Consider the following 288,358-nt stretch of genomic DNA (forward strand, 5'->3'; position numbering starts at 1 on the left):
CGATGTATATTTACCACAAAAGGAAGCACTGGCATTCCATCAGTGTACAGGTCATCGGTAATGCAAAGAGAGTCATCATGCAAGTCTATGCCAATTTTCGTGGCAGCACACATGACAACTACATTTACCATCAGTCACCACTCTACCGGGCTGTGGCATTGGGTAAATGTGGCAACACCTGGTTTATCGATGAATAAGAACTGTAGTACACATGCATGCATGCGACATACTGAACAACAGTCCATGAGAATAAATGCCAATAATAGTCATTGACATATTTTCTAGGGACAGTGCCTACCCGCCTAAAGATTCCTGCTCACGCCATTCTGAAATCTGGCAACACCAGCTGGGGTAAGATTCAATACAGCACATATAGCAGGAGGGGCATTGTGGATCGCACATTCGTGGTGATTAAGTCAAATTTCAGCTCCCCTGACCACTCCTGTGGGGTATTGCTATATGCTCCAGCAGTACTATGTAAAATCACGCTGGCAGCATTTGTCCTGCACAATGTTACCACATGGCATGGCATACCAGTCGATATGCAGGAAGGTCATTGCTCTCAGCCACAGGCACCACACTTGCCCTTGGTTGGCCAAAGAGCACAGGGAGAGGCTGTATCACACAGTCAACTTGTGCAAACACACTTCTCATGAGAATCAGCCCCTGTGTGAACACACACAGTTAAGCCACCTCCCTGGAGTCATTCAATTATGCCTTGGGTCCAATCGTACGTGCCCATACCAAGACCCTGAGAATGTGTGTCTGGGAGAGGCAAACTGTGCATGGCCATAGCCATATATTAACTGCAACAAACACTGACACAGTCATAGCAACTGTAAACAACAGTGACCATGTTGCACACACCAAAGCATACAAACACAAGCAACAAAATCCCCAACAAAAAGAAGAACACCAATAGGAAGTAACAGCACAAGATGACATCCATAAATAACACTTGAGTGGACCCCCCTGCCCACCCTATGTGTGACTCACAACAATATACAGCTTGATTGGCCACCCCATTCCCTCACAACAATTATACCCACAATACACATCTTCATCAGAATAGTCACACAGAATGTGAAAATGACATGGTCACTAGAAGAAAGATTCATATTTCACCTCATACCATTCCCCCTGTAAGCCTGCTGCAACTTCACCCTGGAATTAATCCTTCCTCCCCTCGGTAGGCTCACAAACCAGCCTACTCTGCTGACGTGTCACGTGCAGGCAGCCGACAGCACTGTACTCCACAATACCAGCAAACATCTTCCCACGCAGAATGCCTCAGTATACAAAATAAACACAGGGCCAGAGCAGGTAGCACATCCATGTACCCAATTGCACTGCAACATTTGCCCCCTTGAGTGCCATGCAACAAATGCAAGAAAGAACTCTCCCGCCACCGATTACCATGTGTCCCTGCACCCATGCAGCCAAACCAGCCCACCTCAGGTCAATGTAAGAAAAAGACCACACAAAATGACACCTTCTCCACCCACAACACTTACACTGCCTGTCCCCCTGAGTTCCATGCAGTGCCAGGTACCACATACCCCTAGTTCTTTGCGGTACCGTACCTAGCGCCTTCGCCATTCCCATTATGCCCTTTGGGGCAAAAATGGGAATGGGCTAGGGCCATGGGGAAATACCGCCCTGCCAACCTTGGAATGGGGGTATTTCCCCATTTCACCATGGCGGACACGTTACGATACCGGCACCAACCATGGTGCTAATAGCGCCATGGTTTAGCGCCGGTATCGTAATGAGGGCCATGGACATGACAACAATACCCAGCTGTTGTCTCACCCTCCAACAAACGACACACCCTGGACAAGACGGTTCCAGTAATTGTGTGGGGATCGTAGTGTACACTGGCAACACCTACAGGGACAACAGATGAACAATAGCTGAGGAGTGGACATTGTACCACATGCATGTGCCGATAATGTACACACACACCGTGCAGTCACTCACAGTGCTGGATCTGAACAACAAGTAATGGAAAAAAAGTCATGCAATACATCCAGATGGAGAGAACATACCGAAAACAGCAATGAACAACAGGTGACTTCATTGGGGAACACAGGCAAAGTCCGTCAGGGGTAAACATGCACAAACCAGTACTACCCTAGATGCACCAAGTGTGCCAAACTGGCCTGTTGGGTCATTGGAGAAAAATTGCCAGATCTGTGTTAGCAGATGCAGGGCCAGGAAGCGGAGCAGTCAAGGATGGGTTGACCTGACAATTTTCGTGTGTGTCATGTGAGGAATTGTGGTAGGGCAGGTCTTGTGAGCGAATAAGGGCGTGAAGTGAACTTTGGCACAGGTCAAAGAGTAGTGCGGACAGGGAGTACACCTGCAGGTCCCTGTAGGACACATTCTGGGGGGAGAAAATGGGTGGCAGTAGGAATTCATCATAACGGTCAGTGAGACAAGTGGTGAACAACCAAAAACACAGAGTTCAGATGCACAGAGAATTCAGGACGTAAATGAGTATGTAGATTCAGAATATGACAAAAACTGCCAATGGCTGAAGTGTGATAGGTGCTGCACATTCCCATAATTTGGCTGTCAATTGTGGAAGTGTAACCTGAAAAACAATGCACACACATCGATGTGCAAGGGTACATACACAAACATACATGTGGTTAAACACACATCTGCACTGACATTCATTGTACACCTGCTGAAATCAAATTGTTGAGAATGCATGCACAGATTGTGGTAACCACTCATACAGATATTACACAATAGATAGTGCTCATCCTTGCCTGCTGACAGAGCTGCCCTGATGTGATTCCCTCTTCACCTCCACCACAAACTGTACCTCCACATTTGTGAATGGAGTGCCAGTAACTGGCAGAGGGCATCAGGACTAAGGAGGTTAAAGGGTGCAGGGTGGACCTACCATGTAGTGCAGTCACTGGATGAATCAGGATCACTGCAACAACATTGGACATTGTATGTCACCAACCATAGTAGCAAATCATGCATACGGCACATATGTTCAAAAAGGCCATCAACCCATTGTCACCTGCACATGTAATCCTGTTATCAAGTCAAGCATGGCAGTTCACACCGCTGTGCATGGTTGCATCTCCAGTACTACACTCATTATTACCTTGAGAGGGCAACAGCACATCTCTCTTTGTGGGAAAAATAAACAGTCCATCTCGGACCGGAGAAAATACAACACATGCTACCATCCTGGACAAGGGTATGAAAAAAGCAGAAGAATGTGTCCATACTGATCAAGGGGCAAAAACGCAGACCACATCTGTCCAGTTCTAAACAGAAAAATAATGTCCATACTGGTCTGGAGGTAAAATAAATTCCACCCTGGAGGGTGAGGAGGAGGTGCATATCCATATCCACATGAGTGAACCACAAAAATCAACAACAACAACAACAACAAAAATTAAAAACTCCATGGGCTCATGGTCATCACGACAGAGGTGGTTGTGGAGGCGTGGGTGTGCTGGTACCCCCATCTTGTCGTAAATCCTCAGGTGGTTGTGGTGGTGGCATTCAATCCAGTCCATGCAGTGCCAAGGCCTGGTCTTCATTAGCAATGTTTATACCATGTCATTACATTTTACAGATTACACATGTATGGACAAGCATGCACGACTCAAGTACACAGACAGGCCAGTGTTTTTGTTTGTGGGTGTCCTCCACAATGATGCATGGAAGAAGGGATGTGTCTGTCATGCATGTACTGATGAACACATACAAGCCTTTTATGTCAGACTGGTGAATCTAATATGAACTGGATTTACATATTTGAAGTGCAGACAGGCACAATCATTAAATGCATTCAAGCCTGTAACCTTTTGCATGGGCTGTCTACAGACATATCAATTGGAGAGTACCAGACTGGACACCTCGGCATGATGACCCACCATCACCTGTTTTTCACTATGTTTCGTTGAGTGTTGCCCTTTGCAATATACAAGTTAAGTTGCATCTACAGACCGCCTTCTACACAGGACAGTGGTCTATCAGCACTAATTCCCCAGAAGGCTGGTCACACCGTAGTGTGTCATGGCATGCATAATGGATATGCATTTTTACAAGTCAGACCATAAGAGCAGGTGACAGTACAAACATGCAACTCAGCAGCAAGTTATGTGTGTGTTCAACATAAATCACATGTACATGATGTACAATGCAAAGAGAGAGACATGCCACAGGAATGTTGCAAAGATCAATACATGTGGATGTTGCATTTTTTGGTGTGACACAGAGGTGTGCCCTGTGGGTGATGTGCACCTGTCAGGAGCACACGTCATGGGGTCTTGCAATTTGCACATAAGTTGGACATTGAAACCCTGCATGCAAGTTCTGGCACAGCTGTGAAGGCCATCAGGTAGTGATGTATACTGTCACACTGACATGTACTACACATGTGAACCACACAGCAACCTTGCAGAATGCAGGCCATGTGAAAGAAGTGTACACCGTAGCAAACATGCATTGCCCAAGGGAGGGGGACAACTGCAGCCAGCTCTTCTGTTATACATATATGGGTAGGTCAACCATGATTGTCCACACATACGATGCTCACAAATGCCACACACCAGATGTGTCCTCATAGGTTTCCGCACCTCCAACAGCTTGCACCTGATCAATGGTGATGAATTGAGTTGCGGCCTCTTCAATTGGAGGCAGCTGCTCCTACTCTGCTGGCCCCACTACAGTGGCCTGTGCAGAGGCCAGGTTGACACTAATCTTATGCTTGGTCCTCCCTGTGAGTAATTCATCTGCTTCTGGTTCTGTTCAGCAGTGTGATTCTCCACACCTAAGGTGTTGATGAGTCCTGTGACATACTGCCAATGCAATATTCCTTGTGGGGATGTATGTGTGCTCCCTGCATGCCGGTACATCTCATGATGGTGATCGGTAACATAGTCAACGAGGATCTGGAGCTCCTAATTAGTGAAGCACATCTTCCTCTGCAGACCCTTCTCTTGTGCTGTGTCTTGGGGTGGAGCCTCTTCCTGCTCTGCAAGGCATTCCTTCTTGGAAATAGTGGCCCTAGGTGGTGCTGCTACACCTGTCTGTCACCAGTCACATCCACGTCAAGGTGCCGGGTCACCTGTGGGCTGAGGCAGACCACTTCCTCCTGGGGCTGGGACGGATGTGTCCACACCACATCCCTGTCTACTTCCTTTGCCTTTTGGGGCTTTCCACTTATGGTGCAGATGTAATGGATGAATAGAATGCACATCAATATATTGTTCTGGTCAATATGAGGAAGAGAACAGTCTACGTGATGTCCTTCGTAGGTGGGTGGTTCAGCAGGTGTCCAATGTACCCCAAAAGCAAATATTTGTGGTACACGATACACAGAGGCACCCCAAAAACAAAAATGGTGTATGCAATACCCGGAAAGCTTCCCAAAGGTGAAGAAGGTGGTACACTATCCAAAGAGGCACCTTGACTACAATAATTGTAAGTGCGATACCCGGAAAGCTTCTGAAAGGTGAAAAAAAAAACATACGCAATACGCAGTGGCACCCTGAAACTAAATATTGCATTTGTGACACGCCGTAGGCCTTACAAATGACAAAAGTAAATGCAAATATACGCAGAGGCAACCCCCAAATAGAAAAATGCGATAACCATTACCCAAAGGAAACGGCTTTGTACCTTTGTACGCATGTGTCACCAACCTTAACTATCACCATCATTACTGTGAACTGCGTAGGTGCACTGCTCACAGTGCATGTCACATAACTTACATACTAAGGGCCCTTACTCTGTTTTCAGCTGCCTCTGATGATAGACACGTAAGACACCACTTATCCTGCCTCTTTGCCTATTCTAATGCCTCCTTCTGCCCTTTGCTGCCTCCCTCCTTAACATCTGCTGCTGCCTGCCCTGAATAAATTCCTGCTGCCCACCTGTACTTCGTTGGGAGTGCCTGTAGACCAACTATTTCCTGTGCTCCTGTGTCTGGCCTTGTGACCACCTCAACTGCTGTGTCCGACTCCCAGCTCTCCATTCCACCACCACTGCTTCACAGCCCATTTCCGGAACCAGTAAGCCCACCCACACCTGCTTCGGGGGTTTCAATTTCTGGGCCATCTTCATCTTCACCAAGTGGCACACCAACGGCAGTGAGGCAGAGGGCTGCCAACTTCACCTCCAGAGAGGTTGGCATCCTGGTGGATCTGGTCCTGGAGAACTATAATGCCCTCTTCAACCCAGCAATGCAGCAGGGGACTGAAGGACTCAAGCAGATCAGGGTGAACATCATGACTGCCATCAACGCAGAGGGGCCAGCCGTTCATTGCCCTAAGAGCATGCATAAGCGATGGAAGGACCTAAAGTTCAGGACCCACACCAAGACATTGCGAGCCCTGGTCACCGGTGCCACCATGGAGGTGTACCATGCGGGCAGGTGCACGTTTTCCACCAACAACATGCAGGTCCTGGTGAGGTTCTACCTGGAGCTACATCCCCAGATCTATGAGTGGCAACAGTGTCTGCATGCTGCTGGTGAGTAGCCATGTGATGCACTGCTTTACAGTGCAAGCGTGCTGTGCTTGGGCCTGCATAATTGTAGTTACTCCCTTATGTAAGTAGCATGTGTTTTCCAGTGATCCACAGCAGCATGCATCCCCCAGACAATGCTCGCCATGTGTGATGTCTGACATCTGTTGATTAGACATGCGCTGGTATGTGCAGTGTTGTAAATGTACATTTCAGCCAACCGTGCACATGCAATGTCAATTGATGGTTAGACTTCCTCGGACAGTATGGGTGCCAGAGTACAATGTTGTTTCCAAGAGAGGGGCATGCATGATGGACTTGATGTTGTGTGGACCTTTATAAAGTGTGGCAATACAACCTCAACGTCTGGATGTGACACGTGTGTATGGATGTTGGTGGTGTCATGTTGTAGCATTGAGCTTTTGGGGACATTGATGTGATCTGTCATGCCGCTGCATATGTAATTTGAGTTGACGTGTGATCATGTCATGTGTATGTGTTTGGGGCTACAGAATATTCATGTGTGACTCTGCAATTTCTGCATGTATGTGTTGCATGCTTACAGGTGAGGCTCTCAGGGAGTCATGTTGGTTGATGTAATTGTGTGGACAGGTGCTCAAGCAAGTGTTTGCATGGCCATGCTGTGCGTAGTGCAATCATGAGTGTCAACTGAGATCCACCATTCCACTGGGTGTCTCGCCACCAATGGGTACCCAGCAGTACCACCGGTCCATCTATTCTTTCATGCATTATGTGTTTGGTGTGTGTGTGTGTATGTGTGTGTGTGTGAGTGTGTGTGTGCGGCTGTTGCTGGTTGTCATGATCTCTGCTTCCAAAAGGTCAGGGTTTTCCCAACTCCCTTGGAAGCAGATCCATAACCCAGGTTCCGAGTGCCAACCAGTCCCAATTGGGACCTTTTGGACCCAGTCCTGGCGCCAGTGGCACCAGGCTCATAAATATGCCCAGTCCCAGCGCTGGAAGCGCCGGGCTCATAATGCTTGGGTGGACTTACCTTCAGCAGACCATGCTGCTTACTTGCCTGCCAGTTGAGCCTCTGATCCTCTTCTGTTTGGAACTACTTTTCCTGTTGGGTGGGGCTGGAGCCACTCCCTAGATTCAGAACACTGGAACTCTTCTGGAAGGCAGGAACTCTTTTCTTACCAGGAACTCTTTTCTTACTTAGGCGTGGCTGTGGAAGGAGACACCTAAGCACTACAGGAGACTATTTAAACCACACCCGGTGGATGAATCTTGCTTTGCGTTATTCTGCAACCTCTGCAGCAGAACGCTCATCGTGTCTTCTGCATCCGGTCCTGGGCCTAAGGAAAAAGGCTTACCATCCCGAATCCAGTCTTCAGCAACACCTATAAAGACAAGAAAGAACAGGTTAGCATTCCGGCATCTGAAAGGCAAAGGCTTACCATCCTGAATCCAGTCTTCAGCAACACCTATAAAGACAAGAAAGAACAGGTTAGCATTCCGGCATCTGAAAGGCAAAGGCTTACCTACTCTTCGTGCGCTCCGGAGGTCTTCACACTGCATTCCGGCATCTGAAAGACAAAAGTTTACCAACTCTTCGCACGCTCCGGAGGCAACTGAAAGACAAAACAAGGTGCGTTTAAAGACATTGGGGAACTTTAATACTCACGTGCCATTACTCCTTTCCACATCTAATCCAGTGGGTATTCCGGCACCCTGCAGCCGCTCCGAACTCGTACCTGCAAAATAAAAAGACAGTTAGAGCGCATAGTGAAGCAGGCAACAAGCGCTTACTTACGTGCTTCCAGGCGCTTCTATTCATCACACGGGCTCCATCTTCAACTCACTTCAGCCCGTCATCCGCCATCGCCGGAACCCTGCAAAACAAGAGACATCATTACTAAAGACTTTAAAGACATTTGAATGACTCGAAACTTACCGTTCGTGCAGTAAACGACGGACAGCAGTCCTCTGAAGTCAAGAGGCCTGCGCTACCTATCCAGTGAAGAAACTGGTTACAGCACCCTGCCCCGAGGCAGATGGAGAGCTCGGCATTCACTTACCTAAGGTGAGAGCGTTAACCTTTGGGGGTCTACAGGAGAGGAGAAGAGGAAAGAGATAGGGACACCCCAATAACCCCAGTTCATTAACCCCATATTTTCTATCTGCAGACATCTTACTCTACACGTCAGGCATACAGTGCACAGAGGTCCAGCCCAAAGAGCCAACCGGGTGCTACACATCACCTTTGAAGATACGGTAGTCGCCCAGTCAAGACCGGCGCCTCTGCGAGAATCAGGTGAGCGTTACAGAACGCAAAGCCTACCCCAAAACTCTCGCCCAGGCGCTATGGAAACCTCGGATACTGACCCCCTAGCCCGGTTACTTGGGGAACTAAGGGCAGAAGTGCATGCAGCTCGTCAGGAAACGAATGCTCTAAGAAGAGAACTAATTATTTCCAAGGAGAGAACAGACAATCTTGCTAGACAAGTGCTACAGTCACAAGCCGGACAGACCCCGTTACCCGCATCAGGGGCAAATCTTCCTTCAACATCCTCTATGAATCCAGTGCAGATCAACCTACCTGGGAATGTACCTCTGGCTCCGCCCGAACGATTTTCTGGTGACCCAAAGAGGTTTGCAGTATTTATCAATCAGTGCCGGTTGCACTTCTTATGCCGGCCAGCAGCCTTTCCAACTGATCAAGCAAAAGTAGCTTTTGTACTTTCGTACCTTAGTGGCAATGCGGCAGACTGGTCGATCCCTCTAGTTAATCAAGATGATCCGGTTCTCCATGATTTTCAAGCCTTTCAGCTTAGTATGGAAAAACTGTTCGCAAGACATTCACAGGGGCAGGCCTTGGACAATGAGCTTCTTTCGTTGCGACAGGGTAATCAAGACCTTTTGGCTTATATTGCATCTTTCAATAGACTAATAGTGGAAACTCAATGGCCTGAGGACAAAAGGATTACGCTGTTTTATAGAGGTCTACGTGGAGAGCTCAAAGACGTTTTAGCCCAAGTAGTGAATCCCCCACAAGACTGTTCGGATTATATAGACTTGGTCGTTCAAATAGATCACAGGCTGCAGAACAGGAAGGCCGATCGTTCCAAGTTTGATGCTCGAGTATTTTCCAAACCGCCAACTCCTTCCAAAGGAGTAGACTCCGGGGAACCCATGCAAATAGGGGGTCTGAAAGGTCCTCTAACACAAAGGGAGCGGGAAAGGAGGAAACAGTTGCAATTATGCCTATATTGCGGAAACTCAGGGCACTTTCTTCGAGACTGTCCGGTGAAACCTGCCAAGAAGGCAGTAGGAGCTGCAGTTACCAAAGTTACAAACTCTGAGCAGGGAAACGACCTCGCCCGACAAGAATAGAGGTCCTCTTGCCGAGCGTGAAAACCAGTTCCGTGACCTCGCATTTCGTGATACCTATGGTCCTCATTAGCCCTGATAATCCGGATCGATTACATGCAATTGAAGCTTACGTCGACAGCGGTGCCATCGGCAATTATGTGGATCATGAAATGGTTTTGAGGATGAATCTAACTCTTTGTCCCAAGGCTGTAAAGGACGTCATTACTACGGTGGATGGTACGGAGATAGCCTCCGGGCCAGTAACGCATACCACTCAAGAGGTGACGCTAGTAAGTCAAGATGGACACCATGAGAAGATCGTGTTCGATGTGATCAAGGCCCCTCAGTTTCAGATTATTCTAGGAATACCTTGGTTAGAGAAACACAATCCTCTGATCGATTGGCGAGCAAGAACGGTCCAGTTTCCAGAATGTGTCTCTACTTGTCACCCTGCACCTGGTGTTGCACTGGCCGCAATTTCTTCAGAGACTCCCCAGTTACCTCCCGAATACCTAGAATACCAAGATGTTTTCCGGAAGGATCAGGCTAACTCTCTACCTCCTCATAGGTCTTATGACTGCCAGATAGACCTGATACCTGGATCTACTCCTCCTTGTAGTAGAATTTATGCCCTCACCGAGCCTGAGAACCTTCACCTTCGACAATACCTGGATCAATACCTGGCAAATGGGTTTATTCGTCCTTCCAAGTCCCCTGCTTCTTCAGCTTTGTTCTTCGTTCCAAAAAAGGAAGGAGACCTTAGAACTTGTATCGATTATCGCTCCCTGAACCAGATCACCGTTAAGAATAGATATCCGTTACCTTTGATCCCTGAACTCCTGGACCAAGTCAGAAAAGCATGCATATATACAAAGCTGGATCTTAGAGGAGCTTACCACTTGGTACGAGTAAAAGAGGGCGATGAATGGAAGACGGCCTTCCGCACCAAGTATGGGCTATTTGAATATCAGGTCATGCCCTTCGGACTTTGCAATGCCCCGGCCGCCTTTCAATATTTTATGAACGATGTCCTCAGAGAGCTCATAGATGTATGTGTTGTTGTTTACATTGACGACATCCTCGTTTATTCTTCATCGGAATCTGAACATCGGAAACACGTGAAAATGGTCCTCGAAAGATTGCGTCAACACAAACTTTTCGCTAAGTTGGAAAAATGTGTTTTCAACGTGACTGAAGTTGAATTCTTGGGATTCATATTATCACCTGGCGGAGTGCGTATGGATTCAAAGAAGGTCGATGCAGTTCTCAAATGGCCATCACCATCCTCCGTAAAAGGTGTGCAAAGCATGTTAGGCTTCGCTAACTTTTACCGCAGGTTTATCCCCGAATTCTCTTGAATAGTCCAGCCCATCACTGCCTTGTTAAAGAAAAACAAACGTTTTGAATGGTCTACCGAGGCGGAACAAGCTTTCCAGGATTTGAAGACTAAATTTATCTCTGCACCAATCTTAAAACACCCTCGCCCCGAACTCCCCTACATCGTGGAAACTGATGCTTCAAGCCTTGCCATGGGGGCAGTTCTATCACAAAAGGACCCGGTAACCAATCAGTTGCATCCCGTGGCATTTTGGTCCCGCAAATTCTCGCCTCCTGAAATCAATTACACGATTACTGACAAGGAACTTCTGGCTATCAAGTCTGCCTTTAAGGCTTGGCGGCATTATCTGCTGGGGGCCCGACACACCGTTACTGTGATTACGGATCACCGAAACCTGCAATATTTGAAGACCGCAAAAGCCCAATCCTCTAGACAACTCCGTTGGGCATTATTCTTTGCCGAGTTTGACTTCATAATTACCTATCGACCTGGTACAAAGAACGGTAAAGCCGATGCCCTTTCTCGGATGGGAGTGGAAGAACACTTGGTCAACCCTAAACCTGTACCAATCATTCCTGAACAAAGAATTCTGGGTGTAATCGCCACAGAATCCATAGAGGAAGTTAAGGATAAAGCCAGGCAACTTGTAACTCCAGCAGACATACAGAATTGGCATCTGCAGGGAAAGGACTTTGCAGTAAAGGACAACTTATTGTATTTCCAAGAACGATTATACCTACCCAGCACAGATTTACAGAAAAAAGTAATCTCTTGTTATCACGACTCTTTAATGGAAGGTCATCCCGGTATAGCCAAGACCTCAGAAAAGATCAAGCGCTACTTCTGGTGGCCGTCTTGGAAAAAAGATATCAGAGACTTTATAATGTCCTGTGGAGTATGCGCCCAAAACAAGAGTCAAAAGGAAAGACCAGCAGGCCTCTTACGCCCTATTGACATCCCGCCTCGCCCTTGGCATACGCTTTCTATGGACTTCATCACCGATCTACCTCCATGCTCCGGATACAATACGATTCTAGTAATCGTGGACTTATTCTCCAAGATGGCGCATTTCATTCCGCTCAAAGGCTTGCCAACAGCAGCAACTCTGGCCCGAGAATTTCTCGAAAACATCGTCCGACTGCACGGTTTTCCTTCGGTTCTAATTTCGGATCGAGGTAGTCAATTTATTTCTCATTTTTGGCGAAGTTGCTGTCGGTCGGCTCAAATTGATGTGAGACTATCGACCAGTCACCACCCTCAGACCGACGGACAAACCGAGAGGACCAATCAAACTCTGGAACAGTATTTACGCTGCATGCTGCAACAAACTGAAAAAACTTGGAAAGATATCCTTTGGATAGCCGAGTATGCCTACAATAACTCTGTCCATTCGGGAACTGGGAAAACCCCATTTTTTCTTTTGTACGGCAGTCACCCTCGAACCTCGGAGTTGGATCCCCTCCAAGATCTTGAAACACCAGCAGTAGACTACCTGCATTCTACAATCACCCAAGCCTTTAAGGAAGCTGTTTCTCACCTTCAAAGGGCTAAAGAACAATACAAGAAAGGAGCAGATCAACATCGGAAGGAAGCCCCTCACTATCAAGTAGGGGATCAAGTCTGGTTATCCACCAAATATCTATCTCTAAAAGGGCCACGCACATTCAACCCAAGATACCTTGGTCCCTATTCCATCACTGCCATAGTAAACCCAGTAGCGGTCAAGTTGGACTTGCCCCCGCACATGAAGATACATCCGGTCTTCCACGTCTCTCTATTAAAACCTGTGCAACCTCAAACCTGACTAACCAAATCTCCAAAACCTATCCTAGTGGATGGAGAACTCGAGTTTGAAGTCAAAAGCATTCTGGACTCCAAGATCTCCAAATCTAAACTATTCTACCTAATTGACTGGAAAGGCTACGGCCCCCAAGAGAGATCCTGGGAACCTGCTGAATATGTCCACGCTCCTCGCCTAATCAAAAGATTTCACCGAACATTTCCTGACAAGCCAAAACCCCCGGAGAAGCCCGGTTTGGGAGGGGCCTTGAGGGGGGGTACTGTCATGATCTCTGCTTCCAAAAGGTCAGGGTTTTCCCAACTCCCTTGGAAGCAGATCCATAACCCAGGTTCCGAGTGCCAACCAGTCCCAATTGGGACCTTTTGGACCCAGTCCTGGCGCCAGTGGCACCAGGCTCATAAATATGCCCAGTCCCAGCGCTGGAAGCGCCGGGCTCATAATGCTTGGGTGGACTTACCTTCAGCAGACCATGCTGCTTACTTGCCTGCCAGTTGAGCCTCTGATCCTCTTCTGTTTGGAACTACTTTTCCTGTTGGGTGGGGCTGGAGCCACTCCCTAGATTCAGAACACTGGAACTCTTCTGGAAGGCAGGAACTCTTTTCTTACCAGGAACTCTTTTCTTACTTAGGCGTGGCTGTGGAAGGAGACACCTAAGCACTACAGGAGGCTATTTAAACCACACCCGGTGGATGAATCTTGCTTTGCGTTATTCTGCAACCTCTGCAGCAGAACGCTCATCGTGTCTTCTGCATCCGGTCCTGGGCCTAAGGAAAAAGGCTTACCATCCTGAATCCAGTCTTCAGCAACACCTATAAAGACAAGAAAGAACAGGTTAGCATTCCGGCATCTGAAAGGCAAAGGCTTACCATCCTGAATCCAGTCTTCAGCAACACCTATAAAGACAAGAAAGAACAGGTTAGCATTCCGGCATCTGAAAGGCAAAGGCTTACCTACTCTTCGTGCGCTCCGGAGGTCTTCACACTGCATTCCGGCATCTGAAAGACAAAAGTTTACCAACTCTTCGCACGCTCCGGAGGCATCTGAAAGACAAAACAAGGTGCGTTTAAAGACATTGGGGAACTTTAATACTCACGTGCCATTACTCCTTTCCACATCTAATCCAGTGGGTATTCCGGCACCCTGCAGCCGCTCCGAACTCGTACCTGCAAAATAAAAAGACAGTTACAGCGCATAGTGAAGCAGGCAACAAGCGCTTACTTACGTGCTTCCAGGCGCTTCTATTCATCACACGGGCTCCATCTTCAACTCACTTCAGCCCGTCATCCGCCATCGCCGGAACCCTGCAAAACAAGAGACATCATTACTAAAGACTTTAAAGACATTTGAATGACTCGAAACTTACCGTTCGTGCAGTAAACGACGGACAGCAGTCCTCTGAAATCAAGAGGCCTGCGCTACCTATCCAGTGAAGAAACTGGTTACAGCACCCTGCCCCGAGGCAGATGGAGAGCTCGGCATTCACTTACCTAAGGTGAGAGCGTTAACCTTTGGGGGTCTACAGGAGAGGAGAAGAGGAAAGACATAGGGACACCCCAATAACCCCAGTTCATTAACCCCATATTTTCTATCTGCAGACATCTTACTCTACACGTCAGGCATACAGTGCACAGAGGTCCAGCCCAAAGAGCCAACCGGGTGCTACACATCACCTTTGAAGATACGGTAGTCGCCCAGTCAAGACCGGCGCCTCTGCGAGAATCAGGTGAGCGTTACACCTGTTGACCAAAGGATACTTCATGTTACTGTGAATGTTGTGTATGCCACACATGCTTTGACACTGTAGACTAATGTCAATGTTCTATGTCTCCTATTCTACAGTTGCTGCACCTGGAGAAGAGGGTGGAAGCGTTGCTGTGGAGCATGGACACAGGGACCGAGCCACCAGACTATGGAGCAGACCCTAGCTACTCCCCTGTGACAGCTCATTTTCAAGAAGCGATGTGGCTGAATAAGTGCTTGGACCATTGTGTGTGGCTGCTGCGGGTAAGTTCCAGGAGCTAAAGAAGGCAGGGGACTCCTCAGCAGTGGTGGGACACAGTAATAATTTAATAATAATAATAATAATAATAATGATGCCACACAGAGGCCATCCATGCAGGAAGACACCCTAGAGTCATCCAGCGTGATGGAGGTTGAGGTGGAGGAGGTGGACATTGCAGCCCAGCCCATGGGATCAGGTGGGGGCTTTGAGGAGGGTGTGCATGCTGCAAACCTATCCCAGGGGCATGATGCTGTGCAGGCCACAATGGAGGTGCCTGCACAAATCCTGTCCCTGGGCCATCGGATGCAGCAATGCCCACTTTCCGGGATTCCTCCACCCAGACCAGCATCCCATGCCAGCTGATGTGTCTGTCCAGGATTAGGTGCTGCCCCTGCTGGCTGGTCTCACAATTGGACCCCAGTCCTACTTGATGATGTACAGGCTGCTCATGGTATGCTTTTGCATCAGCACAATGAGCTGTGCTGCCTCATGGCCTTGCTGGCAACAGCAATGTTCTCAGATGGGCTCTGCGAGCTGTTCACTGTCATGACCCCTTCTCCTCTTCCTACTCAGTGCACCAGTAGTCCTCCAGGGTTCATTGTGGGCCACATTTCAGCACAACCTCCGTGCACCAGTCCCACCACCGACACCTCATCTGGTGGAGCTAACGTCCCTGCCCACAGTGGGAGCCCCTTTAAGGTCAGATGAGGTGTTCACCTTGCCTACGAGGCACCGACACAGCCACAGGCAGTGGAGGGTCAGCAGGCACCCCAGAGCAGTGCATGTGCCATACACACCCATCAACATTCATCAGGATGGAGGGCGTACCGACACAGCTTGTACTCTGCATGTTATCAGTAGATGGCAACTATGAGGAGGCAGACTGTGACAGGCCTACCACCCAGAGGAGGCATGTGGCACCTTTGAGGCAGGAGGACAATAGGGGGCGATGAAGACTTCTGTGTTCAAGTGATACCAATGGCATCTGGTAGCAGAGAGGCAGCGGGCACGGGAGGCACAGGTGATGGTGGCCTGAGCTAAGTTGGCACTGCAGCAGGCGCAGAGGTGGGCTGCCATCCTGTAGGCAACTTGCAGGTCAGTAGAGGAGGCGGAACAACAGATGGTGGACACCCTGTAAGCCCTACAAGCAATGACAGAGGCCCAACTAAGTAAGGCGGATGTTGCCTGCCACTAATCCCTGGTGAGCAGGTTGTCAGAGATTGTGGAGGACTAACCTGCTGCCTTGGTAAATAGTTTTTAGGATTGGGTTTCATTTGTGACTTTTTATTTTTTATTTTATTCCCCGTACTATGAAGACATTCCTTCCCTTTTTCATGTATATAGTTCTAATTCAATAGAGGTTTCCCATCAAATCATTTATTTAGGATTAGGTTTCATTTGATATTTTTTATTTTCTTTTTCTTCCCCGGACTTTGAAGAAATTCTTTCATTTTTTCATGTATATAGTTGAATTTCAATACAGGTTTTTCATTGTTTCATTTCAAGCTGTGTGCAGTTTATTTCTCTGTCTATGCATTTGATGTTTTAATGTTCTCCCAGTGCATCTGTTCATTGTAGCTCATGTGTAATGTGTCCTGACTGTGTGTGTCATGTTGACACTGTGATGTTTGCTGGTGGAGGGGTGAACAAGTGCCTGACATGTGGGGGTGACTCCATCAGACAGCATGAGGGTGCACTGGATGATTTTCACTTTCCATTCCATGTGCAGGGGCACTTTGGGTTTTGCGTCAGTGTGTCAGTGTGGTTGGCATGTAGGCTTCAGTTTTGTGCATGATTGTTTACATACAGGTATGGTTGCAGTGATCTGTGGATGGCTTAGGATGGTTTTTGTTGGCTCTCATTGGGGATGTATTGCCAACTGTTCATGTGTACTTCCACATGGTCAACATATTTACGTTGTGTGTAGTATCTGGTGTTGTTGGCACATTTGATACTGGAGGTGTTTCTTTTGTATTGTTTTCCTTTCGAGTCCACTGTGGTTCAGTTGTCCCCTTGGTGCATGCTTTGGATTCTTTATGTGCCCACAATCTATTCACTGCAGTTTTTATTTGGATTTGGGGGTGCTGGGGTGAGAAGTGGGATCACTGTGGATGGGTGGCCTGGTCACTTCACGTGTGCATTTTATGATTCATTGCTGTGTCACTCCCATGTCATGCTTAACCACACACCCACATCTGCAGTCACGCACTGCCTGCTCTCCTGCCATGCACCACCTCTGCCACTGGTATGCAAATAAGTCACATGATCGATGTTTCTGTGTGGCGGAATACATTTCATGTCTCACTGAGTCACACACTCTCTGATTAGCTTGCTATCAACCATTCACAGGCCTCTCATGTTTTTTCATCCCTAACAGGGACTTTGACATCCCTACCATCTGATCTACTTTTGCATGGTCTTTAATGCCCCAGTAGTTTTTTGTGGATATGCCCAATCTATGATTCTGGGTACTTCTGTCCACCCTAGGCATTCACTTGCTGTGCTTTGAGGTGTGGGATGTTTTACACCACTAGTCCAGGCCCTGCAATATTCCTGTGCATTGCTTGCATTAGGAACATCGGAAATGGCCGCTGGAAAGCATGCTGCTCGCTAAAAATCACCCACAAGTGTGCAGTGAAAATCTGAAAAATAGGCCGCCATCCACTTTTGCCTATGTCAGTGGTAACACAGGAGATCACTGCCAAAACCCATCACTTGGCTGCCCAGAGAGCAAAATGACTGCAAAAGAAACGCAGAGCTGTGTGGAAATCCGTTTTTCTTGGTTGTCATATTTGCAAAAATCATGGCTCACTAACCACCCAAAAGATCCAACCTCAATGTGGGGTGTGGAACATCATTCTACTTCAAGAATCCACATAAATATAATGTCAGCAGAAGTATATGTTATCAGAACAAAATTCACTTTTGAAGATGGTTGCTGGAAAGAAATATGTCAAAAATGGGTGCAATACCATTACTCGCCTCTGTCAGACGCTGGCGATCTCTAAATCTGTCAGGTGAAACTTGTGTCTCAAAAGCTAAATATGCCAAAGAAGGGACTTCCATCAAATACAATATAGGGTGCTACACATTGATTTTCATGTTGAAAAAAAGACTGGAATTGAAGATATGTTTGCTTATTTTAAATTTGTAACTGTAATTGTTCACAAGGAACAATGTTACAATTGACCATAAGGTAACCCTATTCAGCTAAACTCCAAGAGATGTCCCACACTGAGCTTCAAACACATTCCATACCTTCTCCCTAAACAAAGGAATATTTTCCCCTGTGCTCTGCTGAGTATCTAACAGGCAAGTGTGAAAGGAAATGGGAGGAGCACTCTGGCATGTTGCTCTGAGTGAAGACAAAGGACTCCCTTGAGCTGAATGAAAATGCTAATTCAGGTGTGACTGACACCAACTGCCCAGGAAGACAAGCCCATGTGACTCTCTGACTCAGCCAAGCCTTGGAGGCAGGCCAGACTGAAAATGTGGATTTGAAATTGAAGAAACTGTATGTTTGAGAAAAAGACTTATAGCGAATTGTACTGAACTGATAAAAATATGGGATTTATAGGTTATTAAAATTAAAAATTCGCCCACAGATTAAAACTAATCTGGAATCTGTGCGACATTCAGAGACTGAACCACAAAAAAGTTCATATTCTAGCTATTGTGATTAGGTTAGGAACATGACAATTTACAGGAATATGCCCAGAGGGTATGTGCATGCATGTGTAAAAATTGGTACATAACTGACACTGAGTAACTGCCCAAAAGCGTGAACAATGGTCATTTGTGAAACAAAATTCGTAGGAAGATAAGATTTTGACAGAAACGTACCTTAGTCAATCTGTTATGTAATGATCTATTATTAATAAGTTGTGCATATTGGAAATGTATTTTTTGGGAAAAATAGATTTTCTGGGTAAGAACAAAGGGGAGGGATTTTTTCTGGACCCTAAACACTGTGTCACTCTGACACATGATGACACATCACGACACACTGTTCCCTTCTGAAATCAGGAGAGGGGGAATTCTCTGACCTATTAGATCCTTAGAGGATTGGGCATTGTATAATCAGCCTCCCCGCCCCTTTGGAAAATGGATAAATAGGCACTGTTGAAGACCCAGAAAGAGACACATTCACTCATCACTGATCTACTGGCGAAGCACTCTGAAGGAAGATCCAGACTCCAGAACCCAGAACCATACTCCAGAACCCTAAAGCAGAGGCCATAGTTGTAAGTATTTAGTGTAGAACTATCCATAACCAACCTCTTAGTATTAAGTAACTCAATCCAACCATTCAAACCTATCCATAACTGCATTATTAAATCTCTTTTGTCTATGCTAAATTCTTTCCTCCTCCACATAATCCTGTGATAATTGTAGCGATAATCATCTTGGCGCTAATATATATTTTCTGGAGAAAGGCAATCGTTCAGGCAGATAGAAACCATCCAGAGGCGCCTCTGGATAGGTGGCTTTGCTGTCCGTGTAGTTTGCAGCTCCATAGACTCCCTAGTGTTAAGACATCTTTGTTCCAAATTTTCAACAGCGCATCTTTCATTTTGAAATCTTGACCTTTTTGAGAAAAATCTACCTTCACTAAAACCTCTGTAACTATAACCCGTACCTGCTAGGAACGAAATTTGAAGCTGGTATCCTCATCTTTCAAACGAACTAAGAACTGTATTCCAACTCCTTATAATTTTGCTGTAATCTAATTTTTCATGCGCTGAAAAGTTTGCCGCGATTTCGTATTTGGCTCAATTTCACCACATGTAAAAACAGCTATTTCTTGCTTTTAACTTCTGAATTTCGTTTTCCATCTGCTAATCATTCTACAATCATTGCTAGTGTGTCCCTGAACCTATCCAAAGCAACTCTCACTAGTTCTGAGTCCTATTTAGTGAATTAAAACCATTTAAAACATTTTTTCCATCACTTCATATTACATTCAAAAGCATTTGACCTGTTTAAAATCAACCCTGTTTCTCTAAGCTTGCAGGGGGGAATCGGGATTGAAACTGCAATTGTTGATTGTTATTACTGAAACCTATGTGCCCTCATTCCATATCTTCATATTGCATATTGGGGGGAGTGGGTAATAACAGGGGGAAAGAGTGATCACATTGTCTTTGATTGAAGTCATATCAAGTTTATTTTGGTGTTGCATTCTTTCCTATCATTGCATTTCCTTGAACCCATATAAAGTTATTCTCTGCTACATTATTCATCCTATTCCTACTCCTAATTGATTAAAGAGATTGTTGATATTGTAATATTACCCATTGCTGGTCATTGCATAAATATTCATAAGTGTGATATTTAGATATTGTTCATATTCATAAAAGTGTGATAAAATTAGTGATATCTGGGTTCGCTTCGCGGACACACTTCCCTGTTCGCTCCGCGGACAGGACGGTGATTGGGCAAGCAGAATGTGTGATGTCCACGGACATCTGACGTGCTCTCTCATTGGATGCGGTGAAAGCGTGCAGTGCATCTGGCTTCAGAGGCGCCCGCCATCTTTGTTCCTCGCCGCCTGCACAGTAAGTCTTGTCTGTCTCCTGTTCCTCCCACCCCCGCTCATGCCCCATGTGTCCTTCTTGTCCCCCCTACCCCCACTCATGCTCCGTGTCTCCCCTGTTCCTCCAGCCCCCCGCTCACGCCATCGGCACACGGTGGCAAGCAGAGGGCTGAGGAGCGGGATCTGCCGCCTGCACACGAACGCCATGTGTCTCTCTCCCTCCCCCCCACCCCCTGCTCATGCCCCATGTGTCTCTCTCCCCTTCCCCCACCCCCCGCTCATGCCCCGTGTGTCTCTCTCCCTTCCTCCCACCCCCGCTTATGCCCCGTGTGTCTCTCTCCCTCCCCACACCCCCGATGCCCCGTGTGTCTCTCTCCCTCCCCCCACCCCCCGCTCATGCCCTGTGTGTCTCTCTCCCTCCCCCCACCCCCGCTCATGCCCCGTGTGTCTCTCTCCCTCCCCCCAACCCCCGCTCATGCCCTGTGTTTCTCTCTCCCTCCCCCCACCCCCGCTCATGCCCCGTGTCTCTTTCCCCCTCCCGCCCACCCCCGCTCATGCCCTGTGTGTCTTTCGCCCACCCCTGCACATGCCCCGTGTGTCTTTCCCCCTCCCACCCACCCCCGCACATGCCCCGTGTGTCTTTCCCCCTCCCGCCCACCCCCGCTCTTGCCCCGTGTGTCTTTCCCCCCCCACCCAACCCCGCTCATGCCCCATGTGTCTCTCCCCCTCCTGCCCACCCCCGCTAATGCCCCGTGTGTCTCTCCCCTTCCCCCCACCTCCGCTCATGCCCCCTGTCTCTCCCCTTCCTCCCACCCCCGCTCATGCCTCGTGTGTCTCTCTCCCTCCCCCCACCCCCGCTCCTGCCCCGTGTGTCTCTCCCCCTCCCGCCCACCCCCCGCTCATGCCCCGTGTGTCTCTCCCCCTCCTGCCCACCCCCCGCTCATGCCCCGTGTGTCTCTCCCCCTCCCGCCCAACCCCCGCTCATGCCTCGTGTCTCTCAGCCTCCCGCCCACCCCCCGCTCATGCCCCGTGTGTCTCTCCCCCTCCCGCCCACCCCCCGCTCATGCCCCGTGTGTCTCTCTCCCTCCCCCCAACCCCCCGCTCATGCCCCGTGTGTCTCTCTCCCCTTCCCCCCACCCCCGCTCATGCCCCGTGTGTCTCTCTCCCTCTCCCCCACCCCCGCTCATGCCCCGTGTGTCTCTCCCCCTCCCGCCCACCCCCGCTTATGCCCCATGTGGCTCTCTTCCTCCCTCCCACACCCCGCTCATGCCCCGTGTGTCTCTCCCCCTCCCGCCCACCCCCCGCTCATGCCCCGTGTGGCTCTCTTGATCCCTCCCACCCCCCGATCATGCCCCGTGTGTCTCTCTCCCTCCCGCCCACCCCCCGCTCATGAACCCCTTGTGTCTCCCCTCCCGCCCACCCCCCACTCATGCCCCGTGTGTCTCTCCCCCTCCTGCCCACCCCCCCGCTCTTGCCCCGTGTCTCTCTTCTGTTCCCCCCGCTCATGCCCCGTGTCTGTCTCCTGTTCTCCCCACCCCCCCTACTGCCCACCCCCCACTCATGCCCCGTGTGTCTCTCCCCCTCCCGTCCACCCCCCCGCTCATGCCCCGTGTCTCTCTTCTGTTCCCCCCCGCTCATGCCCAGTGTCTGTCTCCTGTTCCCCACACTCCCCACTCATGCCCCGTGTCTCTCTCCTGTTGCCCCCCACCCCCCGCTCATGCCCCGTGTCTGTCTCCTGTTGACCCCCACCCCCCTGCTCATGCCCCATGTCTGTCTCCTGTTCTCCCCACCCCCGCTCATGCCCCGTATCTGTCTCCTGTTCCCCCATCCCCGCTCATGCCCCGTGTCTGTCTCCTGTTCTCCCCACCCCCCGCTCATGCCCCGTGTGTCTCTCCCCCTCCCGCCCAGCCCCCGCTCATGAACCCCTTGTGTCTCCCCTCCCGCCCCCCACTCATGCCCCGTGTGTCTCTCCCCCTCTTGCCCACACCCCGCTCATGCCCCTTGTGTCTCCCTCCCTCCCACCCCCCGCTCATGCCCCGTGTGTCTCTCCCCCTCCCGCCCACCCCCCGCTCATGCCACGTGTGTTTCTCCCCCTAACGCCCACCCCCCGCTCATGCCCCGTGTGGCTCTCTCCCTCCCTCCCACCCCCCGCTCATGCCCCGTGTGTTTCTCTCCCTCCCGCCCACCCCCCGCTCATGCCCCGTGTGTCTCTCTCCCTCCCGCCCACCCCCCGCTCATGCCCTGTGTGTCTCTCACCCTCCCGCCCACCCCCCGCTCATGCCCCGTGTGTCTCTCTCCCTCCCACGGACCCCCCGCTCATGCCCCGTGTGTCTCCCTCCCGCCCCCTGCTCATGCCCCATGTGTCTCTCTCCCTCCCCCCACCCCCCGCTCATGCCTCGTGTGTCTCTCTCCCCTTCCCCCCACCCCCTGCTCATGCCGCGTGTCTGTCTTCTGTTCCCCCCACTCATGCCCCGTGTCTGTCTCCTGTTCTCCTCACCCCCGCTCATGCCCTGTATCTATCTCCTGTTCCCCTCATGTGCCGTGTCTGTCTCCTGTTGCCCCCACCCCCCCCGCTCATGCCCTGTGTCTGTCTCCTGTTCTCCCCACCCCCCACTCATGCCCCTTGTCTGTGTCCTGTTCCCTCCACCCGCTCATGCCCCATGTCTCTCTCCTGTTGCCCCCACTCCCCCGCTCATGCCCCGTGTCTGTCTCCTGTTCTCCCCACCCCCCGCTCATGCCCCGTGTCTGTCTCCTGTTCCTCCCACCCCCCGCTCATGCCCCATGTCTGTCTCCTGTTGGCCCCCACCCCCCCGCTCATGCCCCGTCCGTGTCTCTCTTCTGTTGCCCCCCACCCCTCCGCTCATGCCCCGTGTCTCTCTTCTGTTCCCCCCCGCTCATGCCCCGTGTCTGTCTCCTGTTCCCCACACTCCCCGCTCATGCCCCGTGTCTCTCTCCTGTTGCCCCCACCCCCCGCTCATGCCCCGTGTCTGTCTCCTGTTGCCCCCCACCCCCCCACTCATGCCCTGTGTCTGTCTCCTGTTCTCCCCACCCCCGCTCATGCCCCGTATCTGTCTCCTGTTCCCCCATCCCCGCTCATGCCCCGTGTCTGTCTCCTGTTCCCCACACTCCCCGCTCATGCCCTGTGTCTGTCTCCTGTTCTCCCCACCCCCCGCTCATGCCCCGTGTCTCTCTCCTGTTGGCCCCACCTCCGTTCATGCCCCATGTCTGTCCCCACCCCCGCTCATGCCCGTGTTTCCCTCGTGTTAACCCCCACCCCCCGCTCATGCCCCGTGTCTCCCTCGTGTTCCCCCCACCCCCCGCTCATGCCCCTTGTCTCTCTCCTTCCCCCCCACCCCCGCTCATGTCCCGTGTGTGCCCTGTACCCCCCCGCTCATGCCCCGTGTCTCTCTCGTGTTCCTCCCCACTCCCCACTCATACCCCGTGTCTCCCTCATGTTCCTCCACACCCGCTGCTCATGCCCCGTGTCTCTCTCGTGTTCCCCCCACCACCGCTCATGCCCCGTGTTTCCTTCCTTTTCCCCCTCACCCCCTGCTCATGCCCCGTTTGTACCCTGTTTCCTCTCACCCCCCGCTCATGCCCATGTCTCTCCCCTGTTCCCCCCACCCCCCGCTCATGCCCTGTTGTGTTCTTTATACACCCCGCCTTCCCTTTCCATGGTGGCCATCTTGGTAATGTAGGAAGGAAAATCTTTTTGTTTTTTTTACCACCCGGCGTTCCCACTTTGAGGACATAAGATGTTAGTGGTCTTCATCTATTGAAAAGGATGTTATGGTGACGTTGCACTAATAAAAACCTTTAAAATGTAGTTAAAAAAAAATGTTACAGGGACATTATGGTTAAGTTGCACTAATAAAAACCTATGAAATTCAGTGAAAAAACTTTGTTAAAGGGACGTTATGGTTAAGTTGCGCTACTAAAAACCTATGAAATTCAGTGAAAAAACTTTGTCAAAGGGACGTTATGGTTAAACCGAAAAACCCTTGAAATTCACCAGTTGTGGTAAACTAAGCAACCATAACTCGCGCCACCGCTGTGCACTGCTAAGACTAACACCCAGGACATCAAAGATGACATCACAAATGTCATTGATGACATCACTGATGACATCACATGTCTGTCTCACTCTTTTTTCTTTTGCTGACATATCTAGGCCACATGGTTTTCTTCAGTAACAGTCAGAAACTAAAAATGTTATTTTATTTGTAGACATATCCTTCAAGTAGGTTCTCACAGTAATTCCCTTAGAGTCCAGTCTCATCATATGAAACATATACATACGGGAAGACACAAGCTTGAAAGACAGCAATCCTTTTTGTGCATAAAGATAATCAATAGACTTATGAGCACTTTCTGATAGTTCTGTTTTTTTTTTTTTTTATGGCTGTACTTTCCCTGTATATGGTCATATTTGTATACATTGGCCCTCATTATGACCCAGGCGTTGGACCATGGTGCTAATAGCACCATGGTCCATGCCGGTAACTTACCGACTTCGCCATGGCGGAATGGGGAATTACCGCCCCATTCCGAGGTTGGCGGGGCGGTAATTCCCCATGCCGTCATGGCCCTTCCCCATTCCCATTTTTGCCCCATAGGGCTCAATGGGACTGGGGAAGGCGCTAATTACGGCACCGTAAAAATCTATTAAGAAAACAATTATCATTTCATTATTCAACATATTAACATTATGAATATTATAGCTTCATCTTGTACACTGCACACAATGTTATGTTTCTGTATGAGTAGCTTAGGATACTAGATAGAACCCCATAATAGAATGCTATTTATATCAATGCATCGTTCAATGCACTAATTAGGGTATGATATTAATTGCAATGATCCTTGACACTTGTTTCGCAACATTATAATAAGAATCCCTTGTACACATATTTCATGAAAAGTACATACACATGTGATTTCATCTGTGATGTCATCAATGACATTTGTGATGTCATCTTTGATGTCCTGGGTGTTAGTCTTAGCAGTGCACGGTGGTGGCGCGAGTTATGGTTGCTTAGCTTACCATAACTGGCGAATTTCAAGGGTTTTTTGGTTTTACATGGAACCATAACGTCCCTTTGACAAAGTTTTTTCACTGAATTTCATAGGTTTTTAGTAGCGCAACTTAACCATAACGTCCCTTTAACAAAGTTTTTTCACTGAATATATGTATATATATTGTTCAATTCTTCAAATAAATATTTTACTTTGCAAAACAAACCTACTTCTTGGCTCAGTGAGGCCGGGGGGATTCAAAGAGAGGGGCGTTATATAAGGGTACATCATCCAGAAATAAAATAACTTTAGACATAAAAATACATAAATAAGGGTTTCCATTGGGCATCCCATACTAGGCATTGACTTAGGTGGAGTGCTGGGTTGAAACCGCTTACAGAGGCCTTTGCAATGATGGATGGTTAATATGCACTTGCCACTTTGCATTGCATTCACATGTCATGTGTACATCGGGTGGCCATATTGTAGGTGGTGCAGCCATGTGCTGTTCTGTTGAGGTAAAATTCAGGTCTGCCAGGGAGTGTCAGAGATGCTCTGGTCCTGGATTCAATAACACTGCTACCACTTGAACGTGTTGGTGATGGTGTGAGAATCATGAGGGTATTCTCATTTCTAAATGCCTTGGATCCTCTGCAAAGGTGGCCAGGGAAAGGCCATTGATTGCTATTGGATCCTGACCCTGGGGGCGGAGAAGCGAGAGAGGATCACCTGGGTGGCAGATCCTTAGTAACAAGGAGTGGGGTACCCATAGGCAAGACATGGTATCCCCCTTTCTCTAGTGACAACCAACCAAACCCCTCACTAACCTTTATGGGATATTGTAAGCCAGCTACCCTCATTTCCCCACCATTGACACTTGACAGTACTGGGATGAAGAAGAGGCACCTAAGAGCAATGGAAACTATGTTCTTTACCACTCTAGTACTGGAAAGAGGAAGATGCCTGGTAGGAGTAGTGAAGGTAAGGCATGTCTCTTTAATGGGAAACAGGTGTATAAATAGAGCCCAACCCAGTGGCAGAGAGAACTGATGGGAGAAGGACCAGGAGGCCGGTGCATGCAATCGAGGACCGTTAAGCATGGCGTGGGAGTGAAGACTTACTGGAGCAGACCAAGAAAGTTGAAGGGATCTGTGATGAAAGGCTGCCTCTTTCTTTTCTATTTAAAGTGCTTGTTCCCCTGTGGTAGAGAACCACCCCAGGGGTGTCCGAGGGGCAAAAGGTGGAGCCCCGGTACTTAAGGAAGTAGGCAGTGTGATATGTGCTGTAGCACAAACATCCTAAGTGACCAGTGAGTTTCTGGGGCTTGAGAGACCCGGTGCGCGTGTATGACTTAAACATTTCTTTGAAATACATTGCACCAAAGAGATTGTGTGAGGCCAAAAGCATGTTTTCGAAGGTCTCAGAACAGTTAACAGTACAATTAAAGTGAAACAAACATTTATGCTTGTGCAGTATAAAAGAAAGGGGACTACTTTGCATCAGAGTGGTCGCGTGTGGCAAAGCACAAATTCTCGAAAGTCTCAGAACACGGAACAATCAAATTAAAGCAAAACTCACAGTTATTTTTGTCTACCATTAAATAAACGGGAATATCTTGCATCAGCATGATTGCGTGTGATTAGAAACATACTTTCAAATGTCTCAGCGCATTGAACTATACATTTCAAGTGAAATGAACATTTATTGAACTTGATATGAAAGGAAAAACAAACCCCAAGACAGAGGATTAATTATTGAACTCCAAATTGAATTAAGACAGAACCAAAGCTTTAAAACCAAAAGGTGACAATAACAGACAGACAAAGGACACTGCAGGCTGATACACAGAGACAATTTCAACCTATGGGAAAAACTATAAAATCATTTAGACACTTTCAACATGTGGAAAAACGACACAATCATTTGAACTGTGCATTTGACAACCAACATCAACCAACCTGTGGAAGATAACAACATTTTGTGTATCTTTTGGAAATTGTGTTTTGGAACTTGGGGAAGGGAGCCCTGAGCCGTGATTAGAAGCCTCCATTTCAAGGTCATTTTGTGTGATTTGGAACTTGGGGAAGGGAATCCCAATTCCTACCTTGGCAGAAGGAAACCTTGAGACCTGAAGAGACTTCTTAGCATTCTAATTCTAAATCAGGGAATTTTGAGACTTTACTTTGTTGAACTGTTTCATACTTGGGGAAGGGAGCTGCAAGAAGTGGCAAACTGGAAGAAGCTCAGGACATTGGGCCTCATTATGAGTAGCGCGGTAAAAACGGGGTCATTATCGGGGTCATTACAGGCATGGCGAAAAGAGCGGGTCCGTGCTCGTATGACCCCGCTAATAGCGGATGATTACGAGTGCGCAAGCACGCGCGAACCCCCATGCCGGTAATGGCCATACCGGCATGCCGCAAAAGGCCCTCCAACCCCCCGATAGTGCCATCACGGGACCCGCCGAAACCACCACCACCTAAGAGGAACCCCTAAATACCGACCTGGTAATACCAACATGCTAATACTGGGCACGTAATCCCGGACCCGGAAATAACGTCATTACGTCGGAACAGGAAATGGGTCAGCGGCCATCTTGAAAAACACAATCCATTGCAATCCTTCAAAACCAGCTGTTGATTCCTGGCGAGCTCTGTGCCAATCCTTCCATAATGTCCAAAGCAACCAGGAAGACCACCCCCCGGCTGCGGAAACAACGCTTTTCTGACGCAGAACTAAATATGTTAGCTGACACCCTTGCTGAACACACAGGCATCATCATATCCCAGAGCCTGAAGCACGAGGTGCAGCAGAAGAAAAATGACTTCTGGCAGGAGGTAGCCCGCAAGGTGTCGGCCGTAGGAACCACCCCACGTATTGAGAAGGACTACAGGAAGCGGTGGGATGACCTCCTTTTGCGGGTCCGTAACATCATGGCAAGCAACAGGAGGGAGGCCATGGCCACAGGCGGGGGTCCCCACTCTCCCGTAAAAATGACCACCTTGGAGGACATTGCAAGCACCGTCATTAGTCCAGAGAGCATCGAGGGAATCGGGGATATGGAGACGGGTGTGACATCAACACCAGAAGGAGGTGAGTGACCCTGAAGATTCCTGTAGGGGAAACCATGACGTGGCACAAGTGATGTGGAAGAGAGTCTAGGCAAGGCAATGCATGTCCCAACACCTACATGTACACATACAAGTCCAGATGGCGGGCCGAACCCTGCCAGACAGAAATGCATGCTGAGTGCCAATCCCATAACCAACACACAACCAACACACATGAACCGTGCCCATGTAATACATCACACAAGCCCCAATTCAACGGCATGCCACCTGCCATGCAGCGAATGCCAAAATGCCCTCTCAGACTACCCTGTGTGACACACCTGTAAGACATGAATGCATGATTAAATGAATAATGAACAGCACCACAGTATGCTTCTGGCATGTAACACCATCACTGATGCTCTGCATCTCTTCTACCCCCCAGGCACTGATGGCGAAGATGCCAGCGAAGACACCACCGGGCTACCACCACCACCACCTCCGTGGCAGCCAAGCAGGCCACACCCACAGCCAGTGTGCCTGACCGATCCAAGACACAGCCAACAACACCTGCTGCCAGTGTGCCAGACACACTTGAGACCCAGCAGCCCACACCCACACCAGATGAAGGGGAGTGCCTACAAGCACTGGCTACCACTGAGGATGGCTTGGATGAGAATGGGGACCAGGGGGAAGCCATGGTAGTGACATGTCCACCCACCCAAAGTCCTGTGTCCACCCCAGTGCCCCAAATTGAGCACTCACCCACCCACAGCAGTGCTGATCCCTACCTCCATGATTCAGACCTGAGCCCCTTCTCGGAGGACAGCACCAAAGAAGAAGGCCCCGTGAGTGCAGCACCCATCACTTCTGCTCCCACCAACACCTTCGAGTCATGCCTGGCGAGGGTGGAGGCCCGACAGGAGTCCATGTTGGAGATCCTGCGGCAGTACATGGCAGATGGCGAGGACACCAGGTGGGAAATAGCCACTGCCATTGCGGGGACCACTGCTGCTATTAACGCCAATACAGCCGCAGTGAATGTGTCGACAGTGCTAATGAGGGACTGCCTGGGGGCAGTGACATAGGTACTTGCGTCCATACTGCTCCACATGCAGAGGCCACGCCTTGCAGCAGCCATGGACCCTGCCACCGACTCCTCTTCAACGACCACACCTGCTTCCTCAGTCCCCACCAGCCCTGTGCGTCCCACCAGGAGGAGTGTAAGGCACACTGAAATGCTGCCCCCGGACAGCAAAAAGTCCCGCAAGTAGTGTAGGCGGACAATGGGAGTGGGACATATGATTGGGGGTGAATGGGAGTATTTGGTGGAGTTGATTGGGGGGTTGGGAGTTGATTGGGGGGTTTGGGAGTTGATTGGGGGGGTTTGTGACTTAATTGGGGGGGTTGGGAGTTGACTGGGGGTTGGGAGTTAATTGGGGGGGTTGGGAGTTGACTGGGGGGGTTGGGGCTTAATTGGGGGGTTTGGTAGTTAATTGAGGGGTTGGGAGTTGATGGGGGGGTTTGGGAGTTCACTGGGGGGGTTTGGGAGTTCACTGGGGGGGTTTGGGAGTTCACTGGGGGGTTGGGTGGGGGGTTGTCACTTAGTTGCTGTTTAATCCAATACACCCGTTGTAAGAAAAAACATAATGGCTGGAAATTGGTGATTTGGTGTGTATCCATTTATTGAATGATAGTGTTCTGTGTTCAACTCCCAACATTCCCTGTGTGCATGTCCACAAGGACCCAGTGTGTCACTGACACATGTCTATCATAGTCCCTGTGGTTCAGAAGTATTCATGAATCAGTGATTGGCATACTGCATGGCCATCCCGTGCATCACGTACTGGCAGGGGTGCTACTTCACCTCCTTCTCCATCCTCATCATCCTCACCCGATGCATGCATGTCACTGTCAGGTGGCAGTGGTACATTTCTCCAGACGCACATGTTGTGCAGCATGACAGAGGCCATGGTGATCTTTGCACCTTCTCAGGCCTATAAAGGAGTTCCCCACCAGACCTGCTTAGGCAGAGGAAACGCGCCTTCAACAGTCCAAAGGTCTGCTCTATCACAACACGGGTACGGGTGTGCACACGATTGTACTGCTCTTCATGGCTGTTCTGCGGGTTCCACACAGGGGTAAGTAGCACGGCCTCAATGGAAATCCTCCATCACCTGCAAGCAAATACAAATATGTGTGTGTCACTCTGAGCTGCCATCTTCAGCAAGCACAGTCATGGCCACAGCTATTTGGTGTGGACATGCACATGTCCCTGTATGTATGCAAGATTGTTACGTAGATGCATACTATACTGCTATGAGGTGTGTTAGTCTGGATGGCGTTCAATGGATGATGCAGGGTGTGATAATGCATGCTAAGGCGGATGTACTGTGGTTGTACGACAATGTTTAGCCTCCCATTTATGCTGTGTATTCAACACTATGCATGGTCACATTAGCCACATTGTCACAGTTGCAATCCAATTCAGCCATGCATTGCTTGACATACCCATGGTGGCATGGTCGTGCCTCTCACTTGTTGTCATCGATATGCATAATTGGTAAAACATGTGCCAGTGATGTGTCATGATCGGTGTGGGAGGCTCAGGTCGAAAGTGTTTAGCTCTGCATGCATTCTCCAATCACTGACAATTGCCACCCAGGTGGAGTATGCATCCCCCCCTTTCTCACCCAGGTGGAGTATGCATCCCCCCTCTCTTTCCCACCCAGGTGGAGCATGCACCCCACCCCCCCTTTGCCACCCAGGTGGAGTATGCATCCCTACACATCAGTACGCCAAAGCACTGCCATGGGCCAGTTGGGCAACTCACCAAGCAGCCAGGCACGCGGCCCAGCATGTCGCTCCATGTGACAGGGTAGCGTGGAGTTGCGGTGTGTTGAATAGGAATAGGAATAGGAATAGAACCTGAAATTTGTGCTGAAGGGGCGATGCCCAAAAAGTACTCTGCGGAGGAGAAATAAAAAGGCAATCTATGGAGAAATGCCCAAATTGTTGCAAAAAAAGAAAACGTAAGCAATTTAAGTACCTGAAGGCTTCACAATTGCCAATTGCGGTTAAGGCTGCAGAATAAAAGAAAGAACAGGAAAGAAAAGAAACGGACTGTATCAATGGATTGATGCAAATTTAGGTTAATATTTACCAGGCAGTAAGAAGCAACTCACCCCTGCAACACAAATTTCAGGTTCTATTCCTATTAAGGTAATACTGCCTCAGATTAATAGATTAATATATGTCTGGTTTATAAGGTGTAAACTTACACTAGATTATTTATTTTTTGGCATTATTGTTTTTGACTGCGCTGCTGCAGTTATTCCATCCAACAAATTGTAACCTTAGCACAAATCTTTTTTTCTCTCTATTTTGTATATTTCAAAATCCACTTCCCAATGGATTTACACCACTTCTGGTATGGCTTTTAATTTATCACGTTTATAATTTTTTCTTTTGTCAATTATGCTTTCGGTTTTCGTTCTTGTCTTGCATTAACCCTATTGCAAATTGAATGTATTTAATTTTGGCTCATCCATCCCCTGCACTTCCCCTGGATGCTATGCCTTTATTTGTTCTGCCTATGCTACTGTATGGTGTCATTTTTTTACATTATTCAATATTGCACACTCCATTTTTGTTAATGTATCCTATGTTTAATAATAGCCTCAGATGAAGAGCTGTGGAAGGCTCGAAACACGTGTTAGGCTGTTGCTTGTACTAAACCTTTGGACTTTAAAGGCTGTTCTTCCGAAGGGTGACTTTCAAAACCTTATGCATTTCTCATCGAGCATTGCATAAAACCAGACCTCAATATCTTCAAGACAAGCTAAAACCCTATCACCCTCCACGTACTCTAAGATCAAGCTCAGCCGGCCTCTTAGTCATACCTAAAACAAACTCAGTCAGGTTAGGCGGATCATCATTCTCAGCCTTGGCCCCCACGCTATGGAACGCACTCCCACCCCACATCTGCCTAACTGAAGATCTAATGTCTTTCCGAAAAATACTGAAAACTTGGTTCTTCCCCTAAAACCAACCCGTACGCAAACTAACCCAAACTGAATACCACCATCTCAATGACACCAACCCAACAAACTACTAGATCATGAATAACAATAAGACAAATAACAATACAACATCAAGATCCATGCGAGAAATCAACAACTAATAACCGCTAATGTAAACTAAAAAGACAAACAGAATAGAACGAGTAAAGTAGATCAAAGCAATGAAGTGGATAAAAAGAATAAATCGTACGAAAACAGTAATGAGGTTTAAATTAATGAAATAGATGTAATGAAAGCAATGGACAAAATGAACAAAATGGGTGAAATGAATAAAGAGAAGAGGATGGAAAAATGAATACAAGTGACTGAAGAATACACAGACAGATGACACCGAGTGTATGAGTGCATGGCATAAATGGAAAGTACAGAACGGACGATTCATGTGAGACGGGTGTAGTGCATGAAACAGATAGAGAGCATGGAACGGATCCAGTACGTATGACCATTGACATGGTCTGAATCGATAATGCATGATGAATGAAAAAAGTGAAGGGAGCGGATGAAATCGTTAGAATGGATGAAGCGCGTGGAACGGATGAGTGCGCTGAGCGGATGAATGCGTTGAGCAGACGAGTGCGTAGAGCAGATGAGTGCGCAGAGCAGACGAGTGCGCAGAGCAGACAAGTGCGTAGAGCAGATGAGTGCGCAGAGCAGACGAGTGCGCAGAGCAGACGAGTGCGTAGAGCAGATGAGTGCGCAGAGCAGATGAGTGCGCAGAGCAGACAAGTGCGCAGAGCAGACGGGTGCATAGAGCAGACGAGTGTGTAGAATGTAGGAGTACATAGAGCAGATGGACGTGCACAGGGACGAGTGTGTAGAGCTGACGAGTGTGTAGAGCTGACGAGTGCGTAAATACGGAGGAGTGTGTAGAACGCAGGAGAGCATAGAGCAGATGAATGTGCTGTGCGGATGAGTGTATAGAGCGGAGGAGTGCATAGAGCAGATGAATGTGCTGTGCGGATGAGTGTATAGAGCGGAGGAGTGTATAGATCGGAGGAGTGTATAGAGCAGAGGAGTGTATAGAGCGGAGGAGTGTATAGAGCCGAGGAGTGTATAGACCACAGGAGTGCGTTTGATCGAACGACTGTAGAGCAGATGAGGGCATATAGCAGATGAGTGTGTGGAAAGAACAAGCGCATAGAGAGGATGAGTGCAGGGAATGGATGAGCGCGTGGAGCGGATGGGTGCGCAGAGCGTGATGGGTGCGCAGAGCAGAAGAGCGTGCAGAGCAGAAGAGTGCATAAGAACGGAGGAGTGTATAGAGTGGATGAATGCGTAGAACAGACTAGTGGATAGAGCGGACGAGCGCATAGAGCAGACGAGCGCCTAGAGCAGACGAGTGCATAGGGCGGACAAGTGCGTAGGGCGGACGAGTGCGTAGGGCGGACTGAATGGGTGAAGTATGGATAGAACGGATGACGTATGTGGATGGAACGGATGAAGTATGTGTAAGACACTGGTGTGATATGTGAAAGGTACAGGGAAATATGTGGATGGTACGGGTGAAATACGTGGATGGAGTGCATAAAACAACTTAGAAACTCACCGAACGGATCAAAGTACATGGAACAGATTCGAATTTGTGGAACAGGTTCAAGTGCGTGGAACGGACTGGAGTGCATGGAGCAGACTGGAGTGCGTGGTGTGAGCTGGAATGCATGGTGCAAGTTGGAGTGCATGGTGCGAGCTGGAGTGCATTGAGCGGACTGGAGTGCATGGAGCGGACTGGAGTGCATAGAATTACGCGACTTTCATGGAATGGTTTGGAATGCATGGAATGTTTGAAAGAGCATGTAACACATCATATCACATCACCACGCTTACTCTCTTCTTTACACCAACATTCAACTAGAACACAGAGATACTATGACACCATTCGGTATAGCTGTTCTCATTCCAACATCTGCCTCATACTCCCCATCACTCTAACTAAACACTGCTGGTTACACACCCCCTAGCCAGGCGTTCTCCTCAGGCCTAACGCAGCCACAAGCGGTCTAGATGAATCCTGCCAGAACAAACACATACTCTTGATCTCTCAACCACCACACCTACTGCTAAGAAGCATCTATTACACGAATGCCACACCAGTTGCACACATGTCCAGTGCTCACACGCACCTTTGACTCTCTCTACTCACTTGAACTTCGGTTCCCAATGGCGCTCAACCTACCAGCGCCTTCAGACCATACCAATGGTACATAAGGCGCTATATAAATGCAAAGTAACATAACATAACATAATAAATCACTTGGACTTCTTATCTTTAATTTGCTATACTTGGCACAGTGAAACGGGATCTTGTTTGTATTGCAATTGTACCTACCTCAGTGGAATCATACTGGCAGTATATCCACACTACCCAGATACCTGCAGCCTTGTTGCTCTTTGTCTAATCTATACTTACACGCGCTGTGGATCGTGACTTTTTCTGCCAACTTGTCCTTTACTTTCTGTACTGTGAGGGGTCTGCCTAGGATAGCGTTGGAGGTTGTGGGACTGGTGGGTGCTGTTGGGACTTAAGAGGGCTGCATGGGGTTGTGTCGGAGGTGAGGGGGGCTGGATGTTGGTGTCGGGACTTGAGGGGGATGTCTGGGGTAGTGTCTGAGGTGAGCAGGGTTGGTGGGTGGTGTCAGAACTTGAGGGGCTGCTTGGGGACAGTGGCAGAGGACAGGAGTGTGTGGGGCAGGGGCTGTACTGTCAGTGGTCTGGCTGGAGTAGTGTCAGGGTTGAGTGTGGCTGGCGAGTGGTGTTGGCACTTGAGGGGGCTGGGGTAGTGTCAGGGGTAAGGTGGGCTGTTGGGTGGTGTCAGAACTTGAGGGGGCCACCTGGGGGAAGTGGTAGAGATCAGGGGTGTGGTGGGAGGGGGCTGTACTTTGAGGGTCTGCCTGGGGTAGTGTTGGAGGTTGGGGGACTGGTGGGTGCTGTTGGGACTTAAGATGGCTGCCTGGGGTAGTGTTGGAGGTGAGGGGGGCTGGATGGTGGCATCAGGACCTCAGGGAGATGCCTGGGGTGGTGTTGGAAGTGCGTGGGGCTGGTGGGTGGTGTCAGGACTTGGGCGCTTCCTGGGGTAGTGTCAAAGGTGATGGGGGCTGGTAGCTGGTGTCAGGGCTGTTTAGGGTAGTGACAAATGGGAGAGGGGTTGTTGGGTTGTGTCAGGGCTGCCTGGGTTTGTGTCGGCTGTCAGGGGGGCTGGTGGGTGACGTCAGGGCTGCCTGTATTGTCAGATGTGATGGGGCTGGTGAATGGTGTCAGGGCTGCCTGGTGTGTTGGCGGAGGTCGGAGGGCTGGTGGGTGGTGTAAGGATTTGAGCGGGCTACCTGGGGTAGAGTGGGAGGTGAGGAGGGGCTGGTGGGTGGTGTCAGGGCTACCTGGGGTATTTGCAGAGGTGAGTAGGGCTGGTGGGTGGTGTAGCAACTGCCTGGGGTATTGGCAGAAGTGATGAGTCTGGTCGGTGGTCTCAGGGCTGCCTGGGGTATTGGTGGAGGTGAGGGGGGCTGGTGGGTGGTGTCGGAACTTTAGGGGGCTGCCTGGAGTAGTGTTGGAGGAGAGGGGGCTGGTAACTTGTGTCAGTGCTGTCTGGGGTAGTCTTGAAAGTGAGGGGGGCTGGTGGGTGGTGTCAGGGCTGCCTGGGGTATTGGCGAAGGTGATTGGTGATGGTGGGTTGTGTCAGGGCTGCCTGGCCTATTGGCAGAGGTGATAGGGACTGCTGGGTGGTGTCAGGGCTGCCTGCACTATTGGTGAAGGTGAGGGGTGCTGGTGGGTGCTGTCGGGACTAGAGAGGCTGTCTGAGGTAGTGTTGGAGGTGAGAGGGGTTGGTGGGTGGTGTCAGGGCTGACTGCTGTATTGGTGGAGGTGATGGGGGTTGGTGTGTGGTGTCATGGCTGCCTGGGCTATTGGCAGAAGTGAGGAGGGCAAGTGGGTGTTGTCAGGTCTTGGGGGGCTGCTGTGACTTAGGGTTATATGAAACAGTTTGGATGCCCTGGGAGTAGGAGGGCCAGTTCACAGGGGTGCAGTCATTACTTACAGATTACCATTCGTGGTTTGGCAGGGGTGCAGCCATTACTTATGGGTTACCACGCGCAGTTACAAAGGGTTGCAGCTGTGAATTACGGGGGACTGTGCGAAGATACGCAGGGATCCAGCTGTTACTTACGGGTCTAGGGGGTGGTGAAAGGACTTGGAACTTCTGGATACTGTGCCAAACTCCTCGTTGAGTACTGGGTTTGTATGCATTAGCAGCCGGTTGTAGGAACCAAAGGGTCTGTACTCTAGTGCCCCAAGTCTGGATTAGGTAGGATTTTGTTGGGTTTCTGCATAGAAGGTGCTTGCACACCACTTACGGGGTATCGCACATAGTTTCACTGGGTTGCAGCCATGACTTGCAGTGGACTGCATGCGGTTATGCAGGCATGACTTACAGGGGACTGCGTGCAGTTATGCAGGGGTGCAGCCGTTACTTACGGAGTACCATGTGTAGTTTAACAGGCATGCAGATGTTTCAACTGGCATCTGTGTGCAATTTTTCTGCAGTGCAGCCTTGACTTGCAGAGGACAGCATGCAGTTTTGCAGGTTTGCTGTATGGTGGGTAGGAAGTGGATGCAAAGGTTTCCACAAAGGTTGGTCTTTGGCAATTGTTTTGGTTTGCATTGGGGTTGTGTTGTGGGCGTTCCTCGCGCAGCTCTGTTTTCTTTGTGGGTCAGGTAACGAGGCATGGGTATCACTACATAATATCCCCAACAAAAATATCGCCGTAGATATGGCAGTTTGGTTCGCCATAGGTGATATTTTTTGGGGGGATGGGAGCAGGGGTTGCGGGGGTGTCCCCCGCAGGGTCCATGTGTGAATTTTGAAAATATGGCAATATTTTTGCATTGTGATATTTTTGCAGCGGAATTAACACATGGAACCGTGGCATGCACAAAGGGATTTTTGCACGGAGTTACATGACAGGTTATTGCTCAGGCAGAGTACTTTGTGGGGTCTAAGCACTTACTCTATAAATCGGGCCCATTATGTTTCAATTTTTAGGGGCTATATACATACATGGAAACTTCAGCAGGTGAGTGATCATAACCCTCACCCTATTGATTCTCCAAGGCGTGATAATTCAGATGCTGTTTTAGAATGTCTTGGTCAACTGAGGGCATTAAAGTCTATAGTGGACAAGATGGCTTGTTGGGAGGGTGACAACTTGTCCAAAGCATGTGACCCCGCCCACCCTCACAAATGAGGGTGAGTTGAGGGGATTACTGTGAGGTTTACATTTATACTTAAGTGATTGGGAACTAGACCTAATAGCGCCTCTGAATGTTCAGGGCAGTCTGATACAAATAATGGTTTGATTGATTTATAAATGAATACGTTCATAGTAGTTATGATGCAGAGCCTGCACCGTTTTCAGTCTGCCACACCTTCTATAGATTGCTCACTCCTCGGCTTCGCATGATGTGTGGTGAAATCACTTATGCGTTGCCTGTTTCCCATCCACAGCTCCAGCCTCCAGACAGTGAGCAATTATTACCATGTTACTATTGCCCATATCATCCTGTTTTCTCCAATAGCACACTGGGGCAGTATAATGACCACATTCTTGATATATGCGTTTCCCTTCTTTCCTTCCACAGCTAGTCTCTTAGCACTCAACACGCCAAACCTGAATTCAAACCTTCATGCCATCACCTTTTGGATCATTTTGTTTCTCCTTCATAATTAGGCTTGCTGACACAACACTTACCTAAACTAAATTCTCGTAAATGTTTACTTTTTCTATTTCCCTTCTACTTTCTCATCGCAGATTCGTCTCATCAGCTGTAAACTCAAAAATGGTTAACTCGACCTAAACTATAATCCCTGACTGCTGACCTGATACATCTTCTGCATTATAATTTAGGGTGCCTAGCCCCATTATTTAAAATAAACTTGGATCCCCAAGAGTGGCTGGGATCAATCTCTAGTAGGCTTCACCTGTAGCAACATCAGTCAACGTCAAAGCAATGACATAAACATTCAGGGGAAGCATCCTAAGTGCAGAGATGGCATCACAGTGAAAAACTTGAAGCTGAACGAACAGAGAGGGCATCAAAAATCACAGAGATCCTGAGACACCAACCATAAGTCACCTACTGGTTTACCTACGACTGGCATGTGTCCATAAAAACATAACAATTACTTATACTTATGTATTTATTTATTTATTTATTTGTATTTGTACCTAGGACCCAAAATTCTAAAACCCTGTTAGCACCAACATTAGCTAATCCTAGCCTTAAAGGAGCATTGATAATTGCCAGATCATTGGTAGCAGATGCATCTGAGATATTCAACATCATCCACTCAGAAAATCTTGATTTCCTGGCAATTACTGAATCCTGGTTACATGCGGCGGCAGGCCCAGCCCTCTCACTGGCCATACCTAATGGTTCCACCATCTTAAGATCTGACAGAAATGATTCACGAGTAGGAGGCATTGCCCTTATCACCAAAGCGAACCTGCCAATCAGATTAGTAACACCTCTCGATATTCAATCTTGTGAACTTCTCACAGCCAGGCTTACTATTAAACAACACCCAGACTCTCATGATCCATCTGATTTACAGACCTCCAGGCCACATCAGCACCTTCGAGGAAGATATCTCTAACATCCTGTCTAATAACCTAAAAAATACCTCTCACATATTATTACTAGGAGACATGAAACTAGGACTTAATGACCCCAAAGATCTGCAGGCAGCTAGTGTGACTAATACCCTAAATGAACTAGGCTTTACTCAGAGATTGCTTCACCCCACTCACATTAAAGGTAGAACTTTAGACTGGGTGGCAGACCACAATTGCAACACCATAATATCCTCCATATCCCCACAGATCTGGACTGACCACCACATGGTATCCTTCTCCCTAGTTACCGAAAGACCTACGCCCATGCCTATATCACCTGCCCCTCCCATCCCAACTAGGAACAAAAAGAACATTACCTTTGATAACTTACTCCCTCTCATTCTCCCCACACTTAATGGGCTCCCAGTCGATCTGGCTTCGGACGCTTTAGTCAAAGAATATAATCAAATGATGTCCGCTTCCCTAGATCTAATAGCGCCACTGAAAAAAAGACAAAGTAAACCAAAAGCCCACCTTAACTCCTGGTACACACCACACCTGAAAACTTTGCGAGCAAAAAAAGACAACGTGAGGTATCCTGGAGATCACTTCTATCCAAGGAAAACCAACCTTAGTACTATAACGGCTCTCTATAAAAGTGAAATACTCTTAGCAAAGCGTGAAACTCATAACTCTAGAATATCCCTTGACAAATCAAGTACCAAGGAACTCTTTGTTATGTTGAAAGAGCTCAAAGCCCCTATCTCTATACCGGATAATTGTACAAAAGACAGACTTTGGTGCTCAAATATTCAGCAAGCACTAGCCAACAAATTTACGACCCTACAAATGAAAATTGCCAAGAAAAAAGCCTCTTTAACTAGCTCCCTCTTCCCTCTACTTCTGACATAACACCTAACAGCCATGACCACCCCCCTCGTTTTAAGTTTACTAAAGTCACTATAATTGAAACTGAAAAAATCATATTATCGCTCAAACCTTCCAACTGCAAGGGAGATCAATATCCTGCACAATTCATAAAGGATGCTGCTAGAGACAGGGCCCCTTTCATCACGAAACAGATTAACTCCTCATTTTCATCAGGTAAAATTCCAGCCAACCTTGAGGAATTGTGGGTGCTCCCACTACTAAAAAAGCAGACACTAGACTGAATGATCCCTACCAACTACCGAACAATCACTACAGTGCCATTTCTGTTGAAAATCGAAGACAAAATGGGCCTCATTACGAGTCACCCGGTCTGGAAATAACGGTGGCGGTAAATCCGCCGCCACCGTTGTTTCCGGACCGGGTGATCTCGAGTTCTGCAAGTGGGAGGTGTCATTAACGCCAGGTCTGACCTTGCGGCTTTAACACCACCCGCCTGCAGGTGGACGTGGAAACACAAGATGGTGCCGGTGTTTCCACTTCCCTATTCCTATTGAGTCGTATGGGACTCAATGGGAATGGGGATTTACCGAATTCTCCCTCTAGAATTCCGGGTCACCGGGGTCATAATGCCCCGGTAATTCCAGGAATCACGGAGGCGGAATGGTAATATGAGTCCGGCGGTAACCTGCTGGGATTTCAGGTACGGTTACCTCCGGGATTGTAATGAGGCCCAATGGTTTACTCACAAATCCAAAAACACCTGGAATCTAACTCCCTATTGGGTGCAGGTCAATCTGGTTTTCGGCCTCAACATGGAACTGAAACAGCCCTACTAGATCTGAAGGCACAGATTGACAAACTTAGAGACAAGGGGATTTCAGCCCTTCTTCTTCTCCTGGATTTATCTTCTGCATTCAACCTAGTCAACCACGGGGTCCTATGCAGCCATCTGGACTCTGCTGCCCACTTCTCAGTGGAAGCCATTGTCTGGATACAATCCTTTCTTAGTAATCAGACTATTAGAGTCTTTTCTCCTGCCGCAGCTGCAGACCCCATCCCTATCACCTGAGCAGTGCCTCAGGGATCCACCCCATCCCTATCACCTGCGGAGAGCCTCAGGGATCCTGTGTCTCACCTACCCTCTACAATATCTTCACTAAGCCCCTTTTCGAAGATCTGGATCATCTTGGTGTCACCTACACTAACTATGCAGATGTCACCCAGATCCTCCTACCTCTTTCTGGTGATTATCACAAGGATTTGGCCTTGGTGAATAGGATATGTCTCATCATGCAGGCATGGATGGCCACCCATGGACTATGCCTGAATGATGATAAGACTGAGATCATCATCATGGGAGTTCGGAGTAGGATTTTGCATATGGCACATAAACCGTTACTAAGACAAGATTATTGGTGGGCTGGGATGGATCTACAAGTTGAGAGAGTTATTGCTGAATTTCCAGAATGCAAAACTACAGCCAAAGGGTGTGCTACAAGAGTAGAACCAATGACTTTTATGTCAATTCCTTCATTACCTATCTGGACTGCCCTTTTTGGGGTGGGGCCAAGCCGGATTTCCATATGGTCTTCCCCCTTCTGTAATGGCTTGGCAGGCGAAGTATGATGGTCTGGAGGGATGACCAGAGCAATGGCAGAGATTAAGATTCATTATAAACTTTCCAGCCATCACCTCTTGGTTTTTGCTCAATATTATAGGGCCTGTGAGATTGCAAGTTTTACTCTGTTTTTGTGTAGTATTAGTTGATATGCTTTCACACAGGGCAGAAATGTCCTGGGTGCATAATCTTTGCACAAAAGAGATTATTCGATTACTAGATTACATTTTTAAAAGGGAAGGCTAACCCAGTACCAATGTAAACAATAACTTATTTCAGAGGAAATTGAAAAGTTCTTGGAATTAAATGTCATAAAACACAAGATCAGTTCCATTTATCATCCAGAAACTAATGGAATGGTTTAAAGATTCAACAGAGTCATTAACAAAGTATCAGATGTGCCATTTCAGAAGGGAGAGATTGAAGAAATGCGGCGGAGGACACTGTGAGGGCTTATAGATTCACTCCTCATGCCACCACTCATGTGTCTCCTTTTGAGATTTTGAGAGGGAGGAAACCCAATACCACAATCTGTCCACCATGGCTCTGAAGAACATGTTTAAAGTTTACAGACATAGATGCTGTCAAAGTAAATATTATTAAGAAACAAGTTTACAACAAATCTTGGTTGAAGTAAGGAATGCCACAAAGGATTGTACAGTCAGGAGGGGTGTCTGGGTATGGCTAAAGCTTCCCCACAATAGAATGGAAGGGGGAATAGGTCGATTTAAACCTGTGGAAGTTATAAAGATAATTCATGGTTCTGTAAAATGTGCAGATGGAAGGGCAATGGAATGTCAACAGAGTTTGTAAGTGTGTGGCTAGGCAGGTATGTGCCCAGAGCTGTGCTCAGAGCTCTAGCCAGAGCTGTTCTCAAAGGAAGGATGAAAATGTACAGGACTCTGGTACCCACAAAGGGAATGGTCAATTTAGACAGGGTGATGTAAATGGCCATCCGTTACGACTCTGTAGGAAGCCTGCACATCTGAGAGATGATGTAGAATAACGATCACACCTAGAGACACCTCGACTACATACTTACCTGCACCAGGTCCTCACCTCCTACCTTGACCTCCGGAGAACTGTGTAACAGCTATGTCCTAACCTTTCTGCTAAACTATAACCTAATGTAACGTGTAACTACTGTAACCTAATGTAGATGCAACCGATGTAACCAAAGTCTGTAACCTTCCACCTATGTATGCAACACATGTAACCAACCTTCATAGTCTTAAGTGCCCAGATACCTCTGGGTTGCGTGTGCTATACAAATGCCTAAATAAATAAATACATAAATACATAAATAAGGTTTAACATTATTTGGAGCCATATTCGCTCATACAGTTTTGTAGTTTTAATGTGTATTTTATTCTATTGTCATGCTAATTTAGTCTGTTGTGTTCACATTATGTTTGGTTTTCTTTTTCTGATGTTTCCATCATTGATCGAATCATGTTATAAAATGTTTTAATGCATATGAGTGTTATTTAATTATATTGTTTACTTATGTTAACATTTCCAGTTTGGAAGAAAGGGAGATGTGTACCATACTACTACATCTAGAATGTCATCTAGAGTCTAGAATGTAGAATACGTAAAGAAAATGCAGATTTCCTGCCAGTTGAGTAGCAGCCACTGATGTATCCAGTGGGGTGAAGAGATGCACATATTAAAGGGCCTTAATTACATACTTGGGTGTCCATGATCTTTTCAGAATTCCTGGACCAGACATGCCAACATGACCAGCCATCTGAATCAGTATTCCCAAAAACCTCTGAAACAAAACATCTCAAGTTAAAAGGATCAACAGAGAGGACCAGCTGCCTGGTTTTCAGAACATGCTCAACTTGCTTCTAGAAGGCAGTTACAATTTACAATATCTAAGGGAGACCTGACTCTAAGAGGACTACTCAGTGGTAGTTTACATAGCTATTCCTACTAACTGTAAGATCATCCTTGTAACCTGTAAAGGGAAGGGGGCAAGATGTATAAGTCTCATTCACAAGCTACACATCCATAGCAAAGTAACTGCACAAACATTAATTCTAGATTGTAAATCCCTTCTGGTGCACTGACCAGCACCCACTCCTAAGTAGTGCACTATCAATATTATACAACACATTTATAAAATTGATTTGGAGATGCAAACTCTAATTTGGATATAGACTAAAAGTATATCACGATTTCATGAACATTTTCAAAATCTGTTTTGAACCGAGCGTTAACCCTGCAGGTAGGTCCCTATCTTCAAACCTTTAAGTTCTGCATATTCAGTAGGTCACACATATTGAATATTGACTTCCATTATCTCACCTTATCTCTTGAGACTGGACGATGCTAAGAGCATACACATGGACCTTTCAGAATATGTTAATTTGTTCAGAGAAGTATAAAGAGAATAGACAATGTTGCCACCACACTACTGCTGCAATTAAACAGGAAGATACACATCACTCCAATATTACAAACTCTGCACTGACTATCAGTTTTGGGTTCAACGTAATGTACTTTGCATTTTGACTGTGCCACATACGATACAGGACAACAATGAATCTAAAAGAAAATCATACCATATTTAACGGACAGTATGCAAATACCAAGCAATCCTGACTTTCAGATGGTGCCACACTACAGAAAGAAATGGCAAGAAGGCACCTCATTAACAGTTTTGACCATCAAACCATGATTTAAATTCTTAAAGGACATCATTACAACCCTGGCGCTAATGGGTTAACGGCGCCGTAAAAGGCTGCAGCGCCGTTAACCCATTAGCGCCTTACTACGAGGTCCCTTTGTGGGACCCGACCTGAACGGCTGGTCTAGACTCACTCTGTGGTAGAAAGCTTTTACTTCCTGACAATGCTCTCACTACCAACAAGTTGAACACGCAGTTTATTTTTTTTAAATCACAGGTCACTTACATATAAGACACAACCATGTGTACAGTTTTCCATTTCTGGTCCCTATTCCCCCCTTTTTCCTTTTATGAATCTAAAGAGGAGAGAAGGAGCCCTCCTAGACACAGAAAACATCCACATCCACCAATACACTGATGATACAAAGCTATGCCTCAAGTAGGACTCTGTCAAGGACATCCAAAGGCTCAAAACCTGCCTCTTGCTTATCCGGTCTTGGATGTCCAGTGCATACTTGAAGCTCAACCCCTCCAAGACCAAATTCCTACTCCTCACCAACAACATTAACACCCAGACATACCTACCCGGGTATCAACCATGCACTCTGAGGGCTTCACACCCAAGCTCATCTCCTCCACCAAGTTCCTTGGGTTCTACATCGACAAACACCTCTCCTTCAAGACAAACATTGCCAAGAAAGCTCAGAGAGCTTGGCATCAGCTCTCCCTCCTGCAGAAAGTCAAGCTCTTCTTCCAACCGGACAGCTTTCAATCCACTGTTCAAGCACTAGTTCTATCCCAACTGCAGATACAACCATATTAGCCCAGCCATACTAGACCTTAACTGGCTCCATCTGCACGCAAGAATCACCGTCAGGTCTTGATGCATCATCTACAAGGCAGTCACCCTCAAGTCACCCAGATACCGTGCACAGAACTCAGCATCTCTGGCAGACAGCGCACCACCAGAAGCCAGGACATGTGCAGACTTGAAATCTGCCACTGAAAAAAGGAAAGGACCAGAAAACAAACCTTCTCTGCCTATGCCACAAAACTATGGAACCTCCTGCCGGTCAGCATCAGACTTGCCCCCACGCTCCTACAATTGAGAAAATAACTCAAGACCCACCTTTTCAAGGAGTCTCTCCTCTTCAAAATCTAGGCCTTAATGTCACCCCTCGCACCACCTGACTCCCTAAGCGGTTCCCGCCTCTCTCCTCCCTGCCACCCAGTACAACTGTACCTCTCATCTGTGCCCGTCTGTATCCTACTCAACTGTATATCTGTTCTGTTACCTCTGAAAAGTGCTCCGTTATGTAGCTGTATGATGTATACCTCTGTAAAGTGCTCTGTTGCTTCTCGAGGCTTGGTCTGCGCTCAATAAATACAATAATAATATTAATAATAATGATAATAATACAAAAATAACTCTGTCAGAGAAAACCATTTCAGAGTGCAAATTAAAGGTGAATGCCAGGTGACAATTGCTACCCGTGTCCCCCTCTTGGTAACATGTAACAGGGAACCCAGGTCTAATGAATACTCAAAATATGGGTCACGAACAACAATATCCCTGATGTGAAGCAAATTAATGCAGCACTCCAAATCGTGATGGAACAATTTAGCTATATAGTTTTTTTGATATATGGCCTAACTTATATAAAATGTAACACCCTTCTGTTGAACCAAAAGAAATTGACATACGCTGTGCTCTTTATCACTGACCTCCCTGTGCAGATACCATTTCTAATAATATCCTAGCACAGCAAACATTTAAGAAACACTCTTCAAAGCAAATAATGAAAGCCTTTCATTTGCCATTCTAGAGTAAAAATGTTACTGTTCAATTTGGAATTCCTTGCTCTCTATCTATAGAGAGTGTGCTTTTTAATCAGAGATGTTACTTTGTGTCACAATGATTGCACTCTTCTGCACAGCCCCAGAGACCAGAGATTCAGTATACCATAGGAACCCCTTCAGCTTTAATGCAGAGTATGGGGAGTGTTGAACAATTTGGAATTTTGTTTTTGCATAGACCCCTCATCTTTAAAGGATTTCTGGAGTTTCAAAAGGGATGTAGGTGATCCAAAATGAATTTAAAGGACTATGGGCCTCATTACGAGGTGGGTGGAATGGGTTTAACAGCACCGGTAATGGTGCCAGTGCCGTTAAACCCACTCTGCCCTATTAGGAGGTTCCCTCGCGGGACCCGGAAAGGACATCTGGTCAGACCAGATGTCCTTTCCGGGTCCTGCAAACGGACCACTGAGCTAACAACGGGCCTGTTATTAATGGGCCCGTTGTTAGCTCCCTCACCATTCCCTTTGAGCCCAATGGGGGCACAAATGGGAATGGGGATGGGTAAATTGAATGAGCAATTACTGCGTCCTCCAAGGTTGGAATGGCCCAGTAATTCCTCATTCAAGGAACCCGGACCCGAGTTTGGAGGCAGCCATGCCGCAAATAGCGGCATGGCTACCTCCAAACTCATAATGAGGCCCTATATCATTATTCACAGTTGGAGAGATGTTGGAGATTTCAAATTTCCCAAGATCCCCCAGCATTCTTTAGCTATTTGGGAATTAATTAACTTATTAATTTATACAAAAATCTACTTATCGATGCCCAACCTATTAATGTCTATATAGGGGGAAGATATTAATTCCAATAGATCTCACCAATGGTTTGTTCCATTGGGGCAGTGGGTAATGCATGTACTTTGAATCTCTCTGGGTTCTCCACACGGGCAGTCATCATACATCCTGGGTAATTTCATTAGACGCACAGGGATCTGGTTGGACTGCATCTCCTGGCCTCTGCTATGGATGACACTCCAGCATCAACCCTTCTGTTTGCCTCTCATGGTCTCTATCATGGATGACACTCCTGGCTCAACCCTTCACCTGTTTTTTTCTCTCCAGATTTTAGTTCCACCTTTCTCCTCTGATTTTCATTTTACTTGTCTGATCTTGTCTGTCTGATCCTCCTTTTTCCACTGTGCATCCAGTTTGAAACCCTCTTATCTACTCCCCAAAATATCAAAGTGAGGGTTTATCGACTCATTAGCTAATTATTCTGATTGAACATCTGTTGTTTGTCCCCCTTAACCAGGCCTCACCTCTTCCCAATGATTGGTAATTGGGTCTCCAGGCCCTATTTCTGTGAATTTGAACTCCACCCATCTGAAATTACATTTCTGACCACCTGAAATGTGAAGTTAAAAAACTTCAACATGGCACTTTTCTCCCATTTCTAAATTTGTCTGATCATTGTAATGACAATGAATGATGCCTGATGTCGGCAGATGGCTGCTTGGGCGAATGACAGATTTTTGTCATTTCCACAGAAAGGATTAAAGTTAGAATCCTGATATATCACAGACAGGTATTTGATTCCATAAACTACCAGATACCTGTCTCTATTATCTGTAATTTATTCCGGAAAGCAGCAATCATATTTTATGTTAAAACCTTGGTTCCCAGGGTCGAATTATGAGGGGAGTCCTATCAATGGATAGTGCTCTTTATGTGCTTTTCGGAAAAATATGAATCATCTCTGTATCTGTCATAGTCACCAAGCTTAGGAGCAAATTATGATTTCCCATAGAAAACTATGCTATCCTCTTAAATATATGCATGCTATTAGCTCTATAAAATAGCATATTTCTATTCACAATCCTGTGCTGAGATTGCTTTTCTCTTCTGTTGACATAGTCTGCAATACATCCTCTTTACATTCTTCTAGAGCTAATGACCTGAACTTGTGTTTTCTTATCTCTTTGGGCAGAACGACTACAACTAAAAGTGGCAAAGCGGACGACCGGCAACTCACCACAAGCAAGTGTGCTGAGCCCAGTGGAAGAGGCAGGACCCTCTCACATAGGCCTGTGATTGGAAAGAAGGTCTGGGGTGTTTGTCATTGCTTCCTGGCTGGCACAGCAAATCACAGGCTGGATGGGCGGGGGAGGTGCTGGGAGACGATAAAGGAGGGAGAGGGGAGAGTGGGTACATAGGGAAACCATAGAATGCACACATAATGTGGCAGAGTGGGCAAAATAAATACAAGCAGCAAGGTAGGTTAAATAAATAAATAAAAGCAGCGAGGACAGCACATAAATAAATAAAAGTGGCAAGGTGGGAAAATAAATAAAGAAAAACGGCAAGGCGGACAAGCGGCAACTCACCCCAAGCAAGTGTGCTGAACCCAGTGGAAGAGGCAGGACCCTCTAACACGGGTCTGTGGTTGAAATTACAATGTATCTTTGAATTACTCTGGCAACGGAGTTTCATCTTTCAAATGTTCATTTTTGCAGTCAACCTGCTGTTCAGTTCATTCTTTTGGCAAAGATGTACTTCAGTGCATCGGTCATCTCTTTTAAAACGTGTACCTTCAGGCCCTGTCGCTGGGCTTTTGTCTGTCAGCCAACAGGTAGTGTTCCATATTTCTGCAGCTAAATCTTGTGACTAGAAACACCCCACAACACGTTGATGTACTCAATGCACTATTTATACAGGCTTTTTGTCAGCTCCAACACGGCCATTGACCCAATACTAACTCCTAACTTTCAGCATCGTACCCTATTTGACACCCACATTTCCTCTGCACCAGCACCATGCTGGCAGCCACCCTCTAAAGATTCCATCATCATGCTCCTGCTAGTCTCCACTTGAAGTAAATATTCAATCCCAACTATCACCCTGTTCATTTCCTAGACTTTCACTCTAATCAACACACAGATTCCGATGAATACCCTCCCACAAGACTGAGTTATCTTTCTGGATACCACCAGATAACCGATACACATATCACCGCAGGTCTACCAATACTAAGCACAGTTTCCCTCGTCTTTTTCAAAGCAACACTTTAGCCAACTATAACCTTGTTCTCCTCCAGGTGCCCTAGCTCATTTGAGGACCTAATCTGTGAAGCGAGCGAGTAAATGTCAGAAGACATATTATAAGAGACCCAATGACATAACATAACCTGAAGACATTTCCAGGGTCACATTACCTGAGTGTTCTACAGGCAAGAAAAAGGATTCTGTAAAACATTTGTGCCTCAAACAGAAATAAATAGCGAGAGAAACATTTCTTCAACCATAAAGATGCCATGAAAACTGAATTACATAGATATGTCCCTCTGAGTTAAGGTGTTCAAGAGGAGATTATTGCTTGATGTGCTTTGCAGTCCGACACTCTGAAGTAAACTGCACTGGGAATGGGCAGGGGTGACTGGCTTACATACCCCGGAGCAGACATGGAGGGGGGGCGAGAGTTGACGTGCAGCAGCATACTGGGACCTTCTGTGCTCTCTCCACACCTGCCGACTCCCCCTGGCACAGTGCAATGTATCACAGTGGAAGTATCTCAGAAATAGTGCATCCTAGGGTCTTGAAATGTGGTTTCGAAGACTTTGAGTTGTGTGCCTTGCATCAAGTCGCTTTAAATTAGCTTTGTCTAGTCCTTATACGACCACATTGATGTTTTGTCAATTTCAGGCAAAAGTCTCATGTGTGAAGGGACCAAATTCCAGGGAAAGCTGTCGGGTGTCCATATGTCATGTAACCAGTAATGTCTGTAGCGTCCTAACAGGCAACTATGCAAATTATGGTGCAGATTGGTGGAATTGTATAAGGAACAAACAAAACAATGTCCTGTTTTATATATAAATAGATTAGGGTTGCGGATTGTAGGGTATTACTCTTACATGGTTTGATCCAACATAGCTGATAATAACAGTTGTTCTGGTCAAACTATTTGATATTGGGATCCTGGTGTTAAATAAATTCTCACTTAATTTCCTGTGTTCTTGCTACATCATGCAGTGCAGTATATACCAATGGCCAGTTCTGACCAGCAGGTAGGAGATGGCTTCCTGCACTGCCCTTTTACCTGATATGAGCAACACCAGCCAAACCAGGAACCAAACCCATGACCAGTATATTTAGGGGAAAACAATAGAATAGAGTTTTGGCAATGTTTCACTGAACCAATCTGCTGCACCAGTGAGTTTATGTCTGATTTATACACAACCTTTACTGAGGCTATTATCTTCAAAGGCTGAGCTACAGTCTGTTGAACAACATGATGAAGGCAGGAGTGTGGGCACACATATATAGTTTCAGGCTTTATTAAACACGTATAACCAAGTTCAGTCTTGAGATTTTAGTAATATCTGTACAACACAGACTAAATAAATGAGGAGTGGTTTTGAGTCCTCGTTGCAAGGTCAGATTATCTCAGCTCTGCGATATGTTCTACTTTTTTTTTTAGGAAGGGATGTAAGGGGTCAAAACATGCTTACATTTGAAATTTAGGAGACTTGCCATGTCACTTAGGGTAGTTGCTGATATCTAACCTTGCGATAACAGTGTATTTGTGATCAGACAGAGGAGGTTTGTGAGCAGGCATGGCAGTGTAGAGGAGGAGCCAAAAGCCTCTACCAGGCCGACCCCTAAGCTGCCTATATGTTGCGAGCCAGGGATAGCAACAAGGGTGACACCTGTAATGATGTCAATAACACAAGCAGCCTTGGAAGCAAAATACCCATTGAGGAAGCCAATCTTTATATATCCACTGAGAGCTGACAGTCTCTTAGGGAAGATCCCTGAAGAACGAGAGAAAATGAATGAAAGAGCAAATTGGTGATGTGACAAAATGTAACATGACACACTGAGAAGAGGTAGTAGTGGAGAATGTAAAGAGACCATATGGAACCTTATGATGAAGTAAAGGAAGCTATGGTCAAACAGATGACGTCCAGGCAAGCAGATACTCCCTATTATTCTCAGGAGTTGTGAAGCCTACAAGGCCATGTTCAAAGGCTAATTGACTGACAGAGCGTAAGAGTGATGATGGATGTCAGACTAATTGGGTGGGAAGCTGTGGTCAAGACCAGCCCGCCAGCACCTGGTTGCCAGCTTGTGCACTGCTAGTGAGTGGAATATTCCAGAATGGTACAAGTGAACCAACCTATTATAGGGGGCAATGTAGAAAAGAGCCCTATAGTTTGAGTACCAATTGAACGTTGTGTATTTTGTGACAATGTAGATGACTTGCACTAGAGGAGGGCCTAGGTGCCCATCTGACAGTAGAGACCCAATCACAACTTTCACCCCCATAGAAAGTATATGTAGACATTCTGTGTTACCCTATCGCAGCCCCACATACGCTTTACAAGTTACCATGTAGTATGACATCAATGATGACGAATGTTTAGTGTGGAAGTATGTTTTTTTTATGAAATGCATAGCGATCATGCTGTGTGACATCTGCTGATGTTCGGGGTACTCCCTGTTTTAGATAATTGTTAATAAAACAGTGTACACCTACCGATTTCTTGAGTTAACCTTATTATTGGTGTTTGAGTAATTTCTGCATCCCCACTCATCCCATAACAGTGCCACCTCTTCTTAAAGAGCCCCTTTATCCAGGTTCAGCAGAGAACTAAAGTGGCAGTCACAAATAAGAATGTTAAGTCTTATTTTGCATCAATAACATGGGTGACTTTATAAGCCATCACCTTGAGGACACTGAGCCAGTGGACAATTGGATCACGTTTGATCTTTAAGGTTAAACACTGGATTGCAGCCTCTGATTCATCAAAATGTTCTGAATGCTGTTTTGACTAAATGTGTGGTCAACAAAAAATGGGCAGGTGTAGTTTTAGTGCCATTGTTTAAAAAGGATGCCAGGCTGGACCCTGCCTGCATTAGTCATATTCCACTGCTGGATGCTGCTTCAAAGGTCTGCAGAAAGTTACTATTTTCTAGAGAACACAGCAGGGATAGCTACAACACAATCATACACCATTACGAGTGGTTTTCATAGATAACATTGGCACTATTGACCACTGCAAGCTGCTGCAGCTTATCAATACTAAATATTTAGAAGCAATGAGATAAACCTTGGCTCTTGGGCTTAACGAGCTTAGACAGGATTTTACTGTCTCGAGAAGGCCTCTGCTGTGGGGTGCCTTCCTAAAGGGCTGGCTTGCCCCCACAATACTAAGAACAATCTAGAAGTATGCCACGGTTGTCAAGCAGGTCTTAGCTTTGGCATTAAATATGAATAGACCATCTCCTTTATTCTCCAAATGGAGAGGTAAACCTTGATATTGATGTGCATGTGGGAGTCACTTTGAAGGATTGTGTATGATGTCTCTGTAATGAGTGGCAGAGGATTACTCCATCATCCCGTTTGAGGTTCAAGTGGCCCCCTAGCTCATGCCTAGGGGTGGGACGCATGTAGCATAGGTTCCTTTCTGACTTACCTTCATACGTAAAGAAAGGCAACTTGTAATCAACCAATTTAAGTTAAAGATGTTGGCGTTGGGCACTGGTGCCACCAATATAGGCACTTTAGTTGGGTGCTCAGTCAAAGTATCGAAATAAAATTATCAAATGACCTTTTTTTCGAATCCAAAAGGATCGAAAAAAGGGTCGAATGCCTTTTTCTTTCTTTCTTTATTTATATATTTGTTTAGTTTTGTATGTAAAACAAGTTTTTTTAAAAGGGAAAACAGGGGATTGGGGGGAAGCCCGCCCCCTAAAAATGTTTTTTTTAAAAACGCATTCAACCCTTTTTTTCGATCCTTTTGGCGTCGAAAAAAGGCATTCGATCCTTTTGTTTTCGAACATTTGACCTAGAACCCTTTAGTTGCGCTGTTATTAATGCGAGAAGTTCGTTACATTTCATTCTCTGGCAGAGATTCTCCTCCTATGTCTCCTGAGTCTCCCATTGGACTGAAGCTGCTTCACAACTGATCCCAGCTGCCAATCATCTTCTGTGGCTGTCTGCTTGATCAAGTGGATTAATAGTACAAGAGGTCTACATTTGTAAAGCCGAAGATTCAAGGGGATATGTTCGAGTTGGGATTTACTTTAACAAAGAAATCTAGCAATAAAAGCAGAGCTGAGCGCTAAGCCAGTAGGTGACTTGGTACTGCTCAAGTCATTATTGGTGTGAGTGGAGATTTGAACCCACCCTGGGTGGCAGCTTATATTGCAAAGCTAAAGATGATATAAAATCTCTTAGCAAGGCCATGAAGCAACTTGGCTGTCTTATGTTGGTATATCTTCATGTGAGAAGAGTCGTCGGTTCCGCGCGGGAGAAACGATCATGGATGCACTGGAGGTTGACAGCAGTGCTGAAACCATGAAACTAGGAAAACAGTCTGAATCACACCTTTATGCTGCTGCGCTGAGCTCAATCACTGTCTGCCCGTGTTGGAAGACAGCGACTAGGAAATTGATAATACTTCTTTTTGGACATGCGTGATCCCTGATATTTTAAAACAGATGTGGGTTACTCCTTTGCTAAAAAGCCGTATTTGTATCCAGAGAATTTAGGAAAATATAGACCCATCTCCGAAGTCCCATTTCTTTTGAAACTACTAGTTAAGGTTGCTAAAAATGTAACTGTCGGATCACCTGGAAACTAAAGTATTATGGGGGATACGCAGTCGGGATTCAGGACGAATTGATGTACAGAATGCCACTATGGGATATACGCTCTTATAAATTGCTGACATGTTAATACTTTTGGACCTCTCTCAGGCGTTTGATACTCTTGATCACAGGATTTTGTAAAAATGACTTAAGAAAATAGCTGCAGTACCTGAGATGGCAGTAGTTTTATGTTAAACCATTGCACAGTCTTTTGCCTTTTGCGGGTGTCATATTACAGAAATATGCTGTTGGCACCCATATAGTCTTTCTTCTAGAGGGATCATAAATTGACAACGTTGCTTGTATTCAGAATACTTTTCAAACGACTGTGGATTGTATTTCATATAATGAGTTAGATCTTAATCCAAGACTGAAAATATATTCATCCCTTCTTCCCTCGTTCTCTTTAAAGAGCTCCCTAGGTGTGTTGAACTGTCTGAATCCAATTGTGCAATTCAGGTTCTTGATCATGCTAAATCATTGGGAATAAACTCTTCTCTGTCACTTAACTCACACAAGTTGCTTAATTAGTAGCACGTGCTGGTACCCATATAGTCTTTATAGTACTTATATAGTAACTAATTAGTAGCACATGCTAGTACCTAATGATTTTGAGACAGATCAGGCCTCTGATATCAGAAGCAAACTCATTTGTGCGAGCAATGGAAGGGGCTAAACTGGACTATTGCAACAGCCTCTCGCCATTTGATAGCTGAAAACCTTATAAAACGCAGCTGCCTGTGTAATTACAAACACTCATTAACGGGCCCACTTTACTCCTGGTAGTGAGAAGACCAAACTATCTTCCGGTTCAAGCATGGCAACATTTTAAACTTTTGATACTAAAAACGCTCTATGGCAACTCTCCTGATTATATGAGACAGGAATTTGTTTGGATTCATTCAAACAGGCCTTTAACATCATTACTTCTCCTTTTTCTTAATGTCCCATGGTTTCGCAAATCGAGTGGCTATGGATGATCTCTTACCATCATCGGGAAAAGATGGCTCTCTGTGAATTTAGAAAGAGACCAAAACCATTTTTGTTCTGACTTTGTTTGACTGCTGTTCTTTATATGGACACTTTCTTGATCCGTTTTCGGATGAGTGTTGAAAATCTCCTGGGTCGTAGTACTAGTTTACGTAGATTAAATACTATATACTAGGAAAACTGAAACACAAAGGAGCGACAAAATGCATTTACATCTTTCTGATACTAAACTTATATTTTCCTCTAGTTCCGAGCAGAGGAATGTGGTTTATTTGATTTGATATAAGTAAAGCAATTCAGAACTGGTTCAGTGCTCTGAAGAGGTTGCAGTGACCGATTGCCACCTGTCAAGGGTGTGTATGCACTGGATTTTTTGCTATCAAATTAATAAAATTATGTGGGTAATTTCATCTCTGAAAGGCAAAGCTGCTGATCAGATTACTCTTTCACTGTACTCCAGAATGCCTGCCGCTCTAACTAGCCTCAGAACATAGCACGCCAGCCTGTTAGTACTAACCAGCTTTGCAACTAGTGAGGATTGAGAATACTGACCAGTGCCACAACAGGATAGAACTGTGAATATTACCTTGAGTGATATCTAGAGAGGACTGTGATTATTAGTCTATGTCACACTAAAACAGAACTGTAAATATTAGTGTGCGCCACACGAAGATAGAACTGTGAATATTAGCTTGCGTAGCGTCCAGAGAGGATTGTGAACATTACCTTGAGCCACAGCTAGAGAGGACTGTGATTATTAACCTGTCCCACATCAAGAACAAACTGTGAATATTAGCCTATACCATACTAAGACATAACAGTGATTATTAACCTGTGCCACACTATGATAGACTTGTGAATATTAGCCTGTGTTTCATCCAGAGAGGATTGTGAATATTACCTCGAGTCACACCTAGAGGACTGTGATTACTATCCTGTGCCACACTAAGAACAAACTGCGAATATTAGCCTGTTCCACATTAAGATTGAACTATAAATATTAGCCTATACCACACTAAGACATAACAGTGAATATTGACCTGTGCCACACTACGATAGAACCATGAACATTAGCCTGCGTCACATCCAGGGTATTGTGAGCATTACCTTGAGCCACCCCTAGAGAGGCTGTGATTATTAACCTGTGCCACACTAAAATAGAATTGTGAATATTAGCCTGTGTTGCATCCAGAGAGGAGTGTGACTATTACCTTGAGTCACACCTAGAGAGCACTGTGATTATCACCATGTGCCCCACTAAGCTAGAACTGTCAATATTAGCCTGTGCCACATTGAGATATAACTGTGAATATTAGCCTGTGTTGCATCCAGAGAGTATTGTGAATATTATCTTGAGATCTTGAGTCACACCGAGATAGGACCCACAAAATGACTGTGCGTCTCTTCAGACAACAATGCTAATAACCAACCTTACTAAAACCTCACCCCTCTGCAAACACCTCTCAAATTCTAACTAAACACAACCATACCGCTAAAACCACAGCAAACTGCAAGCACTTCACTACTCTGCAACAACAAACAAACCACACATAGCCTTACACAACACAACGGATACACCAAAAAGCTCAGCCAACGGTATTAATCAAACTGAAGCTGCCAACAGCACACCACAGCTCCCTTGCTCTTTGTCCAAACTCTGCCCTACTAACGTACTAACATACCCCAACCACCCCCCTCCAGTGTTCATATTGTGCAGTATTAATATCCTTTAACATTAACATAAGCTCCATGCCAAAAGCTTAGTTTGTACTGTGTCCTGCTGCATCAGTATCCTGATTTGCAGTGCCTGTCTTACCAGTGGCACAGAGCAGGTTCAGAGGTCACAGGTGCGCATTTTACATCTGCAGTGACAGACAAGTTTCTGCAGTGCAGGGGCTGCATTTAAGATGTGCACCCATGTTCCAAAACTCTATGAGTATACCTACTGGTGGCAGGATAATCTTCAAATATATGCCATACCTGAGTTATGGCATTGTGTATGGTATTCTCTAATTATAACAGCGACAATGGTACTAGACCTCAGGATGTTGATGGAAGCCTGCAGTTGTGTGCCAGCCTCCCATGTGTTTGGGAGCCTGAGAACAATCAGCCATCGTATCCCTGACTCCTGGCACCCCTGGAGTGGGGCTCACAATAACCTGGAATTAAGTGTTGCTGGAGAAATAGCTGCTTCTCTGCCAGCCAGAGAGGTACTCATGGCCTCACTCTGTTGAAGTACCCTGCAGTTCTGTGTCCGCCTCCCCCGTGTTTGGGAACATGTGATAAGGACTCATCTTGCCCTTGAGCCCCTGGATTGGGGCTCACAGCACCCTGAGAGCTAACACAGCAGGCACAGTAGTGTTTTCACAGTGTACTGCTTGGCACCATTCAACACATTCAGCCCACCAGAACACTCCAGTGCTGCTTTTTGCACTCCCGATCTTCAAATCCCTCATGCAGTGCGAAGAAGTCTTGTTCGACCCTGCCGTATCACCAAGAACTTCAATAAGGTACTATTGACTATTAACTGCCCATTTGGTCAATTTCAAGGCCCTGCAGAATGGTTAGGTCACTACTTCTCTTTTTGCATGTTAACAATGAACATTGTGGTTTTTACTTGTCTTACACCCCTGATTCATGAGTCAAGAGTGCTTCATTGTGATATCTTGCTTATTCTCTGTTCTTTCCCCGTGGGTGAGTTTTGTGAAGTGTTGTTCTATTGATTTATTGAAGTACATCTATTTTTTTTTTATAGAACCTTGATTTGCCATTCCCTTTATTTTGGACTGTTATGCTTTGCTATTTGGGTCGCTACCAATCACATTCACACCCCTCTTGAGAGCATAGCCTTCCCTTAGGCCCACGTTACCACAAAAGTTGAAGGAAGCATATCTCGTAACAGTGTCTGTTTTACCTTGTTAGCCTCTACTCACCCTTGTACTTCTGCAGGGCAGGATCCAATTCGTCATAGCTGCAGAAACTTCATTTTCAAATAAAAATTCCTGAAGGCTCTTGGAAAATAACAAGATGGAAATCGGAATCAGTGTCGAGAAATTATTCAAAAGCCCAGAGAACAAGTCTGCCCATCAGATGTTAAATAGAACATGCAAATACTTGCAAGTACTTACACTCCTATTTTCTTTGTTGAACTGTAGAACCATGTCCTGTATACAGGAATATCGAGTTCTAATGCACTTGGACAGTGTGTGTCCTTCTTGTGAAGGATCTAGTTTAAAAAACTGTGTACCCATGGTTATTGCCGCTTGCATATATTTGGCTGAGTAAACGTTTAGGGGAAGAAACTCCAATTTACGTGCACCATAGGAGACTATTTCCCCATGAAAATCCACTCCTACAGTCCCAGAAAGAGGGACATTCAATTCAGACTGAAGGCACCGTCAGGAATATTTAGTACTTGTAATCAAATTTAGACATTGAATACTGACTTATCAAATGCTGTCACAACACTATTGCCTTCTCACGTAACTATGAAGCAATGAATCGAGAGTCGCTAATTGTACATATTTGGGTTGGACACCAAAGTTCAAACATAAATGAGAAGTCTATTTTAGCATTATTTTTGTCCATAATTATACTTTCATATACAAACCTAAGTTGTGCTATGTTATAGGATATTTATACCGCACACATATCACCACCGGAGTGATCCCCTGGTGCTCTGGCCGATCTGAAAAGCAAGAGGCTATGGTGGGTCAGTAGGGCTTAGTGGGAAAAGGCTCAGGAGAGCTGTCATGTTCTGTTTGCAGCTTCAGTTCGGTTTACACCGTTCGCTGAGCGTGGGTGCGATTTTTCGGTCGGTTGCTGTTGTGTGCTGTTGTGCGATGCTATGTGTGGTTTGTTTCATTGTTGTGGGTGCTTACATCTTTCTGAAAGTTGTGGAGCAAAGGTACTCACATTTTAGCATGAAACTGTGATTTCCAGGTCATTGAAAGCTCTGCAGAATATTAGTGGGTTGCTGACGCATTTCAATGGGAGTTAAACTCGCAACAACAACAAAAATAATCTCTGTAGAAGGTGCTTATAGACCATCAGCTTTCTGACTGCCATTGGAACCGTTAACATACACAGTGCAAGTCCATCTCTGCAGCAGATGCTCATCTCCCACAGGATCCTTTGGAACCCTGCTCCTAGATGCTCAGGTACACAGTGTATTGTCAAGTTCAAAATGGGTTTTCCTTAGCTGTCCTTGCACAGAAAGAGACCGAATGCATATTACACTACAGCCCTGGACCCAGGACAGCATGACTGCCCCCATGCCTTTGGCAAGTTTCAGCTTTTAATGGATAGTGTTAGGGTCACCATTAACAGTATCTGTTCCAAACTTCATCAGCCCTTCTGTTGAAGACAAAACACAACATCTGTCCTTAGCGCACCATATATGGCATGTTGCTGTTGAATCCCACATTTATTTTATTTTGATTTTGTATTGGTCATTTGTACAAATAAAAAATAAAACTAACACTAACACATAAGCCTAATATGATGCCCAACAACACATGAAATGCATCATCCTCACTTTCCCTTTTTAGTTTTGTCTATTAGGTAACAGAATGAAACCTATAAGCCAAGACGATTGAATTGCAGTACATCTAGGAAGGATGTTGGATGTGAGGATCGACACACAGCTTGGAGGTGGTGTTTGGTTATTTACCCACCTATAAACTGCCGTGGCCATGCTTAACACTAGGACCATTCCTGCTCATTACCTGCCCTTCCTTGCCCAAAACACATCCTCCTGGGATCTCTTTGAGCTAGATTTTTCAAGCAATAACCTCAAACGTTGAGCTGCAAGTGCCTGCTAGTGTTATTTGTAAGCAGCCTTATGCGAGTTAATGGCTTAACTGGTCTAATAACAATGTCTAAACCAGGTTTGTCTTGAGCTATTTGATTTTAAGGCAGTATCTGTGTCCTTGTGCTGAAGTCCTGTTAAATACAGGCATTGGCAAAGCCATCATTTTCTCTGTATAGGTATTAGTTGGGCATTTGCTAGGCACTGCTATCATATGCCCCATCGTGTATACTATCATGTAGATGCTACCGTCTCATGGCCAGCTAGTACTATAGGGTCAGTACCTGGCAGATGCCTATCCTAAGCCTACACAAAAGCCAACGTTGTTGCTTGTTAATAATACTAGGAAGTTAAGAAACAGAAAATAAGGGACAGGCTTTTAGGGATAGGGAAAATCAAGAAAGACAAGCAAAGGGCTAGAAAACAAGGATGTGATATGAAGGGGAACAAAGGAACTATTAAGAGCGACAGAATTTTTAGAGCTTCGTCAGCACAAGATTTCACCGTTTTGAAAATCAGATGAAATATCAACAGCATCAATAAATCAGGACAAAAAGAATGTAAAAAAAAGAAAAATCAGTCAATTTAAATTTGTATTTATCTGAAACTGTACAATGAAAAAATATATATACATCAAAAGCTAGAATTTTAAATACAGCCATGTACCTCCAATATTTACAAAAATAGCAGCAAGCGTGAGTAGTCACAGCTAAATGTCCCGTTTTCTTTGGAGCAACTTTATATACATATTATATAAAATACTTTTCTAGGGTATTGATCGTATAGGCAGTTATTTGGCACATTCTTGCAAATTTGGTTCAGTTCACCTGCAATATGTCAATGGGCCACACAAAAAAGACAGACGTGTGTCAAAGTAGAATGACGTGTTCAAAGGCATTGCCTTATCCCAATCTCAGAGGTGTAGCCACCACTTTGGAACCATTGTTCACCGCGTTCCTCAGAATTTGTCCCGGGGTTGGAATTTTTTGCACCTTCTTGCAAATTTGGTTCAGTTCACCTACAACATGTCAATGGGTCACACAAAAAAAAGACAGACGTGTGTTAGTGGAGTAGAATGCCATGTTCAAAGGCACTGCCTTGTCCCAATCATCCCAATCTCAGAGGTGTAGCCACCACTGCGGAACCAATGTTCACCGCGTTCGCCAGAGTTCGTCCCGGCGGTTGGAACTCTTGGCACCTTCTTGGTAGCGTGGCCGCTGGACCGAGTGGCGTTGGACCCACTGACACCCTTTCATAAGCACTGTGCAGCCTGACGCTCTTTGCGATCTGCACTTGGTAAGAGTCTCTCACGTGATAGGTCGGCTTCTGGAGCTGAGGACGGCTCTGCTGGTAGACCGGAGCGCCAGAGTAGGCAATCATGTGGCCGTCCTCGTACGGCGATGGGAAGCGCTGAAGTTGTGGGGGCTGCTGAGGCAGGTTTCTGAACAAGCTTCCTGCCGAACTGTAAACCCTTCTTTCCGCATTCACGAAAACACCTGAAAAGGCAACAACATAATATATGTGGTGAACTGAGACGAAGGAACAAACAACAGGAAATTGACTAACATAGTACCTGGGTAAGCCACAATCCTGAGAAATGGAGGGGTATCAGGTATTTTTTGTACCTATGTGTGTGATAGAGGGGATGGTGTTTCAACCTATGTTTTCCCCATGTTGTCATAATGTAACTAAGTAAGTTTTGCCTGCAACAGCGCCACGATTTCCAAGGTCTGCTTTGTGCGCTTTATACATGTAAAAAATAAATAAAAAAAAAAAACTAGAAGCACCTTACAAAAGGAAAGATAATTCACTACCCTCATGGGGAATACTTGGAAATGCTAAAAAACATGGTATTTGAGGGGGAAGGCGGGGGCGTTCACACTTCTCCTTCTGCTCTGTGAACAAGTGCAACATGTACGTTTGTTGAGTAACACTGGGATATTTAACAAAAGTAAAAGATGTAAAAATGGCCAGACTAAAGAATTTGATATGCAGTATTATTATGCTCAATTTACTACCCCATCCCTATTACTGCAATGATGTTTCTTCCAATCCTCATCACCCCTACAAGGAGCCAATAGTGACTGCAGAGTCCAAATGCCTAAAGGATGCATCGAGCTGACAGCAATTTATTTGATGAGGGGGTTCTTGTTTCACTGTGATTTACAAGGTAAAGACAGAGCACTTCCCATGTTCAATGGGTCTTCCTATTGCCACCTGCCTCTGTGCCAGTTAAGAGAAGACACACCGGGTTGGGTGCTGCAGTGAAAAGGCTTATGGGCATTCGCACATGTATGAACTGTCCGAATTCTCTTTCAAGATGGTCCTTCTCCACAAGAGTATCCTTGGCAAGAGAGTTGACAGAGAGCAACACTCAGTCATTCCCATAAAATGTCTACAGGTAATGGTTATTTGTTAGGAAATGTGTTGTTAACCTGTAAAGACATCACCCAAAAGTGCTCAATCACTGTGTTGATCCCGGGGGGCAATTAAAATCCAAAGCCATGGAATGGGTATCGTACTCCATACAGGGGAACCATCAGGGCTTTGTGGTGGATATGGACTTGGTAATGAAGTTCCTACAAAAAGACTCAAGAGGAGCTTGGTGCCCGAGGAAAATTAAACTGTTGGGCCTGGTGCAAGAGGGGTACGTACAAAGGGAAGGCGGCAGGTCAAAAGGGGGGAGATTTACGACGAAGATCCTGAAGGGGAAATGGTCTTAAGTAAGGGCGGGTTTCCTAAATATATTCCAGCAAGAGGAAAGGAAGACTGCACTGCAATCTGGATGGGTCAACTGGGGGCGGATCCGTTCTGTATTTTGCAAATGTTAATAAAAAGGTACATGAAAAAAAAAAGGTACATCCAAAGCCACAGGAGAGCCAGCTTGATGATGCTGTGGGCCATTTCACAGCGAAGCAATTAGCAATTCATAAAAAAGGTGCAACAAAAACATGTGGACAACTCAGTTAGCAAGTCGCCTATCTTGCTGTGGCTGTGACTCATGGCAGCTCCAGGTCACGGGCCCTGTTACTCAAGTAATGTCACTGGCAGAATTCGGATCTATGTGATCACTTCGACCCTCACAATTGCGACGGCCGAAAATGGCGACTTTATTTTGGTGCTTTTTGTTTAAACCCTTTACACCACATATACATGCGGGAGGAGACCCCCGCAGCAGCCCCCCCATAATAAAATGATATCATATACCCCACCACATATATATGTTGTGTAAGGCATTTTCGTCCGTCGTAATTGTGAGGGCGACATTTTTTGCCATTACTGCAGAATTCAACATCCTGATATTGCAATGCCACAATTGTGAAGCCTGGACTGTTACCATAGGCCTCGCTGGTGCAGCACATCTGGATGTCCCCAGGCAACCGGCATGGAATGGATGAGAGTCCGTTTCACAGGCATCAAAGGTTTAACCCACGACAACACATGCTGGGCCTCTAACATGGCTACTCTCTGAATTGACACCAGGCACCGGCTGTTGCTGGGGCAGAAAGCCAATATCCTCGGAGTACGTTTTAGCTGCTCTATTCCCGTGTTGCTTCCAACCAATCTTATTTCCAAACAGCCAAACCAGACCCTGCATAGCCTTGCTAAACTCTTAGCACTAAGTTGCCTTTGAGACATGTTCCTTTGGAACCCTGCAGGCACAACAACATTTGACTGTGTGTTGTGTGCCTGGCATGCGTAGCCACATGGATCAGAGTGCACGACCTGTCTAGATACTGTACACAGTGCTAAACCGTATATGTGCATTACGTTTGCGGATTCTAACCATGGTTTCAGGTGTAGCCAAAGTAAATCAATAGCCTTGTTGCGGAGAATCCCTGGAGGCTCACATAGAATGCCCAGATCATTCTGCATTGGAGCTAAATCATAAATATTGTGCATTGCTCTGTGTGTTCCTCATCATGCGCATATTTTGACTTGCATTAAATCTTGTTTAGCAACAATACCCATCTTGCATGCATAATTTGACAGTGGCCGGTTGCCAAGCTCTGAGATATTTTCACATGTGGTATGGGACATGTGAAAGCAGAGCGTGTTGCGCGAGGAGAGACACAAAATGAGAGGGCCCACTGGTAAGGAACCACTCTAGAAAGATGTTGAGAGAGTTCAGTTCCCAGTGAAGTAATAGCAATATTCCTGGAGGAGGCAATTGAGGCCTTCTAGAGATTACATCTAGATAATAGTTCTGGGGAAAGTGGTAAACACCCCATAGAGATTTTCTGACAGAGAAATGTACATTGATTAGCTTAAAATATATAAGAACCATGGCACAACATGAAGCCTACTTGTATGTATGATTTTCTTATTTTAAATGGACCCGTGTGGGGATGGTGGAGGGATGTCACATGCTTGGTGCGTGGCGAGTCATTGAGCACTCCTCATCATGCAGCATCCCTGGAGTTCCTCATGACCTACATCCTAGCTAAAAGTACACAAATGCTATCCAAGGGTCAGGCACCTGCGAGGGTAGTGGTTGGGTTAGAATCAGTCACCCACAGACCAACCAGAAATGGGAAAGATATTAGGAACTCTGTGTGTGTTTACTATGTGTGTTTGCTATGTGCATGGCCTTTCCCCATTTGGGGACAGAAGGAGGCACGCGTAGGTAGCCCTCGGCGCACATCTATAAAGAAATGGTGGACAAAGAGGTTACTGGATAGTGCCCCGTCTTCAACTCCTGTGTGAGGAACTTCTACCACAGACAATGATATCTCTGTGGCAAGGATCTGCAATCTGATATTCTCTGGATGTTGTGGGATTCTAAGTCCCAGGATCCTTTTACATTGACATTGCTGGCTTGGACTGATGGGAGTTGCAGTACAAAAGCCTTGAGAGTGAAAAGTTACAAACCCCTGTGGAAAAGTATATGACTTGTGGCTATCTCACTGCAAAAACGGTACATTTTAGTTCACTGAAAGGCTGGTCATGCGAGCTTGTGGTAACACAATGGTGGACCAATGGCACCAATTCACACAGTCGACCAGTTCTCTAACTAAACTCAGTCCTGGTTCCATGAGAAAATACCCCCAACAATAAAATGCCCCCAACCATACGACAGTCATTTTAAAAAAGTTGCTGGGAAAATGCTGTGGTGAAAGGCCATCTCGTTTTTTATTGTCCTCCGCATTCCATGTAATGGAAGCGAGGGACTCCCCCGCAGCCCCTGAACCCATTATATTCCCATGGGGAGCTGGTGACACCGCCGCAAACTTTCATCCCCTTGAACGTATGGGGAAACGAAACAGCAATTCACCATGGCCTTTTCTCTGCGACTTTTTGTAAGGACTGTCTTTTTGTTGGGGATATTTTCACTGGACATGCATCACCCTTGGGGAAGTTATACCTAGGGGACGGTGCTGTGCCACCTATCGAACCGGGAGAGCGTAGAAAAGGTAACCCTGCACTAGACTCAGCCAAGGATGCTTCTCAAAGTTAAAATGGTTTCAATCTTAAAAAGTTCAACACTGACTCTGTCTCTAAGGGGACCCAATCTGGATTGACCCTTAGAAGCAATCTTAATTGATCCTGGTAGTGACGGTATCCCTGTTGGATAGGTGACCCAGCACCATCCTCTATAGATAATTATTTAGTGGACATTTGTATGACACCTATACACAAGCGTTTCCAGGCACCACAAGACAAGATGCATGGGTCGGGGGTATAGGAATCACAAAAGTGGAACAACAAAAAACAATTATATTATCCTTGTGACAATCCGACCGTGAAAGTGCATGACAGTGTGGTAAGTGCAACAGGGCAGGGAGTAAAGGGAGAAGTGCAGGAGTATAGTGCCCCCAGGGAAGGGGGATGGGCAAGCGCTGGGTGGGCCAAAGTGGCAAGTGCCAGGGGAAAACGGGGAAAAAAAGGATGAGTGCTGTGGGCAGGGAGGACCAGGTTAGGCTAGTCCAGGAAAGGAAGCCTGAGGGCAAGTGCTGGCGAAGGGTGCTGGGGGGACTGGTAGGGTGTGGTATGGCCCTTGTATGACTCTGAAGGAACCAGGTTCCAGTTGCAGCTGCAGAGGGAGAGTTAGCATGGGAGCGGGAAGGAAGAGGAGAAAAGGAAAGTCTTGAGAAGTTTCCGGTACTCAAGAAAATCTGGCTCAAGTCTGAAGGGGGGTGGAGGCCGTTCCAGAGGAAGGAGCCAGACGAGGAAAGGGATATGCCTCCAACTCTCTGCTTAGAGAAATTGTTGACCTGCAGAGAGTTCTAGCCAGAGGACTGAAGGACTCTGGACGGGATTTATTTAGGAAGGGAAAACTGGATGTTAAGAGGTACCAGGCCCCAGAAAGCCTTGTGGGTGATGACATGGGTTTTGAATGTGATTTGTGCGGTCACCCCTGTAAAGATTATAGGGCTGGAGAGATGCGGCCCCTGGGCTTGAGGCCAACGATAAGTCTTGCAGTCCTATTCTGGATTAGTTGAAAGGGGCAAAGGGCGCAAAGAGGCAGACTGAGGAAGAGGCTATGGCAGTAGTCTAACCTAGAGAGAACCAGGGCTCTGGAGATGCTGAGCTTCTGGGGGAAGGTCAGGAAAGCTAGAAAGCCCCTGAGAAGGTGGACTGAAAGATACGTGATGTGTGGAGATAAAGAGGAGTGAAAGATAATCCCAAGATTGTTTGCCTCACAGGTGGGTGAGGGGAGGGGACCCAAGGAGTCTGGCCAGAGAGTGGGGGGGAACTAGGGGCAGGTGCCCCAATGAGAAGGATATCTTTCTTACTGGCATTAAGGCAGAGATCATTTTCAGAGCACCACACCCGAAAAGCAGACAGGCAGGTATGAGGGAGGAGGTAGAGGATGGCAGCTTGAAAAAGAGCTGTGTGTCAGCTGCATAACACTGGAAATGAGGGGAGAAAGTGAAGATCAGGTAGGCCAGAGGGGCCAGGTAGATTTTGAAGAGCCATGGCAGTAGGAGAGAGCCCCGAGGAATGTCACAGATAGAGAGTGTGGTGGAGGAGAGAAAATTACCCATTGGCACTTGGGAGGGTTTGTTTGAAAGGAAGGACGTAAGCCACACCATTGCCATGTCCGGGATGCCTAGGGTACCATGAAGATGGTTTAGGAGGATGAAGTGTTTGGCAGTGTCAAAGGCAGGAGAAAGATCAAGGAACTTCAGAACAGAGGGAGTGTTAGAGTCCAAGTTAGAGAGTAGGTCTTCACGAGTGTTCAGGACAGCAGTTTCCATGTTTCTGGCTGCCCTGAAACCGGACTGGTGGTCATGGAGGCAGCCAGCCTGGGTCAGTTGGGGGAATGACCAGCTTCTCCATGAGTTCACCCAAAATAGAGGTGATAGAGATAGGGTGATAGTTAGCCGGGCAAGAAGGGTCAGCAGGCAGCTTTTCTTTTTAGGAGAAGGTGCACTAGAGAGTGCTTAAGGGTTTGGGGGAAGGCGCCAGTAGAGAATGAATGTTTGCAGAGGTCAGCCAAGGCTGGGGCGAGAGAGGTGTTGTTGTCCTTGATGGGTCTGGAGGAGCAGGCAGGGGAACATCTGTTTAGAGGAGACTTTCATAGAACGGAAAACACTAGAAATCTCATCTGGTGCAACGGGAGAGAAATACGGGAGTATGTGGCTAAGAGGGGGGCCAAGGGAAGCGATAGAGGGTGGGTGGGGGAGGAACAGAAGAAACAATGAGTTTTGGAGGAAAAGTGGACGGCCCATGCAGTAAAGAGGGTCTGGGAGGGAGGATGAGAGGAGGAGACTGTGGTAGGATTGGCAAGTCCCTTGCAGATTTTAAAGAATTCAGCCATGTTATTGGTGGCTCCAGAGATGCAGGCTTGCACATGAGCCCTCTTCTTGGAGCAAATGGAGACGATAGTGCCTTTGGAATAGGCGGCAGACCATGCCTACCACTTCCCCTCTGCAGCTTTGCACTTGCATTTCAAAGTGGCCAAGTCAGAGTCATACCAAGAGTTGCATTTGGAGGCAGTCTTCAAGTGGATCCTCATGACAGGGGCAAGGATGTGCACGGTGTTTGAGATAGAAAGGTGGAGGTTAGCTAGAACATAGTCAGAAAGTGAGTCAAAAGAAGGCGGTGGGTGAGGGACGAAGGAAGAGGAAAATGTAGCGACTGACACATGCTTTATCAGTCAAATGATGGAGAAGGAGGCTTGCAGTGTGGGCGGAGGCACCTTCGGGGGACAGGTGGGAAGAGAGAAGAGAGTGGTCAGGCCAGTAGAGAGGGGTAATAAGAGGGTTTGAGAGGAGGATGTCTGTTTAGATGAGAGCATTCAAGGTGCGTCAGACAGAGTGGGTTGGGCTGGAGGGAAGAATAGTAAGAGAAAGGGTGTTGCAGAGGTTGCAAAAGAGAACAGTGGCCACATCAGGAGAGTCGAGATGGATGTTAAAGCCCCAAGGAAGATATATTTGGGAGAGGAGGCAAAAAGAGAAGCGGACTGGTTGGCCCATTCTGAGAGGAAGAGGGAGGTCAGTACGGGAGCCCTGTAGATGGTAGCGAGAGTAAGAGAAGGTAGGTGAGACAGAAAGCCTACAGACTAGACTCTCAAAGGATGAGTAGGTTTGAGTAGGGATGATGGAGGCAGCAACCCACTCAGGGAAGATTAGAGCCACTCCATCACCAGGGCGGGAGGGTCTGGGAATGGACAAGATCTTGTAGCCCTCAGTGAGTAGTGTCAAAACAATGACAGAGCTGGCCTTGAACCACGTCCCGATCAGAGCAAGGATGTCAAGGTCAAGGACGTCAAGGAGGTGACAGATGTCAGAGCAGTGTTTGATAAGAGTGTGAGAATTCAGGGTAGCTAAGTGAAGCTGGTTGGCCCATTTAAACAATTTGCGAGGGGGCACTGGGGTGGGGTTGCCACCACTGGGAGGAGGCTAGAAGGCGCATGAGGTATGCAGGGGAGGCAGGAGGAAGTTGAAGAGATGTTTTTTTTTCCTTGAGAGACAGATTGAGTTGGTGGGAGTCCCAGATGCATATCGTGCTCCTGGCCATGGCCAGTGAATTTATATATTTCAAATTTGTTTCCAATACCATGGCTATGAACTACAAATATCCTTGCTGATTTTACTCATGGCTATCTTTAGTCCATATCATGCAGTAACTGGGGCTGACTCGGCTGAGCTTCAAAGTGAGGAAGGGGCGGCCCTCTCAGGCCATGTAACTTGTGCTCATTTGTTAGGCAGCATGGCTTGAGGGTCATGGAACCTTCGTTGCTTTGAAACTAAGCAGGCTCGGCCCAGGTTATTGCATGGATGGCTCAGTGTATGGACTACAGATATTTGCAGCTATGTGTAGTTTTATAATAATGGGAAAACAGCTGGAAAAAAATGCTCTTTTGCCCCCATGTCCTCAAAGGTGCCTCCCTCATCTGTGTCAGTTTCCCCTACTCCCCAGATGGTCTCCTCACCTCCCCTCTCCCATTCCCCCACAACACGCAGTGTTTGTGTGATGCAGTTTGCTTTGAGATGTCGGCTATAGCCAAGGTTACAGAAAACCTTTGTGATGCAAACTCATTACCTAGACCCCCTCCAACTCCCAAATTTCACTTGTGTCCTCTTGCCTCCCCCCACATCTAGCCTGATGGCATTTGCATGGTTTTTTTACCTACAAATGTGTTTTTTTTCTGGGTTTCATTTTCTGATATCCTCGGCTATAGTTAAAGCTCTCGTATTAAGGAAAAAAAAAAGATGGCGGCTATTTCAATTATAAACACCCAATTTCTTGGCAATATACCGGAGAAATAGCTATCTATAGCACCCCCTTCTCCATGAAGTATTTTTTTAAAACTACTGGACGGAATAACCACAAACCACAAAAAGGACACAAGTCAACGCTTCGTGGCCAAGTTGTTTCATATCTGTTCCAAATCCATCTAGTGGTTTGGGCGATGCAGTGGAGCAAAAATGTAACGTTTTTGCCCATGGGAAAATGAATGGGAACTAGGTTGCCAATTTGTCTTTTTTTTCTTGAAAAAAAAATGTTATGAATAATTCCCAAAATGTGCAGTCTGGGGACAGACCCGGGCGTACCTTTGACCAAATCCATCACATGAGTCAAAACTTATTAGCAATGCATTTGTTCGGGTTTCCTATGAGAGCTGACTCAACTTAACTAAAGGGCGGCGACCACTGCCCTATTATATGAAAAATATACATCACCGACAAAACAAAAAAATACAACAAAAAATTGACTAGAAAACAGGTGACTTACAAAGGTAACATTAAGCTATTGCCTGTATAGAGTCAATGCTCAGGAGTGTTAAGCTATGTGGCTCTGCACAGGGGCAACACAGCACTAGGATCTTAATTTGAGGCTTCGCACGTGAACATGTTTTGAAGCGCCCAATCATTTCTTCTAAAGGAATCATGAAAGGTGAACGCCCCACACTTACCAGGCTGCTGCTTCGCAGTCTCCTCGGGTGGCTCCCTCAGCCCCTCTGCCTTGACGTCCGAGTCGCTGTCATTGAAGTCACGGTTGCCTCTCCCGCTGTCCTTCACGCTGCACTGATCGGGGTGACCGCTGGGGGAAAAGGAACACAGTCACATGAGCACAGCCATTCTCCAGGCGGAGGGGAATGCAATTTCCTGCACTGCTCTAGGGGAAGCGGCGACAGGCTGTGGCCGCACTAATGCCCACCGATGCCTGGAGCCGGGGAATGATGGTCAGTGCCAGCAGAAGCGACCAGGCTGGCATTGTTACTTGTGATAGGGTGATCATTCAAGATTATCCCATATGAAATTAACTGCTTCCACAAACTCGTGAAACACCCGTTTGCCAGCAGCGAGGGTAGGAATGGCTTGAATACTGAAGAGTGTTAAATATTTATTATCAACAATTCACAGTACAGTGAGCAAAGAAAAAAAATATGAAAATGATTTCAGTTGAAAGTCCTTATATTTACGTTTCCCCATGCACATTCACTGCGCATCTCCAGAATGTTGAATGGCTTAAGAAATTTAGGGCCCCTTTCCTTATCCTGGGGTTATCCTGGCAGCGTACGCGGCTAGCAATCTGACTGAGAGGGATGTGAGCTATCCAGGGCATTAGATTTGGAGTAAGGATTCCCAACCCATCCTGGCTCCCCCTCCTCCTTCCTGCAGGGGCCGCTGTGCCTCTGCTATGTAAGGCAGCAGAGCGTCAGAGGCCGGTACACCCCTTTTCGGCGCTGCCAGTTCGGCGCGGGCCTGTTCGGCGCGGTACACTTTGGCACGGCCTGTTAGGCACTGGCATCTTGTGGCGCCCGCATGTTTCGGCACGGCAGCACCATTTTCAATCAGAAAAATAAATAAATAACACGGATGCAATGTCGAACCCAGGGCTGCGAAACTGAAGAGCTAACCACCGGGCTATGGAAATCTTATCAGTTTTATTTGCACCAGTTACTTATATCAGTGTGGGCCCTTAAGAACGCTCATAGGCTTAATATAAGTGAGTGGTGCAAACAAAACTGGTAAGAGCTCTTTGGCCTTGCTGTTAACTCATCGGTCACGCAGCCCAGCAGGCTAGAGTTCGTGACAGCACTAATTCAATAATCATGTTTATGTTTTAAAAATGGGGCGAAGTAATGTCCTGTTGGGTGTCAGAGGCAGGTTTTGGCACCAGAGGGGTGAAGGATTCCTCGATGAATCCTCACGAGCACCAGCCAATGCCAGCTGACTATTTTTTGGAAAGTAAGTGGGTGCTTTGATCTTGAATGAGCCCTGGGGGCGATTATCCTCTGCCCCAGCCGTTCCCCAACTCTGCCACTGCATAGATCACAGAGACACCCCCCAAACACCACCCCCTCGTGTGCATGGATATGGCAAGCGTCCAATGGACTTCATGTAACTCACCCAAACAATCTCAGGATCAGAAACCGCCCTTTAAGCAAATTCCCAGAGGGCAGTATGCAGATACTGGGACTGCGAAAGGGTTTATGAGCGTGCAATAGCCTGACGGGAACTAACTCACGTTAGTATGGCTTTCAGGAGGATCTGCGTCCAAAACTAGTTCTATGTAAATTATGTATGTTATGTAAGTAGGTGTTAGCAGTAGTGTGCTTGTTTACCCATTGTTATGGCTCTTGGCATTGAGGGCTGCCTGGTGTGGGAGAGAGCATGAGATGGATAAGAGCATCCCTTCCTTGCGTGGAAAGCGGGAGGTGACGGCACGGAAAACATGTTGTTTATTGGGTGATATCGTTGAGGGTTGGAGCAGGTATAGGACAAGAGCTTTAATTGAGCCTGGGCTAGCTGGTGCAGAACCCTGGCATTTTTCAAGAATGGCTCCTGAGCTTGGGCTCCCTGGGGCTCCCCCTGACTAGCCCCAGATATGTCAAGCCCCTGAGGTACCCCGATCGGTTAAAGAGGTGGATGGTTATAGGGCTGCCTGTGGGGTCTATGTTTCTAACTAGAAAAGATGGAGAGGCATCAATCCTGCTGATGCCTCTCCTTTTTTTAATCAGAAGCACTGACCCGCACAGGCAGCCCTTCCACTCCTTGAGCAAAAAGGTTGACTGCTGTGGGTTGGCGCCTTTCACTAATAAACAATGGAAGAGCTGGAATGCACCGTTATAATTTCTTTTGGTGTGCCTAGCCTCTTCTTTTGTTTCTTAATCAGAGGCTCTGACCCCCACAGAAAGCCTTCCAGTGGGATTCAGAGTCTGTGCTTTAAAAATAAAAAGGAGAGGCGAGATCATCAAAGGAATGATAGAAGTGCACCTCAGCTTTCCTGCTTGGCTCCAAATCCATGGGAACCAAGCAATTACCAGACCCCCACCCACCATAGGTAAGGGGCTCTAGTTAGGGAGGCGGCCTACATGGAGGTGGAGGGGGTGGCAGTGAGGTTACTTAGGCCAAATCCCCTAACTAGAGTTCCCCCCTGGATTCTGCCACCCATGTAAAGCTCTGAATAGGACATGTTGCACACTGCACATTATGTGTCCTCCAAGGGTGACTTAGATGTGGAAAGCCAGGGTGGCGCATGGGTGATAATGTTCATGGGCCCAATTGATTTAGTCAGTGATTTAAGTGGGATGAAGGTTTGAGGGTGGGCTGTAACAAGGGGGGGGGGGGCTACATGGTGGAGATGCAGAGGATAGCAAGGGCGGGGGTAGTAGGAGTCAAGCAGGAGTTGTTGTGTGCATTGGTGCACCCTCTCCTTTTGTTTCTTAATCACCAGCTCTGATAAATGCAGGCCGGTTCCTGCAAGAGTCGGAGCTAGTAATTAAGAAACAAAAGGAAAATGAGCGACAAAAGAATTGATAGCAGTGTACCTCCCATTTCCCTTTGTTTCTTTGAGAGAGGTGCCAAAATCCTCAGGCGCCCCTTTAACTCAAAAGAGCCATGTGTTTTAAGGGCTCTCTGTGAGGTTGGGCCTCTCAATTTTTTTGTTTTTTTTTAAACAGATGCTCCAACCTGCAAATAGCCATTTAACCATGCATCTCTGTTCAGCTAAAGGGCTCCCTGGCAGGGTTGGCACCTCATTGGCTAGTCCTGGCGGGAGCCTGGCAGAGCCCCAGCTCGAGGGCATTTTTGAAGACTGCCCTGTCTCCGACCAGGCTAGCCCCAGCCCACTTAAAGCTCTGGATGTAGTCATTGTAGTGCCAGCAGTCGGTCTAAAACTGAGAGGTAGCAGTAGCCAGTCTTTGAAGGCTCTCTCTGAATCACAGATGACTTTGTTACAGAAGATACATGCATTGTACAGAAAAGGATCAAAAGTATATTGATGTAAAATCTGGGTTGCAATCTCTTCTTTTGCATGTACGTGTTTAGTGGGGGGAAGGCTTCTGTTTCGCAGTCCCCTCGGGAACTGCGAAGGTAGCTCAGTGAGTGAGGTACTCGCTTCAGATATAGGGAACACGTGCGCCAGAGACCTAGCAGCATTGAAATTGCACTTCAAACTTCATATAACAGTGCCTAGAAGCGGGAGGGTCAGTCACAGGAGACTGCGGCTAGCCGGATTGTCTCGCCCACAGGTCCCAGGATCTCATTATAAATTCTGTTGGCTAGTGCTGATAGGAGTTGTAAGCCAACACATCCACTGTGCCAAAGGTTAAAGATACAGCAGTGTATAAAACCATGATAAACTTATTGTGGTGTGGGTGTACTCTTCCAGATCAACGTTGTGTGCAGGCAACCTCGTGCATGCTACACTGGCATGTGACTGCGCAGCAGCCACACACCTGCATTACGCAAAGCCTACACTTGCCAGGTCAGGTGACGGGGGAGTACAGCCAACCCACTAAGGTATCTCCGGCGTATTTATAACTGATTAGTTAAGCGGTAAACTACTATCATGTGCTGATACCCCGCGGGCAGGGAGTGAAAGGCCCGAGGCAGCGCTAAGGGCTTCTCCGGTCCCACGGCATGCTCACGTGATTATCACGTGACCCTGGAGAGCAGCGCGGCAATTAGAGCGGGTCGCAGCTGCAGCGCGACTGGAATAGATGTTCGGAGCGTGAAAACTGCAGAAGCAAATTAACGCCTCGGACCGCAGAGTGTTTTTGTGCAATTCAGTTGAACTCGTGATAGTTTTGTTGAGCTATGTGCCTTTCGAAGCGCCCTTCGCATACAACTGGCCCAGAAGAGACGCCATTTTCAAAAGAACCGCAAACGGTAGCAAACAATTGACCCAAGTAGGACGGATAAATAGTCCCCTGACATCTTCAAACTAGGAAACGCGGCGCTATAATGCACAGCTCTTTGGAACTTCGGGAGGGAACATGATCAGGGTAAAACGCACATGCAACAGCATCACGCATTCACGAGTAAAGTCTGTATACAACGTAAGAGCTGTCCTTACCGCAAAGTCAGGGCCGATTGGCCTTCGCACCACAACGACACCGGATCGAAGGAGAAGTGAGAGAAACCCTGTGGGCAAAAGAACACACGCCGGTGAGACCAAGATCACATGACATTCCCCGTCGACACCAAATTGTGTAGAAAGCCTCCCTTAAGTATGTGAAAAGGGGGACGCGAAAATTACTGAAAATCAACATGGATGAAACGTAGACCGTGAAGGGAAGGGGTGGGAAAGGACTGTGGGAAATGATGCATGGGAGAAAGGACTAATGTTTCGGAATATTACCGTGTAGGGGACACATCCCAACATTAAACAACATTTGAAAAACACCGTCGATCGACTACAATAGAAATAAACCGGGGTAACAAATAACGAATTGGAAAGCCGTACTTTTAACTCTGCGCCACTGGCGCTCCCCTGTGTTCCTGTGGAAATGCTCGCGGACTCTCTGCGTTCTCTTGAGCAGGGCGAGTCGCTGCACACTTCAGACTCAGTGCTGATGGAGCAGAAGTCGGACTGTCTCTCGGCCTCTTTGCCGCTGTCGGCTTCAGAGCGAGTGTGCTCTTCTAGCAACTTCCTTGCTTTGGAGCTCATCCGTTCGTTGCTTTTGGGTTGCTTGCAGATGGAGGCAGCTGCCATCGCGATTATCGCGATCAAAAGCAACCCGAAGCCCCCAGCCAACAGAGTAAAGGTGTCCAGTTCCTGCCACTCTTGCTCCGCCGACTCAATGACCACCAGTTGAACGCTAGATGGCGCTGTGCCCATGAGAATTATATTAACAGTTGCAGTGGCGGACAAAGGTACTGGGCCCTGGTCAGACACAGCAACTACCACAGATAATGTGTCCGCGCCCCTTTCAGAGTCCAGACTTTGTCTTAAATAAAGTTCCCCGGTTGCTTTGTTGATAGCAAATATACTGTCTCTGTCCTCCAGGATAGTGAAGAGTAGCTCGGAGTTCACCCCCTCGTCTTCATCTGTGGCCTCGAGCTGCACCACTAGGGAGTTTGCTGGGGCGCCGAGGGGCATCAGGAGGTCCGCAGAGTCGTTTCTGAGCCGGGGCGCTGTGATCATGGGAGGGTTATCGTTCTGGTCCACTATCCTAATCCGAATAACGGCCCGGCTGGAGAGCTGGGGCAGGCCGCTGTCGCTGGCCTCGATCGTCACCTCCAACTCTTTCAGGGTTTCGAAATCAAAGGACCTCACCGTGTACAAGGCCCCTGAGCCGGGGTCCACGGCGATGAACGTGAACAGGGGGGCCCCCATCACCTCTGTGTCCACCAGGGTGTAGGTCACTCTCCCATTGTTTCCCAGGTCGGGGTCTCTGGCCACCACGGTGGTGATGTAAGAGCCCGGGGCGTTGTTTTCCAGGACAGAAACTTCATAGACGGGCTTGGAGAAGAAGGGCGGGTTGTCGTTCTCGTCGCTCACCCGGATGGTGAAGTGGCGCACGGTCTTGAAGGGAGGGGAGCCCAGGTCTTCGGCCACGATGGTCAGGTTGTACTCGGAGATGCGCTCCCGGTCCAGGGCGCTGGTGGTCACTATCATGTAGCTGTCCTCGTAGGCCTGCTGCAGCTTGAAGTGCTCGTGGCCAAAGAGGGAGCAGTGCACCTGTCCATTGGGGCCCGAGTCGCTGTCCAGGGTGCTGATCAGGGCTACGAAGCTCTCCCTGCTGGCGGCCTCGGTGATGTGCGCCACCCCGGCGGTGATGGAGGTCATGGGGGTGATGGTGATGCTGGGCGCGTTATCATTCACATCCGTGATGTGCACCATTATTTTGCATGTGGCAGATAAGGGGCTGGGCCCCAGATCCTGGGCCTGGACATCAAACTCATAGGTCTGCTTTTTCTCAAAGTCCACTTGACCCTCCAGTGTCAGTCGCCCGGACCGAGGGTCTAGTTTAAATAGTTCGCGGACCTCCGCGGATACCTGGGGTCCGAAACTGTAGACAACCTGTCCATTCACACCTTCGTCAGGGTCGGCTGCAGTGAGGTCCAGCAGAAGAGACCCCGCGGGGGCATCCTCCAGAAGCTCCACGGTGAGCAGGGGGTGCTCAAAGACTGGCCTGTGATCATTGAAGTCCAGTACTCGCACGGTGACCACTGCACTGCCGGAGAGCGCCGGGCTCCCCCCGTCCCGGGCCACCAGCTCCAGGGTGACGGTGTCCTGGGTCTCTCTGTCCAGCTCCTTCACCAGCACCAGGTCGGCGTACTTCACCCCGTCTGCACGGCTCTGCACCTCCAGACTGAAGTGGCTGTTGACGGAGACCTGGTAGCTCTGGATGGAGTTGGTGCCCACGTCTTCGTCGATGGCGATGTCCAGGGGCAGCCGGGTGCCCACGGCGGCACTCTCGGACACCTCCAGCGGGATTTGGGGCCGGGGGAAGCGGGGGGCGTTGTCGTTGATGTCCCGCACCTCCACCTCCACGTGGAGCAGCCGGAACTGATCCTTGGCGAAGCTGACCACGTCCAGGGCCAGGGTGCAGTGCGGGGTCTGGCCGCACAGCTGCTCCCGATCTATGCGCTCCCCGGTGGAGAGCTGCCCGTCGCTCTCCCGCATGCGGATCAGGGAGCTGTTGAACTGCTTCATCAGCCGGAAGCTACTGGCCGGACGGTCCGCCGAGTTAAAGAGCAGGTCCTCGGACAGGACGGCGATGACGGTGCCTGGGGGCTCCTCTTCAGAAGTAAAGTACCTGGAAGTGTCAGCGCGGGAGATGCAGGCCCCCATGGACAGGATCAGCAACAGGGATGGGAGAGAAGCGCCCCCGGGGGAGACCACTCCCGGACCCATGATCCTACAGCTTGGAGTCCGGATCAGCTCGTTCTGCAGATGGGAGCGAGCACCTGGAAAAGTTTCACTGAAATTAGATTCTGGATCTCTCGATTTCGATCCAGTGAGTCCCTGACGGCAGGCCTGTGAATAAGCTACAGCTTCGCTTCCCGGCGAGTTGCAGTGACAGAGCAGAGGATCGGCGCGCGGGACCCTATATTAGCCCAGCAAAGGCATGCAGGCCCAGTTCGTCCGAATCCGGCGTCTCACCCTCTGAGGTAAGATGCTCTGAGGTAAGATGTGAGCTGTGCTGAGTGGTATGTGGTCTTTTATCCCCTGGAGTGGGGGAAGGCCCACCCCTCACGGCCACATGCAAAAAGGCCTGCACATTCCCCCACAATTAACCAGTTGCTGCAGACAAATGTCGACGCGGCCCGGGACTTGAGCCTGTCACTCGGGCCTCCCAGCAGGACGCCTGTGAAGTGCGACACGTGCCCACGTGCGAGGAGAAGTGTGAAAGGAACTTCTTGTTGGCGGGTCCAAGTGGTGCACACGCTGGGAGAAGCTACCTCTACTTTGGCTGAAAGAACGGCTCACTGGGCGGTGATAACATGCCGGCCTTTACCGACATGCGCGCGTTGTTTACCGCAATGACCTCGTGGCGGGAAATGTCTGGCAGAGATGCTACGCGTAGTCCGCGGTCTTTCACGGATCAGTCTTATTCACCAGTATACGTTACACACGTGCTTAAAACCAAGCTATGAAAGTCATTAACACTCTATCCCGACAAGGCTCTATAGCTCCAGGATTCTGGTCCAGTGACAGACAGCTGCTACCAGGCTCGGACTGGCCTAGAGGGCAATAGTAGGCCCATGGCCAAACCAAAACGCAAAATGCTGGTGTGGGCCTATTTTTTCGGTCAAAGCGGGCCACTTTTTTTGCCCATTGTGGGCCAGTTTGATGAGCTACTGCACCATGCGGCTAATAGTTTTGACCTGTGTTGCTGAATACATATTCTTTAAAATGCACAATTTGCATCACATTTGATCAAAAAACTCCTCCTTGGGTAGTATTCCGTGTCACAAAATGAATAGCCGTTTGCAACTGTGGGACACTGTTTTATTGGTGCCCGAGACAATTTCATGGCCTAGTCCGACCCTGGCTGCTACATACGGTAGCATAACATAAACGACATACAATGACCGGACAAACATTTTGTTGGACACTGACTCCTGCACCCCCACCTCAATAAAAAGGGGCAGGCTGTGCAAAGCACGATGCGGATTAGCTTTTTCCAAGTGTATTTTCATTTACAGGCTGTTCTTTGCCGATAATGTTGCTCGTTCTAACTAAGCAAGGCACATTGGAGAACCTCCTCTTAGAACGTGCCGATTTTCCATTGTAAACACGTGTGAACAAATACATTTTTGGGCCTCAGTGCTAGTGTAGCGGCCCGAAATAAGGGTACCGGTAAGTTTATCGCCACCCCTATTTCTGGGCCACCACACTACAAGTCTGAACGCAGATGCCGTCACTGGCAGATCTGACCATGCCGGGCGCAATGGCCTCGGTAGGCAGATTTGTCAAGGAAGCACCAGCATCGTTGGTAACGGTGCAGGTGCTTCCGAGTTCCCATTCAGAAAAGACAGGCCCCATCCCCCACCTGCCCACACCACCTAAGAGCTCCCTTCAACCAGCTGTCTGATGCATGCCTTATACTTTGCTGATTTCCAGCACCTTAGACTCTTCACACCATCCTCAGATTATCCTAGCCTACACCCTTCTTATGTCGCCCCTATTCTAAAAGAATACATCCCAAACTCCTCAGCTTTTTCATCTAAAGCTACCAGAGCCCTCCTCACCACCCCCAAAACCTGTGCAGTGGTCCCTCCATCCCCACTCTCATGCTGAAAAACCAACCCCCACCTCCCCATCCATCTCTTCCACCATGCCAGCCCCGATCTCACCGGGCACAACTACCTACTTCCCCTGTCCAAATGCATCTAAAGCCCTCTCCCCAACTGATCCATCTTTGATTCACTGATTTTGATATCCACGCTGTCTTCTGATAGACAGCCATCCCTCCACATCAGGCCCCTTCCTCCCCCCACCTTCAGAACTAACACTGACACCCGAAGAGCCCCAAAACACAACCACATAAAACATGCCGTAAACATGGCCCTCTGCCATGGAGCCCAACATATACCCCCAAGAACTTTGCACAACCTACCCAACAGCTCCGCTTACACCGGACTCTTCTTATCCCTTACCTTCCCCTTCTCCCTTGCCTAACCTTCCAACATTCTGCTTGCGATTTTCCCATGCTAAGCTGAAAGCCCCAGAACCACTTACCATAAAATGCAATATCCAGCAGCTTCCCTGCTATCATCACCCTGGACCACCCTTTCCTCACCCAGCCAAGTATGAAGTTTTATCACATCCTGCCTCCCTCTCTGCTCTGCATCACCTTTCCCTCTCCGACTGTGCTCCCCCTCTCAAAAACTCCAGCCATGCTCTCCTGTTTGATGCCCATGAGCTTGGGGCCAGTGAACCCTCCAGTAAACTGCTGCACTCTTAATATCCTTGCCACCATAGCTCTTCCGGGATCCAGTGCCCTTCCAACTCCATTTTCGGGGCCAATCCACAGAATCTCTGTGGAACGAGATAATAAACAACGAGATAATGCATCAGCGATGCCGTTATCCTTTCCTGCCATGTGCGTCACCCTAAACACCACATTCCATGTCAGGCACCTCGTCATACACTCCCTCAAAAGCTTTGACAACGACTGATCCTTGGCAGATTGCCTGTCCACAATAATAACCACAGCCTCATTATCCATGTTGAACTTCACCCTGCTATTGTCTAACTCTCTGCCCCAAAGTCCAAGGCCACTAGCAACTGAAAGATTTCCAAGAAGCTAGTCTCCTCCCCCTTACTCAAATGCTCTGGCCACCTCTCTGCACACATCTGCCCCTCCCGTACACGCCAAAACCTCCAACTCCCAATGCATTAGAAAACCCTGCACCTCCCACGCGACTGGGTGCCCCAGCAGACACAGAGACATGCCATTAAAATCCTCCAGACATCTCAACCACACCCTGAATTCCTCCCTGATATCCCCTGACACCCTCACCCTGTGATGTGGATTCTTCACCCCTGCCGTAGAAAGAGGCATATTCCTACAAAAAGTGCAGTCTGAGGCCACCACCCGGAACACAAAATTGAGATGCCTCACCAACCTCTGCATATCCACAAGCATCATCTCACGAACCACCACTGCCTTCTCCAGCAATTGCACCAACTTGCTCACTTTGTTATCAGGCAAGCTTGAGGTTATAGCCATTGAATCAAATTTGATTCCTAAAAAAGTCTGTGCCCTTGTTTATCCTCTGCCAAAGGTGCTCCCCACTCAAGCATTAATTGCTGGAATGCCCCCAGCATCTGCTGGCACTCCATATCTCAATCCACACCACTAATGAACACAAAATCATCCAAATAGTGCAGCACACACTAAATCCTGGACGTGTAAGTGAAAACCCACTGCAGAAATGTGCTTAAGTGCTCAAATAATGCACACAACCCTGCACAACCCATAGGCAATGCTTTGTCTATGTAAATCAGATCCTCATACTGCATACCCAACAACCAGAAATCCTCTGCATGCACCGGCAGCAACCAAAAAGCCAATTTAAAGTCACCCATGGCTATAAATGCACCATGCCGCTTTCCTCTCACGAGCCCCACCCCCTGATACACTCTTGCGTATAACACCCCGCAATTATCGGGTGCAATAAAATCATTCACGGACATGCCCTCTGGCCATGTTATATGGTGAATCAACCTAAACTCACTGGGCCCACTTTCTTAGGCACCACCCCCAAAGGGGACACCACCAGATCACCTGGCAAATCGGCAAACGGTCCAACCACCCTTCCTTCGGCCACCTCCTTCTGCAGCTTTGCGCTTACCACATCCGGTCTCTCACGCGCCGGCTCAAGTTTTCTGCCCACCGCCAAACCTTGCGACCCTGGTACCCTAACGTAAAACCCTCAGAAAACCCTTCAGCCAAAATCTTAGCCTGCTCCCTGTCTGGGTAAAAACACAGCCATTCCTCCAGCATGTCCAGCTTAACTGTAGTATAAGCCTTTCCCCACAATCCCTCTCCCAGCACCTCTGCCCCTCGCGCTCTCTCCCATTACAAAACATTGCATGACAGGGTGCCGTCAGGCGCACCTACTGCACTCATGCTTAAACCTACAGACTGGCCACAGCACCCTTCCTTATTAAAGGCTGAGCATGCTGTTGACGGCTGTCCCCTGTGCCCTACCCCTGCCCCATGCAAGGTTGGGTCAACCAAGAAAGGGCGGGTAAAGCACAGGTAAATCGCTTGTCATGTGAAGCGTGGCTGCCAAGCGCGTGGATGCCATCCACTACAACCACAGGTACATATCAATCTCCCCCAAAACCACCATCTGATCCTCCCCCATTCTTGCCCTGAACTCCTCATCGTACCTCACCAAAGTGAAGCCTCCAAAACGAACAAATGCCCTCCTAATGACGTCCATGTATTTAAACAGCACCACACTCCTCTCAGGGTATTTTTCACAGCAGACGCTAGTGTATATCAAAAAGGCTGACATGAAATCCTCAATAGTAATGAACCCCCTCGTCCTGCCCACACGCTTCCCCTCCTTCACTTTTGACCCTTTTTTCACTTTCACCTCCCTGTGTAAGTGCTTCAACACATCAACAAGCTCCCCGGCCCAAATTATTTCCTATGTAGCTGACAGCAGATGCACCCCAAACGGCTTTGTAATACCCATATAGGGTAAATTCTCTGCACTCTCTGCAGCACCAGGTGAACTAACTTCTGCCATCGCCGGCACCACATCCTCCGGGAACGTATCTGTCTGTACCACCACTATGTTTATAAACCTCCCCTCTACCCTCACCAAGTCCGTGGTCATCACACCCCCATCTTCCATCCCCACCACCTGCACACCCCCAACCACCCCTTTTGTGACCTTCACCTGGCCCCCAATCTAACCCACACCACAGACCATTCCTTTCCTTGCTCACCCCTTGGCTCTCTCCTTGTCGTCCAGATGCACCATTCTGGCCTCCACACCGCCACTCCTTCCTCAAGGGGCTCCTACTGTGGGAACAGAAAACACCAGAATATCATTTCTGTTTATTAGCCTGCCCCCACCCCATCTCCTGCCCATCTTTACAACACTTCATCCATTTCCCTATTACTGTCTGCCCTATCCTGTTCTCCCACTGAAACGAGGGCCGTGCTGTGCTCATCAGTACTGACCGGGAAGGCCATCCCATTCATGTCCCTTATTCCGCCATCTACCAGGGAGAGCATCCATTGCCTCCCCCTGCACCCTTTTGCAGGCATTTCCTACCCTGCACATTCTTCACCTCCACCCTCCACCACATTGTCACCTCCTCACCCCCTGCCCACCTTTACCCCTTCGCCCACTCCCACAGAACCCCACCGCTATGAACCACAACCCCTTCCCTGACCCTCTGTTTTGTTGCCTCTCTGCGACCTACCACCCTCTTTGGCAAGTCACTCCAGCCCTTCCTGCCCCCCCACCTCTCCTTCTCTCCCTCACTCCAACTTCCCCTCTTCTGCCGATGAGCTACATGCCACCATTTCTGCGTGGGACCCGTCCAAAGTTGCTCTGCACTGGGGCCTACCCCCATTAGGGTCCCTCCTTCCAGTGACCTTCTGCACCACCTCCTCCACCTAGGCTTTGGGTGCCCTGCTGATAATGCTAAGTGTCTCACACAAGGCCTGAGCATCCTCAAAGCCCCAGGACATGACCACACTACAGCCCCCTTCCTTCTGCTGTGCACGCCCCCAACCCTGTAAACTCAGAGGTGCAAAGGTACCTGCTCCCCGATCCCAAAGCTGCCCCTTGGAAAAATAGCCAAAGAAGACACCGTACCGGTGTCACAAAACTCCCCCCCCAACAACACAGAGAGCAATCCTTCACAATAAAGCTGCACCCAACATTACTTATTCTCTTGCTTTCTTTCTTTAAAAACAAAAAAAAACTTCCTGCCCCAGACCACCCAACTGGCCTGCTGGCCCTACATAATGCTGCCTACACACTTTCCTGTAAGGTATCCCATTATAGGTAACAAAAACCCCTTGCAATATTATTTATTCACCTATTTCTTTTTTGCCCCTAACTGCCCCACCAACTGGCACCCCACCACCCTAACTCACCACCTCATATAACGGGGGCATGGCTATCCTTCACAAGGCAGCAAACCCTCCTCTAGCTGTGCACCGCACCACCCCCCTGGTGGACTGCTGGCTGCACTGCACTCCCTCCCTGCACCGGAGCAACAAAGCTCATGGTGCTGTGTGGGGTGGGGCAAAATAAGCCTAATGCTGCTCCACAAACCCCCCCCCCAGCTCCTCCCTTGCCCACTACAAAAGCGGGCCCCACACCGGAGATGGCTCTAGCACCAGCCCACTGCCGCCCATCCACTCAAAGGCAGTGGAAAAATGTGGTCAGCATGTCAGCGGTCCCACGGAGCCCGCAGCATGCCGGCACGGCAAACAAACTCCCACGGGAAAGAAATACTGCCTTGCCGCCCGCAATGTGCACCAGCAAAAGAATTGCAGTGTATTTCCAATATTACCCAAACGCAGCACCTGTGGATATTTATTTGCATAGCAATATATGTATATATGTCTATATCTTCTTTTTTGTTGGTATACAGCCCTCCCGCCACTTGCTGAACCCACAAAATCTCACCCAACAACGTGGTCCAACCCAGCCTAACATCACCCTCACACTGATGAGGCAGGGAAAGAACAGGGACAGTGGCAAACGCGACTACAGTCACCAACCGTTGCTTGCTCCTGAACCTTCCCTGCCCTCTTTTCTCCCAAGGAAAGGGATGACTTACCCCCATAACAGCTTCGTGCCCTGTGCGGCAACCAAATTACCCTGCGGGTAAATGCATACATATACTCCCCGGGGTGCCCACTTATGTGTGGACAAATACCTGAACGTTTTCCCGGTCAGACATATTACCGGGAAATAGCCTTTCAGACATATTGTCATGTATCAGTGCTTGGTATGTATGTGTGTTGACTTCTATAGCCACTTGCTCATGTACTAGTCGTGGAGGGTATAGCGCAGGTGATGTTCTGTGTCATCTGGGTGGATGCTGTACTTAGGCAGGCAAGACCTTTCTCCCTTGTGAGGGCTGTTGAGATTTGGTAATGACTTTTGACTTATGATGTTTTCCAGCAGTAGTGCTCACCTGGCTGTTGGGGTTACATATTTGAGTGATATAGTAGAAGGGCAGGATGCATCAAGTTCCACTAGAGAAATGCATATTTTCCAACAAGGTGTCTATTTTTCATTGGGCAGTGTCATGTTGTATTAATGCCAGTGGTTGCGTCTGCCAAAGTGGAGATGCGTGGTTGCAGTTTGGCATCACAATGTTTTTCCATGGTCATAAGGTCCACTATTTCTGGATGGGTTTTCTTTTGTTAGTTGTGTCATGTGTGCCTTTATTGGCGCAGATTCACTTGGAGCAGGTGAAGGAAGTTGAAACTCACAGTACCAGTGCAATTGAGTGTGGCGTGCGGTTTAGTTTTTGATGGCAAGTAGAGGGGTGTCTGATGGTAAAGAAGTATGATCTGGCCGATAGGCAAGGTGAGCATGACCTGTGTAATGATGAGAATCTTGTTGCAAGTGTTCATGAGCAATTCCACCCATTGATTTACTTAGGTAGAGACGAGCTGCTGCATGAAGGAGAGGACATGTTTGGCTTGAAATGCATTTTTGGATTTTGAATTTTGAATTTTGAAGCATTTATAACGCACAAACTGAGCAGAATTAACTGCATCCAAGCACAGGCAATAGCGAGGAAATGAGAATATGCTCCCATATTTAGCGAGGAAATGAGAATATGCTCCCATATTACGGCACATGAATAGAACATATTAAGTGAGCCAAAAAAAAAACAATCTTTTAAAGGAAAAGGTTTTCAGTGCCTTACAAAACAGAAGGAGTCCTTTTTTAAAAACTGTAGTGGAAGGTTGTTGCAGAGCTTGGGGCCAAATACTGAAAGCCGTCTATCTTCCTTTGACACCAAGCGGGAAGGTGGAACCACCAATAGAAGCTTATCAGCGGAGCGTTGAGAACTTGGTGGCTGGTAACTGACCAATATTTTCACCACGTACGCGGGAGACAGGTTGTTTGGGCATTTATAGATCAGACAAAGGATTTTAAACTTGATTCTGTCTTCAACTGCCAGCCAATGTAAAGAGCGGCATAACACAGGCATATGGGTGGACGTGGGTACTTTATCGATCAGTCTCACTCCTGCATTTTGTGCCCTTTAAAGATGGGTCAGATATTTTTGGGGAATTCCTGCTAACGTACTATTACCGTAGTCCAGCTTTGAGTTAACCAATGCTCCTATGGCACTAGCATTATCTTCGGGTGGAAGTTAAGGCAAGGTCAGTCGGAGAATCCATATTGAGTAAAAAACTGAATGCACTTTTGCTCCTACCTGCATCTCCCATCCTAGGTTATCTTGCCATATGCAACCTAAGTTTCTTTATTTTAGAGGCGGGAGAGGGTCTATCCCTGAGGAGCCCCACACTGTTAAGGGAGGGAGTAAGAACCAAAAATTTCCCAAGGTCACCTGCTGCCGGCACTCAGATGGGAACGAGGCAAACCATTCAATGACGTGATGTGAGGAATTCGACCATCTGCATGGTGGATGTGCGCTCACCTGGGCTTTTTCTAAATGTTTAGTTAAATGGAATGATGGTAGACCGACCTAAGCAGAATATGTGGGGTTTATACACCCACATTTTCCTATGGTCACACGACAACAAAAGCATAGGTCCATGTACGCCTGGCTGGACACCGCTTACAGGCACAGGGGGCCATGTCATATTTAGTTGGAATGTGACAGCCAAGGCGGGCACTTTGTCATCCAAGGAAGGGGGGACCAACCTTCACTCTGCCATGAACCACCTGATTAACTGACAAATGCTCAATGGAAATGCCCTGCTTTTTTGTTAGGCCCTGCAGTAGGTGGCAGCAATTATCATACCAGCTGGGGGTATTTCAGACAGGCTCCCATGGGGCCTCACTGCAGAGAATAACAAAGGAGACAGGAAACCCAACAATCTTTCATATGTAACTGTGTCAACCTGAAGCCAGATCCTGCCCCTCAGTTTCAATGTCAGTGATCTGCCATGTGTGTGGCTGTATTTACAGTATGCCACCCTGCTACATGGACCCCATTCATAAGGTACACAAATGAAGTTTGCAGGAGCCAGAGTATCTGCTCTTTCAGCAGCTATAAGGGAGACCCGCCGCTTAAACAGGAACCACAAAGGGAGGACCATTAATCAGAGAGAGTCATTGTACACAACAGTCAGGAAGATGGGTGGGACTTAGTGGCATAAGGTAGTGAGCCCACAGCCTTTTCTGTTGAGAGAAGGGTTCCGCCATATTAGTTCTGGGGCAAACCTAGATCCTGTTTTCAGCCCTTTACCTTTCCTGTTGCAAAGCACTCTGGTTGTTACTTTGCACATACAGAAAATTGTTGGTTGGGACCTCAGGATTGTTTCACTAAGGTAGGCTTAGACTACACCAATCACTGTGGCCCACTTGAAATTAAAAGAGGGCTGGAGCCGCTCTTTTGGCAGATCATCTGAAGACTTCACAAGAAGTAAGAAAGAAGAACTCAAACTTGAACCCTGGCTCAAAGTGTAATCTCCTTACATCTTGTGCCAGTTAAGGAAGGCCAGGATATCCAAAGAGGGAAGCAAGTCCCCTTCCATAAACTTCTCCCAGGGAACAGAGGGAGAAACAGAACTCAGAGGACGCTCCAGCTACTCAAGAACTGGTACCCAGCCAGCACACAGCGTGCCCTGCTAGGCTCTGCAGCAAGCTTCCTGAATAGGGAGTGCCAGAAGGTTTCTGAACCTAAAACCAAGGACAAGACAGCAGCCTGCAGCACACTCCACATCTGTGCGCCATCTGCCTTAAAGGATGGCATGAGCCCATTGAAGACGCTGGGAGGAGTGCCTCGACTAACATCTACCTCCGTCTGCCTTAAAGGAAATCTTTAAGCCAATCAAGCTCCTCGATCTGCAATGCTGACTGTTGTCAAGCGGCAGTCGCTTAAAGACATCCGAGATGTCTCGACCAGTGCTTCAGATCCACCAATCAGCACTGAGACAACGATTCTTGACCCTGAGCCGTCGTGAAGGGCTAGCCTGCAGCAATTTGCTTGCTTCGCTCACTGAACAGTCTTGCTGCCTAATACCGGCAGCTGACTCCCATCTCATACTCTATCAGAGAAGCCTGCAAAGCACCCTGAAGCTGACTCGACCCTATAGAGCACCAAGAACGCCAACAGCAAAAGGTACATTGTGGTTCTGTCCCCCTCATCCTTCCCAAAAAGCACCTAGAGACATTTTAAGACCCTTTTTCACCTTTGCGCTAAAGTCAAGAAACCTTAACAAACTGTTGTGGTTATTAACCATACTGACTACCCTCCTATTAGTATCTAGAGTGCATCCCTTTTCCATCTTAGAACTGTCTGTTCTCTGCATTCCTTTACAGGGATGGCTTTGCCTCATAGTGTTGTTAGATTGTCTGTTGTGTAATAATAAATTAGATATTTGTATACAACCTTGACTGAATACACCTTTTATCATTGGCTAATAATTGTATTTTTGCTGTGCTGTAACTAACCAATGATCCACAACCTTTAGAGGTGATATGCCTGCTGTTCCGTCCACCTTACCAAAATTGGACAAGGATGTTTATAATGTTAATTGTATGATTGCTTATTCCACTTTTGTTGCATCCATTCGAGGTGTGGGGCTGATGGATGGTTTAGAAACCAATACTCACCCCTGGACCACCAGTACCCTGGAATTTGATTTGTCACACATGATCTGACACCAGTCTGACCTTCTTTAAAATCTAAATGTATCCTGTGTTCTACAGTATGAAATGTCGTAGACAAGTCGAGCATGATTAGCGGGGACATCTCACATTCATTGGCAGCCTGAAGGATAGCATCCCAGACTGCCATTAGTGCTGTTTCAGTGCCAAATCCTGGTCAAAGCCCACACAGAACGGTCAAGCAGAGAAAACCTCTCTATATGGCCCTTGAGCTGAACTGTAACAACTTTCTCCAGGACTTTACCAGGCCAAGGCAGTTCAGCCAAGAATTAACTCAGGACTAGTGATACCTAGTAGTCTGAACCATGGATTGTCTTTTTATGCAACGTTTTTATACTGCTTTTATACTGTTCCAAATTCCCACCATAATAGTCTTAGAGCATGAAGGCTTGTCTACAGATTTGCATGCTGAGTTTCCAGTCTACAGGCTGTGGGGAAAGGGAAAGGGGGAGGTAGATGAGGAAAGGAAAAGGGGGTAACAAAGGGTGAACTGGGAGATATGTAATCTACTTGGTAAAGAGTAAGTTCAAAGGTGCCTGTAGATAATAGAAACATGTGATGAATGCAGGGTGTGCTCAAACGAGAACGGTAAGCACCTGGGATTTTGTGGCCAGAGAAAGAAAGTAATCTCTAAGACTAAACAAACAGCTACATAGTAATATTGAGACTGACTCATCAAGGGGCAAGAGCAGCCATGGCCAGCATGGACTGTGTGATGAGTGAAAGTGATCAGAAGCATGAGGGAAGTTAATGGCAGAAGGAAAGCTGCCTTTCTAGATATGGTGCAAGCCGGTGCACATTAAGTTGTTTGATGCCTCAAAGTTGCGAGAGTATCTTTGCCACTCCCCTTCCATCAAATATTATGAGGATCAAATCTAGGAATAGCACGGGAAACATTTCAGAACTGCCAGCCTTATGAAGATCTAGCTTAAGCACCTGGGATGGGGATGGGTATGGCGTGTTACGGCCTGCTAGCCTGAGCCATGGTGAGCCAGGGCAAAACGAGTATCCCCATGAGAGCTTAGTGGGAAGCAGGGATGGAGCTCATAGGGCTCTGAATAACTAGGCGGCATTCAAGGGAGTGAAACCAGAGGTTGCCAAGGAACGCAGAATTATGCCATAGGTCCAAGCCTGCGTTCCTAGCCACTTGATTGGCTGGTGCTGCTCCACATGTGCTAATGATGCAGCTGGCTCACCTAACTCAAAAGGAACGACAGCTACTTAAGGTGAATGATGTTTCCATAATTGATAACTAGTTAAGTGGAATATTTCTCCCAAATTAATATAACCCTCCCGATTAGCCTGACAATAAAAGTCTTGGAGAAGAATCATGTAAGCCCTTTGTATTTGTATTTGTTTTATTTGTATAGCGCAAACCAGGCCCGGAGGCTACCGGGCGCATATCTTCAAGGCAATGGTTACATAAGTTGCATACAGTGATTACATGACAATCAATAAATATAGCAAAGAAGGCATAGGTAGGTAGTACAACGATACATGAATTGTCGATTACAACCTGAATGCCAGCAAGACTGAGATCCTCCTCATCAGCACATCCTCAACCCCCTTTCCTGTCACCCTCTGGCCGGCCCCCCTTGGCCCACCCCTTACCCGCATCTGTGAGGCTAAGAACCTCAGCGTCATCTTCGACTCCACGCTTTCCTTTTTTGCCCCATCTCTGATGTCTCTAAAAAGTCAAACTTCCAACTAGACCTCCTCAGAGGTATTCTTCCTTTATCTCCTTCCCCCAGCAGCTCACTGTCTCTCGAGCCCTGGTTCTCTCTAGGTTGGATTACTGGAACAGCCTCTTTCTAAATCCACCTGCTTCTACTCTCTGCTCTTTGCAACTCATCCAGAACAAGAGTGTGAGACTTGTCCTTGGCCTCAAGCCCTGGGATCGTATCTCTCCAGCCCTGAAATCTCTTCATTGGCTCCCAGTGGCTGCAAGGATTAAATTCAAGACCCTTTGCATTGTCCACAAGGCTTTCTAGGGCCTGGGTGCAAAATACCTTCAACATTCCCTCCGTAAACACCTTCCCTCTCAAGCTCTTTGCTCCTCCACTTCAAATTCCCTCAGGGTCAGTCAGTTCTCAAAGAAACAAGCTGGGGGTAGATATCTATCTTTTCCTGGGGCCTCCCTCTGGAACAGCCTCCCTGCCACTCTCAAACTTGAGGAGAACCATCTCCGGTTCTGGAAGAACCTCAAGACCTTCCTCTTTACTTCTGCCTTTGCTTCTCTTCTCCCCTTTTGATCTGTTCTACGGCAGCATAGTGCACCTGATTACCCTCTGATTTTGGGCCCAGTTACTTGCTCACCCTGCCATGCACCCACACTACCTCCTGGCAACCCTTGCACTTGGGGCTGTATCTGTAACCTTACACCTCCTCCCCTTTTTCTGCACCTATCTGACACCCCCTTTCTGCACCTTAAACCTAGCACTTGTCACTTGCTGGCTGCACTACCACTTTGTATTAGTTTCCCTGCTTAGCACTTTCCACTTTGCCCCCTCCCTCCTGCACTTCCCCCTTCCCTCTCCCTTGCACTTGCACATTCTCAATGTCACTGGGCCTAGTAGGATCATTTTTTTTGTTCTCCCTTGTTACCCTCCCCTGCCTCGTCGCGCTCTGAAACACTTGTGCATGACCATGACACAAAAAAAGATCAATATCAATATCAATGATAACATTTTTATATATTACTAGTGCTCTCTTGAGCACCGCTCAAGTCCAACATGTGACCACTAACCATCTAACTACATCTAGTACCAGCTAAGAGAAGGGAGGTGGGTTCTAGACTTTGAACACTCCTGTGCTGAGCTCCTATGTATAGTTTTGATGAGTTCAAGTTTTGCTCTTGCAGGGTCACAGGTTGGAAGAGGTAAACCCAATGACTCTTGTAGAAGGTTTCCAAAAAGGTCCTGCTTACCTTGCAATAAGTGTAGACAATTTTGCCCCTTTTAAGAACCGATCTCACGTGTGTTGCTGTGTTTTTAGAGGGTGGTTTTATTGGTCATATTGTAGACACATTGGGCCTCGTTACAAGTACGGTGGTAGGGGGTTAACAGCACCGGTAAGGATGCCTGTGCAGTTAACCCCGTACCGCCGCATTCCGAGGTCCCTTAGCAGATCCCACTAGGGCCGGCTGGTTTTACCAGCCGCCCTTAACGGGACCCATTAAGGGACCAGTTATTAGCTCCTTCCCCATTCCCATTGAGCCCTATGGGGGCTCGAATGGGAATGGGGAATGGTTTTCAGAATGGGGACTTACTGGGTCCTCCAAGGTTGGAATGACCCAGTAAGTCACCATTCTGACTACCCGGACACGGGTTTGGAGGCAGCCATGGTGTTAATAGCACCATGGCTACCTCCAACCTCGTAATGAGGCCCATTGTGTATAGAAGGTGGTCAGCCAATACGTGTTTCAACCCCTGAGGGTCTTTCTCAAGGCAGGTATGGTTTGGCCTATGGGGATAAGTGTCCCGTGTGGTCTCAGATGCCTTGTGGTCTCAGATGCCGATGGCAGGTTTGTCTTGCAGGGTGCAGTATATGTCCTTCAAGCTGTTGCTTGTATCTTTCTTATTACGTCCTGTGACGTAATAAGAAAATTACAAGCAAAAGCTTGAAGGACATTTACTGCACCCTGCGAGACAAACCTGCCATCGGCATCTGAGACCACATGGGACACTTATCCCCATAGACCTAACCATACCTGCCTTGAGAAAGACCCTGAGGGGTTGAAACACGTGTCGGCTGACGACCTTCTACAGACAATGTGTCTACAATATGACCAATAAAACCAAACTATAAAAAACAAAGAAACACGTGTGAGATCATTTCTTATAAGGGTCAAAATTGTCTACACTTATTGCAAGGTAACCAAGAACTTTTTGCATACATCTAGTACCATGCTTTTTCAGTTCTAGATATTGCCAAATAAAACTCTGCTCTAATCCAAACTTTAAGCTCCGGAGTCCTAGACTCATATCGCATTTGAGAAACACGCATCCTTACTTCGACAACCATATCCTCTCCCATTCATTTCAAATCGTTTCCTCTCATTTTTTGATCCTTCTATTGTTTAGTTTCTCTTTCCTATCACCTCTTCCACAAACACCCCCTTCCTTTCCACAGTCTAAGGTCAGGTGACACCCTGGAAGGGTCACAAAAAAACACCTTTTCTACAAAGCTATGTGTCATAAGAAACTACAGTGGAGATGGGCATAGTCGTATACATATTTGATAACATATAACGGTATCTGGTCTTTGCATCGAATGACATTGCATCTAATGCCATTCCATCTAAATGTTTCCATCTAAAATATGTCCATCTAATGAATATTTTTGGGGGTAAAGGGTTCATTTTTGTTCAGGTGCATTTTAAATGGTAAAAACAGGGGTTAGAGGGAATCCCCCCACCCCCAAAAAAAAGAAGAAAAGAAAATGCATTAGATGGAAATTCTTTAGATGGAAACATTTTGATGGAATGACATTAGATGCAATGGCATTCGATGCAAAGACCATAAACCTAACACAACATATGACAAACCCCAATGCAAAGCCTTTCCCCCTAAAGCCTAGCAACCGGCAATCCCCTGGCCTTCAGGCAAAGCTAAAAGTCAAGTGCCCACAATATCTAGGTCATCTGTTCAATATTTGCTAACTCACCAAATACTTTATTTTACATGTGTCAAACGTTTGCATGCCAGATAGTACATTATCCAACATGCACACTACATGCATGATTGGTAAAGCCCTACTTGTTAAAATACACATTGCATGTGATTGAGGCATATGCAATACATAGAATGGGTGCATTTGACATATATGAGGAAAAACGAAAAAGGTTATGCAACTAGCTTGTTAATAAACAGGACAATAAAAAGGACAATAAAATACCCTTGTTTGCGCCTACCTGCATCATGACGGTGATGAGACCAAGCCTTTGGTTTCCATCCAGCAACCAGGAAGGTCCCTACCATGGCCCATGCAGACCCAAACTCTATCGCTGTAGCCCAACCTTATCCATGACTCCCCAAACACAACACCAAGCTGCAGCCTCTTGAAACCTGAGCCCAGCGTTCTGATGCACAACTCCTCCCACTTCACAGGCTCTCTGGTTGTAGGTCTGTGTTCTGAAATCAGCAGAAACCGGCAGTTGGTCTGTCTATTCCCAGTACAACTAACTGCAGATGAGGGTGCTCTGCAGTATCCACTCGTAAAGCACCGCACTTCTGGAAATCCTTACATGTTATGTTACTGTTATGGTTATAAACTACGGTATGAAAGAGCCACTGTTTACCAACTCGCTCACCTTGACAAGTCGAAGAATCCAATATGGAAGCGGCAAATGCGGCTGTGAAGATTCCCCAGAGGCAACCCTGACCCCCCCTACCTGGAAATAGAATAACCAGGGGAGAGGACAGGACCGCCAGGGAAACCCTCTAATGGGAAGAAAACCCTGGATGAGTCTGGAGTCTCGAGGTTCTGGCGGGTGTAGAGTGAAGATGTTCCTGAGGTGCTGTAGAAACTGATGTCCTCTGGGAGGCTTCCTCTGGATACACGAAAGGAAGATAAGAAGAGGGTTAGAATGGAACTGGGAGTTGGAGGTTTAGTAAAGGGCGGAAGGGGGATCCTCTAACCGTTGATAGAGTCTAGAAAGGGTTGGCTTTGACGAGATGGGTACTCAAAAGGTTTGCAGGTAAGTTACAGGAACTCTATAAGAACAGATAGGTAAGTGTTTTGATTGAAATAAAGAACGGGGCGTTCAAAGGAAACAGGGCTTACCATCGCAGGCTTCTGGGAGCAAATGAAAGCCAGAGAGACTTCTCTCGAATCGGCTGGAAAATGACTGATAAACTGGACTGGTCTGCACTCGCAAGGAAAGGGGGCTGAGCAGAGCAACTGCAGAAAAGGACTGAGAAACAAAGAATCAGAAGAATAAGAAAGGATTAGTATGGAATTTTGTGCAAATAGGCAAGAAAGGCGAGAGCGAACTCACGGAGCGTCAGTAGCAGAAGCGACACAGAGATCCATAGGTTGCGAGTCCGGAAATAGAGTCACGTCAGCATTCTGCGGCGTCTCGCAGGGACATGGGAAGACTCAACCGCTGCCGTCCATTCGAAGATCTCTATGGGCATCCATCTTGGAACTGCTCCTCCAAAGAATACCACTCAAGCGGACATGAGTACCGTATAACCGGGTACGAGCCCATAGTGACCATTTACGGCCATGTGTAACAGTATATCCCCTTCTGCTGGGGGGCGCCCCTGGTTTACCCGGGTGAAGACGAACAAACCGGCGCACCAACCTAGGTGCATGAACACCAGAGGCCAGTTGCCATGTTCTGTCCGCCGGTGAATAGCCCTTCCAGTCAATCAAAAACTGCAACCTGCCTCGTCGAGGGTCACAAATATCGGCGACCTCAAATTCTGGACCACAGTCCGTAAAGACAGGAGCTGGAGGAGCACCTCTGTTCCGGTGAAATCGATTTCCGACAACCAATTTCATCTGAGACAGATGAAACACAGGATGTATACGAGACGAGGAGGTAGGCAAAGCCAATTTGACCGCCACTGCACCCATCATGGACAACACCTTAAACGGACCAAAGTATTTTGGAGAGAGTTTTGATGGGACAAGGCAGAGAGGAAGGAAGCGGTATGCCAACCAAACAGAGTCACCGATAGTAAGTGTCGGGGCTAAATGACGATGAAGATCTGCAGATTGTTTAGCACGGTCTTGAGCCGCTAGAAGAGATTGTTTAGCCAGTTTCTGCCCTTCCTGAATGTCGGCAATAAGGCTATCTACTCCCGGGCAGCTAGAAGTAGAAGTCGAAACAGTAGGAACAAAAGAGGGATGGTAACCATAAGAACAATGAAAAGGACTGGTCCTGAGAGCAGAATGGAAAGAATGATTGTAGGCAAATTCAGCGAATGGAAGCAATTCCACCCAATTATCCTGAGCTGCTGATACGAAGCATCGTAGATATCCTTCTAGGGTCTGATTCAAACGTTTCGTTTGCCCATTAGTTTGGGGATGGTATCCTGAGGTGAGGGCATGTTTGACCCCTAAGACTTGACATATCTTTTGCCAAAAAAGGGAGGTATATTGAGGACCCCGATCTGAAACGATGGTATCTGGTAGACCGTGACGAGAGAAAATTTCAGAGAGGAAGATTTTAGCCATTAATGTTGCTCCAGGTAACTTCACTAAAGGGGTAAAATGAGTTACTTTAGTGAAATAATCAATAATTACCATAATGGTTGTTTTGTTTTCAGATAGAGGTAGATCAGAAACAAAATCAGTGGATATAATTTGCCAAGGTCGGTCTGGAATAGGCATCCTTGTTAGTAATCCCAATGGTGGGGTTTGTGGAGTCTTTGCATGAGCACAGATACTGCAAGCTGCAACGTAATCACGGACATCAGATTTTAGATTTGGCCACCAGAAATTTCGTTGTATGAGTTCCAACGTGGAAAGAACCCCACGGTGACCCGCAGCCCGTGAATCATGACCCATTTGTAGCACTTCCAGCTGTAACGAAGGAGTGGGTATCAGAACCTGCGTCCCATGAAAGAAATAACCCGTTACTTTAGTAAGCTGATGGGAGGAAGCGATACTCTCACACAATGATTGATTTTGTGCTGTTGCAATTCGCACTTTTTGAAGAAAGTCCGTTATGACAGCGATGAATTGAGCATTGGGAAACATTTTCTCCGAACAGAATTTAGAAGTAGGTGAGTCCTTGCGGGATAAAGCGTCTGCCCTCTGATTGTGTTTTCCTGGAAGAAAGGTGAATTCGATCCGGAAGGGTAGAAAAAAATAAGCCCAACGGGCTTGTCGACTGTTAGTAGTGTAAGCATTTTGGAGCACTCTGAGATTCTGATGGTCTGTGCGAACCTTAATAGGATGGGTAGATCCTAATAGTAAATGTCTCCATTCCTTGAAGGCCTGTTTAATAGCCAACAATTCTTTCTCAAGTACAGAGTAGTTCTGTTCTGCTGTATTGAAGGTCTTAGATAAGTAGGCCACTGGTCGTTCTTCCCCCTGCTCCGTCGTTTGTAGACGTACGGCTCCTAAAGCATATTGTGATGCATCTGTTTCCACAATTAATTGCTTGGATTGATCGGGTGTGATAAGAATGGAAGCAGAAGTAAACTTTTCTTTTAAAGTTTGGAATGCTTTCTGAGCTGAATCATTCCAAGAGAACGTGTTACCTTTTTTCAACAGTCTGGTGATGGGTAGAATGATTTCGGAAAAACAGGGAATAAACTTCCGATAGAAGTTTGAGAACCCTAAAAACCGCTGCACATCCTTTACACTTGCAGGAGATGGCCAATCCAAAACTGCTGATACTTTCTTCGGGTCCATAGAAATTCCCTGAGAGGACAGAACAAAGCCTAGATAGTTAACTTGTTCCCGATGAAACTCACATTTGGTGGATTTACAGTAGAGTTTATTTGATTGAAGCCGTTCCAAGACTGTATTAACATGTGTATATGATCCTCAGGGCTGTTGGAATACACCAGGATATCATCCAAGTAGATGATGACAAAGTGAAATAAAATATCGGCATATAGATGGTCCATAAACCGCTGAAAGATAGCCAGGGCATTAACCAAAACAAACAGCATAACATGATATTCTAAATGCCCAAAAGGTGTGCGAAAGGCCGTCTTCCATTCATCTCCTGGAGCTATTCGTATGAGATAGTAGGCACCTCTACGATCAAGCTTTGTGTAGAGAGTCGCTCCTCTAACTGCTTCGATGATGTCTGTTATGAGAGGCATGGGGTATTTGTCAGCGATGGTTATTTTATTTAGACCCCAGTAGTCAACACAACGGCGGAGTTCATCTGAGTCTTTTTATCTGATGAAAAACAGAGAAGCTCCCGCCAGTGAAACTGATTCGGTTATAAGGCCATTTCGTAAATTGGTTTGAAGGTATTCTTTCAAATCATTCTTCTCACGTTGGGAGAGTACGTACATCCTGCCAAAAGGAATGGGCTGTTCAGGAAGCAGATCAATATGGCAATCGTCTCTCCAATGTGGAGGTAACGTAGGGAACTCAGGATCTTCAAAGATAGTTCGAAATTTCCAATGACATTTAGGGACAGTTTCTAGTAGATTGATAGTTGCTACTGAAGGATTAGGAGCCTCTACAGAGAGGATATGTAAACCTACCGATTCCTGAGAAAGGCAATGGTGTACACAATATTCTGACCCAAGGAAAAAAGTACCTGCTGACCAGTTAATGAAAAGATTGTGGAGTCTCAACCACGGAAGCCCCAAGATGATAGGAAAATGTGCAGTTTTGATCAGATTGAAAACTAGGGTTTCCTTACGGTTAGCTATCATGCAGGTAATTGGATTAGTTTGTTCTTTGATAGGACCAGAGCTTAAAGGACTCCCATCTACTCCTTGGATGGGAGTAACAAATGCCTTGGTTATGTGGGGAATACCGTGTCTCTGTGCCCAATCTTGATCCAAGAAAATACCTGCTGCACCGCAGTCAATCAACGCGGGAATGCCGGGTAGTAAATGTTCGGATAATATCATAGATAGAGATACTACCACCATCGTCTGGTTATTTGTGGCTTTGTCTAGAGTCATATTGGTTTGACATGGGGAAGGAGGATTCTGTCTCCCTACCGTTCTTCCCCTGACGGTAGGGTCTTGGAGTTTCCCGACTTGGTGTTAGTATTACGCGACGTGGGGGCACCAAATGACAATCCTTTAACACATGAGAGGAGGACCCACAGTACATACATAATCCAAGTGTCTTTCTCCTTTCCCTCTCAGTCGTTGATAACGGTCCTCTTATGTTCCCTATTTGCATAGGTTCTTCATTTTGAGGGAGAGATTTTTTCCCTGTAGAGGAAAAATCACTATGTGATCGTAGTCCCTTGCCCTTTCTTCTTTCGTAGGAACGTTCATGCATCCTATAGTCTATCTGCATAGTTAAAACAATCATATCAGCCAAGTTGGCTGGGCAGGGCACTTTAGAGAGCTCATCCTTAAGTTCTTCTGTCAATCCTCTACGAAAGAGGGTAAGAAGTTCGTCATCCGGCCAACCCAATACCGAGGACAATTGTTTAAATTGGGTGATGTACCCTAGTAAATCCTTACTCCCCTGTTTAAGATCAAGGAGTCTTTCTTGTGTGGCAACTGTTATTTCCTTCCTGCCAAAAATAGATTTAAGGCTATTAGTTAAGGCTGGGTAGGAGTCAAGAATAGCATTGTTAGAGGTGACTAAAGGAGTGGCCCAAGCTAATGCAGGACCCGAAATATGAGAAATCACATATCCCACTTTGTCTTTGTCTGTAGGGAAAAAGCGTGATTTAAAGGTGAACTGTACAGTACAACTATCGAGGAATTCCTTAAGTTTATAAGGATCACCATCATACATGATTGTGTGTAGGGAGGCTGGGGGAGTGTCTGAAAAAGCCCTTGCGACTTGCTGTCGCAGTTGAGCGTTATCTTGTTTCAAAGATTGCATCTCTAAAGACATGGCTTGCATGGCCGCCATTAATTGCTGCATTTGTTGTTCCATGAGGATATCGACTTGTCAATACTTGGGCGTCGCTTACTGTTATGTTAATGTTATGGTTATAAACTACGGTATGAAAGAGCAACTGTTTACCAACTCGCTCACCTTGACAAGTCGAAGAATCCAATATGGAAGAGGCAAATGTGGCTGTGAAGATTCCCCAGAGGCAACCCTGACCCCCCCTACCTGGAAATAGAATAACCAGGGGAGAGGACAGGACCGCCAGGGAAATCCTGTAATGGAAAGAAAACCCTGGATGAGTCTGGAGTCTCGAGGTTCTGGCGGGTGTAGAGTGAAGATGTTCCTGAGGTGCTGTAGAAACTGATGTCCTCTGGGAGGCTTCCTCTGGATACACGAAAGGAAGATAAGAAGAGGGTTAGAATGGAAATGGGAGTTGGAGGTTTAGTAAAGGGCGGAAGGGGGATCCTCTCACCGTTGATAGAGTCTAGAAAGGCTTGGACTTGACGAGATGGGTACTCAAAAGGTTTGCAGGAAAGTTACAGGAACTTTATAAGAACAGATAGGTAAGTGTTTTGATTCAAACAAAGAACGGGGAGTTAAAAGGAAACAGGGCTTACCCTCGCAGGCTTCTGGGAGGAAATGAAAGCCGGAGAGACTTCTCTCGAATCGGCTGGAAAATGATGGATAAGCTGGACTGGTCTGCACTCGCAAGGAATGGGGGCCGAGCAGAGAAACTGCAGAAAAGGACTGAGAAACAAAGAATCAGAAGAATAAGAAAGGATTAGTATGGAATTTTCTGCAAATAGACAAGAAAGGCGAGAGCGAACACATGGAGCGTCACTAGCAGAAGCGACGTGAAGATCCGTAGGCTTTGATTCCGGAAATAGAGTCACGTGAGCGTTCTGCGGCGTCTCGGAGGGACGTGGGAAGACTGAACCGCGTCCGTCCATTCGAAGGTCTCTATGGGCGTCCATCTTGGAACTGCTCCTCCAAAGAATACCACTCAAGCGGGCATGAGTACCGTATAACCGGGTACGAGCCCATAGTGACCATTTACGGCCATGTGTAACATTACATGCGGGTTACCTGCACAATTAGAGAACATTACATGTTCCTTTGTAAAGTAAAGAATCAAACTTTTCCCCTTTAAAATCAAAAGTGGCATTCAATCATCATGGCAGTGGTCTAAAAGATGCCCGGCTTGTCCAGAGCCAAACATAGCCTTAGTGATCAGCAAATGCATTTTCAAGACTAAGCTACTTGATGCAAAACATACCACATGGCAGGGACCACCTAGAAGTAGTCAGTCATCATATGGTCATGCTGCGTGACTGATGTGAAAGTTAATGAAGTTCCAAACCATAAACATCTGTGTTGTGTGAAATTAGCAGCCATGAGGGCAAGGGAGACAGTTTAAAACGAAAGCTGGGAGAATGTTTCAGTGGACAGGTAACCCAAAATAAGGGCAAGTGTCTATTTCTTGAGGCCTGAGGATAAACACATTCCTGAATGAATGAATATGGAGGCAGAAGTCCATGCTGAAACTGTGCCATTGGTGGCGTGAAGCGTGTGTGTCAATGATGGGTGGCAAATTGATTGGCCTGAGGTGCAGTTGCAAACCACTTATGCTAACAAGTCATCCGTATTAAGAATTAGATTCTCTACTGCTGCATGGATTTGGTCATCAGCATTTTTGGGTATCTTTCTCCCATGAGGACTGACATGATGCCAGAGTGACTAGTGACTGGGGCCCAATTATTCTTGGGCTGTTCAAAAGGGGGCATAATGCATGTCAATGATTTCCTGATTTCCGTTTAACATGCTTGTGACAGAAAACCATATGGTGGGTGCAGAATAGCCTGAGCATTTTTCATTTTTAACAATAAAATGACACACATAATTCTGGTTGTGAAAGTGACATGAGATAATCAGATCAAATTTCATAATTCCCCATGCCAAAAAGCATAATGCATGCATGTACCTTACAGTGGCTAGCATTGCCACCATGAGCAGCATCACTGCAGCAGAAGCAGGGCAGGTTCAAAGGTCTAATATGCGTTCATGAACACAGATGCTGGAATTCAACGATCCAAATCACAGAGTTGGCTGTTTAGCTGTCTGCACCTCTGGTTCAACATAGTATAACGGTGTACCCCAGCAGGCTTGGTGCAGGTATTAGTATCCAAATATATGCCCATGGTGGATTGGACATGGTGGCTATTGAGATTACACAATTATAGAGCCACAAGCTTTTTGTGCCATATTATTGTCAGCTTGGTAAATAGTAACTCATGAATGACAGTGTCTAGCTTTTATTAGCTGTCAGTTTTGCTGTACCCACACCACCACACTATGAACAGCCCAGGAAGCTTCTCCTGATACTTCCTCAGTATGGTTGACAATTTCCTCCAAGGTACATTAACCCACCCCAGGAAGTCCCATGATAACTTCTGCTTCAAAGATATGCCCTACCATGACAATGGCCACCTCACATCAAGGTGCTTGTTACCATAGACCGTTTGACGTAGTCAGACATAGAAAGGGTTGGACGTAGGGTAGACCAGAGCAGAGGTTCAGATCACAGAGCAATCTCATCTTGGTTTTTGCATCGACTCCCAAACTTCCTGTTCTCCTCCACACTCCCTATATACAAAGAACTTTGAATATGACACTATCAAGCAAAGGACACTTGTTACAGCATCCTGAATTGGACCCTTGACAACCTGTTTGGTCTGGATCTATCCACTGTATAATTTTGCCTATCAAAGGTGGGGAGATCATTCCCTTAGTTGATTCATATTTTGATCACTTTTGGAGAACGATTCACTGTAACCTGTTTGGAAGTACAATGTACCCCAAAGTCCTCTCCAGAAAAGATAAGACAGGAGCCCCAAATATATAATACCCTGCTCATTCGAGGTGGCAGATCCCAGCAAGTAGTCTCTACAAACCTTCTTGGTAGGGAGGGGCAGAAAAAAGGTCACATTTCCTCACTGAGTCTCTGGACAGGGCCTCCCAGCCACCACAGAACAAAGGAATCGACTCCTGGCTCTCTCATCATCTCTGAACTTCCTCATCACTAGTTTGGACACATAACCACTTTCCAAGCTGCTGAAAGGGAAACGCCAGGGTCATCTTCCACCTTTACGCTCAACCGTCTCTGCATCTCTGAGTTCTGCTCAATGATGATGCCGAATCTCCAATGTCTGTGCATCTGAGACCTGCAAACTCTTCTAGTACAGCGAACTCGACACAGCCTCCCATGTTCCTAGCTTTTTAGGGCTCCAAGCCATCGCAGCTACAATAGCATGATGTGGTGTTGAGCGAGTCAAGGCTGCGTTTTGCTGAAGGTAATTCACTATTTCACTGCACCTGAGGCTGCCGAGTCTCCCAGCGGCACCAAACCAATGCTACCTACCAGGACCAGCATCTTTGGCTCACTAGCCATCGGACTGAAGAACAGCACTTCGTCAATGGAGCCCATTGGTGGTTCTTCCTGGTCTGACCCCAGCTCAGTGCTGAAAGCGACCAGAAGCCTAGTCCAATGCCAAAAACCAGAAGACAAGAAATAAAACGTATTTCATGTGGCTTCTTTGTCCCCATGAGCATCCAAGCAGAGCATAGTTCCCTTTCCACCCCAGTACTTTTGTAACACGGTGGCAATGCTCGGTGCAGTATTATATGCACCTAGACTGGTGACACATTCCAGTATAATATGTTTCCTTGTCTTGTCAAGGTGTGATACATTCATCCAGAATTAAATCACACTGCGTCCTCCAGTTGTATGGAGTAATGATACGGCAATCCACTAGAGAGCAGATTCCCCTCTATGTGGCACCCTGGGCTAAACTGTTTGACAATTGGGCATCATTTGAGCTCTTTTTAGCATGGAAAATGACAGTGGACATTTGATCCCTGCAGGTGGCCAGCAAACTGTTCCACCAACCGCAGAGTTGGGTTTTGGCAGTGACAGCCCACAGAAAACATGATCACAAGCAATGAAATGCTGAAAATAGAGGCAGTAATTCACAGACACTGAAGTGGGTGTTTTATATTGTTTATATAGGTGCAGGCTATGCACACAGCCCAGTCCGGGGTAAAGAAGAGAGCGGCTAGCAAGTACCATTTTTAAATGATAAAACATTGATGGCTATTCTTGGTCTTAGTGACAATGTCACACTAGATGAAAATAAGATGGTCCTGAGGAATATGGCCACAACTGGTGAAGGCCATTGAAACTGGTCAACATTTCAGTATGAAAAAAAACATGAAAATCAGCCAAACCCAAGACTCATTGATCTTGTAGAGCAAGTGCATGTAGCACACACTATGTTTTTGTAGTAATAGTGCTTTCATTGACACTGACACGTGGGCACCTTTTAATGCAGTGTCATATGATCTATGAAGAATAAAGGGAGGATACCTGAGACATTGACACCTTTTTGATAAGTCTGTATGTCTATGGCCTCTGTTGTGTGCCAAGATTGGCAAAAATATCCATATAATAATAGGAAATGTTTTAGCTTGTTTTCTGTACGGAGACACTGCATATGAGCTGTGGACCTCTTACAGATTCCCACCAGGACCATTCCTTCTCATCTGTCTCCTCATAGATAGGCGGCACATCACTGGCTCCTAGGTTCAGGGGATGGTGTGATTAGGGACAGCTAGAGATTTGTACTGTGTATTTCTTGGTCTGGTCTCTAGATCAGACTACAGTTAAATAAATACTCGAGGAACTGGATGCTACCATCAAGGAGTTCCATGATTTGAATTTAATTTAAAAAATCATGAAATTAAAGAAAGACATTGCAGCTTTCTGGCACGAGAGGATGTATCCTTATGTGACCAATGCACACTATGCTGAGAATAACACCAGGGAGGGATACTCAGGAGTGCAACAGCAACGCTGGCAACAGAAGAGGAGAGCCAGAAGATAACATCTATCCAATTGGAGTTTCTTGAATGGGAGCTCAGAGGAAGAACAGAGAGCTGGGCCTTCGAACATTCCAAAAAGGAAACCTCAGAAAGACTGCAATGTTCATTTTCAAGATGAAGCACCCCAAGTAGAACCAACCTCAGGAAACTGCCCTTTTTTACAGCAATGCAACAGGACCCGTGGACAAGACAGAGGGATGGAATACTCCTACGGGATCCCAAGGAACTGGGACAGGGCCTGTTACAATCAGATGTACTAGTAATGAACCTCTCAGCCCATACTCTAACACAGATTGAGACAAATGTGTTAAGAAGGGGCCTTTGTTTGTACCCACCACATGCCATGATACATTCCAAACATGAAAGGAGATCTCTCAACTGATGAGGAAGATTAGTTTTGGTGACCAAGGTATTGATGAGTCACAGCAAGATGCCACTGGTTTAAATCCAAAATCCACTTACTATACACTTGTTGCTAGTGTCACCCCTGAATCTATTACTTTAGGAAAGCATTGTTGTAATTGTAATTGTTGATTTATAACATCCTTAATACCAGAGGATTCAAAGCGCGGACCCGGGGATCAAACTTGTGTTGCTCCGTTTCGTCTTGCTTCCAAGTTGAGCATGTTGCCCCTGAGCTATCCTCCGGAGGAATGTGAGAACGAGAAGTGAAAGAAACTAGACAATTCCACAACTTTTCCAAAAATGAAGAACGGACCCTGATACTTCTGAGTAACAATAAAGAGATTACCAACAAGCCGGCAGATAAAGGTGGTACTATTGTCATCATGGATACCATTGCATATGATGCCATGGTGTCCCAGCTGTTAGATGTAGAGAAAACTATCTACAGCTGGCCTAGATCCCACAGAAGCACTCAGGGGCCTCATTTTCGCCTATTGTAGGGGAAACCTTATGCGAAGGACACAATAGTGCAAAGGAAGCTGCATTCCTGTGTCCAGTGTACCCCAGGACACCAGCATTTTGCACTCTTCGTAAAGGTCCACAAGGGGTCCCTCTGTACCTGGAGGTCCTATCATATAGAAAATAAGGTCCATTTTGTAACCATTACCTCAATTTGTTGATGCCTATTTTGAAATCTGTGGTCCCAAAGATGAGATTGTACCTTCAAGATACCAACGTCGTGATACACCTACTGTTGGATAAACACTTTCATGCTTCACAACACCTGCTCGTCATGATGGATAGCTTTGATGGGTCACTTTATACTTGAATACCACAAATGGAAACACTAAGATTGATAGAGAAGATCTTACAAGAGAAAGAACCATCAGTAGAGGTTCTTGTACATTTAATTATGCAACTGACAGAACTGGCTCTCACTAATAATTATTTCATCTGTCTTGATCAATTCTATGAGCAGTTATCAGGTACCGCTATGGGTACATCTTTGCCCCTGCACTGGCTAATTTATATCTGCCCCATTTTGAAGCTGACGTGATCTAGACAGCACATTACCCATTTGGTCCCCAGATAGCTTTGTGGGCACGATACATTGACAACATCATTATGATCTACAATGGGAACCAAGAAACACTCATGGGCTTCATGACATGGCTGAACAACCAGAACAGATTATTTCACTTTACATCTACTGCAAGTAAGGAAGTGATTAATTTCCTAGACCTTGAAATTTGTGCTGAGGGTGTAAAATTGTCAATGTCTGTCTTTAGGAAAACAGCCAACTATATTTCTATCCTGGACTAACTATACCAGCTTTCACCCTAGGGCCAAGGGGGGAAAATGTACCTATTGGTCAGTTTTTAAGATTCTGCCGGAACTGTTCCAAGATAGACAACTTTGAGAATCAAGCTGTACTACTCACCAATAGACTGAAAGTGCAAGGGTATCCAAGACGACTGCTGCAAAATGCCTGGAAAAAGGTGAGTTACATTTCAAGGGATGTGACGCTCCAGCAAAGACAGTGACTATCGGATGAACACTGTATCATGGTAGAGGTCAGTTTCTCACTGTGCATAAATGAACTCAAGAAGGAGATCAACAGAGTGTGGCCTATTTGAATGTTAGCCTAATCTACCGGGGCCCAGGTTTGCCCTCAAGAGATGGTGCAGCCTATGTCATAGCCTGGTTCAATCATATGCAGCAAGAGAAATTCGAGACACACCATTTACGCTATAGTAAACTCCAAAATTAATGGGTCATGCCACTTGTACAAATATGGCCATTTGGTGGTACTTCACAAATGTCAAATGGGTATGCAGTGATGATGTTGTTGTGAAAAGGCCCGCCAGGTGTCGACATTTCCCTAAAAACGCACCCTCCAGTCAAACACTTTCCCAAATTATTCTAGCATTGGAGGTAATAATAGGAAAAAAAGTCACAGCAACATCACATGAAACCGCCAAATGCAGGACTTCTCAATAAAAGCATAGTGGTGTATTCTGCAAATGCAGTTTCACAATGGTCCTTCAAAAATATGGCCAAGTCGAGGGTGGGAATAAATAAAGGATGTGACATTTATTGGAGTATGATCAATTATATCAAATATTGAGAACTGCCATAAAAAGGTAGCTGTGGGTGTTGACAAGTGGGGCAAATAAAGCCACGTGTGGGATGCAGGGGGAATCAGCTTACACAGTAAGCCTTGAAGAATGCAGGTGTGTGTACCTCACAAAATTCATGGTGATGAGTTGGGCCTGGAGCCTCCTGCTGTGTATGTCTGTGGTGCAGTGAAACTTCTCTGATTGTATGTCAGGAGAAATTAGTTATATTGACACTGTGTCATGCTTTAGGATAAGCAGACAGACATTTTTTGAGATGAAGAGCCAGAAGGTACAAAGCCCAAGGAAGGCACCATGGCCGTCCTTCATTTTGATCACCGTGCATTTTACTGTAGAACGCTGTGTGCATTTCAGCTAATTAATAATGCACCACCCTTGTGAAGATGCCTTGTTGCCCCTTTGCTGGTAACACAAGAGATGCGACAACGTGTGACAACCGCCCTTGTCCTAAGGAGAGCATATCGTTGGCATATGATCAGAAAAACCTTTTTTTAGCCTCGTGAAAAGGAAGCAGGCTTTCATTTCAGCAGAATTATCATCTGGCCTAGCACGGCTTTACACAAATATGTTTTACCATAATTCTTGAAATTGGAAACTCGAAGCGTATGATCAGAAAATGTCACGGGAAATGAGCAAACTGTAATTCAGCCGATGCGCTGGAACGGGGAACTGTTACATACACATGTATATTTCATAAGCAGCTCACAACACAGTCGAGGCTGATTCGCTGACTTGAAATCAACTCAAGGCACGTGCGGTCGCCCGTTTGCGGAAAACAAGGGCGGCCTGTTCATTACTTTTTAACTGGCGGTCAAATGGTCTGTTGGCGAAATTCGTTTATCGCCTCCGTGGGTCGCCGTTTGCAGGCTTTTTGGCAAGGAACATAAGGCGCCAGATGAAGGCGGTTTCACGCCTCCTACGCTGAAGGCAAATGCGGCAGCTTGCGGCTTCCGTCTGAGGTGTACGGCAAAGCGCTGGCTGCCATCGCGGCGGGCCTTTTGCTGCTTCTGTGCCTTGAACTGCGGGTTGTCGTCGCGAAGTTTGTTTTCTTTTACAAATGTTAATTTTTTGCTAATGTATGAAAAACGCGGGGAAACGAGCAGAATGTTCATCTCTGACAAACGGCAAGTGTGTTGTCATTTCCGGACTCCCGCAGATTCATGCATTTCGCGTGGAAGTCTGCCAGCGCCACAAGGGGGTTGGGAGGAAACGCAATCATCGGTTTCTTTATATAAAAGAAAAGTATTGGAATCTTAATTTGTCAGCTTTGTTTGATTCTGTAAAATCGCCACCGTGTTCACAGAGGTGGTCTGAACACGTCTCGTGGGAGTTACGTCACCAGTTCAATATATGTGCTGGCTGGCCCCATTGATTACACGATAATCAGGCGCATTCCTCCCAACTTTAATGCGTCATAGGTCCGACCACCCATTTTGGTGCTTGGAGTGCCTGTCCCAGGGCAGGACCTTAAAAGGGACATCATGAAAGATGGACATTCAAGTGGGGCAGAAGTAGTTCAGCCCCACTGCCCTCTCAGAAAGCAAGGTCCAGACGGCTCAACAATGGCGCTTGTGCTCCATTGTGCACACCCTTCTTTCTGCTCAGTCCAAACAGGCCCACAGGGATACTTTCCGTGTTTGTGCATTTTAAAGTACATCCCAGTTTCTTAAGCAGGATGCACATTTAAATGTGTACACATGCCCCTTCAGAGCCCCGAGTGGGATAGGAGGGGATGGTTTGGGGCTGGGGGCCCATGGGGCATCGTGCCAAGGCACACGTTATGTTATTAGGATGTGTGCTGCACACCACTGCCATGTGCCTACTCTCCAGGCCCTCTGGGGGATCTGGAAGATAGTGGGTGGGTTTCGTTGGCGAGAGGCAAGCCTTTTGAGCTTTTGTGTTGAGGTTGCAGATCTGAAGTACCGTGAGCGTGGTGTGCTTGTAAGCTTTCGAGGTGTGACGTGTAAGAGGCCTGGAAGACTTTGTGATCAGAGGGGAGGCCTCATGGCTTTAGTGTGCGCATGTGTTGAACAGGGGCTACACATGTCAGTTGTCGTTAGAAGTGTCAGTTCGTGATATTTGAATTATGGGGAAAGTTTTTTTTTTGTTGTGTGTGCAAGTGGCTTGTTTGCATTTGTGTGTGTTGAGTAGGTGGACAGAAATGGAGGGATATCACAAGGTTGTTACATTGGTTTTCTGGCTTGAACAGCCCAAACTGTTGGCCTCGCCAATGCTTGTTTTCTTTTAATTTTGTTCTGAGAACATGTTTGTAAAGAAACAACACAGAGGTTACATTTACAAGCTGACTTACATTCCCCTTCCTTGCATTTAAGGTGCATTCTTTATTTACATAGATAAGAGATATTAGATCAAATCGAATCTGATGTTTCTCACTCTGAAAAACCTCCTCCCCCTTTAACCTCCACTGCCCTTCCCAGGAATGCAGTTGATTATACAATTATCTGGGAAGTACTGTTTGCATCACCCCATATACTTAATGGGTCAGATACTCAAAAAGCAGCGCACATTAAACGCCATCAGAGAATGCGCTTGTTTTATTTGCGTTGCTTTCAGAAATGCTCAGGTCATCTCATTCAAAGGTGACCTGAGCATTTCTGCAGGGTCTGGACTGCAGCACACACATGCACTGTCCAGTGCCCTTGTATAGCGCCCAACAATAATGTATTATAGGCTCCCAGCAACCACAAGACATTGCACGAAGATGGGTGCTAAAGGGCCTGCCTCGGTAAAATTACTGTATCAAGAAGAATTTAAATCACTGCTTATGGGATAGAAATGCTAGTATAACAGCCGTGTGTTTAACCCACAGCTGTCACGCATAAAACAAAAACCTAAAATAATCATGAGATAATGGGGGTAATTCATAGAATTCAGCGCACAAGTGGCGCACGCGGCTGGCGCACAGTGTGCGCTTGCGAATCCCTGCGCCAGCCGCATGCGCTAAAATCCATTTCCGCGCACAGCGTATTCATGGATTCCAGCCACCAAAACCAGCCGTGGCGCACAGTGGCGCAGCGACCCTGCAGCAGCGCCAGTTACGCCCCCAAGAACGCCTCTCGCGCAGGGAAAAGCCATCAAAATCCCCAATCCAGCGCAAAGGGCTGTGCTAACCCTGTACCAGCACGGCAAGCGGGCTACGTGTATCACTGGGGTGCGTGGGAAGTACCTCACGCGATTGGCCCCGTGCGAGCAGAGTACGCGTATTTCAGGGGTGCGCGGGAAGTTCCACACGTGATTGCCGCAGGGTACGTGTATTTCAGGGGTGCGCGGGAAGTTCCACACGCGATTTCAGCAGGGTACGTGTATTTCAGGGGTGCGCGGGAAGTTCCACAAGCGATTGGCCCCGTGCGAGCAGGGTACGCATATTTCAGGGGTGCGCGGCAAGTTCCACACGCGATTCCAGCAGGGTACGTGTATTTCAGGGGTGCGCGGGAAGTTCCACACGCGATTTCAGCAGGGTACGCGTATTTCAGGGGTGCGCGGGAAGTTCCACACGTGATTTCAGCAGGGTACGTGTATTTCGGGGGGCGGGGGAAGTTTCACACGCGACATCAGCAGGGTACGTGTATTTCAGGGGTGCGCGGGAAGTTCCACACGCGATTGGCCCTGTGCAAGCAGGGTACGCGTATTTCAGGGGTGCGCGGGAAGTTCCACACGTGATTCCAGCAGGGTACGTGTATTTCAGGGGTGCGCGGGAAGTTCCACACGCGATTTCAGCAGGGTACGTGTATTTTGGGGTGCGGGGGAAGTTTCACACGCAACATCAGCAGGGTACGTGTATTTCAGGGGTGCGCAGGAAGTTCCACACGCGATTGGCCCTGTGCGAGCAGGGTACGCATATTTCAGGGGTGCGCGGGAAGGTCCACACGCATTCTCATCAGGGTACGTGTACTTTGGGGTGCGGGGGGAGCACCACACGTGAATTGCACGTGTGGGTCCTCCCAGGTGTTCCCTCTACACCCTCCACGGCCCCTGCAGGTGGCTCACACCACAGGGGCCTACCCTGCACATGTCCTGTATCACACGCAACATCAGCAGGGTATGTGTATTCCAGGGGTGCGCAGGAAGTTCCACACGCGATTCCATCAGGGTACGTGTATTACAGGGGTGCGCAGGGAGCACCACACGTGAATTGCACGTGTGGGTCCTCCCAGGTGTTCCCTCTACACCCTCCACGGCCCCTGCAGGTGGCTCACACCACAGGGGCCTACCCTGCACATGTCCTGCAGGCACCCCATCCACCATGGCCATGCCCCCCAGCCAACCCACATGCCAACTTGCACTACTGCCCACCAACGCATGTCCCCCTGCACCCCCAGCCACCAGGGGCACCCTCCACCAGGCCCCCACCCATGTCTCCCACCCCCCCACCCCCCAGCAGTGCAGGGGCACCCTCCACCAGGCCCCCACCCATGTCTCCAACCCCCCCACACCCCAGCAGTGCCGGGGCACCCACCACCAGGCCCCACCCATGTCCAACTCATGTTCCCCACCCCCCACCCCCCAGCACTGTGGGGCACCTGCCAGCAGGCCCCCACCCATGTCCAACTCATGTTCCCCACCACCCCCTCTCCCAGCAGTGCAGGGGCACCCTCCACCAGGCCCCACCCATGTCTCCCACCACCCCCACCCCCCAGCAGTGCAGGGGCACCCTCCACCAGGCCCCCACCCATGTCTCCCACCCCTCCACCCCCCAGCAGTGCAGGGGCACCCTCCATCAGGACCCCACCCATGTCTCCTACCCCCCACCCCCAGCAGTGCAGGGGCACCCACCACCAGGCCCCCACCCATGTCCAACTCATGTTCCCCACCACCCCCACCCCCCAGCACTGTGGGGCACCTGCCAGCAGGCCCCCACCCATGTCCAACTCATGTTCCCCACCACCCCCACCCCCCAGCACTGTGGGGCACCTGCCAGCAGGCCCCCACCCATGTCTCCCACCCCCCACCCCCCAGCAGTGCAGGGGCACCCACCACCAGGCCCCCACCCATGTCCAACTCATGTTCCCCACCACCCCTACCCCCCAGCACTGTGGGGCACCTGCCAGCAGGCCCCCACCCATGTCTCCCACCCCCCACCCCCCAGCAGTGCCGGGGCACCCACCACCAGGCCCCCACCCATGTCCAACTCATGTTCCCCACCCCCCACCCCCCAGCACTGTGGGGCACCTGCCAGCAGGCCCCCACCCATGTCCAACTCATGTTCCCCACCACCCCCACTCCCAGCAGTGCAGGGGCACCCTCCACCAGGCCCCACCCATGTCTCCCACCACCCCCACCCCCCAGCAGTGCAGGGGCACCCTCCACCAGGCCCCCACCCATGTCTCCCACCCCCCTCCACCCCCCAGCAGTGCAGGGGCACCCTCCACCAGGCCCCCACCCATGTCTCCCACCCCCCCACCCCCCAGCAGTGCAGGGGCACCCACCACCAGGCCCCCACCCATGTCCAACTCATGTTCCCCACCACCCCCACCGCCAGCACTGTGGGGCACCTGCCAGCAGGCCCCCACCCATGTCTCCCACCCCCCACCCCCCAGCAGTGCAGGGGCACCCACCACCAGGCCCCCACCCATGTCCAACTCATGTTCCCCACCACCCCCACCCCCCAGCAGTGCAGGGGCACCCTCCACCAGGCCCCCACCCATGTCTCCCACCACCCCACCCCCCAGCAGTGCAGGGGCTCCCTCAACCAGGCCCCCACCCATGTCTCCCACCCCCCACCCCCAGCAGTGCAGGGGCACCCTCCACCAGGCCCCCACCCATATCTCCCACCCCCCACCCCCCAGCAGTGCAGGGGCACCTGCCAGCAGGCCCCCACCCATGTCTCCTACCCCCCGACCCCCCAGCAGTGCAGGGGCACCCACCACCAGGCCCCCACCCATGTCCAACTCATGTTCCCCACCCCCCCACCCCCCAGCACTGTGGGGCACCTGCCAGCAGGCCCCCACCCATGTCTCCGCCCCCCCACCCCCAGCAGTGCAGGTGCACCCTCCACCAGGCCCCATCCCATGTCTCCCACCCCCCACACCCCAGCAGTGCAGGGGCACCCTCCACCAGGCCCCCACCCATGTCTTTCACCCCCCCACCCCCAGCAGTGCAGGGGCACCCACCACCAGGCCCCCACCCATGTCCAAATCATGTTCCCCACCACCCCCACCCCCCAGCACTGTGGGGCACCTGCCAGCAGCCCCCCACCCATGTCCAACTCATGTTCCCCACCCCCCCACCCCCCAGCACTGTGGGGCACCTGCCAGCAGGCCCCCACCCATGTCTCCCACCCCCCACCCCCCAGCAGTGCAGGGGCACCTGCCAGCAGGCCCCCACCCATGTCTCCCACCCCCCACCCCCCAGCACTGTGGGGCACCTGCCAGCAGGCCCCCACCCATGTCCAACTCATGTTCCCCACCACCCCCACCCCCCAGCACTGTGGGGCACCTGCCAGCAGGCCCCCACCCATGTCTCCCACCCCTCCCCCACCCCCCAGCAGTGCAGGGGCACCCACCAGCAGGCCCCCACCCATGTCCAACTCATGTTCCCCACCACCCCCAGCCCCCAGCACTGTGGGGCACCTGCCAACAGGCCCCCACCCATGTCTCCCACCCCCCCACCCCGAGCAGTGCAGGGGCACCTGCCAGCAGGCCCCCACCCATGTCTCACCCCCCCACCCCCCAGCACTGTGGGGCACCTGCCAGCAGGCCCCCACCCATGTCCAACTCATGTTCCCCACCACCCCCACCCCCCAGCACTGTGGGGCACCTGCCAGCAGGCCCCCACCCATGTCTCCCACCCCCCCCACCCCCCAGCAGTGCAGGGGCACCCACCACCAGGCCCCCACCCATGTCCAACTCATGTTCCCCACCACCCCCACCCCCCAGCACTGTGGGGCACCTGCCAGCAGGCCCCCACCCATGTCTCCCACCCCCCAGCAGTGCCGGGGCACCCACCACCAGGCCCCCACCCATGTCCAACTCATGTTCCCCACCCCCCCACCCCCCAGCACTGTGGGGCACCTGCCAGCAGGCCCCCACCCATGTCCAACTCATGTTCCCCACCACCCCCACTCCCAGCAGTGCAGGGGCACCCTCCACCAGGCCCCACCCATGTCTCCCACCACCCCCACCCCCCAGCAGTGCAGGGGCACCCTCCACCAGGCCCCCACCCATGTCTCCCACCCCCCTCCACCCCCCAGCAGTGCAGGGGCACCTCCACCAGGACCCCACCCATGTCTCCCACCCCCCCACCCCCCAGCAGTGCAGGGGCACCTTCCACCAGGCCCCCACCCATGTCTCCCACCCCCCCACACCCCAGCAGTGCAGGGGCACCCACCACCAGGCCCCCACCCATGTCCAACTCATGTTCCCCACCCCCCTCCCACACCCAGCACTGTGGGGCACCTGCCAGCAGGCCCCCACCCATGTCTCCCACCCCCCAGCAGTGCAGGGGCACCCACCACCAGGCCCCCACCCATGTCCAACTCATGTTCCCCACCACCCCCACCCCCCAGCACGGTGGGGCACCTGCCAGCAGGCCCCCACCCATGTCTATCACCCCCCCCACCCCCCAGCAGTGCCGGGGCACCCACCACCAGGCCCCCACCCATGTCCAACTCATGTTCCCCACCCCTCCCACCCCCCAGCACTGTGGGGCACCTGCCAGCAGGCCCCCACCCATGTCCAACTCATGTTCCCCACCACCCCCACCCCCCAGCAGTGCAGGGGCACCCTCCACCAGGCCCCCACCCATGTCTCCCCCCACCCCCACCCCCCAGCAGTGCAGGGGCACCCTCCACCAGGCCCCCACGCATGTCTCCCACCCCCCCACCCCCCAGCAGTGCAGGGGCACCCACCACCAGGCCCCCACCCATGTCTCCCACCCCCCCACCCCCCAGCAGTGCAGGGGCACCCTCCACCAGGCCCCCACCCATGTCTCCCACCCCCCCACCCCCCAGCAGTGCAGGGGCACCTGCCAGCAGGCCCCCACCCATGTCTCCCAACCCCCCACCCCCCAGCAGTGCAGGGGCACCCACCACCAGGCCCCCACCCATGTCCAACTCATGTTCCCCACCCCCCCACCCCCAGCACTGTGGGGCACCTGCCAACAGGCCCCCACCCATGTCTCCCACCCCCCCACCCCCAGCAGTGCAGGGGCACCTGCCAGCAGGCCCCCACCCATGTCCAACTCATGTTCCCCACCACCCCCACCCCCCAGCACTGTGGGGCACCTGCCAGCAGGCCCCCACCCATGTCTCCCACCCCTCCCCCACCCCCCAGCAGTGCAGGGGCACCCACCACCAGGCCCCCACCCATGTCCAACTCATGTTCCCCACCACCCCCACCCCCAGCACTGTGGGGCACCTGCCAACAGGCCCCCACCCATGTCTCCCACCCCCCCACCCCCAGCAGTGCAGGGGCACCTGCCAGCAGGCCCCCACCCATGTCTCACACCCCCCCACCCCCCAGCACTGTGGGGCACCTGCCAGCAGGCCCCCACCCATGTCCAACTCATGTTCCCCACCACCCCCACCCCCCAGCACTGTGGGGCACCTGCCAGCAGGCCCCCACCCATGTCTCCCACCCCCCCACCCCCCAGCAGTGCAGGGGCACCCACCACCAGGCCCCCACCCATGTCCAACTCATGTTCCCCACCACCCCCACCCACCAGCACTGTGGGGCACCTGCCAGCAGGCCCCCACCCATGTCTCCCACCCCCCAGCAGTGCCGGGGCAACCACCACCAGGCCCCCACCCATGTCCAACTCATGTTCCCCACCCCCCCACCCCCCAGCACTGTGGGGCACCTGCCAGCAGGCCCCCACCCATGTCCAACTCATGTTCCCCACCACCCCCACTCCCAGCAGTGCAGGGGCACCCTCCACCAGGCCCCACCCATGTCTCCCACCACCCCCACCCCCCAGCAGTGCAGGGGCACCCTCCACCAGGCCCCCACCCATGTCTCCCACCCCCCTCCACCCCCCAGCAGTGCAGGGGCACCCTCCACCAGGCCCCCACCCATGTCTCCCACCCCCCACCCCCCAGCAGTGCAGGGGCACCCTCCACCAGGCCCCCACCCATGTCTCCCACCCCCCCACACCCCAGCAGTGCCGGGGCACCCACCACCAGGCCCCCACCCATGTCCAACTCATGTTCCCCACCCCCACCCCCCAGCACTGTGGGGCACCTGCCAGCAGGCCCCCACCCATGTCCAACTCATGTTCCCCACCACCCCCACTCCCAGCAGTGCAGGGGCACCCTCCACCAGGCCCCACCCATGTCTCCCACCACCCCCACCCCCCACCAGTGCAGGGGCACCCTCCACCAGGCCCCCACCCATGTCTCCCACCCCTTTCCACCCCCCAGCAGTGCAGGGGCACCCTCCACCAGGCCCCCACCCATGTCTCCCACCCCCCACACCCCAGCAGTGCAGGGGCACCCACCACCAGGCCCCCACCCATGTCCAACTCATGTTCCCCCATCCCCCCCCACCCCCAGCACTGTGGGGCACCTGCCAGCAGGCCCCCACCCATGTCTCCCACCCCCCAGCAGTGCAGGGGCACCCACCACCAGGCCCCCACCCATGTCCAACTCATGTTCCCCACCCCCCCCACCCCCCAGCACTGTGGGGCACCTGCCAGCAGGCCCCCACCCATGTCCAACTCATGTTCCCCACCACCCCCACTCCCAGCAGTGCAGGGGCACCCTCCACCAGGCCCCACCCATGTCTCCCACCACCCCCACCCCCCAGCAGTGCAGGGGCACCCTCCACCAGGCCCCCACCCATGTCTCCCACCCCCCTCCACCCCCCAGCAGTGCAGGGGCACCCTCCACCAGGCCCCCACCCATGTCTCCCACCCCCCACCCCCCAGCAGTGCAGGGGCACCCTCCACCAGGCCCCCACCCATGTCTCCCACCCCCCCACACCCCAGCAGTGCCGGGGCACCCACCACCAGGCCCCCACCCATGTCCAACTCATGTTCCCCACCCCCCCACCCCCCAGCACTGTGGGGCACCTGCCAGCAGGCCCCCACCCATGTCCAACTCATGTTCCCCACCACCCCCACTCCCAGCAGTGCAGGGGCACCCTCCACCAGGCCCCACCCATGTCTCCCACCACCCCCACCCCCCAGCAGTGCAGGGGCACCCTCCACCAGGCCCCCACCCATGTCTCCCACCCCCCTCCACCCCCCAGCAGTGCAGGGGCACCCTCCACCAGGCCCCCACCCATGTCTCCCACCCCCCCACACCCCAGCAGTGCAGGGGCACCCACCACCAGGCCCCCACCCATGTCCAACTCATGTTCCCCATCCCCCCCCACCCCCAGCACTGTGGGGCACCTGCCAGCAGGCCCCCACCCATGTCTCCCACCCCCCAGCAGTGCAGGGGCACCCACCACCAGGCCCCCACCCATGTCCAACTCATGTTCCCCACCACCCCCACCCCCCAGCACGGTGGGGCACCTGCCAGCAGGCCCCCACCCATGTCTATCACCCCCCCCACCCCCCAGCAGTGCCGGGGCACCCCCCACCCATGTCCAACTCATGTTCCCCACCCCTCCCACCCCCCAGCACTGTGGGGCACCTGCCAGCAGGCCCCCACCCATGTCCAACTCATGTTCCCCACCACCCCCACCCCCCAGCAGTGCAGGGGCACCCTCCACCAGGCCCCCACCCATGTCTCCCCCCACCCCCACCCCCCAGCAGTGCAGGGGCACCCTCCACCAGGCCCCCACCCATGTCTCCCACCCCCCTACCCCCCAGCAGTGCAGGGGCACCCTCCACCAGGCCCCCACCCATGTCTCCCACCCCCCACCCATGTCTCCCACCCCCCACCCCCCAGCAGTGCAGGGGCACCCTCCACCAGGCCCCCACCCATGTCTCCCACCCCCCAGCAGTGCAGGAGCACCTGCCAGCAGGCCCCCACCCATGTCTCCCAACCCCCCACCCCCCAGCAGTGCAGGGGCACCCACCACCAGGCCCCCACCCATGTCCAACTCATGTTCCCCACCCCCCCACCCCCAGCACTGTGGGGCACCTGCCAGCAGGCCCCCACCCATGTCCAACTCATGTTCCCAACCACCACCACCCCCCAGCAGTGCAGGGGCACCCTCCACCAGGCCCCCACCCATGTCTCCCACCCCCCCACCCCACAGAAGTGCAGGGGCACCCTTCACCAGGCCCCCACCCATGTCTCCCACCCCTCCCCCACCCCCCAGCAGTGCAGGGGCACCCACCACCAGGCCCCCACCCATGTCCAACTCATGTTCCCCACCACCCCCACCCCCCAGCACTGTGGGGCACCTGCCAACAGGCCCCCACCCATGTCTCCCACCCCCCCCACCCCCAGCAGTGCAGGGGCACCTGCCAGCAGGCCCCCACCCATGTCTCACACCCCCCCACCCCCCAGCACTGTGGGGCACCTGCCAGCAGGCCCCCACCCATGTCCAACTCATGTTCCCCACCACCCCCACCCCCCAGCACTGTGAGGCACCTGCCAGCAGGCCCCCACCCATGTCTCCCACCCCCCCACCCCCCAGCAGTGCAGGGGCACCCACCACCAGGCCCCCACCCATGTCCAACTCATGTTCCCCACCACCCCCACCCACCAGCACTGTGGGGCACCTGCCAGCAGGCCCCCACCCATGTCTCCCACCCCCCAGCAGTGCCGGGGCAACCACCACCAGGCCCCCACCCATGTCCAACTCATGTTCCCCACCCCCCCACCCCCCAGCACTGTGGGGCACCTGCCAGCAGGCCCCCACCCAGGCCCCACCCATGTCTCCCACCACCCCCACCCCCCAGCAGTGCAGGGGCACCCTCCACCAGGCCCCCACCCATGTCTCCCACCCCCCTCCACCCCCCAGCAGTGCAGGGGCACCCTCCACCAGGCCCCCACCCATGTCTCCCACCCCCCCACCCCCCAGCAGTGCAGGGGCACCCTCCACCAGGCCCCCACCCATGTCTCCCACCCCCCACACCCCAGCAGTGCCGGGGCACCCACCACCAGGCTCCCACCCATGTCCAACTCATGTTCCCCACCCCCCACCCCCCAGCACTGTGGGGCACCTGCCAGCAGGCCCCCACCCATGTCCAACTCATTTTCCCCACCACCCCCACTCCCAGCAGTGCAGGGGCACCCTCCACCAGGCCCCACCCATGTCTCCCACCACCCCCACCCCCCAGCAGTGCAGGGGCACCCTCCACCAGGCCCCCACCCATGTCTCCCACCCCCCTCCACCCCCCAGCAGTGCAGGGGCACTCTCCACCAGGCCCCCACCCATGTCTCCCACCCCCCCACACCCCAGCAGTGCAGGGGCACCCACCACCAGGCCCCCACCCATGTCCAACTCATGTTCCCCATCCCCCCCACCCCCAGCACTGTGGGGCACCTGCCAGCAGGCCCCCACCCATGTCTCCCACCCCCCACCCCCCCAGCAGTGCAGGGGCACCCACCACCAGGCCCCCACCCATGTCCAACTCATGTTCCCCACCCCCCCACCCCCCAGCACTGTGGGGCACCTGCCAGCAGGCCCCCACCCATGTCCAACTCATGTTCCCCACCACCCCCACTCCCAGCAGTGCAGGGGCACCCTCCACCAAGCCCCACCCATGTCTCCCACCACCCCCACCCCCCAGCAGTGCAGGGGCACCCTCCACCAGGCCCCACCCATGTCTCCCACCACCCCCACCCCCCAGCAGTGCAGGGGCACCCTCCACCAGGCCCCCACCCATGTCTCCCACCCCCCTCCACCCCCCAGCAGTGCAGGGGCACCCTCCACCAGGCCCCCACCCATGTCTCCCACCCCCCCACCCCCCAGCAGTGCAGGGGCACCCTCCACCAGGCCCCCACCCATGTCTCCCACCCCCCCCACACCCCAGCAGTGCCGGGGCACCCACCACCAGGCCCCCACCCATGTCCAACTCATGTTCCCCACCCCTCCCACCCCCCAGCACTGTGGGGCACCTGCCAGCAGGCCCCCACCCATGTCCAACTCATGTTCCCCACCACCCCCACCCCCCAGCAGTGCAGGGGCACCCTCCACCAGGCCCCCACCCATGTCTCCCCCCACCCCCACCCCCCAGCAGTGCAGTGCAGGGGCACCCTCCACCAGGCCCCCACCCATGTCTCCCACCCCCCTACCCCCCAGCAGTGCAGGGGCACCCTCCACCAGGCCCCACCCATGTCTCCCACCCCCCCACCCCCCAGCAGTGCAGGGGCACCCTCCACCAGGCCCCCACCCATGTCTCCCACCCCCCACCCCCCCAGCAGTGCAGGAGCACCTGCCAGCAGGCCCCCACCCATGTCTCCCAACCCCCCACCCCCCAGCAGTGCAGGGGCACCCACCACCAGGCCCCCACCCATGTCCAACTCATGTTCCCCACCCCCCCACCCCCAGCACTGTGGGGCACCTGCCAGCAGGCCCCCACCCATGTCCAACTCATGTTCCCAACCACCACCACCCCCCAGCAGTGCAGGGGGACCCTCCACCAGGCCCCCACCCATGTCTCCCACCCACCCACCCCCCAGAAGTGCAGGGGCACCCTTCACCAGGCCCCCACCCATGTCCAACTCATGTTCCCCACCACCCCCACCCCCAGCACTGTGGGGCACCTGCCAGCAGGCCCCCACCCATGTCTCCCACCCCCCACCCCCCAGGCAGTGCAGGGGCACCCACCACCAGGCCCCCACCCATGTCCAACTCATGTTCCCCACCCCCCAGCACTGTGGGGCACCTGCCAGCAGGCCCCCACCCATGTCCAACTCATGTTCCCCACCACCCCCACCCCCAGCAGTGCAGGGGCACCCTCCACCAGGCCCCCACCCATGTCTCCCACCACCCCCACCCCCCAGCAGTGCAGGGGAACCCTCCACCAGGCCCCCACCCATGTCTCCCACCCCCCACCCCCAGCAGTGCAGGGGCAACCTCCACCAGGCCCCCACCCATGTCTCCCACCCCCCACCCCCCAGCAGTGCAGGGGCACCTGCCAGCAGGCCCCCACCCATGTCTCCTACCCCCCGAGCCCCCAGCAGTGCAGGGGCACCCACCACCAGGCCCCCACCCATGTTCAACTCATGTTCCCCACCCCCCCACCCCCCAGCACTGTGGGGCACCTGCCAGCAGGCCCCCACCCATGTCTCCCCCCCCACCCCCAGCAGTGCAGGGGCACCCTCCACCAGGCCCCAACCCATGTCTCCCACCCCCCCACACCCCAGAAATGCAGGGGCACCCTCCACCAGGCCCCCACCCATGTCTTCCACCCCCCCCCACCCCCAGCAGTGCAGGGGCACCCACCACCAGGCCCCCACCCATGTCCAACTCATGTTCCACACCACCCCCACCCCCCAGCACTGTGGGGCACCTGCCAGCAGCCCCCCACCCATGTCCAACTCATGTTCCCCACCCCCCCACCCCCCAGCACTGTGGGGCACCTGCCAGCAGGCCCCCACCCATGTCTCCCACCCCCCCACCCCCCAGAAGTGCAGGGGCACCTGCCAGCAGGCCCCCACCCATGTCTCCCACCCCCCACCCCCCAGCACTGTGGGGCACCTGCCAGCAGGCCCCCACCCATGTCCAACTCATGTTCCCCACCACCCCCACCCCCCAGCACTGTTGGGCACCTGCCAGCAGGCCCCCACCCATGTCTCCCACCCCTCCCCCACCCCCCAGCAGTGCAGGGGCACCCACCACCAGGCCCCCACCCATGTCCAACTAATGTTCCCCACCACCCCCACCCCCCAGCACTGTGGGGCACCTGCCAACAGGCCCCCACCCATGTCTCACCCCCCCACCCCACAGCACTGTGGGGCTCCTGCCAGCAGGCCCCCACCCATGTCTCCCACCCCCCCACCCCCCAGCAGTGCAGGGGCACCCACCACCAGGCCCCCACCCATGTCCAACTCATGTTCCCACCACCCCCACCCACCAGCACTGTGGGGCACCTGCCAGCAGGCCCCCACCCATGTCTCCCACCCCCCAGCAGTGCCGGGGCAACCACCACCAGGCCCCCACCCATGTCCAACTCATGTTCCCCACCCCTCCCACCCCCCAGCACTGTGGGGCACCTGCCAGCAGCCCCCCACCCATGTCCAACTCATGTTCCCCACCACCCCCACTCCCAGCAGTGCAGGGGCACCCACCACCAGGCCCCCACCCATGTTCAACTCATGTTCCCCACCCCCCCACCCCCCAGCACTGTGGGGCACCTGCCAGCAGGCCCCCACCCATGTCTCCCCCCCCACCCCCAGCAGTGCAGGGGCACCCTCCACCAGGCCCCAACCCATGTCTCCCACCCCCCCACACCCCAGAAATGCAGGGGCACCCCTCCACCAGGCCCCCACCCATGTCTTCCACCCCCCCCACCCCCAGCAGTGCAGGGGCACCCACCACCAGGCCCCCACCCATGTCCAACTCATGTTCCACACCACCCCCACCCCCCAGCACTGTGGGGCACCTGCCAGCAGCCCCCCACCCATGTCCAACTCATGTTCCCCACCCCCCCCACCCCCAGCACTGTGGGGCACCTGCCAGCAGGCCCCCACCCCATGTCTCCCACCCCCCCACCCCCCCCAGAAGTGCAGGGGCACCTGCCAGCAGGCCCCCACCCATGTCTCCCACCCCCCACCCCCCAGCACTGTGGGGCACCTGCCAGCAGGCCCCCACCCATGTCCAACTCATGTTCCCCACCACCCCCACCCCCCAGCACTGTTGGGCACCTGCCAGCAGGCCCCCACCCATGTCTCCCACCCCTCCCCACCCCCCAGCAGTGCAGGGGCACCCACCACCAGGCCCCCACCCATGTCCAACTAATGTTCCCCACCACCCCCACCCCCCAGCACTGTGGGGCACCTGCCAACAGGCCCCCACCCATGTCTCACCCCCCCACCCCACAGCACTGTGGGGCTCCTGCCAGCAGGCCCCCACCCATGTCTCCCACCCCCCCACCCCCCAGCAGTGCAGGGGCACCCACCACCAGGCCCCCACCCATGTCCAACTCATGTTCCCCACCACCCCCACCCACCAGCACTGTGGGGCACCTGCCAGCAGGCCCCCACCCATGTCTCCCACCCCCCAGCAGTGCCGGGGCAACCACCACCAGGCCCCCACCCATGTCCAACTCATGTTCCCCACCCCCCCACCCCCCAGCACTGTGGGGCACCTGCCAGCAGGCCCCCACCCATGTCCAACTCATGTTCCCCACCACCCCCACTCCCAGCAGTGCAGGGGCACCCTCCACCAGGCCCCACCCATGTCTCCCACCACCCCCACCCCCCAGCAGTGCAGGGGCACCCTCCACCAGGCCCCCACCCATGTCTCCCACCCCCCTCCACCCCCAGCAGTGCAGGGGCACCCTCCACCAGGCCCCCACCCATGTCTCCCACCCCCCCACCCCCCAGCAGTGCAGGGGCACCCTCCACCAGGCCCCCACCCATGTCTCCCACTCCCCCACACCCCAGCAGTGCAGGGGCACCCACCACCAGGCCCCCACCCATGTCCAACTCATGTTCCCCATCCCCCCCCACCCCCAGCACTGTGGGGCACCTGCCAGCAGGCCCCCACCCATGTCTCCCACCCCCCACCCCCCAGCAGTGCAGGGGCACCCACCACCAGGCCCCCACCCATGTCCAACTCATGTTCCCCACCACCCCCACCCCCCAGCACTGTGGGGCACCTGCCAGCAGGCCCCCACCCATGTCTATCACCCCCCCACCCCCCAGCAGTGCCGGGGCACCCACCACCAGGCCCCCACCCATGTCCAACTCATGTTCCCCACCCCTCCCACCCCCCAGCACTGTGGGGCACCTGCCAGCAGGCCCCCACCCATGTCCAACTAATGTTCCCCACCACCCCCACCCCCCAGCAGTGCAGGGGCACCATCCACCAGGCCCCCACCCATGTCTCCCACCACCCCCACCCCCCAGCAGTGCAGGGGCACCCTCCACCAGGCCCCCACCCATGTCTCCCACCCCCCACCCCCCAGCAGTGCAGGGGCACCCTCCACCAGGCCCCCACCCATGTCTCCCACCCCCCCACCCCCCAGCAGTGCAGGGGCACCCTCCACCAGGCCCCCACCCATGTCTCCCACCCCCCCCCACCCCCCAGCAGTGCAGGGGCACCTGCCAGCAGGCCCCCACCCATGTCTCCCAACCCCCCACCCCCCAGCAGTGCAGGGGCACCCACCACTAGGCCCCCACCCATGTCCAACTCATGTTCCCCACCCCTCCACCCCCAGCACTGTGGGGCACCTGCCAGCAGGCCCCCACCCATGTCCAACTCATGTTCCCCACCACCACCACCCCCCAGCAGTGCAGGGGCACCCTCCACCAGGCCCCCACCCATGTCTCCCACCCCCCCACCCCCAGCAGTGCAGGGGCACCCTCCACCAGGCCCCCACCCAAGTCTCCCACCCCCCCACCCCCCAGAAGTGCAGGGGCACCCACCACCAGGCCCCCACCCATGTCCAACTCATGTTCCCCAGCCAACATGTCATCACAATCTTGATCCCTGGTCCCTATGGTCAGCCTCCAAATGCAAAACACCCACCCGAGTATTGCATCCACCCACTCATAATTGGCAATTACATGACAGAACACCAATTGCAAGTTCCGAAACAAACACATTTCCCTCACATACACCCAATGGGTGTCAGTGAATCTCAAAACCATATCATGATATGCATGAAACCAATGAGATGATACTACACATTGAAGTTTGATAAAAAAATATGTATTAAAGGAAACAAATAGAATCAAAAATAAAGAAACATAAATGGGAATGTACAAAAATGATAAGAAGCATGTCCGTGAAAAAAAGCAAAACCAAAAATCAAAATCCAAAGTAATGGTGTCCAAAGTCACTGTCCACAAAACAAAATCCAATGGGAAATAAAAAAGAAAGCCATTGCTCCATGGTTAAAATGTGAAAGAAAAATACAATCCAACAGTGAACTATGTACATACGAACAAGCCAGGGTCCATTATCCCAACAAAAGAAAGGAAACCTATCTAACTACACTAACTAATAAAATAAACTATATACAATAATGTGGCCAATGTCCAAAAGGTCCAAAATAAATCCCAAAAAAAATGAACCCTAACACTACCTACATAACTATGTACAAAGGCAGCGGGCTAGTTTGACGGCTCACTTTTGGATGACCCGGGCCAGGGCATCATCGAACTCCTGCTCAATGTCCCGGAGGCGGTCCTCCTCCATGGCCCGAGGGTCCGCAGGGCCGTCGACGTGTCCACCTCCAAACCCCTGCGGATTGCCTCGAGGCACTCGGCCCGCCTCAGGGCCCTCCGCATGGAGTTCTCCGCCCTGACCATTGTGAGCCGTGCCTCTTCCGCCCGCTGCCGCTCCGCATCTATGGCGTGGCCCAACCGCAGCCACACGGAAGACACTCTCTGTCCTGGGTCCTCCTGCCCTCCGGCCGATGCCTGCCCCTCCGATGTTGAAGGCCCCAAGCCTTCATGGCTCCCACCACGTTGCTGCTGCTGCTGTGCCTCTGCCTGTGCACTGCCTCCTGCTGCCTGCACATCCTCCGCCGGCTGGGGTGCAGTCGTTGATATGGACAACCCTGCTGGACGTCTGACTCCCGACTGTGGCAGGGATGCCTCCTCCACCAGCCTGGCCGCACCGTCAGAGGCAGCTCCACAGGGCACCCAGGTGACTGATGGGTGGGAAGATGGCACGGAGGACGACTGGCGCGTAGGGGGTTCAGTTGAGGAGGGGGTCGTAACAAGCCCCATCATACGGAGGAATCCGGCCTGGGTGATCTGTCCCAGCAGGCTGACGTGGTCAACGAGCCATTCGAGATGACGTGCAGTCTCCTCATGAAAAGACTGCAGGTCACCTCGCATGGCCCGTTGACGCAACGCCACACCACTCAGAACAGGCTCAACCCGGACCCGGATAGCCACGTCCGCAGGCAGAGGAAGGCCAGTTGTCGTGAGCTCATCCCCTGCCTGAAAACAGGTCTGGACGTAGGCATCCCTGCTGGTGCAAGATGATGCAGGGACAGGATCAGGGACAGGATTGCACACAGGCACCTCCGCGGCGGCCTGTGCTGCCTCCTGTCCCTGGTCCTGCACTGCACCACTAGCACCAGTGGGATCCCCACCTCCAGACCCCGTCTCTGTTGCTTGCACGGCCTCCTCCTCCACCAAACCCCCCACCAACCTGGATGACTCCGTGCCATCTTCCCCTGTTGGGCCCTGTGGGGTCCCAGCTGCCCCTTCTGCTGCCGAGGAGTCCAACTCCAACCTCCGCCTCTTGGACCTCCCCCTGGCAGCTGCGGCCTGGGACGCGGCACCGGACTCCTCACTCCCCGACGAGATGACAACATGGGAGGGGAGCCGGGCCTTGCGTCTCCGGCTGGTGGTGGGATCCCCGCCGCTGTGCTCCACAGCACCTTCTCCGCCCTCTTCATCAGTTGACGCTGCAGACAGGGAGAAATAAAACACAGGCATCAGGGCACTGTACAATGGACACATACACACATGACAGTTGTACATGAGTGGCATTGGCAAACCTCAGACATGTCATCACAATCCCCAACACACATGTCATTTCAACTCGCACACATGAGCCATACCACAGCCATATCGCAACTGCCAGCACCATCCATACACATACAACAGCATGAGCAGGCAAAGGTGAGCCAGACATCACATGCAACACAGGAAGTGCCCCACACATGCACACACACCACCACACTTGCATGCATGTGTACACCTCTGCCAAGTGTCGCAGTGTTCAGATGGGCATCCATGTCACATCTGCCGATCAGGCTTCCACATACCGCTGTCACATGCATCCATGTTGCATCACTGTTGCACCCTTGTCAAATACACACAGATGCACATGTACACAGTGCTGATACATGCAGCTGAAAACAACATACATGCTTGACATCACGGACATGTCTACTTACATACACATTCATCCAAACATGTGTGCCCACACAACTGCATTTGGCATGCAAGCCTACACACACAAGCACCATCCATGTCTCACACATTCCAGCCCTCGCATGTGTTAGCCCCACGGCCCTGTACACCCCCACCCATACTCGACCCCATACAAACAGATGTGCAACCTGCACACTACTGAAAAATCACCACACGCACATCTCACAATCAGGATGCATGTACACTTACCGCTCGACTCCAGACGGGTCTGCCTCTCAAGGACCTGGACATGGAGCGCTGGGGGTATGCGTTCCAGGACCCTCATCTGTTCTTCCGACAAGTGGCCCCGGCGCCCCTTGGCATCCGCTGCCTTCAAGAGGCGCCGGGCCTTGTTCAGGGTCCTGGACCTGAAGTCCTCCCAGCGTTTCTTGACATGTTGTAAGTCGCGGACTGCCACCCCCTCCGCGTTGATGGCAGTCACGATGTCAGTCCAGATCCGAGTCCGTCCTTCCTTGTCGGCGCGGGAACTTCCGAAGAGGGCATCATACTGCCCCAGGACTTGCTCCACCAGGACACCAACTTCGGTGGCACTGAAGCTGGTGCCCCTCTGCCTCTCTGGCCGGGGGTTGTCAGTGGTCTCAGTTGGTGTTTGCCCGGACATGACAACCTCAGAGGCAGGAGTGGGTGGGCAACTGGGTCCTGGGGCCAGGCTATGGAGCGATGGAATCCCAGTCGGGAGTCTTCGGTTCCAGCAGGGGTGGTCACAGCAACAGCACCCCTGGCTGATGTGCAGGCAGCAAATGGCAGGGCACGTGGGCAGCAGGCAGTCAGGCAGCAGCAGATGGCAGGTGGGAGCGTGCTCGGGGCTCTGGGGGGCAGTAGTTCGGCCTTCTGGGCAGGAGCGTGGTCTTCCGTGTGCTTACGCGTGGCCAGCTTGATACGGAGTGATTTGGCACGTGAAAATTTGGCACGTCAGCGTGTAATTCGAGGAAAGGCCCTTAGCGCGTAAGCGCGTCTGCACGCATACGCATTGTCATTGGACAGAAGGCCCCTCAAGCGCAAGCGCCCCTGTGACGTGACGCGTACAGGCGTGCATGGGCATTTCAGCGCGCGTGAAAAACTGCACGTCCGCGTGTAATACGAGGAAAGGGCCCATGCGCGTAAGTGACGTGACGCGCGCGTGCGTTTCCCTCAGCACGGGTTAAAGGTGAGCGGGCCCAGCAGTTTGCTGTACGTGCCTTTCGTGGAGACCGACGTGTGTTGCAGCTTCCTGTTGTTTCGCGCGCCATCACAACTTCACAGCTATCAAGGACGTATCTCTTCTTTTGGCGGGGGTATTGGCTACGCGTGTTTTTCTGCATCGCGCTAGTCAGACGGTGAGTCGCACACGCTCTTTTTCCCACTGCGGGTGCCCCTGTGTATCGCACTCATTTTCGATGTCATAGTAGCCTGCGTGTCCCAAGCGTACGCTTTATTCGTGTTACTGGGTACCACCGCGTACTGCGGGAGGTTGAATCCACGCACGTAGGCTGCAGGGTTGCGTGCACGGCTTTACTGCAGTTTTGGGGTGCCTGAGCATTGCGTGACCCATCACCATATCACCGGGGTCACATACAGCCTTGCAGGTGCAGGGGGGCTGTTAACATCTTGCTTCCCACCCCCTTCACCCCAATTGCCCAGGTCAATTGTGGTGTACACCTCCCATTGGCACCACTCCATCTGTGCCAGCACTTCTACATCAGTGCCATGGTTGGGAGGCCACCAAAGGTGAGGGGCGCCTCAGCTGGGCATCCTCCTCATGGCGGGCGTGGTCCGGGACGTGGCCGTGGTGACCAGGGAGTAGGGGGTCTCCAGGGTGTCCAGGGCAGCCACAGAGGGGGAAGAGGCAGGGGTGCGCTACTTGAGCACAATGTTGTGCCATGTGTCGGTGCAGTCATGCCACCACCCCCTGTGGTTCCGGGGGATGCAGCTCCTGCATCTGGCACTGGCACCCGTTCGACCCGGCAGTCCGTTCCATCGACTGCCACGGGCCCAAGGGTAGTGGTAGCTGCAGCTGTGAACACCGCCACCCAGGCTCAGGGTCTGTCAGCGCAGGCTGCGTTGGCACTTGAAGAACCCTTGGTAGATCTCCAACAGGCCAGGGGGGAAACCAGAGGGGCAGGCTGGGCTGCTCAGACCAAGACACGTGTCCCTGGGGCAGTCATGTCATCTGCTGCCCCGAACAGCTGGGTGTTGGCAAGTGCAGAGGCAGATGCACCCAACAGCACCCCGCTTGTGAGTCTGCCAACCAGGACCGTTGCAGTCAATGACCCTGCCACAGCTGAGGTTGCTGCGCAGGCTCCATTAGTGGGCACCCAGCTGCCACTGACACAAGTCAGGCCTTTGGTCATCCCTCCACCTGCCACTCCCTTGGCTCAATCCACCGAACCCACTGGCCATACTGGTCAGGGCGGCATTAGCCAGCCAGGGTGTGCGCCACAGTCCAAGAGGAGGAAGGTTGCACCTGCAGCACAGGCTGGGACCCCACACACAGCCACGACCTCCTGCACATCGAGGAAGAAGCCTTTCTGTAAGCAGGAACTGGACTTCCTCGTGGACTACGTGCGGGGCCACAGCCGTGACATGCAAGTGGGTGCCAATAGTCAGACTACGGCTGCCCAACGTGACACCCACTGGAAGCATGTTGCAGAACATGTCAGTTCATTCGGCCATGAGGTGCGCACGGCGCAAGAGTGCAAAAAGCGTTGGAATGACATCAAGCGCAGCACTAAGGCTAAGCGTGCCTCTAATTACAACTTGACTCTGGTGACTGGCGGTGGGCCTGCACCAGAAGAGGAAGAGCTCACTCCGCATGAGGCTCTCGTTGCGGAGTTCATACCACCTGAATTGGTCGAAGGAGTGGGAGAGATGCTGGACTTTGATGCGCAGTCCAGTGAGTGTTGATGCGTGTTTGTTGAGGACGTGTATGTTTCACTTGTGGGATGTGTTGTGCATGATTGCTGCTACATGAAACGTGTACATGGTTCTGATGTGTAAGTAATGCAATGCTTCCGTCATGCATATCTCCTCTGCCTCCATGCGGGACTCCATGTAGGCATGCTCCCTTGCCCCTCCTCCGCCACTCTGCACCCCAGTTCCACCTTTGCACTGGTCTGCTTCAATCTTGCCAATGTGTAGTTTCTTGTTCATGTGTCCTGTGTAGATGCTAACTTCCAGCGTAGAATCTGCCAGACATATGCCGTGTGGTACAGCCTTAGTACTCGATGCAGGGTATCTCACTTGTACTGTGCATGGGTCAGATGTCCCGCAGGGACATGAGTGCCCATTCATGCTCCATGTGCATTGCACGCATGCCCCTATGTGTCCTTGACTGGATGATCACTGTAATATAAGTCCTTGGTTACATACATTGCCTGCCATCTCATCAGCCTTCCCATGTCAACTGTGGCTCAGTCCTGCGTTGCACACATGTTTAGGCTCTGACAATCTGTGTGGCTCACAGGCCTCAGCCTGTTCAATGGCCAATGAATCTGTCCAACTCTTGTTGTGTCTTCTTCACACGTGGGCGGCCTCCGGAGTTTTCATCATGTGTCCTGCCTACTGTCCCAGCATCATTTGCAGTGTTGTCATTTGAATCACATTAAGCTGTTGATGCCAGTCAACACTGCCTGTCAATACACAGGTGTATGGTCAGCCTTTTGATACCATGCTAGGCATCCCTGCTTTGGTACTGGGGTGGAGGGGTGCTTGGCTTCTAGATATGGTACACATTGAATGCACAATGCACGTGATGTCTGAATTTGACATTGCACTGCCTTCACATTTCCTGGCACACACCATGGAGTGCTTGTACATGTAGGTAGTGAGTGGCGTACACATTTTCTGCACTGCATAGACCCACTTCCATGGAAACTGCCACCTTTCAACAGGTCTGATCACAGAAGCTATTCAAAGTTGACCCAGCATGCATGCCAGGTTATATGTTGTGTGTCACATGTCTGCCGGATGCGTTTGCTCTCGGTGTGTGTGTGTGTCGTGTGCTTCTGACATGTGTAGTGACCTTTTTTCTCTCTATTTTTCAGGTGATGACGCAATGGAGGCGGAGGATGGTGTTGTCATGCCAGACACAGGGTTGGTAACACCACATCAACCCGGCACTAGTGGGGGTCGTGGGGTGGTAGGCCACGAAAACCCCCAAGTGCTGCAGTCCATCTTGTCTCTGGCTGCCTGTGAGTCCAGCCTTGATGACGACTCTGCCGTCCATGTTGAGTTGGATGAGCATCAAGTCCATGTGTCAGGGGTGAGTGATTCTGATGTGGGCACTCCTCTGTCTGCGACCCCTGCACTGAGGGATCAGACAGTCTTGGTTCCTCCGCCCGTGGTGGATCGGGACGCAGGGTCACCCTCCACACCAGTCACTGATGTGCCTGGGACATCACGTCGACGGGGGCATGTAGTCGTGCAGCCGCGGGCGGTGCCAACACAGCGAGGACCCCCGGTCCTTGGGTCCCGCAGGGGTCAAGCCCGGCAACGCGGTCGCCGCGCGCAACCGCTGTATACTGAGTGGGAGCAAGACATGACTGCCAATTCTAAACGGCAGGGGGCAGCAATGGAGAACATCGCTGAGAGCATGGAGCGTGTAGCCCGATCTGTGCTCCCCCCTGCTAGGCAGGTGCTTCTACAGCAGCAGGCGGCACGGTCCACGGCCCGCTCGCTCAGGCTTGGCATGGCGGCCTCAGACAGGGCACGCCAGGCTGAAATGTAGTCTCTGCATCAAGCAATTGCTGCTCACGCAGAGGCGCACATGGGTACCCTGAGGGAGGAGTATTCTTCCCTCAGATCCACTCTGGGTGTCCTTATGATGTCCCAGAGGCAGCAGGCAGAGGAGAGGTTTGGACAGCTTGAGCGTACCATCTCGGCTGAGCTACAGGCTTGCCGGGAGGTGCAGCGGTTGTCCAGCCAGGCCTTGCAGGAGGAACTCCGTGTTACACGTGCTACCTTGCAAGAGGAAGCACGTGTATCACGTGAGGTTCTGCATGCAGACCTATGTCACATCGCCACACAGAACCAGGCTCACCCGTCCGGCAGACTTGCTGCCAACGAGGGGCAAGCTGCGGCTAGGCGTGGCCAGGCTACTGTGACACGTCCTCCTTTACAGGATGAGCCAGACTCGGACGACCATCTATCTCCCACATAGGTCGGGCTGTGCAGGCGTTGAGCCCATGGAGGGTTTTTTTTTGGCTCAGCATCATCGCATGTGGATGTTGAGCAGCACCCTGTACCTCCCCCCTCCTGGGTGCCTCCCCTCCCCCCCCGGGTCGTATGTGGCCATTTTTGATTTTTCTTTTAGTTTAGTTAGTTAAGTTTCTGTTTGATAGTTAGTTTAATTAGGTAATGTAGGTTTTCCATTGTTAGTGTAATTAGTTAATAGTTGATTTAGTTTAAAATTGCCAGTCTATTGTGCTTTCATGTGACGGTGCGGTGCTTTGTGGCTTTTGAAGGCATCCACTGTCTGTTCCAGCTGGGCCCTTCAGGCTTGTCTTGTGTATGTGTTTGCTGCTTGGGGTCCTTGACTCACATATGCCACTCCTGCCTCCCTTATCCATGGGCTCGCAAGGATGGTTCGGTGTTACAGAATATTACACAAGGGCTTTCACTGTCATATCTGTGGCATGTCTGGTGCTGTGTGACTTGTGTTGACACCCCTAGTGGGGATGATTTTGGTGTTATTGTCCACTGTTCAGCTTTTGCTAGATGGGGTGTGTCATGATTAATGTGTACATTGATTGCTATGCATTGTGTAGTATGTTTCATACCTTTCCTGTACACGTGCTTGTTGCAATTCATGCTGTAGATAGTGTTCCACACTTTGGATGTGAAAGACGGACTGATGGTGTGATTTGTGATGTGACTCTCTGACATGGTAAAGTAATGAGATGCCTGATGAGACACACACAGATGACTTTGAAGCATTAATCATGTGTTTCATGCCCTTTCTGCAGGGGGATGAGCCTCCAGAGCACCTTTGCCAGCAGACATGGCCCATTGGACGATGGAATTCTGGACCCGTTTGTTGGTGCCCACATGCACATGTGTGCACAAGCAGAGGCACAGGGATTGCAGACCCACATCCTAGAACTGCTGACATGTTCCAAGGAACTCCAGGCAAGGTGAGCAGCACAGGGGGGCCACGACACAGCAAAGCTTGCACCAGGCGAGTTGCACATGCAGGCTTAGTCACAGCACTGAGGGTGAGCTTAGACGAATATTGGTGTTGAAGCACACAATGCAGCTCAGATGTGTTGGTGGACTGATGGCTGTTGATAGTAGGGTTGTCTGGGACACATGCAGGGGCAGTGGCACATACCCTCCGGTACACCAAGGTCCATTGAGGCACTTGTATCAACCATGTAGCCTTCCGAGACATGGAAAGGGGCAGCTCACAGGGACATACAGCAAGGGACATACTCGGGTGCAGTGCATGTCTTTTCCATGTACTTTATGATAAATGCACTGCCAACTTTGTTTCGGTCATGGTGGTACGCAACTTGCTCTGAAGTCATGGCTTGCTATATGGGTCTGTCTGCTTACCCAGGGAACATTGCATGTTGTGTGAATTGTGACACATTTGTGTTCCATTTGCCATGCACCCACCAGCGGCTGACTTACTGCATTGACTGTGTATGACCCGTCACAGGGGTGATGTTATATATGGGTACGAAGCATCTACACCAGATTGTCTGTTTGTAGAGTAGTTTGTTGCTATGGGGCATGTTTGGTGTTGTGTTTTTGTGTAATTGGCACGTACAAGTTGTTGACTGTGGCTCTCTTTGCAGCATTGCAGTGCTCCTGTAACCGGACCTGAGAGTGCGCAGGCAGGAGGCCAGCACTCAAAACCAGAGCTAAGTGTCTTGTTGTTTTTCTTTCGAACTGCTCTGCATAGGCTTGCTGGGGAGTGTACTAATGCATGGATGTATGTGTGGTTCAATTTGGTATGTTTTTTCTCCCTAATCACCCGTGATCCTATGCAATTTTGAACCCTGTACCCTCTACCCGGTGTTCCTGCTTCCCGTACCTATCCAAGCAACGTTCCCTGACCCTCTTTCCCCGCTGGGGTTGCGGATGCCTGTGTAAGCCCCGAACTTGCAGGTGCCAAAACCCTAGAGGGGGTGGTTGGTTCGTATCACTCCTGAGCCTGGACTACAGAAGGCCATGACAATGATGTCCAAGTTTGTTTGGATTGTGTATGTGTTCATGCAGGTAGTACATTTTCGTGCATTCCCTAGTTTCATGTGTCATTCCTCCTCCCCTCTCCTGCCACTCATTCCAGTCATCCAGTGTGTCAACACCTGTCCCGACTGCATATCCCTGAACCTCCTTCCCCACCAGGGTCTCAGGGGCCTGTGTGAGTTTGACCTTGCAGGCACCCGGGACATGGTGGGGGTGGTTGTTTCGTGACACTCCCGCGCCTGTACTGGGGACCTGTGACAGTACACATCCGTTCATGGTGCATCATCCTATGTCATGTACCACACATGTTTCACATCCTGTCGTGACATTGTTTTTCTGTGCTACCTTGGTTGTTGCATCATTGTGGTAGTACTTGGCCTTTGTGAGGTACTGCTACGTCAAGTCATCTACTGGAGGGTGTTCTGGTTCGTTTTTCTGGCTTGGATTTTGTGATTTTGGACATTGATTATGAGGGTGCAGGCACCTTTTTACACACAAGGTGGGAGATGGTGACGAAGGGTAAAGGTGATCCTGTGGCCAGGTGGAATTGAGGTTTGAAGGCTCCATGACCCAGGTGCAGTTGTTCAGTGGGTCATGGTCATTTGTGAGGGAGGGGGGGTTGTTGTTGATAGTTGCCTTGCCCTGCAGTGTGATGGGAACTCTGACATTGTAATGGTGGTATCCTATGTACATGTTGTGTTCTGCTGATCAATGCCTGTTCATGTGTTGTGTTTACCTTTCAGGTGCGAGGGGATAGTTGTGGTTTGACATGCTGGGGTGTACACATGGTGAATGTTCACATGTGATGTGTACAGAACACTAATGGTCACTTGAGTGCACATGCATATGTGGAGTGCATGTCCTTGCAGAACCACACACTTGCACTCTGATGCACTACATGTACTCACAACCTTGCATATCCACGTGTACACTGTTTGCCTTATGGTGCCCACTGTGCCCCTGCAGCACATGTTCTGTGACCGATTATGGATCCTGTACATGCCTAATTTGCTGTTTGATGTGGTCTGTCACTTAGATGTGATGCTCAGGGTGTGCATCACACACAATGGCTGTTCACTGTGCTGTGTGCTGAGCAGTGTGTTGCAGGAGTGGGACACTGCACACATGAGCTGCAGTGTTGATTTTGCAATGCACAATGTGCATGTAGACAGGCATTCATTGTTATGTTACGTCTACGACTCTTGTAATGCATTTGGAAATGACTTATTTTGGGTGGGAGATTTTGTTGGTCTGTCATTTCATCTGATTCCGGGTCAGGCATCATTGTCTGATGCCACTGTACATTTAGGACATGGCAATGTGTACCTTATCGTTACTGTGTTGGTGTATGGGTATTGCTTGCCATGTCATGTTGTGGTTTGGGAGGGTTTGAGTGACATGACAGTGATGGCCATGGCCTGTTTTGCAGGTGTGTGTGATGCACACCTTGCATGTCAGGGTCATCCGCTTCTCAGAGCAACTAGCTGGGGGTAGATCTCTCTCCGCGGCAGGGCCCTCCCTCTGGAACAGCCTTCCTGCCTCACTTGAACTTGAGGGGAACCATCTCCAGTTCTGGAAGCACCTCAAGACCTTCCTCTTTGCTTCTGCTTTCTCTCTGCCTCTCCCTTGCAGAATTCTTCACTGGAACTGCACTGGAGCTGCAACTGGGCCACTCTCACCGACCTCGGTCCCTGGCCCAGCCACTCTCCACTTGCACTGCCTCCCTGGCAACCCCTGCACTGCGGTACTGTCTCTCTATCCCTACAGCCCACCCTTCCCAGCACTTGTCTGCACTTACCTTTGCAGTTGCCACCAGCCGACCTATGTATTTTTTTTTTGGGCTACTTCCCCTGTACTGCACTCCCCCCCCTTCCCCTTGCACTTTTCCCTTCCCCCTACCCGTGCACTTGCACAATCTCAATGGCACCTGGCCTAGCAGTACCGTTGTCTGTCTTCCCTTGTTCCCCCTCCCTGCCTCATCGCACCTTGAAATACTTGTTTATAGGCCATATCATGTCATATGTGTGCCTTTTGGTCACACAGGATAGCTTGTGTTTAAGTAGCTAGGGATGCAGACGATGTGGCACTTCCATGGCAACTATCTCAGGGTGGTAGGGTTGTGACAGTTGACTGTCTCTTTGTCATCATCGATTGTCACCTGGTATGTGCCAGGCCTGTGTGCACTCCGCAGGGGTGGGAGTTTAGGTGAAAAATGTGGCCACAAGCTGGGTCCGGGCTTCCTCGCCACGTGCCCTGTCCCCTCCCATGGGCAGCGCCTGTGCCTGTGGTTGGGGATGTGGGGGCACCACCCTGTCCACCGGGACGCCCTGCCGTGTTGCAACATTGTGCAGGACACATGCTGCCACAATGATCCTGCACACTACTGGTGGTGCATAGAGTAGTTGCCCACCAGAGCGGTCAAGGGAGCGGAAACGTGACTTGAGCACTCCGAATGTGCGCACCACTATGCCCCTGGTTGCAATATGGGCAGCGTTGTATCTTACCTGGGGTGGTGTGGTGGGGTTCCGGATTGGCGTCATCATGTGGTTGCTCAGAGGGTAGGCACTGTCCCCTGGGAGGTGATAATAGTTGAGATTATTAGGGTTAGGATATTTGTCTGTGTGTGACTTACATGCATGTGCAAGGGCATTTGTACTGACCTAGGAGCCATGTGTCGCCATGCTGCCCAGCTTCCAGGGCCCGGCTCAGGGCGGACATTCTGTATATGAAACTGTCATGGGTGGAGCCAGGGTAGTTTGCATAGACAGAGGTGATGATTCCCTTTGCATCGCATACCACCTGTACATTGATGTAATGCCAGTGCTTGCGGTTTCGGTAGATGTGCTCAGTGGCCCTAGGTGGACGTAGGGCCACATGGGTGCAATCTATGGCACCGAGCACTTTGGGGAAGTGTGCCACCCTGAACAAATCCAGGACAACGGCCTGCCTTTCTGCGGGTGTTCTGGGCATGTATATGTGCCTGCGGACTGAGGGGCGCGCTGTCTTGATTGCCAGTACCTGGTGTAGGCAGCGTGACTGCGTGGCCTGTGAGACCCCCCCCTATGGCAGTGGTCCGCTGAAATGACCCAGTGGCCAAAAAATGCAGGACATTGAGCAGCTTCTCCAAGGGGCTCAATGCTTGGGAGCAAAGGGTGGGGGATGTAAGGTCATCTTCCCACTCCCTGACCAGGTCTAGGATGATATGGGGTGGAAACCTATACCTGCCATAGACCTGGTCGTCAGGCATCCCAAAAAGGCTTGTCCATGGTGCGAAAATGCGTGCCCTGGCTATTCTCCTCCTCCTGCGGTGTCCCACGATCAGTGTTGCGACAAATGGGGCATTCATCGTAGCTATATATACGCGTTTGTTGTTTGCGCGCACTTTTATGCTGTGCGCGGGGACGCTTCCGCCTGCCTTCGTGTGGCGGACGCGTTGACGCCTGTGCGCGTCTTTTGCCGTGCGCGGGTTTCCCGTATTCGGATCCATGAATACGGGTTGTTCGCGTGCGTGTGGTCGTTCCGTGTAGTTCCCTGCAGTACTTCCCCAGTTACGCCTTCTTTTTCACGCGTTGTTCCCCATTCCGCGTGTTACGCCCACTGTTCCGCCCACTTTGGTTGTGTGCGCCGCGCTATGTGCGCTTTTGCTGTGCGCGTAGCGCACGCCATGTATGCCTGCGTGCGCCATGGCTGGATTGGGTGCACGGACAGCGGGAAACACGCGCAGCGTCTTCCTTGAATCGCACGCGTGCCCGTGCGCTGCGTTTCTCACGCTTGCGCTCCCTTGCGCCTGCTTGCGCATGGATTTTCGGCACACGTTTGTTCCATGAATCGGCCCCAATGTGTCCCTCCACCTGCACCTGTTTTTCAAAAGGCACAGAGGGATGACCCTTGATTCTGGGTATTTTAAAGTGCATTGCCTTTTTACATTTGGGATGTGTTTTAAAATGCCAAGGAACACCCCCTTATTTGCACAAATGCACAAGAGGGGGAATACAAGGGCATCAGAATGAGCGCCTCTAAGATGAATTGAGCTGCCAGCCATCTCACCTGTGCCCAAAACAGTTTTCAGAATCTCTCCCATTGTGTTTCTGCTCAAATATTTAATGTTACTAGTTGCGTTCTTATAGTGCTTGTGGCAGAGGTGGACAGGGAATATGAATCAGCCATGGACTTTTCACATTTGTGATTTATCTTTGACTTTCTTAGCTACAATTGTTGAATTTGTTTTGTCTTTGTGATTGTCAATATGTAATTGAGTGTGTTAAATGTGCTAACCACCTGTACTTTTTAAAAAAAATATTTGTTTTCAATATTTATTGATTCAAATCAGTTCCATTCATATTATTGTTCGGAAGTGTTTGTGTACTGTTTCTCCACTTGACTGGAGATATGCACTATTCTCCTTCAGGATTTTTATATCTGTGGAAACTGCTGAGTTCCCGATCTCACAGTTTTTTTTTTATTACTTTTGACTCCAGGAGAGGTCAGGAATGTATTTATTGTTTATTTATTGTTCGCTTGTTATGCACTTCTATAGGAAGTAAATACTGTTTCAAAGCGTCCACAGGGCAACAGGGAGGGGACAAGGGAAGAGAAACAATTAAAATACATACAAATATTAAACACAGTGTGGGAGAGGAGGACAAACTACTATGCCCTTTGAGTATTCAGAACGTACAGGTTCAGAAGGGAGAGGGAATGGGATAGGTGCTTTGGTGCTCATGTGTGCAATGTAAGGTAAGTGCGATCCTCCAGGGGTGGAGGGTGAGACCAGGCAAGTACCGAGGATAGAGAGAAGCTAAGGCGATTTGGTGTGGGAGGTGAGGGCCCTGAGGATGCATAAGGGCCCTGGACACAAACAAGCAACAGTGTGATTAGCAGAGGAGAGAGGGGTGCTGTGGCGTGTGCCTGTAATCCCAGCTAATTGGGAGGCTGAGGCTGTTGGATCACTTGAGTCCAGGAGTTCTGGGCTGCTGTGTGCTATGTCGATCGGGTGTCCACACTAAGTTTGGCATCGATATGGTGATTCTGTGGGAGCACAGAATAACCAGGTTGTTTAAGGTGGGGTGAATCGGAGCAGGTCAAAACCCCTGTGCTGATCAGTAGTGGGTTCGCGCCTGTGAATAGCCACTGTAAACCAGCCTTGGCAAGACAGTGAGACACAGTCTTTTATGAACCTTCCATTCTAGCTGCTACTTGGGTTTCTTACATACGTGAAAAATTTTTATTACCAAAATCATTCCAAAATATTCCTCACGTTGAATATGCAGAATTTATTTTGGAATGTTGTCCATGGTCAGTTGAGGATGTGATAGATGCTATCCTCAGGCTGAAAGAGCTTCTGGCCCCGATTATATCCCGGCATGCATACTTAAACATGACCTGCATTTTTGGGCTCCTATCCTCAAAATTAAATTTGATTCAATTTTTGCTACTAAAAGAATTCCATTCACTTGGTGCTCTGCAATTATTGTCCCCATCTACAAGAAGGGTCCCTCTAACGATCACCAAAATTTTAGACCTATTGCAATTACGGATGCCTCTGCTAAGGTTTTTTCTCAGCTTATTCTAAAATAACTTCAAGAATACTTATTTCAGAATGATATTCTGTCCAAATATCAGACTGGTTTCCGTAAGGATATGGGGTGTACCTTGAATGCCACTATTTTATCTATTCTCCAGTGTCAAACTAAAAAAAAGGGAATTGGAGCAGTCTAAATGGCTGCGATAGACCTCAGTTCAGCTTTTGACACTGTTATAAGATGTCTCCTATGGAAGACTATGATCCATCTAGGGATTCCAGTATACCTGGTGGCGTTGATAGCCTTACTACACGCCAACACAAATTATATGGTTCGTGTTAATAAAATAGGAACCCTTACAGATCAAATCCCTACTGAAATTGGACTGAAACAGGGTTGCTCTATGGCCGCGATATTATTCAATATTTATCTCTCCCAAATTGAAACTCTCTGGAAAGACATAACATGCTATCCGGCTAAACTTGGACATCTCAAACTGAACTGTATTAGTTTCGCAGATGATTTATTACTCCTCGATAGAACCCCGTTTGGGTTACAGAACAAGCTGGATGCATTTCATCTTTTTGCAGAGGAACATAATTTGAAAATAAATTGGGCTAAATCTAACATTTTGGTTTTTGCGGATGGGAAGAAAAAATATAAAAAATTATAATTGGGCAATTGGTATGGAAAAACTAAAGGTGGTTAAAGAACTGCGTTATCTTGGTTACTCTATTACTGATCTGTATTCTAAGATATGGTGGTCTAAACTGTTAAGGGAAAGAACTAAACCCTTGTTATCTCAAATGAGCATATTATTCAGGAAATATTGCAATTATTCTCTGATACCAATCATTCAGTTTTATTTGCTGAAGATCGAACCTTGTATACTATACATCCTTGATTCGTGTATGTTCGATATTGAGGATTTTCTTGACATGATTCAAGGGCAAATGTGGAAAAAGATTCTGGGTATTGCTAGATTTGTTCCAAATGCAATTATTCTCCATGAAATAGGATTGTTGCCATTGTCTGCTAAGTGGAATTGGAGACGTTTGAACAACTACAGAAAGATGTTAAATCCACCTAGGAACTCACTCTATGGTGATCTTGGTCAAATAATAGAACATGGTTCCTTATTGGAATTAGATAACTTTACTAAGAAAATGGATGACATTCTAGAAATCACCAATATTCCTAAAGAAGATTTTCTACTGTGTCTACCTGCAAACAAACGTAAATTCCAACTCTTGGCTTGGTGTCGGCAATCTGACCAAATTGGTAACTATAAGATGTATAAAGAATATGCGCCATTTAGAAGGAAAATGGGGGTTTTACCTAGGTATTTGTTCCAATTTCCTAATTTTTTAGAAAGGAATTTATATATGCGGTTCCGTTTGAACCAATTTCCTACTTTTGAGCGAATTCAGAGCTGGTTGATAAAGGTGTGAAGTTTGATACACAAGGTGCACATTGCAGATTTTGTCAAATATATGGTGTCACTGACTCACTGAAACATTTGGTAATCTATTGTAAATACTTTGATGAAGAAAGAAATAGACATCTAAGAAGCTACTTGTATTCTGTATTCTGATACCGAATTCTCCAAACTAACCTTATGGAATAGGTGTATGTGGGGGAACAGTTGTAAGTTACTTATCAATCTGACTAATTTTGTAAAGGTCATAATGAAAGCTATCTCTGCACAAAATGAATTAATGTAAATTGAAGTAATTTTATATTCTGTTGTCTTTTAATATGTAATGAATTGAGAATGTATACTGTTATATGTTTTCTTCTTTTAAACTAACAAAAATGTGTTACAAAATTGTAAAGTTTCTATTTTGAATCAAACACAATAAAAAAAAATAAAAAAGAGGAGAGAGGGATTGAAGGAGGAGGTAAAGAGGTCTTGAGGATCTTCCAGAATTTAATTTAAATTTGTTCTCAGAAGACTGCATCACATGTTTTGGTATTCTAGGGCCAACTAATTACAGCATAAGATTGCTCAATAGTAATTGCCATGCCAGGGGAAGAATTGCTATCATTTTAGATCACCTGATTCTCTCAGATTTCTCCTTGGTAACGGTGGATGTCAAACCTTTCAACTTTCCGCTTCTCTACCATTAGATTTCTACTGTAATTTAGTCCACCGGGCTCTGCCGAGTTGTTTTTAGGCAACTTAGAGATGCATCTCTCCACCAAAGCATTCAAAGGTAAAAATTCAAAGGTATTTTTATTCTTGTATATATTTGGTTTGAATGTGACTTGACTTCTCCTTCTAAAGGCCATTGTTTGCTCCTGGTGCTGAAAAGAATTCCCATAGCACACATTTTAGATACTATTGTCCGGATTTGGTGAGATCAACATTCAAAGACTATTTAACTGTCCGGCTGTTTTTGATCCAAGTGTCCCGGCCCCTAGTTTCTATTTGCAGTTAAAAGAGGCTTAACATGGCATTTGCTAATGAATTGATGACCTCTGCACCAATTGTAACCCCTGAAATATCCTGTTCTGAATTTTTGAGTAAATTTCAATCCGACTTTCAGATTTTATATAATGATAAGGTTCCCCCACTTCCTGAAAGATATTTAAACAGCATAATTGCTGTTTTACACCACATTTTACACATGACAGCTGAAAAGGACAAGATGTGAAGGAGATCCAGATCAGAGGAAACCATTACCGTATCCAAAATAGCCCCCCGTGACTATCTTTGAAGCTATATTAGCAAATTTTTCTCAAATAAAATACACCCTGCCATTACCAGAACCAACACATTGTTTAAAGTAAGCTCCTCTCTCACTATTCCTGGCTGTCTAGCCAAATCAATTGAGCATACTTTAAAGACTGCTAATAATTGTAATGATGTCTATGGATAAGATTGAAGGTATCCAAAAAAGTACAAGATGAAGCAAGTATCTCTGCTGGTTCTAATGGAGCCTACCTTTAGTCCTACTGTCTGCTCATTTCAGTTATAGGCCATGACCATGAACTCCTTCAGTCGCTGAAACCTACTTGTAAGGAGGAGGATTCTGTACCAGCTTTTATAGGCTGCCACCATGCAAATACTTTAGCCATATTCATTTGTTCTGTGATTAACCTCTCACTGCTGCACATTACAGTCCCTCACCAGCTTAAAGAAGCTATTGCATAGCCCCTTTTAAAAATAAATCCACATTAGACCCTCCTATTATCTTCTAACTGTTTGGAATTATATTTTGACCACTGATGATGATGGCCCTGTTTCTATGTTGGACCTCTCAGCAGCTTTCGGCATGGTTGACCATGAGATACTTTTCATGCGCCTTGAATCTCTGGTTGGCATGACCAATACTGTTATTGAATAGTGCAAATCTTTTGTATCCAACAGATCTCTGAGAGTAAGACTTTGTCCTTGTTTTCCATTGCCTGATGTGTTTCCCGCAGAGTTCCACAGGGCTCTTTGCTGTCCCCTTTACATTTTATCATATGTATCTGTAGTATCTAGAGTATTTCTCTGCACAGGGTGCACACTGTGCAGACAATAGATTGTAGTGATGTCATCCAGAACCTGATGGGACATCAAGGTTCCAATTGTTACAGTTGGGATCTTCAGGATGGGAGAGCTTACTGGTTAGATGTGTTATACTTAGCTCCTGTCTCATTCAACAAAACGTACCCTGTAACCTGTAATAAAGATTACTAATTTTATATAAACCAGCTTCCAGCATCTTACCTGTTTCTCCAGTGCAGTGAATACTACAGTATCCAACTTCTTTTGGCCTGTTTCAGGAAATGTCGTCTGTTAAAACTTATATGCCGAAGATATTTAATTATACATTAGAGTCACCAATCTAACTAAGAACTTTGACGAACTTACTACCTGTATGAATGAAGTATGTATGTGAATGATAAGAAATAAGCTTAAAGCAAATCGAAATAAAATCAAACAAATGTTGGTAGGCCCAAGATATCCACTAAAAGTTTCTTTAAAGACCCAGCGCTTTCTTTTTTTCCACTGAACCTTTGCCTTACTCCAAAAATGTAAAGCATTTAAGAGTTATTTGGCAAGCATACTCTCGGACTAGGTTTATAAATAAGTGCTATCACGAAGGTATCTTATTTCAGACTGCGCTTGTTGAAGCAGAATTTACCATTTCTTCTCATGTCTACATATGGTTCAACATGTCACTGTCAGAATGACATGTATTCTGTCCAAATCTGCTAGAGTGTCTTATTTTCATCACACCCTAAATTGGCTACTAGTGCAGACAAGGATTACTATATAACTCCACCTGACCCTGGCACTCTGCACAACAGAGCCCCTTCTAGGTTTAAATCTATGTGTGATAGAAGACTTTCACTACTTGCCTCTACTATTTGCAGAGCCTTCCCACCCAGTTCTATACAGACACTTCCAGAATTTCTTTCACAGAGATTTAAAACACTATCTGTTTTGGTAGGAACCTTGTGTCTGTTCTTCTGTCTTGTCATTGGTTTACTGTTTGCTTACCCTCTACCTCTAGATGTGGTTTGTGGAATGCTGCAGTACACACTTTCTTCAAATCAAACCATGGGTGTTTCCTTAATGTTGTTATCACGTTGCCATTGTTGTTAGGATGCTTCTTTGCTAGCTAAAACCACTCTTGAAGAGTATAGCCTGACCTCGGCCCGTTCAACCTTAACGTGGCAAAGGAGATACACCATTCATCATGTGGTTCTTTCACCTTCACGACTCACTGCAGATTTAGTGGCGGGCTGGAACTGAGTACGAGTTTAGAAACCATTATACATCCCTCTTCTTCTGTAGAGTGGCAGTAATTTGTCATATCAGTTAAAAAACATGGAGGGGAAGCTGCTGCAAATTCAGGCAGTTTGAGCACCCTTACTCGATTTTGAGCAAACAGTCCCGGCCCAGACCTTTAAGCCATGTCTGGTGAGACTTTATGTAGACAGGAGGGGGGATAATGGAACAGGACAGGAGCACTGACGGAGTGATCCATTGGGCAAATGAGGGATTGTGAAAAGGTGGTCTGAATAAGCGAGACGTCATTTGTTGCCGAGGTGATTCCTATGTATTTACATGTGGAGTTGTTGCTCCAACGATGAAAACAATAAAAACACGTTAAAAAAAACATTATGTTTGACAGTGATACTCCATAAAAGCTAAAAGCTATCACAAACCACAATGCAGTTACAATCAAACTTAATTATCCTACACCTTTGACAGCAAGATGTTTGTTGCCCAAAAAAAGAATCCCAAACATACCATTCCATTAAAACATATCTGCAGTTAAATGCAAATTAAGCCTCTAGTGTTCTTTGAATACATTGTATAACCAACAGAGCAAGAAAAAAGGGGAATAGACATCAGGCTACCCCTCCCTTAGGTGTGTGGGGGGGTGTTAAAAAAAAAACTAGTAATTTCCTAAACTAGCTATAGCAGATCACACTTGAAGTAATATGTATAAAACAAAGTTTAATTGAAACATATACATAAAAAGGGTTACAGTTGTTAACCAAAAAGAAGACAAGAGGGCATGTGTCTTGACATTTGTATTGAGTCAAGCAAGAATTTCAACATGAAAAAAATGAATTAATGTGTAGTAACAGATACCAAACACATTTTAAATGTCGACACAGATTTGCTGTTTCTAGCTTGGAGAACCAGATTAGTTTCCTTAAGGCAGATGTAGGTATTATAGACAATAGAGTCTTGTTGATGGAGAAATTACTTTCAGGGGCTCCAAGCTCTCTTCAGGACAACACACATTTCCTTTGCTTATTAATACATACTACTACAGCATCTGACACCAATACATTTAAATAAAATGTTCATTACTGTCTCCATCAATATAAGTAGCCGCTGTGCACTATAGACCTCTGACACTGTATGCAAGACAGTTCAGAATGTCTTTTTTGCCTGTCCCTAGACGTCATCAACTTAAGGTGAGGACTAGACCTACTCCCCTTGTCTTCCATTATTAATGAGTGGCATGATAACACCCCCTTTTTAATTTGTTCCACGTTTTATTTTTTTAGATGAACACTCGTGCATCTATTTAACTTCTTTGTTGTCCTGAAGAAAGCTCGGAGACCCTGAAAGTCACACGCCTAAGGGAGGGGTAGCCTGGTATCTTTTCCCCTTTTTTCTTGATATTTACCTTTCCTTCTAGAACCACCAGGTCCCCTTTAACAAAAAAGAAGGCTACCGCCCTTGACTCTCTTCTATCCAACAGAGCAGCAATAGAAGTTAATATTATAAATGCTGAAATCTTAAAATTCGAAGAAAAAATGTTTGATTTGCTTCACTGTAAACAAGCTTCCATGGAGGGCTGAATGTATGACTATGTAGTAATATAAATGCTAAAATGCAAGCAATCGAAACAAAAATAGTAAAACTTAGTAAATGTGTGCATTTATCCCTATCCTCTTGGTTAATTTTACCTTTCTTGCATGCACACTATATGTGTGTGCTGAGGGGTAAAATTCCCATTATCGTAATCTCTGATTCTGTATCTTCTATTTCATCTTGTGTGCTTACCTTACGTTCCAAGAACTAGTGACAAAAGGCACAGTGGTCCAACATGATTTAAGTTCAATTAAAAGAAAAAGAAAAAGGTAGTAAAACTCAGTTCTACACTGATTAAAGCCCTGATTGTTCAAGTAGCGGTAGAATCTACTCATAGATTTCATATACCATTCACAGAACAAATACAAATTCAAATTTATTTCAAGGAAGTTGTTATCACAATCACCCACCTTGGTCAATCCAACTATTCCCCTCATCTACAGTTTTAGATACTAATGGAAACTTTTTAAAATATTTATTTATTTAATTGTTTGTATCGCGCCGGTCACCCACACGTTGAGATGTGCCAGGACTTTGCCCCAAGGGAGTCACATTTACAAAACTACCCTTACTTGAAAGTGCCCATATTTTCTCCCAACAGTCCTGTTTATAGAACCTAGAAGATTCGGCTGTTTGCGGCCAAGGGACTGGCTAGAAAAACATTTGCTCTCCTCTTCCCTTCTACATAGTATGAACGCACCAAGGCTCTCAATGACACCATGACATTGTCGAAGGCTTCAAAGCCTTGCCACTGTTTGGCCGAAGATACACACACACCTCAGAAGATGTCACACAGAAGGGAGACAAACTGCCACTCCATACAGACGGACAGACATCTTGCTTATCTCGACACACGTACTCTGTTTGTCTCACATCCACACATGCCTTCTACGCAGTTTATTGAAAACAGCCTGGGTAGGGAGCACAGGTATATCTTCTCACTATAAACGGGGATGTATTACTATAATTTGATTGCCTACTCCCAAGTAAACCAGCTCATTTTCTCAAAAAGCCTTTCATTTATCACTCTATCCCATCCCTCATCAGGTTGCAAATATGTATGGATCCTGGAGGCTCGAGATTACCACTTATTCCCCTTCCTCTCCACATTTTGTGTTCCCTGCATTCAATTATAAATATACAAATCTTGGTTTTGTCCTTTCTGACAGGAATGTTGGCAGCGTTTTATTATCATTCCGGAATACTGGAAGAGGCACTTAAAAGCGTTCTGGTTAAGAAGCCTCCAGACATCATGGAAATGCTTGAGCACCTCTCAAATCCATCAGACCACCACGTGCTCTCTAACTCTGACTCCATGACCGCTGACACACCATGATAGAATCTGCTGTCACAGATAATTGCTCAGCATCACAGGGTGGATTTTACCCCCTTTCTTTTCAATCAACATTTGTTTGATCCACTTCCAATAATTTCCCATGCAGCCCTAACACCGAACTCATAGACCCTAACCCTCAACCCCTTCTCCATTTCCATTTTCTCTGTGTTCATTTCTAGGTTACTCTCACTTCTCTCATCATTTCCTAACCTCCAAGACCACCCAGCCTGGAGGCACGATAGGCCACTATCTGGGCAAGCCTTGTTGGTGCAAAACCACTATGGTGGTGATATGCATAATAAAATAGCTCCTTAACATAGCATAACGTGCCCTCAGATCTTCAGCAATGCTTATATAGTTCTCAAGTCCAACACTAAGTGCAAGGCTACAGTTTAAATGGCCATGAAACTCAATAAGGCTCCAGCGGTACTCACTTGATTACCTCCCCTGAGCCTTCCTGACATAGTATAGGATTTCTACACCTAAAGAGAAGATAGCATCCTTTACATGCGGAGGCCACGGCATATGGAAGGGCAAAGGATACAAAGATACATCAATCAGATTCCACACCGCATTTGAGTCCATACTGAAGTCTATGAATCACCATACAAGTGCCCACAATCTGATTGCCTCCTTTTTACAACAATAAGAACTCAATCCCAACAACCCCCTTAGAAATGTGTTATGCCTTCCAAATGTCTTACACATGGTTAGGGCTACACAGATCCAAAAGTCCACCCTGGCATTGAATGTGCAGGTTGAGATTGTTGTTTACACTCTTAACAGGAGCTCAATCATATTAGATCGATAGTGCTTCATGTAGTTCAAAAATGTCAGATTCAAATGCCCTACCTACTTTTTTTATTCATCAGCCAAGACAATGGACCTCATTACGGGTCTGGCGGTAACCCTGCTGGTGATACCGGCGGGACAAACCTGTGAGAAAATTTCCGGCGCCTGACTTCCCGGTGCCGCCGGGCTATCCCAAGTCCGGTGGCCGGAAAGCCAGTTGCCGGTAATTTTGTTAATCTCCATGGAGTCCCATAGGGCTCCACGGGAATGGGTACACGGAAGCACCGGCACTGCTGTTAATGGTGCCGGTGCTTCCGTGACAGGTTTGCCTACCGTGGCCGCTGTGCGCGGCAGGGTCAGACCTGCCGGGACGTCGGCTACGGCAGGCAGACCTGTATTATGCCGGTATGGAAACAATGGTGCTGGTAAGCTTACTGGCACCCTTGTTTCCGGACCAGCAGGGTCAGAATGAGGCCCAATGGCTTTGCAAACTGAATGACACTGACACAAAATGTGGAACATTCCTTGTGGTCGTGTCCCATAATGAACATGCCTCAGTTGGCAACTTCACCTGAAAGCTTCCTACCTGCCATGGAGTTTGAACATGGTTCTGCAAGTGCTTAGTCTACAGGTGTTCATGCTAGCAAACATGTGCCATCCACAAAATAAGTGAACTATTTTGCAATCCCATGCATGGGAGTTCAGCCCCAGTGTTAGGTGGGTACTCTTGAAACCTATTTATCTGAAAACTATAAATGAAGGGTGCAAGGAAATAATCATGATAAACCATGCAGTTGCTCTACTTGCTCTATGAGAGTTAATCAGAATGTGAAATAGTGACCCATCTGTTTCAAAATCATCTAATGTCTCCTTCTTTCTATATATACACTATCTGGTATTACTGATCAGGCCCTAGCCTAGTTCACATCCTTTCTCACCAACCAACCCTCTCAGGTCCAACTGGGGTCTTATTTCTCTTCTATCTCTCTCTCTCTACTTGTGTTTCTCCCCAGGGGTCTAACCTCTCTCCCTGGCTCTTCAACCACTACCTGGCACCTCTTGCCCACTGCATTTCTACATTGTGCTCCAATTTTCAATGGTATGCGCATGACACTCAGCTCTCTTTCAGGCTCCCCTCAGCCACCTCTGCTTCTTCTCTCATATCAGGCTGTCTGGCCACAATTCAGGAATGGTGTCCCACCAATTCGCTCTGCTTTAATGCCAGTAAGACTGAGATCCTCCTCCGTGTCACACCTGCTCCCTCCTTTCCTCTCTCTCTCTGGCCGTCCACTCTCGGCTCTCTTCCTGCCCCTTCCTGTGAGGCTAAGAACCTTTGTGTCATGTTCGAATCCACTCTCTCCTTCTCTCCTCACATCTCTGATGTCTCTAAGAAGTCAAACTACCAGCTGCACCTCCTCAGAGGTATTCTTCCTTTTCTCACCTCCCTCAGAATCTCACTGTCTCCAGAGCTTTGGTCCTCTCTATGCTTGACTATTGCAACAGCCTCTTTCTAAATCTTCCTGCCTGTACTTGACCTTTACACCTTATCCAGAACAGGACTGCAAGACTTTTCCTTGGCCTCAAGCCTAAGGATCGTATCTCTCCAGCTCTGCAATCTCTTCACTGGCTCCCGTGGCTGCAAGGATCAACTTATTGACCCTCTGCACTGTCCACAAGTCTTTCTGGGGCATGGGACCGCTCTACCCCCAACTTTCTCTTCTGCAACATTTTCCTTCTCGAGCTCTCTGCTCATCCAACTCCAACTCTCTGAGGGTCAGGCGCTTCTCCAAGCAGAGAGTTGGGGGCAGATCTATCTTCTCGGCTGGGGCCTCCCCCTGGAACAACCTCCCTGCCTCTCTCAAACTTGAGCAGAACTAACTCTGGTTCTGGAAGCACCTCAAGACCTTCCTTTTCGCTTCTGCTTTCTCTGTTCCTCTCCCCTGCTGATGCACCTGACTGCTCCGCGCACTGGTCACCTGGACACCCTCTGAACTCAGGCATAGGGTCCTGCATGTCCAGTTGCCCTCACACTGCCTCTGGGCTCCCCAGCACTGAAGGGTCTGTATCTGAAACCCTACAGTCCCTTCTCCCTACACTTATGAGCCACCCACTGGATGCACTTGTGAGTTAACTGCACTTCCCCCTTCCCCTCCCGCCTGGGCACTTCTCTCCTTCCTTGTTCCCCACACTTACGTGATCTGAATGACACAAGGCCTAGTAAGATCGTTATTTTGTCCTCCCTTGTTTCCCCCTCCTTGTCTTGTCATGCCTAGAAACACTTGTGTACAGGCATGTTATACATGCCACATCATATCATATCACATCACCCAACACGCTCACCATCTATAGAGGCTACATAAGTCTTCCCTTTAACCTCTTTAGCATATTTCTCAATTATCCTGTATAGGTTGAAGGCCTACCTCAAAGAACTCAAGCCATCATCGAACCTTTGCAACACATCGACAATATTCCCCCTCTGATGGGTCCAATCTTGCAACCTATGCTGCATTCATTATTACCTTTGGAGTGACATAAATAAGGGAGATAGGGCAGTGGCATGCAGGATTGGCATTGACTTTCTTCTTTAAAATCGGGACACACTCTTCCCCATCCATGATTTTGGGATCTTTCGTGAAATAAGAACATCCTTAATGGCATTTGCCATAACGGGAAGCAATGTCTTATTAGAAATGGAGTGCATAATTTACAAAGTTGACTATCTCAACGCTCCCAATTAATTTGCTGAAAAGTGTAACACAATGGGAGATTTCTTCAACCTTCACAGCCAGCAGGAATCTCACCTAGAAATCTAACTCTTTAAAAACAGAAATGCTTTGGCAATATTTCTCAGACCGTGCCACAAAAATCTGGTATCTTTCCACATTGAGCTTCCTAAGGCCTACACCCTCTTCATCTTCAGAAAGGAACTGTTACATCTACTCCTCAAGAAACTCTGTAAGGAGGGATCAGAACCAGCACACCTTCTAGTGCCTTTTAGAGTCTGTAGTTGTCCTCCCACTGCCCTTTTTGAGTCTCTTTTTGGCTACTGCAGTTAGTTGTCTTGGCCATTGGCCCCCCTCAATTCTACAACCTCATCAATTCATTTTCCACCTTTGATCTTTTGCTTTCATCTGCCTCTTAGCTACCTCTTCGGATCCAGTCATAGTAACATGTTCTCCTTACCCAATGCATTGCATCCTATCCCTGCTTGTCATTAACCCCACCAAGAGTGTGTCTGATCCTCCCTCTTCCCCTTCTGATATATGTTTCCCTACGCCTCCTGTGCAATTTGAATATGAAAGGGTAAACAAATTGTTGTATCAGTTCAATGTCATCTGGATATTTTGTGACCCTCCCTAACCTTCTGTATTTGCAAAACCCAGAGAATCTACTCCATGGGAGTGGTTATCTGTACCCTTCGTCCTTTCTTCCTACTATCTCTTGCCACTCGTGAACAGTGTCATTTCACTGCTGAGTTGCAGGACAGGTTATCAATAAGGAGCTGTTTTGTACACCATCCAGTCACCCGTCATCCCTTTCTCTCCTTACCCCTTTATCTAGACACCAGGAAATCCAGGGAAGGAGAACATTTCAGAAGCACCTAATGAATGTAAAAATTATTGACTCGTTTTGGATGTTAAAAACGAATGTCTTGACTCTAGGATGGAAACTTAGGATAGAGAGCTTCTTGTTCTTATATAGCTGCTTATGTCACTCCATAATAATCACAATAGTGGACAAACACAAGTACTGAAGTGCAGCAGCAGCTAGTGCCACCCATACAGCTGCGTATCTGCATTAATCAAGTCTATTGAGTAAAGGTTAGTATCCACCCATTTCACCTCAGCCAACTCAATGAAAGTCCTTTCGGAGAACTCCATATCAAAGAAAACCAGACTAATTGCATGGCCAATTTACAGAAGTTCTGCATGTTAGTTTAAATGGAAGACAGGTTGTAATTTTAAAGAACATAGGAGCAAAAGAACCATTAAAACCTCTTTTGTAATACAGTGTGGAGAATATTGTTAAAAAAAAAGTGGAACAGGTGTCATGAGGTGAAAAGCTCAAAATGGCATTTTGATTAGTTTGCCTGCCAGGCCCGGCTCCAGCAGGGGGGGCAGGGGGGGCCAGGCCCCCCCAGATCCAGCCCCTGCCCCCCATAGAAAGGAGGCCATGTCAGTGGTGTGATACACCACTAGTAACCAAGGGAGTGGGGGGATGGACGGCACTCTAAACATTAATCAGCAACCTCAAAGACATTCTGAGAGGCTGAACTGCAGGATTTGTTTTATTGCCCTAGACACTGATTTAGGCCCCACAGCCATGAAAGTACAAATAACCAGAGAGATGGGGAGCCACACACACCTCTAAGTGAGGTAGCACACATATTCAAGCAGGCTGCCTACAACTATTTTCTCAAACCTACAATCACAATGTTGGTTTCTGTATTTTAAATTGTGTTTATTTTTTGTGAGAATATAATGGTTTTTCACATCATGCTTAATAAAATGGTTAACTGTATCAAGTTATATAAATGACAGGTAAGATGCTTGAACACAGATTTCTGCGCAAGGTGCGTCACCTGACTTGGGGTCCTTACAAATTACATTCAAAGTATATATTCTGCTGCATTAACTACTTGAGTATAAGTGAAAAGATAAGGTTGGTTGTAAAAAAAATGTAATTCTGGAGGGGAGAGTGTAGTAAAATCAAAATGTGATACATGCAGGGCTTTGAATTAAACATTACCACTACCGTTGCTCTGTGCAACATTCCATGACATAATTTTGCAGTATGTCTGTACCATTAGAGAAGGGGACAAGCCATTAGCAAATGACTTTTGGTGCTGCAGGTCATTCTCAATTTCCATCTTCACTGGAACACAAGTAGCCACATGGATTTTTAGGCCCTGTGGTCTAGAAGTTTGGCACGGGCTTCTGATATTAGTGACAGGGCCAAGGCTGATATGCAAACAATAATATGCAAGGCTGGCCAGAGCAATGACGGTGGTTTTAATTGATTCATAGACTTTTTACCTATTAGGTACAACCAGAACGCATGCAGTGAAACACAGCTAGGATGGCGATAAAATGTGAGAAGAAACACACATCCTATGGGTGTGTCTGTTCATTTACCCACCTAATGACTAGCCATGGCTGTGTTAATACCTCACCAGAAAAACCTAACGTTTCTAGAACTCTATGAGCAAGCTCTATAACAAAGTAACACCAAACATGTTGCTGTATAGGGCCTGTCAGTGTTATATCTAAGCATTCTTTTGAGTGTTTAATTACTTAATTACCTGTGTAAATAAGCTCCTGGTGTAATAAAATTCTCTTAATGTGTGTCTTCAGCCAGTTGATTTTATAAGCAATATATTTGTCAATGCCTCTGTGATTTCACTGAAGTCATGTCTTAAACAAGCAATCACATTCCATCCATTTTGGCTTGCTTATAGGTATTAGACATTTGCCAGGCAATGCCATCATATGCCCAGTTACTGCCACCATTTTCCAGCTGTTCCCATCTTATGACCAGGTGGTACCCTTATGTGGTGCCCTTATGGAAGTGTCGGGCAAATGCCTATCCATGCCTAATCAAAAGCCCAAGCCGTTGGCTTTGCCGATGCATGTTGGCTTCTGTTTGTCTCCCTAAGTTAATGTGTATATGCCCAGATGTGGGTGTCTTGCTGGCTACGCCTTGGGAATCAAGCTGCACTGAGCTGGTCCAACAAGGCCCTACCTGAAAATTATTAGGCTAGGTTGGCAAGTTTTGACAAGTTTTAGATCTTCTCATGCATACTTACCAATCTTTGTTTGGAAGCCTAGTCTACTCTGGCAGAATGTTTCATGATTCAAACTGATAAGTACTGACTTCATAACCTTAATCTGTTGAGTAACTTTGCAGAGTTTGCAAAGTATGATGTAAATCCTGGGTGCTGGGTGTTTAGGCAGTGCCAGAAATTAAACATGAACACCCACAAAATAAACAAAAAAGAGGAGACTTTTCTATAATGTTCTAGGGCAAAGTATATAAGGTGTACATTTTTTATAAATAATAATCAGTATTTCAATATTTACTAAAGAGTACAATCAGAGGTGGATTTAACATTTAGACAAGGGACACATGCCAATGCCCCTCCCCTGCTCTACCATCACCCCTCACATGCAAACATCAGGGCTGAACAGGCCCTACCATTGATGTTGTATCTTTTAACAAGTCAGTCTCAGAGGCAGATTATTTACAATAGGATGTGATATGCCAAATATGCTGGTGATACTCAGTGTCTTTTCACTTTATCAGGTGACCACTCCAAAGTCACTGAGGTCATTAATGCCACATACAACCAAATCGAGCTCTGGATGCTGTATAATGGCATAGCCCTGAATAACTTAAAAACTGAGATTACTATCCTGGGCACCAGCCCCAAGTGGCGCCAGCTTGATCAGTCCTATTCATTCTTTCAAATCGCAGACTGTCTGCTCCCCACTTTGAAAAAACAATAAAAACCTTGGGAGTCCCGATTGAGGTCCCATATCAGCAGCCTAGTGTCAAACTCCACATTATATTACATTATACTTTTAGCACAACTCAGACAATTCCTTGAGGCCTGCAGTTGTGCCACCCTAGCCAGGGCGATCATAGGGAGCCGCCCGGACTTCTGTGGCAGCAGTCTACTTGGGGTAGGCAAAGGAGAGCTCAATCGTCTGCAAGCTGTCCAGACCAATGCAGTTAGTGTCGTTATGGGGATGCGCAAAACATATCATGTCTCAACAGCAAACCGAGCATTACATTGACTCCCTATTACAAAGAGAATCAAGTTTCGTACCCTTTGCATTTCAGGGGCTTGCATGTATGGAATAAGTCCTTTTTATATGGCAGCACAGTTGAAGTGGCTATCTAACAGCCGTAATCTAAGATCCAATAACACAGGGTTACTTTTCACCCCAAAGGCCAAACTGGTACAGGTGCAAAATGGATGCTTCCCAGCCACAATTCCTCACTTGTGGAATACTCTCCTGCCTGATTTGAGGCTGTGTGCCAGTCTTCCCAGGTTCAAACGTGTCCTGAAAACCTTGCCTTTTGAGTAAATGGATCCTTGACCTCGACTAGTTTCTCTCAGGTTTCTCCTTAGGCTTCGCTGAGCTTTATGTTTTTTATTGTATGTCATGTCAGCGCTCTTATGCCCCCGGGCCACTGTCATTGTGCTTTAGAAATAAATTCAATAAATAAATAAATTAGAAATGAGAAAAGGTAAAAAAGGCAGTGATCGTTGCTGTGGCACTTAAAACATATATAGGGTTTTAAGAAGCTGTTTAAGTGTGATAGTTAGGTGATTAGTAATTAAGGGGATACAGAACAAGCTGTGTGAAACAATAACCTTGACATGCATTTCATTTCACTTTGTGTCTGTAAGAGATTTTTTGTAAATTCTCATTCATTGCTATGCTGGAGCTTGTAGGCTTCCATTCAGGATGGGGAAAATAAAGCTACAGTCATAAGGGATTCTTTTCCAGGTCAAGCAGAGTGGAAGAAGTGGTGCTAAATGCATTTAGCTCCACTTTGTATGAGCTACAGGATTTTGTATGATTTGCCAAGCGAAGTTGGAGAGCAGATCAGACTTAACAAGGCCCCCCTGCCAAATCCTATTGGCATTCCAGCAGCATGTATTTTTAAGTTGGCTGAAATCCATGAGATCTGCCGACTTTTACACGTGGTAAAAGCGGACAGAGTCAAAAGGAATCCATTTCGGATGACTCCCACAATCATTAATTGTGGAGGTGATTTAAACTTTTCCAGACACGTAGTGGTAAAGTAAAGATCAAAAGCGATTTTCACCTGTTTTAATCTTTACTTTTCCAGTACTTGGTGGAAACAATTAAAATTAATGAATGGCCCCTTTTGCAAAAAAAGCGCAAACAGGAGCATTCTGCTCTATGCAGTTCAGGATTCAAAACAAAATGCCCCACCTTAATCTTTTCATCAACATGTTTCTACAATGATGAATACATTGTCAAGTTGGTTTATCAAGTGACTGGTCCATTTTGTAAGTAAACTGTATACAATTTAGTATTATTTTAGTTATTGAAAGCCAAACTTCAACACATATTTGTACCAACTTGAGCTCTGCAGATGTTTGGTCAAATATCTATATTTCAGGCTACGCTGAAATTATGGCTTTACCACTCAACCAAAGTGTGTGATCCTCAGCATATTTTTTTTAATTTCACTATGCCTTGCCTGTCAAAAGTAGGTGCCCCTAGAAGGGATTCAGTTTGCATTACAAGATATTCCAAAAAACGTCACTCATGATTTAATAGATGGCCAGCACAGGCATTAGGATACACACACACACACACACACTATCCAGGCCACATTTATTGAACAAAATTGTGTCATTCATTACCAGTGAAAACATCAAACAAAGAGTCATCTCGGACAATTGCATTTTATAACCAGGATGTAAACAGTATGTACCAGACAATGATGTATAGGGGCATGACAGAGGAGCAAGACCCGCTCCTTCATGCCAAACTCCACCAGGAGCGATACCAGGAGGCTGGAATACCCTCAACCAGCACCGTCTGCCTCCTGATGCAGCCCTTACAACCCTAGAACAGCCTTGCACTCTCAAATAAATTAAAATGTGCTGCAAAAATGCAACAAAAAATAACATTTTGTGTTTCAAATTTAATATTGGACATGAACCATTGATGGGAGACATTCAGAATGGGACTAATGTAGGGGTTCAGTTGGAAAGGAGGGGGCATTTGTGGAATGGGTGGGTGAAGGGAGAATTGTATACATGTGTATGTTATTGGAGGATATGTTGTTGTGCTCTAAATATTGTTAAGATCAACAAGACTACCTGTATTGATTGTATTGATTGGGCATGGTATGTTCTGTTCATGAAATAAAAAAAAGTTAGAAAAAAATGTAATTTTGTAGGAAACAAAATCTCCTATTCCTTGCTTCAGTATTGTGGGGGGGTCTATCTTTCACAACAGGATGGAGGGAGCACAAGCATCCCCTTCAGGGCCCGCTGGGAGTAGCCACAGCGCTCAGGAAGGTATTTGTTGGGCAGACACCATCCATCTGCTCAGCCCTCTCAGAGGAAGAGGAGGAGGCATCGCCCTGAATTCTCTTAAACCAGGCCAGGAAATGCATGCTGGGTGCTGGTGTGAACAGGTGAAAGGGTAGGTAACAGGGAACAGTGATTAGGGCAGCTGAAGGAACGTGTCTGGATGGTGAAAGGTGAAGGAGGATAAGATATAACAGAAAGGGGAGAGCAGATGGGAAGGGGAGACAGGTAGATTGATGCTGCAACACGATTTTCCTTGCTTCTCTTTTGCTATGTACCTTTTTTTATAGAGGTGTGCAAATTTATTTTTGGGGATCTGCAAAATCTGGATCAACGCCAGCACTTTGAATAGGGTTCTCCTAGACCCACACCCAATGGAATGTGGGGCCCCCTGGTCACAACCCTGGACCACCCAGATGAACATTCCTGGAGCCGGGCCTGTTGCCTGCACGTAGATGGATGCATATTGTTAGGATTGAGGTAATTTGTCTAGCAGCTAGATGTCATAGATGCATTTACACCTTTTAGGGAACTCCTCCATTCTGACAAGACAATGACCATAAGAAACCCAGGTTGGCATGCTCCCTCTCTGCTACAGAAAACATACAATATCTCTAAACTCAAAGCTCAGCAAGCATGGGGAGGGAGTGTAGGGATAACACATGCCCCCTTGCCAGAATGTAATCAGTAATTCCGGTCATAATTTACTAAAATAAGTGGGATTCTATGCAATAACATTGAAGCTTCTATTATGCAATTTCAAAATCTCAACATTAACAAAGTTGACACATTAACAATAGGGTTACAATCTAACCTTATAGACTGAGGGAGGGGTCATTCGCAGGGGCCATACATTGGGCAAGTGTCATTTTACTAAGCAATAATGACCCCTCCCAAGGTCTATAAGTCTATTAGCACGTGGTGGCAGCAGCAATACATGTTTTGGAGTTTTTGTGGCGAGGTTAAAAATTGTTCTTTAAGAGTGAGCAAAGCAAATCGACAAAATTTGATAAATTAAATGTCGTTTTGTTTTGTAGTATTTAAATAACATGGTTGTCTTCATAAGTGAAGCATTTTAATTGCAAATTGGTTGAACTGCAGCAGGTTTAACATGAGTATGTATAAAGTTTTAAGTCAAAGTAAATGGTTTCTCTATAAGCAAGTGAAATCATATTCCATAGTTTTATCTGTGTCTTTCATATATTAAAATTAAATAGCATTTTGCAGCAAAAAAGGTCCTCCAAGCGATGAATTTATTGCAACACAATCGTGCCTGGAATTATTTTTTTTTCTGCGTCTGCCTTTGCAGACAGAATGTTCAGAATGCAGTCAATACTAGTCGTTTTTGACGGCACTCTAAACATTCTGATTGGCTATGAGAAGTTGAAGAACGATTTCCATGTGCTAATAAAAGGTATGACAATTTGGAGCATTTCACTGATACCCCTGGAGGAATATGGCCCACAACTGGAGATATCTGTATCCGCTAGAATCATAATCCACTTTACCTACCTGACTAAAGTTTTGAAAGTAAATGGATGAAAGGTTTTCCAATGAGAAGTAAATTAGTCATGACGTAAACACCTAAGATAATCTATTAATATGTCATATTTACTTAAACAGTGTACCATACAAGGTTTAAGAAATGTTGAAAACAAGCTGGTGACTCAATCACATGAAAACCACTTTTATTGCAACGTGATATATGAAAAGCCATTACGAATATTCCATCTGTTGGATCCATTGCCTGCAGAATTCACACAGGCCGATAAAGCCTGTAATGTAAAAGATTTTCTGGCCAAGAGAAGAGAGAAAAAACAAATTCAGATTCCCTAAGTGGAAATATTTAGGTTGATGTGGGCTTTCCAGTCAAATACCTTTAAGAAGGAAACAAAGTAAGTGACGCTTACCTACTGTAAAACCTTTGACCCATTCCTATTCGGAAGAAATGTGAGATCTATACAGTTCATCTGTGTGTTAAGACACCCTGGATGCCCAAGTTTCCTTTAGGTTCACTGTCTGAGTAAAGGGGATAAGATTCCTCTGCTCACCCAAGCAAACCCAGGATTTCCAACCAGAGCTCTAGTATATGACTGTTTTGGTTGCTGGAAAACATTTTATGAAAGTAGAAGTCGAGAAAGTTTTCTGTGTGACCAGTAACATCTGATATTTTCCAAACTCAAAGTTGCAGTTTATTGCCAATTTTCGAGGATGTGTTTTCCTGTTTAGATTTTACTAACAAATAGCAGAACACTGTTTAGCGAATCCAAAAATGTAATGTAGTTTTAATGTTGTGTGACTGGCATATCACGCTCGGCAGAGAAGCCCAGGCCCATACAGCATCTCCAGCTACTGTAACACAATTTACCCAAAAGATGGCCGCCACAGGTCTGCCTGACCCTAGGCCTAGACCGATGAAGAACGAGCCATGCGATTGGCTACAATGCCCCCTAAAGCCATTGGATCATCTGAGCCCGGAGGCGAAGCCGAACGACCCCAAAGGCCGAACCACAAGGCAACTGAGCCTCTCTTTAGCTCTCCGCTGCTCCCTGCGATATACACAGTATCCTAAAACCTCACATCCTACAAGAGAAAACATGACTGATCTGGTTGAAAAGTTCAGCCTCTCCAATGAGAAAGTTTGATGGTCGGTAATGTACACCCTAGTGCAAGATTTGCTAACACTGCGGCAATCAAGTATTTAAGTGATACATCTAAGGAACCTGCCCATGTTATAAACATTGTTGCGGCGACCCACATCCCGCTACCCGACCTCACACCCTTCCTCCCACCATGCTTGAGTCCTTATGCACCAGAGCCAAGCAATAGTTACAAGGTGTTACACCCACATCCCAAAGCTTAATTTACTCCGGCCACGCTTCAGGCACTAATTGCCCCATATTCAAGCCAGTCACCCAGCGACTCCTTCACACAGCACTGATGTAACGCACTGTGCAAACTGCAAACTAATCTCACACTCATATCGTATGCACCAGCGCACTATACTCGCATGCCTTATGTACGCAAACAAAATCACAATATACGCCAAAGAACATGCATCGACCTTACCGCTCCTTGCCTCCTATCTCCAACACGTGATTGGGACTCTGACACAGGCCTACGCCAACAACCTCTCACCCTGGCACACATTGCCTCTGGGCTCCTTTGCTGCGGTAACCACAAATTGCCCTCTGGGAACAGACGTCCAGCAACGATAGGCAGCTCCTTCTACAAGCCACAAGAAGCAAACAGCAACACAGAGTATCGAGCCCTAGGTTTTCTCAGGAATTTAAACCAAGTGTGGCACAACACAGAAGATGTACTGCATAACTTTGCAGTAGCTTCAAAAATAGCAGAACCCCAGGACAGTGGAGGCACTCACCAGAGTTAAGGGCCACAGAAATGTGTTTATTCAAGAACTGTTACCAAAGACCAACCAAAATAACAGTGTTAATGGATTGTTGATGAAAAATGTATTTTTACTATGCAAAGAAATGGAATGTATTTATGAATCACACTGCGCTAAACCAATGTGTTAGTGCCTTGACAAAGCCCAAGAAAGGTCGAAACACGCACACGTGCCTCTTAGCAGAGTTATGTTGGCACAAGTTTAATAATAAAAATGTCACTGATGCAAAAACACTGCAAATAATTGAATTGAAACTAGTTATTTTTTACTCACTGAAAGGGTGCAGTAGCTAATTATTGCAGAATTGAATTATATGAATAATGTATAGATGAAGGCACACAGGCCTACATAGAAAAACAATCTCTTTACCCTTCTACAAGCTGCCGATTTCGATCAAGATTCCACCCTTTCGCAAGGCACCGCTGTCCTATGCTGCCACAGATGCTCAATCTGCACTAGGAATCACAGCCTTGACTACGGCCTCTACAGCCACTGACACCACATAATTTGCAACAGCCACTAACACAGATTCTTGCCCTAGAACCACTGCAAATGCTGATTTAATCCCTAGCCTTACCTCAAATGTCGATTCATGCCCTAGACCCATTGCAAATGCTGATTTATGCCCCAGCCTTCCCTCAAATATTGAGTTATGCCATAGGACCACTGCAAATGCTGATGTATGCCATATCCTTACCTCCAAGGTTGATTAATGCCCTAGACCCATTGCAAATGTTGATGTATGCCCTAGCCTTAACTCAAATGTTGATCCATGCCCTAGAATCACTGCAAATGCTGTTTTATGCCCTAGCCTTCCCTCAAATATTGACCCATGCCCTAGAGCCACTGCAAATGCTGATTTATGCCCTAGCCCTACTTCAAATGTTTATTCATGTACTAGCCCTATTTCAATCATTGATCTATGCCCTAGTCATACCTCAAATGTTGATTTAGGCCCTAGACTTACCTCAAATGTTGATGCATGCCCTAGAACCACTGCAAATGTTGATTAATGCCCTAACCCTACCTGAAATGCTTATTTATGCCCTAGCCTTACCTCAAATGCTGACCTATGCACACACCCCCACTATACCTTCACTGAGAATACTCCCTTTCAATAAAACTAACATTGTTTCTAATTTGCATGCTAACACTACTGCCTTCAATACCACGGCCCTGCCCAAAGCTAATTTAGGGAGCAAGAACCCTTCCAAACTTGCTCCCAACCTGGCTCTGATCAACACATGCTCACTCACTGCCCACGCCCTAGACATCCATGATCTCCTATTGGTTAATGACCTTGATGCCTTAGCAATCACACAAACATGGCTACACGCAGCCTCATGCCTGGCCTTATCAATAGCCATTCCCCCTGACTACACCATTTTCAGAAGTGGAATTGCTTTCAATGCCAAAGACCATATACACATTCAGCAACTTAATACTTCGCTCAACAAACCTTGTGACATACTCTCACTAAAACTGAACACCACCCCACCAATACCATCACCATCCATGTTGTCTATCACCCACCGGGTGCTATCAACTCCTTAGAAGAAGACCTTCTCCAGACACTAGGCCACAACTTAAAGCTCTCCTCAGAAGTGACCCTCTGAGGAGACCTTAATCTCAGACTCAATGACCACACTGACCTACCAGCCTCTTCTCTCTCCAACTCAACTTTCTGCCCTAGGGTTCTGTCCATTAGAAACAGATTGAATCTTGTAAATTGTTCTTGTAAATTTTCCTTCCAATCCACTTGGATAGTTTACGATTCTCACTTACCTATCCAAAGTTGATTCAGAACAACTATCTCAATCCTTAAGCCCTACATTTCATTTTTAAACATGAGGGCATTTTGTATTTACAGCAACTGTCCATTACTATAAGAGACTCAGAGGAAACTGATCATTGATTAAAAAATATGATGAATACTATTCAAACCTAATCAACTTAATCTTCAATATGACCTAATCAAAACTTGCCAACAAGAATTATCAAATCAGTAAGCATTAATTCAAGATACTTTTTCTTTGTATGTGGCGTAATATTTGTACCATCCACCTCTTTAATGTTTGTCTTAGTGAAAATCAGGCTACCCGAAGAAATTGAACACTTTAATTTAGTAAAAATTACAAATGCACGGGCAATATCAAAATGTGTATCTGCTGAAATGATAGATGCCAGAATGATACTTTATCTGCAAATCAGCCACTTTGATGTAGTTAACTCTCATTATTTGAAGAATAATACAATTGGTTATTTGCAGTAAATGGTTTAACACCTATATCTTTTCTAAGTCGAATATAAATTTCCTTTTTTCTTGTTCACTATTTTATTTTTCTAGCAAATTGCAAAATTTACTTTACCTCCTGATGAACCACCTGATGTAAGGTGGGGAAACACATGTTGAGGACATTACACGTAATTTTCAAGAACGTTAAAATGTAATGAATCTGTGAAGTCAACAGACACTACAATTTCAAAATAATAATAAACAATTGTTTGGAGCGCCTGACAAAAGTGTCTGCATCTTTCATTGAAGTGCTAGGCTTCTGTCAATGCATCAACAACCCCAAACACATCAAAAAACGAGCTCTTGAAAGGCTAGCTGACCTCAATTGTAATATCTCCATTGAAACAAGCATACCTTGTCATAGTCAGATCATCACATTATCACCTGCTCAATCCTTCTTGCTAGGCACACTAAACCCCCCACAAAGCAGCTACTGCCATCACTGGCCCGCAGCTCTAGGAAACTCTCCAAAGAGAACCTTTCCTTGGCCCACTCCAATTGGAATCCCCCAACATACCGGATCCACAAATCTTAGCTGATCTTTACACTAGCACTCTAACTGCTGCTGTCAATTCTATCGCCCCTCTAGTCCCAAAAAAGCTAATCCCACAACCCACATTAACTCCTGGTACTCCGAAAAATGGGTGGACCTTAAGACAAAAAAAGATCTTGTTGGAAAAATTCCCTACTGACACCCTGAAACAGGAATTCACTAGCCTGGCCAAACAATACAAACAAGCCACCATTACAGCTAAAGCCTCTACCTTCAACTCTAGAAAATCCAATGCCAACTCAGACACACAAGAGTTAGTCACTATCCTCAGAGAGCTGGAAACCCCAGTGCCCCAAGTCTCTACCTAAAACAAAGATGTTGCCTGGTGCAAAAGCATACAGAATGATATCCTGCAAACAATTGACACGTTCCAAAAAAAAAAAAGAAATCTCCAAACAATACAACATTAAACACTCCCACCAGCACACTCCAGTCATCCATGCCACCATGCTCGACACCCCTGACACTGCACGGTTCAGTTTTAACAAAATATCCACTTGGGACCCTCTAAAAACGTTGAAAAGCCTCAAGGCATCGAGATGTAAAGGAGATGTCTGCACAGCCTCACTCATGAAAGACTTTGTGGACACACTAGCCCCCATCATTACAGAATTCATCAATGCCTCCTTCGCTACAGGCAAGGTCCCATCCTGCCTTAAAGAAGCTTGGGTTTTACCACTACTAAAAATAACTCTTTTGACCCAGCCATACCGAATAATGACAGACCGATCACCACAGTACTGTTCCTTCAGAAAATTCTTCATAGAGCTGCCTATGTCCAGATCCAATGCCATCTAGAATCAAACCACATCCTAGGTGTCCACCAGTCAGGTTCCGCCCCAACAATGGTACAGAGTCAGCCATGATTAGGAGTCGGCACTACTCGATCTAAAAGAACAAATGGACGAGATCAGGGACAAGGGCAAGCCTGCCTTACTGCTCCTCTTATGCCACCATCTCACTTCTGCAGCCACCTTCTCCCCAGAAGCATGGATTGCTTCCTTCCTAGAAGGCAGAGTTATGAAGGTATTCCCTGATAAGGCATGTGCGGCACCTGCTCCTATCATTTGCGGAGTCCCCCAAGGGTCATGTATCTCTCCCACACTTTACAACATTCTCACAAAGCCTCTCTTTGACCTCTTAGACGCCCAAGGTATAGTTTAGACTAATTCCGCTGACAATACCCAAATTCTTCTCTCCCTCTCAGGTGACTACACCAATGATGCCACCCTGCTAAATTATACATACGCCACTCTCCAAGCCTGGATGGTGACCCACGGACTTTGCCTTACTGATGAGAAGACAGAACTTCTCCTAGTTGAGCCTCATTCTGTGCTAAAAAAACCTAACCCGGATTACACAGCCTTCAACATCGATGGTACCAAGATCACTGTCTCACCCCCCGTGAAAACACTAGGAGTCTACTTAGACGCCACCCTCTCCCTTTCCCGCCAAGTAAATGCTATATCCTCATCAGCAGCATACTCTACCAAACACCTTAATGCTTCCAGGCCATATCTGCCTGACAATTGCCTGGGCGGTGGTAGGCGCAAGGCTGGACTACTGGAATGCCCTCTTTGCTGGCACATCCTCACACAATATACAAACAAAAACTCCAGACTATTCAAAATAATGCCCTACGAGCTGCCTTAAACCTGCCCAGAACTGAACACATTTCAGATGTCCGGAAATCAGTACATTGGGCCTCATTAGGACCCTGGCGGTCCCGTAATGAACGGTGCCGGTACGGGACCGGCACCGTTCATTACGGGCTGCCCTATTACGAGGACTGCTACGGGACCCGCTAAGGAATGCCTGGTAAGACCAGGCGTCCATAGCAGGTCCCGCTAGTAGTCCAGGATGCTAACAACGGGCATGTCATTGTTGGCATCCTGCCCATTCCCATTGAGCCCTATGGGGCTCAAATGGGAATGGGGATTCATTTTTACCAGGTCCCAGAAAAGGGCTATTACCGGGTCCGCCAAGGTTGGCATGACCCAGTTATTGCCCTTTTCTGGGACCCGGTACAAAATCATTACCGGCGGCAGCCGTGCCCTTAATAAGAGAACGGCTACCGCCAGGGTTGTAATGAGGCCCATTGTCTTCCTATTCGTCAAAGAATCTTTTTTAAGACACTTACCATCAAACATAAATGTATATCAAAATCGGCTGGCCCTATCTGGCCCAAAAAAGTGTTATGCACCTAGTGGATTGGCCGACTAGATCGCCCTACACTCAAAGATCGGTGCAACCAAAATTCAAGTGCACCAGAGCTGGAGGCTCTAGCTTCCCTGTCCTTGCTGCAAAACAATGGCACTCCCTCCCTCCGGCATTGAGAGGAGACAAATCCTACTGGGCCTTTTGCAGAGCACTTAAAACCTGGCTATTTGCATAATCTCTATGTTGAATGAATCAACCCTTGCACCCACTCTGTATCGTATGTGCAAAGAAAATCTGATTTATGTAACTTGTATGCTTGATACACGTCTTGTATTTGTACGCTTCTCAATTATAAGCTGATTGTCTACAAGCTACATGTAACTGGTTTCCACCAGCGCCCTGATGCCTGAGGGTTTGTGTGAACTATATGAATGCTAAAATAAATAAATAAATAAAGCTACTCTGTGCCTGACAAACCTGAACCTCCTAAGGGTTGGAATAAATCCATCACCCTGAGATCTTGAAAACGAAGTCAATACATGATGAAATTAAGGGAAACAACAGATGTCTTTATATTGCAAAAGATTGGTGCCCTTGTGGGCTTGCTTACCCAACCTCAACTTTAAAAAGAGAGAAGACGAAGCCCTTGCCACAAGCTGGGCAAATCGGACCATTATAATAAATATTCTGACGCTCAAGGTAAATATATAATCCAAATATGGTTTACAGTCTAGAGTGAATATAAAGGGAAGATATGCCCTAAATGAGAGTGTACCTCTGGCTTGTTCATTAATAGCAGTGGACTTGGGCCCATGTTATGTACTTTGCTAGCTTGACCTCTTTTTTCAAGTAAATCAAGGAAACCCACTTCTCTCATAACAAGGCCAACATAGTTTAAACAAGGGATTGTGTGGCCTACACATCTATACATAATATAATCAGCAAATGTTTGTGTTCAATGTGCAAATGTATTGTACCAAGCAGAAACCCAAAGGGCTGCTCGGGCTAACCTTAACCTTTTTGAAACTTGTGTGAGTCTTAACTCGATAAACAGTAGTTCATTGTTAGCAGAAGATGGGGCCATTAAAATGCTCTTTAAAAAGGTTTGATCGAATGCCATCTACCTGCACCTAGGTCTTTGCGTTATAGTTGCTTAGAGCAATCTTGGGACCTGACTCCCCACAGCTTCTATGTAAGTTTAGTATTGTCCTATTTAATTGACTAGCTCTCTTAGCTTTTCCACTTAGGATTTACAAGTACAGCCCATGAGAGAATGCAGGCTCTGATAATCATACACCTCCACCATGCTCAGTTAGATACCTTTGATATTTATGTTGCTGGTAATATCTTTCTGGGGAACACGAATCACAAAGTCATATGATTTTTGGTGTGGTTATAATCGTGGTGGTTTCTTTGGTAACACTTAGAATCCCAGTATAGAATTAGGCTGAGGAAAAGTAGTACTATTAGCAGGACAAATGTGAACACTTAGCTCTCAAAGTTCTAAATGTGTATTAATAATAATAATAATAATAATAATAATAATAATAATAATAATAATAATAATAATAATAATAATAATAATTATTATTATTATTATTATTATTATTATTATTATTATTATTAGGGTATATATTGAGTGTGGACCTAGCTTCAGCAAGCAACTGAGAGCTTTGCAAATAATAAGGGAAAGACACAGTGAGGGAAGCAGACGTTCAAGGGAGTGGGGAGGGGGAGCAATTTGGCAGCAAATAATCTACAAACCAACAGGGTAGGACACATTGGGGAGCAGATGACCCATTCCCATGTCAGGAGGGGAATGAAGGCTGAGGACCTAAGGGTTAGGAGGAGCCATTCCTTTAAGACATTGGTCTTGAGCTCCTTCCTGAAATGTAGCAGTGAGGGGGTGCATCTGGCGTTGATGGGAAGGAGATTCCACAGAGTTGGGGCATAGACAGAGAAGGTCTGTCTGCTAGTTCTTTCCTTCCTGCACCACAAGAAGTCTGCACATGTCCTTTCGTTTTCTGGATCATAGGCCTGCAGAGATGCTGAATTTCTTAGTGAGGTAACTTGGGACCTTCAGGGCAACATCCTTGTAGATGCTGCAACAGGGTTTGAAGATGATACTTGCTTGCAGCACGAACCAGTGAAGTTTGCTGAGGGTCGGGGTGATGTGATCGAATTTGCAGGGCCCTTTGATGATTTGTGCGGCAGCATACAGGACACATCTCAGGGGTGTGAGGGCAATCGCCCGAAGGCCTTCCAAAAAGGTATAGCCACGATCCAGGTGGGAGAGGGACAAGGCTTGGACAACAGGGCTGATATTGTTTTCTTTGATGAAGGGCTTGATTGTCTGCAGGAGAGAAAGTTGCTCCCAAGCCAATTGGGACTTCCATGCAATGTGCTATTTGAAGGAGTGGTGCTTGTCAATGTCAAACCTTAGGGACTTGGTGCAGTTGGCTGGCTGAGGTGTGGAGGTATTCAATTTTGTTTGTCAGCACTAGAAATTCAGTTTTGGAGTGGTTGAGCTTCAGCACTGGACGATGCGAGGCAGGCCTTGAGTCTGTGGATGTCTCTGATGGAGGTTATCTTGAGGTAGAGCTGTGTGTCATCTGCTATTGTATTGATGGATGTGAATGTTGTGTAGAGCCATTAGGGTTCCAAGTGATTTCATGTAAACATGTAGATAGTGAGAGAGAGGATGGATCCTAGCAGGAATCTTATGCATATGATAATTGTTTAACCCTAACTCTCTAAGCCAGGCTTCTGATGGTGTTGGTAAGGTAGTAGTAGTAGTAGTATTAGGATTTTCCAGATGTCTCAAAATGCTGAAAATAGCCTTGGTGAAGTCATTAGCCATGTCAAATTGACATGTCAAATTGAGATGAATATAAGGATTTCTTTGCTGAGATAATGAAAATATTGTAGGTTTGCAGGAGGCGTTAAGTTCACTACAGCATTCTCTCTGAGGATAAAAGATTAGCTTATCTTTCACAGGGCACGCTGTAGGGCAGTGGTATTCAAACTATGAGGAGCGCCCCCCTCGGGGCGTGGTGCTTTTTCCAGGGGTGTGTGAATCCCATAGCTTGAAAAGAAATAAATGGTATACAGCCTTTTCACAGAAAACGTTTTCCTCGAGAGATGTTTCACTGAGAAATGTTAATTGAAAGATTTTTTAATTGAGAAAATCTTTCACTGAATTTTTTTAATCGAAAATATATGTATATATGTTTCGGTGGGGTAAAGGGTTACATTTTGAAACCAGGGATTTAGGGGGGACCCCCCCAGTAGAAAAATAAAAATAAATATTTGGGTATGTTGGGGGTGTTTTTAAGGGCAGAAAACAGGGGTTTGGGTGTGTCAAACGGAAAATTATATTGTACCTCCTATTGCAGCGAATATATGTATATTGGCCTACGCCAAGCTGCTTGTAAGCCGCTTGCGGAAGAAATCTGTGTTGCAAGGTCCTGACCTTAAAATCAATGTAAGCCGCCATTTTAGGTCAATCCGCCATTTTAGGTTCGCTTTGTAAAGTCACCCTGTGAGTTAAAATGGTGGACGATGTAATTCCGAAATACAACATGGCCGCCTTGACCTCTGTGTGTAACTAATATGTAACTTGCCTGCAGGCCACTTGTTGAGGTTGTGAACTGAGACCTTGTCCTTCGTTGACCTGTGTGTAAAGGATTACTTGTGCAATGAAACTAATCCACGAGCATATGGTAAGAACAAATGTATTCAAATACTGAACTAAGAACACTTGTTTAACTACATTGTATTAATGTTTGAGAAAACTTGTATGGGGAATCCCAGAATACACAGTTGCCGTGTAGGCTTGTTGATGTATGTATTAAAGGCAAACTAGTTACATGTGGATATGCAAACTCGGCATGAACCCTAGATCAGTAATGTATTAGAGGAATATTAACCCGAAGTAGGGTTGGATATCGTGTTCGCAAATAGCATAAAAGAACAATGAATTCTAATGTACAGCATCTCTCACTGAACACACTGAACCACACTTGAGGTTGTTGTGTTGTACTGAGGGCCAATAGCTATCCATTATTTTTTGGGGAAAACTGTTCAGTATAAAATAAAGTTCTTTGTATGTTCCTTTGTAACCTGTGTTCGGTGTATTTCCTTTTGGGGTACTCAGCCTCGATATCTTGATTTTGTTTTCACAGGTGGACCCCCCAATAAAAAATAAAAATAAAATTGGCATATGGATTTTCAAAGAATAGTGTTATTTATCTACATTAGGTGAAACATTTGTCAGTGAAAGAAATGTGATGAAAAGACATGTAACCCAAATAAACAGCCACTCAGCATGTAAATGCTCCCTTGCAGCACAGAAATTCCAGCCTTTCTCTCTGAGGTCCCAATCACATGTGGTGTGAATGGGCCCTGGAATGAGATGGTGGGGGCACAGAAGCAAGACCTTTGGCCCCTGTCTGCTCTGCATGGCTGTGTGCATATAACCTGGCAGAATCACACCCACCATATAGGCACTTGAGTCAGACAAGTTATGTGCTCACAGCAGTTGCTGGTTTACATTTCTGACTGGTGGAAAAGAAAAAGGGGATTGATTGAGAGGTGTGGGAAAGAGGAGCCAGAAAGGGATGAAAGGAGTGTGACTTAAACAGAAGAGTCACTGCATGGGATGAAGTGCGAAAGGAGGAAAAGACAAGTGCAGCATGGGAGAAGAGACAGGGCTGGGAGAAGAGAGGGAGTGAGAACTAAATGGAAGGGTGAAGTAAATGAATGATGATAGAAACAGATAGCACAGGAGGCCTGCATTAAGAAGCCAGGTAGAAAGGGAGTTAAAGCAAGAGAATAGTCAGAAACGATCAAGAGGTAGGAAAATGGGACCTCTGGAAAGGTCATGAGCCATCTAGTGATGTCTCTGATTTAACACTCACAATGGACAATCTCAATCATCAACAGAGGCATTGCTTGGGGGGGTGTGAGGGGGCTATCGCCCCAGGTCCTTTGGTTGTAGCCCCTGATAGAATCTCAGGGGCTATAACCAAAAGGCTATAGCTAGCCACGAATCCCACCAGTCCCGACAATAGCGTAGCCCTGGATCTTTTCCAGACCTTGCAACACCCCTGATCTCCAATGCGAACCCCTAAGAATCTTAGACAAAATGTGGGATGAACAAGATGCTGCCTGGTGCTTCCTAGGCTGAAGGGCAATGACCCTAAAAAGTCTCATTGTCACGCTTTAGAGGCAGCTGGAAATTCTGTACGATCTCGATATCAGGACATGCAATGGGCTTTGCAAACAGGATCAAGCAGCAAGACATTGTTGGGGAGATCTCCCACATATGCCAGAGTAATGCTGGAAGTTCCTGGACTTGTAGGGCCCAACTTCCTCCCCCAGTATACACGGAGGACTCAGTCAATGGAAAGTTCAAACTGTGGTTTATTACAGACAAAACCAACAGGGATCGATGCAAGAACATCATTGAATTCCAGTACGTCTTAGCTCCTCCTGGCTCTCAGGCCAGTTTTAGTGTAGAATTACATCACTACTCAGTACTAACTTGGGCAGCTCGCCAAAAACCCATTGATGTGTGTGATTGGCTGTCAGGAGTCTAATAACCTATATGGGTAACTATATGCGTTATTCTACTGGCTCTCACGTGTCAGGTGGCTGGCCTGTCCCATCCCTGATGTACTAATACATTGTTGAAGAGTAGTGAACTTACCATTGATTATTGTCCGCTGCTACCCACCGCTAGAGTGGTAAACTATGATTGGCTAGAGCTGATTCCCCCAGTCCTGGGACTCGATTGGGTTCTCAGCTGAAGGTGTACTTCTTCAAGCTAATGTGAACGACTTTGTGTCTGTATTGTAACTTGTGTTCACCACCTTTGCCTTATGAGAATATTCCACTAATGGTAGCAACACTTGTTGCAATCGATGTCAGGCTGCTCTTTCCCAACATGGAAGACTGTCCATTGTTCCATTAAGCTGTACCATGTGTTTAGGGACCACAAAATCAAGGGTTGCAGCTCTTTATTATGAGGATGTATTTGATTTCTTTGCAGCTAGTCACTTTGTCGTCTGGGGATTGGAATGTCTTTGTATCTCTCGATCTTGGCTGTGTGTCCTGTCTCACGCGCCTTGCTCTCTGTCCAGCCTGAATCGGCTCAGCTCATCCCCTGCTCAATGATTTGAGTCCTGCTGTAATTTTCCTAAACCTTATAATGCAGTTTCTACTTTGTCCATATTATACTACATTCTCTATGGGTTAGCTATATGTGGTTTGATCAGGTTCCATATGCTCTCCTGTATGTCCATGTGACTATTGGCTTTAAGCATCAGCAAGCTCACTCAGGATCTCTTGTGCCTTGTGGTATCTGCATTACTACAGCAGATGCTTATTCTATATTGAAAGAGTTTATAGCACTGCCCACAGTCTGTACCCCATGTTCACTAAACCATGTAACCTTCTTCATCAAACCCCACCTCAAAGAACCTACACTTGACCCACTCCTCCCCCAGAACTACCGGCCCATCTCAAACATCCTCTACATGGCCAAATACATTTACCGCAAAGCATATAAGCAGCTCAGCCATTTTAACTGAAGCCAACAACTTCCTGGACCCTGCCCAATCTGGCTTCATACTGTTCCGAGGAACAGAGTCCTCCCTATTGTCTTTCTGCCTTCAATACCATCAACCACACCATTCTCCTAGACAGGCTGCACTCTTTAGGAATCAAAGACACTGCCATCTCTTGAATCTTCTTTCACCTTGCTCATAAATCATGCTCCTCCTCCCTTTCAACTCTACATCACGACCAGTACCAAAAAGGGTCCCACAAGGAGCATCCCTATCTCCCCTGCTCTTCAACATCTATCTAAACCCTCTGCCTGCACCCATCCGCTCCCACAATCTGACCTGCTACAACTACGTAGATGACACCCAGATCATCCTTAAAATGCCAACATCGCCAGGCTCCAACCATCCAGATCTGTCATCATGCCTCTCTGATATTGACTACTGGATGATGACCAACCACCTCATCCTCTATCCTGGGAAAGCTGAAATCCTAGACAGTGGGAAAATAGCGCTCCTCCCCCAACCAATTCACTGGCCACAATCCAAAGGCACCCCACTGGCAACCTCCTTCTTAATGAAAAACCATGGATGCACACTGGACACATATTTTTCCCTCTCCCAACCCATCAACTCCGTATCCAGAACTTGTTTCTTCCATGTACGCATCCTTAGGCGTATTGTCCCTTACCTCACCTATCCTCACCATTTCTCTGCCTTCATCTACATCATCCTCTCCCGCTTAGACTACTCAAACTGCCTTTACCTAGGCACACCAGCGTTTCAGCTAAAGAAACTGCAACTAATCCAAACCGCTGCAGCCTGCTTGCTCATTAACCTACTCCCAGAAAACACATCAGACCTAAACTAAGAGTCCTCCATTGGCTCCCTATTGGTCAACACACTACCTTTAAAGTCATTCACATGGCCCACCGGTCCATCTGCTACAACCACACAGAATTCCTTTAAGACAAAGTCACTCGCTACCAACCCTCAAAGCCTCTCAGATCTCACACAGCATCTCTCCTACTTTTCCCATATTACAACTCCTACAGACTAAGCAGATCCTCTTTCTCCATCTAAGCGCTGATCATCCGGGACTCCCTACCCCTGCACATTGGCAATATTGACAATCACCTGGCATTCAGAAAGGCACTCAAAACCTGTTTTCCCTCCTTCCTCTTGAACAGAATAGGGAGACCAGCTGTAGAGCAGGGTCCCATCACCCTCTCTCCTGGGAATTGGCACCCCTTTGCAAAGAAGACACTCTGGAGCAAAGCGAGACACTCAGACTGGTTTCAAAAAGTCATCAGGTTTATTTCTTCCAGCAGTCACATCATACAGCTCTGGGACTCTGCTCAAATCTTTGACTAAGACCCTGCCTTTTATGCACTGCTTGGTTGGCTCAGTTCCCTATTTATCATGCAGAACACTCTCATTGGTTCAGGCACTCCTAGACAAGCCCCTTCCTCTTCTAGGGTTGGCTGACTGGACTGCCAATTCAGAAAAGCTCCCATGTCATACTTATGTCTGTCATATCACAATTTGATTTGAGTCAATTCTATTCGAGTATTGCTTCTTTTTATGGGGATTTTTATCCACACTGTTGGATTCCTGTTTTGCTTTATCCTTCAAGGTTTCGCACATGGTATGTTGTTTCCCAAATAAACATGACATTTTTATTTCATTTTTTTTGGAATGCAACCTTTTTTTAAAAAATTAGAGGTGTTGTTCTAGCGTGTCTCAGCTGAAGAAAGGATTATATAAGTCAAGAGGCAAAACTCATGAATTTATTTCACAAGTAATATTTGTTAAAAAACATAATTTGGAGTGTTGGACCAAGAATAGTCGAAGACAACTCCTATTTCTTTTGGTTCGGAGGTGTATTTCTTAGTGGGAACTCCGTTCCTAGGGTTTTTTAAAAAAAAATATATACACGATCCCTTTATGGGATCAGACTTATGGCCTGATTTGGGGATATCTCTGATCCTTAGTTTTTCCAATCAGGTCACATGGAAGCCGACCGGTTTCAGTGGTATTGAAGTTATTAAAACCACTTTCTTCAGGGCTAAGGACAAACACCAATTAGTGTGTGATCTAATTTATTCTACTGGTTATGGTGAATCTCTTGTATTCAAAAAGGAGGTTGCCCCATTACAGGTGAGACAACTCCCAAATGTCAAGGTCCTGGATTCGAGCTGGTTTAGTTATTTACAGTATCTCGAGTCCATGATGATCACACATTCCTTGTTCACCTCCCGGTGGGTGAGAAGTACCCCTCGAGATTCTGCCCAAGTCCGATGTCGCTGCACTAGCAAAAGGTTGCATTCCAAACAAAATTAAATAAAAATGTAATGTTTATTTGGGAAACAACATACCATGTGCGAAACCTTGAAGGATGAAGCAAAACAGGAATCCAACAGTGTGGATAAAAATCCCCATAAAAAGAAGCAATACTCGAATTAAATTGACTCAAATCAAATAGTGATATGATGATAGGGACGATTTGAGTTCCAGATCCCCCAACTAGGTTCCAATATTGTGGATACTTATATCTGTCACTGATTAAAATTGTGTGTGCTTTACTTGACCTATAAAATGAGAACATTGGGAACATTTCTGGCGTCAGTCCTAAAATACTTTTAGCAACTGCATCATGGTTTCCTGTCCCAGAGGCTCAAATATGGGCATCAGCTGCATCCTCGCTGCTAATTGAACCAGCTGAATGCAAAACCCACTATCTTCCCTTGACTGCTACCTCGCTCCCACGGCTCATCACTGTCAAGATTAGAGATAGGAAGCGCACACACCATGTCCTTGACTACTGAACTCTCACTGAACTATCATGAGGTAATTCTTTTATCCTTTCAGCATGGTTTCACAGAAATTGACTTATTTGTATGCCCAACATCCATCTTAGAGTGCCTGACCCTGTCTCAAACCCAAAATGGCTGCCAACATTACAAAATGCCTGACTAACCTATGTTTACTTAAAACTTGGTACCTGCTCCGATTTGAATCTAGTTTCTTTGATAATGTATCATAACATGTACTACCTGACACATTCTGGCACATGATGTTTTGACTCCAAAAAATAGATCGCCTTCCAAAGCTCTTTCGTAGAAGGCACTACAATTCAGATTTCAGTAACATTTAAAGTCAGTGATCAACCCAATAGTTTATCATCATTCAGTTTGAGGTAGAGGGGCTCTATCTCCACTACATTCAGTTTGAGGGGAGGGGGTACTCACCCCTCTACACTGCCCCCTCTGAATAGTATTTAGTCATCTACTTAAATACATACAACTACACCCATGTCCACTCTCCTCAATTTTCAATGTACCTGCATATCTCTGACCTAATCACCCTTTTCTATAGACAATTTACTTTAATCTGAGAGGTATCCTAACACATTTCTACAACGTCAGTACTAACACATTATACTCTCCTAGTCTAAACATGTTTGTGTCCCTAAAATCTACTTTAATTAACTTTTATCTGAGCCCCACCTCCATTCCCCGATTTACTTTAAACTAACTATATGCCTCAGTTAATTTTTTACAGCCACTATGAGACTCAAGAGATAGTCAAGCTTTGAGGTAACCTAATTAGCCCATCACCTGCACACATTTTGTCCATATCGTGGCTCATACTCCACATCCTTTCCGCCACTCCTACCCCACAACATTTTCTTTTCTTGCTCCCATTCTCTGCCCAATACCGATCTTCAATATTTTTATTGTTTAAAGTTCTGTTTTTTCTTTTCACTGGTACATCTTCCACCCGACTCATCTCGGTTTAGCATCTGCGGACCGACTGTGTCCTGTTGATTTTATCCTCTTTTTTTGGGCTGCCTTGCCGCAAGTCTTTAGGCCCCTTTAATCAAAGGCCGGTACTTTCGCTTTTGAGTGTCTCTTGTCTTTCCACCGAGCACTTGTATTCATAGTTAATATGTCCGTTAAATGTCAACAGGAGGAGGCATTTTAGCAAGGGAACACAAAGATGGGGGAGTCTTTTGCACACATATTTAGAACAAAAGTACTTTGAAATTGGGCATGTGATTTGGTTCCTCTGTGACCTATCTCTCTTCAAGTGGTTAGATGCTTTCAATCTCCTGAGACCTACAGGTCCCTCATTCTGTAATATAAAACTGAATGAGCTTCCTTTGCAAAATAAATATGTCTCTATTATCAGTCCATTTCCTTTCAACCCATCCCCTTAAATCCCTTTTTGTGTGTTCTGTCAAAATTCACCTGCCTTCTAAACAAACGTAACTTTAGACAATATTTATTTTTTCTTTTTGAACATTCCTGCCTCCGAGACAAAGCTACAATTAAACATTTTGATTCTTTGTGTATTAAAGCTATTCGTTCTCTCAATTTTTTGTACATATTGTCATGTATCTTTCTGTATGTGGTAAACCTGCTGGAACATGATTTGTTTACAATAAACATATCTTTTTAGGCAATATAAACATGTGCATATCTCATATTTTCCGCCCTTATGTCATCTGGGTTTTCTCTTTATGCATATTATATACATCCCTTCATATAGAGACACTTGAAATGACACATAATCAATACAAACAACATCTCAAGAAAGGCATGTCATTGTCTTCTCCATCTCCCAGGCGCATCCGTAGTAAAGACATCTTTTATCAGGGATCCGTGTTCTCAGTTAAAAAATGAAATAGAGACAAAAGTCATTCTGGTATTGGCAAGTGGGTCAAGTTTCTTCCTGACTTAAACTTTTTCTCCTGGCTTCTAACAAAAATGTTTTCTAACAGTCATTTCTCCCTATTTTCAGTCCATTTAACTCACAGGCTTTCCCTAATTTGTTGGTGCACAAAACAATAACACTTTTCACTAGCCATGTTCAATGCTAGAGCTAGTACTTAAATCTTTTTTCTCTGCTTTGCTGTAAATACTTCCCGCTTAGCTGTAAATGCTTGCCGCTTAGCTGTAAATGCTTGCCACTTAGCTGCAAATGTTTCATTCTGCCTTGCTTCACCATCTTTCTCCCAATCGCGTTGGACCATGGTATTTTTCATCTGTGCTTTGTTTTCAAACTTTTGAGACAAAATAAAATGTTTCGCTGCACATTATCTCCTCTTTACCCCACTATGCTTAGTCTAGTCTACCCCTGTTTTTGTAGACTATGGCATCAATTCTTACTGTGTGCCTTCATATTATATCATAAAACTACATTTTTTGCCTATTCTAAACATTTTTCTATATATGTTTAAAGTCTACCCTTGTTGGCATTCTGACAACTATTGAAATGTATAAAAGGTTACCCACCTGTCATCTGACGTCTTCTATGTCCTGTGTTTGTCTGATGTGGCCATGCTTGCATCTATATGCTACTCTATTCACCTGATTGCACCTATCTTGGGAAAAAATGGCTACATATTTGAAGACATTGTGTCTCTATCTGCCTCTTTTTCTGTTACTTACCTGGGTCCTCTTACTTTTAATAATGATCAGCAGTGTGTCCACACCCTGTGATGTGAACCGTTACTTACCTGCATCATGATATACAGTATCTTCCCCTATTCAAGGCCATGCAGACATTCCTCTTATGTTCACGCAAGGTCCATGATTTTCATCTGTAACATAAACCAATATCATTACAATACACTTAAAAAATTATAGTTTTATTACACTTGTATTTTCTCCTTGAATTGGCTCTTGTACAAAATTGTCCTTGTCTGGTTAACCCAATTTTGGTCAACCATACCCCTTTTTGTTCTTTTCTCCCTAATGCTTTTTTATTGCTTTGCACAATTATTTCAATGCTGGCCTTTAACCCTCATTGATGCTGTTTATTTTCTATTTCTTGATGTTTTGCTCATTTTATACTCCCTGTTTAATATCTATCCATTCATTCATTCATGCATGCATTCATTCATTCATTCATTCATTAATTCATTCATCCAATCATTTCTTCATTCATATTTTATTAATATATATTTTTTATTGGTTAATTGATTGTCAACCATTAACATAGTCATATATATAGATCCTTCACATACTTTCCAAATCTGACACATTTCCCTTTTATCTCCCCAATTCAATTAATCTCAGAAGGGTCACCTACTTAGAACTGGAATCCCTCTGTCAAGTTGTATTCAACAATGTCTCAACAAATTTTAATGCATCAATTGTCCGACCAACTCTTTTTGCCATTATAATAGCTTCCCATAACTGCTCTTCTTCATTTGAATCATTGTCCTGAACCTGCAGATTCATTGTATTTTCCCTTAAGACATTTAAGGCAGGACATGTCAGCATCCAATGTCTAATCATTTCAATTCGATTCATTTCCTTGCAATACCTACAGATAGCCTGTTCCCGTAGGAGTTTCTTCCTTCGTAGCAGGACTTCCCCTGATGTCAAGATGTTAAGCCTACATCGTAGCAGCAGGTCTCTATAATAGGCTGATGGGAATTTTAGTAGGTATAAAGGTAATTTGTTTACTTTCTTGCGTTCCCATATGATGTTATAGCATAATTTACCTTACCTCTTTAGTTCAATAGTTTCTGTCCAATCGTTTTCCTGGAGCGTTTTCTTCGTGTGTTCAGGATTTCCTTTAAGAGTTTTGAGGTCGATGTTTGCACTGTCTAAAACTTCTTTATATCGGTCCCTCTACCTCTGAAGGTTCTTATCCTTTTTTTCTGCCAAGCACATCAAAATCTCAAAGGGACCAGGCAGAGTATCTAACACGCATTTCCTGTAGAGCAGCGGTATTCAAACTGTGGGTCGCGACCCCCCAGGGATCAGTTGGTGCATCCCTGGGGGGCCCTGAGAGCTCAGCATGAAATGCTTAAAAACATTTTTTTTTTAGATTAGAAGAAATGGGCAGGGGTGGCTCACATGGTCGGGCTGAAGCATGAAACTGTCTCAGGCAACAATGAAAAAGTGGCCCGCAGTTGTAAATGGATATTCACTCTTTTAGTCACAGACTGGGCCTCATTACAACTTTGGCGGTACGGTAACAACGGTGCCGGTAAGCTACCAGCACCATTGCTACTGTACCGCCATGGTACGAGTTGAGCTCACGGGTGCCTGACAGCCCGCCAGGTCTGCCCTGGCAGGCCGTGCGGCACCCGTGAGCACAGCTCATCGGATGCACCGGCACCGTTATTAACGGTGCCGGTGCATCCAAGCTCCCCATTCCCATTGAGCCCTATTGGGCTCAGATGGGAATGGGGATCTACTGGTACCGGCACCCGTGAAATGGCAATTATCAGGTCTGCCTAACTCGGCATGACCCGGTAATTGCCCATTTGCAGGTGGCGGACCCGGATGCAACTCCAGCGGCAACCGTGCCGGTTTTACCGGCACAGCTACCGCCAGTGTTGTAATGAGGCCCACTGTGTCAATGGTACGCAAGGCGGTGCTTTGTGTTAAAAAATGTAAGTAAATTGTGATATATTCAGCAACAATGGTCAAAATTACTAACTGCATAGTTAAGTAACTCATCAAACTGGTCCACATTGGCCAAAATGGTGGCCCATTTTGTCTGGCCCACACTAGCATTTTACGTTTTGGGTACAGGCATTGCCCTATGGGCCAGTCCCAGCCTGGCGGCTCATCCATAATGGCAAGGGGACGCCCACCAGTGGCCCCTCACCCATTATGGAGGAGCTAAGGAGCCAGCCCAGTGAAACAGTGAGCACTCCCTCAGCTGCTTTTTACAGCTGAGGAAGTGCTCCTGGGCTGGCTGAACTGTCAAAGGGAAACACTGTTTCCCTTTGACAGTTCAGTTTAGTTCCCCTGCCACACATGCTCACTGAGCCATGCAAGTGCTGGGGTGTTTTGCTTTGCCAGCATTGCATAGCTCTTTGGAAATGCTGGCTGGGGCAATGCATGTCTGTATGTCCGAGGGGGAGCTCCTGCGCCTCCTCGCACATACGGAAAGAGCAGCCTGGAGCGGGGCGTTTCAGAACCCACACACAGGCCAATGCAGAAGGTACGTTTATGTTCATTGTTTTTATTTAAACATGTGTATGGATGTGTGTATGCTTATGTTATGAGTGAGTGTATGGTGATGGATGCTCCTGTGAATGATAGAGTGATTGCTGTATGAATGTGCAGCGCCTTGCATGCACACATAATCATGTTGATTGTGTTAGGCCCAGTGGAGCCCAGGGGACAGAGATGGTATCTTTATACTGACATCTATGATAGATGTCCAGTAAAAAATGTCATGCCTGCCCCTGGGCCCCCCAGCTACAATTGCAAACTGTTTTGCTATTTACCCATTTTTTTGTTAAAAGTATGCTCTACAATGCAACATTTTAACCCATTATTTAACAAAAATTCACAGGGGGGAAACCCCCCCACCCCCCGAACCCTCCTTTATTGGTTTGAGCTCCCTCACTATGCTCGGTCGCAATGGCATTTTTGGGGGAAATAGTTATGCCCCTCCACTTAAAAAAATCACCAGCCGGCACTGGCCCTCAGACTCTGGGAACGGGATGGGGGAACCCAGGGACTATGGTGGGAGCACAATGGGCGGGACCCATAGGATAGTGGTGGGAGCAGAGTGGGGAGAGCCCAGGATGTGTGATGGGGTGGGGAGAGACCAGGGACTGGGTAGGAGTGGGATGAGGGAGCCCAGCGACTGTGATGGGAGCAGGTAACGGTGCGCAATACATACTGTCCATTTGGCATTTCTCGGGGCCCCGACCTGCCCAAAATTTGCTCAGGGGGGCCCCAGCCAAAAAAGTTTGAAGACCACTGCTGTAGAGGGAGATGGATTTCCAGAAGACTACCTATGTTAAGGAGTGTAGTCTCAACTCGTGTCTAATTAAGGCTACTGGTAGAGAATCAGGTAATACCCAAATTTTCCTCCAGAAGTAGCCTTCACCTATCTCCCAAACTTTCCAGGATAGATGAACCAGAGTCTCAGCTCCATATGTTAGGACAGCTGACACCTTCTGCTTATAGAAGGTAACTATAGGGGCCAGCGAGAATGACCCATATCGGTAGTGCAGTGCTCTCCCTTGATTGGTTATCTTCAGTAATTTCTCTCTAACCAACTGATAGTGCCCCATCTCATTGATGTTTTTGTTAATTCGTACACAGAGATAAATTATTGGTTCCACTACCTCCAATGGTCAATTTTCAATAGCCTATTTGAAAGAGGCGTGCTTTTTTTCTTTACTGCATGCAGATTTCATGATTAATACCTTAGATTTTTCAACTTTTATCTTCATTTGATTTTCATCCAGATAGATCCGGGAACCACGGATGCACAGAGGCAATCGTACCGAGAGAAAGGAACATCTTTGAATCCACAAGAATCTACACACAAGGAAAAAAAGAAAAAAAGAAAAAAAGGAAAAAAAAGGAAAAAGAACAAAAGGAAGACAAATAGAGAGCCGATGAGAGAGAAAATTGAATACCAATCAATACTGAATCAGAATTATGAGAAACATGACAAGGAATCTCCCCTGAGGAACCGTGGCTAAAGTCATGGGGAAACACGTGTTGGGAGACAATTTGGGAGACAAAGTTTGTTTATTGAAACTTTAAGTGTATGGAGTATCCAGAACCTATACTGAATAAACAAATTGGAATTAACATAACCAAGTGATTGAGTAATTCTTCCCAAGGAGCGCACTAAAGGGTACCAACTTTATTTCTCGAGATCTTAAATGCTGTCTGTCGTCTCTGGAGTCCTATAGCGCTCTGGTCAATAAAAATGAGGTTGTCCGCGTATAGGATCCACAGATTTTCACCATCTTCAATTTTTGGTAGAAAAGCCCTTATTTGTTGTTGGGAGACCTTCATGTCCACCAAATACAGGGCAAATAAGAACAGGGCCAGGGCACAACATTGTTTTATCCTCCAAAGGTATGTATCTTCCTAGTCATAGTCCCATCTCTAGAGAGTTGGATCTGTACAGTAGTACCAGTGTATGGAGCTTGAATAGCTTCTAAAAGATCTTCCAGGCAATTCCAAAGCTTTAGCTTGTTCCAAACCATTTCTCGGCTTACGCTGTCAAAAGCTTGTTCCAGATCCATGAATCCTAGATACACTTTCCCCTTTGTTTCAAATTTTCACTGTTTCAGAAGGTTTAGTATGAATAGGTTCAAAGATGTACCTACTCCACTTACAAAGGTCGTTTGACGTTTGTCGAAGATGTTCTCCTTCATTGCCCAATTGTTAAGATCCTGCAAGAGGATTCCCGCTAAGATTTTGCCAATAAAGTCTAATTAGCCTATTGGCCTATAATTCTTTGGTTCGCTACGGTGCCGCTTTTTAAAGATCGGAACTATAACCGCATCCTTCCATGAGGGTGGCACCGTTCTTGTTTTCTTTACTTGGTTGAAATCAAATATATAGGATCAGCCCAGTCCTCTTTGTTTTTCTTTAGCATCTGTTTGGAGACGCCATCGGGCCCCGTCACCCTCAATGAGCTTAGTTTATTAATTCTTTCTAGTATTTCAGAGCGGTCAAATTCAATTTCCCACTCATTCGGGTTTTGGATTCTTTCCAATTCTTCTGTTCGGTGCTTACATTCAAAGAGGGTTATATAACATTGTACCCATCTATCCTCCGGGACTTGATTTATTGTTACAGCCGCTTGAAAATCATCCCCTTTATTTATAAGGTACCATAGATGTTTTGGGTTGCATGCACGCACCGCTGCTAGCATTCTTTCAGCGTCATTTTGCAATCTTGTTGCCTTTGTGGTTTTAAGCCAGTTTTTATAAGATTGCTTAGCTCTCCTCATTGTCTCCTCTTTCCAAGGCAGAACACTCTTTTGCAACTTGCGTAAATTCGCTCTATGTTCTTTCCTCTTATCCACCAGTTCTTTTTGGTATGCATGTTTCCTGTTCTCAGTCAGGATCTTATTTGAATTTTTATGAATTTCAAAATCCTTCAGCAGCCATCTGTAATCCATCTCTATCGGGTTTTCAGCCAGATGATGGTCATAGCAGTCGACCAGCTTAGGAAGAATATCCGGTTTAATTCGTAATTTATTTCTCCCTCTTGTCACTTCCACTGGAGTTAGGTCTGTGTTTTTGAGTTTATTAACTGACCAGTCCATTACGAAATCTAGTAGGGCATGGTCACTCACTAACTGTTTTCTTACTGTTAGGGATTTAATATATTTCACTGAGTTTCCTGCACCAAAACAGTAATCAAGGCATGCACTATTAGACCCACAGAACCAAGTGTCAGCCCCTTGAATGTCCCCATTGATCGAGCCATTTAACATCCCCATGGACCGAATATCCATCTCAGTCTTCCAACGTTGAGCCCACACTTCTAATTCTGATTTTTTCTTTGGCTTTCCATCCTTATTTAGAGGTTTGATGTTCAGGTCGCCACATAACAGTATCAACTGATTTTGATCCTCTATCATGACTTATCAATCATTTCCATGATATCTCCTCGATATTTATTATTTTGGAATTTCGTTTTGCTACAATAAGTATTAATCAATAGGATCTTTGCAGTCTTGCTCTCTATGCCTTTACTGATGTTAAGGATCTGTACATAATGGTTCAGAGTGGAATAGTCCTTCACATGTTTATTCCTATCAAGGTTAATAGGCCGGCATAGGGTCTCCCCTTTTCACCTTTTCTTGCAGGGTTTATATAAACCTCATAACCTTCACATAGTGGCTTCTCTCTCACCCAGGTTTCCTGAAGGCAAATGATTTCATATTGCCCCAGAAAACAATCTTCACCAGTGTATAGGTGCTTGAAACCCAGCGTATTCCATGAGGCAATTTGTATTTTCTTTGCCTCATTCTCCTTTTCGATCTATTGCTTCTTCTTTGCCGCAAGGGCTTTAGCCATCCATGACCAGTCGACTCCCATTGGTATCTTTTGTTGTGGGGACTTCATCATTGCTGCCAAGTTTCTAGAATTGTCTATTGTGAAACTTATATTTTTTCCTTCATCTCTTAGAGGGATGACCCTTTTTATTCTTCCCGATGATTTTTTTGGTTGCTTTTTTTCCCCCCTGATTTACCTCCCTCTCCGTATGCTTCTTTCCATTAGGGCCCAGATGGTCAGTTACAGCATGGCCTTTATCCCTATCAGCTCTTTTCCTTATATCTGGGAAATTCTTAAGTCGATCCTTTTCCCCAAACTTTTCTTTGCCCTTTTCTTTCACTTGGGGTACCAGATTCTCCGAGACTCTATAGTCCATAAGTTTGAATCCAAGTTGGGTGATTTTCACCTTCATTTCCATATGCGCGTCCTTAATCAGGCTGGACCTTAGATGCAAGATAACCAGATCCCTCCTTCTCTCGGTTTCAAATTCCACAATTATGATATCATCAGATGTTATATGGTGGCAAAACTGGAATTTGCCATAGAAGGGCCATCACCTTTTTACGGTTCAGCGAAGTCTTCCTTGGACCTTTTACAATTTTTTCCAGTTTCACTTTGTGATCCTTCCGGAAATCCTTCTTTTGATGCCATTTGTTATCTGACTTATCTTGCCTCTTATCAGATTGTTTTTCAAATATTCTCTGACGGCTTTAATTCATTCTCCTTTTTTTCCTGTCTTAGTTTATTTTCATTGGCACATCCGTTTCTTTTCTCTTCCAGTGTTCTGAATGCCTCAATCTTTCTCCTTTCATCTTGATTACGCCGATTTATTTCCACCTCAGTCTTATTTTTCTTTTTCTTTTGGCCTTCTATATCATCACTTTTTTAAAAATTATTACTACTGGGCAGCTTTTGGACAGATTTTCCTTCCTCCGATAGGTCAATGACCTACTTTTCAATCTCCAACCAATCCGAGGGCCAAAACTCTCCCAAGCCCCTTCCTCATTATTTTCTTCCAAAAGGTCTATCAGATCACTCAAACAGGATTCTGAAATTGTTGATTCAATGTCTATTTGGATTTTCTCGTTTGTACCATCTATATCAGATGTTACCGGATCATGCCAATCCTTATCTAAGACCATTTCTCTTCTTGATTTTTTGCCTTTTGCAGATCATCTAGACTTGGGTGAGGCCTTATATTCCTTAAAAATGATCTTGAGCCATTTTGTTTTCTAGTTTTGGTAATGTTTTTTTTTTTTCTTTATTAGAATTCCGTGGGTTGTTTTTCATTTTGTTTTCCCACCGCATCAGGGGGTGGAAACATTGGGAAACTCGATTTACTTACTTCCTCTGTTGGCATCATGAATTTTTCTTTATCCTTCTGAGCCTTGGTCGTTACATGCCTTCCTGCGGCAGTTTGCTTCATCATACGAGGAATAATCTTTTACAGTTTCAGCGGCCCAGATTTCAGCATACTGTTAGTACTATTTTTCTGTCAAGCATTTAGATTATCCTTATCAGGAGCTGAACATCGACATCCTGTTTTTTTTCCTGTTTCCTCCAGTAGCAATCCCACAGTTTTTTGGCAATGAGGCTGCTCTTTTCTGATTTATGGATATTTCTCATCCATTTGTCGTTGTATTCACTCCTTGGAAGATCACTTAGGCAGATTTGCCACTGTCTTGTTTGCTCCGCTTCTGTGTCTAACCTCCGTTGCACTGTATTCACAAAATTATTCAGGTCAATCATCTGGTCCTTCAGCTTTAAATAATTGGTAAGGTGATCTTGCAAGCTTTCGTTCATGTTCTCATATAATTTGAGAAAAGGTGTAACAGCTATCGTTAGAGCTGCCATGACTGTATTTTGTATATGTGATAGATCCTTCATTCTCTCATTACTGAGCTTCTCCTCTGATTTTGAAAGGGCAGATTTATCAGCCAGATTGACTACTTTTCTATCTTTGTTCGCTACGGGTTGATCACAATCACAGTTAGCCATCTCCATCCTTCGTACTTCCTCCTCCCTTTCATCATGGAACAGGATCACATCCATATCCAGTGCAGCAATCTTATCCTTAATAAGGGAAAGACTTTTTTGTTTTTCTCTCACAATCTTACCCGTCAATGCTGAGATGTCTTTAATACATTTTTCTGCCAAAATTGAGTTACTAACACTTCTTTCACGTAACACTTTAGACGGATCTTCTTCTGGGCATCCAGATATAGCTAGAAGCTCATCTGAAGAATCATCATTAATTTGTTCCTTATTTTTTAAGTTGTTTATTTCCCTTTTCGGCTCCTGAGCATATCACCCTTGGGGAATTGTGCAAAACACTTCTCACTCATTCAGGTCTTCCCAGTTTTCCATCAACTGGGATCTGTTTATTTCCTTTTCTTCAAAGTGTGAAATTCGTACTGGACGTTTTACTTGTTAAATATCTTCTTGAGCAATCCCCAAGTGCTGATTTGTTTCCATTCTCAAGATCAACAACACACTTAGCTGTAGTAGTTAGTAATTGTGGTGATGCGATCTTTGCGCCCTTTATTTCTTCCAGCAGCAGCATCATAGGGTAATTCACTGAGCTTCCTGTACTCGCAACGTTTCAATTTCCTTGCTACTGCTTCCAAGTTGATGTGTTACCCCTAAGAGGGTAAGCTCATCCTTCCTTAGTTGGGCAAAGGGGGTTTCAAATGGAAAAACATTATCCTCAATTACCCCCATAGGAACCCTCTTTTCATGGGTTTTTAAACCTATTTGAGTCCGCTCTAACCCTGTCCCCACCTACTTTACTTGTTGGTCCGCCGCGGAGGTACTCAGCGCCAGCTGAACACTTCCTCCCAACGGTGTGATCACAGATGGGGAAATGGTGGGCGGAGTAAAAGGGGGCGGGGTGATGGCCGATACCTTGTCACTTTCCTCGATGTTATCCAAGGGCTCCTCACATATCTCACCTTTTCCCTCACCCTCCTTCTCCTTATCAGAGTTTGCCACATCCATTTTACGACTTTCTAAGCAAGCCGATGAGATTTCAGTTCCTCTTAACGCAGCATTTATAGACGCATTTGTACATGCAGCCTGCAACCCGCCGTTTACCAGCAAGATACAGTCATTTTGGCTTGTCGGGCTTTCAAGGCATGCCGCAGGGGATTCAACGTTAATTCATAGTGACGTCCATAAAAGCAGCTTGCTGTCCGCCGTTTACCGGCGAAATACGATCCTTTATTTCTTCAATCTTTTTCCACATTCGCCCCCCATTCAATGTTGTTTGCGATACCAGGTCATCTGAGGTGGCATTAAGCTTGCAAACACCAAAAGGGAGGCGCAACTGTTTCAAGGTCTGTAAAGTAACATGAGGGGGCATTTTTGATGAACAAGAAATACCCCTCTGCCTCACATGAAGCCTCTTCCGTGACCTCATCATTTCCATAGTTTCTGAGATGCTTCTTGCACTGCTTTCCTCAAGTCTTCTCATCACGTCGTGCAACTGCTCCTGCTGTACCTGATCAAAAATAGCCTAAGTGGCACAGATGCGGCTCCCACCAGCAAACACCAGACAACACCGCTTGCAGACCACTTTTGCGGCCGCTTTTGAGGTGGTCAGTGGTTTTATGAGTAGAATCCAACATCTGACAGGATACAAGCCCCACCTTCAGGCAGGTTTAAAGTGGTAGCAGCAGCAGCAGTCCCAAACACCAGACAACACCACTTGCAGGCCACTTTTGCGGCCGCTTTCGTGGTGTTCAATGGTTTTATGGGTAGAATACAACAGCGAACAGGATACAAGCCCCAGCTCCAGGCAGGTTTAATGTGGTAGCAGCAGCAGCAGTCCCAAACACCAGACAACACCACTTGCAGGCCACTTTCGCAACCGCTTTTGTGGTAGTTAGTTGTTTTATGGGTAGAATCCAACAGCCAACAGGATACAAGCCCCACCTCCATGCAGGTTTAAAGTGGTAGCAGCAGCAGCAGCAGTCCCAAACACCAGACAACACCACTTACAAACCCTTTTCGTGTCCTCTTTTGCGGTGGTCTGTGGTTTTATGAGTAGAATCCAACAGCCAACAGGATAAAAGCCCCACCTCTGGGCAGGTTTAAAGTGGTAGCAGCAGCAGCAGCAGCAGCAGTCCCAAACACCAGACAACACCACTTGCAGACTACTTTTGCGGTGGTCATTGGTTTCATGGGTAGAATCCAACAGACTCCATTGATTCTGTGTATAATAAAAAAAAAAATCTGTGCCTTTCCGTGTGTTCCCTGTCCGTTGGTGCCAGGAGCGCTTGTTTGGTTTCTCCCTCCCCGTCCCCTTGCATCCACTTCCCGGTCCCACTCCCTCTCACTGCCCAGCCCGCCCGCCCAACCACCCCCTGATTGGTTGGTAGGGGTTAGTCCTCAGAGAATACCCTCCCGCTTCACTCCCCGCTTGCCTTTCTAGCCTGGTAACGCAGGTGTGAGCTGTTCTGGACGTGCTGTAAACTCCCTGCAGGTAGATTGTGTGCCGGTCCTTGGGGCCTCCATTGATTGTGTGTATAATAAAAAAAAATAATCAGTGCCTTTCAGTGTGTTCCCTGTCCATTGGCACCAGGAGCGCTTGATTGGTTGCTCCCTCCCCCCTCCCGTTGCATCCACTTCCCGGTCCCTCTCCCGCCTGCCCACCCACCCCTGTTTGGGTGCCCTCCTTGTCATCAATGATCGTCCTGGGCAGCCCCTCTGCCTGGCAGCCCCACGGCTAAGTGCCCTAGGCAAAGGGCGACTCCCTCTGAGGTGGCTCCTGGGTGTGTCTCCAGGTGTCCACAGTGGAGACAGGTGCCAGACTCATCCTACTCACCACTCTGCCAAAGCTAACTCCCAACTTAGGTGGTTCCAACCGTGTATTTATTGAAAAAAGTTGCAGTGTCTCAGAAGTCTGAATTGCATTGTGAAACCTAGGCCTTTTCCCCTCTATTCAGGTTTCCCAAACTTAGGTGGTTTTTCAACTGTTCCTTTATAATACAATGGCTTTGGGCTAGTTCCTTATTTCCCTCCCTGTTCCTTCCCTAGTTTTCGCCCCTCCCCTTTCCCACACCTTTCCTCTTCACTTCTCTCCTCTCCTATCTACTCTATGGTGCTCTCTGTCTACCCTATTTCTTCTAACTGCTTCTCTATTGACTATCTTGCTCTCCTCACTAAATCTGGTAGGAAGAAGTTTAAAAAGGACATCCTGGTCTCCAACCCAGGCCTCCCTATCGCTGACACCTACACCAGTGCCTCCTCCAAGGAAACTCTCACGACATCCTCTTTGGCGTTCCTTCGCCAGACCTATGGACCCTTCATGTGGTCTCTGTGCTCTCCCCTTTCTCCTCCTCTCCCATTAATGGTGGCACCCGTTGTGACGCCCTCCTGGCCTCCTTCCATTCCTCTAAGGTCATCATTAATGTTTACTCAAATGGGACCGTCTTGGTCCAAGGCCCTCAGGCCAACCTTCACCTCTTTGATAGACGCTTCCCACGCCTCATCAATTTCCTTCCTTCCCCTGCTGTCCCCACCCCCCTTCCGTGGCTACCATGCCTCCCTCTTCTGCCACCGCCTTGGCTACTTTGCCTTCTCCTTCCCTCTCTGCCCCCTCTCAGGCTCCTTCTACACCTCCAAAGGGTGTACCTCTGATCTGTACCCCTCCCCGGAAGTCCTTCAAGAATGTCAAACTTCTCCATATTGCCACTCTTAACTCTCACTCTGCGGTCAAACACTCTTCTGATATCTGCCGCCTTCTTGAAGAACTTGACCTCGATGTCCTCGGACTCACCGAGACATGGTTCACGGCCAGCTCTGTCACAAGCTTTGACACACTCCTACCTGAAGACTACAAGATCCTCTCCGCGCCCAGATCTAACTGCTCTTGAGGGGGTGTAGCCCTGATCTTCCCCAAGTGGATTCCTGCCTCTGTCACTCCTACGCATGCCTACTACTCTATTGAATGCCTCGTCTGCAGGCTCTCTCTCTCCCCCAGCCATTCCCTTACTGTGGCTACTATCTATCGGCTACCTGGTCAGATCTTCTCCTTCCTCTCTGAGTGGGCAGACCTCTCCTCCTCACTCCTTGCCTTAACCACTCAACTCCTCCTTCTTGGAGACTTCAACATCCACCTGGATGCCTCCTGTCCTCCCTCTCGACTCTTTTGCGAACTCTGTGACTCTCTCTCACTCACTATTCCCCCCTCTGCCCCAACTCACTCTGCAGCACACACTCTGGATCTTCTGATCTCCTCACACCTTCCCCTTTCTGTCCCTCTCTCCACTCCTCTCTCCTGGAGTAATCACTTTCTCCTCTCCTCCCACCTCACCCTCCCTACCCCTCAGGCCAAGCCACTTCCATCACTGCCACCCACCTTCTCGGTCTTCCGACCCATGAAGCCCGTATCAGTTGAGGCTTTCGCCGTCACTTTCTCACCCCCTCCCCCTTTGGCTGACTCTCACCCTGACACAGTCCTCTCCACGCTCCACTCTGCTATATCTGATACTCTTGATATCTTGGCCCCTGTTATGAGAATCCGCCTGAAGCCCAAAGCCCAAAGCCAAGTGCAACTCCTGGTAAGACTCTGACCTCGTCACCCTAAAACACAAGTGCAGGGTGGCCGAGAGGAAATGGCGTGCTTCATGTACATCCTCTGACAAACTGGCCTGTCGCCTGCTCCAAAGGCAATACCGGCTCTCTGTCCTAACCAAGAAGAGAGCCCATATCCAAGCCCGCGTCTCTGCGGCATCTAATAACTCGGCTGAACTCTTTAAAATCTGCAAGGAGCTGGACAATCCTGCCACAGTCTCTTCCTCTCCTCTCCCTTCCCAGGCCCTCTGCAAGGCACTGGCTTCTCACTTCATCTCTTAAACTCAGGACATCCTGTTCTCACTCTCCCATACCCTCCCTCCCCCTACTCCCTGCTTTTCCTCTGGCCCCTCTGCAGCCACCTCTCCTCCCTCCATCTCTGCCTTTCCCCTGTTCTCCTCAGATGAGGTTTCTAGACAAGTCTGATTTATGAAATTCTTGTCAAAACAGGTTCACCCCTGTTCCTCCAAAAGTATAAAGGACCACATCGACTGCCTGGCTTCTGCCCTGGCTGATAGCTGCAATCACTCCTTCACCACTGGAGTCTTCCCATCCCCCCTGAAGCACTCCCTTGTGCACCCTCTTCTTAAGAAACCCTCTGCTGACCCCTCCTGCCCAGCTAACTATCACCCAATCTGCATCACTCCTTTCCTGGGCAAACCCCTAGAAAAACTGGCTATCTCCCAGCTTAATCTCCACACTGAATCTGTTGGTTGTCTTCATGTCCATCAGTCTGGCTTCAGAGCTACCAGACTGTATAACAAGGGGGGTGGTTACCACCGTTCAAATTTAAACCATTCTTAGAGTGTAGAATGTTGTATTTAGAGGGATCTGTAGTGGTGTTTAGAAGTGATCACCCTATTCCAAACCTGCAAGAACTTAAACATGAACTCGCATTTATCTAGAAAATAGCAAAGCAGATTAAATCATTACAATTCTTTGTGCGCCCTTTTTAATCAGGGAACATGTGTTTATTTACATGTGATCTAAAAGAAAATCATATACACATCTTTAGGCAAAGCAAACTCATTATGCTACATTTAACCATGGTGTATAAAACAACGAGATAGTAGACAATGTTAAACACTAGGATTGTCCATTTTTAAAGCAAAACGAAGATTCTGTATTTAGGACTGCGACCAACATTTGTATTTTAGTTAGAAGGATATCTCTTATAAATGAACCTGTCTGCAGAAGAGGGTTGGTTCCTAGTACATGAACCGTAAGTTTTTACAGCGTAAATCTGTACATTAATATTGCTACTGTAATCTACTGACAGAGCTACAATGTTCTCTAATGCAATCAGTATGTATGGCATCAGAATGTATTTCAATTAACCCAAACAGAAAATGCTCACAGAAAGTTAAGTACATTGTGTTCTGTGGGCGCCATTATGTACACGACATTGAGGTCAGGGGAAGAAACACACATATCACAAAATGTCGCATTATTTAGAAAGTGCACAGTCTGGTTTCATGCAATTTGGTTAGAAAAGCCAAGTTCTGATGTTTTGTAGTGAAGTCTTTGCACATTAGTGAAGTAATGGCCAATCCTTGGTCAACGTCGGGAAATGAAAAATCCCTGATGTTTAACTGGAGGCAGGCAGGGGCCTGCTGCAGTGATGTTTCGGCCTTAGAAATATCAGCCTTCTTCTGGGCCAAAAGGATGGTGGAGGCCTGGGATATGTCCGGGCTGGGGAGTGGAGGAGGTGCAGGACCAAGCTTGATCTGGACTGTGTAGAAAGGGATTCAGTCTCGCGATCTATGCAGTACCTTGTTATGGCGTTGAGGATAGTAGCTGTTTGTACCCTGTAATGTCCAAAAACAGGGCTATGGTTTACCAGCTCAGTTGGAAGCGAGTAGGCATGGGACTTGAGCGAGGAAGGGTCCGTGTGCCTGGAAGAACGGTCATGTAGCCTCTAATGCCTTCATTGTGTAGTGCATCTGCATGGAATCTGTGGATGCAGATACCTCGAGTGCTGCTGTCTGCCGCGAAGGTGCGTACAGTCTGCAGGAACGCTGGGCAGAGGGCTACCAGAAGCATGGAAACTGCTCTCCTGAACATCCGTGAAGACCTGCTCTCTAACCTCGACTCTAACACCCCTTGCAACCTCATCCTACTTGATCTCTCCTCTGCCTTTGACACGGTCAACCATGCCATCCTGCTCAACCATCTCCGTGATAACCTGGGTATCACTGGTCAGGTTCTGGTGTGGCTGACCTCTTTCCTCTCCGACCGACCCTCCCAGGTCCAACTTGGGTCCTTCCTCTCCAATATCTTCTTCTCTACCTGTGGTATCCCCCAGAGGTCTAACCTCTCTCCTTGGCTTTTCAACCAATACCTGACACTCCTTGCCCACCGCATCACCGCTCTCTGCCCCAACTTTCCGTGCTATGCGGATGACACAAAGCTAATTTTCAGGCTACCCTCGGTTCCTCCTCTCCTTCCCTCATCTCTGACTGTCTGTCTGCTATCCAGGAGTGGTGTGCCACCAATTACCTCTGCCTTAATGCCAATAAGACTAAGATTCTCTTCATCGGCACTCCCGCTCCCTCCTTTCCTGCAGCTCTTTGGCCGGCCTCTCCTGGCCCCCTTGCTGCTCATACTACCAAGGCTAAAAACCTTGGGGTCATCTTCAACTCCACACTCTCCTTCTCTCCTCACATCTCTGACATCTATAAGAAGTCACACTACCAGATACACCACCTCAGAGGTCTTCTTCCTTTCCTCTCCTTCCCACAGAAGCTCACTGTCTCCAGAGCTCTGGTTCTCTCCAGGCTGGACTATTGCAACACCTCTTTCTAAATCTGCCTGCCTCTACTCTCCGCCCTCTGCAACTCATCCAGAACAGGAATGCAAGACTTGTACTTGGCCTCAAGCCCTGGAATCGTATCTCTCCAGGACTGAAATCTCTGCACTGGCTTCCAGTGTCTGTGAGGATTAAGTTCAAAACCCTCTGCATTGTCAACAAGGCTGTCTGGGGCCCCAATACCTCCAACTCCCTCTTTCTAAATATCTTTCTTCTCGAGCTCTTCGCTCATCTGCCTCCAACTCCCTCAGGGTCAGTTGCTCCTCCAAGCAACAAGTTGGCGGTAGATCGCTATCTTCGGCTGGGGCCTCCCTCTGGAATAGCCTCCCTGCCTCCCTGAAACTTGAGAAGAATCATCTCAGGATCCGAAAGCACCCCAAAACCCTTCGCTTTGCTTCTGTTTTTTCTCCTCCTCTCCCCTGCTGACTTTCTGACCGAAACTGAAACTGCACTGTTACCTGGCCACCTTCTGATCTCAGGCCCAGGTCCCCTCCCCTGCCAGTTGCACACCTGCACTGCCTTCCCGGCAACTCCTGCACAGTCCCACTACCAGCACTTGACACATTTTATCTGCACTTACCCCTGCACCCGCCACCTGCTGGCCATACTTTTACTCACTGTAATTTATTCTATTATGTACTGCACTGTCCCCTTCCCTTCCCCCCTCACTTTCCCACTTCCCCCTCCCTTGCACTTGTGCGATCTGAATGACACCTGGCCAAGAAGGATCGTTGTCTGTCTTCCTCCTGTTCCCCCTCTCTTGCCTCTTCGTGCCTTGAAACACTTGTGTATAGGCGCGTTAGAAATGTCATATCATATCATATCATATCATAGACACAGAAGCCCCTCTACCCACAGACACATTTCCACTCTCTCCTCCCCTGCCCTCCACCCGTGATCACACTCCATCCCACTCACCTACACTGTCACCCCCTGCCTTCCAACCCCATCCATCTTCTCTCCCACTCTCCTGGTAACTCCACTAGCCCCTCACACACCCCCAAGGTGCAGGACCCCTTGCTCTTCACTCTATCACCTTCTCCCTAACCCTCCTCCTTCATCTCTGCCTTCCTCATTACTTTCAACCCCCCTTTCTTCAGACCCCCACATGTTCCCCCTATCATGCCCCCTGCACCTTCTGTCAAAATCCTACACCCCTCTCAAACGACACACTGCAGCGGCCAATGCACACCACACCCTCGCTCTTGCATACAAGGCCTAGCCCCCTTGTTACTCCTTGACAGTACGCAACATATCCAGCAAAGCAGGGGCAGTAGCGATCCTCCACAAATCTCACCTAACAATCCCTGTTTGGCCAATTCAAACTCTCACCCTGTTCAATCCACCCCTTTCTCCTCCTTTAGAGACCCCTGGGTTATAACAGAACTATTGCAGATTCTTTTAGCGACTCTGTAGCTGCCATCATGATCTTGCACCCTTCACCCTACTAGGAAATCAGAACATCTGGTTTGGCAACCCCTCTAACCTCATGACCTGTCATCTCATTGATAACTTGGAACTCATCCCGGGGCCCACCCACATAGCGGTCACACCCTGAATGATGTGTTCAGCTCCAACAATCTAATCTCTTCCCCCTCACCAGCTCCCTAACTGATCACTCTACCATCCTTTTCTCTCCCTTAACACCTTCCCCCACCACCACTGCCTCCTCCACCCAGATTCCCCTTTGAAACAAGATCATTATTTCCCCCCACTTGTCCAACTCCCTTCCTTCACTCCCCCTCAAATGAGGGACCACCTACCCCAACCAATTCGACCAATGGATCTCTGATGCCCTCACCCCCCTCACTCAGACCAGATCCACCTCCCACCATACAGGACTTTCCTTCAGGTGGTTCACTCCTCCCTCAAATCCCTCAAAACCCTAAACCACCTCCTGGAACACCAATGGCGGCCCAGCCCTCCCCCCAGAAGAAAGCCACCCTTGCTAGACACAACAGGCTTACAGGAAGGAAATCAGGAAAGCCATAAAATCATTCTACAGCACCATCATCTCCAACGCCAACAACCCCTGGAAGGAACTCCATAGGATTATCTCAGAGTTCAAGAGCCCTCTCTGCCAACTCCCTACCCCTGTCTCCCAAGCACTTTGATATGCCCTGTCAGACCACTAATACAGCATAGCCATTGAAAGAAACCTCTCCATCTACAATAAAATAGGAACTTTCCCCACTCTCATTCTTCCCCCTATTCCTGCACTCCCCCACCCACAACACGCTGCCTGTTCTGCTCCTTCTCTGCCAGCTTCCACCCCAAACTCCTAAGATTCCTCTCAAATAACCACCCCTTAGGATCCACTGTAGACCCTTGTCCCCCCACTCTCCCCAAGAACATTCTCTCTTCTGCATGCTCAGTTATCATCGCCAGATCTATTATCAACCAATCACTGACATAAGGCATTTTCCCAGAAGCATACAAAACCTCTCACGTCAAATGTTTACTTAAAAAGCCCTCTCGTGAACCTCTCACCCCCTACAATTACTGCCCCATCTCTAAAAATTGCATCATTGCCAAACTCCTGAATCGCACAGCATATTCCCAGCTCAGTCTCTTTGAAGAATCCCTCAGCCTTCTAGACCCTGCCCAGTCAGGTTTCAGACCACTCAATGGAACTGAATCCTCCTTTGTTTCAATCTGGGATGACCTGAAAAGAACAGCAGACTCAGAAGACTACACTATACTCATCCTCCTTGACCATTCGGCAGCTTTCAACACGATCAACCACACCACTCTTTTGCAGAGACCCTTCTTACTAGGCATCAGGGACTATGCCCTGAGATGGATCGCCTCTTTCCTTTCCAACCTTTCCCAAATCACCATTCTTTACCCTTTCTCATCTGCCCCCCCGGCTGGGCCCTCACATACCTTCCCTCTTCACTCTCCTTTTCAACCTTTACCTATCTCCACTCCCTGGACTCATCCACTCCCATAACCTCACCTGCCACAATTACGCTGACACGCAGATCATTTTTCAAGATTCCCAACTCCCTGTCTTCACCCCACCGAGATCTTACATCTTGCCTCACAGATATAAACCGCTGGATGATGAACAACCACCTCCTCCTAAATCCTGGCAAAAAAGAAATCCTAATCTGCTGAAAAACGACTCTCCTTCCCCAATGCACCTCTTGGCCGCCCTCCTTTTGACCCCCATACATAACATCATCCCAGTCAAAAACCTGGGTTGCACTCTTAGCTCTGACCTAACCCTATCCCGCCACATTAATGCTGTCGCCAGATCATGCCACTTCCACCTCTGCATGCACAAGTGACTATTTCCTTATCTCTCTTACCCTTATAGAATCTCTGCTATCATAGCCATTATCCTATCCCGCCTAGTCTATGCCAACTCCCTCTATCTAGGGTCCCGTGGTTTCAACTCAGAAAGCTCCAGCGGATACAAAACTCTACTGGAAGGCCACTCCTTGAACTCTCCCCCAGAGAACACATCTCCTCTGCTCTCAGGGTGCTCAACTGGGTACCTATCAGCCACAGGGCCTCTTTTAAAGCCATGTGCATTACCCATCAGGCCCTACACAAGAATAGCCCTGAATACCTCCAAAACAAACGTACATGCTACAGCCCCAACCGAAGCCTAAGGTCATGTTCTGCAATGCTCCTGTCAGACCTCACTTTCATTTATCCAGACTAGGATACTCCTCCTTCTCCGTCCTAGCACCCACCCACTGGACCTCCCTTCTCTTCTCCCTGCATCTCATAGAGGTACACCTCTCTTTCAGAAAAGCTCTTAAAACCTGGCTCTTCCCACCTGTGACGTGAAATCCTGCTGCCACCCCTCACACAGATGCACTGGCATGCAGTAGTTAAACCTGCTGCACTATTGCTCCTCTGTTTATTCATTTTTCTTCACTCTTTTATTATCCATCTGGGCCCTGCTCCCACCCTCTTGCTCCTTTCTCTCCCCTGTGCCACTGCTCCCCCTTCTCCACCATAAGTCAGGTTATGGCTCCCAGAGGAGTCTTGTGGGCTTCCATCATCTCACATTTGGAATAACTCCAAAAGTGGGCTAGGTATTGCACCTGTCTGGATAAAGGGTGGGCAGTTTTTCGGACTGGGACAATTTCTTGAGGGCGGGCAATGTGTTGAACCTGAATAGATTTGGGGGTGGACTGCATCTTACATTTGGATTGTTTAGGGTGGATGGTGTCAAACTCTTTAATGTATTTTGAGGGTGGGCATTGTGTCTGCACTTGAACTGTTTGTTGGGGTTAATGTATTGCCATTGGACAGTCTTGAAAGTGGGCAGCACTTCACACTTAGATGAAAATATAGCACTATATTGCACTTAGATTGATTCTTGAGGGCAGGACATGTGTTGCACCGTGATGGATTTTGTGGGCGGTGGGAGGTAAGTGCTGCATTTGGATTGTTTAGGGGTGGGCACTGTATTACTGATTAATGCATTCTTAAGGTGGGCTTTCTCTCTTCACCTGAATTGTCCAAAGGGGTTAATGTGTTGCAGTTGGATGGAGTTGAGAGTAGCCAGCATATCTTACTCATGAACACTGAGGATGGGCAATATATTGCATATAGATTGATACTGAGAGTGGACAGTGTTTTCCACTTAGATTGAGTCTTTGATGATAACCTCTTCATAGCACTTGGAAGTGTTGGGCAGTTGACAAGGGTGCTGCACTTAGCCGAGTCCATGAGAGCATCCAAGTTATGATTTCCAGGCATTCATATAATGTGTTACACTACATGTAATGCAGATGTTGGAAGTATGCTGCCTATACGCTTTAGTGAGGTCTTGAATGTAGCCAATGAAGGATAGCTTGGTGCATGCAGAATGCAACCACCATAATTTTCAACCTGGATGTATTAGAAATGTTTGCCGAATGTGCCAATTATGGGCGTTCTCTTGTTTATAACCAATGTATTTTCTCCACTCGCACTCCACACTTTTAGAATTACCCAACGGCACAGCCTCACTCCTGCACGCATCTGCTCTCACATAAAACCCTGCATAACACTGCTGTCATAAGAATCTAGCTACCTTTCACAACAAAAATTCAAACTGTAGCTTCACACGTAATAGCCTAACCTTTCACAAATCCCCCTCCAGCATATTTCCCTAGTGTACCTCTCTCCACCCACACACATGCCAATTAGACATGAGTGGCCAGTGGGTTCTCGCCAAACCCTCATAACCTTTAAAGGCCGTTATGCACGCACCTATACTAGCACCACCTAACGTTCCAGTACTTCAGACTTCGGTCCTTCGGAGGGCGTTAGAACTACAGCGCATTGGGACCATACCCATGGTGAAAGGTACTATACAAATGACGAAATTAAATGAAATGAAATACCGGGAAAAGAAAATAGGCAATACGGGATCCACTACTGCTGTAATATGGCTCTTGCATTGCACAGAGGGATGTGGGTATTCCTCATTCATGCACTAGCTGCTGTATGCAATTTACTTCTAGGAATATTTGTGTAGAGAAAAGGTGTGCAACACCAGGCATTTAGGGCTGCAAACATGATAGGTTTTCAGTATACCCATCATTTGTATTAATGAGATAAATGTGCACACGGACATTCCAAATGCATGAAATTTTATATCATGAATATTGATGAAAGATGGACCAAATAGCTGACATTTTAGTGACCTTTGAAGTTGACACTGGTGTAGTGTTCTGTGGGAGCAAATTAAACCATTTGCTTGTGTTAGGGTCTGTGGCGAATCTGGACAATTCACCCCTTATCCCCAGAGGAGAACCACGCTCTTTGATACTAGAAGGTGAGCCTGCTCAGTAAGACCCTCCCTAGGGGTCTGGGCAAGTGGGGACAATAACTCCCCTTCCGATAAGGAACCCCCGGTCCGGTGTACATTGTCTGCCTACATGGGAATTGGAAAGACTGTTGTTAACCATGTTTTTGATTCACTGAATATTGGCATTTCCACCATCTCTTTGGTTTCAGGTATGCAGGATCTCACCTGAACTCCACAGTCAAAGAGAAATAACGTACCCCTTTTTCTTGTCATGATGTACATAAAACCATGAGGAACTTTGAATGGAAGAGAAAGAATCCTATGCAGAGGCGAGCCTCTGCCAGGAAGAGGTCCTGGAGCGGGTGAGTCACACTAGATTTTGGAGTCACTGGTAGTGTGGAAAGTAAGCTAATCGGTAGCCAGAAGCCAGAAGACTGGCGTCCTTACCGACTGAGAAATCAAGGTCGGGATAGAGATGGAGACCGAAAAGCAACTGTCTCACCTGGGGGCGTGACCACACGGAAGCCGTGGTGGGCCTGGGGCCCAGTAACCAATGCCGATACCAGAGTTCAGTGGAGACACTTAATCCCAGAGCTACGCACGAGAAGTGTATAAGCTGCCGAGCTGAGCAATGGAAGGGAAGCGAATGCTCCCGAAAAGGTAGCGCTGTGGAGAGGGGTGAGCATTGTGATCAAAGACTGGGAACGCCATGAAGGTTACAGCAGCCAGATGAATCTGAATAAAGATAGAACAAGCACATCAGAGGGCCAGGGGGTTTTGGAGAGTCCCGAGAAACTGAGAAACTACTTCTATATCTACATCTGGGAAAGCCATTAGGTTTACTGGAGCCAGAGAAACCTGAATAAAGATAAAGCAAGCCTATCAGAGGGCCAGATGGCTTTTGAGAGCCCTGAGAAACTGAGAAAGGTTGATATGTGAGGCCAGGAAAGCCACAAGGGTTACTGGAGCAAGATACACCCAAGTAGAGACAACACAAGCCAATCAGAGGGCTTTGGTGAGCCCGGAGAACTTGAAAGACATTTATTATCAGGGCTGGAGTAGCCACATGGGTTACGAGAGCATGGAAAACCCAAGCAGGCAGATGCCAGACAGAGGGTCAGCTAAATCAGGCCTGGGTCGACTTTGAGGAGTCCTAAAAACAGGAAACCTAGTGAACAGCACTGGGAAGAGAGAACCTGGTAGGTTCAACCGTTTGAAAATCAAGCAAGGACACATTCAAGCCCCAAGTGGTAAATGCTATAGTTGTTGTATGAAAATGTTGTCTTTCCTTAGGAAAAGGAAACTGTATGCAATATATAACAAGGTTTGAAAAAGTGACATACAGAACCAACAGAGAGGATGAGGACTGTGCTACAAGAAATTGATGAACGTTGATGAACCTTTATTGAATGCCTTTGATTGTAAGCGATCCTGAACTTGTCAAACGTTTAATCCTTCTGTTTTGAAAGAGATCCGAAACATTGGGCTAGGCAATTGCCAAGGACAGAGGCTGTAGCTCTGGACTCTTTCTTTCTGTAAAGTTTAAGTGGTAGAGTCAGTTAATTGTTAGGATTTGCACTAAGGACAGTTTCTTTTTGGAATTTGACAAGCACCATTAGTTTTAGCTTTGTCAGGTTGGGAAATTCCCTCATATCGGTAGGGCTATAAAGGCGTTTTCATTTTTATTTAAATAAAAAACCCTAAACATGTCAATACCTATTCCAACTCCTTCTTCTGCTTTGCCACAGGTCAAAAAAATGTGAAGCATCAATCAAAGAGTATGCATGTGAGATACCTTGCTTGTTGTAGATGTGCTTGGTTCATCTGGTTCCCGTGAAGGGCAGATAACCAATGGGTCTTGCAAATCGACAAGCAACACATGCATGATTCATGCAATTTGGCTATCATCTGTGATTTAATTATTTATTTATTCATTTATTGAGCATTGTAAGGTGCTTATACAACAAGTAACAGTTTTCCAAAGCTCAAACAGGGCAATGGGGAGTGAACATGGGAACAAAGGCAAAAGAATAAACTGATGAACAGGAAAAGGGGTGGTCCTACTAGGCCTTGTGAGCATTCAGAATGTGCAAGTGCATGGAGAGAGAGAAAGGGCAGGGAAGGCGGTAAGTGCTTGGAGTTACACAGAGGTGAGTGCCCAGGAATCAGTTGTGTGAGACAGTAGGTGCCTGGCAGAGATCGCTTGGTACAGAGTGATCACCTGTCAATAACAAGTGCAGTTCTGTGCGAACACAAGCCAGAAGTGTGCCCAAAGGCAAGTTCTGGGATTGGGCAGAAAGCTGGGGGAAATTGGGTGGAAGGCTGGGACCCAGAAGGAAACATAAGGTTCCAGGCCACCAATCTCAATGACTGCGGGGTGTTAGCACGGCAGTGAGAGCGGATAGGAGGAGGTGAAGAGGAAAGTCTTGAGGAGCTTCCAGAATTTGAGGAGATCTGGCTCAAGACAGAGAGGAAGGGAGAGGTTTTTCCAGAAAAGGGAGACAGCCGAGGAGAGAGATCTGCCAACAGCTTGCTGCTTAGAAAAGCACTTTGGATGCAGAGAGTTGGAGCTGGAGGAGCGTAAAGATCTGGAAGGAAAGTAGTTGGTGAAAGCAAGTTGTAGATAGATCGATCCTCAGCCCCAGACAGCCTTATGGATGATGCAGAGGGATTTGAATTTAATCCTTGCAGCAACTGGGAGAGACTGGAGGGATTTTAGGGCTGGTGAGATATGGTCCCAGGGCGTGAGGCCAAGGATAAGTCTTGCAGCCCTATTCTGGACAAACTCTGAGAGGTGGAGAGAGGAAGGAGATAGATTAAGGAAGAGGTTGTAGTAATAATCCAGCCTAGAGAGTAACAGGGCTCTAGCGACATTGAGCATCTGGGGAAAAGTGAGGAAATGAAGGATACCTCTCTCTAAGGAGGTGGAGTTGAAAATGGGCCTTCTTGGCAAGGTCCAAGATGTGAGGGAGGAAAGAGAGAGAAGAGTCGAAGATGACTCTAAGGTTTCTGGCTTCAGTTGCAGGAGAAGGGGGAGAGCCCACAGAGGGTGGCCAGAGTGAAGGGGGGAAAGAGTGAGCAGGAGTCCCAATTGGAAGGATCTTGGTTTTGCTGCCATTGAGGCAGAGATCATTGGAAGCACACCAGGACTGGATAGCAGATAGGCAGTCGGGAATGGTAGAGGAAGTATGGAGAGCATCAGCAGGAAGTTTGTAGAAGGGTTGGGTGTCATCTGCATAACACTGAAAGTGAGGCGAGCAAGTAGAGATGAGGTGAGCAAGCAGAGCGAGATAGACATTAAAGAGCCAGGTTGAGAGGTTAGAAGGCTGGGGAATGCCACAAGTGGAGATAGAGGTAGGAGAAGAGAAAGAGACCAGGATGACCTGGGAGGGGCATTCAGTGAGGAAGGAGGTCAGCCAGTCCAGTGCCCACCCAGAGTTTCCAAGTGTATCATGAAGCCGTTTTGTGAGGTTGGAGTGTTTGACGGTAGATGTGTGATGTGTGTTTGGTTCTATATGCATCACAAGGTCAGGACCTACTTGGGTGACTTCATCAAATCAAAAAGATGATAGCTGGAAATATATGAATGAATCATAACCTCTGTCCTTGCTCTGGAAAACACTGCAGGACATTGTTTTACAGGCTGATATCTCATTAGAGAAATGGGAAAGACTACATGCAAATCTGGTGCGATCCCACACCACAAACATGTGTGGGATGGTTATTGTCTAGTGCAGAAGAAATGTGAGCTAGCATTTTGGGCTGGACTGCCACTTTGGGTGTAGGACTAAGCATGGCTTGTATAAGGTCTTTCCTCTTCTGTGATGGTTTCACAGGCTGAAAATACATGGTCTGTAGGGGTGGCCAAAGCAATTTCCATTTGCCAATATTAATCCATAACCTTCCAGACATCAATATTCATTTTAACATTTGTCATCCCAGTTGGGAGGGGTATGCCCAGATGTGGGTTCTGAGACTGATTTGACTATGGTCCCAAGCTACACACCACCGATGATGCCCAATGAGGCTGGAACATGTTTATGGTTGCTTGTAGTCTCATGCAGCAGGGATGAGACCTAGCAGTTTGAGATGAAATGGGGTGGACCAACCCTGATTTCTTATGATTTCTCCCCTTCAGTATTGTCGTGGCAACCAAAAAACAATGTTCTGGAGTGTTGCCCGGTGCAGTTGCCAGTGGTTAAGATTAATTCATAACATTCTAAAAGCTAAAGATACTCCTCCATCCTGGAAAATATTACACCTGGTTTCAATTTATAAAACGGCTAACATGATGAACCCAGCTAGTTACAGGCCCATTGCAGTCTTGGATATCACAAGTAAAATCCGATTTTCTTGGTTGATACTAAGAGAACTAGATGCATGGGCAGATTCCCGTGGCAGAATTGACACGTTGCAATCAGGGTTTAGAAAGGGCCTAAGAACAGCAGATGATGGTTTCCTCCTGGATTTAGTCCAAAAAAGGGCATCTCGCACCCATCAGCCAATCCATTTTTTGGTCTCTCAATGGGCTTTGATTTGGTCCACAGAGATCTTCTGTGGGCTAAACTGTTGAAATGGGGTTGCCCACGTCCATTATTGAGCACTGCAAGATTCATCCATTCTGACACACTGGTTCAGGTTAGATTGAACAACATGGGGCAAATGGCTAAACTAATTGGCACATTCAGAGGATTAAGTCAAGGCTGTATCCTTGACACCATGTTTTTCAATCTTTATGTATCTGGCCTGGGCGAATATTTTGAGGGGTTGCAAATGTTTCCACTGGCATTGGGGAACATCCAAATACAGTGGTTGGCCTACGCCGATGACTTGGTTTTGATTGATTACATGGGAAGTCATTACGACCTTGGCGGTAAGGGGTTAACGGCACCGGTAAAGGTGCCGGTGCCGTCAACCCCTTACCGCCTCATTGCGAGTTCTGCTTGCAGGGCCCGCTAAGGACGCCTGGTTTTACCAAGCAGCCTTAGCGGTTCCCGCGAGCAACCCATCATACTAACAACGGGCCCATTATTAACGGGCCCGTTGTTAGCATGCTCCCCATTCCCATTGAGCCCTATGGGGGCTGGAATGGGAATGGGGATGTAGCAGGTCCGGGTACCTTGAATGAGTAATTACCAGGCCCTCCAAGGTCGGAATGGCCCGGTAATTCCTCATTCAAGGAACCCGGACCCGGTAGCCGGTAAGGGGGTAGCCAAGCCGCTAATAGCGACAGGGTTACCTCCTACCTCGTAATGACCCCCATGGTCTTCAAGGATAAATAAATGCCATACATCAATACTTGAAAATTTGGTAATAGTCCTAGGAGCAAAAGCAAATGAAAAATCTACATGGAAACTGAATCAAGTTGAATTAAAAACAACAGATTCCATGATTTACCTGGACATTCCCATTCGTGCCGGGCGTTTAGCTAAATCCTGAAAATACTCCAAAAAAAGACTTGGTGCTGGTTGAACTGGCTATTTTAGAAACCATAAAACTAGCCCTAGTACAACAATCTGACGAAGAACTGATTGTAGGGGGAAAAGGATGTGGAGACGTATTATCTGAACTGAACACCTCTGCAGAGGCACTTATTAAGCATCCCTTCTCTTGAGGAAAAAGCTACGTAAACCTGACTGGATCTCAACAAGAGATGAGGGCGTTAAATATAAGCTATTTAAAAAGCAGTAAACACTTTACCAAAATATCTGCAAACATTTCCAGACAACAGATACATTTTCTAAGAATTCTTTTCAATCTGTTCCCGACTAATGACATCTTGGCCACTCGATTGCGGTCCCAAGGCAATACGCTTTGTGTAGATACTGTAAAAAGGAAGCAAACATAGAAACATCAAAACGCATCTTTTGGGGAATGCTATGGCCTTAACCGATTGAGGCAACTGACCCTTGAAAAATGATGCGACAGTGTTAGGTATCTTAGCCATGGGCTAGAATGTTAGTGGGTAATCATATTTCCCTTGTTTTTTCCGTTATTAGGTTTTTATTCCAAATTATTCCTAATAGAATGTCATGTTATACTTTTCCTGATTGTCTTTACATATTCTAGTTATTTTTTCACGTGAGTTTGTATCCTCTTGTCCGTTGATCCTACTGTAATGTGAAATGTTTGTATTCATGCCGTAACACTTGAAGAAACAAAAATAAAATAAGAAAATAGTCATAGCATTCCAACCATCTATTTTTAGATAGGGATGGTTCATCGCGTCCAGTTATCCCTGTTTTCTGACATCATAAACATTGGTCCATATTGGAAAGTGTCATGGCATTAGTCTCTTAATGTGACTAAAGTAAAAACTAAATAAATAAATAAAACATGCATGGCTTGAAATGAAACTGGACACCTAAAGCACAACATCTTTGCTTTACTTCTTACATCGCAGATTGTTTACATTGAATTCCTGTCCCAATACTGGACTAACAACAACAGAAGATGTATGTAAAAAGGTATTTCAAATTAGAGGGCGTTATTTCTGAAAGTGTTTATTTGCAACGAGACCTCTAAATCCAGAGCATCAAAGTCCATATACATACTGATTCTGAAAGAAATATAGCGGGTGGCAAATTATCACTTCATAGTTCCTACCTCTATCCAGACGCTAACAAAGGATTGCAGTATAGTGGATCAGAATGACCACCCGGATGTATGGCATTCCTGCTGATAATAAATGCACACAGTGCTAAAAACAGTTAGTACACCAACAGGAAAATTATTTTCCACATTTGGCAAGGAAAATACATCCTATCATACAATTTCACAGCTGGTGGTATTTCAGGGCAATGGAAAGGGACCCTGCAGAAAGAAAATCATTTTCCATTATTAGTTAAGAGGTCAAACAATAATTCACACTTCACAATGTGGCTACTGTCAATGCATATAACACGTTTGAAGACAAGCTCTGTACTGATCTTATTTTCACTGGTAATTATGAACATTTTAAGGCACATCTGGCTGTGATATGAATTGTCAGGGGTTATTCCATTACAACTATTTCTATTTTAATGTCACTATCATTCCTATTCTTTAGACACCCTCCCTTGACCCTGCCTCTCTGTCTAACTTCCGCTGTATCTCACTTACCCTTTTCTCTCTAGACTTCTCGAAAGATCTGTTCATTCACAAGTTTCCTGTTGGCTTAACACTCACTCTTTGCTACCATCAGCCCAATTTGGTTTTCATCCAGAAGATTCTACTGAAATGGTCCTACTGCATGTCTCTACTTTCTGGCCACCACAACAAAATATCATCTATCCTCATTATTCTTGACCTCTCAGCTACCATTGACACTGTTGATTACCCTACATTATTTCAATCCCACACCTCTCTTGTTTTCTCTGGTAGTGCCATCCAGTAGTTTTGGTCCTTTCTCCACCATCACCTTCATCCCTATTGTCTTCTCAGTAGTTTTGCAGCATTGTCTAATGGAGAACTTCAACACACCAAATCCCACTAGTACTAATATGAATGCTCCTAGTAATACTTTCAGTCCATCTGCCAGCAATGACGGCGTCCAGGACTATAGGTACGCCAACCAGTTCTGGGCCTTTCCTGTCCCTTTGGCTTCTTTCTCCATCTTGGCGTGCATCTTCGATAACCTTGTCACTGCTTCTGTCAATGTGCCATTCTCTCCGTCATTGACAGGCTTAAAATTTGCAACAGGAACTCCCAATCTTGGCGCAAACTCCTCCTTCCATAGTTGTGAGAAGGTCTAGAACATATCTGTTTTGGAGTGCCATCAACCTTACTGCTCAGAGCTGTTCTTTTATCACATTGAAGCCATTTACTGTAGAGTTTATTTTCTGCATCAGCTCCCAACTGGCTATCTGCAACTATTTAGCGTTTGTATATGTCTGGACAGCTGGAACCACTGACGTGAAAAACATCTCTGTCCTGCTGAACAACTGATGTTCAGGTGTTACATCATCTAGTGATGATTCTGATGAGAAATTGTTGTCTCTCTTCACTCTACTCACTTCCACGGACTGTTTCTTTCTTCCCTTTTCTTCTACTTCCACCGACCTCTTTTTGCTTTTTTCTTGTCCATTTTAGTGAAGTGGTCTATCTTCACGTCTTTCTGTGGCACTACCAGTGCTGGCATGTTGATGTGTACCAATAAGCAAACTCCTCCCCAGTTGTGTGGCAGCTTCTCGCATGCCTATGATCCACACGCCCAATAGTGGTCCATTAATACTGCTGTGTCGACCTTCATTGCTGGATGCTACTCTGTGTACCTATTCTCTGTATTATCTCTAACCTTTACAGAACCTTCATTCTGGTACCATAATGCTGGTTTCTTCAGTGGTATTATGGGCATTGGCCCGGCTTCATTGTCTACCCAGGTGAGCAACTTAGTGCTTGCATCCCACTCCTTCAGGCACTTATCATTTTCTCCTTGCACTGTGTTCACTGGTACTTGTACAAAGGTGAGTGCTCTGATTCCTACTACTCCTCCTTTCCATCCGTCTGCTGTGTAAACATGGCCATACACCAGCATTTGTAGTATTTGCCAACATCCTGGTTCTCCTCCTATTTCCTTAACCCCCTCTTCGGACATGGTAAATTCTTCAGCGTTATTGTTTTTGTCTCTCCTTTCTGTGGGCCATCAGTTATGTATTGCATAGCTTCGTCTAACTGCCAGTAATTGTTCATCATGTCAAGAGTCTTTATATAACTGTCTTCATATAGGAATGTTGTTTGAGACATCCATCTAAATGTTGCAGTATTCCCCTGGAATCTTCCTCGTGTTGTTACCATGGATAGGTACATGAGGCATTGTGCTCTTGCGGCTGGTATTTCAGTTGCTACAAACGTTCCGGAGGCACTCATGGCGTAATCGATTAGTGAGCAGACATAGCAGCTCTCCCCAGTTGTTTCCTTGCCTGCTTTGGTCATGAGCTTGTACCACATATTGTTAGACACTTGAGCAGTGTCAGTGAGATATAGGTACACCCCATATCTGTCAGCACTGTGCTTACTTCTCCTTACTGTGCTTACAGTGCTCCCCTGTCCACCTGGCATGGTTGTTCCACCTGCTGGAGTTGGGACCCACAAGACCCTGATGGGAGGCAGACTCTCACTGCATTTGCAAGAACGGTGTGAGATTGCTTCAGATGCATAGGCATTGGAAACAGTAGCCCATCCTGTGGGTCTGTGTAGCTATGGCGACTGATCATATTCCTGAATGGGAAGAAAGAGATGGCTTGTTAAACATTGTAAGAGACGGCAAGGAAGCTATGTGCGGGTCTCTGCAATCAGGATTGGACTCAGCTGATAGCATCAGCAGAGCCATGGTGGCAAGCACGGTAATACACAGTTTGGCATGGTTGAGAAAGTCAGGATTTGCACTGGATGTGCAGTCCAGGCTCCTCAACATGCCCTTTAACGGCACCCAGCTGTTTGGCAGCAAGGCTGCTGAAAGCGTGCAGAAGCTACAGACCTCCAAGGCGACAGCCAAATCTCTTCGAGCCATCATCAGACATCTAGAACCCTCTCAGCCCAGTGGATCATCTTGGAAGAATAAGTCCTTTCACTTCTACTCCTCAGTTGGAAGGGCGAGAGAACTGGCTTTTCAAAGGGGTCAGAGAAGATTCCCTTGTGGTGGATGAGGGAGAGGTGCAAAGTTCACCCAAGCAACAGCTACTTTACCATCAGCTGCTGCTTCAGCCACTTCAAAACCTCACTGAGGCCTTGACTCACAAGACCCCAGTGGGATGCAGACTCTCACTGTATCTGCAAGAATGACGTGGTATTTCTTCTGATGCGTGGGCATTGGAAACAGTAGCCCAGGGTTACTGCCTCCCCTTTCTAAAAAGGCCTCAGGACCATCCACCGGGGAGCCGCTCTTTCAAGATTCTAGATCCGTTCCTTGTGCAGAAAATGTTGAGCCTACTAGAGAAAGGTGCTATAGAACCAGTACCTGTAATGGAGAGGAACAAAGGGGTACTCTCCCTATTTTCTAATCCCCTAGAAGGACAGAGGATTGAGACCCATCTTGGACTTGACATGCATGAACAAGTTCCTCAGGAAGGTCATGTTCAAGATGGTCACACTTTCTGAGATTATTCAGGCCCTCCAGCTCCTGGATTGGATACTGTCATTGGACCTTCAGGATGCTTACTTTCATGTGCCAATCCATCACATGCACGGAAAGTACCTGAGGTTCGCCTCTGGCGGTTCTCATTATCAGTTTCGAGTGGTGGTGGTGGCAGCGATTCTCAGGAGAGGGGGGGGGGTGAATGTCTACTCCTACCTGGACTGTTGGCTGACGAGGGCTCGTTCTGCCGAACAGACCCTGTAACACCTCAGCATAACCTGCCACTCTCTACGCAGACTGGGTGTAAGGTCCCAGTTCAGACTTCCTTCTTCTTTCCTTATCCAGGATAATTGGCTGTAGTATACTCTTAAGGAATTTAGTAATTTGTTCCATGTTTTTGTCCCGGTTACCTTGGAGTGTGCTAATAAATCCCTCTACATATATTAATTTCGTCTGTAACGTGGTAATCACTGCAGTTTGGTCTTTTAATTCATCATTTTGGTTCTCAAGTAATGGAGCCATCTTTGCATCAATGGCAGCATTCTTTTCCTCCCTCCGATCTTCCACCTGGGATGCAGCTAGGTCGATTAACAAGTCTTCGTCTGTGGGAGGGGAGTCAACCGGCCTCAAAACATGTCCCATTCCAGGGGAGAGCATTATTTGCTTGTTGAAGGTCGTCTGACATTTTGATGTCACATTCCTGATTTTCTTTGTTTCGTTTTGTGTACAACAGGAATCTTGTACCATCATGGTCTATCTAGCACCGATTTGGTCTGCCCATGATTGTAAATCTGCATCGATCTTTGATCTTTCCAGCCAAGGCAGGGTTTCCTCCACTTGCAGACTTCTATCGGACCTTGCATCGGTTATATCGTGCTGCTTATTCCCTTGTTGCACAATATTTACCTTTAATCCATTTAGTCCATTTAGTGCATTTAGCAGTGCATCTTCTTCTATGTCCCTTACCCGTGTACGCGCCAGTGGGCTACAGATTGTTCGCAGAAAGCGGATTGTTCGCAGAGAGAGTGGTACTTCGCTGTTTGCTTTTTGTGTCTCATCTCCTCTTGCCGGTATGTGGCTCTCATTTTTCCTAGAATTGAAAAAACTCTGGGTTCCTTGCAGTGACTCTGGAGTAATCCTTCTAGGCTTCCTTAAGTTTGCTGCCTTACTTTGTAGAGGCTTATTAGGAAGCGCTTTCTTGGGGTTTGCTCCGAAGGTGTACAGGGGGTGAGATTCCCCCGTGAGGTTATTTTTTCCGTTCCTGGGCCAGGGCTAGGTTCATTTTTTCTTGAGGTGTCCCATTTTTACCCAATTCTTGGGTCGAAACAAGGCACTCCACATGACTGGCTCTTAACAGAGTAGCCAGCATGTCTCCCACTGACCCCACTGTCCCCAAAAGACCGTCCATTTGTTTTTTTATTGTCAGTTCAGATGAGTTGTTTTGAGAAGACAGGACTAACCGTGGCTCAACGTCTGGAGTCACCTCTTGCATAATGTTAAGGTGGGAGGTGGTTTTGCTGGAAATCTCAACCCTTGGTGACAAAGGTCATCCGCTAGTGTGCTGCAGTGTTCTGTCCCCACCACTGTCTACCACTGTCTCCACCACTGTCCGAGGCCATAGCAGTATCATTAGCAATTTCATTAGCAATCTTATCGTTCGAGACATTTGAGTCATCAGATTGTACTTGTGCCAACACGGTCTCAGCCGTGTTCACGGCATAAATTGCTGCCATAGGCTTCAATAGGCTTCAGTAGGGTTAGAAGAGTCAAGGGACGTCAAAACACAGCTGATAAAGAGACAGACTAGGGACAATCCGGGTTGACCAGCGTGTCTAGCTTGACGTATCAACTTGACGTATAGCTTTGCTGACAGGATCAAAGGGTTGTCCCTGCAGTCTCCCGTCAGGGTATGGTGGCGTCCAACAGAGTATACTTTTAAATGTTCCTGTTTTTATGTGTATATGCCGAGGATGCGGCAATCCAAATAGCTACACAAGCTATGCAAGTAAACCACTTTACTGCAAACGTGGATGCACAAAAGCATGCGTGTTCCGCTTACCGGCTATCCAGAGGCAGAGCACCTAACACAAATCACCGCTCACTACTCTATGGGCTTTCAAGGCAGGCAAGACAACTCAGGTCAGGTCAGGGCAGCTCACGGCAGATTGGTGTGGTCCAGAACCCGATCCAAAAGCCACAGACCGGCCCCTCCAAGAGATGCAAGAGAGACGAAATCCTCCATGTCTCTGCACCTCCTGCGAAAACGTCCTTGACGGGAGTAGTGGAAAGAACCTTGCACGCAACCATGTAGAACAGGTCAAGCTGCACTGTGCACTGGAACCTCTCTCTCACTTCACTTCTCGCACAGCCGCTTCCATCCCCTTCCGAACTGTTTATTTGTAGATTCACATAGGTTTATTTGTTCTGCATCAGTTGGCCTGGGAAGCCAAAAGTAGCTTCTGGTAGCTGTTGGCGGCAAGCTATTCAGGCTCTTCTAGAATGCAAGCAGGAGCTAAATAGCTCCTAGCTCACTTAAATTCCGAGCTCTGTTTCTAGCATGTGCATGTAAATGAAATACAAGGACTGGTGGGTTGCATACAATATGCAGGCTCAATGCATAGGGACATTGATTTATCTACACCATATCAACTCTGAATTGATTTTCTGATAGGACAAGAACTATCCCCCCAATTCCCTTGGATGGTGTGGGTGTATTTACTTCAGGGTCCTCTCACTTCAACACAATTTCATTTGTGAAATTTCACCATCCATTTAAAATTGCATAATTCCCTATGGGAATGAAAGTGGTTCAGCTGAGCTCCCTTTCATCTAAATATCCCTTTTAAATGAGTAGACATTCACAGGCCTTGATTTATTAATTCTGTTATGCTAAAGAGCGTTAGCCACGAGTCCACAGCCCCAGTTTTGACTATACCTGTGAAAACTCACGTGGTTCAATTTATTTTTCTTTGGTTGCAACGCCTATGTTCCCTTCCCAGAAATGCAATTGTGTTCTTGTTTAATCTTCCCTTGGCTTTGCATACGTTCAAAACAGGATATCTTTCACACAAGCCCATTACAACATTCTGCTCCCATTCAATTGGTTATAGTTTATCTGAAGCCTTTTGCTCTGCGTAGGAAAATGCTATTTGCTCTACACAATATCAGATCTTCCTTGGGTATGAATATATTGAGAAAGCAAATTGTGTTTAACTCTACAGTTGCTAAAACCTACTATTTGGAGTCAGTTCTTCTGAGTTACTCCTCATTCGAGTTCCGCTCTCTCCTGTGACTTAGCAGAGAAATGATTCTGGCCAGCATATATTTAATTGCATTGGGTCTTTTAATTCTCCCATTTTGGATAATTATTTTGAAGGACAGAGCCAGCAGTGACCCTCTGTCTCCAGGTAATCTCCCTAGTCAGCTAAACCCTTTCCGCTCTTCTTTATCCACATCTGGGAATCTGGTCTATCTCATGTAAAATCTGCGTCAAGCTTCATCTTAGACTAAGCATTCAAAATGTCATGCCATCTCAGCATTAATTCAGTTGGGCAGAGGTTCCCCTTTCTGAAGCCTTCAAAATCCCAGATTTCACTCTTCACTTAATGTGGAGTTCTACTTAAATGGGCCCTAAATTCCCACACTGTCTTATTCACATCACAGTTTCTGATAGGTCAAATACTTCCATTGGCTTGCTTAACCGATTGATCCTCCCATATAATCTAACCCTTAAATTCATAGAATGCTCATAAGGTGTGTTTCTTGGCAATTTGGACTTATAATTATATGTTTTTCCAAATCTTCCAGTATGAATTTTTCCTTTAAATAAAATATGGGGTTTTATATTCCCATGATCAAGCAAAATGTATATATGTGGCCTGGCTGTCCAGTCATTTGGTCGACTACAAACTGGTCGACTGCAATTTGGTCGACGTCATTTGGTCGAAAACCAAATGGTCGAATTTTTTTTTTTAATTTATATATGTGTTTTGTGGGTTTTCGTGTAGAAAAAAAAAGAAAGAAAAAAAGGGGGTTGGGGGGGACCCCCCCCAAAAAACCAAAAAAGGGGTAAAAATAATAAAAAATAAAATTCGACCATTTGGTTTTCGACCAAATTGATTCGACCAGTTGTCCAGTCGACCAATTGTTTTCGACCAAATGACTGGCAACCTGTGGCCTGCATTTGTGTGATGAAATGGGACTGTATAATGTTTGCATTATTTACTAATAAATATTAAAATATCACGTTTAGACTAATTTTGTAGGGAAGAGTCTCGTAGTTTCAGAGCACTTGTCCTTTTTGTTCTAAACCTCAGCATTTAAAAGTTTGCCAAAATTGTTATTAGTGCACTTAATGTATTTTAAATAGTCAACCTTATTCCTTTTGAATTATGCATGTAAATGCCGCCTCTCAATTAATTATTAATATGAGTTGCTGATAGGTCCCTTTGTTTGATTTTCCATTCGCTCCCAGATGATTTTCATGGGCAGGCAGAGTTCACACAGTCTGCCTGCCTTTTAGAAGTTAATACTTGGAAGTATTGTTTCTGAGTGCAGGGCTTTCCATCATGTGACTATCTCCTAGACTATATCTGCTCAGTGGACCATGTATTGGGGTCTACTGAAATGTAAATCAATGTATTTGTAGCAATATTCTGCAGCCCACCAAACAGACTTTGATCTGCCAGATGACATAGCTAATGTCTGGGGTCCTAGATCACCCCCTTTTTATGTGCTTCCCATATGAGATGAATGAACTGACGCTCAGCTTGTATCAGATTCACAAAACAACTGGCAAGAACAATTGTGGGCATCTCCAACATTTGAGGCCCTATTTTCCTTTAAATCTGATAAATACACCCACTATATTGTAGTGTGACTCAACATGTAGGTTTTAATCTATAATTGAAACGCAGCAATTTATTTCCCATGTGTCTATGGCAAATGACATTAGACTATGTAAATTGCATTGCTGTTGGAAAAATAAATACAGTTTGTTTGACATTTCAGCACATATTCTGAATGAGATACCTAACAAGTTGGAAACATTTCCAATTGTTAGATGTTTATCTTCTTGAGAAGAATAGGATTTGAATACATTTATTTTTCGAAAAACGTTTCACATACAATGCAGAACTTTCTTTGAAACTACATGACAACATTTCCAGGTGATGTGCAACAGAACACCAGACTTGGTTTACTCACATTTTGCCACACATTATTTGTAGGGAATTGTATTGCATGTTGTATAAAGAAATTGTGGGTCTTCATTTCACACGATCCATATTTCTTGTTTGTAGAGTTTGGTAAAGTACATTGTTTTGTGCATTGTATTGTATAAAACCTTCTTTGAATTGTAAAAAACAATTAATTGTATAAAATCAAGTTAAAATCACAGATTCAGATATACAATCGACATAGAGTGGATGGAATGAATAGAGTTGATAGAATGGATGGAGTGGATGGAGTGGATCAAATAGACGGATGGAATGGGCGAGATGGATGGAATGGATGGAATTGGTGTAATGGATAAAATGGATGAGATGAATAAAATGGACGGAATGGATAAAATTGATGGAATGGATAAAATGGATAGAGTAGATAAAATAGACAGAATGGATGAAATGGATTGAATGGACAGAGGGGAATGGAATGAACGGTGCGGATGGAATGGATGGAATCTATGAAAAGGAGGGAGTCAATGGAGTGAACGGGGTTGACAGAGTGGACGGGGTTGACAGAGTGGACGGGGTGGATGGAGTGAATGGGCTGGACAGAGTAGATGAACTGTGAACATTGGCCTGCACCAGATCCTATTAGAATTGTGTACGTTGGTCTGAGTCGCCGCCGGATGGAAGTGCAAATGTTGGCATGTCCCACACTTGGAGTTGTTAACAATAGCGTTAATCGCATCTGATAGAAATACGAAAGTAAATGCTAATATGCCCCACACATGTATCACTGTGTTTCCTGCCCTCCTGTACCACATGTTGTTGCTATTTATCCTTACCCCCCCTGTCACAATAATCCCAGCCCCTGTCTGCATATATCCGTGCATTGCTCTGTTCCCGCCATCCTGTTCACGTGCCTGGTCTTGGGGGTTTAAAGATAACCACCATATCACATCACTACGCTTACTCTCTACTTTCACCATCATTCAACTAGAACACAGCTATACCCCTGACTAATTCGGCCCAGCTTTTCACATATGAATATGACCCCATTAACACCTCATCACCCTAATATAACACAGCTAGCCAAGCATATTCCGGCCTAGTTGCTCACATATGCGCCTTTCAGGCCTAACGCAGCCAGAGCCCAGTCTAGGTGTCCACCCACCGGACTGCAACTGCACACATACAACTGATATCTCCGGCACCACACCTAATGCTAGGACGCAGCTACCACACAGCAATTACTTCAGCTGCACACATATCCGGTGAAACCAAGCACCCTAAGACTCTATCTCTCTCTGCTGACCAGAACTACGGTTCCCGAGGGCGTTCAACCCACCAGCGCTTTGAAGTCATACCAATGATATATAGAGCGCTATATAAATGGCAAGCAACATAACATAACATAATGTTAGAAGAGGATACAGCGGACTAGACACAAGAGATACTCGCCAAAAGAGAAGTGCAGAAATCTCACTTGGAAATAAGAGACAAGACAAGCATGTTTTTATTAACCCCTTCCATTCACCTGTGCTGCTTGGATCCTTGTGCAGCTTGAAGATGTCTGTTGCCCACATGAAATGCACAGAAACTGTGCGTTAATGGGTTAGTATTGCAGTAGTTCAAGCCCCATTGATCATGTAATCTGTCATGGCAAAAATGAATAGCTTCTCCCACACAGTTCTAATTCTGGGTTGTCTGAGTACTGCATGCCAGATGGGCTTCCTTGATCAAGTTTTGGGTAAGCTTGAGTCAAATATGCTATGAAAACGTGATAATACACATTAGGAGGACGTGCTCGCAATCTGTTGGACCTCCTAATAAATTGGAAAATTGGCTTTGGAAGGTATAAGGATTTGAATCAATGGGCAGCAAGGAAGAAATGAAATAACACATTTGCACTTTCATGATGAATGTGTGTGGATAGAAAAATAACAAACGCACAGTGTACTCTCACTCTGGATATATATGAAATCCTTGCCCGTTAGTGTGTAACCATTGGGTGTCCTCTGCTCGGCAGTGCTGATTGCAAATTTCCTTTTTGTTCTTATTGCTGAGGATTGGTGTCCCTGTCATTATCATTGCCAGGTGAGGCCACAGCTTTGTAGGGCTTGATATCACCAATAAGATTCCAGACACTTTTTCCAACCAGCTTAATTGCTCGGTCAGTCACCACCTCCACCGTATGATGACACGTGAACCTGGGTACGTCCCAACTTCTAGAGAAATTGCGGAGAACTTTGTCTCCTGGGTATACAGGTGGCTGCTTAAGTAGGTCCTCTGGGTTTTTGACACTGTTGCTTTCCTCGCCGACCTTAGGCCCACAGGTGTCATTGTATCTGGCGAGAGATAAAAGAGGCACTAGCAAACAACAAAGTCACATATTCATACATTTCCTGACCCAATACATGGGCAGCATTTTCTGCTTCCTTCACTGCTCTAGTGGGAGGAGCCAGGGGAATTTGCATGCACACTCCTGTTACCAACTTGTGTGGGGTTAAATGGTCGTTAGACCCGGGCTTGTTGCGCAATGCAAACAGGGCTAAAGGCAGGCAATGCAGCCAGTTCTTGTTGAGACTCTTTTTAGTCTTGGCTAGGACTTCTTTAAGCAGGCCATTGAGGCATTCACACAACCCGTTCGCTTGTGGTTGATAAACACAGGAGAATTTGTGTTGAATGCCCAGTAGCGTTGTAATATGCTGAAACATCTAACTGGCGAAGTGAGGGACATTGACAGACCGCAGGACCTCACACACGCCCCATCATGGGAATACTTCTCAAACCAGGAATTTCACCACTTTTAGGGCATCAGGAAGAGAATAAGGGCCTGTCCACGAACCAACGAGAAAATCGACACACAACCACTATCATGTAGCGGTACCCTTGGCATACTTGGATCATGTCGACATAGTCAACGCAGAGATGTTGGATTGGACCAACGAGACAAGGTATGGCTTGTCTCACAACTCTCAATATATGCCCTACCGTAAACTGCTTGCAAGTCAAACACTTACTCATGGACTCGGCCACATCTTACACCAAATTAGGACAAAACCATGTTTCTCCAATATGGGCGGCAAGCACCTCCTTCCCTGTATGTGGTGGATAATGTAATTGTGTCAGTGCTGTGTACAATAATGCGAGTGGCATAACCACTTTCCCTGTGTTGTTCTGCCGCCATAGGGCATCTGTTGGAGATACTGTACATCCCCCTCAAAGCCACACATCCTTTTCCTCCCTGGGTGCAGCTCCCTGCAGCTCCAGGATTTGTGTCGCTGGTAATACGTTGTACCCCTCTTTGAGTATAATTGTTCTTGCATAATCACATGCATGTGACAAAGTGTCCATTTCTAGAAGGTCACCAAAATATGCGGCATATTTTGCTTCTTTGTTCTCTGCTTCATTTCCCCTTGGGATAGGATCTTGCAATTTTGTGTGTACTTGGCATTTCACTATTGCTAGTAGCTCTGGGAAATGTATGACATCTACCAATCTGCCCAATAGGAGTGCATGCTGCACCAGTGATCCATCAGCATGTCTGAAGCCCCTCCTCATACAATGTGACAATCCAGAATGCACTGTGAATGTCACATAAGCTGAATCTGAATAAATTGTCGCTTCCTTTCCCCTGCTTCACTCCAGTGCCAATATTAATGTGATGGCAGTTATGTGCTTGTCACTACATATCTGGTCCCGTCTCCTTTCAACCTCACTACTGCTGTCCCAGTATGTCTTTTTCCATCTGTCTGGTCAATTGTTGAGGACCCATCAATATAAAGCACATCTCCCCCCTCAAGTGCGTCCTCCTGTACCTTGCGAGTGTCACTGAATTCTTCTAAGTTTGCTGTGCAGTCATCTGTGTAGTCACACTCCTCTAGAAAATCGGCAATAAATGTTACCGGGTTGACAAGTCTGCATCTCACTATTTTGAGAGCTGGACTGGATAGTTACACCTGAAGCTCTCTGTGTTGTCAATGTGCTCTTTGGCCATTCCAGTATTGCAAAGAGAGCATACTCCACATAAAGAGTGGTGCTGTATCCATGGTAATACTCACTGACTTCTCCACTGCGAATGAATGCGGTTAAAGCCAATGCTCGTTCGCATGGATAGTGTCCTCTCATTACTGGGTCTAGTGTCACACTGTAACATGCTAGTGGCCTGTGCCCTAAGCTAGTCTTCTATGTCAGTACTACTGTCATCATTACTCCATCGGAGTTTGAGAACAGAAAGAATTCCTTTTGATAGTCTGGAATCCCTGACACTAGAGCTGTGCATATTGATGCATTCAGTTCATTGAATGATTCAGTCATTTCTGTTGTCCATCGTATTATTTTCTCCCCCTTTCTGTGCTTCCTTTAGTACAGTTAATATGGGTCTGGTGTATGCGCTGTAGTCAAATACTCATGCCCTGCAGCAATTACACAGTCCAAAGAACTGCTGCATCTCTCTGACTGTTGTGGGTTTTGCTGTTTTACGTATTGTCTGCAACCTCTCTGGCATCAATCTTCGGCCATTTTGGGAGATCATCCATCCATTGTACAAAAAGTCTGTCTAGCAATATTGTAGTTTGGACTTGTCCACATTGTATCCTTTGTCTGCTAACACTGTCAGCATGTGTACTGAGACATTTCTGCCCTGTTCTTCTGTTTTGCTACTGATCAATATGTCATCTACGTACTATATAACCGTGCTTTCGTTCTGTATGTTGCCTAAGTCCATCTGAAGAACCCTATTGAATATGGAAGGTGATTCGCAGTACCCTTGAGGAAGTCTTGTATGTTTCCACTTATTATTTCAATATAGAAATGAAGTCAAGTTTTGTGAGTCTCAATGTAATGGTATAGAGAAAGAAAAACATTTTTCAAATCTATGACCGTGAATTGGGCTGCTTCCATGGTAATGCTGCACAAAATTGTCACTGGATTCAGAACTAGAGGATATTCTGCTTCTACAATATGGTTAAGAGGGCACACACCCTGTATAAAATGCCACAACCCCCATGTTGCCCTTTGACAGGGTACACAGCCATGTTGCAAGGTGATTCTGATGGCACTAGGATGTATTGCTTCACTAGTGCTGCAATGGTTTCATAGATACCTTTGGCTGCCTCCCTTGAGAGTGAGTATTATTTAACTCATGGTAATATTGCTTCTGGCTTTATCCTGATCTGCACTGCTCCTATCCCTTTCAGAAGACCCACATCATAGTGACTTGTGGTCCGTAGAATGCCGGGTACCTTTGCCAACTCATCCTCTTTGTAATGTGTCCTCACCCAATATGTGATGCTCATGCTCATACATCGTAGTCTACTGGCCTGTCCATCTCAGGTGGCTGTCCTGTCCCTTCCCCCAATTAACTATCTATTATATTGTTGCAGGGTCGCAGACTTAAAATTGGCCCTTGCCCCCTGTGATCCACCCCTGGATGTCTGTCTCCTGATTAGCTGGAACTGGTTCCCCCAGGCCTGGCACCCAGTTTGGTTCTCAGCCCTCTGTGCACCTTTTTAAGGTGATGTGAAATGACTCTGTGTTCCCAATGTATCTAGTAGCAACAACACTTTTGGCTGTTTTTTATTAATGGATTGTGTCCACCAGTATGCTCTGTCAGGTTAGGTCCAGTGTCTCTGAAGTTAGTTAAGTGTGAACATTAATTAAGGCTTGGTGTGTGAATGTGTAGTTAGGCTAGCCCATTGTTGTGTATAGTTGGTGTGGATTGTGTTGGCGGAGCAGGAGTGGGGTGGATTGGTTAGCACATTGGTTAATCTCATTAGTACCTCCAAAATATGTTCTCAGCGTTCATCTGGTTGCCACTCAGTGGTACCCTCCAACACTTCCGGCTGTGGTCTGCTGCCCATTCCCGCCACCCCCCTAGCTCAGGGCTATCTTACCCCATTGGTTCCTCTGAGTGCAATGGATTGGTTGCACCCAATAGGTCTCTAGTTAGTCAGCAAGGATTTTCTGGTATACTTGTGTTTTGGCTTGTAAGATTGGCAGCTAAAATGACGCATGGCTGGTTTTCACAAATTATCCTAACTATGTATAGTGATGCAGGGTTTGTCTACATGGGCTATATCTGATTTTAACGAAGACAATTTCAGAGAGGTAAGTTTCACCGAAAATATGATACCAATTTTCTTTTTTAGGGGGTCCTCTCCCAAACCCTCCATATTTCTATTCTTGTTACCCGACCCCAACCCCATCCCCACCCATTTTAACCACTTACCCCACTCCCCCATATACATTGAATTAAAATGTTCGGTATTCTTTTGGTATTATGTTTTTCGGTAAAACGTACCTCTCTATTTTGTTTTCGGTAATTGCGTTACGTGGTTGGTCTTTGCAGAGCGTCTAGATGTTGAACGTGGGGGCCGGGAGGGGGCGGGGTTTGACTGATCTGACTAATGTGATTTATGCCTACTCTTTGCCGATCTCTCTGGCCGGGGCACATGGCTGGGAGATGCGAGTGGGGTAGAGTGGGGCATTATTGGCCCTTGATTTTTCTGCTGTTGTCCCTTATCGTTGCGATTTTCCCTTTGTGCAATACAATGAATGGTGCTCATTGACACTTAACCCTTAAGGAGCAGAACAAGCCTTCCCTGACACAGCACTGAGGAAATGCATGCTCTATAACACATAAATCGCACCAACACCACACAAGGACTCGCATCGATCCAATATTAACACCCAAGCTCAGCGCACATTGAAAACCGAACTGAAGCTGCCAACAGCACACCACTTCTCTCACTTTCCGACTCCCACTTCACCTGATTAACTCACCCGCCTTCTTGTTTGCAGATCCGCCTGAGCCCCTGGGGACCGATTCCGTTGGTGACGTGCACGGTACAAATACCTTTAACATTAACACTAACATTAACTCTACCATAGCATCTGACAGGACGTGCAATATGGATGTCAGTTTTCACAAGTGCCTTCTCAATTGCGGGAATCACATAGTCGTGAGCACAAGGCCTGTTCTTTAATAAGGAGAAAACTATATGCACACTGCTGGGGCCAAACTGAACATAGTTTGCTGTCTCCATGTGATTTTGAGCCTACTTCTGGGTGATCGGTAGTACTAGACAGAGAAAAAGAGAAAGCCGCCTCTTAAAAGAGGTATTTCTGGGCCAATTAGACACGTAAGTAGAAGCCACCCTGTGAAAGGAAGGCGGCGGGGCTTCAAACTGTGGTAACATGATGAGGGACTCTTTAAGCCCATATATGTGTTGCCATCCGTCACAAGTAATGGCTGGAAAGTGGAACGTGGCACCTGCCAGTTCCCGCGCAGCCTGTGTAATGAGGGCAGCTCAGGAAGGGTGCTATTATCTACTCAGATTTCGAATCAGAAGCTGTAATTTGCCAGCAACTTGCATATTAATGGATCCCTGCACGCAAGATGTAAAGCAAAGACAGAAGCCCAGTGCCCTGTCTCCGGTGAGACTTTTCTTTGCAGAGCTTGCGTCTTCTCTTTAAACACTCGGCATTTATATATATATATGATATGCCAAAGAATCATAGAGTTTCAACGACTGTGGCGGTTAGGCTTTCCCTGATACTTCCGCTGACATCATAAACTGGATATTTTTCCAAATATTACCCAAAAACCTGAGCAGTAACATAAGACATTCTTTCTGTACCTAAGACATTTTCTATGGGTCAATCCAGGGCCACTAACCTTGACCCTGCCTTTCCTGGGGAGGCTCTGGGCCTCTTTTGCAGACAGGGATATTAACTCATGTGCACCTAATCGGACCAACTGTGTCAGTGTGCCTTAATGTGTGAATAGTTAATCAGCAGGTTCGTTAAATTTAGGCGCATAGTGCCGGGATGTAAAACATGACACCAGCAACGTAGCAGAGTAGGGCCACGGGGGCGGGCTGGGTGGACAGCTTGCCCCCGCACAGGCTTCATGTTGGAGAGATGTGTGACATTACAGAGCAGTCCAGGCAGGGCTTTAAGTGGGCCGGGGCCTGCCGGGGCTGAGCCCCGGCATTCTCCGAAATTTCGTTTTGAGGCGGGGCCCTGCCGGGGCCCAGTAATCTCCCCTGACAGCCCCGGCCACTACACGAAAAGGCATTTTTTTCTACAGCCTGAAGCTCTCGCTCGTGTGCGAGAGCTTCAGGCTACAGAAAAAAATGCCTTTCAGCCATAATGGTGGCTCCGCACCTGCGAGGCATCCCTTTAATCAAGAGATTCCCGTCGGCCGGCGCCACCATTATGGAGAAACGTGAGGCCACTGGAAGCAGAGGCCTTGCTTTCTAAATACTGGAGCTCCCGCGGGCAGGCGCTGTCCCCTGCCAGGCAAGCCTACACAAAATAAATGCAGAGGTCAGCACCCTCTCCCCCATAGGGGAGAGGGTGCTAATCTCTACAAAAGGCTGCCTGGCAGGGGTGGCAGTAGCCCATTGAGCCGGGGCTCGTCAAGAGGGCGTGGCCTAACGGGCCATCAAGACCCCCGCTGTTAGGCCACGCCCCCTCGATGAGCCCCGGCTCGATTTGTAGTGCCACTTAAGGCACTGAGTCCAGGGCGTGTTTCCCTAGATACTGCCTGTAACAGACCCAACAGGAGAGGCCTGCGGTTGATATACAGTGTCCCAACCACTCACCCCCCCTGGATTTCAGGTCAGCAATTCATTCATGTTAACCTTGATCACTTTTGTCTTTGTTTCCATCAAGGCCCTGCTAATGGACACCTACATTTTGATGCACTTATCACCTCAACAGACCCTTACTTGCCACCGCCATCTTGTCACAAACCGTACCATACATCTATCCTGGTGATGCACACAGCCACCAGAGCGAAATATGCCCTTAACACATTTTCACAATCACATGCCGCCATGCACATGCAGAAGACACTCTGTCATTCAATGCATATTTTAGCCGTTTTCAGCAATATCTTTCTACACCCTGGTGAAAACACTGCATTCTCAATCACCCTCTACTTCAGTCCACGTGTTTAACATAATACTGTATTTTTCGGAGAAATGCATGTGCACATCCACAGATGTTTGTTGCAGTCGTGTTCAACAATGACAGGATGTCCCACAGTTGTGTCTGCATTTGACACAACATTCTCTGTCAATCTTTTTTTTTACATCTGAAATTGATTGAGGCTTATTAACTCGTATAGTAGGAAAACATTATGAGATACACATTTTCTCCACATGCCCCTATTAACTTGTTCTGTTAGCAAATCATGTGATTGCCTTTGTTCCATCATGCATAATAATGTTTTAACTTTTGCTGATGTATGTGTGTATGTAAGTTTTAGCTAATACGTTTTAGCTATACTTTTTCAAACATGTCTGTTATGTCGGTTATCATCACTATTTCAATTTTTATCTACCAAAACGCTTTCAGATTTACAAAAGATAGTCTGCACACATTTATGTTTGAACCAGAGTACACTGAAGTAATGGAAATAACACAATGTCAAGAACTACTGGTGCAAGGCAGTGACAGTGAAAACAAATGTCCTCCAACTGAATTAAGTAGAATGGATAAAGTCTCCACTTGGTGCTAATGCTATCATTGTGAATCAATAACTAGGGCCTCATTACACGGATGGCGGTAAACCATGGCGCTATTAGCGCCATGGTTCATGCCGGTAAAATACTAGCACCGCCTTGGTGGAAAGGGGAATTACCACCCTATTCCAAGGTTGACGGAGCGGTAATACCCCCTTCCACCATTGCCCTTCCCCATTCCCATTTTTGCCCCATAGGGCTCTATGGGAATGGGGAAGGTGCTAATTACGGTACCGCAAATTGTGGTACCGTAATTAGCTCCCTGGTCCCTTTGCGTGTTGGTTTTTACCGCCTGCAAAAAGCAGGCATTAAATTCCCCAACCCGCAAAGGGACCTCGTAGTAAGGCGGTAAGGATTTACCGGTACCGGTAAAATACCGCTACCAGTAAACCCTTACCGCCATCCGTGTAATGAGGCCCTATGTTAGCAGAAAACACCTGTTGTCAGGAGAATTTAACTTGTAGAGCCTACCTTGCTAAAGAAGATCCCCCAACATAAGCGGTGCGTCTAACCCATTTAGTTCTTTGTTTGCTAATGGCATTGAATAATGTCAGGGCTATCTTCGTATGTGGGTCCCAACTAAGGAGCGAGGATAGCATTACATTACAAACAATATTTTGCAAACATTACTGGACTTTCACCAGTCCAGTTGGTTGTATTTTTTTTGATGGGTGGCACTAGCACTTGACATCTATCCATTCATCCACTCATCCATCCTCACCTATAATATATATATATATATATATATCTGACGTTAGCATATCTACCTATCAATGTCTATTTATTTCATACTTTGTTGTCGGTACCACCACGGCTTTCACTGCGAGAGTCAAATTTGGTCAGTATTAATTAAATAGTAGCACACGCTTCCAAATGCCAAATCATGACTTTTGGAAGTTACTGCTTTAGTAGTGCTGGGGATTTTTTGGGTAAACTGTTTTCAATTAGTATTCACTCGCATTAATATTGGTTCTTTTTGAATAGTCAAACGTGGTGTATGAACAGTGAAGTGACTTATTAAAACGGCGGGCTTTGACCAAAAAAAACGAAAAAAGAGAACACCATGTTGGCCATGCACTGTCTTCATTGTCATGTTTTCCCAGATGCCTGCCACAGCCTCATCTCACCCTATGGTTAACATAAGACTGATTGGTGGTCCACAGAAGAGATATCTGGCATGGATAACACAAATGTATCATAACTAATCCTTTTAAAAGAAATAGCTACAAGCATGATCCTTTATATAGATCTTTAATCAACTGAACTCTGTACATCCTCTCAACGTATTTATTTGGTGTGTTCATTGAAGACATGTGTCAAATTATCCCTCCATGTTTGGTAGGTTCCATCCGCCCATAGATTCCATCTTCTTCTGGACATTGTTTATTGATTTATTTATTTTATTTGATTATTTATTTATTTATAGTGTCTATATATTATACAACTTCTTACACACAAGAGTACAAAACGAAAGCTTTAAAAACTGTTACAAAAATGACAATCAATGATTTAATCAATACTCAAAGACACATTAAAACAATCACACTAAAACCTTGTTTAAGAATCTCAATATTACAATATCTAAAATTGGTACCTGGATGTTTATTATTTTAGAACAAAACAACACAGAATTAACAAATAAATACATAGGAAACAAATCTAGCAAACTTGTCAATTCAGTGATTTGAGACATGTGACAATCAATTAATAAAGGCTGGAGTGTGACTACAGCTTTGGCACAATGTCTACAAACTCTATTCTTGGAATTTCAGAGCTCCTGAAATCTCTCTAGTAGACATCCAATTTAGTTCGAACCTCAACATGTGCAATCTAGAAGGGTGCTTTTTCAAATAACAAGGTAAGACATTGAAAGCCCTCGTCTTGTGTCTAAATTGATAGAACACGGGATAATTTGTGGCCATCACTTGATTTCCTTCCAATCCCCTTTGAAAAGTTTATTTTTAACCCATTGAGGATTGGCCAAGAGCTCCTCTACCGAAATTTCATGAGATCTCGTGAGAATACCAGCTTTGTCCAAAAACGTAGTACCTTACACCAATTGTTGTTTATTTCAGCCCCTAGGTTAACAAATAAAGTATTTTCAGGGGAATCAAAAAGTCTCCTGAGCAAATGCAATTATTTTCAGTTAGCCCAAACCCACAGGGAAAGCAGTCCCAACGTGTGTCTCATAATCGGGACAGGAGTAGAACACTTCTCCACAGGAAAGCCTCAACCCTATACCAATTCGAGGGCAACACACCTGTTTCAACACCATAAAGCAAATGAGGTATGTCTTTCTGATTGATGGTAGTAATTTGAAACCGGTATAACAGAGAACTTACCAAATCTTCTGACAATTAGATGTAATTCGGAGGCACTCGCAGAAGCCTTTTTCCCCTTATAGTTCTCTTCCAGCATTTTATTTCGCTTGGCGTGTATACATATCCCACGGTATTTAAAGCTAAATACCAACTTCAACCGTGAGTGATTCAAAACCCAAACACAATTGTGTTTTGCACGCTTGGTGTAATTAAGCGTCAATATTTTACGCTTGTTTAATTTCAGGTTCAAATACAATTTCAAAAAGTATACATTAATTGCGTTAGGGCCTTTTGGAGTCCAATCAAAGATCAAAGAGGACGATATTGTCTGCATAAGCTAAGTAGTTTATTGCCAAGCTACCCAGTTTCGGAGGGTTGTGGGGTTTATTTTTCAGGTCTTGCCCAAGGTCACTAATATAAACATTAAACAGAAAAAAGGAGCAAACACGCAACCCTGGTGAAGCCCATGATGAGTATCAATCCGTACAGTAGTATTACATGCCTGGCCAGGTATACCTTTATCTTAGTATTTGAGTGCAATTGATCAAGATACTGAGAATTCCATAAGGGCACCCCGAGGTTTCCAGTTTATGTCAAAGGGCCGCTCTATTCACACAGTCAAAGGCCTGACTGATGTCAAAAAATGCACATAAAAGGGTCGCTTTTGCCATTGATCTTGAGTCTGTGAAAGGTTAGTTAAGAAACAACTTAAAGCAGTGTCCGTACCCCCCTTGAAGCCCCCTTGAAGCCCAATTGATGTACATCCAAACACCCCTTTCCTGCAACCCAACTCTGGAGTTCCTGCAAACCTATGCTCACAAAAATGGTACTAGTCGAATCCAAAAGAGACATTTGCTGGTAGATTTTAGGTGGATTCAAGCACTATTCTTGGAATTAAGATAATCAGTTCCACCTTCCAAGATGGTGGTAACAGATTTAGGGAAAGAATATTGCTAAATAATTCCCATAGGACCACCAACCATAGAGGTACATTGGATTTAAAGGTAGCGTTATCTAAGCCATCAGGACCAGGGACCCTGGATGCTTTACTTTTCATACTACAAGCCTACAGCAATGACAAATCGACCCACATATAATCTAACCAATTTACCTCACAATGGGGAAGCCTTGTCTCAGTACCAACCATAGAATATAATTTGGAAAAATGGTCTTCCCAAATTGAAGATGCAATGGGCTGAATCTGAAGTTTGCTTTTGGGTTTCAAAACTAGGATGAGTTTTGTTTGCTAACTGCATGTAGCATAGCATTGGCATCAGCCATATACAATTTGACCCAATAACCTTTGAGCACATTTGTGAAGGCCTGCTTCAGAGCATTTACTTCCTTTTAAAAATGTGCATCCAATTTGTTAAGACCTCTAATTGATTTATGTAGAAGACACTTATTTTCAAGAACCCCTTAGTTATAGGTACGCTTGTGTGTTTTATGCCTAAAAGCAGCTTGATCCATGAGAAACTACTTTTACCAGGCCCTTCAATAATATCTATACCGCATACTCATTAGCAAAGGGCTCCAATAATGCACCCTTTAGAGTAGTATTGGCACCTAAAATAACATTATTGAATCTGAATGCAATGCCAGGTTTCCATACCAATGAAGATTACCCCTGCCAGCTGCGCAGGGAGTATTAATTCTATTAAAGACTAGGAGGCAAGCATTATGCTTCAACTTCAATTTATCACTCCTCAGAAGTTTCAACAAAACACAAGAAAACTTTCCACATCTAACTTTTCTTTTCTTGAAACTACAAATCTCAAAGTCTCTGTAGTCCAATCCTGCCCAGCCCATCCATGACACACATCCTATCCCTGGGCTCCTCCTCTCTTTTACATGCTCTGAACTGTCACTTGAACTTTATAATCATGTCCCGCCAACAGGGCGAAACTTCAACACTTGATATCCGGGATGCCTCAGCTCACATGCACATCCTGATCCTTGACCTAGGTCTCGGTGTTTGCCAACATCCGCTTCTCAATTATTCTTCTGCTCTTCCCCCAGGGAACGTACAATTAACATAATCAGCGTGGCGTCAATGTACTGTTGTAATTCAATGTATCATATACATTATACACAACACATGACCGGGTGGGAATTTAATGCTCGCCTCCTAGTCTTTAATAGAATGAATACTCCCTGCGCAGCTAGCAGGGGTAATCTTCATTCTATGGCAAGACTGGAAGCGAGCATTATGTTTGTTCAAAGTTTCCCCAATACTGTTGTAGCTAAGCTCTCAATCGGCTTGAAGTAAAACTCTTTAAATGGATGATCACTAGCCCAATCCGCTGCTAGCATAATCTCCTGCAGTGATGCACCTGCTGTAAAAGCTCTGAAGCCATTGCCCCTCTACTGAGTGTGCCCCATACATTCTCAAATCAATACCTGCTGCTTGCATCACCTCTTCAACCCACCTTGAGATGGTGGCTGTTGCTACTGCTTTAAAAGGCTATCTACACGCAATTAACAATTGAGTAGTACTGGCTGCCCTGCATTCTGCCGTCTGACTTTCATACTCGTTAATGCATCTCGCTACGCACCACTTAGGGTTACTCGGGAAATAAGTATAATGCACCGTAACGGTCCCTGTCTTAGTCCTTTTGACTATTGAGAAGGTCACTCCTGCTGGGCCAAATTATTTCCTATTAATCTCAAGCTCTTTGACATCTGCTACTCGCTTACGTGATATCAAACACAATAACATTGCTAACTTTCCTGACAATTGATTCAGTGACAGATATCTATCCGCTGGCCAACTCTTCAACAGGGTCAGCACTACTGTCACATCCCATACTTTATTATATCTAGGCTCTGGGGGCACTTTATATCTTGCTCCTCTGATGAGACTTACCGCCGCTGGATGCTCCCCTGCTGGGACTCCTTCCACTTGTAGATACCCTCCAGAAATCGCTAATCTGTACACTCCTATGGTACGAAAATCTCTCCCGTCCTGTAATAGCTGCACTACAAAATTCAATATAGCTACTACAGGTGCTGAAATGGGATGGAAATGTCTCCCTTTTCACCAGCTCACCCACTTGGCCCAAGCCGCGTCGTAGCTCCTCCTAGTAGATGGCGCCCAGGACTCTTGCGATAAGCTCTGCATCCTGGTCTGAAATGCCTGGCAGCGCCCATCGTCTAGCGTCAGGCACCACACCTGTGATTTCCATAGTGGTGCTACTAAAATCAACTCTGCTTTCTCCCTCCGACAATTCGCTAGAACTCTGCTCAGCATCACAAATGGGGGGGAAAAGTGCAGTGCAGGCCTCCTGACCATTACTGTAGGAACGCATCTGTGCCTTGCGCTTCTGGGTCTAGTTTCCAGCTGAAGTAGCTCCACAACACTGCTGGGTCCAGTCTCCAGCGCTGGAGTCTGTCAGGTACTGTGAGTTCCAGTCGGCCACTACATTCAGTGCTATTCAGGTATTCTGCCATCACTGAAGTTCCTGACTGGAGGCAGAAGTGCCAAAAATCTTTTGCTAGCTCCGCCAGCAATTTGGACGTCGTTCACCCCAGGTGATTTATGTATCAGACTGCCGAAATATTGTCCATCTTCAGCAGGACGCATGAACTCACTTTTCCTCTCGTGAATGCTTTGATCGCAAATGATCCTGCTAGAAGTTCCAGGCAGTTTATGTGGAGGTGAAGCTCCTCTTCGCTCCATTTCCCTCCTGTCTCCAGATCTCTGCATCTCGCTCCCCAGACTACCCGGCTGGCATCCGACTCTATCACTAGGTCCGGTCAGTCTCCGAAGATGGCACGCCCATTCCAGGCAGCCATTCCAGGCATCATATTACTCAACCACCATTCCAGCTCCGTTATGGACTCTTGATCTAAAGGCACCTGCTGATATTTTAAACCATGTTGCAAGTGCTTTATTATTAGCCTTTGCAGTGCTCGATAGTGTAAAGGGTCCGGGAAGATGACCTGAACAGAGGCTGCCAGCAGCCCTACTATCCATCACTAGAACTCTGAGCAGAATCAACTGCTTGCTCAAGCAGGCCCTGATCTCCCTTTTGATATCTGTTATCTTTCGGGATGGCAACTCTAACATTGCTTTCCTGGTGTCTAGTACAAATCCCATAAAATCTAGCCTCTGTCCTGGCTTGGTGTCTGACTTCCTCCACTTTCAATAGAAATCCCAGCGATAATAGAAGCTCCTGTATCTATACTGTCTGGTAAACCAGCGTATCCCGGTCCTGCGCTCGGAGCAACAGGTCGTCTAGGTATGTGATCTTTCTGATACTTTTCTCTGGATTTGCTGCTGCCACTGGCTTCATCAGCTTGGTGAAAGCCCAGAGCACTGAGTCAAGCCCAAAGGGAATTGCCTTGAATTGCCAGAGCTGCTTGTTCCAGCGAAAAACTAGGAATGTCCTGTAATTCTCCTGAACTTGTATCGTCAGGTAGGCGTCCTTCAAGTCTAACCTTGTCAGCCAATTCCCTTCTCTTAGGGAGTCTCTGAGCTGATGTACACCCTCCATCTTGAAATGGTGGTACACGATCCAGTTGTTCAATTCTTTTAGATTAATAACCGGCCATACTTTCTCCTTCCTGTGCCCCAGGAACATATTGCTTACGACCCATTTCCTTCCCAAGGGTCTCCCAGAAGAGGAGGCCCTGTGCCGCTTCTCCGGCTTCGTATGATGCGAGGTCGCTTAGCTTTACATTAATTTTGAGCAGTAGGCCCCTTCTTCTCTCCGAGGAGATGCCGCAATTAGCCTTGCTTAGAAGGCAGACAGCTCTTTGCGCCCAGCTCACTAGTTTGTCAGGGTCAACTTCCTCCCCTGTATCCTTGTCTCTTTCTGCCAAGTCCATTATCTACGCCAGAGGTCCTGACATATCTAGCACCTTCTCCTGGCAGCTCCTCCATGGTCTGTCAATTCCTTTTTGCGCATCCTTACTGGTCTTTGATACGAAGGTGTGCATCTTAGGGTCTAGCTCTGGGGTCTCTGCCACCTTCCCAGGGATGTCTGGGCGTGGGCATTCCGTGCGCTGGCATTGCCTCACTTCTTTGTGTAGGGCCTTCTGCAACCTCAGAGTCATATATTGTGCAAACCTGGGGGACGGCTGCCAGTCTGAGGTTCATGGGTTTCAGATACTGTCCGGATTGAACATGTCCACAGTGTCCTCCTGTACTTTCTCTAGATGTTGCTATTTGCAGGTTCTCTTCCTCCCGCTGGGTCTCTCCCACTTTTCCTTTGCTACCGCCTCTCCTTCGGGAGAGGATAGGTCTCCTTCTGCTGGTTCTTCTTCCAAGCATGAGTCATCTTCTCCTATATTATCTTCCCCTGGAGTGGGGCCGTGAGGCTTGGCACTGCCTGACATTGCAAGTAAGCTTTTTTTAGCTTAGCAAATGCGTCGGCTGCCTTGATGGTATCTGTTTCCCCGCGAATGTCGGACCCGGGGGGTCATAAGAGGTTTTCCTCTTTCCGGTCTGTGTACTCCCCTTTGATCATGTCTTCAAGGGCTCTGTGGGCATGCTTTCATCCTCCTTGGTGCCTTCTCGGGGCTGGTTGAGCATTTTCTCTAGTGTTTCCAGCCTCTCCTGCAAGAGTCTCACCCCCTGCGCCACTGCATCAACAAGCAAGCTTCCCAGCACTTTCTTAAAGCTGGCAGTAAGATCTAGAGGGTGCTCCTCCTAGCTCCACTCAAATTCGGTAATTCTTGGGAGTGCTGTGTGCCTGGTACCTGAAACAGGTGTCTTTGCACGCCCACGTCCCTTGTTCTGATGTCTGTAACTTAATTTATTTATTTTTCATTTTCATGTGGCTGCACCAGACTGTCTTGTAATCTTTTTGCTCCTGTACTGGGCCATTCAGGTCAAAATTTGCCACTCTCTCTGGTGGTCAAATGACTTTAAAAAGGGTAAAAGTGACTGTTCCAGCGGAGAGGGAGGCCCTCTCTCTCCACGGAATAAAGTTCCGCTTTTCAGCCTTTCTGTGAGCTGATCTGATGCCGCGGCGTGTATTCCATTAATAATTCCACTTGTTTCTATATAATAGCTCCTTCTGATCACTGCCAGGCCCAGCAATTGTCTACTTCACAGTGGCTATGCTGATGCGACACTGTGAGCCAACGCTCCAGCTCCTACTCCACAAGGGTGGGAGCCAGAGCGCTTCGCTCTGCCTCGCTTCACCCACCCGAAGGTGGGGGCGGAAGGCAGCTTGCTCGGCACCACGTGGCCGGGCTAAATCCCCGATATGCTGGTAATATGGCACGGGTTTGCCTGCTCGCCGTAGCGCAACAGCGTTACCTACCTCATCTAGGATTGCAGCTGAACAAGCCAGTGCGGCCATGCTATGCTTGCGCTCGTGCATACCATGATATTATAATCTTACTATATAACTAAGTGTAACACTCACCTAATGGCACTTTTCAGATAATCTTCCTATCCCTTTAGTCATACTACTCAAAACATTACATTTATACTGGTATCTCCAATCTCAATTAGATACATTTAACTAAACCAACCCATCACACAGAGAGGTGATATGTGTGTCATGGATGGGCTGGGCAGGATTGGACTACAGAGACTTTAGGATTTGTAGTTTCAAGAAAAGAACAGTTAGATGTGGATGCTATTCAGAGTTTTCTTGTGTGTTGAAACTGCTGAGGAGTAATACATTGAAGTTGAAGCATAATGCTCGCCTCCAGTCTTGCCATAGAATGCATAGTTTCTTTGATAAACTTCCAAACATAGATTCATCTGCTTTTCTGCTTTTCAAAGTATTTCAAAGGATCCATTTCCAAAAGTCTTTTGCAAATTTAAAACCTTACATTTCAACCATACAAAATATGAATCATTAGACAAGAATATATATAATCAATATATAATCAAGAGTTGATTGAGCAAAATGATTGCACCATTTATAATGTGGAGGGAATATCATCAGCAAAGTTTTCATTTACCAATGAAAGGCTCCTGCTTCTCGCTATTTCATGGAATAATAAGCCCCTCTCTTTGGCTAACACTGAAGCTCCAACTCGTTCATTTGATAAATAGTGCTGCAGATCCAAAAACTCCGAATTTAGGTCTCTGTGAATAATGACACTTGATGGTTCTTCACTCCTAACCTCCAGGAGCAGATTAGATATGCACTCCAGAAAACCACATAGTTTAACACTATTGGGGTTAAAATGCCTGATAATCAATCCATTGTATTGTATCTATCAATGACAATTTGATCAACTGGATGTCATCCCTATTAGTTTCTAACTGTAGCATTTTAATTCCCGTATTATTTTTAAGCACACAGAACAGACTTCCATTGGGTCGTCCCATCACACTCTTTTTTGCATGCATGTTACAGGGTGAGAAACCATCCATTATGGGAGTGTGAACTATACAGGTTTCTTGGAGACAAATGAACGTGTGCTCATTCAAAGATTCTAAAGAAGAGACCAAATGAGTGAAACACCTACACTTCCAACTAGACAAAGTTATGTTAGGATCTCATGTGTACCTTCATGGCGGCACCTTTTAAGGTACCGCCATGAAGTGTATTTAAAATAGTGGACCAATCATAAGCGGGACATGATTTTGCAAGAGAAGGAATGATACTGATTTTTAATGAACAACTCTCTCCAACTTTGTTCTTTGGAGACCCTTAAGTGACAGTGGCCCTCACTGTAAGGTTGGCAGAATGGGTTTACCGGCACCGGTAAAGGTGCCGGTAAACCCGTTCCGCCCTATTACAAGGTCTCCTCGCAGGACCCGCAGTGGTCACCTGGAAAAACCAGGCGTCCTTATTGGGTCCCGCGAGGGGACCAGAGAGCTAACAACGGGCCCGTCATTAACAGGCCCGTTGTTAGCTCCATCCCCATTCCCATTGAGCCCTATGGGGGCTCGAATGGGAATGGGGATGGACCGGGTCCGGGTTCCTCGGACAGGGAATTACCGGGTCCGCCATTGCGGTATGGAGGCAACCATGACGCTAAAAGCGGCATGGTTACCTCCAACCTTCTAATGAGGCCCATTGACTCAGCAGAAATGTTCCGCCATCACCGCATTTCTCACCATATGAGAGAAAAAAAATAAAGGGTTAACTAAACTCAACTTATCTTCTGTGAGAAATTCTACCTGGGCCTTTTCTTTAGATGTAATCAAATACAAATTGGAAACAGCAGAAAATAACTCCAGAACATGATTGCAGTTTAGAGGAAAAGCGGCACCCTCACCGAGAATATAATCAGTAAACAGAACATGATTTTCTGAAAAATGTTCAACCTCTTCATTTGAAGTCTTCGCCCCTTTTTTCTTTATGTTAACATTTTTTAGAAAGATCTTAGAGCTACCCCTCGAGTAGTCTGCACAGTGAGGCGTGAAAAATGAACCAGAGAATCTGAGAAAGATGAAGGCTGAGAGCTGATGTGCTTTAAGAGGGATGTTTTCTCTCTTCTTTCTTCCAAGGTTAGAAAAGGGGAGACTGGGCCACCAACCCCCATCAAGGGGCCCGCCTCCAAACACAAAGTTAGAATAACATAGTCTACCACGCCATCTGATCTCTGCACATTCTGAGACTGCAGGATCCCCACAGTACCATCCACTGCAACCAACATACCTCTCAGGGAAACCTGAGAAGGTTTGTAAAGCTTTACACATAGGAGGAAGATCGGAGCCAATGTCAAACATGGGGACATTAACCCATTGGACATGTGAACAACCTGAACTTCAGTAACATCAATGACTTTGATAGGCTTGGAAAATGAGAGAATGGTAGCATTTCCTGAAGGCAAATCTATAACAGCAGTATCTGAATAGGTTATAAGATCACTTATTTTTAAGTCTTCCGGTATTTCCGAAATCGGTTTTGAAACGCTTTGATGGAGCCCCTTTTTATGGGGGAGCACCCTTTCAAAAGATGTTTTTATTTGCATGTAGCCTTTCTTAGGGCTTAGGAAGATGTCTGACACACAGTTTCTTTACCCACATGTACAGCTACAGATGAAGATAAAGGCAATAAACCATCCGTTTCTAAAACCAAGTCATCAGGAGAGAGCGGCAGCAGGCTCCAAGATTTTATATTCCCTACAAATTTACGTGAGCCTTTTCCTCTTTTTTTTGTTGGAAGATTTGTGATTTTCTTAGTTTTCTTATTTGTTAAATAGCATAGCACTGTTGTGTTGGTGGTTTGTAATTTTCAGGACTAAGAACTACAGGAGCCCCAACAGACGAGGGTTGTGCTGCAATAATTGAAAGTGTAGGAATAGTTGTAGCTGAGTACGACTGAACAGCCCCCATTTCTGCTACAATCACTTCAGTAACTTCAGCAGTACTAATGTGATCTCAGTGCTCTTGACTTTCAACAATGTATCAGCACCCCTATGCATAAGAAAGGTCACTTCCTAGATTGACTCGCAGACCTTAAGTGTCAGGTGTATATCCATACCAACTCCCACTGCCAATGGTCAGAACACAACATAGTATATTTCTCTATCTCGCCCACTAGGCATGCCCCTCCATAGGCACGCAACTCCTATTACTATTATCCTTTTGCCACCCACACTTGCACAAAGCTCTAGAAACCTTACCAAGGACCACCTCATTCCCCTGCTCGGATCTCTCTTGCTTGAGCCCTCTTTCGACAAAGACCCTAATACACTTGCAATCCTGTATGACAATATCCTTACTAAAGCAGTTGACACTATTGCAGAGATTAACCCACGTAAACATAAACCATCTGCATACAGAAACTCTCGGTACACACAATGTGATCCAACAAACGGCTAGCAGAAACTAACTGGAAGAAATCAAGAAGAAACACCAAACAGTTACTGTTCACAACAGCAGCTTAACACTATAAAAGGTCATCCTCTTTGCCAAATCCGAGGCCAAATCTAACACCAGAGAAATGTTCACTACACTCAGAGAACTAGAAACCCCCACTATCCCCCCTGGCACCATATCCCAAGATGCCACTTAGTGAAACAACATTCAAAATGCTATGCTCACCAAAATAGACAGCCTACACAGAAAAATGTATTCTAAACAATCCTTGCTAAACTTTCACAATTATCAACTACATCCCAACTACCCCTCACTAGTAGCCGTCAACACCCTCCCATGTGCCACTTTACCAATGTCTCTGAAGAGGAAGGTATCTCCATTTTAAAAGGTCTTAAACCTTCTCGCTGCAAAAGAGATACCTGCCTAGCAAGTCTTATCAAAGACTGCGCAAGCATCCTAGCAGTGCTTATTGCCGCCTTCATCAACGCCTCCATTTCCACTGGTATAGTCCCTTCTAGTCTTTAGGAAGCCTGGGTGCTCCCCATCATCAGAAAATCTAAACTAGACCCCACCAGCCCAAACAATTTTTGCCCAATCACAACAGTTCCATTCCTGTTTAAAAACCTGGAAAGAGCATCTTACCTGCAAATCCAGCAACACCTAGAAGCCAACCACATTTTAGGAATACACCAGTCAGGGTTCCGCCCAGGCTACGGAACTGCATCAGGATTACTTGAATAGAATATTCAGGTTGACGAAATTAAAGATCAAGGCAAACTAGCCTTGCTTATACTCCTTGATCTATCAGCAGACATTCGACCTGGTGGTTCACAAAATCTTGGGTCACCACCTTTCCTCCTCTGCCAACTTCTCTCCCGTGGCCACAATCTGGATTGCCTCTTTCCTGGCGACAGATCTATGAGAGCGTTCTCAGAAAATGCCAACCCCCCCCCCCCCCGCACCTATCACCTGCACTGTACCTCAAGGATCCTGTGTATCCCCAACACTGTATGATATATTCACAATCCCACTATTTGCACTCCTGGACACAATCAGCATATCTTACACAAACTATGCCAATGATAGTCAAATTCTCCTCTCCCTCTCTGACGACTACCACAAGGACTCTTCCACACTAAACTCTGTCTACACACATATCCAGGCCTGGATGGCCACCCACCTCCTATGCCTGAATGACGACAAAACAGAGATACTTCTGATGGGTCCACCATCAATGATCAAAAGGCTTGACCCACAATACTCCTCCTTTATGATTGACAGCATCCCGATCCCAGGCTCTCCCTTTGTGAAAATGCTGAGCATGTACCTGGACACCTCCCTAACCCTCAGACGGCATGTTAATGCCATTGCCTCCTCTGCTGCCTGCATGACCAAACTAATCAACGTCTCCAGACCTTTCTTCTCGCCAAACAGTTGCCTAACAATTGCCAGAGCCACTATAGGATTCAGGCTTCACTACTGCAATGCCCTCTTTGCACGTACCTCAGACTACAACATTTGAAAGATGCAGGTTGTTCAAAATAAAACTGTTAGTGCAGCCCTGAACCTCCCCAGAGTTGAACGTATCGCTGCAGTCCGAGAAAAGGCCCTGGCTCCCTGCTCAAGAATGGATCCTTTTCAAAACACTATCCATCATGCATAGATGCCTGTCCAAGGTTGCCCCTCCCTACTTATCTCAAAAGATTACAAAAGCTTCCTCCAACCAGACCTACTAGATCTACCTATGCCCACTGCATCTTCCAGCTGAAGTTTAAACGGGCTAAGGATGGAGACTCTAGCTTCCCGGTCATGGCATCCAAACACTGGAACCTTCTCCCACCTACCTTATCTCATTGGAATTTCCGAAAGCACTAAAAACACTGTTGTTCACTCAATGCAAGCTGTTCTGTGCATTGTCAAATTCAAATAGTCTATGACATTTGATATGTGTAATGTAAAATCAAACTGACATGTGCAATGTGAAATTCAAAGAATATGTGGCATCACATATGTGCAATGCGAAAGCCAACTGATATGTGCAATGTGAAATTCAAATGTACCTAGTTCATCTAGTAAATGTCATGTAACAGCGCCTTGATGGCTCATGGCTTGACACGCTATATAAATACATAAATAAATCATCTTCTTGTACATCAGCACGCTTACCCTGTATGATACCAGACAGCTTTTGTACTGAGCCATAAATAAAACCCTCCAAAAATGCCAATTTTGCAGCCGTAGAATTACGTGTAGAACTCTGCTCCCGAAACTCATACAACATGTTTTCATAGGAATGTGCCAATTGTGAGAGGGTAACATTTAAAGCATACAATGCAGACCCTGGAGTGGATGGCATGACTTTAGTCAAGGATGCCCAAAAGGAAGAGCATCCTGGACTAATGGGGGTGGGACCAAAGGCAAGGCTCCATCTGAAGATCCTAATTTGAATGTGTCACCCAAGAACAAAGACTGTGAACAAAGCACATTTCTGTCAGGTATAACACATGCTTCTGAGGGAAACAATATTCTATGGTCAACAGGTTGCAAGTTGTCAAAAGCCCCTTGTAGACCTAAAACATGAGATATGTAATCAAAGGAGTTTTTGTGTGATGTGAGTATATTTAAAATGGTTAAAGAGTTTTTGTCCATATGCAAAGTTCTGTGATGCAATGGAGAACTCAAAACCCCAACACCCTGCGCACTCACACAAGGCAAATCCTCCAACTGCATAGGTGCAGTGACATACAATGGAGATGATTTCTTTGATAAAGACATCTATATATATGTCGCAATGCTTTAGCTTTGCTCTGAAAGGAGTACACGTTGATTTGCTGAAATTAAGGATGCAAAGGAGAAGGTGTATCCAATATCAAGTGAGTACCTATGTGAGTATGCTCAACTGCAGGTGTACTCAACACCACCATATATCTTATTCTATGTATCCAAGTCCACATCAACACAGCCAGCAGATCACAGCAATCTCCCACCAAAGCGCTTCTGCCATTGCTAATCGGGCTGTGGTAAGTAATCCGGTTTTGGAAATGGCTAATAGAACATCATCAACTTCCGTCAAGTACAGTCTTTTCACAATAAGTTCAACCGAGCCACTGGGTGTGTAATATCAAATTTCCTCATGCAGTTAAAAAGGAAAACCAAAAAGCACTTATCGTTTTCTCTCACAGCGCAGGTTTTCCATTTCTGGGCAATGTTCAATTCGGCTCCTCGGTGGACTTCATGAACCACTGCAGAACAGCAGCTCCACTAACCGACCCACTCCGTGCCGCACTTCATGCAAAAGGGGAACAGTTATAGGTAATGCAGGTTTTCTGAAGTCAGCGATCCACCTACAATAATAAAAATAGTAAAGTTACTGCACAACATCCATTGCAGACCAGCAGCTCCAGTCACTGACCCACTCCGCACCACGCTCCGCGCAGAAGAGGAGCAGTTATAGGCAATGCAGGGTTTCTGAAGCCATGGATCCACCTCCAATAATAAAAATAGTACAGTTACTGCACAGCATCCATCGCAGACCAGCAGCTCCACTCATCGACCCACTCCGCTTTTCGACACTATGTTGGATTTTGCAGTATAGAAGATAGATGTACGAATGTAACAATATTGCATTCATTAAAAATATATACATTGCATATTTTTATCATACGGAAGAAAATGCCAAATTGTAAATTATCATCACTGGAACTATTGCTATTAAAACATGTGAATGTATTTCTGTAGTGTCTCGTTATTCCTCAACTTGTGTATGCTCTTTCAAAACGTGACCTAAAGATGAAACATGTACAAAGTATGCAGTTGCAAATGGAGGTGCAAATCTGGTGGCATATGCACAAACTTGATTTTCCAAGAGACAGAATTTCTAAAAGTATTGGAAATTAGCAGCTAGACAGTGCTCATATATCGAACATTGTGCAACAAATAACTCAAAAAAGTGGTCATACTCCAGCAGCATGTTCTGCCACTTAGAGAGCTGTTCTACGACCACATTGGACAATGAAACCCAGTATGTATGAGTATTGATCTGGATGCTGATTTGATGACTGACAATACTGACTCAGTATTTTATCCATACGTGGTTGTGGAATTGAGTGACAATTATTATCAGGTACTAATACATTTCACAACCTGCTTTTGCACTCTGTTCCTAGCCCAAAAAGACGTCTACTAGCTTTATTTTCTCACAGAATATGTATGTGTACACCATCTCCTCTGAGTTGTTCTTAACACTGGTGCACAGTAAAAACACTGAAACACTGGTAAGACTGTGGGCCTCATTATAACAATTGCAGAATGCGTTTAACAGTGCCGTAATGGTGACGGCGCCGTTAAAGGCATTCCGCAATATTACAAGGTTCACTCGCGGGACCCGATGTGGACGTCTGGTTTACCCAGACGTCCACAGCGGGTTCCTCGAGGGAACCAGTGAGCTAACTTGTAATGGGCCCCTTGTTAGCTCCCTCCCCATTCCCATTGAGCCCTATGGGGGCTCGAATGGGAATGGGGAAGGACCGGGCCCGGGTTCCCTGAAGGAGGGAATACCGGGCCCTCCATACTCGGAATGGCCCGGTATTTCCCCATTCAGGGAACCCGGACCCAGACACAGTTTTGGAGGCAGCCATGCCTACCTCCAAAGTTGTAATGAGGCCCGGTGTCTCTAGATAATTGGTGCCCAAAATGTATCACCAACCACTATTCGTGCCACTGATAATGTTAGGAATGGGTAGTGTCTGGCAGGATGGGGAGGGGGATTGTGTGAGACAGAATGAAAATACAGATTTGTCACTTCCTTCAATAGAACCTCTAACTAGTTCTGGCATTTAAGGTAGGCGATTGAGGGGCTACACTATTTGTACACACCAAAACACAACCTATCGAAAATGAAAACGGGACCCTGGTTTGAATATTACTCATAAATATTGTGGTAAGAAAGTAATGTAAAATTGTGAGGTTTTGGAGTCTTTACATGGTAGTGTGCGGTAGGATGAACGTGTATAGTGTTGCAATCGTGCGCTGAGCATCACCTTGCAGCACCTTCTAAAAATGTTGCATCTATTTCGAAACACAAATAGCTTTGCTGAGAAATCAAGCTACTTGAACATTTGAATGAAGGTGTAAAATGTTACGCATGTCAATGCTTCCTTTAGCTGTGAAAACAATAACATGATGTTTGTGACCTTTAATTGGATAAGACATATCTTATCAATTAAAGAGCTGACACTCTGTTGAGTTCTCTCACTTTTACTCTGGTGTGTGGGATGCCAGAGTGCCTGCTGCTAGTTAGTCAAACATGAATATTAGTTGCCTGAAATAGAAGTGTTCTGCTATCGGATAGGGCATGTAAAACAAAGTATTGCTTTAGAAATTGAGAATTGGCAAGTGTTCCCAACCAGGCTTTGAGACAAATCTTCATAAACACAACTATGCTGCTTCATGCACCAACGTAGCTCAATGTAGTAATGTAATTATTTTATACAGTGTGCTCTTGTTTCTATACACTTAATAAAGATGAACTGGCTTCAGAGACATTGCACAATCTCCCCACCCACATCACTAGACATCTTGAGAAGCTGTGTGTCAAGCCATGATATGGCAGAATCTACACACCATCCAGCCTCTACCTGTATGTTGCGCAACCTCATCAAGAGACCACTGTATACAATAGCGCATGCTAATTGAACCAGCAGCATGTCCGATCGTGGTGCAATAAAAGTCTTAGAAGATGGCACAACAGTTCTGTTGTCACCATTACGTTCCTTCCCAAAGGGATACAAGATTCAATGGAATGCCGCTTTCTGTCCACCCACACCCTGAGACTACTTTTCACATGGTGTGTCAAGCTAGTGAAAGCCAGATGATCAGAATACACAGAAAAAACATCCCGAAAGGATGCATAACTATATCAAGAGAGCGCTGTACAGCAGAAAACGTGTTAATATAATTCTGCAAGATGTCCCACCATGGTGTGGGACTATTGGGATGTGATGCAAGACTTTGAAGTTGGCACATCACTCATGTGGTCCCCATGTTACCTTGATTAAGTCATGTAACATGTTGATGTCATTGAGCATGTGGCGTTCATTTTTGATATGTTATTCTAATACATTCATCAATCTGCACTGCTCAGTGCCATCATCATCTTAAGAGATTGTAGGGCCTCATTATGAGATGGGCGGTATCTCAACGGTATTCCCGCTGGGATACTGCCTGCATTAATAGCGCTACCGCCAACGGGTCTAGCGCTCTTAGTGCCGGATCACGGATTTGGCGGAACGGGAATTACCCATTCCCCATTAGGCCTATTCGGGAATTCCCCATTCCTGTTTGGGCGCAATTGGGAATTTCCAGCACGACCACCGTCGGTGGTATTACCGCGCAGTAAGTGCACCAAAAATCTGCAAATTCGTGGCAGATTTACCCCCAGCACAGAGTTGGGGGTAAATCCTGCCAAACCTTTGATTTGGCCGACCCTTAAATGCAGCGGTAATAGCGTTACTGCCGCATTTAAGGGTTACCACCAAACTCGTGATGACCCTGTGTGTGTCTGGTAGATCAAATGCAGTTGAGTAAAATAAACAAAAATTGAAGGACTGCACATCTGGTTTCAACCACATTTCCCATATGCATGTCCTGAGCATAGGGTACAAAATATGGTTTGAATAAAATAAACCCCCATTATTCAAGAATCTATTTGGCACGCACTGCTAGCTATGCCAATGTTTGTCCATGACACCAAGAATGAAAGGTATGTTAGTATTATTCTAATGTATTAATGTGCTAAATGTGATTCCATGGACTAGGATTCATCCCCATTGGTGATTTAAATATATTAAGACAGTACAAAACATGTTTTCTAGTGTGCTTTGACTTGTCTTTACAGTTTTCATAATGCTCTCTTGGACTTTGCAAAGATGTTTACATTCTTGGACCATTTTTATATTATGTGATTTTATTTTGCTGATTGCATTTTGTATTCTGAAAGCACAATTTTCTCCAAAAGTTGCACTTGTTAGTAAAATGGCATCTTGCATCACCATTGCATTTCCAACACTACTCAAACCAAGATGCATGGGACGGTACGATGCATTTCCCAACAATATTCTGCTCATCCGGCAATGGCTGTGGCATTCAACCAGATGACATATATGAACAATTGAGGCATTAGGAGATAAACTGGCTAATAAATAGCATTTATGTTGTCAACATTTCAGTGCAGAGATTTATGACTCAGAGGAATTTAAAGAGAAGGGTCATCCCAGACTGACTAAAAGATTACTTGCTACAGCTGTGCAAATGCTTTTAGACATCAATGCAGGCCACTTAGTATTATGTAGATCAATGACTTAAAGTCACAAGTGTTGCCCATTTGCATGTGTACGCAATATGGCTTGTTTAATTTCTTGACTGCTGTAAGAGACAGAGACAGAGGTGACACATTGCACTCCGATTGTGCATTACTGTAAGTTGTTTTCACGGGTTTCAATTGAGAGCAAGCATATCACCAATACAAGTCTTTGAGTGAATAGACAGAGTGGCATGAATTGTCCCATCACATTTGCTTGAATCATAACTCTGTCACATGCTCGTGGCCCATTTCATGTCTGAAGGAGGAGACAGGTGTCGAGATGTGTAAAGATATCACATCCCAAATAAAGCACGGATGCGGAGTATTCTTCAACACATCCTTTATTTCTAACTTGTTACCCTGAAGTGCCTGCCCCACGTCATCTCCTGTCCCTCCCCTTCCTGCCGCCCCCGTGTTCCTCTCCACGTGACTAGGGAGTTATGTGACGACATCACAACAGGGATGGCCAGTGCTTTCAACACATCACCCCTCCCTACCCCACACGCCAGGGTGCGCAGGTATGACACTCATGGTTGCCTTGTGCATTAGAGGGAACAGTCTGTTGTGTTACTATTGAGTGCAGCAATGTAACTATGATCTGTGTGTTTACTGTCTAGTCTATGTGCAATATATTGCCCCATCCTATTTGATTGTGTGATAATTGTGCCTTTGCCACATAGCTCATTTCATTTCTTGTGCACAGGAAAAGAGGAGGATGGCCATTGCTGTTTGATTGCACTCAATGCATGTATAACAGTCATCATTGATTGGCCAATAGTGGGGATTGTTTTAGTGGGTTTAGGCATGTCACTAACATCTGCCTTTGTAGTGTTTGATTAGGGTGCAATGTATTGCCCGATCACATTTGTTTTTGTCATAACTTGTTTTCAGGCCATGGCCCATTTAATCTATTTGTCCCATGAGGACAGCCTTTGATGTCAGTGCACCTTCCAAAATATTGCAGGGTAAGCAAGTATGCCACTCACAGTTTCTGAGTGTATTTGTGAGAACATCGCTTGTGTTACTATTCAGAGCAGCAATGGTAACTTATGTCTGTTTGTGTAAAATGTTAGCCGAGTGAACTATATTGCCCCATCACACTTGCTCATGTCATAACTGAGTCTTTTGCGCGTGTCCCATTTCATTTCTTTGCCACAGGAGGAGGCAGGGAAAGACATGACTTTCACCACGCCCTCTGACTCATTTAATGCAGAACAAGCATGCCAGTCATGGATGCTTTGTGCATTAGGGAAATCTGTCTCTACTACGATTGAGAGCAGTCATGCTACTAATATGGATCTGTTTAGTCGCTAAGACCAGAGAAATGAGGGAAAAGTGTTGCCCCAACGCAGGTGCTAATATCATAACTCTGCCTTTTTTCTTGGCCCATTTCATTTCAGGTCCATCAGAGAAGACTGTGATGGCCAGGGCTTTCTCTGCACCACCTGACACATCACAGGGCATGCAGGTATTCCATTCACAGTTGCTTTTTTTTTTTTTATTAGAAGGGGTGTTCTATGTAATAACGCACAAACCATGTGTATACATTTTGAATGTTTAATTGTTCTTGCATTTGTCTTCCAACAGACTAGAATACCACATCTATATCCTCTGGAACTTTTAAAGCACAGCATAAGCATACCACATGATATAGTAAAGCTGTGTGAATATTTACATATTTTGTATTTTTATTGTTGTAACGTGAGGCTGCCACAGCTGATAGTTCAGTTGTTGCGAAACATTTGCTGAAAAAAAAACATGGCTGAGTATCAGGAAATTGCACTGGAACCTTTTTCATCACTTCTCACAGAAATTCTGATCTATTCGGTGTGCTTACACTCTTGAGTTAAGTATTGTATTCCAAAGTATAATTACTATGTTTAAATAGTGTTAATATTTAGAGATATTAGTTTAATTTCCAAGGTATCGAGTCCCCTTTATAATGTTGTATTTGACTACTTTCTAAAGGAGGCCTGGTAAAAAGATAGACCTGGAAAAAATGACAACATCGCAAACAAGGGATTCAGGCTGTCAAACAACTTTGATTTGGGAAAAGGTGATGTTGCAGAAATCTAAACCATCATGCAATGTACTCATGATGGCGATTCGAGCAGGAAGCTCTGGACAATCATCTAGCAGGGGAAAGGGTCTGTTTGATAGCTGTTGGTCAGTCTGACAGCCCTGGATTTAGTGCAAATTACTTCACTTATAATTTCCAGGAGTTGTGCACTAAAAAATATTAAGCTCCTTGGTAGACTAGGTTATAGAATTTACGTCCTTTGCTGTGATGGTGAACAATGGTCTTGTAAAGTCAATTAAACTTCTTCACTCCAGAGCTTCAGAAGTTGAACTTATTGCCCCCGACAGACACGTGAATAAAGCCAAAGTCATGAAAGTGATGTTCCCACAGATGAGGTATTAATTTGACATGTGTGTATGAGTCAATGGCCGAGAAAATCAAAACTAAACAAACCATTATGTGTCCCTGTCATATAGAGAAAATATCCAAAAGGTATTTCAACAATTTTCATATAAACATACAATATGCAGGTTTTGTGCAGACTCATTATAAGCTTGCCGGTCCGGTAACAACGGTACTGGTAAGCTTGCCGGTACTGTTGTTACCAGATCGGCAACCTGCGAGGTCTGCTTGCGGAGTGCCTTTTTGCCAACCAGGTCTGACCTGGCGGGCGGAACGGCATCTGCGAGCAGACCATGTCGCATGCACCGGCATCATTCGGTGTAATTATTACCGGCACCCGGCAATGGGGAAATATAGGCTCTGCCAGGGCTGTAATGCCCCTGTGTTTCCCCATTGCCAGGTGCCTTAATAATTCGCAATTTCAGCGACAGCCTGCCGGTTTCACCGGCAAGGCTACCACCAAACTTGTAATGAGGCCCAATGTATTACAGATATTCATCGATATGAGTGCATGCAGTTGAACAAACACATCAGTGCAATATGAAAATAAACAAAAACCAAGACTATATAACACAAAGTAATCAATCCAAATTGCTACATTACAAATATCAAAATGGTTAGGAAATGTATTTAAATAAAATGCATTCAAGAAAGTTGAAAGGCTGTCATGATATAGGTCTATAATCTGTTAATAATTCATGTAGAAGAAAATATCATAAACCTAAAGGTCGGGACAGCACATATTCCCAAGTATAATACCATACCTGCAGGTATTTCAAAGGTAATTTCAAAGTTCAAAGGTGAACGGCAGTGAACGATTCGGTAGCTTCCCATTTGTTTGCCTTTACCAGGAGCCAACACATGACTGAATGGGGAGCCTATCAAATTAAATCACAGGGAATATTGAAGTACTCTTTCAGTAAATATTTGGGATTGCCCAAAAATAAAAGGTCTTTAGCTCACTATTCAATGTGTTCGTAATTCCGATAGTCCCTTATATAATGGATATATCGCTACCAATCAGTTCAAGGTAAATAAGTTGAATGTAGTATCAACATTGTTTATTTTGTAATGTGTGTAGTTTAAAAGTCATGTCTATCAAACATGTAAGCAGTGAAGTAAAACATTGAAAAACGTCCGCTTGCAGTAGGGACAGGTGAGAGATTAATGTGGCCAGGTGATGAAATACCAGTCTCTGTTGATATGTATGTTTATGTGCCATCCACTCAATCACATGGCACACAGCCTTCTAAATTGCCATTCACTGAATATGCCATAATAGTCACAACCTATAATGGAAACAGTTTCCTGTGTGAGCAAATCAGGACAACATTACCCTATAAAGTTATTTCATATATAATAATACTGACTGTTTATTTGCTGAGCGCAATAACCTAACATATTATTTTCATCACTTATGGCAACACCTCTTGAAAAAGATCTCCCTCTTAGAGTGTGTATTCTTTGTGTATGCTGGTGTGTGTGTACCATTTTGAAATGACTGCTGAAATATGGTTAGACTCTCGAGGACTTGAATGGAGGAGCACAGGACCTATTAAAATGGTTTTAACATAGAATGTGCTCCTTGGATCGCTTGGTGGTCACTAGCAAGTGTTGTCATTTGCGGCTAAGAGAAAGATGTTACATCAGGAAAAACAGGAGTTCTTTATATCTGTCATTTCCTTGGAATTACAAAGAACCAAGCAAACTCACTATTAAAGCTACAATAGAGTATCGAATGTTTTGATAATATATGTTATATGTTGACTTATACCATGCACGGCTACCACCCGGGGGCAGTCTTCAGGCGCTCACATGGCTCTGCAAGAAAGAGGACGGGGTTGGTTAGTGAGGGTAGACGGATATGATAGGGCCAGTAATCATAGAAACTGGCGTCTGTGTGTGTTGGGTTGCAAATGGGTTGATTGTGATGGACTGGCTTGTTGTATCCGTAAGGGTGAGGCCCAATGCCTGGGTTGTTTGTTGTATGTTTATGTATGATCTGTTGGGTGTGTGTGTTTGTATGTTTTATGAGTAAATTGGCTGGTATTTAAGGTTATGTTTGAGCACACTGGCTTCTGTATTTATTTATATATTTATTGTGCATTTGCAAAGCATTTATACATCAAGAAATTGTGTTTCAAAGCGCTGACAGGGCAACAAGACGGGAGCATGGGAACGAAAGGCAAATATAAGAACAATGAAGAGAAAGAAAGAGGTGGTCCTACTAGGCCTTGTGAGCATTCAGAGCATGCAAGTACAGAGAGAGAGAAGGGACAAGGGATGGGGTAAGTGCTAGGAGTTCCATTGGGGGAAGAGCAAGGGAGTAAGTTGCACGCAACTGTTAAGTGCCTAGCAGAGATCACTTGGTAAGATTGATTGAATGCCAATACAATAAATGCAGACCTGTGAGGCAGCACAGGTCAGTGGGAACCCAAAGGCAAGTGCTGGGAGTGGGTATTGGCTGAAGTCTATTGGGGGAGGGCCAGGACCCAGAAGGACACATAAGGGCCTGGTCACCAATTTCAGCGACTGTGCGGTTTAGCACGGGAGGGAGGGAGGGAGGAAAGTCTTGAGTAGCTTCCAGAACTTGTGATCCGGCTCAAGACGGAGAGGAAGTGGGAGGCTGTTCTAAAAGAGGGAGCCAACCGAGGGAAGAGATCAGCCACCAGCTCACTGTTTAGCAAAATGCTTGAAACTCAGAGAGTTGGCGACGGAGGATCATAAAGATCCAGAGTGAGAGTATTTGTCGAGAGCAAGTTGTAGATAGTGTGGTCCTTGGCCCCATACAACCTTATGGATGATGCAGAGGGATTTGAATGTGATCCTTGAAGCAACCAGGAGCCAATGGAGAGATTTTAGGGCTGGAGAGATACAGTCCTTAGGCTTGAGCCCAAGGATAATTATTGCAGCTGTATTCTAGATAAGCTGGAGGGGATGGAATGAGGTAAGGGGTAGATTAAGGAAGAGGCTGTTGCAATAGTCCAGCCTTGTACCAGAGCTCTAGAGATATTAAGCTTCTGGGGGAAAGTGAGGAAAGTAAGGATTACATTGAGGAGGTGTAGTTGAAAGTGGGCCTTCATGGCAAGGTCCTCGATGTGAGAGAGGAAGGAAAGAGAAGAGTTGAAGATGACTCCAAGGTTTCTGGCTTCAGATGAAGGAGAAGGGGAGAGCCCATAGAGGGTGGCCAGAGTGAAGGGAAGAAGGAGGGAGCAGAAGTCCCCATGGGAAGGATCTCAGTCTTGCTGGCATTGAGGCAGAGATCATTAGAGGCACAGCAGGACTGGATGGCAAATAGACAGTCGAGAATGAGGGAAAAAGTAAGGAGAGGAACAATGGGAAGTTTGAAGAAGAGTTCTGTTCCATCTGCTTAACACTGGAAGTAAGGGTACAAAGTGTAAATTAGGTGAACAAGCAGAGCGAGATATATATATTAAAGAGCCAGGGAGAAAGGTAGGAGCCCTGGGGAATGCCACAGGTGGTGATAGAGGTGAGAAAGAAGAAAGTGCCCAGGATAACCTGGGAGGCACAGTCAGTGATGAAGGAGGTCAGCCAGTCCAATGCCCGCTCCAAGGTACCAAGGGTATCGTGGAGCTGTTTTATGAGTATGGAGTGGTTGCCCATATCAAATGCAGAGGAGATATTAAGTAGAATGAGAAGCTGGAGAGTCAAGAGATGCAAGCAATTCTTCAGGGGTGTTCAGGAGAGCAGTTTCCGTACCTCTGGATGCTTGAAACCAGATTGATGATCGTGTAGGCAACCGACAAGCTCAGCATGCTGGGTCAGTTGGGAGAAGACCAGCTTCTCCAAGAGTTTCCCAGTAAGTGTTAGTCGCTGTGCCTAGGTTGTTTGTTGTGTGTGAATGTCTGTTATGTTAGGTGTGTGTTTACATAAAAAATGTAACAACTATTGTCATTCACAATGCTCTTTTATAACACAAACGAAAACCAGAATAATACATGTTTTAATTAATTAGTAAAAGTCTTGAGAGCCAGAGAAAATTTGAAGACAATGGGCCCAATAATTGTTCTGTAAGTACAGAACACTTAGTTTTCCATTTAAATTCATTGCGTGGTCCGAAGGCTTTTGAAACTTAAGCATTGGCTGAAAAATAAGTCCAAGAAAACGGTTGATTCCTCACTGCATACTGCCAAGTAGCCCTTTCTCATCCTCGACTCATCCTTGATGACTCGAGCCACTATTGGTCTTTCCCATTGCATGCTTGGATGTTTAGTAAATTATTTTACATTACTAGTATTGGTCAACATGTGCCAGCATGCACTCGGAATGGCCAGGTCCGGCCAGTGAATGCTATGATTGTTTTATTGGCCGTTCCCATGAAAATGCACGAATGACTGAACATAATGAGGGAGACCGAAACAATTAAGAGTTGTTTGTGGAGTCCTCCCGCTGAGAGCATTTAAAAATAATGGGTTAGCTAGGTTCCGTTTTTCAGCCTACTTTCAGAAGCATCATAGTTTGCATACAGTGTTTTAGAGTAATACATAAAAAAAAAACAATGAATGCAAGTCACCAACAGTGCACGGGTGCATTTCGCAGCTAATTTTCACAATGACTTTACTGACAATATATGTTAGTAAAAAACATGTTCATGCTAGCTGATGCAACGGTTGGTTTAATCTTGATGCCCTGGACAAACTGACATGCCAGAATAACAACATGTGACGAATATGGATGCAGCAATGTTGGCCAGTCTAGCCACATCACAGCACTTATCATGTTTGTTTTCATTTTAATTCCCAGTAAAAACATCCATGCCAGCAACAAAAAAATATGAGTAGACTGGCTACAGCAATGGAAGCTAGTCTAGCCATTTAGGAAAACATATCAGGCTTGCTTTAATAATGATGCCCAGTAAAACATGACAGGCCAAAGTAGAGATAACCTAACCATACTGGAACATTAATCAAACATTAATACTCAAAGGTGCATCAAAAATCAGAGGCCCACTTGCCAGAGCACATGCAAACCACCACCCACATTCATTCAGCATTCATAACATTTCACTTGAACACCCATACACATTCTCGTGTGCACCTATATTCAATAAGTAACATACAAAAGAGGATGGTGAGGCGCACACTCCAGTTCCCAGTCAAATTAAACCTGATCAAAAATAACTGGGTTAGATCCCAAAGACAACTTAATAAGTATTAACATGGTTGAATCCCAAAACATTTAAAAGTATTAACAGGGTTGGATCTCTTCTGCTGTTCTGTTGCTTTGTTTTTGTTCTCCTCCTAGCGCTTTCCTATCACAAACATTCTCCAGGGAGGCTGTACTGGTATGCAGGTGATTCCAATTTGTATCTCTAATAGTCTCTAGGGATTCTGGTAGCTGTAGTTTTCTCATGTTGCCAATCAGGTGACCAGGAACTGAAACCCCTCCTAATGCACAAGTCTTTCCCAAATTTGGGGGAGGGGAGAAAACCATCAGTGTGGTTATATAAAGTGGGGCACAGTAACTCCGGTGCTGGTGCCTCTGGAGCTAGGGACTCCAACACGGTAAGTAACAAACAAAAGAGGATGGCGAGGCGCACACTCCAGTTCCCAGTCAAATTAAACCTGATAAAAAATAACTGGTACTCTCCCCTCCCCCAATTTTGGGTAAGAACTGTGTTTTGGAAGGGTGTTGGTTCCTGGCCACTTGAAATGATTGAACTTTGTTATCACTACATGTACCAGAATCCTTTGAGACTGAAATCAAAAACGAATTAGCAGCACCTGAAAAGGTTACAGCCTTCCTGAAGAATGTTTGAGACAGGAAAGTACTAGGAGGATAACATCAACAGAAGAATTGGAACTGCAACACATGGGATTCAACCCCTGTTATTACTGCATAATGGAATTCAACCCTGTTACTACTGCATGTTGTTGGGATTTAACCCAGTTACTATTTGCATTAAGAATTTTTGACTGGGAACTAGAGTGCGCGCCTGACCTACTTTGTTCACTTATATTCAATCACTCTCTTTCACCCATGCACCCATAACATACAATCTCTCATTCACACGTACGCCCAAGCAACATACACTAATTCCTTCAAACGCATACATGCACACATACATAGTTGTTTTTCCTACACAACAAGAACAGTAGTCGGGAAGCAGGGACAGATTTCTGGTTCCTGCAAATGCAGGAAGTGCTGAAGCCGTTCCTGCATTATTGTCCAGGTAATCTGAATGTGTGAGTAGATGCAGGAGCATACACTGCCCTACATGCATTCAGAGCTACCAAACACCCACTTGTATCCCCAATTGAACAAGTGCACTGGGGTAAACAAACTGTGGAAAGGGAAACCATGTTTCCTTTTGACAGTAAAAGCCAGCCCGGAAGTGCTCCTTTAGCTGCTTTCTACAGCCGAAGGAGTGCTTAGTGTTTTCACTGGGCTAACTTGGTGGCTCATCCAGAGTAGGTGGGTTGATGCCCCTTCACCCATTATGGATGAGTGCCCTTGGAACTGTCCTTGGATGTTACACAGACACAGGGCAACATGTTTAGTTACTAAATGACCACAAGTGATGTGTTTTTGGTATTCTGAAGGGCACGGGGCAATGTGAGTTTCCCGGAGCTAATTGATGTTATGGTTTTGTCTGCCATAGATACAGTCTGCAGACTTGCGTCTGGCACCGTCTTACTCTACCTCCCCAACGGCTCTCCAGGAACCAATTAATGACATTACTTCCTAATGGCCAACTGCTGTCTGTAATGAAGATGGACCTGCAAATATCGGGTTTCCTGCACATATTTGCTGTTTTTTAAAGAGGTGTAGTACTAAACCCACTGTTAAATGTTGATGAAGAATGCACATTGTTTGAAGAAAGAAATTGGAAATTATATCACACCCTGCCATCAGAGTTGCCATACTACCTAATTAATATTTGTTTTCATCCCACAGGTTTTGTGGATAGCACAACTTGGGCTTTTTCAATTAGACTTTGCTAGTCCAGCAATGTGCTTGTAGACTAGAAAGAGAGATATACAAATCATTTCATTTTGTTAATGTGAAGAATGTTTACATTTTTGTGCAGAATAATCAAAGTTTTGATGGATATTTCACCAATGACATGTTAATACAAATCATTTCATTACTGTGTTGACTGCTTTATTTATTTTAGAAGTCATATCATTAAAAAAAAAACATCCGCAGATGAACAGAGAAAGGCATAACCGATATACCAAACTATGCTGGGCATCTTCCACCTTCCCATGTTGAAATGAGACTGTGTATATACAGTAATACTATGTTCTTCTCAAGGTGGCCATAGACGTCATATCAAGGAGAATTTCCACCAGTTTGTGCCACCAGACCATAGAATGTTATTGGGACTGTGCGTGTCTGTCTGTTACCACACAATGACTGGGGTGAACAAGGGTGGGTCATAGTAATACGTGCATCAAAATGTGAGTGATGCTCCATAGAAAACACACCTATAATATATTGCTATAAGATGCAGAGTGGTTTTACTGATGATTCTTATAGAAAATTAGTGGTGAGTTAGACCATATCTTAAAATAACCCAAACAACTCCCCTTTATCAATGAATTTGTATCTGTGATATCTAATAAGTTCACATGCGAAACGAGTTTGATTTATCTAGATAGTCAAATGTTCATACATAGCAGTAAGTTTGTAAAAAACAATGGGCCTCATTATGAGGTTGGTGAAAAACTGCTGGTGGGACTGTCGGGTTGCCACCAACCCCGTAACACTGAATCTGGTGCCTGACGTCCCGGTGCCACTGGGACATTATAAGTGCCGGCCGCGAGCTGGAAGTCAGGTGCCAGACTTTGTTACTCCCCATTTCCATAGAGTACAATAGGACTCTAAGGGATTGGGGAGAAGGAAGCACTGACACTGTTGCTAATGGTGCCGGTGCTTCTGTGACGAGTCTGACTACCGGGGACGCTGCTCCTGGCAGGTCAGACCTACCGGCTATGACTGACCCGGCAGGCAAACTCGTAGTGTGCTTCACCGGAAACAAGGGTGCTGGTAAGCTTACCGGCACCCTTGTTTCTGGACTGCCACACTCATATGAGACCCAAAGTCTATAACCTGTTGACATTCTTATACACTTTATTTTAGCCTGTTAATTAAAGTGCTGAATGTACAGAGGTGTAAACAGGACATGGTTCTGGATCAACTTATTTTGCATTTTGGGACTATTAGTTTTGCATTAAGGATGTTCACAATAAAGCTGCAAGGATATTCTTTTGGTAGAACATGATTCAAAAAGGATTTATGTATTGTCAGATTTCTTTGCTATCTGATTTGTGTATTTTGCAGGCAAGCACTGCAAGATTATCATAGTGTAGTCTTTTACAGCCAAAACCTAATATTTCTACCATGTAAAGCTCAGAATAGTTATGGTCAAGTGCCTAAATTATGTGTTAAAATATACGCTTGGTAATGTACAAATAAATGGAATCACCCTAAGAATACATTGGAACAAATTGAGTCCTTAGAAGTGATTAAGTGCCCATTATTCCAAAAAAGAGTCCATTACAGTCAGAGGGATCCAGTGATTGTAGGGACAACATTGTATCCCTCATACTCCAATGTCTGTTCCCACTAGACCTTCAACTAGAATTGCTTTATTATTGAAATTGCCCTCCCTCAGTCCCATATTATTTTATTTAACAAACTGCTATTTTCCATCTGAGGAGCAGGTGAGTGCGCCCCCATTCCGCGTGTCTTTGTTTTTTTTTCTCCCCCCCAGGCCCTGCGTTGCCCCGTGTTTCCCTGCCTCCCCCTTCCGGCATCCCTCGCCCGCCCGCCTCCCAGAACGCCCCCCACCCCTGATTGGTCACCTAGCTTTGCTTTTCTGGGTCTAGCGATCCGCACCACTGCACCTACTCCTCTTTTCCAACTGAGGAGCAGGTGAGTGCACCCCCATTCTGCGTGTCTTTGTTTTTTTTTCTCCCCCCAGGCCCTGCGTTGCCCCGTGTTTCCCTGCCTCCCCCTTCCAGCATCCCTCGCCCACCCGCCTCCCAGCCCGCACCCCACCCCTGATTGGTCACCTAGCTTTGCTTCTCTGGGTCTAGCGACCCGCGCCACTGCACCTACTCCTCTTTTCCATCTGAGGAGCAGGTGCGTGCGCCCCCATTCCGCGTGTCTTTGTTTTTTTTTCTCCCCACCAGGGCCTGCGTTGCCCCGTGTTTCCCTGCCTCCCCCTTCCGGCATCCCTCGCGCGCCCGCCTCCCAGCCCGCCCCCCACCCCTGATTGGTCACCTAGCTTTGTTTCTCTGGGTCTAGCGACCCGCGCCACTGCACCTACTCCTCTTTTCCATCTGAGGAGCAGGTCAGTGCGCCCCCATTCTGCGTGTCTTTGTTTTTTTTTCTCCCCCCAGGCCCTGCGTTGCCCCGTGTTTTTTGCCTCCCCCTTCCGGCATCCCTCACCTGCCTGCCTCCCAGCCCGCCCCCCACCCCTTATTGGTCACCTAGCTTTGCTTCTCTGGGTCTAGCGACCTGCGCCACTGCACCTACTCCTCTTTTCCATCTGAGGAGCAGGTGAGTGCACCCCCATTCCGCGTGTCTTTGTTTTTTTTTCTCCCCTCCCACGCCCTGCGTTGCCCCGTGTTTCCCTGCCTCCCCCTTCCGCATCCCTCGACCGCCCACCTTCCAGCCCGCCCCACCACCCCACCCTAGTCCAGTTCCCGCCCCCAACCTGCCCATCCCTCCCTTCATCACTGCTCCGTCCAGGGCAGCCCTCTGCCCGGCAGCCCCCAGCGGCTAAGGGCCCCAAGGCCAAGGGCGGCTCCAACAGAGGCGGCTCCAGGAAGTGTCAGCAGGTGTCCGCAGAGGAAGCCAAAGAAGCCACCTGACACCGGCAAAACCGTAAGTGTTGGCCTGGGTGGGGGGTAGAGCAATTACTCTACCCCAAAAGCTCCTGCCACTCTAACCTACATTTCAATGGCCCACAGTATAACGTCAACTAATGATTGCTAGCACACGCCACACTTAGATGGAATCTCTAATAACCTCGCTATGAAAATTGAATCTAGAACTGTTCCCATTCGCATTTAGAAGTACGCCTAATAGCCCCTCTGAGAAAGATACATTAGAATTGTTCCCACTCTCATCTGAAGTGTACCCAACAGCCTCTCTGTGAAAGTTGAATTTAGAATTGTCCCCACCTGAATTTAGAAGTGTACCCAATTGCACCTGAAAGTTGCGCCGGAAAGCCTCTCTGAGAAAGTTGAATTAGAATTGTCCCCACCTGCTTTAGATTCATACCCAATTGCATTTAGAAGCTGCACCCAATAGCCTCTCGGCGAAAGTTGAATTTAGGTCTGTTCCCACCTGCATTAGAAATGTTCCCACCTGCATTTAGAAGTGTACTCAGTTGCATTTGGACGCTGCGCCGGATAGCCCCTCTGTGAAAGTTGAATTTAGATCTGTTACCACCCGCATTAGAACTGTTCTGACCTCCATTTAGAAGTGTACCCAATTGCACTTAGAAGCTGCACCCAATAGCCTCTCTGTGAAAGCTGAACTTAGAACTGTTCCCTCTTGCATTTAGAAGTGTACCCAGTTGCACCTGAATGTTGCACCCAATAGCCTCTCTGTGAAAGTTGATTTTAGAATTGTTCCCACCGGCATTAGAAGTATACCCAATTGCATTTAGAAGTTGCGCCGGATAGCCTCTCTGAGAAAGATGAACTTAGAACTGTTACCACCTGCATTAGAACTGTTCCCACCTGCATTTAGAAGTGTACCCAATTGCAGTTGGAAGTTGTGCCAGATAGCCTCTCTGTGAAAGTTGAATTAGAATTGTCCCCTCTTGCATGTAGAAGTGTACCCAACAGCATTAAGAAGTGTACCCAATTGCATTTAGAAGCTGCACCCAATAGCCTCTCTGTGAAAGCTGAATTTAGAACTGTTCCCACCTGCATTTAGAAGTGTACCCAGCTGCACCTGAAAGTTTGCACCCAATAGCCTCTCTGTGAAAGTTGATTTTAGAATTGTTCCCACCTGCATTAGAAGTATACCCAATCTTATTTAGAAGCTACGCCCAATAGCCTCTCTGAGAAAGTTGAACTAAGAACTGCTCCCACCCGCATCTAGAACTGTACCCTGCACCCTCTCTGAGAAAGTTGAAATTAGAATTGTTCCCTCTTGCAATTAGAAGTGTATCCAACGGCATTTTAGAAGTGTACCCAATTCCATTTAGAAGCTGCACCCATTAGTTTCTCTGAAAGTTGAATTTAGAACTGTTCCCACCTGCATTTAGAAATGTACCCAACAGCGTTTTAGAAATGTACCCAGCTGCACTTCAAAGTTGCACCCAATAGCCTCTCTGTAAAAGATAAATTCAGAATTGTTCCCTCCTGCATTAGAAATATTCCATTTTTGTTAGAAGCTGCGCCCAATTGCCTCACTGACAAAGTCGAATTAAGAACTGTTCCCACCTGCATTCTAGAACTGTACCCTGCACCCTCTCTGAGAAAGTTGAATTTAGAATTGTTCCCACCAACATTTAGAAGTGTACCCAATTGCATTTAAAATTGCACCCAATAGCCTCTCTGAGAAAGTTGAATTTAGGACTGTTCCCACCTGCATTTAGAAGTATACCCAACTACATTTGAAGTTGCGCCCATTAGCCTCTCTGAAAAGTTGCTCAACTCAGTGGTATACCCAACTGCATTTAGAAAGTGTACCCAATTGCATTTAGAACCGTACCAAGTTGCACTTAGAAGTATACCCAACTGCTTAGAAGCACCAATGACTAGTTGAGCCCAGAAGTGTCCCTATAAGTGTGAGTCACCGACCCTAGAACCACAATCAGAAATCCCTCCTAAATCAACCCAAAGCTCACACAAACCATGAGTGCACCAACTTCACCAGTGCCCGTCAGAAACGACTCCCATGGACCCCCTCCACTCTCCGATCTGCCCTCTTTCCCCCCCTCCCAAGAAAACCCACCATCCTCCGCAATCCCTGCCAGCACCCTCACCAAACACCAAGCCAGGGGAGCACGATGGCGTGCCACCCAACCCAAGAGCGCTCATCTCCTGAACCCCACTGCCGACCCACCAGCACTACCCATGCCCGCACCCCCCACTACCACACCCCACCCTGCAGTCACCCACCCCCGCCTTGCCGTCATACCCCTGCCACCTTCCCCCCGACTGTACCCTTTCCCCTCCCTAAAAACTGCACGCCTAGCCCTAGCGAGAACCGAAGCTGCCTCTGTCTCCCCCTCCGACCCCCCTACCCTCTCTCTCACACCAATCGCAGCAAAGAAACTAAAGAGGAAGCGTTCCTGGTCCCCCTCAACCTCTCTGCTCTCTTTGCCTCCCTTGTCTCGACCCACCACCTCTCTCCCACTTTCTCCCCCCTCCCCCGTGGCCTCTCCGTTCCTGAAACCCCTCTCCCTCGATTTCTCCTCAACTGTAACCGAAACTCCCAACCGCCCTCCCCCTGTCCTCAAATCCCCCTCCCCAAACCCGATCATCCCACAACACACATCCACCCAACCCCGCCGTAAACCAGCAAAACTCCCAGCTTGCCCTCTTTTCCCTAGCATCACCAACCCTACCCCTCTCCCTCCACTCTCTCCCCCTCCGCCCAATCCCGCTCCAGCACCAAAATCAACCTTCCCTGCCGATGTGAACTGTATCCTATTTAACACCCGCTCTGTAGCAAAAAACAGACACTGCATCTTTGACCTCCTCACCTCCGTCAAACCAGACCTAGTTTTCATCACCGAAACCTGGTTCTCTGATGACTTCAGCCCAATCGCAAATGAAGCCTTTCCGCCCAACTACTGACTCATCCCACTGAACCATTCGTCCAGAGGAGGGGGGGTAGCATTTGTCTTCAAATCTCTCTTCTGCGCCTCACACATGGACAACCAACCCTCCATTCCATCCTGCGAATCCCTCCTCGTTAAACAATCCCTTTCCCCGTCGCTCTCACACACCTTCCTAATAATCTACAGGCCCCCTGGCTACGATAGACATTTCGCAAACAACCTTTGCGACTCTATTGCCACCCTCCAAATAAACCATCCCAACCTCACCCTTCTCGGAGACTTCAACATATGGCTCGACATCCCCACCAATCCTATGACACACGCCCTGATTGACGGTCTAGATGCAATTAATCTCCAACCCCACATAAACGGACCGACTCATTTTAAAGGACACACTCGACGCCATCTTTAGCTCCAACAACCAGATTCGGTTAAAGCCCCCCACTCCTATCATCTGGTCCGACCACTTCATTCTCTCGTTTGTCATCCCGCACCCGGCCCCCTACCCGTACCCGCATCTGAACCTCCTAACCTACGAAAATGCTGGAAAAAACTAATAATCACCCCGGACCTAGCCGAGGCACTCCTCCAGAATCCACCACCTACCTGCCACCCTAACAACCAACTAACACCTGAGGCCTTTGACTCAGGGCTCAACACATCTCTGATGCGACTCACCCCTCCATGCAAACCATCAACCCACCGTGGCCCATTCCCCAGATGGTTCACTCCTGAGCTGAAGACCAGTAAACGACACTACAAATACCTAGAACGCAATTGGCAAAAAAAGAAAACCCTCGAGAGCAGGACCACCTTGGCCCGACACTTGTACCGTTACAAGGCTGAAATCTGTAAAGCTAAAAAAGCCCACTACAACACCCGAATCCTAAACTGCAAAAACCCAAGCAAATAACTCCACAAAATCATCTCCGAATTCACCAACCCAACTTGTAATACAACCGTCCCGACCCTGTCACAATCACTGTGTGACTCACTCTCCCTCCACTTTTACACCACAGCCATTGAAAGGACAAAAACTCTAAACACCAAACTGGCTCTCATACAACCAATTAACAATCCCCCTCCCATACCGGCCAGCCCGTTAAATGCAACCTCTACTCAACCAACGTTCGAATCCTTTAGTCCAATATCACCAGAACAATTTCTCAAACTTCTATCAGCCCGCAAACCATCTGGATCCCCTCTAGACCCCTGCTCAGCCACAACCCTTAAAGAAATCTTTGCTTCTACCAGAGCTGGAGAACACGCAAGATCTATCATAAATGCCTCCCTTTCCTCCGGTATTTTTCCCGAAGCATTCAAAATGGTACACGTCAAACCTCTAATTAAAAAATCCTCACTCGACCCTCTCGAGCCCAAAAACTACAGCCCAATCTCAAACACCAGATTCCTTGCCAAACTCATTGACCGAACCGCCTACTCCCAACTAAACGCCTTTGTCGAAGCCAACAATCTCCTTGACCCCGCCCAATCAGGTTTCAGAACTCGGCACGGAACGGAAACAACCATAACCTCGATCTGGAACGACCTTAAAATGACCGCAGACTTCGCAGGATGCGCCGCTCTAATCCTTCTCGACCTATCCGCTGCCTTTGACACGATCAATCACTCAATCCTCCTAGACCGCCTCCACTCCCTAGGAATTTGTGGAACCGCTCTTAAATGGATAGCTTCATTCCTCAAAGACAGGCACCAAATAACAACACTCTCCAGCTTTACCTCCCAAGCTCGACCAGTCGACACGGGAGTCCCTCAAGGAGCATGTCTATCCGCCCTCCTGTTCAACCTCTACCTGACCGCCCTCCCACCAATAATTCGTTCACACAACATCCTATGTTACAACTACGATGAGTGTGGAGCGCGGATGAGTGTGGAGCGCGGATGAGTGTGGAGCGCGGATGAGTGTGGAGCGAGGATGAGTGTGGAGCGTGGATGAGTTGTGGAGAGCGGATGGGTGTAGAGAGCGGATGAGTGTAGAGAGCGGATGAGTGTAGAGGGCTGACGAGTGTGGAGAGCGGAAGAGTGTGGAGAGCGATGAGAGTGCGGAGAGCAGATGAGAGTGCGGAGAGCGGATGACAGTGCATAGAGCGGATGAGAGTGCGGAGAGCGGATGAGAGTGTGGAGAGCGGATGAGAGTGCGGAGAGCGGATGAGAGTGGAGAGCGGATGGTGGGTTAGTGTGGAGAGCGGATGGCGGGTGAGTGTGGAGAGCGGATGGCGGATGAGTGTGGAGAGCGGATGGCGGATGAGAAAAGAGAGCGGATGGCGGATGAGAAAAGAGAGCGGAGAGCGGATGAGAAAAGAGAGCGGATGAGAAAAGAGAGCGGAGAGCGGATGAGAGTGGAGAGCAGATGAGAGTGGAGAGCGGATGAGTGTGGAGAGTGGATGAGTGTGGAGAGCGGATGGCGGACGACTGTGGAGAGCGGACGACTGTGGAGAGCGGATGAGTGTGGAGAGTGGATGAGTGTGGAGAGCGGATGAGTGTGGAGAGAGGATGAGTGCGGAGAGCAGTCGAGCGTGGGGACCAGAAGAGAGCTGAGGAGCGTGGAGAAGGACGAGTGTGGAGAGCAGATTAGTGCGAAGCGAATGATTGTTAAGAGCGGATGAATAAGGAGAGTGAAAAAGTAAATGTGTAGCGTGGATGGGCATATGGAACGGATGTGTATATGGAACGAATGAGTGTCGGATGCGGAGGTATATATGGAGCGGACGATTGGGTGAAACGGGTAAATGTGTGGTGCGGACGAGTGTGCCTAACAGATGAATCCATGGAACGGACAAAAAACATAGAGCATATGAATGTATGGAATGGATGAACAGACAGAGCAGACGAGTAGTGGGCTTTTCCGATGAGTGGATGGACCGGACGACCATTGTGGCCTGAACGAGTGCCCTATCTGGAGCCGGTATCCAGACTAGACGAGTATAAACTACAAGAGTGTGCGGACTGGACGAGTGTGCGGACTGGACGAGTGTGCGGACTGGACGAGGGTGTGAACTAGACGATGATAATGACTGACGAATCTGTGAAGCAGACGAGTATGAGGAACAGACGAATATGTGCAACGGACGATACCTAATATGCTTTGGAATGATGGAAACACTTGAAAACATACATCATACCACACCCCACGCTTACTCTCCCCCTTACACCACCACTCATCTAGAACACAGAGGTACTATGACACCATTCGGTATAACTGTTCTCATATCTACATCTCCCTCTTACTCCACATCACTCTAAGTAATCATTGCTGGTTGCACACCCCCAGCCAGGCGTTCTCCTCAGGCCTAACGCAGCCACACTCGTTCTGGGTAAAACCAACCAGAGCGAACACACACATACACAACTACAGCTAAGAAGCAGCTACCACTCGACTTCCGCACCAGCTGCACACATACCTGGTGCGCACATGCACTTTTGGACTCCCTCTACTCTCTCTACTCACCTGAACTTCGGTTCCCAAGGGTGTTCAACCTACCAGCGCCTTCAGACCATACCAATGGTATATAAGGCGATATATAAATGCAAAATAACATAACATAACATAACATATAGTCTAAAAAAGTATCCAGTAGGCCAACCTCGACTCATCATTATTTTGCACACATGCTATATTTCCAGTGTCTCCTGATTCTGCAGCATTTGTCTGTCTCTGAGGTAGCTTGTTTGAATTCGACATAAACCAGTGTCCATTTTCCTATCATTGCTGTCCTTGTCACTTTATATATAACCCCATAGCAAACTTATATATGTCTCATCCATCTTGTGTTACTGAATATTTACAGTTATTGACCAGTAAGTTAGATCATTCTGCTTTATATCCATGATTACTTTAGCTTTAGGTACATATTTCTCTTGGTGCTTCAGTTACATCCTCACTCTTAAGTATTTTAATATCGTTTCAGCATAGGTTGATATATCTTCTTCATGACATCACTCTACCCTCATCAGATTTCGCTTAGCGCTCCATGATGTCCATAGGTGTGTGCTGACATCCTTCTATGCAGCATTCTTCTATGCTTTCAGTGCAACGGTACATTCTATATGGCTGTCTGAGTGCATATCATCTCTCCTACACTTGATGCTTTAGTGGGATTAAACAAGGGTCCCAGCCGCAGCCTTTCGTCTGATGTTCCAATATGAAGGTGGGAAGGGGTCAGACGCTAGTGAGAAAGCATTGATCTGCTCCTCTATGCACCGTTGATTTCTGCAAATATTAAAAGATACAGCTCTCTGTGGTGTTTATATTTTATATATTTTGAGGATTGTCTGAAGCAATGGTTACTGTGTGTGATATTTGGCAATAATGTACATTGTCAAGGTAGGTGTCTCCCATTTCAGTACTTAAGTTGAATTGTGTTGGTCTATTTGTGGAGGGTTGGTTTGGTCTTTAGGGAAATTTTAGCATAGACATGTGTCTTCAGATTGTGTCCGTTCCATTGTGTAACATGTGTTGCTATAGTGCTGGATTTGTGTGTCGAGATATGTTGTCAGTTAGGGTGGGAGGTAGGATGATTTTGAGGTGTTCATTATTACCTTACCATGTCCATCAGACCACACAAGAACTGTGTGAAAACATTTATCATTATGAACACATTATAGTTTGTCATATGTTTGTGTTTCTATCAATGCAAAACATTCTTTCTCCAGCTTTTCTGCCTTGTTAGTCCATATTTGGTGATGTTAGCCAAGTAATGCTATGTCAAGTGAGGCTATGCCTCAGTTTCTAGTCAGTTGCCAACTGTAGCTGAACTCTGTCTTACTTTTGACTATGGCACAATGCAGCTGGACATGCACTATGAACTAGCAAGTGACAAAGCCAACCATACACCTCATCACAACAGCATTACCGTGATGGCTGGTACAATTAAATTGTGGATTTCGTCCTTCAAATTTATTGGGCCTCATTCCAAGTCCGGCGCAAACCAATGGCGGTAGTAGCGCCTTGGTCGGCACCGTACCCGTACCGGCACCGCCCTGGTGGAATGGGAAATTACCGCCCTATTCCGAGTTGACCAGGGCGGTAATTTCCCATTCCCCAGGGCCCTTCCCCATTCCCAAATGAGCCCCCATAGGACTCAATGGGAATGGGGAAATTGCAAATAACAGTGACCGTACTTTACGGTCACCGTTATCGGCTAAAAAGCCCCTTTGCGCCCTCGTCCCTAACGCCTGCTAAAAGCAGGTGTTAAGGACGAGGGCGCAAGAGGAACTCAGAATGTGGCGGTAAGGGAATACCGGCACCGGTCTCGTTAACGGTGACCGGTATCCCTTACCGCCATACTCAGAATGAGGCCCATTGTGTTTTTTGGTAATGTCTGTGGGCTAATCTGCTACTAATTAAAGCATTTGTGGCTTATTTGACAGTAGCTCCCAAACGCATTCCTTGGTAGGAATGGTAAGAGTGACCCATAAAATAAAGTTTGTCCTACCCTCTCTAAAGGTAGCCCCTTCACTACTATTTGCGGCCTTAGTCCCGCCACCCCAAAGTTTTAATCTAGTTCTGCCCCAGGCAGCAGACATGGCAAACAATGCATGGACAAATTTTTCCTCTAAAAAATTGCAGCCCTGATTATTTGACACACGTTTGCTTGTGTGTGTGCATATGTGTCTGGGGCAAAGTCACAATTTGTAGCCTCTGATGCAGCACTGAGCTCAGCGCAGGCATATATTGAGATAGACTGCAGGGTGGTCTTTGGGCACTAGCAGCGTGAAAGGTGAATGATGCAGGCATATACAGTTGAGAAAGTATTCATGTTTTCATTGGGCACTAGGAGCATAAAAATGTGTTTTACAGTGGCAATTCTGCATGTATTATTGAGCTCAGCTGCCTTACTTTCTTTGGACACAAACAACATGAAAGGAGGACATACCTCTTGATCTGAGTCAGACAGAACCTGCCTAAAAATCTGGAAATGCTACCATATATTGTTAAGACAAGCCTCCTCTTTTTTTTTCCATTTGGGGACAGGACAGCCAGCATGAATACTTGTTACAAAGTGCCTCTTTGTACTTTTGGTGGCCTTGCATCTGTTGGGTTGTTTCATGTTTACCTTCAGAACCAGTGCTGTATCTACAGTGTTACTCAATTGTTCTGGAAGGTTTGCTATTTATTTATTGTATTGCTCATTTATAACGTGCTTAATACCAGCGGGATCGGGATTCAAACCTGTGTTTCTCTCCCTTGTCTTGTTTCCAAGTCAAACACGGTGCCCCTCAGCTGTACTTCCTCCATGAAATGCAGGATTTGAAACCATTATTTCAAAGCATTTCTAAGAGAAAGCAATGTCCAAAACCGTACTGGATTAGTTCAGGTGCAAACGCTATGACCAATTCATGTAAAAACATGAACCCCTCGATTTTACCTATTAATCAGCTGTAGAATGGAGCTCCAGCGTAGGTAGACTGGAGAGGTATTGCCATAGTGACACATACATGTCCATGAAGACGGCTGGCTAGGTTTTGCCCTCTTCTTTGAGCAAACTTTGCGAGAACCTAATTCGGCGATTAAAAAAAAAAACAGGACTTGTTCCATAATTCACCTCTACACTCCTGCCCTGCTGGCTACTCCACTGCAGCAAAGTGCTGGAATTTTCTCCCCTCACCTGCCCTGGTCCTTCGATATTTGTGCATGCTTTAATATGTGCGGTAAATAGATGTGCAAGGCTGGTAGACACAATGCGAGAGAAAAACATGACAGGGTGAAAGATACACAGAGAGACCAGGACAGAAAGACAGAAAGAGACTTGGAGAGAGAGTAAAACGGGGGCGTGGGAGTGATAGGGGGAGTGAACAAAATAAGTACACGTCGAGTGTCAGATGTGTGGGACAAAAAGAGAGAGAATGAAAGAGGAATTGAACTGAGAGAGAAGGAGAGAGAAGGAGTATTGAGTGTGATGGGACACAAATACACAGAGTGTAGTAACATGATAATTCATTATATAGTGTCATACATGAGAGGGGGAGAAAGAAAGAGATGTGAACAAAGCTGGAGACAGGAGGAGAGAGGCAAAAGAGAGAGCTGGGCACACACAGAGAAAAAGAGACATTAGGAGGGATACAAAGCGGATAGAGAAAGAGACAGGAGGGGAAATGTATCACAGAGAGATTGAGTGCCAGCTGGAGAAGGAGAGCCAAAGAGACAATGGTAACATATGTGGTGGTAAAGATCCAGTCAGACAGAGAGACCACGCAAAAGGGAGGCAGCAGAAGGGGAAGGAAGGAGAGAAAGACTCAGGGAAGGCATGAGAATGGCAGCTTTGCTGGAATTAGAAATTGAGAGAAGTGTTTGTCGCACCCTAAGAATTGCAAGTATCTAAGGAACTGTTAAAAGCTGCCTGACCTATGTTGCTGAAGGAGTGCCATAATAAACAGGGTCAGGTTTTTTAGGTGAATAAAACCTATTTTAAAAGTTAAGTTACATATAACCAGCAGTTACAAATTGTCTAAAATAAAAAATATTCAAGTATTATTGAAACAAAATCCAAACAAAATAGATTCATGTGCATTAACACATTTTGTTAGAATCGTTTTTACTGACAAGTCCTTAATATAATACTACTTTGTCAAATTCAAACACTGCATTCCATATTTTTCCCCTTCAGAGCACAACAAAACAAATGCTTGACCTCCACATTTCTGAAACCAGTGATGTGTTTCTTAGCATCACTGAGGTACGCGGGTATCTTCTGGGGGGGAAAGAGCAGCATTAGCACGCATCACATTTCTTTGAGTTCTAAGCTGGGGCATCTGGTCCAGGAGCCTCAACAGGGCCTCAGCTCAAGGGATCTATTTGGATCCTGGCTGGGTTGAGCCCTGGCTCGGCCTGTCCCAGCTAAAGCAGGGAGAACAACAATACAGTGGAGGAGAGGTGTTGAGGAAAGATAAAGACAGAGGGTGAGAGAGAGAGAGAGAGAGAGAGAGAGAGAGGTGGGGAGAGACAGAGACAGAGGTAGAGTAAGAGAACGATTCAGAGGGTTGGACACAGAGATATAGAAATAGAAAGATGACAGCCACCCAGGCAGTGAGAGGTACATAGTAAAAGGGGCTGGAGAGGTGACAGAGGATATGAGATAGAGGAAGAAATAGAAAATAGGAAGAATAGCAGATGAGAGAGTCTAGAGGAGGAGCCAAATGCCTCTACCGGAAGTTGTACCCCCATTCTTCCTATGTGTTGGAAAGCATAAATTGTGACATGCACAACGCCAATAATGGTCCCTATACCGCAAAGAATCCTCGAAAGCAAGGTATCCATTTAGAAAACCCTATATAATGTACATATGGAGAAATTATAGTGTCTTGAAGGAGGCTCCAGAAGATGTTTGAAAATTAATTAAAGAGAAGACTGGTGACGTCCATCACATGAAGCAGAAAATACACTCCCAGAAGAGATGCCAATGAAGAAAGTATATAGACCTTATAGAATGTGATGGTGAAGTAAATGGTCAAGTAACATTTCATGTGCGAGAATGAAGATTTCACATGCAAAAAACACTGAAGAAAATGCAAATCGCTTTATAATTGTACAGATGCCAGATTCTGAAACACAAGTAGACTAAGTAATCATAAATCTGGATATACGTAGTGAATACACTGCAGGCGGTGATGCCATTATATATTATGTGCATAGAATCTGTATGTTCCATAGCGTGTTTTAGCAAACTAGGACCCCATGAACAGAAGAGCTGAAAGTGTGGCGCAGTAGAAGAAAACAGCTGACGATGACGGAATATTCGAGAAAGGTTGTCTAGCCCTGTGTCAATGGTTGGGGCAGCCAAGAAATTGGTTATCTATTCGAGAAGATACAATGAACATGAGAAGCGAGGCGAGCTCCTGTTGACGTGTAATGGAAAAACACTAGAAGTGCCAGGTTTTATTCATTTAATAGTGTTAAATATGAAAGAAAGAGCTCAAACACGGTCTTCTGTCACATGGTAAAGATGCAAATAGACTTTGGGAAAGCAACACTGAGACTTGAAGATAAGACCATGCTCACACTCCCTTCTATTCTCAGGCACAGTGATACTTTGCAAGGCTGACTTCAAAGACAATTGGAATGGCAGACAGAAGGAGTGATGATGGATGATGGGCTAATTGGGTGGGGAGCTATGGTCAAGTCCAATCCACAATCACCTGGGGTACCAGCTTATGAGCTGCTGGCGAGTGGAATATTCCAGAAGGGTCCAAGTGTTCCAACCAATCATAGAGGGCCACTAAATGAAGAGCCCTATAGTTAGAAAGCCAACGAAAGTTTGTGTATTTTATGACACAGAGTATGACTTAAATGTTCCCCTTAACCCTATCACAACCACAAGTAGGTTTCCTTATTTTGCCACATATTACGATGTCAGTGATGACACATTTTCACAATATAAATGTAATTTTTTTATTAAATGCTTTGAGAGTTCTCAAGAGAGACTTGAGTGAACGTCTGTTGATGTCCGTTGTACTCACTGTTTTAAGACATTGCAATTAAAACAGTTATGTTTTTGACAAGTTCCTGAATGGGTCTCATTATTGGTTTAAGAGTAAATTCTGCATCCCCATCCATCCCATATAGTGCTACTTTGCTTAAAGGGCCTAAAGGTTCACGTGGTAGCAGAGGTAGGTTGGTTCAGGCCCATTGATCTATGGGTCTCTAGTGTTTTTGATAATCGTACACCCTCCGCCATCTAGCCGGAAGATTGCAAAGTTTCCTGTGGAGAGCGGCCGATATAGAATACTTGCAAGGAGATCGATAGAGGTGAGACGGGTCCCTCTTTGACGAAATCCCTCATGGTTTCCATAGGCACTGAGCGGACTGAAGGCAACAGTGGTCGATTAGTAGAGGGGGGCGATACCGAAGGTCTTGAGCTGAAGAGCAAATGGTGAGTAGATTGGGGGGACTGGCAAAATGAGGGGATGGGATTGTGGTAAAATAGAAAAGTAACAGGGGGTTCTTTAGTATTAACGAGGAGCATTTTATAGAGCACGGTTTCCTACCTCAAGGCAGGTCTAGAAGGAGGCATTTCAAACCGGAGGGGGATAAATAGGTGGCACATAAACAGGTTTATGATAGGGAATGACTCAAACTCCGATCAAGGTTTTTTAGGGGCTAAAAGAAAAGGAGTACCGTGGTGAATATGTGAGAAGTCGACTAGTCTGTCTGTTTGTGTATTTTGTAATTGAAAAGAGGTGTCGAAGAATGACAAGAGTAAACTGTGAGGTTAAAGAAGAGATCAAACATTATCTATTAAGTCTTTCTAAGTATTGACTGTCAATTGAGACTTGTAACAGTGGGGATGTTACTCCACTGATGCATCTGTGCAAGACGCTGCCAAAACACACACCTAAACTTAAACAGTGTAGTGCGGAGTTGGTAAAGGGCACAGCAGACAAGATGTTCATGCTTTGGCCCCAAGGGGGGTCGCTGTCAAAAGCGGTTTTGCAACACATGACCACATACTTGCATGCTGCGCACACAGGGAAGAAATTGGAGAAAAAGCTACCTATTTTAGAGCTCTGGAAAGTGTACCAGGTGGAGCGGGAGGATCCGTCTCCTGAGGATTGAATGCTTGATCAGTGTAGGGAGGAAGGTGTTGAGCCTTCTGCTCCCCTTATCTCACCCAAAGTAAACAGCGATAGTACAGAAGATGTAGGATTGTATCCGATAAAGGAACTAAAAGCAGCAACAGGACATAGAAATCGGATATATGAACCGCCTGCCTACAGCAGTGATGATAGTCCAGAAGAGACTAAAAGAAGGGAGGAGATCTTTAAGATCTTACAGGACAAGGCAGAGACGAGTGACTGACTGAATATATCAACAGATATAGAACAAGAGATTAAGAGATAGAAAGGGGAAAAGGATAAAGCTGACGAGGTAATGCTCGTACAGAACAAATGAATGGGTGGACAGATGTTGCTCAAGTTCGATGGGAAAAGTATCGAGGAAGTTGGGCAAAGGGAAGATCAAACCAAACAGGATAAAAAGACAGGGGATGAGAGAAAAGATTCAAAGAAGATGACCACAAGATAAATAATTGGCAGAAACGAGAACAGATGTATCAGGAGGAACAGCAAAGAAGGAAGAAAGGGCAGAGGAGCAAAGGAAGTATGGCAACAAGCAGAGAGCAATCGAAGATAGGCAAGAAAAGAAGAGAGAAGAGGAAGAAGTGCAGAAATTACAGGATACAAGAACACAAAGACGAATGGAAGAAGAAGATCGTAGAGCAGATGAAAGAAGGGAAGAGAACAGACAAGAAGAGGAAAGGGTTAGACCGGATGCCAGAAAGCGAAGAGAATTAGATGAAGAAACAGAGCAAAAAAAGTGACAAAAGTAACGTGATATTTATCAAATTCAAAAAGAGTTAATGGAACTGAGTCTAGTTATATCATGGGGCATATAGAGGAGTTCCTCCCGAGACAGGGAGCAACGTCAGGACCATCTAGGATAACACTAGAGGAGAATTTTGCATAGGGAGCATCAGCGAGAGGATCGATGAAGCCTATCAAGACTTAAGGGAAAGCAGCAAACTGGGAAGCCGAGGGAAGGGAGACCAATCCCTGTTCCTCCAATCACAAAACAAGGAAAAAGACCTGTTCAGTCTCGAGCATAGATCCTTGTCCTTAGACAGGCTGACTTTAAATAAGGGTGGTGGGGATAAGAGCCATGCTTTCTGGGGGCTAGATATGTCAGACAAAGAGAGAAAAACCTTCCGTGGGGAGGAGGGAGGAAGTGCATGCAGTCCCGAGGGATGTCTGCAGACAGACAAGGAAGTGAGATGGTCTGATCTAGAGCAGCCTAAGGATAGGACACCAAATCCAATGCCGTATCCAAATCAACCTAAAGAACAATTGCATAGTGAGAAGGGAGAGTCTCACCACCATATGTGAGCAGGATGTGGTCATTGCCAGGTAGAAGGCAATCAGGAACCATTGTCCCCACTACGGATAGGCAGGTGATGAGAGCCAACTGTGGATTTAGGTTCACACAGTTTCCTTTATTGGAGAACGGAGCGGCCAGATTGCAGTAATATCCCTGGCCACAAACGGATAAGGATAATTTAAGATGTAAACTTCCCAGTTTAACAGCGGGTGTGGGCAAATGGATTTTAGGAGCAAGAAAAGATGACAGTAGGAAATAGTAAATACTCTAGCAATAGGGGACATTAAGGGTCTCCTAGCAGTCCTAGCAGTCATTCTTGGGGAAAGAGCTGATGACATTTGGATGAGAGCAGGTTACTCAAATGTCATGGCTCAGAAACAAGCGCACAATGAAGAGCCATTTAACAATAATAGAGCAGATGTCTGGAGAGCGCTCAGGGTACAGTATCCTGATACGTCAGATATAGGTGCAAATATGGCATGTCAGATGAAAGATGACGAAGATCCTCTTGTTTATATTTAAAGTATTCATGAACGGTGGACTCTTCAAATGAGGGACCCGTGGGGGAAATCAGTGGCAGTATTTTACCACATTCTATTTCATAGATTACCGGAACAGCTAAAGAGACAGCTCAAGAAATTAGTGGGAATGGAAGTGAAGCCATGGGTAGAGATACAGTTGCCTATAGCACATCACTAACGGCTGTTACAAGAGAAAAACAAGAAGAAGGAAGATGCTAGAAAACTAGGTACACTGCAGGTGAATTATCAACGCCAGATGGAACAAGGAGGGAATGGGTTTATGCCACGAGGCAGAGGAATGGGCTACAGAGGAAGGGGTGGTTTTCAGAATAATCAAGGCAGGTTTCAGAATATGCAGAATGATAATCAGAATATGCAAGGAGGATTTAATCAAGGGGTGGTAATTAGAAGAGCTCCTCCTGTTTGTTGGACATGTGGAATGACAGGGCACATTGCACGCACACATGGAATCCAAGGGTATGTACAGAATGGCAATTCTCAAGAGGGGGGCAGTTTATCCTCCAGCATATAGCTCACAAGCAAGGGATGGGTTTGCCCAAGATCAGACAGTGTATCAAGCACAAGTGCCGCAAATGCAACAGGCCTTGCAGCCACAGCAAGCACCATTGAATCCACCACAATGACATTCACAGCAAGCACCCATGCAGATATAGCAGAATGCAAACACGGGACAGGTATTGACACCTAGAGCAGTGGGTGTCACTGTGGTTGAGGGATGTCCTTTTACAGGTACAGGGATAAGCATGTACCCACAATAGGACAGCTCATAGGGTGACTTGATGTGTTCAGTACTATCTGTGACACAAGACCCTCAAGAGGAACCAAGGGCTGATGTGACGATAGGAGGGAAATCTTTTTCTTTTATGGTAGACACTGGGGCTACACGTTCGATCATATATATGAAAGGGAAAATATGTCGGGAAATGGCATGAATGTGCAAGGTTTCTCTGGAGCTACAAGCATAGTTCCTTTTACTGATGAATTATCAGTCTCTATAGGAGAATGTGACATGTTTGTTCCGTTATTGTATTCATGGCAGACACCAGTTAATATTTTGGGAAGAGACTGAGGGGGTAATTCATGGATTATTTGTACCAAAAAAAAACAGGATGTGTGTGCCATTCTACCCGCAAATCCCTGTTTAACAAATGGGGATTTGCGGGCAAAATGGTCCACAAATCCCTTTTTTTTTGGCGCAAATAATCAATGAATTACCCCCTTAATGGCATAGCTTAATAAGCCAAATTCTTTTACCGATGAAGGCATAGTATGTTCTACTCCACAGATACATTATATGAATGTGGGAAAATGTATATTGGCGTTCACAGGGAAAATGGCTCTGCGAGGAGTACCACTAGAGCCAGAAGTCTGTTGGCATGGCTACCCGGCTTAGTGGGAAAGATTATGAGAATATCTGATGAGTTTTTTTTCAGGCCACAGATACCTATGGACGAACAAGGGGGACAGACTATTCCCCTAGAGTTGAATGTAGCCTTAGTGTGAGGGGGATTGGCCATGCTTGAAGGAACCAATGATGAGGGTAGACCATGGAGAACAGAGATTAACATTGGGGAAGGGTATAGATTGACTGACGTCACTAACAAGGATATGTTCAGGGATGACCCATCAGATGATGAAGTAATATTCAAGATGAGTGTTACATAGTGGATCAGAAAAGAGGAAAGAGAAATCCCAGAGAAAATGGTGATAGTGCGGCAGCGCCCATAATTTTTTGATCAAGATTTGGAAAAAGTGACAAATTCTTTATGGACTACAGGCCCCTATGACGTAGGCCTATTGAAGGCGATGGGGAGGCTAAGATTAAGCTGAAGCCAGGAGCCATTTTACCTCAAGCAAGGCAGTACACAATGTCTCGAGAGGCAGATGAGTTTTTTTTTACGACTATATCAGCCCTCATGGAACAAGGTAATTTAGTGATATCAGAGTCACTGGGCCTCATTACGACCCAGGCGGTAAGGGGTTAACGGCAGCGTTAACAGCGCCGACCCTTACCGCCTGAGTACGAGGTCCCTTAGCGCCATGGCGCTTTTAACACCTGCTTTTAGCAGGTGTTAAAATCCATGGCGCTAAGGGACCATGGAGTTAATTACGCCACCGTAATTTACGGTGGCGTAATTAACGCCTTCCCCACTCCCATTATGCCCTATGGGGCAAAAATGGGAATGGGGAAGGGTAAATGGGGATTGGGGACTTACCGCCCCGCCAAGGTCGGAATGGGGCGGTAAGTCCGCCAACCACCATGGCGTAAACGTAGTTTACGCCATGGTGGTAAAGTCACGGCCCAGGCGGTAACTTACCGCCTGGGTCGTAATGAGGCCCACTGTGTAATACTGCAGTGTATCTGATTAAAAAAAAATCAAAGGGAGGATCGTGGAGATTTATTCAAGATATGAAACCGATTAACCAGATTGTAGAGGCAGAGTTTCCTTTAGTTCCATATCCGGCAACGATATTGTGTAATATCCCATCAGAAGCACAATATTTTATGGTGATTGACGTGAAAAATGTGTTTTTCTCAATCCCGTTGCATAAGGACTCCCAGGACCTTACGTCATTTACATTTAATCAAATTGAACTGAAAAGCACTCAGTTGCCCCAAGGGTACTCTGAGTCTCCATCGATCTTTATTAAGACACTGCAGATGGACCTAAGCAACATTGATTTGCAAAGTGCTGTGCTGCAGTACGTAGATGATATTTTGGTTTGTAGCATGACAGAAAATGATTTGATTCAGTTAATGACTACTTTAGCAGACAAGGGATGTAAAGAGGATAAGGAAATGTTGCAATACTGTCAAAAAGAGGTGTTGTATATAGGTCAGTTAATCTCACATGAGGGGTCGAGAGTCAAGCCTGAAAGAGCTGAGGCGATTATGAAAACAGCAAAACCGCACACAGTAAAACAAATGCAGCAGTTTTTGGGATGATGCAACTATGTTAGAGTATGGGTATTTGATTATAGTTCATACACTAGACCACTTTTGCAGGCTCTGAACAGAGCACAAGTGAACAAGGAAAGAATAGAATGGACTGAGGAAATGGAGGAAGGGCTAGAAGAATTAAATAAAGCAATTTGTATAGCTCCAGTTTCAGAAATTCCCAACTATGATGAGGAATTCTTTTTTTCACATACAAATGGGACAGTTAGGACAGCAGTACTAACACAGAGGGCTTAATTGGGGTACAAAACCCTGGCATATTACAGTGGGATTTCATATTCAGTTATGAGAGGGTACTTTCCTTGCAAACAATAACTGGCAGCAGCCGCATTTGCAATAGAGAAGTCTATTAGTATTGTGATGGGATATTCTATGACATTGATTTTTTTAGCATGCTTTGTTGCCATTTTGGAGAAACCTAAGGGTACACTGACATCTCAGAGGGTTTCTGCATAGGAGGTAGTTATATCGAATCCAGCAATCAAATTAGTCTGGTATAAAACAGGGAACTCTGCCAAGTTTTTAGCCGAACCTATGGTAGAGGGTGAGCATGTGCATGATTGCGCTAACTATGAGGAGTTCTATGATGACATCCTGCGCATAAAGGAAAATGTGTTAGCTGATGGGAGATTCTATTTATTGATGGGTCTTCAAAAATTGTTCAAACTGATGGGGAAAGGCATTCCGGTTCAGCTGTGGTAAGACACAGAGCTAATGGGGAATTTAAGGTTGTAGCAAGTGCAAGACTACCATCTCACTTTTCAGCGCAAGCCGCAGAATTGGTGGTGCTTATTGTCACATTCGAGAAACACGGAGGGAGGAAGTAACGGTGTACAGTTACTCCACCTACGTGATGTCTGCTGTGCACGCATGGCTATCACAATGGAAAAAGACGGACTACCTCTGAACGGACGACACTTCAGTGCAACACACAGCATTATTGGACACCTTATTAAGGCACTAAAACTCCCTATAGCCACTGAAATAGTTAAATGTGCAGCATATACTAAGCAAACTGACTTTATCTCTCGTGGGAACAAAGCCACAGACGAAGGGGCTAAAAGGGTTGCATATTCACAAGATATTTCAACTTTTGATACACCAGATATAAAGGAAAAAAGTAGTCACATTTATGATTGTAAATTAAGGGTTTAATCATTTGACAAGAACAAAGTTGATGGAGGTTCAAGGTAGTGCATCACAGGAAGAGGAAGAATTGTGGAAATGGAGGGAGTGTTTTGTATCCCCCTCTGAAGCATTGTGGTGACAGGACAGCACTGGAAAGCCAGTGATGCCTGTAGCCTTGTTAAGGGTAGTGCTTGAACAGCTGTAATTAGGGAAAGCCTTGCAGCAGCTATTGCGGAAGACTGGTTCATGCCAAACCTGTTAGAACACGTTGCATTTTATGTAGTAAATTGCATTGTATGTCAAAAGTTTACTGCCGGGCATACACTGCAAACGATCAGAGGAGTGATTCCTCAACCGAGCAGTCCTTTTCAGCATTTACCTACTGACTATGTTGATATGCTGAAAGTATGTAGTGGTCTGGATACAGGTATATGATAGTGGTGGTGTGTCCCTTTTCTAGTGGATTGAAGCAGCTCCTTCTACACACCCTGATGCCACTTGCACAGCAATGTTACTATGTCCGAGAAGTCTTTTCCAGGCAGGGAGTATGTGAGGTGCTGAGATCTGACAATGGGCCCCATTTTGTTAATGAAGTATTTGAACAGATTAGCTTATTGCTTAGTATAAAACATACGTTTTCTTCTTCCTATCACCTACAAGTGAACAGAATATGTGAGAGACTCAACGGTCTCTTTAAAGAGAGAATTGGCACATTAAAGTTGACAGCACATTAAAGTTGACATTGAAGAAGAGATGGCTGTATTACCTGCCCCTTGCATTATATGCATTAAGGAATCAGCCTGGATCGGACCACCACCTCACACCCCCCAAGCTAGTGACAGGGAGGCAAATAATAACGTTATTGTCTCCTCCACCATGGAGCAGAAGTGATGCCCAGAAGACTGCAGACATTTTAGGAAATTAATTATGTGCTTATTTGACATGTATGGCTGCTAGTATCTCTGTCATTTCAGATCAACTCGAGTGCAAGTGGGGTCAGTTTCAGGACACAGATGAAGATCGTTTAGCAACCAGACTTCAAGAACTTCTTCCTGTACCTAGATTATTTGGGGAAGTTTCAGTCCTATTGCGTAACTTCACAAGGAAGTTGCAAAAGCCATGTTTTAGTGGTCCCTATATTGTTGAGAACATTACTCCCTCAGCAGTAAAAGTCCAAGAGAGACGCACATGGATCCACTTAAGTGATGTAAAGCCTTATGCTGGTGAGACAAACACACACCCAACCATTAATTCGGAAGCAAATCAAGAAGACCTTCAGCATGTGCAGACTCGTTCGATGATGAGGAAGAAGGAGACCAGGGTTGCTGATTAAATAAATGCAAGTGTGCATTTGGACTGTGACTCACCCCAGACACCATTTATAGATATTATTGCAGGAATGCTAAAGCTAAGTTCAGAGTCAAAGGAATCTTTTGAATTGGACTTTAGAAAGTATTAAAGTATTACAGATATGCCAAACTTAGAGTTTGAATTTGATGACTGGAAATGTGAGCAGTTTCCAGATTCATTATTCACTGAGTTTCTTTTTGGTTGATCAAATGGTCTTATCTGATGTCAATGCTCATAGGTTCCTTCTCGCTGTGTTTGTGTACAGATTTTGAGCTTACCCTGCTCTTTTTGGGCTTAGTACTAATGTAGGTGTTTTCTTCAAGATCCTACAAATGGCCCTGCAATTAGGAGGTTGATTGTGAACAGATCCTGCAGTTACCTGATCATTTAATGGAGGTGCCTGATTAAAAAGGTGTTTTGTTTCCTTACAGCAGTACACAGGCACAATGAGGACTCTTAAGAATGGTACAGTTTCGGAAAGTGAAACTCAATGACGTGGGGTGAATCGTAAATGTGGGCACTAGTGTACTGGTGCATAATATATGTGTGCTCAACATTTATCATTGTTTTTCAACAGGTTGGGATCACGGGCGGGCACCTTCCATCCTTCGCTGAGACTGTGAGAAACTGGAGAAATTAAGTTGGAGGAGGAAGGTTTATTGTACAAGACAGAAAGAGTTAGAGCATTATGATTAGTGGAGATGGTGACAATGACCAACCATCAAATTCCATTAAACACACCGCACAAAACCACCCACCTAAGATTCTCATGCAGGAGGATCCACTGGAAATACAGTAAACACAAAGGGCCTCATTGCGACCCAAGCGGTAAGTTACCGCCTGGGTCGTACCTTTACCACCATGGCGTAAACTACGTTTACGCCATGGTGGTTGGCGGACTTACCGCCCCATTCGAAGGTTGGCGGGGCGGTAAGTCCCCATTAAAGGATAGTTCCGGGACTTTTTTTTTATTGTCCCTACGGGTCGGCCATGTGTTTGTAAGCATAAATCGGTAGATCGTAGGAAACTTTCCTATGGACCTTACCCGACTTTTCGCCCATTATCGCACTCGAAATCAGCCTCCATTTTGTGATAATTCTATCATTCCGCCGCATCGACCTGGCTCACCTGCCTTTGCGGCACTAAATCAAATCCCCCGCCCCTGAGCCTGACATCAGCAGACGCGTACTGCCCATTTCAAGCACGTCTCGTGTCAACAATCGCTGCGCCTCAGCTATTGACGTGTTGCCATGGAAATGGCAGGACGCCTCTTTCCCCAATAAGTATAAACAGACTGTTTCACAACATACAGCAGCAGATTTTCGATTCCATTCCTCTCTCTGTGTTACTTTGAGTATTCTGTGACTCGTTTCAGTGCTCTGGTCAGCTACCTTCGCCGCTTGTAGCCCGTGTGAACACCTGTACCATCTCTGTAAATTATTTTACTATCTTTACTGCACAATGGCAACAATAATGCCGTATATGTACGAGCACGAGTACACCGAGGAGGAACTACTGGAAAGGCAAGCACGCGAAAACGATGGGGATTCGGACGGCAGTTGGGAGGACCAGTCAACGGATGAAGAGCCTGGACCATGTCGCATGGACGGCGTCTCCACCTGGTGCACGTGCAATCGGTGCGAGCTAATGCCAACTGAGGAGGAGAACTGCTGCTGCCGTGAAAATTCCGGGTGCTTGGCCTACATTTCGGAAAGCGAGCAAAGTCTGCAGGAAGGCGAGCAAAGTCCGCAATGCATCACCGAGCTGCCAGAGTTCAGGGAAGCCTGCCTCTCACGGACAGTGTTGAGGATGATGATGGTGCTTATGCACGAACTTCGTGGCACTGTTCGTCCGCGTAATCCGAGTAACGAGTAAGTATACTCTGTTTGTGATGTCAGTGATGCCACCACTATTTCATGGTCGTCTCCCACATATAAAATTACATTTACATATCATTCGAACGCATGTAAATTGGTTCCATATAGTGCATTTTCTAGATATAATTTTTTTCTAAGAAAAATGACATGTGTTACCTGAATCGACATTGATAAGAAAGTTTGGTCAGTTTAATACAGTTTGCATCTTTTTTTTTCACAGGTGGTACAGGCTGGTGGCCTATCGTTGCTTCACTTGGTGGCTTCACGGGAGGCTCGGACACCGCGTTCGGAGAGTAATACCTGCCTGTGCGGTACTTGCCATTAGACAACATTTCCCCAGTGACAGTGGACAATACCGCGGATTTTCCCTCGATGTGCTGCAACCTCAACTTTACAATGTGTAATGTTTATTATTTATGTTTAATTAAAATCTAAAATAAAGCCCAACATATATTTTAACAATGGTTGTTTTGATTTTTTAAATGAATCTAGTGTGTCTCCGTTGAATAGCCTTCCAGTGCCTTGTCTTGTCACACCACATGTCTCCGGCCAGCATCCTCCCTCACGCTGGCCGCACACCTTCAATCCACATAACCGTTGAACCCATATATGCAGCAGTCATACATATATTATTTTGTGGGTTGGCATCAAGCGTTGGCAATAAAAAGCTGTTGGATTTTATTGATACAAAACATGGTTATAGGTAAATAATAAATATGGTTGATCATAATAAATCCTCTTTTTGGGCACCGGGTACAGAGATGACCGCCATATATTCTCCTGGGAGGGTGAGGTATTTATAAACTCACCCCCCTGCCTTCCATGTAGTAGATCCTGCAGCCATCCTCTTACATTCAGTTAGATGGCCTCTCCTTGGTGAGGCCCTGCGGCAAACGGGTCTTGTCTGCACGACCACCGCCCCAATCCACCCCCCGCCCTATCAAAGGCAGTTCGCACCGGGGTACTTGCGCTGCTGGCAAGTGGAGCTGTCAGGGAGCGATAAAGGCCAAGAGGTGCCAAAGACCATGTACACTTCAAAGTGGTCTATAGAGCATGGGTTGTTGTTCCCATGTCTACCTCCAGACCCCGTGTCTCCTGCCAAGCATCCCCCTCACGATGGAGGCCCCCCTGCAATCCACATAAGTGTGTCTCCATTCACAAGTCTTCCTGTGTCTTGTCTGCACGACCACCGCCCCGATCCACCCCCCGCCCTATCAAAGGCAGTTCGCACCAGGGTACTTGCGCTGCTGGCAAGTGGAGCTGTCAGGGAGCGATAAAGGCCAAGAGGTGCCAAAGACCATGTACACTTCAAAGTGGTCTATAGAGCATGGGTTGTTGTTCCCATGTCTACCTCCAGACCCCGTGTCTCCTGCCAAGCATCCCCCTCACGATGGACGCCCCCCTGCAATCCACATAAGTGTGTCTCCATTCACAAGTCTTCCTGTGTCTTGTCTGCACGACCACCGCCCCGATCCACCCCCCGCCCTATCAAAGGCAGTTCGCACCAGGGTACTTGCGCTGCTGGCAAGTGGAGCTGTCAGGGAGCGATAAAGGCCAAGAGGTGCCAAAGACCATGTACACTTCAAAGTGGTCTATAGAGCATGGGTTGTTGTTCCCATGTCTACCTCCAGACCCCGTGTCTCCTGCCAAGCATCCCCCTCACGATGGACGCCCCCCTGCAATCCGCATAATGCCACGACATATACACGTCATTCATTCACAAACACACCCCTGTTTCGAATTCTTTATAACCCACTTCATATTTCTAATGAGAACTTCTTTGCGCTTTGCTAGTCAACCCGTGAAGGTGCTGGTTATCTGCTCTTCGTCTCTGTGAACTTCCGTGACCACTTTGAGCAAACTCGTCAGTTTGCAACCTGTGAACTGCTCCCTGTTCTACGACAAGAAACTACTCTGATCCCTGCATCTAACTGTTTGTTCGTCAAGGTAAGTCCATGTACCATAATCATTTTGCGTCCAATTTTTTAATTTATATCTATTTGCTAGTAGTCATCAAATTGCATCCATGTTTTCTTTTCGTTCACGACAGTACATGCAAGGAACTAGTCACATGTTCTGAGTTTAGTCAAATTACTTTTTCTATTTTTTGAAAGTTATTGAAATACTTATCCGCATGTGAATAACGTGTATAGTTCCAAGAACCAAAACGGACCTTGCATTTAACCTTTTATGTGTCATTTAATGTTTTAACACATTGGTATTCATAGAGAATTGTTGATCTTTACTTTTCAGAACTTTCCATAATGCCTGCCTGTTCCATTGGCGGTTGCCCTTCGAAGACCCATAACAAATCTGAAGATACTATAATGCATGTTTTCCCTAAGACAATAGATCAGATAAGAGAATGGGTCCGATATTGCGGATATCCAGCCTCTGAGCTAGAAAGTAGAGTCCTAGAAGTCTTTGCGGACAAGAGGGGTGATCGATACCGCATCTGCAGCAGGCACTTTAGCCCAGACATGTACTCCACATCATTGCTAATAAAGAAGAAAACACCGCGAGCGAGGCGAAAATTGCTCTCAACCGCTATTCCCACTCTATTCGTCAACATCCCTCCACTGGTGAGTCAAGTTTACGTATTTGTCTCTCGGCCTTGCGGTAGTGTGTAGCATTAGCTAACAATAATTTCCCCATTTATGTATCCACTCAATATGAAGGCGGAAGATTCTCCATCCGTGTCGTTATTGCAGTCATCAGCCACTTCAAGCGCCTATCGGGTAATCTTACTTAGCTATTCTGACACTGACTTGTTTTAGGCATGTAAATCAATAGTTTTAATTGATCGTGTAATTATTTTACCTAATGGTACACCACAGTACTCGTCCTCTAGTCTTTGTTTTCAGTTATAATTATTGTTATCCAAAATAATGCAAGTACTGTCTTTCAGGGAGATGCTGAGGAGTCCAACGCATTGACGACAACCGTAGATGTCACTCAGATGCTCGAGGTACGTTTCCGGACAGTTCCATCGATGGAGATCATCAGATCTTGCATTCTTGTAGCGTGATTGTTACACACAATGTTTCTTTCGTTTTTAGCCATTGGTATGTCCTTCTGTCGTCGCCCTCCTATGTGTCTTCTTTTTTCAATATTGTGTTCATTACTAATGAAAGTCCTATGTTTCAGGGAGTCGATGGAGCATTAGTCCAAGAAGAAGGGGGAGCATGCAGTTACGGGTCGGCGCAACAGCTTGCAGAAGTGTGCACCGCAGTTACAGCGTCCCTTGATGTTCTTATGCATTTCGAGGTATGGATACTGACAGATCAATCATGCGAGATCAAATGACGTGATTACATCCGCTATACTTCCTTCTTTATTAACGCAAGTACTATGTTTCAGGGAGCTGACGGAGCTTCTTCAACAAGAACATCACCCCTAGTAGTTGATGCAGATCTCTGGGTGGTGACACTTCCAACGATGGAGCAAATCGAATCATATTTAGATATCCATTATTTATTTTAGACAACTGATCATTTGTGCAGGTCTATTTAGATGAGCCGTTGACGCCTGCAGAAAGTTTATGTTCTTTTAAACAAAATAGAAAACCATACTAATGCAATTACTGTGTTTCAGGGAGTTACTGAAGCATCATCTTCAATAATATCATCAATGGAAGTCTATGCGGAGCCCGAGGTATGGATCTTGACAGTTCAATCTAACTAGATCAACAATGCGTGAACTATTGTCGTTTGAATGTTCTACACAATGCGTTCATTCGTGTTTTGCTATTGAGATGTACGTATGGGTATTGGTCCCCAAGTACATTTTGTGTTTTGAATATTATTATACATACTAATGAAAGTTCTATGTTTCAGGGAGTCGATGGAGCCTCAGTGAGTGATGGATGTGCTTATCATGAAAATATAGTCGTTGCAGCGCGAGAGGAAGTGGAGACATGCACACACGAGTCGGAGCAACAGCGTCCAGATGTTGAAGTTCGAGGCAAGAAAGTTTCAAAGAAAAGAAAGCAAAAGAAGGTTAGTGTCCTGTTCACTATATTATGTTGTCTTTCACTGTCAATAGTTCAATACTGTAAGTTGTGTTTAAACTGAACATCCCTTTTCTAATCTGTCCTCTAGTTGCGAGTGGGTGTAAGAACTAGATCTACACAGACAGTGAAGCGAACGAGAGATGTTGCTTGTCAAACCTTTTGGCAGGGACTTGAGACTGGAGATGCATCGTGCCAATGGGAAGAATATGAAGTGATTGACAACGGAGCTATACCACCACCAGCCATTGATAGTGAATGTCCTCCTGGTAGTTTGGATGCAGTCGGAGATCAATTCACAGAATCCACATCCGCAAAAAATAAGAGCGCGCGAAAGTTGAAGACATTGTTTTTTTCTCCCATCTCCGGACAAGGAACAGATGTTGCAATGGAAGAGAATGAAGTGGACGACAATGAAACACCATCAATATCACTCAGCATAGCGGAAGACGATATCAGAGATTGTACCTTTCATGCGAGTGACATGTCCTCAACGTTACAGGCCGAACCAGCTGGGATGCAGAGTGACAGTATAAGGAAAGAGGCCAAATTCATTGTATTCGATAGCTGTTTGATGGATATTATTACGATGATGAAATGTGGGCATTGGGTTGGTGGGGAAGTATGTGGGGAGCCATTGATTAATGTGACTCGTGCAATTCGAGGCACTAACCTTAAAATACATGCCACCTGTACACAATATCATCCGTTCGCATGGTCTGCACAACCCATGCTGGGGCAACTGCCAGCAGGTAATCTACTTTGTGCAGCGGCCGCACTTTTTAGTGGTTCAAGTTTTAAAAAGTTACAGTATTTCTTTCAGTTTGTGGGAATCCATTTCATTGCGAAAAGTCATTTCTACAAATACCAAACCGATTATCTATTTCCAGCCATCAGCGAAGCTTGGAGAATGGAAAAAATGTCAATGGAAAGTACATTCGCGGGCAAACGCTTCAGGCTAGCCGGTGATGGACAGTGCGACAGCCCAGGATTTTCAGCCAAGTACTGCACCTACCACTTTCAGGACATGGAAAGTAAGAAAATTGTGAGTTCGGTGGTCGTGCAGGTGTCACAAAGTACATCCTCAGTGGCCATGGAGAAAGTTGGCTTTGTAGCATCATTGCAAGAACTACAATCGCGGGGAATGGTGATCGACCTGATAGCCACGGACAGACACGTTTCAATTGCCAAGACAATGAGAGAAGAGTACAAAAATATAAATCACCAATTTGACGTTTGGCATCTTGCAAAATCAATCAATAAAAAATTGTCGGCTTCAGGTAAAAAAAAAGAATTGCAAGGTATTTCACAGTGGTCCAAGTCAATCAGCAACCATCTTTGGTGGAGCTCAAAAACATGTGAAGGGTCGTTGGAAATTCTACTGGAAAAATGGCGGTCAGTAATGTTGCACTGTAGCAACGTACATCGATGGTCGACAAATGAACATTTCCACAAATGTGAACATGGCCATTTGTCCACAGAGGAGGCACGGAAGAAGAAGTGGTTGATTCCTTCATCACCCACTCACAAGGCCATTGAAAAGATTGTATTTGATAAAACTATAACAAAAGCTTTGAGGGGACTCACGGAATTCTGCCACACAGGAGATTTGGAGGTGTTCCACAATATGTGCCTCAAGTACAGGCCCAAAAGATTGCATTTTGGCATGGAAGGCATGATAAATCGGACTCTTTTAGCGGTCTTGGCACATAACCATAATGTTGGCCGTCAACAAAGTAGGACGACCGGAACTTTAGGGACGCTTCGCTACAATAAGGCCTTCACTAAAAGAAGTAAACAATGGGTGATCAAACCAGTGTTTGAGGATATGCAATATGAGTTTATTGAGAGACTTATCGTAGATGTCCTCGATAGGCACATACATGGAGTGGTGAACGAACCTATGCAGGGGACAACTGCATTGCCACCCAACATTGCCTCTGTTCCATGTCCACCTAAAGCAGAGCTCATTGAGAAATACACATCACGGTTTAAATGATTGTAATTTGATTGTCTGTTCTCTCGAGTCTCCTCATGTTGCAGGCCCATTGCAATTAAACCAAACAGTAATATAAATCATTTTTACAAAAATTATAGAATGTTTCCGTATTACAAACACATGGCCGACCCATAGGGACAATAAAAAAAAAGGCACGCAGACAAGATGTCCCTAAAACTAACTGCAGCTAACTAGAAATGTGTGCTCGCTCAAAGTGAAGGTCAGCTGCTTTGATGTTTTGCTCGGGTGGCGGAACGGCCCACGACCCAATATAAGGTTCTATTGTGATTTGACCTTGACAGGCCGGGACCATCCTGAAAGACTAAGAAAAGATAATGAATAAAATTTCAGAAACGAAACGATGAGCCACGTTCATTAGAAGAAGTAACGTCGGCAAAGAAGGAGTGGTGTTTCGGGTCTGCCCTACACAGAGACACAATGGAAAATGCAAATATAATGTAAGTAACTTTTGATGAGTTTATACCGCAATTTTATTACTATACAGTGGCTTTAAAGACGGGTTCAGTTGTACTTGTTCGTTCTATGTGGCATATTGTTTTCTACCGCGCACTATCTTGAGGAGAAACATCTGCTTTTACTGAAGCACCTCAAAACCTTCCTCTTTGCTTCTGCTTTCTCTCTCCCTCTCCCCTGCTACAACTGGTCCACTGTCTGCGACCTCAGTCCTGGGCCCTTCCACTCTCCACCTGCACTGCCTCCCTGTCAACCCCTGCACTGGGGGACTGTCTCAGTATCCTACAGCCCCCCCTTCCCAGCACTTGTTCTGCACTTACCTTGCACTTGCCACCAGCTGGCCCTATTTATTTATTATTTTATGCTACTTACCTTGTACTCCACTCCCCCCCCCTCCATGCCTCGCCACGCCTTTAAACACTTGTGTACACCCAGTAGCGCTGTCCTCGCTATGAAATGAATAATTTTAATAAGGATCTGATGGTGAGACTAATTTCATTTTTTATGTTTTTAGGTACATCATTCACTACTGTCTGTGTCACGAGTACCAGACACCGGCGGACGGCTTCTACAGCCGCCAGTTGCTTCTCCGCGTGAACAACGTTACCACCCTGACCATTTTATGGGACGATCGCCAAGTACAAGTATGCCCTTACGCGGTACTAACGGTTAGATGCAACATACCTACCGTTGTGGTGGCCTAGTGCCTCGTTGTTGGAACAGCCATGCGATTATCAGTGCGACCGAAGAGCTTATTTTTATCGTAAACCAACACCCTGTGTACTGCACACGAACATCGCTTCCCTCAAGACGAACTAATTTGGATCGAGAGCAAAGAAAAATGCAAATCGCTGAATATTCTCTAAACATTTGATGTCCAATAAACTTACTTTGCCAAATGTACAATCTTGCCGTTTGCTTTTAAACCACGGTTTCACATTCCGAATTGTGGCGCTGTATTGTGAGATGCTCTAAGACCCTGTGTACAGCAAAGGACCATCGCGTTCCTCAATACGAACTTTTTGGAACATGAGCAAATAAAAATGCAAATCGCTGAATATTCTCTAAACATTTGATGTCAAATAAATGTACTTTACCACATTTACAATCTTGCGGTTTGATTTCAAAGTACAGTTTCATATTCCGAATTGTGGCGCGCTGTATTGTGAGCTGATCTGTGTTGATTTCCGGGGTCTGTGTGGAGTCGCGTAGAAGACGCCTGGGCGCGTTTGCCTACGCAGCTCAGTCACGTCACGGATAGAGGCGGGGAATATGAATGTTTTGATAAAGTCTGTTTCAGGGGCGGGGGATTTGATTTAGTGCCGCAAAGGCAGGTGAGCCAGGTCGATGCGGCGGAATGATAGGATTATCACAAAATGGAGGCTGATTTCGAGTGCGATAATGGGCGAAAAGTCGGGTAAGGTCCATAGGAAAGTTTCCTACGATCTACCGATTTATGCTTACAAACACATGGCCGACCCGTAGGGACAATAAAAAAAAAGTCCCGGAACTATCCTTTAACCCATTTACCCTTCCCCATTCCCATTTTTGCCCCATAGGGCATAATGGGAGTGGGGAAGGCGTTAATTACGCCACCGTAAATTACGGTGGCGTAATTAACAACAAGGTCCCTTAGCGCCATGGATTTTAACACCTGCTAAAAGCAGGTGTTAAATCCTCCATGGCGCTAAGGGACCTCGGAATCAGGCGGTAAGGGTCGGCGCTGTTTACGCCGCTGTAAACCCCTTACCGCCTGGGTCGTAATGAGGCCCAAACACATTGTATGTCTGTCCTTTGCACAATATAAGAGGAAATAATAGAACAACATTGTCAGAACATTGCATATAATCTTTGAATCTTGCTTGCCCCCTTTATCATTCTAAGGTGGAATCTGGTTAGAGACGAGGAACTCCTCCTCAAAAGGCCTTCAGCAAGAATGAAAAAGGTGCAATGGTTGGTGTAATCTCACCTGTTTCCATCATCACGTGGAACCCTGGTTTTTCCACATAGTATAAAATCAGTGATGACGAATATTTACAATATAAATGTAATTTTTTATGAAATGCTTTGAGAGTTGATGTCCGTTGTACTCCCTGTTTTAAGACATTGCAATTAAAACAGTTATGTTTTTGCCAACTTCCTGAGTCGGTCTTATTATTAGTTACGGAGTAAAATCTGCATCCACATGCATCCCATATAGTGTTACCTTGCTTAAAGGTCCTGCGGGTTTAAGAGGAATACAGTGTGAGAGAGAGGAGTTGAGTGGGGGAGATTCAGAGAGGGAGGTAGTGGCAAGCAAGAGAAAACAAATGGAGACAGTGAGAAACTGGAGAAATTAAGATGGAGGAGGAAGGTTTATTGTACAAGACAGAAAGAGTTAGAGCATTCTGATTAGTGGAGATGGTGACAATGACCAACCACCAAATGCCATTAAACACACCACACATAACCACCCACCTAAGATTCTCATGCAGAAGGACCCACTGGAAATACAGTAAGAAAATGGAACATGATTTACATAACATGTTCTGCTCATCTACTAGCGGTTTTCACCTAAATGATACTAGTGTGCCTTGATCTGACATTGTAATGCATTCCACATGATGATGGAAACAGGTGAGATTACACCAACCATTGCACCTTTTTCATTCTTGCTGAAGGCCTTTTGAGGAGGAGTTCCTCTTCTCTACCCAGATTCCACCTTAGAATGATAAAGGGGGCAAGCAAGATTCAAAGATTATATGCGATGTTCAGACAATGTTGTTCCATTATTTCCTCTTATATTGTGCAAAGGACAGACATACAATGTGTTTGTGTTTCAGATAGTACTGGAAGGGGGTACTTGCATACTCATCTGAGCAGGGCTCATAGGTGTGACCTGTGTATTCATCTGCCACATTACAGGAGTCATAGGTGAGAAACATGGTTCAGATACATTATCAATTATCTAGCAGGGCTCACAGGTTTATAAACATCCTCTCCAATTCAGAATCCATATCCAGCCACCAAAAATGTGTTCTCAGCTTCCTCCTAGTACCATTGATATCAGGGTGACATAATTGCGTTAGAGATATGAGCCTAGTGCTGATGAGGAAGAACACTGCTTTGATGTCTTTAAAACACTACAGGTTGGGCCTCCATAATTTCTCTTTTCACCATTTCAAAACAACTGTCTAACTTTCATGTTCATACATATTCCACCCCTTCCTCAAAAGTCTCTGCAACAGCTCATCATTATGGGTGAAAAAGTGCAAAATCTGCCATTGAACACAGAGTTAGATAAGAGAGCAGTTGTTCAATATTCAACAGGCGTTAAGCTCTTGCGTTATTCAGGAGGTCAAGGTTTGGCCTTGTACCTTCTCCCAAAATGGTGTGCTCATGGTACTTCAGTTTGAGAACTTTAATTTTGTACTTGACTGGCTAGGTTAACTGTCCTTTAGTTTTTAAAATATGTTGTTAACACCTCATCATATGCAGTTGGATCTCTGCCATATACTAAGATGTAGTTCTGGGAGGCAATCATATCAGAGTAGTCACGGAGAAGCTTGAACATGATGCATTGGAACTTGAAGGCTGCACCAGCTAACCTAAAGGGAAAAGGGAAGACTTTTAAACTTGACAAGTCCATTGGGCCTTATGCAGGCAATTAAAATCTTAAACATCTCATGGGGGTGAACCTGATAGCATGCACTGGTCATAACCATGGCAATTGAAACATTGCTTCTCCCAAAAAGACCAAATAACTTCTGCAGTTTTGATAATGGATGGCAATCGATAATCACCCATTCATTTGTACAATGCAGGTTTACACAAAGGTGGTGTTGACCACCTGATCTTTGGTCAGAACAGGGAGCAAATCCCATTTAGAGCTGTCAACAGAATCTAACAGATCATTTGCTACCATGTCATGAAGGAATTCAAGCAACTCACCATGAGGTGTAACAGGCACCCTATATTCTTTTCTTCTTACTAGAATTGCATTCATATGAACTATGATCTTTTGAACAACCTTTTTCAGAACCCCCAGTTCAGTCTTTCCAGGTAAACTTGTCAAAAACTGCATCTGTAATATGCTTACCCACAAACATCACTCTTTGCCAAGGAAGGAGTTTTGTCTCCAATCCCCTGTAGTGAATCCAATCTAGAATTTAGGATCCCTCTGAGGCAGAGTAAACCTTGGAATGCACGCAGTGTCTGTGCATATAGTGTGTGTGTAGTACTGGTTCTTTGCGCTTAGCCCAAACTATTGGTAGACTACATTTCAATACACAATTAAGTTATCCAAATTGTGAATGACAAAGATCATGATTATCTTAGTGTGTAGTTTATTCTCTTTCCAATGGATATGGCATGAACATCCAACACGTGTTTCGACTTATCCATCTTTTTTAAGGCTATGTTTGTCATTCCATGTGACCGGTTTGTGCAGTGAATAATTCTCCTCTTGGTA

General features: G+C 46.8%; 1 protein-coding gene across 1 annotated transcript; it reads right to left on the bottom strand.

Moving 5' to 3' along the window:
* Positions 1-60,240: 60,240 nt before the first annotated feature.
* Positions 60,241-181,524, bottom strand: LOC138528055 (protocadherin-8-like). Its single transcript, XM_069639494.1, has 9 exons — positions 181,486-181,524; positions 96,598-96,759; positions 95,420-96,544; positions 93,950-94,079; positions 79,651-79,835; positions 74,808-77,237; positions 74,418-74,485; positions 70,027-70,154; positions 60,241-61,156 (listed from the first exon to the last, which is right to left on the bottom strand). Exons 1-9 carry the CDS (start codon positions 181,522-181,524, stop codon positions 60,768-60,770), a joined length of 4,656 nt encoding a protein of 1,551 aa, XP_069495595.1. The 3' UTR covers positions 60,241-60,767.
* Between the last annotated feature and the right edge of the window lie 106,834 nt (positions 181,525-288,358).

Source organism: Ambystoma mexicanum, chromosome 7q, assembly GCF_040938575.1.
Source record: "Ambystoma mexicanum isolate Mex_15411 chromosome 7q, UKY_AmexF1_1, whole genome shotgun sequence".
In the NCBI taxonomy this organism is placed as follows: domain Eukaryota; kingdom Metazoa; phylum Chordata; class Amphibia; order Caudata; family Ambystomatidae; genus Ambystoma; species Ambystoma mexicanum.

Excerpts from the sequence above, each read along its gene's own strand:
- LOC138528055 (XM_069639494.1), bottom strand. The coding sequence starts at position 181,524 with ATGAAGGAGAACATCTTCGACAAACGTCAAACGACCTTT. Across the intron at positions 96,545-96,597 it reads CTACTGTAAATCCACCAAAT|GGAATTTCTATGGACCCGAA; the intron begins GTGAGTTTCATC and ends CTGTCCTCTCAG. Across the intron at positions 77,238-79,650 it reads GCACAGTCGGAGAGGGAAAG|AACGAGCTGATCCGGACTCC; the intron begins GTGATGCAGAGC and ends TCCCATCTGCAG.